Raw genomic sequence first — 288,358 nt, 5'->3', positions numbered from 1 at the left:
TGCTTCAGGAGTTATTCCCATTTAACTGTGTGACTGGGCTTGGCATCACTGCCCACATCATTGCCGACTGGCTCTACATGAGATGGGCTTGCAGCTTGTGCCAACCTGGGCAGCTTGAGCCACAGGAAAGACCTCTCAGAGCTCCATCCCTTACCCAGGCCTTCACAAGTCAGACAGCGCATCACCACTCTGCACAGAGGGCTGCAGAACCTCAATCTCCCACAAACCTCAGGTCAAAAGCCTGGGAACTGCGTCTATCTCTTCAATCCAAAGCTGGCAAGCAGGGAGTGTGTAACAAGGTCTCTCTTGGTAAGGGAGAGGTGATTAATGAGTCTGGCTTGTAAAAGCTTGGAAAGAGAACTGAGGGGACCTGCCAGGCTCTTCAGCAGCAGAGCAGGCAGCCGGGCACGAGGTGGGGCTGCTCCCGTCACGGGGAGCTGCTGTGCAATTTGCCCTGCACTGGAGGCATCAAGGTGCTACCGCTGCTCTGGGGCAAAAGCCTCTGAAAGGTGGTGTTTTCTCTGCTCATTTCATTTTATTTTTCTGAAAAGAACTCACAGCATTTGGAGGTTTCTTTGATAGGATTTTCAGAGGAAGAGGAGCAAACCAGCTGTGCCTTGCCTTCTGATGGGGAGCAGGTGGGGAAGAACAGAAGTGGAGGAGAGAAGGTGAATGGAGCTGCAGTTTGGCAGCATACCTGAGTGTAGCAGCATGTCATTAATGCCATATAATTGTTCCCTGCTCCTCGAGTAATGTGAAAAGCATTAGTAATAATCACGGCTTCATTATGTTCCTGTTTTGATGTGCTGTCTAAAAAGCTGAAATCTGAGGAAGGACATGAGGAACCTGGAATTTTAGGCTTCCTTCGGCATTTTGTTTTTGTGCAGAACCTGAGAATACTTCAATGAAGCCCATTAAGACCTAATACAAATGTGTGCAAACAGAAGAAACCTGCATGCAGATCATAAATAAATTTTTAGCAGGTGGAGAGTGAGTCAGTGGTTTCAGTGCTGTGCTGAGCCTTTGTACAGCACGTCTTCGACCCTCCTAAGAAAGCATGAACTTCTAGGTCAGAGACCAGGAGCCCTTGATAGGAGCTACCTGTATTTAGCACAGAGGAAGACAGATCCTGTTGGCTTAGAAGCTGTGTTGGGATGTAGGTAGGAGGTACAGGGTACGCAGGATGGCTTCAAGCACCGGGGCAGGAATCTATTCCTGCTGCCATGGCTGTTGTGGAGGTCAGCTCTGACATGGCTAATACATTAAATCGGCTGGCTTGATGACTCCATCTGTGTGCCCATTACACTGCACTGGCTGGCCCTTGTCACTGGGGTGTTTGGAAATGCGGTATGGCACCTCCGAGCACCCAGGGGGTGTCACAGCTTGGTGTCATTCAGCCTGCATTAGCCTTTGGTGCAGCACCTGCTGACCACAAGTGAGGGAAGCAGGAAGGGTTCGTGTGAAAAATACAGCTGGCTCAGCTGTGGCACTCCTGAGACAACACAAAGGGGAGTTTTGTGTGCTGTCAGTTCCCAGCCAATAAGCTCTTATTTTGTTCTCAGTAAATGGTCATGTTGGTTTTGTTTCCTGACTTTTCCCACCCAGCAGTAAAAAGCCAGAAGGATGGATCCTGCTCCTGCTACCACCAACACAGATGTGGAGCTCCCCCACTGCTTGCAACAGCGTCGGTGCCTCATGTGTACCAGACATACTAATTTTGTTTTCACTACAGTGCACAGAGAGGGGACATGCTAAAGAGAGGTTTCAGTGAATTGGTGGTTGCATGAAAGATATTCAGGTGAGATGCTAGAGTTTGTCATAATTCAACCCCTTGTCCTGCCTGAGGCAGGCTGCAATGTTCATGTTGTCAGAGGGTGTTTGCCATCCCTGCTGCAATGAGTTTTCCTGGCACTCGCTGAGGAGCAGGGATTCGCTGAGAAGGAAGAACTCAGTGCAGCAGCAGCCTGAAGCGATCGGAGGTGAGAAAATCCTCTTGCACATAAGGCAAGAGGCCAAGCTGAGATTTCACGGTTTGCTGAGACATGGTCTTTGCAATGGCCTACACTTGTGCATGATAAATGGGACCCAAACATAAACAAGACATGATGGTAGAGCTGGGGAAGAGCAGGAGAGTGGTATGTGGCTCCTGGGAAGGCTCTGAGTGGTTGTGCTTGTTGGAGCTAGACCCTTGGTGCTGGGATCAGTTCTGCACTAAGAATACTGGTCCTAAACTAGCCCGGGGTGCCTGACCTGTTTCCCATCAGCTGATAACAAGATGAAAGCAGTGACAACTAAGGCTCTCCCTGGGCAGCCTCAGAAAGCTGTTGGAGGCAAAAGAAGCATCGATGATGATTTGTCCAATGCACCTCAGTCTTGAAATAAGTATTTCAGTAGAGAATTTAATTCCCCCAGCTCTTCTGTATCCTTGATTCCAGGTTATCCAGGATTTGGAGACATTCCCTGGGTGGACATCGTTGTCCTTTCAGATGTTACTGTGTCACTCAAAGGCCACCACACACATATAGACAACCTGGGTTGCTGCTATGAGCTATTACATGGTTTCCTCAGGGTACGTGAACACCAGAAATGATGTCTTTTCCCATGCATTACCTTCAGAGCATACAAGAATGCTCCTTCTCTTTTCCTCCTTTTTTCACCCCATTCCTCTGCCTTCAGGTTATTTTGCCTTCTCTTTCATCTTCAGCTTGTAGAAGGAGTTACTGATAGCAGTCTAAGACCATTTTAAATATCCTCCCAAACCTAGAGAACGCAACAGACATGTGAGGGCTTTTCCTTTTTCCCTGTGCACAAAATCCCGTCAGTATTCTCATATTTTCTCAAGGCTAAAGGTATCCAAGGTGTTGAGATGATGATGGATGGAGTGAAGACGAGGTCTGAAAGGATCAGTGAAACTGGCACTTCTGCAAAAGACAGATGGAGCCTACGTTGAATTCCCTTATTCACAAAACATACCTGACAGGGCTTTTTTTCCCCTCACCCATGTGAAGAAAGAAAAAACCCGGAGTGAGAAACCTGCCTTCAGTGAAAACAACAGCAGGAATGCTGCCAATGGCAGCCAAGGCAGGACATTTTTGGGGGCACAAAGATGATCCAAGGGCTGAAGCAACTCTCCTATGAAGACAGGTTGAAGGAGCTGGAGTTGTTCAGTGTGGAGAAGAGAAGGCTCTGTGGAGACTTTCAGTGCCTAAAGGAAGCTTATAAAACAGAGGGAAAGTGATGTTTTACACAGGCAGATAGTGATAGAACAAAGAGTAGAGATTTAATTAGATGTAAGTTAAAAATTCTTCCCTGTGAGTGTGGTGAGTCACTGGCACAGGTTGCCCAGAGAAGTTGGGGCTGCCACATACCTGTAAGTGTTCAAGGTCAGATTAGATGGGGCTCAGAGCAACTTGGAGTATTGGAAGGTGTCTCTGCCCATTGCAGGGGAAATGTGCATGATTCCGTTATTGTTGCTGGAGCTGCCCACATCTCTGCCAGGGGTGCCATGAGGTGGGTGTATTTTGTCAGTCTCATTCAATATATTAGAAAGACAACAGGAATTATAACAGTTGTTTTGTTGTCCATTCTTCTCCTGTAAGGTATAAATACAGCCAGTCCAGAGTGAGGAGGTGCTTTTACACAGAGACCTGAGTTGGCTCGGGCAGGGCATCACTGCAGCCATGTGTGCAGGACACGGATGGTCTGGGCACCATCTGCTTGGGCATGGCCATAGCTTCCCTCCTTGGACACCCAGGAAAAGCAGGGCACTCATGTGTGTATTCCAGATTCAACCTGAGGCTCGGAAACATCAACATTGGCAAAAGGGGCTTATTTGGAACTGTGAATGTAGGTCATGCTGAAGATCAGCGACCTACCTTTTCCAGATTTGAACTCAGAGCCCCACAGCTGTCCTGCTACTGTCCCTACAAGCAGGGTCCAATCTCCAAGGTCCAGAACAGGAGGAAGATGACCTCTTTTAGGAAAAACTGAGGTGCACTGGGCTGACTTGAAAATACAGCTTGTAAGCCAGTATTGTGTTTGTTCTGAAAGTGCTGTGAGCACCCTGGAATAGCCATGGGGTGAGGACTCAGGAGTGTTGGTGGAACATACCCGTCTCATACTTTCAGCAACATTCAAGGCTCACTACTGTGGGAAAAGCAGACCAAGCAGGTCATCTTTATCACAACAAAGTGAACCAGGATTTCTCTCGAGGAAGCATGACATGATGAGTCCTGCTCCTCTCTCTGAATCACAGCTCTGTGTTTCCTTCCTGCCTATTGCCTCTAGGCCCATGTTCTGCACTGCTGCTTCTCCTGCCACTTCTGAGGCTTTCAAGCACCCAAAAGTCAAAACACTGCCTTGAAAGGTTTTGAAAAGATCTCAAATGGGGCTTGTTTGTTTATTCATTAGTACTTGGTTGTGGTTTATGTAATGTTGTCTCCTAATTAATTTGAGCATCTCAGTGGACAGCAATATACACTCTTCTCTGCACATCTTGACACCTGCAAGGTCTTTAGTTTGGGGTTTGAAAGTGACAAATGAGCATAGACTCAGATTCAGGAGTTGGAGCTGAAAAAAGCCCCTCTCTTTGAAGGTATATGAGGCTCAGAGGAAGATTACAATCTTTGCAGAGGTGTGCTCAGGTCGTAAGGGCATCACATGAGAGCCAGACCTACCATGCCTGGTCCAAATGGATCCTCTTGAGTGTGCGTTTGATGCTGGAGAGCCAGAGCTCACTGGATTTCAGGCTGTGTGGAGGTCAGGAGCCAGGGCATAAACAGTTTCCTGGCAGATTTAGGCAATTAGCAGCCCTTTTTGAGTCCCCAGCAGCGTATGTGCTGCTGCCTCTGTGCAACCTGTGTAGTCTCATCCAGCTTTTCAGCATCTGCAATTGCCAAAGCCTTAGCAGGGGATCAAGTGTTAGATCCCCTGTTCACCTGCCTTGACATTAACTGAAGAATTATTAGTATAATAAACATTTACCTTGTTTTTTTAAGCCTTGGTGTAAAGCATTTTGTAGAATTTGACTGCAAGTCCAAACCCTGTGGCTTTTGTCAAAATACTGAATACTGAATTCTCCACTTGCCTCCCTTCTGACATCATTGATGATAATAATCATCCCCCACAGCTGCTAATCCTCTTTGCAAAACGCTCTGCCGAGAGCTGGGATGAGTCTCTTTTGCCCAGCATATTCTGCAGTCATTTGCATCAATTCGATATGACCATGGAAACGACCTGATGAGACTTCAAACTGATGGAAATGGCCATGGAAGATGGAGGCCAACAAAGACAAGTGCACACTAGGCAGGGATGGCTTGACCAGTTAGTGAATTTAGTGACTTTGAAATGGCTGCTGTCCTTAAACATGGGTATGGCACAGCCAGGTCTTGCTCTTCACGTGAGGAAAGTCATGGCAGAAGGCTCTTACAGAGCAAGGAGCATTCCTGAACCCTTTATCAAAGATTCAGACATCCTAACTTGCTTTAATTTTTAACCTGTGAAAAATCTAGTCCAGTTGCTGTGTTAGAAACACACCCAAGCAAACAGAACCTGCAGGTGATTAGCCTGACCCCCTGCCTGAGAAACCGATTTATTTTTTAGATCTATCTTCTCTTGATGTGCGGGTGTTAAGTCTCAGCTCATTTCATGTTCCTCTTTAAAATCACCTCTGAAGTGATGGGTCCTTTCAGACTAACACTAACGTGATGATTGCAGCATCTCTGGGACAGCCTTTGCCATGGGCTCACATTCATCAAACACCAGTTGTGGTGCAAATTCAGCCTCACAAGAGAATGACAAGACCTCAAATACTCTCTTGTATAACAGTAACACGGAGCTTTTTTTTAATGCTCTCCAGCAATCTGTCTCCGAGAGCTTTAACAAGGTGGGCTACTGTTTCTCTCCTCCTTTGGAAAATCAAGAGCTGCAGAACAGATACTAAATTATGTCCTCAAGTTCACACATTTTAAGGGCTGCCTAGTACCACCAGAAAAAATAATTCCAATTAAATCTACTTCTGATGAAATTTTCAGTTCTACGTGCTTGAAGTTTTCCATGGGAACCACATGATTTTTGCAGATGTTCTTGACAGAGAAAAAAGTCACATCAAGATGACCCAACCTGCGAATTCCAGGCATGGTAATCCAATCTGTGAGGTGTCTCATGGACCCCACAGCCCCACAGAGAAGCACAGGAGCACCAGGGTATGTTAGATGCAAACTGTGATGTCAGTGGGGCATTTTGTCAACACAGGTGGATGTTGGACTGGCTGGAAGGTTTTTGGTTATTCCTAATCCCCCTCGTATGTGCATTTGTATCACTTCCTCTGCTGTGAAATTTGTGGCTTTTTTCTTCATTCCCCAAACAATCAAATGCTGAGACACCGCAGTGGGAACGCTCTTCTGCCTGGTGGGTGGGGTGGGATTAAAGTGGCAAATAGATGGAGCATGAGGATTTTCCTGCTCACAGGTGCCCTGCCTTCTGCAACAAGTCTGTGCTCTAAAAAAGAGAAAATTTGTGCCCCGTCTCAAAATTCTGAACTTCCCACTTGCTCAGTTTTGTGGCAACTATTGAGGTGTCCAAAGGGAAATAGCTTTTCCCTGTGTTCTGGAGAAGATTCCTAGTCTGGGTCCTCCAGCCTCTCCCCATTTCTCCCTCCTGGTTTATCACAGCCCTGAGACAAGGTCTGCAATAATTTTTTTGTTATTGAAATGCCTCATAGTCCTTTTACCAGCACGTTGTAAAACCTTATCATAAATAATTAAAACTACAGCTGTCAAAATAAACGACTGAAGTCCATTTTGGCAATGCTATGAAATATTATCCTACCAGGCTGTAGGGGGGAGTTCTATTTTTTGTGTGCTAACAGCCTGAGCCTGGCAGTGCCCTGTAATCAGCATTGAGTTCCCCAGTCATTAGTTCAAATTAGAGCAGCTCTGATGACAAGCTGATGGCAACTCCAATGGCTGAGGAAGGTGCAGACTGACCCTTCTCACAAGCAGAGCAGAATGGTTTATTTTGTCCCGATTTCTGAACAGAGGACAGGCACAAAGCAGTTGCGTAACGCTGTGTAATGGATGGGTTGGCAGCCAGGGGGTCTAGGGCCAGCAACAAGCACGTGGCTTTGGTCAGAGAAACTTCATTAGGAGCCAGAAAACTCCTGGGATCTGGAGAGGGTGCAACCTCCATGTGTTCAGCAGATCACAGTTTTTCAGCACCCTTTCTTTGGGCTTCCTTTCAGATCCACCTTTTCTTCATCTCCTCCCTCCAAAACAGAGCTAGGGAGACATTTTTCCTGCAAGTAAATACACGCTGAGTTGGACAAATCTAGTGGTCTAATCTGTGCAGGCAGGGTTTGCAATGTGACCATCCAGCTTAAAGACAGCACGGCTGGATGGAACATCAGTTTCCATTTGAGTCTTGCTTAAAACTGGGGTGGATGTGTGTGTGTGGTGTGTGTCTCTGGCTCTTAAGTTCTCTGATCCCAGAAGTACAGCAGAAAGAATGAGCTCTTAAGACCTCCTAAACCTTTGGTTTCCCTCCCATCCATCAGGCTCACCCCGAGGAGGTTTTCCTACCTGGTCTCCAGCAGGGAAGGTCCTGACCCAGGAGCTGCAGACACAGAGGAGATAAAAGTAAGACTATGGGAGAGAGTGGGATATAAGCTCCAGGTAAAAGCTAAGCTTTTCTGGGATGGGGAAGAGGGATGCTGTGAACTTGCACAGCTTTTTTTCACTGGTGACGTGGTACGTGGCAGTTTTTGAAGTCACAGCTCTTGAACCTGCGATTATTTGGGATGGTCCACTTTAACTAATACAACAAAAGCCATGAGATGCTAACCCTCGTGGTTACAGGGGAAAAGCTTGAAAAGAGACCCTGAGAACACAACAAAATTAAAAATGAATGGCATACAGATAGATTCCCACAGGTATTACTCAAAAAGAAAGTGATTTGGGATGAAGATTGAACTCTGGAGTTATCAGCTCCTTTTACTTCCTTTCCAGGAGAAAGAAGCATCCCAAAATGGCAGGAGCCATTAATGAGGAGTTTGCTGTGTCCTTCCACCCCTACCCTGGGATGTGATGACCCAGCTGGCATGGAAGTGACTGTTCCCAAATCTTCTGACTGCCCAGGTCTGGTAGAGTCTGAGCTGCCTCTGCCACACCTCTTTGTCCAGAAGCCATCACATGGAAAGGATCTTTCAGTATTATAAAAGGATCAGACCAGAGCTCCAGGAGTCAGGATGAATGGTGTGTAGAAACAGAGCCCCTGCTGCCACTGCACACCAAGCTGTATTTTGAAGTGCTTGGATTTAGCTATGGAGATGACAGCAACCCCCTCCATGCCTCTGTTTTCCTTCCCTATGGAGTGAGGATAATGGCATTGGTTCATTGTCACAAATCGCATTGAGCCCTTCGTGCAGGGTGGGAGGGGATGTTTCTCAAAGAACCTCAGGCATTTGGAAGCGTAAGTTCCAGTGAAAATCAGTTTGCAATTAGTCTTAGATGATTTTTGAAATGATTATTTTCCCTCTGGAGGGTGAGGTCTCATTTCTTGCATAGAGCTATTGCTTTCACTCCAGAGCAGGAGCTTTTGCTTGCAGAGTTTTTTTCCTGTTCCCACCCAGTTGCTAAACAAGCCCTTCTCCAGGTCCTGGAGACCTGAGGCTGGACCCACATGTCATCACTCCTGTGCCCTCATGGAAGTGACCTCTGGGCACTGCTGGTGCTGCTGCTTTTTTAGTCAGGAACATCCCAAATCACTGTTGCTCTTGGATTTCTCTCCCTTCACGTATCTGGCCAAGCCCTTCAGGTGGCTTTTAAATGCCACCTCCCCTGGGACTTGTTAAAGTGCTTCATCAGTGCCCATCTTCCTCTGCAGGGATGACCTTTAACTCATCTCTGCTGTTGCTACCTGACTTGGATCACCTCGGAAGAAAGGTTGCCATGGCAATTTCATATTCAGCTGAGCCAAAAAAACACAGCTTCTGTATCTTATTAAATGCTGCCTTTTGAGGACCCTACGCATGGAGAGCCAAGGCCAGGGGTTGCCTGAGTTTGCAGTGGCTGGCAGTTTGGTCACTGGGAGTTTTCCCACCAGCCACCATGGCTGTTCCTCACCCCTTTGCCAAGCCCAATGGTTTGTTTTGATATTTTTTCCATGTTACGGTATAAGCTGAGGGTTTGAAGCCATTAGTATTACTATGAAAACACTCCCCTGCAAAATGTCAATCTGCCTTTTCAAGGAGATTTTTCACTGCTTTAATCTAAACCACACTGTCAAATGTCAGGAGCGGATGTTTAATGAGGATCTGTTGGAAGCCCTAATTGGATGGGTATTCAATGGCCTTTTTTTTGGTTGTTGTTTTATCCTTGGGACTCTGTTTTCACAGAGATTCTCGTTAAATTTTAGAAGCTAATCTCCGTTTAAACTACAAGCTTAGGGAACAGTGGTCCTTGGGGCTGCTGGAAGCCGTGGCTGCTGTGAGCTTTCATTGAATTCATCTGGAAGGTAGAGACAAAACCCACCAAGGATGTTTCTGTGGGAACAAGGACCATTTTGGGGGCATAGGCAGTTTTTTTCTTACAAAAAGCATGGGGAAATGCACCAAGGTCATGGAAGAGGTGGAAAAGGAGTGCTGAGGTGGTTGGCCCATGGTTCTCTTCTCTGCTGAGAATGCGAACACACAAAGGCATGAGGAAGGGGACCAGCTCACAGACATGTCCACTGCATTTACCTCCAGATGGACTGGGCCCACAATGGGCAGAAGAATCCTGATCCCTTCCAAGGCCATGAATGACCCCAAACTATCATAATCCCCTAGAACCAGCCAGAGAGGATGCCTGCACACCCTGCAGCTGCCTCTCTGGGCCTCATTAACTCCTTTCCATCCTGTGCCAGTATTTCCTGCTGTCACCTCTGTCAGTGGCAACAGGTGCTGCACAAAATGATTTTAGTGCTCCTGTCACCAAGCACAAAATGCATCATGCTGTGTTATCTTGGAAATTACGGCTGAGACCTCTGTGAGCCATGCAAAGATCATCCCAGTCCAAATCCAACATCCTCCTCATCCCACCTCCTGGCATGGGATCCTGCTCCCCATCCTCTGGCATACACCATGTTCCTGGCAGCCAGATGTACCTGATGGGGAAACAGCCGCTTGGCAGATCCCTGAGGCAGCATGGAAACACCCCCTGCTGCTTATTGTCTGTGCACCACGTGCTTCCGAACAGGAAAACCTTTCCCAAAGGGTTTATTTCTCCATGTGAACTCAGTGTCCTGAAAGCCTTTACACAAACAATCATTCTTTCATTTTCTTCCCTGCCCTCCCCCAAACAATTTATAGCAGATGATTGTTAAAACATCCCGGTTTCCTATAGTTGTGCTTTTATTGCATTTTTAATTAAAACCTTGGGAAGACCATAAAAGACATCACAGATGCAAGTGTTTCCATAGCCTGTTTCACATTAAACACCCCTAAATATGCACACACCCCTCCAGCACCCCTTGTGCTCCCTTTGCACTGCAGCACACTCAGGGGTCCATGTTTTTAACAGATTTTTTGGCTTGGAACTGGCTCCTATTCCAATACACATGTAACACCTCTCCATCCCTAATTGTCTTTCATTTAACACATGCAATTACCAAAATGACTTCTTCCAAAAATAAACCACAGAATGTTCAGAGCTGCCTGGCTTCTCAGATGGTTTTCAGCCCAGAAATTTGTGCCCTCCTGGTCTCTCCTGGGAAGCTGAGGAGGAGACTGGCATGCTTGCAAATCTGCCCCTTCCATAAAATCCTGAGAAAAGATGCCCTGAAGCCCATACTTGAGGCAGGTGAGACACACAGGTTACAAATCATAATGCCCGCCCAGTCATTTCTAGGCATTTGTTATGGTGTCTTAAGTCAGCAACCTCAACAACTCCCCTGGTCTCCAGCCAGGAATAAAAGTGCTGAAAGAAATCAGGCTGCGGTAATTTCCCCAAACCCCAGAGCTAACTTGCATGGTAATTAATTAATTTAGTGGAGAGAGGTTTTTTTCTGCTATGAGCTCTCCCAGGGGCTGCCACAATAGCCCATCTCCTTGGCGGTCATCCCATGGCTTTAATCATGTGTCCTGCACAATCCTGAAGGAAAATTCAGCAGAAATTTTTCCAGCACAGTGCCTGAAATTCAGCCTCTGAGGCCCATCTTTTGAAGCAGAAATGTGACCTGCTGAAGAGGTGGGTGAAACTGTGGTACTCCTGGGCTCAGTGGAGGCTGCCTCTTGAATTCAGTGAGGTCAGGATGAGTCCTACCACACGCTGACTTCTTGATGCAAGAAACAGCACAGCATGTGAAGACCTGGAGTCTTTGGGGGGCTAATTATTTGTTTTAAAGAAAAGAAAACATCCAACTTCAGGGCTTGTGGTTAACGTGGAGCTTGTAGAAGCAAAGGTCATTTTCCCTAGAGTTGTTTTAGTTATGGAAGAACTTCAAGAATACTTCCTTGAATTTGTCATTGAAGGTTTCCTGAATTATGCCTGCAAACCTCTTTAAATCTGATCACAGATGGAGCATAAATGCCATGTTATTGGAGTTGAAGGACACAGCTTACTTTCTGGGGAGTAATACATTGCAGGAAGCTGATACAGAATCACTAGGATGATTTTTGTTTTGTTTTCTTTTAACCATGTTTCCTTCAAAGCTTCCGTCCACAACACAATACTCACCCACCCCAGTTAACTAATTCATTATTTTACAGCAAGTAAAATCAAACTGGAGACAAATGACTGTTGTTTAGTGCCATTAGTTTCAATGGCTTTACACAATATTTGAGTCATTGGCTCGCCTCTTCCTTTGGAGGAATCCCAAATCTGGATGAATCTATGTGCATTATAAACCATCCATGGGGCCAGGCCAGGCCTGCCTAACAGATGGAGGTCCATATGCTTTGGCTCTGCACCCATATGGAACACTAATACGCAGTCCAGGAATAGAGCATGCCTCTTCTCCTCTTCTGTAGCAATCTCCAATCCAAAGTAATTTCTAGACACAAGCCGAGTCAAGCAAGTTCATCTGGAAGCTGTGCAGCAAGACACTGTAAGACAGACAGTCCAAGCATAATATTTTCCTTGCTCTGTGGTTCCTGCTGAAGCCTAAATTGCAACGTTTTCTAGAAAGTGGCGTGTCAGGCTTTCCAGAGCACTAGTTAAAAAACCCATTACACTGCTCTAATGTGCTTTAACCTTTGCTGCCTGGGTCGTGTGAGAACACCGAGTGCTTCATCGACCCTCACTGGAGGAGTTTCTCCAGGCAACCAAACCAGCAAATAGCTGAAAGTATTTCACAATGCCTGGGAGGTTTTGTTTGCTGGAGGCACAAGATTAGTATCAGATGGCCTGCCACCATCTCAGCACAGGGGGACTTAACTTCTATTGATGGCAGCATTCCTCCAGCAGTGCTGCGAGTTTGTTCTGGCCAAGCACTTCGAGGCGGCACAACATTCCTGGCTGCTTTTTGGCATTCTAAAACAGCATTTGTCCTGATGCCTAATCTGTGCTGAAACACTGTGGTTTTCTCAGGGATACAACAGATATAGCTCAGTTCTGTTTTGAGCATGTGAGCAGTAAATTCAGTGCCTGCACCTTGCAGTCTTCAAGCTGTTTGGTATCTCCTTTAGGATGTCATCTCCCTGACCATTCCTGAGGTATGTCCTCCTCCTGTCTGTGCCTTCTTTAGGGTGTTGGAGATGGTTGAGGATTCCTACACTAACCAAGCAGGAGATACTTCCATCTTTGCTGCTACTTCATGTTTATTCTCGGCTCATGCACAAGGTCGTGAGTGCACCACAGTGGGAAGTTCCATGAGTGCTGATCCTGATTCTTGTAGAGGCACTTGTGGATTTACTTGGAGATGACGTCAAGCAGCCAAATGCATCTGCCTTCACCTGGACTACAAATAGAATTGGCATGTGACAGGTTAGGTTTGATGAACAGGAGTTCATCAAACAGGAGATATTCCCAGCTGGAAAAGGAGCTTATAGCTGAATGCCTTGTTGCTCATACTGGGAAAGAAGTCCATCCTCCTGGGAGGATGATGATTTTTTTAGGTTCATTCAGGCCTCTGTCTAGGGTCTTTCTCAGCAATTTCTTTGCATACATGGGTGATGTGCAGACATCTGGGGGACAGAAATTCCCTGCTGGTGGTGGCCTCTCCAACTTGGGAGCTTCAGCAGGGAGTGCTGTGGTAGCCACAGTGAGGCAATGGCCCAGCGTGGAGCTTGGACATGAGCCATCCCATGACAGTACTGGAGCTGCAGAGGAGATTTGACAGCTCGTAGGTGCTCAGTTGTTCTCATAGAAAAAAATAAGATTAAGTAGAGGGAAAGAAAAGGAAAGCTAGAAAGCGTTTGATGTGGTCAAAAAGGGACCCCAAAATGAAATTCTGTTGCCTAGTGCCAAGGGTAATATTTGGAGATGAAAATAGGTGCTAATAGACCATTCAGAAATGTGAGAAACGTAAAAACGAAAGCAACTAAAACACCAAAGGAGCTGAACGATGTATGGTTTAACAAAGCATTGTATTGGAGACCATGGTTATGTGCCTGGTCTTACCTCCTGACATTGAGGGGCCCTCTGGAGAAAACCACTTCCCTGCTGTCCCCTGTGGGTCTCTCAAAGGTTTAAGCTTTAATTCCCACAGTTTCAAGCATCTCTAGCATGAAATTGGATTGTTAAAATTTTTTAAAGGAGTGGTGGGCAAAAACCCAATATCTATATCATGGTTTGTAGATGGTGCAACCTTTTTGAGACTATTTTGCACAAAATTAAACATGAATTTGTATTGGATCAACTGAAACAATTTATATCATTTAAGTGAGACTGACTGAAGTGCTCATTGTTATTCCCAGGCAGTATCCAAAATGCAGTGTAAAAATGCAAACAATTTTCATTACACCTTGAATACAAATATTGTGGCTTTCTGTTTTACAAGACTGGTGTACCAAAAAAATGAAGATTCAGTTGTTTCATAGCACTAAAAAGATCCCTCAGGCAGCCTGAAAAAAAAATTCAAATTTAATTCGAATCACAGTGACTATTTGCACTTTGTTCACTAATTATCTGGGCTGTGACTGAAGAAGAGGGTTTGCTATTAACATTACACCAAGCCCAGGCTGTTGGAGTGTTTTGGGACAGGTGACCATCCTTCTCCCACCTCTCTCATTCAGTGGCTGGGAGGGAAGTGGTGCCTCTGCCAGCCCTGCCTGGGAGGGGTTGGGGAGTGTGGGAGGCACTCAGACTCCTGCAATGCAGTTTAGAGGAGCTGCTGCAACTCAAATCACCCAAGTCAGCTTTAAATAAGGCAGTGTAAGTAATAATTATAAAGGATCTTGGCAGCACAGAGCCTGTGGACTCTGCAGGTGGACCAGAGGAGCTGTGCTTTGTGCCAGTGCAATATATGAGCAAGATCTCCCCTAGCAGAGCAACAGCCACATCACTATATATATATCTACATATATAGACACACATTTGTAGGAAGAACAGAAGTGCTGTTCTATTGCATTCCTTCTCTGCAGCTCATGCACAGAGCAATGAGTGTAGTGAGATCCAAATTAAACTCCTTGTCTGGAATGAATCCTTGTTATGACAAGGTCTGTAAGGACAGGGTTGCTTCCTGAGTTTCGCTTACCAGGCACCAGAATCACTGGAGTAATCCAGAGGAGAGAGGGACAGGCATGAGCACGTGCTTGTCATGGCGCTCGGCAATTTCGGAGAGCACGGCAAGGTTTCGTGGCTGGGCTGGCTCTTAAGTCTGGAGACGCAAAACTGTGGCAGGTCCGAAGGCTGGGATGTAACCAAGCAAACCATGGTTAAAATGAAAATCAATTCAGACAGCTGGGCTTTAGGCCGTGGTGAAAGAAGCAGGCAAGACACAACCTTTATCCCCAAGTTGCTGTACCAGGAAAACGCACCAGAGGTACATGAAAAGGACACTGTGGCCAGAAGCACCTGTTAAAGCATTGCCCCCTATAGCCACACTGGGAAACAGCCCCTAGCTCTGGGCTTAGCCGGGTAGAGACCGAAGTATACCACTATTTTACAAGTTTAGGTCACTTATTACCATCCAGAGGCCTTTTGGTACAAACGTGCCGAACCCGTGGAAGGCAGCTCCCCATCCCAGAGCCACCAGCATCACTAATTTGGACTGGCCCTGCTACTGGAGGGAGCAGTGGGATAGAGGAGCAAAGGACAAAGGGGCTGCTGCTGTCATTTAGGGCAGTTAACTACATTCATGGTGCACCACTAGCACCTGCCTCCCTGCCTGAGTTGCATCAATACTCTCTTTTGTTTCACTCTTGATGAGAGAATAGCCTTAATTGGGCATAAAGAAATCCGTCAAGCAGCAGCCTGGTGCAGCCATAGGGTCCCCATAGCATCTGGCATCTGCCGTGCTGCTCAGTGACTGGTGGCTGCCCCAAAACAGCCCAATCGTCCACCCACCCCAAGCACTGTTGCAGAAGGTGAACCTGAATCTGCTCCCACTGCTCATGAACAGCAGAAGGGCTTTTATGGCTCGCTGGGGCTGGGCCTTGGTGGACTCAGGTCCAACCTATTTGCTAGAAACAGAGATGATAAATTGTTTCCAGCCTGGGGAGATGCTCAGAGAACCAAACCTGAGGGCTTGACACAGCCCACTAAAGCAAGGGGAAATTTCTAGCTGGTTTTGTGCATATAATCACAGCATGACAGTGAGGTAAAATGGGAGCTCAGCCAGGGATTTCAATAGCTGCAGGGTCTTGCTCATAGTTTAATGCATTTTTACAACAAGGGTGAACAGGACCCTTTCTGGGAATAGAAGCATCACCAGCAATTTCATTCCCCTGAATAATTTGCTTATAACTTGCTTGTGCTTTGCTCCAGCAGCTGCTTCAAGGGCACCAGGAAAAAATCCTTCCCCATCCCCTTTTCACTGCCCAGCACACCCCTCTCGTGCTGCTGTAGATTTATCTCAATAATCTCTGTAGGCACAGTGAAGACATCCTGATGGCTTTGGATGTCTCCCTGGCACAGCACTGACATCCATCCCAGGTGGGCGAACAAGCCCAGCCTTGCCCTCTCCTTCATCAGAATAGGGGGTTCCAGGGTCTCCCCGTTTAATCCCACCACATTTCATGGTCTTGCCTCCCCTCTTGCCCGTCTAGTCAGTGAAAATAAATACAAAATAAAAATAAGACCCCTGCACATTTATTTCACTTCCTCTACTTTTATTGGAAAAGAAGGTTTGCTAACAGCAATCAGTACCGTGGCCCAGGCCCCTCAATACAACAGTCGACTTACGCAGTCCCTGCAGCTCCATCCCTGCTCTGTGCTGGGGACAAACTAGGGAATTCTCTGGCTTTAACAACCACTCCTGAATCACAGGAACTTCCTTGGGATTGCAGATTACTTCCATCTTGCAGTTTTACTCTCTGTCTCCTTCTGTCTCAGCTTAAGCTGAGATTCACAGCCAGCTTTAGCTTTATTGTACAACTAAACTCAAGTAAAATAATAAAAAAAATGTGCCAGGTTTTAAAAAAGAAGACATAAAAGAAATAATTTTCTGGTGTTGGAAAGAAACATCTCCTCAGTGGCAGATTAGCCCACATTTATCCACTATAATGTTGCTTATACCTTAATCTTAAGCATCTTCATCTGACACTAATTAGCAGGCTGGAGGCTCCTATGGGTACAGTAGCTTCTATGGCCCAAAACATGAAAGCGAGCTCTTCCTTTTACCACTTGAAGCACGTGAATTTTTAAAGAGACAATGTCAAGTATTTCAGCCCCAAACTGTACACTTTTTAACTTAAAAACCACAGAAGCAGGAGGAGGCCCAAGGGTGATTATACCCAGCCATGACTGCACTTGCAGCATGTGCCCAAGGTCTGCTTGTGCAGTGTTGCTTACTCTCCCACAAATTAAACCCAAACAGCCTTTGCTGAACCCTGGACTCACCTCCATTCTGGCATTGAGCGCTAATTAGGAGACAAACAGAATAGGCTAAAGCAGCAGAAAATTATACAGGCTCATCAGATCAGTCTGGTCACTTTGTTCAAACCCCCCAAAAATCAGAGAAAAGCAAATGTGGTTGTAAAAAATTCTATATATTCACATTGTCTCTGAGGAAAAAAAAAAATGAAAATATCATTTTGATGATGTTCATCACTAGGCAAGCATCCCATCAAGATCCATCCAACATCCTGTTTAACTGTTGAGAGTAAGAGGTAACTAGGGCTTGAAAGGACAGACAGAGCAGGACTTCAGTAATTTAGCGCCTGTCTGCTGGTTCTTTGCAGAGAAACTGAAAATAAATTATTTAGACTTGACAAAGTCCCTTGAAGTCCTGCAGTCTTCCTGCTTGGCTGGGTCGAGGCCTATCACCCATATTTTGGCAGTTATTTTTGGAGGGGGAGAGAAGGCAGGCTGCTTAGCAGTACCAGCTGGGAATTAAGAGCTGGATGTACTTATGGTTTTCACGAGCCCTGACAGATGTTGAGTGTCTTTGTGGAGCAGCGAGACACTTAATACTAATGGTGCTGGTTCGCAGCAGCAAACCTCCTTCCTGCCATGTCCCAGCATCTCTGCTCCTTTCTTGATCAGTACAAAAGGAAGAGAAATATGTGTTCAGCATCCCTCTCGCTGTCTGCCTGTCTCAACACTGACCTGTCCATTCTCTGGGGCCCTCATACCTCTCCATGTGAATGTCACTGGGATCAGCTTAGCACTGTCCCCTGCCACCTCCTGGAGATCCAGCTGCAGCCCTGGGGGCTTCTCCCTCACCTCTCCGAAGGCTGTGCTCTGCCCAGCCGTCCATGCTTTGATGATCTGTGTATGACTGCCAGGCACTGATCTCTGCTGGGCAGATGGGTCCCGCTCGGTGCTGTGGGCAGTCCCTCGGCCGTGAGAGCCACCAACAAACCTTCCCTGCCCACCCCACTCCCTGCCCCTTCCCCTCCCCGCCACGAGCACGGGGCCAAGAATGTGCCTTGCTGCAGTGCCAGCACCGGCATCCTTGGCCAAACAAACTAACTACCAACCTCGGACCAGTCACAACAAACGGCTTACGTTTACCCATCACCTAACATACCCTCAAAAACCAAGGCCACCTTCACACCTTTTGGATGTAGGGCAAATGCCCTTCGAGCCCAGCAAGCCCACAGCAAGGGGTCTTGCACAGGCCAGTCACATCAGATGCTCCTGCATCTCTCCTGCCCCTCCCTTGGTGAACACCAAACAGTTATAATACTCAGGTCAATATATATAGGTACCACGTATATGTATTTGTGTCACTGTCCTGCGCGTTAACAAAGACAACCAACCCCACCAGGCACCACTTGTCTTTTCTGCCCCCTCCCCTTCCTCCCGTGGCTGTGCAGGAACATGGCCGGGGCCCACCCTACGTGGCCCCATCACACTCCCCCACAGTCAGCTTCAAGGCTCCTTGCTGGTGCAGCGTCTTTAAGGCTTTGAACTCCAAGGGCATGGTGTGTGGGCTGGCCTGTGAGGTGTAGCCGTACTTCAGGCTATCGTAGTAGTGGTACTTGACTGGGTTCTGGTTCTGGTCCAGGGGAAAAGGCCAGAAGCCGTAGAGATAGATCTGGTTGCAGAAGCGAGTGGCCAAGGTGTACATGAGGAGGCCGGTGGTGGGTCGCTTGATGTGCACCTTGTTGGTCAGCCAATACCTGCAAAGGGAGAGTGAAACCTGTTATTCACCCTGAACACCACACTCGTGTCTTGCACGTTTTCTCTCTCCAGCCTCTGACTGAGATATATTGGTGATTCAAGGTGAGAGGTTTCTGACTAGCAGAGAGTTCTCCATACTAAGAAAAAGGCTCTCTAGGGACTGTATCCTCCTGCTCTCTGTCTGCTGGTTACATCACTATTGTTGCCATGGCACTGAAGCATCTCCTGCCTTGGCAATCCTTTATGAAAAACAAATTGCTTGCAACAGTGGCCTTCGGTACTTCAGCCTACAATTATCTTCCAATCAACCCAGGAGATCAATACCACAGACCAAACCATCCACATGTCAAGTAGACTCCAGCAACCCCTCGAAGCAGACAGTCACACACACACTGATGATTTTCACTGATGAATGAAGGCTTTGACAGTAAACACAACAGGGCTGTAAAAACATTTGCCTTGGAACAAAGGGTCACCAGGCTGAAAGAGCTAAAACACACTGCTGTGTTCCCATTACACCCAGCGACTGCTGCTGTGATCCTGGATCAAGACACATCACCACACTCTACAGCATCAGTCCATCAGACACACAATATGGCATATTGCAATATATAACGTGAGATATGGAGGTCAGCTGTGCTTGCTGCTGGGAAGCATGTTAGTTTTTATGAGGAACGGCAAAAAGAACAGGGGAAGGATGTACTGATGGAGGAGCAGAAACGGTATCAGTGGTTGTATTTCGGGCTGCCAATAAAAGTTACTGCAGCAGCATCAACATCCTGTAAGAAGATGTTTCCAGCACCCAGTATTTACTGCACAGGCAACTTAGCTGGTTTGGTCAGCAGAAAAACACTGTCAGAGGAGCAAAATCAAAAAGCCCAACATTTGGGGAGGTAGAAGATGTCCCCATCAGGCACGCTCCCTCTTCCCCCAGCATGTCTGATGCTGGCGCTGCCCCAGAGCAAGCACGGATGGTGCAGACAGCTCATCCCACTGTGCCACAGCCTGCTTGAGCCCTTGGGTTATTATTAACAGAAATTTTCAAGGGCCTGAGCTCAAATGAGTGACTGGCAGCACCTTGGATAAAAGACACGAGGCAGCAGAGCACAGCATGTGGCATTTCTGTGCTCTCACCCAACTATTTGGGACGCTGAGTCGGGTCCTGCAGTCACAGCAGAGCCCTGGGAAGCATCTTTCTCCTCATTTGCACTTTTCGCTGGGCTCCTGAGGGTCTGATACTCAGACATCAGGAACCCTTGGGAGAGCTGAGCCTTAATCCTGCAAATTAGCTTTTCACAAAAGCCATTAAAATTTAGCAACCAAGGCACAAAACCTGCGTGCTTGTTCTCGGCCAGATAAGAGAGAAATTGACTTTTCTGGTGAATCAAATTCTGCAAGGAAAGTGACTGCCTTGGCATGTGCAGGAAGGGCACAGAAAATTTTTTGGGGTCCCACACCCAGAGATGTCAAAGGTCCTCCAGCTTTAGCAAAGTATGAGTACAATGTTTGGGAAGGAGGTCCTTGCCTGACTCATCTTGGCATCCAGCACGAAAAAGTAGCAAGAAACTGGGGGAAAACCAGTAACTCGGCAGCACAGCATCAGTTTTTCTTGGGCTTGCCTGGCCATACGGGCTGCACTGTGGGGACACAGCACAGCTCACTGTGGTGTCAAGGCAATCTGCTCCCACAGGTAGCCATAAACCAGCCTCCTTGAGGAGTTTATGGGTAAGCAGATTAGACCTCCTGCTTGCAGAGGGAAATGGGAGATTATCACAACCACTTAACACTGTGAATTAGGGTATCCTCATGCAGCAGGGAAGCTACTAGGAAGAACTGTCAAGCCATATTAACCAGCTGGCTTTGGGGCAAGACAGCTGTCTGGGTTTGTTCAAGCTGCTTTAGCCTTAAAACCCTTCTTTTATCAATTTTTATCAATTTACCAGCTGGAGCACAGAAAGATATAGGTGACCTTTTGCATGCTCAAAATATTAACTTTTGTGTTTTGCTGACAGGCTGTAAAAATTCCATGAACATATAAGGACCCTGACAGTATGATGAAGTGACTCTTCCACATGGGCACAGGACATTCATGTGACCACCAGCTTCATGCATATTAACAATGACAAATATGACCTAGGCCAAACACTGAAGCACCCTAAAGACCACGCACAAAAAACCTTACCAAGACCACAAGTGTGTACAACCACCATCAAAAAGCAGCCCTACAAAAGCCAACCCAGCATATCCACCTCAGCACTAGTGACTGACTTGATAATACTGGGGTAGGGAACACTGACAATTCAGGGTATTTATAACCAAAATTAAAACCTGTCTCTTTTGTCTGTATTTCCCCCTGTTGCAGGCTGGGTATTGCAAAAATGAGAAGAATTGAAACCTTGCTCCTACAGCATCATAAATTCTTGCCACGTCTTTGGGAGGGGGTGATGGACTTGCAGGCTGTCCCAGCCCAGCCACACGGATGACATACATAACACATAATGCCCAAACCATAACACACGCCATGCCACAGCACCTGCAATTTGTTTCCTGGACAGTGAAGGTGGGATATTCTCTGGTGAGGTCTGGGAAATACTTTTTAATGACTGGTTTGTGATGGGGGTGTGGGAGCTATGCAAGAAGATCTCCCTCCTCTCTCTCACCACTGTCCAACTGCGATAGTGGCAACATTCTTGGTGCAGGAGAGAAGAGCTGGGGATGGAAATAAAACTTAATTAATTCTGTAACTCCAAATGAGGTTGTCTGGGCGCACATGGGATGCTGTGTCAACAGCACACCTTTAATGTGTGAGGTCCAGGATTTTAATTAGGAGGAAAGATAATCTTGAAGCAGGCAGTAATTATTTTTGGAATTGGCTACACCAATCACCATAACTATTAACTGCAACATTTTATGGAAAGAGACAGCAATTAAAAGAGAAGAGCAAGGAGCAGTCCTGAAACCCAATTCCTCCATTCTCAGCCATTCTTGTAGCATCGCCCTCCTTCAGAAGCTAGTGCTGTGTCTGTAAATAAACCCTCAGGGGTGGAAGCAGCTACAGAGACAGGCAGAAGCCTGAGCAGGATGCAGTTATGAACAGGAATGGTGATGCTGGCAGGGAAAAATTGCCCGAGACAGCTCTTGTTTCGGATCATGATAGTGACAGATGGAAAATGCCATCAGATCTTCAAGGCCATCTTTTGTAAGGAGGCAGCCTAGACACAAGCCCAAGCACCTACTTGAACTAAGACTTGATGAAGACCAAGGACAGAGGCTTTAAGAAGAGCAGCTGGTAGGTGGTTCTGGTTGCTTCTCATCTCCTAATTAATTGGAGGTTAGAAGTATCCTAAACAAAACTGCTGCCAGGTGTTTTACCATTGGTGTACATCTCCTGTGAGGGGGCTGCTCAGTAGACACAGGGAAAGCAACTGCTGTATTTGGACCTTAAAGCCCAGCGGGAATCCTTCAGGAGAACACACTCTGAAACTGCTCCCAGGAAACCAAAGCTGCCACCCAAGACAGGGAAGGTGGCAGCCTCCCCACTGCACACCTGCATCAATGTGCACACCACCTCACTGTTGGTGTTCATCCTCCCCCAGCATCACTGACTGTGGGGAGCAGAGCCCAGCCTGGATTTCGGCTGAAACACTGGGTGTAAAACTCCTCCACATGGGCAGCATTTGAGGACCACTAGTGAAGGTCCTGCTCTGTGCTCCCCCATCACCTCCTGACATGCCTGAAAAACCCCTAAAATAACTTGTAACCTTCAAGTAAGGGTTAACCTGCAGGATAAAATGAACAGAAAATCCATTGCCCTGATGAAATGAATAAAAGACTCAGGTCAATGAAGAAATCAAATTTCAGCAGTATCAGCTGCATTATTTAGTGATACAAATCAGAATAGCTGAAATAATGCAATTTCAGACCCTTTTAAAACAGCTTATTCATAAAAGTGTGATATAAACACAAGCTGTTGTGGAGGTGCTAGTCCTTGACTGGCAGAAGCGTATTATCAGTCTGCCACACACATCCTGCTCCCAGTAATACTCAGGAAAAACCAGACACAGATAATGAGAGTGAGTGCCCCAACTGTGCTCTGCACTCATGTTGGTGCAGGTGGGGACAGGATCTGCTGGTGCTGGCAGGGCACAGCACATATCCCCGTGCTGAGTGGACAGAGATGAAGTGCTGGAGCTCAGGGAGCAATTGCTATTTCCCACATCCAGCCTCTCCCAGCCCTTTTCCTCCAGGTATCCAGTCTCCTCTGTCACCATCACCAAATAGCCAAGAGCCAAGTACAGAGATGAGATGTGAGCTGGACAAGCAGGAATGGGCACGTCTTTATCTAGAGTCATGCTAACACTGACCCCAAAAGCCAGATCTGGAGTCAGAACTGGGCTTTATCCCCAGTCTGGGCAAAGCCCAAACACCAAACCCAGCCTCCTTGTCCAGACTGAATCCCTACTGTGTGGCCTGGCTCTGCTTTTGGTGACGTAGTACAAGCAAATCAATGCTGAATCACAGATAAATGACTCTCTTCTCCAGGTCTTGAGCTCTGCTATGCCTTTTTCAAACACACATGGTACTTAACACCCAAAAGTTGCATTTGCAAACAGACAGAGAAGGAGGAAAGTAACTAGGAAGAGAATTACCCTATTCATTTCTCCCTTCATATCTATGTCACATTTCTTCTTTTGACAAAAAAAAGACTAAAACTTCTTCCCAATTAAATGGAACAAATTAATGGTCTGGGAATTCCAGTGCAGACACACCACAGCTTAGGTACAACATTTCTCAAGCACAGAAGTGAGAAGAAAAATTGCTCATGTAAGGATTTATTTGTAGGATATCCACTGACCTAACCCACACCTGACTTTATGGAGCATTTGTAGTTCCCCCCACATCCCACCCAGTCACACACTTGTGAATGGCTGGTTTCTCTCTCTGCACCCTTTGGCCATCTTGTTACCTCACTCAAGCACAGGACTGCTGCCCTTAACCTGTCTGTGGGACCAGAGAGGAAGGGCTTTAAGGCACAAGACCTTAGGGCAATTATTTCAGAGGAGCCCCTGTAAGCATGAAACTTTAAGAGGAAGAAGCATGAAGTAGCTGGTTTAGAAAACCCGCAGGTGGGCGATGCTGGTGGACACAGCAGAACCAATCTCAAGACAGAGGGTGAGAATCTTGGATGGGGAAAGATGCATCTTGCCCTGAAAACTGAGTGAAGGCTTACCAGTCTTTGGGTATGAGGACCCAAGCAGACATCCAAGGCAAAGATGAATCCACCTTATGCCCTGCCAGGCTGTACTTCTGAGGAGACAGGGCAGAATGGCACTACAGACGCTGAGCAAGGTGATCACTGTCCTGAAGAGCACACATGAACTGTCACAGCTATTTGGATGTTAAACCTAATGAGAGAAAAAGCCAAGGAGCTGGAAGGTTTATTGATTTTTAATTTTTTTTTCTTTCAAGAAACCCTTAACAAAACCTTATGGGATTAGAATTGGTTACTGCCAAGAGAACCTCATGATGGACACAGTGAGAAACACTACACCAGATTAGACATGGCAAAGTGAAACGTGCCCATGAATTCTCTGCAAGGAGTGACAGACAAACCTCCAGACACAATTATTTTCCCTCTCCTCCTGCATTTCATGTTATTTCTCTAACAAAAGCTGCTTGGCAATAGGGATTATTACAAGGCTTCTTGGAGACACTAACACATGACTTATAAGGGGCTTGCTTGTTTCCCAGCCAGGCGCCCGCCGGATGAATTGCTCAGGAGACATTTTACAGAATCACTGCAAAGTGAGACACGAAACCCTGAAATGCATGGCACCATCCCCATGAGCTGGCTCCCTGCCAGCACACAGCTTCCCTCTTGAGCCAGAGGTGTGACTCTGCTTCCTTCTGAGCTCCTCCATTGAAATACTGAAGGCTCTATGCCCTCCTGGCATGAAGGTGGTGAGTTGAACTGAGTAAGAGGAGCCTCCATCCTATTGCACCGATTATGTGGAAGCAACAACACAAAAAGCTATCAGCAAACATTTAAGGCAACCTCACAGGTAGAAAGGTGATGTCTCAAATGACGCTGTTAAGGACAACAAAACCAAATGCTTTTTACTTATCTCAGCAATGCACACTCTACAAATGCCCCAAATGCACTGCAAATTACAGGAAAAATGCTCAGTTGCCACCAAATTGCATTTTGGTTTCAGGGAAAGCAGAGCAGGACAATAAATACTGTGGCTCAAGGAGGATTCAAGGGCTCACAAATGTATTTCGCTGGTAGTGAAGGAAGACAAGGCAAAGCTTTTGTAGCCAAATTGAAGATGGCTGAGATGTCAGCCTTTGTAGAAAGTGCTGTTCTAAAACGTGTCTTGGCTGAAAGACTTCCAGCATTTCTTTGTGATTTCCAAATCAACTCAGGGTAGCTTATAAAGGGTAGTTTTATCCAGCACGTGAGAAGATGGGACATGTCTGCAACTGCAGCCCACTGCAGCACAGAGGGACATGCTGTGGGGCTTTCTGGATTGTCAGTTCTCTGCTACAAATTGTATTTGTGCCACAAATTGTATTTGTTTCACAAATCTCAGATCTGTCAAAGAAAAGTGTAATGCTACAAACTGGTATGTTCCACAGATGAGAGACAAAGAAAGTTACTGAAGACCATATCCCTCATAAGCAAAAGCAAGGGATAATCACAGAAATTAGTCACAGGAGTAAGAAAATTCTTAGTGATTCCGGTCAGTTTGACCTGAGAAAAGACCACTTTTACTTCCAAAAACACCCTGTCAATTCCTCTGAGTAGATGGTAAAGACAACCATATTGGTACCTGAGAGACTTCCTATATAGCACCAAGAGCATCAGCCACCTCCTTCAGCTGTGCCCAGTTCATTCAATACTGCCTGAATCACTCTTAGATCCAGCCAAGTCTAAACCTGATAAAGCTGCTCCAAGGAAAAGGTTAATGCTGACTCTGGCCTTCCCCTAGAGCTGCACAGCCCTTTGCCGCCCAGCCCTTGGTGATGGTGACCCCTCTGCAGGCTCCTTGGCCAGGCCACAACACACTGCTTAGGTGTTGAAGTGTTCCCATCAGTTCTGGCTTTCTGAGGGCCCTGCAGTTTTCATTATATTAATTGCTAATCAGTAGGCATCCTTATTTTCTCACTGATAAGTGTGGGAGCAGGAGGGCAGGTCAGGCAGCAGCTCCTTTGGCTTAGAGGGCAATCCCTGACAAGGATTATCACTGGTTTCTATGGTTCTAATTGAATTAGCGCTGCCTCTATGCTGCCACAACTCACCTTTCTCCATTGCCCCCCCGCACGGTGACCAGCCCAAGGGGACAGGATGGAGGTCTTGACTGTATTTCCAACCAGGTCCTTACAGCCTGTCATCAGCATCATGCAACCACATGCTGGTACCAGATCTATCCTAGGCACCAACAACTCACTTCACTTGCTTGCTGGTCTGACTGGTTGCAGCCCTCTGAGCTCCAGTGTGTTTTGAGAAGCCCAAACCCAAGTTCCTTGCACAGGACCCCAGTAAAGCCCATGGTTATACCAACATGTGCAGAAGGAAGACACTACTTTAAGCCACGAGGAGAGGGGCACATTGCTCCATGCACTGAGAGGCAGTGTTGAACCCCTGGGTTTCTCCCAAAATCCCTGCATCTCCTCCAGCAAGGCAGGATCTGCCAGCCACAGGTGGCAGCTCCAACCTCTGTTGGAGCTGCACAGGGATAACCAGCATGCCAGCCAGCACAGGGATAACCAGCATGCCAGTTGGACTGCAGGGCTGTGACACAGGAGGGCCAGGAAAGCGCCGTGAATTGGAAGATCATTTCAGCAGCTGAGCTTGTGGAGGCATCCTCCTCTCCCATGGGAAAGTGATGCCCAACCCTTGCCAATTCCTTTGAAAAGCTTCCTATGGGAAGTTTCTGGCTTGGGGAATGGTTGCCAGCACAGGATTAGCAGCCTGTTGATTTAAAGGGCTTATTACAGGAGCTTAATTCTATTTTGACAGATGAAAGTAAGTCAATTACAGCTAGAAATAGCTCAGAATTTGGGTTGTGGTTTTTTTTTTTCCTTTCTGCCTTCCCTTTCTGTGAATTGTGGTATCATTTCCTTCCCTTTCTTTACCTCAAAGTCAGTGTTTTCTGTAAGATACCTCTCTGGCTCAGGGATGCCTCTAACACAAGCCCTTGCAGGCAGCTCATTATTGCTGCCTGCAAGTCAGCCCAACATGAGAGCCTCTGCTTCTCCCAGCCTGCCCAGTCTGCCCTGGAGCACCCCTTTAGGCTTGATCCTGCAGGAAATGACCCCTAAACCTGTCTCCTGCCCACCCCAGCACAGACACTCAACCTGAGCTGGGACAGGTAACACCCAGCACAGACCACCTGAGCAGCAGAGCTCAGGTTCAGGAGTGTGAGGGGTGAAGTGCTCAAATCAATCAAGAAATATTAATGCTGAGGCTTAAAAAGAGGAGCACCAGCTACAAAAGGAAATTCCCATCCTGTGAGATTAACAGGGTCTAGTCAGGATCAGAGGACAACTACTGCCATAAGCTATCTCCCGCAAAAAACACTGCTTACCTAGACTCTTAACCACCTAAGGAATCATGACTCTCCCTAAAGAAATAAGGCATGAAAACAAGAGCCAACCCATCCCCAAATCATTTACATGAAAACCTCACCCTTAGGGATCGCTTTCTTTTATAACCTCCCCATCTCCATCACCTGTGTCTCCTGTACTCCACACCTGTCTCTCCTGAAGATGCAAGGAGAGAGCAGAGAGACAGCTTCCTTCCCTCCCAGTAAGCCCATTGTCAACCACCTGGCCCTATTTATCTTATCAGCAGGGTGAGACCATGTCACTCCCCTCATGTCCAGTCTGGCACAAGATCTGAAGACCTGTGTGACACTTGCATATTGCTCAAGCGCAAGGTAACACATCTCATTGCTAGCTCATTGCACACGTTTCTCCAAGAAAAGTCCATAGGCTGGAGAGTAATGGTGACAACCCTAGGAAAGCACTGGAAGACTGAGGCTTGGTATACTGCCCAAAGCCCTCACACTCAAAGAACAGAGTGGGAAGTCCCTGCTCACAAAGTGGTCTCCAGTTCTTATCTAGGGACTATTCACCACCCATGGAGTTCTCCTCATGGTCTGCAGAAAGAAACAACTTGCACTGTTTTCCTCCAGCACAAACCCATCAATTACTCTCCAGCTCAGGAAGCTCAGGATGCCCTGGCTCGGAGCACACCGGAGACACTCTCACCCTCGGACAGCGTGCAGCAGGCGCAGCGAGGGGTAGGCAGTCCTGACATTGATGTGGTGCTTCAGGATGAGCTCATTCACCCACTCCACTCGCTCCTTGCCCCCCTTGGCCATGAATGCCGGGATCCAGAGGATGCTGCCATTGAGGCTGTGCAAGCGTTGCAGCAGCTTTTCCCTCCAAGTCTCGTTCACCAGGTCCTCGAAGGCCCGCTGGATGACCGAGGGGTTCATAGTCACCAGGTCTGTCTTCATGCCCACGTCCTGTGAGTACTCCTGGACAGGGGCCAGATTGCACCTGTGAGGGGAAACACCAAACAGCCTTTTTAAATGGACTGAGAGAGGGCAGTGACAGGTATGAGGGGTGTGTGATGCCAAAGCCAGGGCCAGAGACAGATGTGCCCATTTGCCCTCACTTTTGGGAGAAACAGAAGGGAGAATGAGCCTCTCCAATAAATTAGTAATGATGAGCCATCTCAGTATAAGGCCACCATCCCTCAGCATCCTGGTATGTGGATGAATATCCCTCTGGGACAATGCTAATAACAGCCATAACTGTGGTGTCTGGTGGGTGGTTTGTATGGATCAGCAGCTTTTCTGGTGCCGTTCAAAAATAACATCAGCAACAAACCTCCCCTCTTTTCTCCCACAGCAGATTTGAAATGAAACAGCCTTTCCCACACAACAAAAGCACTCGCCTCTTAATTCCAGCCCTGCTGGAGTAACATTATCCCAAGTCCCTTTTCTCCTCCTAGTGAGTCTCTGCAAACAGCAGACCCAGTGGCACCAGTGGTGACACTGACACCAGTCAGAGGGGGATGTCAGGACATGGTCTCCACAGGGTCTGGCTGTCTGGAGGCTGTGTCCTTCAAAAAATATCTCTTTCTGTAGTGTTAATTGGTGCTTCCTCTCTGTGCATGTGGTTGCAGACCACATGCCATGAGCTCCTTTGTCACAACAGGGATGAGGGCTGGAGGCCTACAGGATAAACTGTCTCATTATACAGTGGTTTCCTACAGCTCCCTGAAGGGGGCATTTGTGGCTAGTAAGTGAAGTCCATGCCATGCATACGGCACAGAGCAAATGGCACTGGTAACCTGCTGATGGAGGATGCAAGTAGATGTTCCGCCAGCATTGTAAAAACTTGAAGGTACTCATTTGTTTGCACACTGCATACTCTGCTGAGGGTTTTGACAGTGAAGTTACAGTACCCAGCAAGCAGGAATTGCATCCTAACCATCTGCCTTGATAATCAGCCATTATTACTGTTTTCCCTACATTACAGATGGGGAAACTAAGGAAGCAGTTAAGAGAAAATCCAGCTACTGGCATGCAGGGCCTTGCTGATCCACTCATTGCTGGAGTAAAGTTACTGAAAATAAACATTGGATCTGTGTCCTGGACACAGACCCCACCACTGGTGACTGCCAACCCTGCTGGAAAGGCTGCTTGGATGGAACATCTTTCTCAGGATGATGCAGGTTCCATTGATGGCTCAGTGGGAAGAGCATGCCCATGCCAGACCTGCACTAGCACATGGCTGGGTAGAGTTCGCTCAGAATCCCAATCCTTACATCCAGAGAAGCTTCTCTTCTGCAACTTTGCTGCCAGATGTGAAGCAGCTCCCCAAACTTTTCCAGAACTGCAGTAAGCAGTTTTTCCCTTTGCTCACTTGGGTTACACTTAACAATTATGCTCCATGCCTTGTGGATAGGCTGGAGCTGCCAGCAGCCAGGCAGGCTGGAGCAGCCAGGTTTGAGCAGGGGCAGAGATGACATTATCCTCGTTCCCACATCACACCAGCACCGCCTCTGTGAGCTGCTGATGGATTGGGCTGTCTTCATAATAGACTCACCAGAAAACAAATGTCTGCACATACATAAATCATCAGTAGACTCCTACAGCCCCTCAGCTAACAGCTGTGCAGGGGTGTTGGGGATGGGAGGGCAGGAGCTCCTCCTCTCCACTTCAAACACCTCCAGTAGTGACTTTGCTGTGTCCCAGTGGGGCTCAGGAAGTGTTCTGCAGAGCCCTGGCGCAGTGCACCTGTGGGGATATTGGTGCTGGGGATGGAACAGTCACAGGGGAGTGCCAGTGTAGTGCCACAGCATTATGTGGCATACCCTATGCTTAGGGACAGAAGTGATGTGAGGAACAACTGAGCTTGTGAGTCCAGGACAAAGGTTTGCAAGACAGCAAGCAAGGGGAAGAAGAGGAGGGAGCACCAGGAACTGGGAGTGCTGGGGGTGAATGGTGCCCTAGGGGGACTAATGGTGCACCATGAGAAGACATGGGGCGCATTTGCAAGAACACTGGGGGAGCACTTGGGAAATAGGCAGAAGAGTTTGAAGCAGGATGTTTGCACCAGTGAACTCCACACGTGCACATGGGGCTCCAAGGCTGTGCTGCCCCAGGCCACCAGGACTCCAGCCCCTTCCACTGCTCTGAAACCCCTGGAGCCCCCCAAGCCACACTGAACTGTAGGGCACAGACCCCTACCTTATGACAAAGCTGTGTGCGTCAATCTCAGGGCCGCAGCCGCTGCTGAGCAGAACCCCTGAATTGCCCACGATGGCACAGGTAGGGAACTGTTTTCCCTTGAGGGGAGAGGTGCGAGGCAGCAGCTCATACAGGTTCTGAGAGACATTCATGGTGCTGTCCCTGTCAAAGACATAGTGGATGATGTCCCCTGGCTTCAGTGTCCCCTTCAGCACCGAAATGTCCTTCTCTGCATCCAGGAACTTCAAGATCTGTTTCCTGAGGATGAGGAAAAAAACAGGCCCATCATGTGAGGTACAGAGATAACTTGGGTCATACTTAAGATGGGCTCTTGCCTCCTGCCTGCCCTTGCTCTCTGGACAGTCCATCTGACTGATACACAACAGTTTACAAATGGGTATCTCCACCTTAACACCTGCTCCTTACCACCCATCTCTTCTTGGGGCAGGCTGGCATGGTCAGCCACCATTAGTGGGGGGTCCCTGAGTTTACCTTGGGAAGTGGCTCTCCTTCTCCTCTCTGTGATCCATTGCCTAAACACACTAATTCCACTTGACCTGAAAAACAGGGGCTCAAGTGCTCCTTGTTTTGTTGTTGCCAGGCCAGCTGGTTCAGCTGGGAATTCATTTCCAAGCGATCACTTACAGATATGAAGCCTAGCTCAGCAGGAGATAAGTCTTTTTATTTCTTCCTTGACTTCTTTAGATGATATACAGAGGCAATTTGCCAGCTTGCACTGGAGAGGACCAAATCTGTCTCTTGTCCTATAGGTAATTACCAGTACCTGATCTTCAAAGAGAGTGTCTGGTTGTGTCTCCATTTGGATGAGGCTGGTTTAATGTTGTGCTTAATGCTTTCATTACTTCTGTCAACAACAGCTGGAGACGAAGAGTCATTTATTACTACTTCAGCTCTAGAGAAAAGAAAGTCAGGGAGAGGGAGAGAGACAGGATCTGTTAGCATCCCTATGGCACTTCTAATCACTGTCTTCGGGCTCTGGCTGCTGGAATTCAAACTTCATCAGAAAAGCAAAATTGTAGTTATTAGCTAAACAAGAACTGAAAGCCTGTTTGTATTCTGCTACACTCAAGCAGACAGACACAAATCCTCGAACACCCGCTCGCTTCCACGAACAGACTGACAGTCAGGCACAGCTACACAGAAAACACTCTTACACACTGAGTTGCAGAAAGGTGTGCACAAAAAACCACACATGGCCTCTGCAAAGACAGGCTGGCAGATGGACACTTGCAGACAAGACACTCCAAGGAGCCCCCAAAATTCACTAAGGAATTTCCTGCCCAAGGCTGCTGCCCTGTTGCCTTGTGACATCCCATGAGGATACCAAAGCAGAGCCAGTGCAGCTCCTGAAGAGCACTAAAATCCTCTTCAGAGAGGTGCAACTCTTACTTCACCCAGAGGAGAAATTAATTCAGCTAAACTGCTGGGTGTTGCTTGTGAGACTGTGAGCATCCTGTACCAATCAAGGGCAGGTTGGCTTGATAGAAACTTTTTCCCTGGCTAGAATTGAACAGGAGGATTTCAGCACTCATATCGCCTGTTCCAGACTAAGAAATGAGCAACAGTCAGATGCTGGACCTGATCACTGGGAGAACCCAGCTTTTAATCCCTGCTCTGAGAAGCAAATCAGCCCCAGCACTTCAGCGCTATTTAAATCAAATGGCATGAATTGAAGAAGCCTCCAAATATTTGGTTCCAGCCAGCTGCCCTCCAAAAACAATAGCCAAGCATTTCATCAAGAAGCTGTGTGTGTATCTGCAGCCTTGAAAAAGCCTTCATACCACAGAGCACTCTGAAAAATACACAGCCAAAGCACTCACGATCAGCTAAAGGGAATCTCCCTCTCTGGTGCAAAGGACTTTTTCCAGCTGGGAAATGGTTTGTAAATAAATGCATTTATAAAAAACATGTAAACCCCAAGGAGGTAGCAGAGTGAGAAATGGGGCAGAGCTGGCAGCTCAGGCTCATGGACAATATCCAGCTTCTGGGAACATATCTCCAGCACAGAGAAAGTGCTCCCCAGGACACATTGTGGCTCACACTGCATAATGTCTTAGAAAGGCAAGGAAATGTGTTTATAAATGCTGGCTGCCAGTGTCCTGGTGTGTGTTTGTACAGTACCTCTCCAGAGGCCACCAGTCTGTTGGATTTGTTTGCATCTTGCATTTTGCCATATCACTCATGTCTTGCAGAGCTTACTTAGAAGGTGCCAAAAATCATAAAGGAAGTAGGGTAAAGAAATCTTGGGAATTTTTTGGTTTTGTCCATTTACTGTGTTTTGATCACAGGTGGTGACATCATCACATGATATCACTCTTTCTTGCGTGATGTCACTAAGCTTTTCAACTGTGCCACTTGGTAATGCTGGGTTGACAGGGAATCATTGTAAAAATAACACAGGGAGACACTGAATGAGGCTGTGATGCCATGGAATGACTCTGCAATGGAGTGATGTTACTGGAGTGCATTGCGATAGAACCGAATGGAGTTCTGATCTCAAACACAGCCATTTCTCTTCTAATAGCTCTTAAAACTACAGAAATAGCAACTCTATCACTGACTTATTTTCACAATAAGTAACTCTTTTGCATTCTCTCAATCACTGCAACTTGCAGATCCTTGGTCATTTGCAAATGATTATTGCACTGATCTGGGAGAAGGGGGGGGGGGGAAAGAAACGATTAAGAATGTGCAAAGCAGAAGTGAAAAGAAACAGATACATTTGCTAAATCAGAACAGCACTATCCAGCAAAGAGGAGAAGCAGATTAATAGCTGCCTTACAGCAAAAACAAATGAACACAAAATCTAATTTACAAACCTATTAGATTTGCTATGTAAGCTGTTCACAGCTGATCTGATTGTACCTCTGCCTCCAGAACTCCTGCAAGACAAAGGAAATGCATTATTTATAAATCCAGCTCCTCTTTGCCTAGCATTGTTCAACAGTCAAGAGATCCTTCTCTAAAGGGCTCCAAGCAGAAACACTGCCATGAAGCTCGAGTCCTACCCCATCCAGAAGGGAGATGTCCTGATGCCTCTGAAGGGCTTTTCATCCATCGTCATTGCTGCCCTACTGTGACTGGAAAATCACTCTCGCAAAAAAGCCCTGAGCCAGCCCAATTAATAATACCTGTGTGATCTAACCAGCCATCAAAGACATCTGGTCTCTCCTGTCAAAGCAGCGTGCAGCCGATAGTTGTATTAAATACATCTCTACTTCTTTTTCAAGTCACGTGTTAGCAGTGCACACAGAAGGTCTCCTTCATCTCCAGGCTGCCAAGGGACTTCTGTCCTTTACAGGCAGGGACTGAGATGAATGATCTGGACAGGATTCCCACCACTGTGTTCATGTGGACTTTTAGCTGAGACCATCCAGACTGATTCACCAGCCTCCTGTGATTTGTGGAGACTTCATCTTTATAGAATGCCTTCTCCCAGTTCCCAGTGACCCAAGGCCACACTCCAGCCCCCTCCAATTCCATGGGTGCCCTAAAGCATCTTGTCCCCACTTTTAGTGTAACCTGGCTGAAGCTATGAGGCCAACTCACCAGTCAGTCACATGCTGGAGCTGAGACCTAAGTGACATAGCACTTTCACACCCATGGCCTGACACCACCACACATGGACAGGTGCCAGAGCAGCCTGAGCAAGACCTCTAGCAATGAACAGCCAAAGTTTCCAGCACCTGTATAATACTACAATGAAGAACAGGCAGGACCAAGCCCCTTCAGAAACCTACACCACTCACATGACTTGTGTACCGCACTTGAAAATAAATAATACAAGTATTGTTCTGTATGTACTTGTCTGCAGAGCCCCTTCTTGCTTTAGCTTGCTGCTTTCAAAGGGATCACAAAGAATGAGTTGCCCACCTTGTGATGCTCAGTGGGAGTCAGACACATTTTAACTGCCACATCTCTCTGTTTTATTGTTTCCATTGCACAGATATCCCAACGAACACACTCATAAAGAGAACCAAATTCTCTTCCAACGGAAATATTGTTACCTGGAAATATATACCTTAATGAAAATATATCTCAGGAGAATATATTTCTATGAGTTCTGAAAAAATCCCAAATGCATTAGACATAAATGAAAAAGAAATAAGAGTGCGTGAACATTCGGTGTCATTAAAAAGAGATTTTCAGACTTGTGGGATGTGACATAAATCCCATCATTAGGCTGAGCACAGCCCTCAGCACCACACCACATCAAGCCCTTGGAAATGCCACAATGGTTGTCCCTTTCCTCCCTCCTGCCAGAAACCATCTATGACCAAGTCAGAGTGATTCATGCTCAGACACCCTCCTCTTTCCTTTGACAGACCTGAGAGTCAGTGAGATGTTTCATTTTTTGGTGCATCAAGGGAACAGCAGGACTAGTTCATTCCTAGAGCCTACTGGTATTTCACAAGCCTCTGCTTTAATGGGGTTCACCACAGGGTGTGGGAGCAGACTGGATTAGTGTGCAAACCATGCATCCGCTCAGATATGTCCCCTGTGAAGGAGCCTTCCAAATGGGATTCACACTCCTTCACACATGCTGTAGGACAGACAATGCTTAAAAAAACCATGTTTTTTCCCTGAATAAGTGCTGGTTCACAATCTCTGTGAAAGGAAAAAAATTATATCAGAGAAATTAGGAAGTGGAGAAGACCTGTTAGTTCCCACCTCATCCATATTTTGTGGCTACAGCAGGACTGATGCAAAGCATCTCAATGTATTATTCCAATGTATTTATCCAGTTTAGCTTTACATGCCTCCAGAGGCATGTCTGTGTATGTCTCCTCCTGGAAGTAAGGCTGGAGATGCTGGACATGAGGTAGACAAGCTGAAAGCACAGCTCTCAGCTGACTTTGTGCAGCATGGTGGGGAAGGACATTGGCTGCCAGCTCCCCAGTTGAAAAACCCCTCAGGGACAGTTTGAGGAGTTACTTTTTGCAAAAATACTGCAATGCAAAGAGAGTACAAAGTGTTCTGCTGTCATAAATGAACATGAAGATGGCAGCTCATTGATGGAGGAGAGCAGGGCTTTGCTAACCTTCTTCCCATTACTTGCTCCATGGCACTGGGCTCACTGCTTTGCTGGCCAGACACCACTCAAGTACCACGCTTGGTTTCTCTCCCCAAGCCACGGAAGCTGCCCAAAGCAGGGATCTGATAGTTGGCTGAAGGTCTCAGCTGGTTTAGTGAATCCTAAAATGTTCCTGTGGCTTCAAAACTATCAGCCTTTTGGCACTTCATGTCCTACACTACAACTTCAAGACATTTTCCCTACAATCTCCGTTTGTATGGTTGAAGACAACATGTGCTGTTAGTATGATGCAATGGCGTGGACGACCCTGTCCAGCCTTCCTGCTCAGCTCAGCCCACTGGTGGGTCCCAGCCAGGCAAAACAGCTGCTCAAAACAACCATAGGAGAGCCAAGCATGGTATTTTTCAAGGTCTGCCAGACTTCATTACCAATACAGGCAAGCCAGTGTCACCATACTGCTTTACTTCCTCCACCTGGGAAGAGGAAAATGCTTAGAAATGGAGGGCACTAATTAAGAAGCACATGTTGAAAAAAAAAGGTCAGTCCATTATACCTTGCTGACCTGGAGTTTCAAATCGCTTTGCTTCAAAAGGCGAAGACCAACCTCGATTAAAATAGAACAGATAGCATTGATTTTGAAAAGCTTTCTAGTGCTACACTGTGTTTGGATTGAATTGCCTTATTAATCTAGTTGTTATCAGTTTGATTGTATGGCCAGCTCCACAAAGTACCAACCTGCTTCCTAATCCTATTATTTACAAAACATTTTTCTTTGGGCTTCTGTTGGCATGTTTTCCAGTGATAAGTTGCATCTATATGTGCTAATGCCATCTTACTGGCTTATGCCATCCTTTCTCATTTTTGCTTTGAGAATTTCAAGCTGAATTTCCACTGTCTGAGATACTATATAGGTCAAAACATTCTGTGCTCAGATGTAAAGTGACACTGATTCATGTATCAGAGGATAGAAAAGAAAAATTGTCTTATGTTTCAGGTCCAAATTTTCTTGGATGAATAATTTCTGACAAATCAGGTATGTAGAGACTCTTCTGTTCACCCACTATGAATGGGCTGTTTAGGGTTTTTGCTTCTCTTTTCATCATTTCCCGCTTCTTAAATGCTTCTCTTAATTGTTGCTAGGTACGGTTCGGTCTCGCTTCAAGCAGTTTCGATACGTGAAATCAAAGCTGCTTTGACTGAACAAGTAGGTCACACAGCCTCGTTGGGCGAGTGGATCTCTTAAGAACAGGCTTTTATGCGTCCATATTCTCAGACTTGCAAATTAAAAAATGTGTTTTCCATGGATATTTTGCAATGCCACCCCCAAGTCCTGCTTCCCTCCTCAGCATCTGTGGCAGATAGTACACATGGGAAGCGTGCATGAGAAACACAAACCAACCAGGAATTTCAGCCATACCCAATCACCCATTTCATAGATCATTAAATGACTTGGGTTGAAAGGGACCTTAAGGATCACCTCATTCCAACCTCCCTGCATTTAGCCACATTTGTGGAGCCCATTCCCAGTGGAAGAAAACCTCTGCTTCTTCCTGACCTTGGGCAACCCAAGTCCTCCTTTTCTCCCTCCTTCACATAAAAGAGGGAAAATAGTCCCTTGGGGGATTATTAAGCAGAATTTATCTATCTGAATTCCTCAGGAAGAGAGTTCAGTGTGCCACAATTTTTATTTGAGGGGTTTGAATGACTAATACTTCTAATTAGATTTTCACAACCTACTTTTGTGTTAGGTGCATTTTATGATCCTTGTTTTACAGCTGGGACACTGGGGGTGAAGTGGCTTGGCCCTTAACACCAAAAAATGAGCTCCACAAAAGCAGGCACTGTGGGCTTCTGGCAGACCTGTCCTCTTGAAAATGCCACTTTTTACTTGCTGACATCAGGTATGGCTCTTGCTGGGTGAGAGGGTAAGATGTGACTCAGAGGACTCTGGGAATTGATCTGAAAAGGTTTTGCTGGCCCAAAAAGCAGATGCAGCTATTAGTCTCCTGAGATGGCTGCAGACTGTACCCATTAGGCAGTCTGTATCTATTTAAAAAAAAAATCACAACCTATATTTACTTTGCTTTTTAAGGATTGTTCTGATATTGTCTTCAAGACCAGAACTGCTATTTTCTATCTGAAGAGCACATGAACATGATGCCAGACCTGGCCAGGGGCCACCCTTACACAATGACTGCCCTCCCAACCCACTCCAAGGCTCACTCCAAGGCAGCTGGGTGGGAAGGGGATGTGGAACAGGATGCTCACAGTCCCTCTGCAGGAGGCTGTGCCATAGCCAGAGCCCCAGTCACTGTAACTAACAGTTTTAGGGAAAAGGATACACCATCCAGCACTGGAAATGAAGTATGGCCACTCTCCTCCCAGACTTGTTAAGACTCGCTCCTGCTGATGTTCACAGTGTGTGAAACATGGATCAGGACACAGGCTTCAATTCTCACTCCTGTTCCCTGAAATTCAGGGTTTGGGGTGAGACCAGCAGAGCAGCAAACGTGACTCCAGGGCTTTTGGGAGGAAATTCTCGTATTTCCAAGTTATCTATGAGAGAGACATAATTGGCTTCCAAGTGCAAACCTGTCCAGTCTGCCCTGCTGGACAAGCAGGGGTGGACAAGCAAAGGTGTCCCAGGAATCCAAAATGAGCAGGAATGAAGCCCAGAAACTGGAAACCAGGATTCCTTGGGGATTGTATCCTGGATTGCCATCTGCACGTCAGAGTCTGGCTGAAAAGATGAAAAAAGGCCACATTCATCGATAAGTCCCCTTGGGGGCTTCTCACTAGACACTCCTGTATATTCTGTGGGGTTTAGATCAAAATCCACCCATATCCATAAAATGTTTTGCTGTCCCAGGAGAGACAAATTAGAAGAGGAAAGGCTGCTTAGCCCCACATGTAAACCAACCTGCAAATTAGAAAAAAAGCCAAAGCTAGATGACAAGCAATGGTATCAGAGATGCATTTCTGAATCTTGAGATCCTGTACTCAGACACTCCATTGTGCACTCTCCAAGCACCACTCCCTCATCCAGGAATGCAGCTCTCACAGGCTCCAGCATCATCTCACCTTCCTGTATCCCATCTAATAACACATTGGGGGCAGCTGGGACATCTGATTCTTGCAGATAATTCCTGTGACATTTCACCAGTTGCTTTGGAAGCTTTCATTCTGAGATGTGGAGGAGATTGAGATGAAGAGAAGCAGTCACTGTACTCTCCTGGCGAGCAAGGTTCCCTCTGCAGGGATTAATTGGGAAGACATTTCTAAAGTGCTTGTCTGCTGGGACAGAAGATCCTACAATACATCTTGATGAGATGTTCAAAATCGCACTTCAATGTGTTTAAAATCTCACTTGATTATATTGTCACAGCTCAGCAGCCCAAGTGTCAAAAAATTCCAAAATATCAGGTGCTATTTTAAGTGTTTCAAGTTTAATTCTATCAAATCATACGATCGCATTTGGGGAAGTGTGCCTATATAATGGCTTTCAGACACATCACCTGGCCCAGTTGGGGTCCCAGTGCAGGTCTGGTATGGGAGCTGCAGGGGCAGTGCTTGTGCAGCCAGGCACAGAGATTCTATCATCTTCCAGCAAGCCAAGGAGACTCAGTGTAAGGCACCAGCCGACGGAATTGCTGTTGCTTGCGGCACTTGCCATTAACCCACCATAGGAACTGCAGATCTGTCAGCCTCATGCAATGCAGCCTTGCTAATTTGGTCACCTCCTCCCACCTCCACCACACCACCTGTCCTGCAGGATCCTTCCCAGGGATCACAAGACAATGGGAAGGTTGGAGGTGCTCAGCATCCCTGCCTGTCAGGTGGGAATGGTGGCTCCACATCAGTTCCTGCGTAAGTGTGAGCAGAGTTGGACCCTGAGATCTCTGGTTGGCTGTAAGTCACAGCGTGTAATCATTGCAAGTGTCCGCTGAGGACACAATGGAATCAAGACATGAGAGTTTGCAGAAGAGACATGTATTGCTTGATAGGGAATATACCAATTAGTCTGAAACACTTATGTGGCAAAACCAGCGACAAATCAGCAGGAATGGTGCTGCTCTGACAATGAGACACAAGGCAATGGGAGGGACTGCCGTGGCAGTCTGTCACCAGGATGCTGCTGGGGATCACTCTGCACTGGGGTAACCAAATCCTGCCTTCAAATACCTGCTCTGAAGGACCTGTAAGAGATCGGAAGACGCTCAGAGAAGCCTGATAGTTGCTGCTGCCTACATGGAAACCACAGTCCAGGACTTCCAGGCTGTGCCCCCAAGACAGCATGGGCTTTTCCTGAGCCAGAAAAGCCTCTCTAACATATGCAGTGTCAGTTCTAAAATCCACATGCATTTCCTTTAATGTCAACATGCTCTGACTCAATCAACCCAGGATGGTCTTGTTTTATCACTTCTCTAAAGACAAAATACTCACATGCTCGCAGAGCTCAAATGTCACACATGTCACCTCTCTCCATCCTGCATACTGGCAGGACTTTATTTCCACCCTCATCTTGTGTCTTCCATTAAAACTTTATTCTTGGCATCAGCTTTTTTCATAGACTGCATTATGAAACAGTCAAGAAAGAAACAGACATTGAAGAAGGCAAAAAGGATCCAGTGAGGAGCTTGAGACTGCAGGGGGTGTGTGGGGTGTGTGTGTGTTTATCTTTTCCCTTCTGGAAGGGAGAAGGGAAAAAACCCAAGAGCCCAGGGAGGACTTAGAAAGGAGCCAAGACAAAACCCTCACTGCTTACAAAACATGTCTACATTATACATTTTTCCTGAGATCATTTTTTCTGCCAATAGAGCAGGGCTCTCAGGGAGCATAAACAGCAGACTATCAGTCTTGCAGCAGAGCCTGTCACCCTGAGCATCCGTGTCCCAAAAGCCAGGAATCCCAGTGGCTCCTGCAGCATCTTGGATGCAGTGTATCTTGGGAAATGGGAATGGTACAATATGAAAAGATATCATGTCTTGAGGGGCTGTGGGCCCTTGGGCTTATCCTCCTACACTCATCTCTTACTTCCTTTCCCACTGCTCTGTGCAGCCCCTTGGAATACTCAAGGTCTCATGTGGTTTCTCCTTTCACTGTTGGTGTGGATGCTGAGGATCTCTCCTGGGCAGAGACATCCTCCTGAGGTGGTTCTTCTGTACAAGCATCCTCAAAATTACATCTCGTGCCTCCACAAAGAGGGCTGGAAGTGCTTGAAGAGAGCTACACCCCAAAACCAGCAACAGAGCTGTCCCAGGACCTTCACAGGGGCTTCAGTCCCCAGATGACAATGTTGAGTTGCCAAATATTGAAAAGCCAATAGTAGTTTCAGAGCTCGACCTCCCCTTTCCTCCTGTTGCTGATAAAGCTACACCATGGAAATCCAGGCAGCAATGAGAAGAAGTTTAATTACCAAATGAGCAGCTGCTGGTTGACAGTCGAGTGTGCTTCTGGGAGTCTGAAAAGGTGCTGGAGATGGCTCATGACGATGCTTAACCTTTGCAGGGGAATCATGTCCCCTGTTGTAGCCGCTGGCTGAGAGCTGAGTGATATTCCTGAAGGTGCTGGTAAAGCCTGAGCTGGAGGTGACAGGTCACACCATCATTCGATCCAGAGCTGCCAGACAAACAGGTGATACAGAGAGCCCAGTGCAGTGCTGTTTGACTGAGGTGGCCTTGAGAGAGCACTTCAAAACTGTGTATGACTGGGACAAAACATGCTTTTAAAAGCAGCCCTGCCTGTGGAGAGGTCTGGATGGGGAAGGACAGCATGCTCAGCATGCAGATGGCCAGCCTGGGGTGGGTTTTGTGTTTGGGATATTCCCAGTGGATTTCTGTATGCAACAAGATTTGCAGTAGCACTAAGAAAGAGCCCAGCACTTAAGTTTGGGATGAGCTTTCACCCCTCACCATTGCTGCTGTTCTGGCAGGTTTCAGCAGTGCCGTGCCCATCTCCCTGGATCAGCCCTTTCACTTCCCAATCAAAGCCAGCGCTGCTCTGTTGATGAAGATGCATCTCCCAAGGCCATCATCATCACCAAGGCTGCTGCACAGCCAGACAAGGATTTACAGTAGGAACACAAATAAAAAAGAGCTGTAAAGATTTTTTTCTTCATTTTTCTGTTGCATTGCAAGAGACTGAGCAGCTGACACCAGCCTGCTCTGCTGTGGTGTCTGCTGAAGGACACCTGAAACTCTGCACCTACAGTGAATTTACTGTGCCAGGGAACTTCCTTGTTTCCAGAAGCAACTGAGGGTGGAAACCAGAGAAATAGCAAAATAATTATTATCTAATGTTGTACTTTGGGATTATTTCTTGCTGCTGAGGATGACCCAGACCCAGGGAAAACAAATGAGGGAGTCAATTAGAGGAAGTCTTGTTTGGAACAACTGTTTTTTATAGCAACCATGCCTGTGGATATATTAAAGTAGTATTGTTCTCAGGGATGAAAAAGCAAAACACCTGTAGAATCACAGAACTGTAGAATCATATAGGTTAAAAAAACCCTCTAAGCTCACTGAGTCCAACCATCAACCCAACATTGGTGGATCCAGCACAAAACCATGGTCCCAAGTGCCACATCTACATGTCTTTTAAATACCTCAGGGATTGTGACTCCACCACTTCCCCAGGGAGTGTGTTTCAATGCTTGTGAGCCCTTTTGGTGAAGAAATTTTTCCCAATATCCAATCTAAACTTCCCCTGGCACAATTTGATGCCATTTCCTCTTGTCTTATCATTAGGACAGCCTGAAAGTCCAAGGAAAGATAAAGGAGCTCCTGTTAAATGTTTTCCTGGAAGATCAAAAGCCTATCTGTCATGCAAGAGAAAACTGAACCCTTCAGTTTATCCATGTCTGGGAAAGGCTGGAGGGGCTCATGGTGGCAGTGGGATCTGCTGTGTCACTGCTGGCTGGGGTCCCAGGGTTCCCTCTCTGCCCACGAGCACGGCAGTAGCACAGAGGAGCAGACACAGCACTGCTGAATCACTTAACCTCACCGTTAGCTGCTCAACAAGCCTTCACTAAACGAACTAACATTTGAAACTCCTTGTTCTCTGCTGGAGAAAGAGGTTTCCTTTGCTTTCCCGATCAGAACTGTGCATTTGTGGGGTTAGAGATGGGGAACAAAATGCCTACCTGGGCAAAAGGGAAACTTGAAGCCCTTCTGGGAACTGCTTTGCTCTCTCTTTGTTGTTCTAGTCACATGGACTGGTCTGTGTTCAGCAACTCTGCAGCCAAGGGCTGGCTGGTGATAGACATCCTCCTACCCCAGCTACTGCCCTCCTCACTAGCAAGCTCTGAAATTCCCTCCTTGGGGGTCTTGCAAGCTGCTGACAATCAGTACTGGACTGAAGAGTTAACTTTTCACCAGCTGCAATGGAAATCCCTTATTTACGGGTGTTCTTTTTGTTCCACTGGCTTGTTTGGGGGTCTGCTAGTGCTTCCCATCCTGTTGCTCCCAGCCCTCCTGCTGGACACCAATTCCCTGCAGGTATCACTGCTCCTGCCGTTCCCTAAGAGCTCAGCTTAAAGGAACAAGCTGGGGAGATTCAACTCCTTCGGCTTGCTCTAGGCAGGAGCACAAGGGTTTGTCTTTGTGGCAGCCCCCTGTGACCCTGCAGGGCTGCAAGAGATGAGGGTGTGTTGCATGGGGAGAAGAGGGAGCTTTGTAGCCAACCTAAAATCAGCAGCTTGGGCTCAGGTTATTGTTAGAAGAATTGCAATCAAAGTATTTTCTTACTCAAATCGGTGCTCCAACATTGCTTTTATTTTCCAGCCCAATGTGTCATGGAGCTTTTATTAGAGCCCTGTCATACCCAAGGAGTACAAAGGTCTCCTTTGGCTCCATTTACATGAATAGTTCCAGGGTGTCTGTGGGTTTCTGTCCTGCCGAGAGCTCTTCCTCCTCCAGCCGAGTCTGGATAATTGTTGGCTCGTGTGCACCCGCTGTGTGAGCACACTAAAGTGCTTGTTGGTAGAATACAGCACTTTTTCCATCAAAACTTTCTGGTGGAGAGCAAGTCTTAAACTAACTCTAGTTTAGGAGCAGTAAATCACAAGCTGAAACACCTAAGGAGGACATTTATACTCGGTGGACCAACCTTGACAAGAAGCGTTACGACTATAGCCCACTACAGACCACTCAGAGCAAGCGCATCAGCCACCATAAAGGACACAAAATCTCTCTTCCCGAGCCTTTGAAAGGCAGGCATTAGAAAAGGGCACATGAGGAAAAAGTGGCAATTTACTGACAAGCTTCCAGGCAGGCCAGCAATATCAGGGACTCCAATTCGTCACTTAGAGAGAGCAGAATATAATTCCTCTTGTAATCAGGATGGAAAGGCATGTGGTCTAGGCTAGCAGGGAAAAGGTTGACTCATATTAAGACCAACCCATTACCAAGTGTCAAGTGCTCCCTAAGATGGCTCAGACGCTAATTCGAGAAGTCACCTGGTGGCAGCGGGTCACCAGCTCCCTCTACAGTCAATCAGGACACAGCCGGACCCCTGCAGAACTGCTACAGCAGGCACAGAATAACAAAGAGTGCCTTTAAACTGGAGCAGAATTTTCCTTCTCGTTACCGGCAATAATCATGCCACTCGAAGCCGAGTCCTTTGTCTTCCTCTGTGGGGAGAGGTCTGTCGCGCTCCCCTGTCCCGGGGGCGGATGAGGAAATGGCTGCGATCGCATCAGTGCTCCCCAAGGCAGACTGTGAGTGTGTCTTTTGTTTCCTTCTAGGGAAACAAAGAGCGGGAGCGATGGATGGAAACATAGGCGCCACCGGGCTGCAGGAAAAGTTCAGCAGCCCGGAACCAGGTGGTTGTTCGGAAACAAAGTGTCAAGACCATTCACAACAGCAATACTTCACCGCGCAGCACACGCCGGCGAGCGAAGAGCGAGCCAAGGCGAGCGGGACGAGACCGCCCCCCGCCCGCTGCGGTCGCGCAGGGCCGCCGGGCACGGGGCTCGAGCCATACATCTGTAGGTGACACGTATACAGAGCGACAGGGATGTAGCGGCAGGAAAACCCGCGAGCAAAGGTGGCTGCAGGGTGGAAGGAACGGGCTTACGACAACCACGCAGCATCGGGAGCGATAAACTGCTGAATGCTCACCCTTGCCCCGACACCTCTTTGTTTCAGCATCTCCTGGTCTGCGGGAGGTGGTGTATCTAGAGGAGTGAGATGGGACTGCTTAAGCAGCAAACATCTTTCTCAGAAGCCTTTGGCAGGCAGAGCAGCTCCAGCCACCCTCAGCTTCTATCTTCCTTCACCTGCGATACTGGGAACTTACTGTCCAAAGAAACAGCATGGGGTTTGTGTTTTTTTTTGTCCTTTTGCCAGTAGCATTATATTCCTACTTTTTACCTAATGAACATTTTGTGTTTTCTTTCTGAAATTTCTCAGTATTTGTAGGTGAGAGAAATCTGTTCCCCCTGCTCCCACCCATTTGAGGTACATTCTTCCAAAGACAATCCAAATCACAGGCAGGGGGCAGGGTAAGTGTAAAAGTGGGCAAGCTGTTCGCTCCTCACAATAATTAGAGAGTGTTTTGATGCCAAGGAAAAAGAAGAAAAGAGTTGCACCTGCCTGCATTTCCCAGCCTCCCTCAGCACCATGAGCCTACCAGGGGACACCTGGCCAGCTCTTTCCTTCCCTTCCTGCTGCTCTGACCAAAGTGAGGGTGGTCTGTGGGGGTGTGAATGAGGATATTGAGCCACACGATCCATCAGCCAAACATTCCTGACAGGGGAGACCTGCACAAATATAGCGTACCTCCCAACCCTCTCACGTCGAGGAGCTGTTCCCTCCTGTACATAGAGAGAGCTCCTGGAAAACTTTGGAAGGGTCTCTTCTCTACACTGTTTGCTGTCACACAGTTCCCTTTACCTACAGGGCCTGTTGGCAAAAAGTGCTATTATGTGGCCCCCAAAGCTGAAAACCTTCTATCATCCCCTGACCTGCTACAGATCAGGCATTCCACTTTTCCATGTCACCCCAGCAATACACTTGAGCCAGGTCAGAGCATTGTGTTCACCGTTCCTGGCACCATGGCAGCACACAGGGATGAAGTGCCCTTTGTGCCAGGCTTCTGGGCTACAAGTTTACATTGGAAGGTGAGCAGTGTTTTGTCCCTTGCTGTGTTTGGGATGCAGGAGCTCATCAAACCTGAACCACTGGGGAAAAGTGATGTAGGTGGAGAGGACAAAGCAAGATAAAGGGTCAGTTTACCCTACTTCATAAGGAAGTAATATATAATTAAGTAATACAGCAGAGTCCCACCTTTGCCCTGTTCATCCCTGTATGGGAAGCACAGCTGATGTAGGAACTTACCTGTGAAAGGTCTGGCCCTGACCTATATCAGTGGGTTACCAGAGTGCCAGACACTCCCTTCACCCCTTCGGGCATAGGTTACTCCTCTCCTTTACCAGTTACCTCTTGCACTATAACTTGTGAATGCGGTATGAAACAAGCTGCTCACTGTTTCTAAAGAACTCATCTGACCCTGTTGTTGTCCCTGCCACTGCACTGCTTGGCAGTACTTCCTTGGAGGAACTACAGCAACAAACTCAGATGCCAGGGTTTGGAGATAAGCAGCCAACAAACATCCAATTTCCATACAATGCACAGAAAAAAGAGGAGAAAAAAGACACAACACTGGGAATCCCTAATGAACCAGGGTGAAAAACAGGACAAGTTATTAATGAAAGAGAATAGATTTTCAATAAGGGCACAGTAAGTTCTAGCGGGCAGATCTAGCAGATAGGCAAGGGGAGAGAAGAAAGAATAGAAGCTGGAAAAGAAGATGGGAGGAAAGCAAGAGGATCAGAGCAGCCTGTCTGATGGGGGAGAATGCTTGAGAAGCTTTTAATTTCCTTTATTTTTATATAGATAGTGCCAGCGTATTGTAGAGTAACAATTCATCTACCCTGGTAATCTACAGTCCAGTGCTGGATGTTTCTGGACAAGGCTACTGACCTTTAAGCACTTCTTGCCTATGGCACCCAAATAATATAACAATGAAACAATAAACAAACACCACTGCATTCCATTTATCATTTCAGCAAGGTGTTTTTTTGGATGTAACACAGTGGACAAAGCCACCTGGTCCCAAACAAAAAGGCCTTTGTGTCATCTGGGCACTATGAGTGCACCCCTCATTACTAAAATAATTAATTTTTCCACATAGCTGTAATGAGTTCCTCAAGTTAGTGGAAGCTGTCCTCTCTGCATTTGTTCCTCTCACCCCCTAAGTTTCCAAGCACACCGCGGAGATGGGGTTATGGAGTGGGTAGGGTGTTGTTTCTCAGACTTAGGGGCTGCTTTCGCTCTTGACATACAGGGCACCTGCAGATAAACACCCACCATGGAAGTGATCAGGAGGGAGTGATCACAAAGCCCCTAATGCATCCCATGGGGACACACCAGTGGACTGAGCCATCCCACACTGCTCCATCACCTCCACCCAACTGGTCCCTGCTCAGTCTCTCCCATCCCTTATCCATCTGCAGACTGGTTCCTTATCCATCAGCCCCATGGGTTGGTGCCCTCTCCACCACACCCATCTGGACCAGAAGTGGACCCAAGCACCCTCAGCAGTAACTTGCCCCAGCAACCCTGTCCAGCTGACCACCTGCATCAATATCCTGCTTAGGGACATGCTCCATCCATGTATCAATACCCAAACATTGCCCTCGCCAAAACCCCTCTCCAGACAAGGATCTGCTACATCTCTAATCAGTCTGGTACCCCCTCCAGCACAGACCTGTGCTGGATCAAGCATCCCTACCTGGACCAGTACCTTAGCATCCCTAACAAGACTGGTACCTACTCCAGCATCCCTATCCTGACCTGTACCTGATGGCACATCCCTACCTGGACTAGTTGGTACCTTCACATCTTTAATGGGAGCGGCACCTGCTTCAGGATCCCTACCTGGACCGGTACCCTCGCGACCCTAACGGGAGCGGTACCTACTTCAACATTCCTACCCGGACCAGTATCTCCGCGTCTCTAAAGGGACCAGTACCTGCTTCAGCATCCCTAGTCCGACCGGTACCTCCGCGCCCCTAACGGAGGAACTAGCTCCCGCCCCCCTGCCCGACCCGTGGCTGTCCCCTCGGCCCCGTGCCCCGTCCTGCCCGGCGGCGGGGCGGTCCTGCCCGGGGCTGCCGCCGGCCCTGCGGAGCTGCGCGGGAGCGCAGCGCGCTCCCTTCCCACTTGGGCATGGTAAAAACCGGGAGAGCCGGAGACAAAGAAACTGTCCGGGCGCCCTCCCCCTCCGCCGCCGCTGCCGCCTCCCCGGCCCCCAGCCCCGCTCCGCGCCCCTTTCCCCGTGCGGGGAGCGGGGGTTTTACCCGCTCTCCTCCTCGATCTCCGAGATATCCGCGAAGATGAGGAACCCGACCAGCAGCGTGAGCAACGCCAGCGTCCAGCCCCGGCACGGCAGCGGCATGGCTCCGGGGCTGGGCCGGGCTGGGCCGCTCCGCGCCGCTCCGCGGGGTGCGGAGCCCGGAGCCGCGTCCCGGCTCGGCGCCGCCGCCGCCCGGCGGGGCCGCTCCGCCCCTCGGCGCCCGCGGAGCGCCCGGCCCGCCCCGCCGGCGAGGGGAGGGGGCGGGCTGGGATGGGAGCGGAGGGATGGGGCGCTCGGGGCCGCCCCCCCGTCGATAAAGTTTGCGGGCGCGGCCCCGCGGCCGCCGCGTCCCTGCGGGTGGGCGACCCGCCGCCTCCGCTGCGCCCTCGGTGCCCCCCGCGAGCGGGATGCGCTTCTCTCTGTTGTGGCGTCCCCTCCCCTGCGCCCACCGTGGCGGGGTCGGTCCTGGCTGGGGAGGGGGTGGGCACGGCGCAGCCGGGCTCCCCGAGAGGACAAAAACTGTAATAAAATCAGACAGCGGTAACTCCCGTGCGCGGTGCGGTGGTTGTACCTCCTCCTCCTTCCCTGGCAAGGGACGGGCGAAAACACAGAGCTTTTGGGATTGAAAACACTTTGTTAAAAAAAAATGCTGAAAAACTAATCTCACCCATCTCTATTGCTATTAAATAAAAGATGCTAACAAATCACACCCATTTCTATTACTATTAAAAAAGATGATGAATAACTAATCACACACAGCTAAAAAAAGGATGCTGAATAACTAATCACACCCAGCTTATTACTATGAATTCCTCTTTTAGTAACAATGTTCCCTTGCACTACTATAAATACTGACCGTCATAACGACACTGATCCTGCCACGACTCTGTAAATCCTGCCGGAGTTTGAACAGGCACAATTTATTTAAGCAGAAACCGCACAAGGAAGGTGTTCTGCTTCTGAGGTGCTTGGCTGCAACTCAGCCACATCACAACCCCTGTGAGCATCCTCTTGCAGGCTACAGGCACCCTTAGATTTTGTTACAGAGAAAAAGCTGCAGTTTCTACCCAGACAGTGTGTGAAAGCTGGGAAAAAAGAAAAAGTAGTGGCTGGACCAAACAATGGCCAAAAAACCACCAAGAGGTGCTTTCTCCATATCCCTGCTATCTGTTAGTCCAGTGATAGTGACAGATCTGGAGAGAAGAGACTGGCTGTGTCAGAGTTTGGGCAATGCCAGCCTGGCAGGGCATCACCAAACTAAAGCATAATTCTTTCAGACCAGAAAGTTGCTGAAAATCAGAATATCTGGTGATATATGCACCGCCAAGCTGGAGAGGGACGCGGCAGATTTATAATGCAGCAGAGAGAAGCAGCACAGATGTGTTGAGAGCGAGAGATACTAATTGCTTACATATTTAAAACAGCATCTTTAGTCTGAATGGGAGGCACCATTAAGCAAAACAGAGCTATTAACTGGGGCCACTTGGAAAGCTGCCATTTTCCCTTCTGTGCACGGCTTTTTGCATCAATTCAAAAGTATGTTGCTCAGGGTGTGATACGCTGTCAATGTTGTGTGATTCCTGCCGAGGTGCCTTGCACTAGGATAAACGTGTCCATATGTACAGGGATGTGTATGGGAAGGCACACTCAGCAGACTTTTCCCCTTATCTGGATTAAATGGTCGAAGGAGCATGTTAGAGCCAATGTGCTTTCCTGGAGATTCTGAAACTCTTGTAGAAAGAGGAGACAAACAAATCACCATTATGTTTATAGGTGAAAAATACAATATAGGTGAATCTGGTACAATTACCCTGTAGTATATATGGCAAATTTACAGTCCGGTAAACAGCTTTCATAATAGAGCATATTCAGGGCCCTGGGGAGAAAGTGATTTTAGGTGGTGTAAGTAGCCCCATAATTTACCTTCTGCATAAATCTGAGGAAAGCCTCATTTTCCTTCTGTTTTATTCTTCTTGGACTCCTTTTGCCCACCCTATTCTGGAGCTTCACAGCAGTGTGACTGGCCTGAGGATGAGGAAACAGGCTTTGAGGTGACCTTGCCAGTGCAGGGACTGACATCGGGGTTTCCCGAGATGCAGCGGGGCAGAGCACCAGTCCCCTGTGATTCGGGAGCACCACACCGCAGCTGGTTTCCCCTCATACAGATCCTCAAGAATACAGATGGAGATATCTGCTCCTGCATCTTTTTCAGCTCCATCCCAGGTGGTGTCTCTGCTTCTTTTGTCTGATCTTTGTGTTTCAGTTGCCAATCACAGTGGCGATGTGCAAGAACAGAAATCTCGATGGAGGCTGAGCAATAAATGGCAGGATCGTTCACTGAGTGATAGGAGTCAGTTTGCCTGGACAAGGACTCTCAGAGACAGGGACATCCCATCTGCTGAGATGCTGCTTCTGCTGCAGAGTAGCTTGTCTTAAAATACATGCTGTGATTTTGGCTCTGCTCCTGCTTAAGTCAATGGAAATGCTTCTATTAACTGAAATTTAAAAAAAAAATCCTCCTTGTAGGGTGAACTGAAAGTTAAGCTTGATGCCCTTCACTGGAGAGCTCCACTGTAAAGAGTTTGCATAAAGTGCTCTGTGAATCCTCTACTTGGTATCATCTGTTGCTTTATTCCTCTGAAAGATGCAGGTCAGAGAAAAAGGTCATTCTTCAGCTGATTGCGCTTCAAACACAGGCCCAGGACCTTGAAGTGCAGCTGGTTTGGAGAGAGGAGGCAGCAAGTTGTATAGAAGATTCAGGAACAGTGCAGCTTGCTGAATTATTTTGTAATCAATTAACAAGGCTGTATAACACCACCAAGTGTGACTCTGCGACAAAAATCTCAAGATCTTGTTGCAATGCTGAGGGTTAAGTTTTGCACGGTCAGGAGTCTTACTGCAGTGATAAAAAGAAATTAATATAATAATACTGACTATGGGAGAGGACAGTTTACTCTGCATACTCTCCAAGTCCATCCTTTATAGCATCCTGGCCAGATTTGGAGGAGGAGCAGATAATCCACCCTGATAATGCACCAGTTTCATGCATTGCTCATTATCCTGAAGAACTGCAGACTGCTTTGGAGGAATTACCATAGTTCCTCAAATGTTAGTCATTTTGCACATTCAATTCACTATGAATCCTCACATGATTCAGCTTAAACAGGTGCATAAATGTTGCAGGATTGGGTCCATAAGCATCCACAGCCTCAATTTTATGTCTCATTTTTAAGATGGGTTGCAGGAAGATGAGAGCAAACTGTTGCAAATAGACTGTTGTGGTAGAGGAATATGTTCTAAAACAGAATAAAAGCTGATTATATCTTCTAGCTCCTAATAATTTGAGGAAGTAATTCTGTATCCAGAACATTTGCAGTAAACACAATAAGGTGTACTTAAAAAAATAAAATCTTAGCATAACAGCTAAAGCAACTGCACCAGAACAATATTGCATTTTCTGCTTTACAGGGAGAAGAGAAAAGAAATGGCATTTTTACATTTTCTTTTGACCTTTGAGAAATATCAGGAATATGTAATAGCCACACACACCAACAATAGCTCGGAGGATTCAGAGAATAAGAGTTAAACACCTGGGGACATTTACAAACAACTGGCAGAGAGGCGATGAATTTAAGATGTGGGTATGAAAGGCACAGATACACAGAGTGCAAAAATAATATATATTTAAAATGGTTTTAATCTATGTGAGGAGCATCATTGAGGTAAATAGTGACTTCTGAACAAGCAAGGAGGGACAGGGAAGATGACCCATGAGGTCTCTGCTACACTATAGCAAATGCTAAGACCTGGTGCAGTGAGGGGGCTCAGAGGAACTTTCTCCATCAAATTCGTAATGCTGTAAAGTACACATAGCCTTTATCGTATCTGTCAGCCAAAATGAGCAGCTTTACAGCCCATTTTACACAGCTGAGCACTGTTACCACGTGAGGAAGGGGCATGGCAAGCAGAAGCATGTGTTAACGAGGGTGGTCTGTTCCACTGCGCTGTTATGGACAATGAACCCACATCCAAGTGCTTTCACCAATGAAGTCCTCAGTCCCACTCATGAAAGTCAGGTGACTCCAACAGGCATGAAGTGTCTTTTCCTCCTCATTAAGTTCACTGGCAGGAAGGAAGGGTGCTGAATCAGTAGCTTTGATGACCTTCATCTTCTCCTGAAGGCTCTTGCTGGTCTCCACACTGACCAAGGGATTGGAGAGTACCACTCCAGCATCTTTGCTTATGAATGGAGAACACTGGTAACAACCAAGCAGCTTCCACAGCTGTCAGTCTCCTCACCTGGCTTTATCTAATCTTGGATAAATGTTTTCCAGCCAGATCCTGAAGTGGTTAGTTCCATTATTGAAGTGCATTCACCTGGCTCCTGGAGGAGCTCCCAGTCTCTGGGCAAGTTATTTGTCCCAGGCAGGGGAGTATTTTTTGTGGTGCAGACAGCACTGAGAAGCAGACCAACCAGAGGAATTTAGATCTGTCCTAATGTCAGTGCACCTGAATTTTGTCACATCAGGGGGTTCTTAACTTTCTGTGGTCTGTCTCCTGTTGAACTGAGTAAAGAAGTATTCCTGCTTCTCATTTTCTAGGCTGGAAAGAAGAGCCTTTACTTTCTTGGAGAAAGAGACAAAGCCTTCCTTATTTTCTCTTTTCAGGCCTCCTTGCCATTAGAAGGAGGATGCCAGCTCTATCATCTTCTTTATACCCAGAGTAGTGTAGCAGCCATAAGAAAGCTTTGTTGGTTCACAAGAAAGGAAAAAGAAAATTAAACTGTATTAATTTCAAGCTCTATTAGGATTTTAAGAAAGTAAAATCAATAGAAAAGGATGGACACAGTGGGGAATGTGACCTTATTTTCCCAGTGTCTGAAGGGGAAGTGCACACAATAGAGAGACAAAAATACATCTATAAAACCAGATCAGTTTCTTTGATGTTGAAGAAAAGTTAAAATGCTTACGTGAACTTACATCAGTTGACTGGCATTTGAAGTGTCTTAGAGACAAAAAAAGCAGAACCAAAAAAAAAAAAAATCCAAGCCCAAGCCCAACCCCATCGATTAGTCCTTTCTATTTCTTTTTCTCCTGTGCTAAATTGTAAAAATGGTGTGATCCATGCAACATTTCATCAAATATGACTTGCCATTGTCAGAGCAAAATGTTTGATATAAAACAAGAATGATCTTTCTTTTCTTTTTGGTCAGATAAGCTGGTTTGGATTAATAAAAATGCCACACTCACAATGATATTGATAATTTGCATGTGAAAAGCCTTCCACCTGGTAATGAAAACAATTTTTCAGTTTTGCCACCACCAGTCAGGAGAGATAAGGTCTGCCATCCTCCCCCTTGCAATTAACCACAGACACAGAGAAAAGGAAAAAAGGTAGAAAAAAGGGGAAAGGTGGAATATGTGTGACAATTGCAAATTGCTTGTTACCTGGACCTGATGCCAAGGTATTGATATTTCCAAATGCAGCTGCACAGTTGGCTCGCTCTTACAGCCTGGCTGCATGTCCCTGCCAAGCTGGGTACCTCCAGGTTGGGAAGACAGAGCTGAGTATGAGTTTATATTAAATTTGTATGCCATATTACTGGCATTTAAGGGAAAAAAATCAAGCTAAAACAAGTTTGCACACCTTCTTTTCTGGTTAGCAAGCCACTGGGTGGCAGTGCTGTGTGTGCACATGTGTGTATATACACACACCTATGAGGGGGTCGCCTCTTCTTGGGGAGTGTCATGAACCTGGGGATGTTTGCTCTTTCTTGATACACTGAAGGCCACTGCATTGCCTGGGGCAGAAGGCAGGAGGAGAAAATACTGAAAGATGCTTCAGCTTTGAAGAGCATAGGCAATTGCTGTGCTTCCATCGATCTGTCCAGAGCTCCACAGCCAGGAAGACTGAGTGACCAAAGGTCAGTACCAATGGGCATTCCAAGCTGATCCAAGCCATCCCAACCTTGCCTGCAAACCTGCACTTGCCTTGTTAGTCCTGAATGGTGACCAGAGAAACAAAGAATCCCTTTGCTGCTGCTAGTCCTAAATCAGAAACGCACAAGGCAGCTGCCCTGTTCCCTGCCTGTACCTAAACCCACTCACTTCATCCTTTTCTTCCCACCTCATAGAGAAAAAATTAACCCAGCAAGGACATGTTTTCAGTGGCTCAGAAGCTGATCATGTGCTCAGTATGTATGAAGGATGCTGATTTCTTGCACACAACCAACAATGATTTGAACTTAACAACACATCCCCCTGAGATAACTCCAAGCTGATACATAATTTGCACTTATAATAGTAGATTTGAAGTGGCTGATAAACAGATGGAGGGTTCAGATGCCAACCTGAGACCTCATTGAGTTTTGAATTTTGCTTTTTATCTCAGTTGAAAGCTGCTAAGATGTGACATTTCTTTGAGGTTTGTTTCTGTAGTACCTCCAGCACGGTACTTCTGCATTTCATGACCCTTAAAACATAGGTCATATTTGACTCCAGTTTTGACCTGTTTCAGGCTGACAAGTTTGATTAATTTTGTCCTATACTTGAGAGAAAACCAATTACTCTCCACAGTTGTTGAGGAGGTGAATATACCTAGTTTGTATAAACAATCCCACATGTAGGATGGAGGAACAGGCTGTGTATGGGCATCACAAGGTGTAGAAGACGGTTTCTTGCAAGAATAACTTGAGATTTCAGATTATACCCACTTATGAGAAGTCAGAGTGAAGAAGAGGGCTGGAGATGATGCCACAGGACTAGCTAAAGAAGGGGAAATCTTCATAACCATCCTTTGGGCCAGCCAAGACAGCACTGCTAACCACTCAAAAATCAATCACCTTAGTGATGAGGACACGTGAGAAAATCTGCAAGATGCTTCTCTTGCTTTTTCCTGGCCTTCTTATGGTGCTTTGGAAAATCTGATTAAAATATTTGCAAAATGTGAAGATTACGGCAGCAATTAAAGCAACCAAAAAAAGAAAAGGAAAAAAATTCACATGCACACATGGTCCTTTGCAAATAAGAACTTTTCTGTGAGGAAAACATGAGATCCAGCAATATGTTCCATTTAGCAAAAATGACAAAACCTTAAAGTGTAACATAAAGAATGTAACTTTCTTCGCTCCACCTCTCACTAACAGCTAAAAAAACTGCTGTGCAAAAGGCCTTGAATGTGAAACCTCATTTCAGCTCTAGAAAGACACTTGATTTCTGTAACTACAGTGACTGTTGTTCTGCTCCCCATCAATAATAAATGCTTTTTTCTCCTCTTTTCTACTAATATTTCTCATCCTTCTTGTCCTTTGTGGTGGGCAGAACTGCTGAGGGAATTGCTTCGGCTTTGGAATAAAGGGAATTTTGAAAGAGTAAAGTAGGGCAGAAGGATTTCCCCTGAAGAGCTGTATCCAGAAGCTGCAGGGAGAGCATGACCCCTAGGTTAGGTCCTCCTGTGGAAGCAAGAACAGAACTTCTGGGCTGTGGCCAGCACCAAGGAAAAATGGCCTATATTGATCCAAAAAACTCCTAAGGAATTGCAAACATCCCAGTCACATTACAAGCAGCCAGGACAGGATATTTTGAAGATCATACTTCCCTTCTGGATTCCAAAATTAAATGTTTGAATACCCTATCCTGGTTGTGCAGCACTACATGCTTGAACACCCATCTCATTGGGAATCTGATTTGTCAGTTCAGCGAGCACGTTCCTTGAGAAGGAAAACTTTAGAGCAGCTTGTGCCTAAATGTGATTTTTGCTCTGATCTGAGATCATTAGTGTCCTCTGTGGTGAAGAATATGAATGATCTACTGCCAGATCACACCTAGCACAGCAAATACCCACAGAAGGGGAGGCTGCATGTAACACTCCTTGCAGGCTTGAGTGCTCTGTACAAATGTAGATGGACAAAGGAGAGAGAAAAAGAGCCAGCGTGGGAGAGAGAGACCACAGGCATGTAACAGCCTTTCTGACCTGGTGATTTATTTATGGCAGTCCTAGAGGGGAAGGAGCTATGCAAAGATCATGAGCCTGCGTGCGGCAGTAAGTGGTGTATATAAGCTGGCATATATTTAGCAAGCAAGAGTACAAGGTGAAAAATCTACACAAATTCCACTCACTCCTTGGTTATTCAATGATTCAAGTCAAGAAAGGAGAAAGGTTTATTTGGAGGAACAAGAAAGATCTTCCTTGTTTCTTTCTATAAATAAATTACGGGAAGATTGTTGGGTTTGCTTCCCAGCACACACCTCACCATGCTTCCCTCTTGCTGTGGCCAGCAACTTCAAGGGCCTCTGCAGGGAGTTGTGGATGCTGATAGCCCTCTCAGGTCAGAGAAAAGGCTCTGAGATGAGATGCTTGAGACAGGTATTTCACAGTGAGGTGCTGTCTCCAAGGTAGGTGAACAACCAAAGGAGCATTGCAGGGAACAGGCCTCCAAAATAGCACAAAAAAAGGCACAATCTGTGTCAGCTGAAGCCAGTTGCAATGTTCATCAGACTGACAAATACCTGAACTGGCAGACGGGAATGTTAACAAAATACAGTATTGGATGGGGGAACTGCACAAAGATTAACTCTGAACTCAGTAAAAGGCCTGGTCCTGTGAGGTACTGAGTCCCTGCAACCCTGATGAAGAGCTCATCGCCATGGCCACCATAAATAGATGGTATCAAAGTGGTTCCCCTTCCCTTCAAACTGAAGTAAACCCTGATTCCACCAAGAATGTTGCAGTCACCCATGGGACTTGAAGTGGCATAGCAGCAGGAACACAGGGTATTTGGTAGCCCTCCTCACACCTTACACATCACAAAATATTAAACCCTAAATGAGGATACCATCTCACTTTACAGCTCTTGACTCTGTTATCTAAATTAGACCACATTAGAAATGGAATCTTAAACAAAAGCCCGTGACACACTTTTTTGGTTCTGAATTTAACTCCTGCTTCAGCTTTGTGGATTTCAGAACCCTGGTGGCTTGAGTTCCTGGAGGTCTATGGGGCCATAAAGCACCAACTCTCCCAGCTGCCTCTCCAGCTGTGTAAAGTTGAGGGTCTGATTACTTGAGGAAGGCTCATTATCTTGTGCAGGGCCAGGACTTGGACTTTGATGATCCTTGGGAGTCCCTTCCAACTCTGTATATTCTATGATTCTATCAGCATTGACTTGACTTGAGGAGATGAATTTAATTACTCCAGGAGTGGACTTAATGCTTGGACTTGCATCTCAATCAAACTTGTCTGTCATTCATAGATTCCCAGTGGAAAAAAAATAATCTCCATTTATATATGGGAATATAACAATCAATCAAGCTTTATAGCTCCTGTTTCCATTCTAGCAGCTTATAACCACATAATAAAAGCACATAATGAAAACATCATAAAAACACACAGTAAAAACACATTCACCATGCAAGTATTGGCATCTTAGCACATCCTGGATAGAAATGCTGGAGAGTTCTTGAGGCTTCTGGTATGTACTGGTAACCTCCATAACACCACATCACACTCATCCTTCCAACTTGAGGAGTGCTCACTATTTAAATGACAACAGTTATGGAAGATGCACGTAAATGTTTGGATTCAGCTAATTGAGAACATGAAAGATATGCAGAAGAGTTTTGGCTTCTTGGCTTTACAGAGTCAGTTAGAAAATTCTGTGAGAAAAGCCTCTTCAGCTGCTTTTATTGTACTATAGCCCTTATTGGAAAAGCTGCAGGAGACGGGTGTTGCATTAACACTCTTCTTCCCTGTGGTTTAAATTAAAGTTCATCTTCACAGGCAGTCTTTTGCTTGACTTGAAGGATGCAAACAGCTCACTCTGCCTCCCTGCTCTCGCTTCATTTCCCTGACACTTTTCCATAAATCCTTGCTCTAGCAGAGCATGGATTGCTCACTGTGGAGGAATCAACAGCCAGAACCTGCAATAGGGGGATGATTTTGAGACCTGATAGAAGATATTGGGCCATGCAAACTCTGCTTTACACACAAACTGTTGTGATTCATCTCAGCTAGCCAGTGAACTTGCCCACTTGTCCCTTCTCATATTTTCCAAGTTTCTCACAGAGTTATTTCAATGAGTGAATAAACTAGAAATTAATCTTCAATCCCTTTAGTGACTTTCTCCTTCAGTTCAACAGTGCCAGAATAGTCTGGCCAGAATAGTCTCTCACTTTAATAAGAGCCTCTTGAATTCTTCTCACTTTCAAAGATTTTCATTTGGGTTTGAAGCTGTCATTACAGTGACATCGTGGACCTAATGGCTCAGCTACAGGTTGATTTTTCTAGTTTTTTTTAAAGCCACTGATGTTACCAGTAACATCTAAGATGACCAAACTTGGTTATCTTAGAGATTAAAGGAAATATTGTTCCCATTTTTTTTCCGGCTGCTTATTTTGTGTCTTTGGGAAGCACTTTGTACTCACATGGCTTTGCTTTTTCCCCTCCATTACTTTTCTGTCCTTTGTTTGCCTGACACTTTCATGCAGAGAAAGAGGAGAAACATAAACTAGGCAAATGTAGTTTGATCACAGAGCTGGTGGGGGGCAGGTAGAGGCAATCACACTGCCTTGAACTCTTGTGTATGATCAGCTGGAGTGTGTTTAGAGACAGTCCCTGAAATGATGCAGCAAGCACAAAGGTGCCAATCCAAAGCCTGTGATCAAGGCATACCTTTGCATGGACTCTAGATCTGGTGTAGTGTGTAAATATTCCTCCCTATAATTTGCAGATGTGGAGAAGCTGGAGGTTGGTTTACCAAAAACTGCAGATTGATTCAGCTGCAGAACAGAAATTCCTGACCCTGGTCCTTCAGTTCCTCTCAACAAACAAAAAGTCCCCATCACAGGCACTTTTTTTCCAAGTTCCCAGCCTCTTCAGAGACACACTAAATTAACCTGAACTCCCTTGGCTTCCCTTAATCTTACCAAAATGCGAGACATAAAGCCACTGCATTACTGATGAAAGCAGCAAAGCTGCCCCCCTTACCCCAGCTCAGAACTTAGTCCCTGGGATTTTCACTGTTCCTTTATCTACTGAAAAGGGATGTTCAAAAGTTTAATTGGCATGTAATGAGATAACTATAACAAGTTAATTAGTTCTCAATTAAATTGCATTTACCATACATTCTGAATATGTTGTTAGCAATTAACGACACCTAATGAACTTGCAATAGCGACTGAGTTTACAGTGATAAGGGAAATAATAATAATAATGCTCACACGTGGTTTCATAGAGCATTAGAAGCAACAAACGATTTAATAAGTGTGTGGTTAAATCGTCATATCTCATGCAGCCCCTGGAAGAGAAACATCCAGGAAATTTATTCTGGCACATCTAACAGGGTCTGGGAGGAAACAATTGACTTTCAGGATAGGTCTTGTTGGGGGAAATAATTCCCTGAGAGCTGTAGGAGAACTGCAGAGAAAAGGGAAAGCTGGGCTGCAGGATAAGGTCAATGGCTTAGTTTAGACTTAAGAAAGCATGACAGCAAGTCCCGTCTGGATGGTGCTTTCAGCAACTTGGTCTAGCCACAGAGGCTGGCATGAGATGATTTTTAAAGTCCTTTCCAGTTCAAAGCATTCTGTGATTCTATGACAAAGAAAGATCGTAGCAAACAATTGGAATAAGGTGGGAACCCCAGTGGATGAGAGAAATGGGTTAAATTCTATTCCAAGATCATTTAAGCAGGTGAGTATATGGAGAGCAATTTGTCTCTGTGCTGCCAGTTAACCTCCCCTTAATGCTTTGTGCCATTAGAGTGCCACACTGAACAGGCATTAGAAGGAAAAAACCCTACAAAGTAATTTACATTTTAATGAATTTTTAATTGAACCAAAATCTGTTGTTTCTGTTTAAAGATGCAGTGTTGACTTTGTGGTCTTTGCTGCTGAGAGCCAAGTGGGATCTTAATGTGATAAAAACAACGATAACGCTAAGCTTAATTAGGTTTGAAAGCAAGCCTGGTAAAATGGTGGGGAATAAAAACGCTACCTTCCCACATGGAAGCCACGCAGCCAAGCTGGGCAGGGTCTGGGCCACTTGGCTGTCCTGGCTGCCACAAAGCAAAAACCAGAGCTGCTACTTCTTGCTTGTGCAAAGCACGAGTGGGTTGGGAGAGTAAAACCTGATCTCAGGTGCAATAGGATCACCCACAATAACTTTAGCTCCGTCTTTTCCTACCATTAGATCCACCTTTAATGACAGGCAAGACCTACTGGGGTTTCCTTAATCGCTTACCCCTTCATAATAGGGTATATCAAAATGCCAGAGTCTGGAAATTGCACCTTCCATGGCCAGGACTTGGAGGCATGAGCTTCTCCACCCTGGAGCAGGTCTCCAGCAAAATGAACATATCCTCCCGCTATGCATTCAGCTTACCTAGAGCTTGGAGACAAGAGAAGTCCCTTACAAAGAGATTTCTGACTAACTTCACTTGGATTTAACCAGAAATGCTCCCTAGTATTGAGGTGCACACATTTGCTTTCTCTCTGGGGCACCTGTAATCCTGCTCCAGACATTTTAAGGCATTTTGTTGTGTTTTTAATGTCTTGTACAGAGTGATTTGCCAAGTTGACCGTAGCACATACATGCCTAAGGAGCTCAATGAAATGGCAGCAAAGCAGCTATTTTAACACTAGTTGCACATCATCTTCTTTCATCCTTCCTCTGGTTTCCTCTGCTCCTGGGAGTATTGCTCTGTTCATAACATGCTCACTGTTTCACATAATTAAACCTTGGTTTTATTAGTTATCATTTATTAGGTTATTGTTGATTTGGTTGTAGCATGAGCATAAGGTGAACACACCCCTCACCTCCACAGAGAGCTCAAGCATCTGACACTCTAACGAGTCCAAATAAAATCACAGCAATCGAAAACAAGCTATGGCAGCAGGTTTCAAAACCTGTTAAAATCACTTTGTGAGCTTTGTTTTCAACATTTTGCTGCTGCCTACCAGGTCCCGCATTCTGCAGCAATTTGCTCCACTTTTGCTCTGTTATGACACTTGAGTTTATACTGTGCAGGAGTCCGTAGCCTCAATGCTCAACTTCGACCTTTACATTATACGCCATGTTATTTCTGGCTTTTAGAAGTAAGGGTTCCCTTGACCAATTTATTTCATACTTCCTCCCAGTGCTGGGGCAGTAACTCGGTTCCCTGTTAGCATAGACTGGAGGCATATTCCTTTCTAAAGCGAGCGAGTTTGTCACTAAAAACATCCTTGTATGCATAGTGGGTGCAGAACAGTTAAGACAGAGACCTTCCACCTCACCACACACCTGAAACTCTCACCACTACATCAACTTTTCAGCTGCTGCTGTTTTTGCTTTCAGAGACATTAAACTCCAAACTCTCTTTCCATACTTTGCTGCTGTATCTGAGATGCTTCTCTCTGGAGCTATATCGTCTGAACAGAGAGAGCCACAGCACTCCTCACATTGCCTTGGCTTGGGAAGTTATTCCTGCCTGCCCTTCTGTGCTTTGAAACAGCAGGAGCTGTCAATGCAGGCTGCCATTGCTGGGTGTGATAAGCAGAGTAGTCCAAGAATAGCCCTTTGTCCTGATGGGGCATAATCCCAGAATAGCTGGGATGTGAGGAAGTTACTAGAAGGAGAAAGAAGTCGCTGAAAATTTCGACTTTCAAGCAGAGACAGCAAGACTCCCAAAACCACATGTATTGAGAGACATTGAACTGATCACAGGACTTGTCAGGTCCTTGCCTTCTCATATCACAGAGGAGATTCACCCGCCTGAGGGAGGTTATCAGAACCCTTCTGGGCAGGTGGGGAGCTGATGCATGTTGCCTCCCCAAGAACAAATCTGGAAGGGGTTAGTGTGTTTCCAGTGTATTGTGGTCTCTCTAAATTCCTTTTTCAATTTGGCCACTGACCATGAGCAGTCCCAGAGCTGGAAGGCTGGGTGCAAACCCAGTTAGCAGAGCTGGAAGCTCTCAGGGCACTGAGAAAGACGGAGGAGAAGCCTTTTTGTTTTTCTTTCTGCTGCACTCATGCAGGAGCTTGTAACTCTCTCGCCCATAGGAACAAACTATCTTGAAATCCAGGAAACAGCTGCTAAATGACATGGATGTCTTTGCATTTATACGATGATCATTACTGAAGTGTGTGAGCTCCAGCCTCCTGCAGATAAGCTCTAAGTGTGGGTGGGTGCCACATCATTTTGGTTCTTCCTTCAGAAAGGGTCTTTCAACAAATGCCTTTCCTTCCCTGCTTTTCTCTTCTCTCCTTCCTTCTCCTCCCTACTCCCATGCCATTGCTGTGGGAAGTTAAACATCAAGACAATTGAACAGTTTTCCATTTTGCCATGATAGTTGCAGGCACTTGAGGCCACCTGGAGCTCCTGTGGCCCCTGGTGATGGACCAGGCCAAGGGACCACTGCCTTCCTCTCAGATGAGCCTCAGTGGTGTTCCTGGCAGGTCCTGATGAGTGTCACAGCAGAGTCTTTCTGCCATAGAGGTCACCTCCTGGCCAGCTTAGAACATTCCCTTGGAGGGATTTATAGCAGAGGGCTGTAGTTCTGAATTTAGCTTGATCTGGGTGATACAGACAACATTCACTTTCCTGCTTTCAGAAATGGAGTGATGCTCATTAAACCACTCTGGATGCCAGACAAATAAATGCCAAAGGTAAAGCACAATTATTTACTGTGCATGTCTCTTCTGTCTGTTGGGTCCAGCTGTTCTGGTGCCTTCAAGACCACACCTCTTTGCAGAGCCAGGAGAAAGGTGGTGGACGTGCCACAGATGAGTTTTTCAGGGTAGGCTCAGGGGTTACCGCACCCCAAGACATCGCTTTATGTGAATCTACTTCTGGCATCTGCCTATGAATACGAAGAGGGCGGGATGTGGAGGTGACCGGGCTTTTGCTGAGCTTTCAGGAGCGGACACAGCTGGTAGTTCCAGCATAGTGAAAGCTGAATATTCATTCCCAAGTTCTACCAGTTCCAATTCACTCCCCAAACACCTATTAAAAAGTGGCTTTTGTGATGGACTGAAAAAGAAAAAAAAAAGAAAAAAAACCCCTGGCTAGTTGCCTTTTTGTATATTTAGGTGCCTATGGCCCAGTTCTGCTGAAAAGACTCTTCTGAAGTAAAGCATCTATTAGAGATTATTTTTTTAACCATAGCTGTATGTAAAATCTCTCTACTTCTCCCCCACAGTTGAATCAGATCATTGATCTTACACTTCAAGCTTTGCCTCTCCCTTTTCACCTGCTCCTGCCTCTTTTCCACATAGCCTGATAATGATTTCCAAACACAAAAGCTCAGTGCCTTCCTCATAATGAGTCCACTTTTGTCACAAAGCCTAATTTTGGGTACCTAGATGGAAAATATTGCCAAGATCCCATTTATAAAAATGTATTTCATTCTGAAAGGAGGATGATTTTGCAGTTCTTTTTAGGAAAAATGGGAACAACAAAGGGAATTTAGTGCAGAAGGACCTACAAAATTTCTATTCCACATGCTGCAGGCCACAAAACACGTTCCATCTTCTTGATCTAACTTGATGTCTACAGGAAAGAATAAGTTCACAATGTATTGTGCTGCAGGAGATCTCCCAGTCTCCTTAGTCAGCATGTTTGGGAGAGAAAGATACCTGAAAGATGAGTTTATGTGAATGTTGTTGTGGTGGTTTAAGATGTTGCCTCCTCCTCAGAGAGAAACATGGACCTGGACCTCAGTTGCACTCGAGCAGGTTCTGGCATCCTTCAAAGCCACCATCACCATGTGTTAGAAACAGACCTGTGGGCAGAAGAGGCTGAGGTGCTAAGCTTTGGCAAGCAGGCAGTGAAACAGCTAAAGGCTGTAATTTCCTAAGCTGTTGCAGCAAGAATTCATCTGACAATGCTCTGCAGCCAGGAGGTCCTAGTGAGTATGTGTCTGTACACCCATTTCCAGCAAGACTTAGATCCATTGTGATAATTTTGTTTCCCAGATCTGTAATGGGGATGGGCATGGAAAAGCTGTCTTTCTAAGTGGATTGATATAATTGACTCAAGCAGACATCAAAAACTTCCAGGAGACCAGAAGTATGGTCTTCTTTGAATGTAGACAGTTCCTACACAGCCCTGACTTTGATTAGGTCTTCTGCAAATTAACAAGCGAAATATATTATATAATGGATGGAAGCACTTGAACAAAACACTTTGCCCAAGAAAGTAGAAATTATTTTTCAATAGCACACTTTCCAGGTTTTCAACCAGGCTTTGGCTGCTTTTTGAATAATGAAATAGATGAACAAGTGAAATACATATGCTTAAGCCACAATCCTAATTGAAATACATTATGGTCAAACAGGGCATGTTCTACACAGGTGGAGATCAGTGTGATAAAACCAGGAACAAGATAGAATAGTACTTCAGAAGTCTTTAAAAGCTCTTTCCATTCTGCAGGAGTGGCTCACATTTGCAAAACATTTATTCAAGTCTCAGTTGAAAATAAATCCTTGAATGTAGCTATGCTACAGAGAGGTTGCAAAGAGGCAGTGGCCTCTTTAATCATTGTCCCATTCAAGCCCTAATAAGGGCAGCATATGCAGGAATGAGTGGTAGGAGCTGAGAATTCACCTCCTCAGCAGGGTGAGGTTGCCTGTGTCTCTTTTTTCTAATTAGAAGCACTATTCAAATGTTAATCAGCAACACCATGATTAAGGAGGATTAAAGAGAACACTTGGCCATCATTTCACTGATGTGGCTGAAGAGGTTTTTTTCTTTCTTGTAACAAATAAGGATGTTCTGCTTCTGGTGGAAGTCAGTGTTGCTTGTCTTCACCTTAGCATCGATGATGCCACCCCTTTTCCAGTATGCTGCGGTGATGGAGGGCACAAGTTTTACTTCCAAGAGCTTCTGCCAGCCATCTGAACCACTGGTCCTTGGTAAACACTGCTGATCTGCTGAGCTGTGATGATGAACTCAGTCACCACAGCCGAGAGGAACTTGGGAAGTACTGGAGACAAAGATGGCCTGAGAGAAGGTCACAGGACTAAACTCTCTGCACCCCTGGCATTGGCTTTGAGCTATCTCCTCAGTTATTCCAGTGCTTTAATACCATTTTTATTCCATCTTCTCTGCCAATATAGGCTCCTAAATGGTCCTGCTTGGACTTTTCTTTAGAGAAAGGAAGAAAATTCACTGGCAGGGTAAGATGAAATCAATCTTAGACAAATGGGAGAAGTCAATGAAAGAATAGTCTTATAACTGATGGATGTAACCTTGTGATTGGAAGGGACAAAACCACTGGAGATTATACCAGGCTGACTCCAGACTAGGTAGAATAAAAATGGACCACAGAACCAAATGGCACTTTTCCATCCAGAATTTCTCTGCTCTCCTCTAGTCAAAGGAAAAAGAGGCTACATAGTTAGAAACCATGTCCTCTTCCAGTGTCCTCTCCTGATGTGCCTGCATCACATGCCGTGCCTTGCTCAGGGATACCACGTCATTCCTAGTGTCTCCACATGCCCCATAATTAGGAGAAACAAAAAGCTCTCTTGTGTTTCGTCTGAGAAATAATCTCAGCTGGCATAAAATGAAACCATTTGTCTAATGGTCTAATATTTGGAAAAAATCCCTTCAAAGAAACTGTACTGGAACTGGGTAGTCCTCCAAATACATGAAATGATTTAATTAAAGATGACAATTTAAACAGAAATTTTAGTGGATAGTGACCTCTCATTGTAAGTCTCTATTTTGCCTTTACAAAAAGTTAGCAGCAGGTGAGGCTGCCCTCTCAAATCAAATGTCATAACATGACAAGATTCCAACACAAAAATATTCCTCTGAACTCTGGGACCAGGGAAAACTCCCTTCATTTGCATATTAAAAAAACAAAAATTCAAAGCAATCAGCTCATTTCTGGTAGAGAATTTGGATGCTGCCTCCTGCATCCATGCATAATCCTCAGCACAGCGTTCATTAAGCCGTGATGATTCATGGCTGGCTTCTCCAGCTGAGACGCAGGATGGGTTCAGCCTTGAATTGCCCTCACTATCTGGAGGCATTTAACTCCAGGGGTGACAACACACAGATTGCTGTTCGTATTTTGAGGCTGGTTCTGCTCTGCAAAATTAAGTGTTGACTTTATCTGAGTTTCTGACAATACAAAAGCAGGCATGCAGAAATTCAAGCCCGCACTATGTTATATGTGGTTGTTTGGGGCAAAAAACTACCAGTGTCTTTAATTCTTCTTGGTATTGTATAGGGAAGAAAAGTGGTGGCAATAACAGGTTGTGTGCTGGCAGAGTCCTTCCAGGCTGGATTAATTTTTAAAGTCAGCTAAAGGTTAGAACAGAGTCACTACGGACTTCTGAAAATTAGGGGTTTTCAAAGCATGCAATTCCCATGTTGAGATACTGTTTGCAGTCAATATCCAGCCCAAATCTTCAAAAATCAGCTGAGCCCTCAGTGTATCTTTATGTCACACTAATAGACATTCACATCCTGCACCACTAAAAGAGTGACTCCTTGAACTGGAATCCTGTCCTACCTAATGGAGATAGACTGTAATCTTGGGAGGCACATCTATGCCAAATTTGATGTATCCAGGATGGACAACAACAATAGTGGAGGTCTGATGGAACAGACAGTTGTATAAGCTGTACAAGCTCACAGTCTGCTGACCCACATCCCTCCACTGTCACAGCTCACTGGCACCTGCACTAGGTAGATTAAACACAGCCAGATCAACCTGCCCACATGACAGCATAGCTACATAGAAAAATCTGGGGAGAACTGGAGTTATAGCAAAGTGTGCCAGAGGGAAGGTGAGTAGGAAACAATTATTTGCCGTTCTTGCAGCAGAAGAACAAGGGATCATCAAATGAACCTAGGAAATTGCAGAGTGAAGCAAATAAGCATTTTGCACACATAGTTAAACTGGAATATACTGCCACAGGATTACACTGAGGCCAAAAATATTCATAGTCAGGAAAACATGTCAGGAGTCATTAAAAAGAAAGACTTAAACATTGCCTGAAGAAGTGCATACAGTAGTACTGCCTAAAGGTGAAAGGACAGAGAGAGATGTTTTCTCTCTTCTTATACTAAAAGCTTCTGCTGCTGATCCCTGTTACAGACAGAAACCAGAGGAAAGCTGATGTTTGGGTCAGATGAGTACAGCCATTCTTACACTCTCATAAAAACAATCAAAAAATGTTCTGTTCATGGACTTGTCCTTTCTGGGGAAGTTCAGGTTCTCCAGATACCATTTTGATGAATTTTGGAAACTGATCAGATAATCAGATATGCCTTTGACTGACGCTGGCCAAGGAGCCTCTTCTTGGCTGATTGTAATTAATCCCAAGAGTCCCTCAATAGCCTTATGAATTACCAGGACTCCTAAAGGTCATCTCCTCCCAGCAGAGCACTCCCAGGATAGATGAGCCCCATGTTAGCACTGCCACTCATGTCCTGACACAGCCAGGGTAGCTTTGCTGCTTCTGCTCGTGCTGAGGTCTCAGTTCCTGTCCCTCAGCATGAGCCAGCAGACTGAGAGGAGCCTGTCTCAGCTCCTCAGCTGCCCGGGTCCCTGACATTTTACTGCTGTCACCATGGCTGTGTCTATGCAGCATAATTCAGCAGAGCTCTGCAGAGCTGTGTTAGCCAGCTTGAGTCAGGCAGCATCTGCACAGTTGGCATCTGAGCCATACACACGTGGAGCTCCCTGGCAGCTCACATCATTACTTCTACCCACAGGGCTACTCTGGTGGCACTTGCACCTTTGCACCATGGAGACACACTTTTGCTTAATTTTAAGCTCATGATGATGAGGTCTAACATCCCCTTTGCTCATCACTGAGACTGTAAAGACTGCAAAGAGCAACCGCATTGGGCTGTGCCATCCTTACCAGCCTCAGGGAGGTGAGGAGCAAGACTGACAGGATTAACAATGTACCAGAAGTACAGACTTACAGCTTCAGTTGTTGGCACAGCACCATCAAATTCAGGGGTAAAGCTCAACAGGGCACATTCCTCGTGGTTTCTACATGCATAGTCACCTCCTCAGCACCCTGCAGGAGCCCTGCCAGCCTGTCTGGTGCCATGCTGGTCCCAGGTGGTCCAGTGGGCACTTTCTGGCCACATCAGAAGCCCACACTTGGAGATGCTTTGTCTGCAGCTTAGGTGAGTCATGTCTTGGGGTGGCCTCAAGTCTCTCCTTATGTTCACTGTGGGCCAGGGTGAAATACTCTCAGTAGCAAGATGGCTCATCTTACCTAGACTGCAATCACCTGGTGCCATTTAGCATGGGACACCTAGTAGGTCCCACTGCACTAGCACTGTCTTGGAGAGTCTAGGAAAGAGACTGGGAAAAGTTGAATCTCCTGTCTCTGTATCTTTTACTTAAAACATGGCTTTGCATCATAGCCCTTCCATAAGCCAGAGTGTTGGACACTTTCATCTGGCAATAAAATTCTCTTAAAGCATTCAAAATAAAAACATCACAGAGTTACAAAACCCTGAGGTTTTGATCTAAAATCATTACATTCCCACATGCTTAGTAACATATTCATATTTTTCTTGCTTGCTTATTTCAGCTAACAGTATCTCCAGAGGAGTTCTTACAACATCACCTATTTCTTGGCTTGCAAAGAAATAAAACTCCTGATTCATGATCACAGGCAGATGTGATGAAAGCAACCCAATCAGAGGTAGAACACTGGTGCCTGAGTAATGGGTTTCCCACGCCCACAGGAGGCAGCACGTACCAAGTGATGAGGTTGCTCCTCTAGCAGGCAAAATTCTGCACCAAGAGATCTATACAAACAGCCACAAGTTCACATCATGGGGCCAAAGAAAGCAAATAGATAAACTCAAAATACCTCCCTGCACTTGTCTTTCCTCCTGTTAACATCCAGGCATGAGCAGTAGCCTGTTGCAGTAGGTCATTTCTTTTAAGATTGTATTTGGCTTGACAGGGAGTCTAGACAGAAGAGTACTCTGTTAATCTGTCAAATTCCCATTGCTCTTCTGTGCATTGAGCAAATCTTGGATGAGCTGGTGCCTTGAAGGTGTAGCTCAGTCCTGCAGGGAGGCTGAAGTGGAGACTTTACTGCAGGGTAGGCTAGAGGAAAGGTCCTGGCTGACCATGCCAGAATTCCTCAGAAAGCAGGGAAGGAAGGAGCTCATCTTTCTCTGGAGCAGGGCTGAGACCTTTCAGAATGTCATGACCACAAAAACTTTCTCCTGATCATGAGTTAAAGGACTGGTGAATAAGCTGCTAAGGCCAGTGTGAGTGAATAAATAGGTTGCTTTTTAGGGCAGTGAGACTTTGCTTTATATACAGTAAAAATAAATAATAAAGGATATTTCCATGTAAGACACTGGGTCCTACCTCAGTCTGAGTTTGAACTCCAGTGAGACCCAAGCTGGATCCCTTTGCTGCTTGCAAATATCAGCAGTAACTGAAAACAGATGCTTCTTACTTTGTTTCCTCCAAGATACTGTAATTCTCATGCACAGGCTGTTCCTCGCCACCCTCCTGGTGCGCCTTCTTTGGCAGGTGTAGGTGATCTCTGTTATAAAGTGCTCACCACAGGGCTGCTGTCTTGTAAACCATCCATTGCCATAGTCCTAGACAGGCTCTGAGCAGAGATCAGCCAACACAAACCCTTTTGGAGGATACCAGGGATTCTGGACCCCATTTTGCATGCACAGCTGAGAAACAGGCAGCCCACCAGGCACAGTGGTCCTGCTTTAATGCCAGGCTTCAAATACTGAATCTGTAATTCATACAGCAGTGTTAATCAGCCACAGAGCCATGGAAAGACAGGCAGGTCAGGTTCATTTTAGATAAGGGAACTGTGAAAAATGACAGCATAACAGACAACTGTACAAGAGAGAATTCTTTACACAGTTAAGGCTCTAGTGACAAAATGCTACAACTTCCAGCAAGAGCTGGCTCAGTCAACTCCAGAGCTTCAGCTGCTGGTGTTCCTCAGTTGACATAATCCAGGTAGGACTCTTCAAGGAAAAGGAGACAGGGAGTGGAACTTACGTGACATGTGGCTATTTTGGGATAGAGAGCTTTGGAAGTCTTGGAAGTAAGGATGAACATGCCCATGGCACTGCACAGTCTGATTATGGTTTGTATTTTGCTTTGTTGGAAGATTCTGAGTGCACCTTCAGGGAGGTGAAGAAGAAGGTGCTCATCTATGAGCACCCATCCTCTGTCTTTCCACCCAGGTTCTCCCCACCATGCATAGAAATGCACAAAATTGCCACAGCCTGCTTCTGGGGGACAGTATTAAGTCCAGCCCCCTGTACATTGCACAGGCCTTCTGCAGCTGCTGCAACTAAAGGACAGCCTGCAAAAACTGCTGTGGGCATAATAAGAAGCCCACACCTCTTCCTTGCATGACCGTGGCTTGCCTTAGCCCTGGTCATCCCTTTGTTGTGTGGTATCCAGAGCTGGTGTGTGCTGCTGCACCCTTGAGGGAATGTGAGCAAAAGGGACCGTGGAGGCAGCTCCAGATGAAGATTTTTGACTGCATCTCTGAACACTCTTCTGACGATGAAATATTTATGATGACATGTTGCCTAGCAATGACCAGATTGCCCTGAACAGGCATGAGAGAAATATACTATGAGATGTGGGAACCAGGGAGAGATTTTGAAGGGGGGAAAAATATTAAAGAAAATCCACCTCCAAAGGGCCACTGATTTTGCTGGGGTTAGAACATTTTACTAGTAAGAGATGAAAACCAGGTTTTGTTCAGTAAAGTGTTGGATTGGTTAGACTGATTTCACCAGCTAGGTAGAAGCTTACAGGGATAAAAGCAGGCAGTCAGGAAGCACTTAGCTGTTATGTAGCAAAATGGTTTATTTTTGTCACTGCTTGGCGATGTGTGTCCAGACAGCACTGTCCTGTGGTGTTTTCTTTCCTGTCCTTGTCAATGTGCCAGAGCTAATTAAAGTGAGCCGGGTCTATCTGTGAAGTGGGATTTACTGAAACAAACTAATCATGGAGGCAAAAATAGCATGCATTTTTGTGATTTGAAGGGAATTGGTTGGCTCAGAAAGAGGATGGATGGGAGAGCTGATAGCTACCGGATGTCGTCTGTTTTGCCATCTGATGCTCCTCATTCATACTGGTGTATATTCAAAGCACTCTCAGGTTGTTTTTTGGTTTGTCACCTCCTAGATTTTTAACTCCATTTTCAACAAACTGGAAAGCCAACAGGTAAGTGAGCCACTGTTTCTGAAAAACAACCACTTTAAAAAACGCTAGTGGTACATTTGCTTTTTGATGGATCTCAGTGTAAAGAAGGCAAAGAGAGAAGTTCTTTTTCTGTGAAAAGAGATCATCTCGTGACTTCATCCGCAGCATTTGTTTGCTGCAGCCTTTGCAGAGGCCAGCTGTTAATAGATGGGCTACACGAACCTTCTCATTCAATTTATCACCAGTCTTGCACAGAACGATTCTGCTGCTTTTGCGAGGGTAGTCAATCTAACTATCTCATGTGTCTAGAGGAGCCCTGATTACTTTACCATCCATTGCCTGGCAGTCTTTATTCTCCCCATATCCCTGTGGGAAAGGGATGGTTGCTAGCTCCATTTTACAGATTCACAGACAAGTAGTGCTTAAAGCCAGAAAGGAACTTTGCATCATCCAACTTAACACAGACTGGGACATTTCATTGCTTACCTCAAGTCTTTGTGCCTGTCTGATGTCCTCCTTCCTTGCAGCATCCCATCCCACCACCAAGCAATGGAGACTCCCTGCAGAGCTTATTCATTTTGGTTAAACCTCCTGGAAAATTCTTTAATCTCAAATTAAAACATATCTATTTGAAAAAGTATGAAATATGAAGGGCAAAGTTTGGCCATTTCAGGTGGGTGCATGGCAGTGTGCCTGAAAAAAGTGTGGGCAAAATTATCCTCACAGAAGGGAGGTTGTTGTACCCTGAGGAGTGGTCTACAGAGGGATCAGAAGAGCCTACATGTGACTTTCACTGTAATAATCACTCTGGAAACAAACCACAAACAAACCCCCAAGTCTGTGGGAGGGGCTTCCCTGGCCAGACCAGGGGAAGTGCTGTTGGTGGGTCTGGTGTTTTCCCTGCCCAGGTTTCATCATGCTCATGGAGTCTGCTCCCAGCAAGTCTTCCTCAAGCATTTTGTTGACAACTTGAATTTCTGCACTGCTCGTGCTTTGCGGAAGATTTTTCAGCTTCCTCATTTTGATAGACCAATTCTATAACATTTCTCTTTTGCTGGGTTTGCCAGGCAGAGGCGACAAGAGTGCTCTAGTCAAGCTCCCAGCCCTGTCCCTTCAGAAACCAATCCTCAGGCTGCCACCCCTGGGCTGCAGCAGAGTTTGCCAAACTTTCATTTTTTTTCCTCAGCTTTTATCTGGAGCAGATGTTTAGCTGGGCCCTTGGGGATGTTCACTCCACTGCTTGCGTCGTGGGAAAAAATCCCTTTCTCCAAGGTGGGCAATCATTGTGGAGCTGTATGAAGACATTGGGGTGTTTGTGCCATCTTCTTGCAGCAGTTTTGGGGATAAGGTTATCTTGTGTCCTCCCAACACTCACTTAGAGCAGGGGAACTAATTGCTGCCACTTTTAATAAATAAACCCTCACTTCTTGCCCAATGCTAGTGATTTTATTAGCAACTGGATGAGTGAGATGCAAGGAGGAAGCACCAGCTCCCCTGGGTTCAGTGGCTGGCTTGGCCAGTGATTTGCTGGATGCCCTTGGAAAAGCCAATTAAGATTTGTTGCCTTGGAGTTCTCAGTTGTACGATCCAGAGCTGTTCTCAAGCATAATTAACTCATGATCTGACCACAGTTTCGGGCATGTGGTTTGTAAGAGGAAGGCGTGATGTTTAAAAAATCAGAAATTGAAAGTATTAATAGATTTTTAGGGCCTGAAGCAATGACTGTGCTAATTTATTTATACAGCACTTGTTAACTAGACCGCAGAACCTCTTCCAGCAGTATCTAAAGTGAAGGCATGACTGTAAGTCCTGTCTGTGCTTTAGCACACTCTCTAAAGAGATACTGACTCTTGAGTTGAAGATTTCAGGTGACAGAGACTTCATCACCTCTATAGGTCTGCTTTTGTAGGCTTATTCACCTGCCCCTCTAAAGCAAAGCACATTGTTAGTCTGAGTGTATCCAGGATCAGTTCCCACTTTGATAGGATTAAAGAGCCATAAATGTGAGCAATCTCTAACCCAAATGGAATGCTGCAAACAGTGACTGAGTGAGCTCTTTGCATTCTGCTGGATAAGCTGAATAGATTAGGGTTTAAGCCACTCACAATAAAGAAGGTTTGCAAGGTCTTAAATCATTCCTGTAACTCTCTCCCATTTTCCTAGCATCTTTGGATTTTAGATGTCCAAACTGAAGAAAGAACCAAACTCAACTCACTGACATTTCATTTAGATGTAACATCTCTGCACTATTTATAATCTCTTTCCTTCACTCATGGCTCATATTTGTGCTTTTAGCTACAGCTCTGTGCTGGTAGTTCGTGTTTCAGTGTTTCATGATGCCCTATTTCTATTCCAACAGAGTTTTGGAACGTTCTCAGAATATCTGTTTTACAACCTGACCAATGTTTAGACATAAAGATAGGATGAATAACTTGATATTTTGATCTAAGATAACTTAACAAGTACCCAGAAGTCACTCTGAGTTGGAGAGGTGGAGTCAAATTCACAGCTGGAATTGTTCAACCAAGACTTGAAAGGATATCCTGAATGGAGACTAGAATTAACTTTCAAGGTGGGCTTTGCAGTGGGAGAACATCAAACCTGGCACAAAACTTATGAAATTCACTTTTTTTCTTTTTCCTTAACTGCGGCTTTGAACAGGAACCAGCTCAGAGAATTACAGGGGAAATGCTGCAGACATTTATTCTAAATTTTTATTGCTGAAATGGGAAGGTAAAGATGATCCCTAATCTGAGACTGTAGACCAAAATATAACCAGGAGCAGATCAGTTTGGGATACCAATATATGAGAGAAGATAGACAATGAGTTTCATTAGTGTGCATGTTAGATCTGCTCTTTACTTGCATCTTATTTAAGTACGAAGTCTTTGTGAGTTGCTGTGGGACCACAAATGACCTCCTCTACATCTAATAAGGACCCATGTCAAGTGAATAGTTGTGGAACCAAAACATAAGACATTATGAAAAATCTTTGAGTTACCAGGCTTTAGAAGTAAGTTGGAAATAAAATATTTCCATTAAAAATTAATTAACACCCCTCCCCCCCCCGCTCCTCCAATATGTTCAAGAAATTATGACTCTGGGTTGTGCCCTTTTGCAGGGAAGGAAAAGGGTATGTTTGATCAAGAGCCATTGGTGTTGTGTCTCAGAGGCCTCCTGCACCTTCATGTGTTGTTCCTCTTCTGATCAGATTCCCAACTTCTTTCCTTTGTTTCTGTCACTTTACATTCTCTACCCTGCAGCTTGTGAGGCATAGCCTGAGCTAAAACAGCAGTGTCAAGCCCTGGATGGCCTTGGGATATGGCACTGATGTAAAGTGCTGATGCTCTCACAACCATGAGCTGGAGTCTGACCCGGGCAGGAGGCTCCAGGCCTTGGCAAGAGGAGCCTTCCCTCCTCTGCTGGTTTGTGCTGAGCTGGCACACATCCTGTGCTTCCACCACAGCCCTGCTGGAACCTCACTTCAAACAAATTAATTCCCTGACAAGTATTGCAAATGCTTCTTGCAAAGATAAGCTGGTGGTGTCCAAAAGCCTTCACCTGGTCACTGCCAAGGAGAGCTGCAGATTGCTCCAGCTGTGCACGGATCACTTCCAGAGCAGCTTGCACAGACACAGGATGGTGCAAGCCTCCAAGGAGCATCTCTTGGCAAAGCTGTTGTGCATGGAGGAAGATAGCAATCAGGAGAAAAAATGCAAGAAAGATGCAGGACACTGGAAGAACACATTGAGGAATGGTCTCTGGGAAAACTTTTTGTGGGAAGTGAAAGGTATTGACAAGTAGAAAAAGGAGGTTCTGCTAAATAGAATGTAAATGGTAAGAGAACTTGCTTTAATAATAATAAAAAAAATTAAATAAAATAAGAGAGAGTGGTAGAGATGCTTGCAGAGAAACCTGGAGCTGAAAACTGCTTGCTTACCCAAACTGAACCCAAGGATGCCTAATTCCAATTAATAAATCCAAGTTAAGAACTCCATTTTCTTGCCAAATAGATATATCCTGCTAAGTGAAGAAAGATAGTGGGCAGAAAAAAAAATAGATAGCATACATTGAGTGTGAGGTGTCAGAAGGATAGAGCAGAGGCTCTGCCAAAGAAACAACAGATTTGAGTGTTCACTTTGGGGGAAATAGAGGGGAAACTGGGAAAAGGGACAAAGAGAGATGAAAATTGGCCAAATGAAATGATGGCTGAAAATCAGAAACTGTGGAACCAGTGGAAAGGGAAGCTGAAGGGAATGGGGACAAAATCCTGTTTGACAACAGAGAAAGAAAGTGGGACTGCTGGCAGAGGGGGAAGGGAAAATGGTTTGCAAGGGTGAAAGAGAAGTTCCTCTGCAAAATCTTGTACTCCAAAATGGTGACCAAACACAGAATACAATGCTTTGACCCCTGGGGGAGTCCCTGAGGAGCTTTATACAGTTTCAGCTGCTGCATTCAGATAGACAAACACCATGTTCTGGAAGGTTTTGTATTGCTCTGATGGAGCTGAATGGAGCAGGAGGCAGTGCCATGATTTACTGTGTCATCCATTAATAGTATCAAATTATGGCTCAGTGGTTATTGGGGTATATGGTGGAGTGTGTTTTACTTCTGGCAATAAATGTAGTGTTTGCCTTGGGATGTCAATCAATAAACTATCTGCCTTAATTGCTATCGATTTATTCATTCATTATAACAGTGTACAATGAAAACCAACACTCTTGTGTTGTCACAACCCCTGCAGCAACAGAGCTCTTGCAAAATCCATTTTGCTCAGCAGAACTCAGGATTTCAGATGGGGACAAGCCTCTGTGAAACTCACAGCAACTCCAGCTTGCCATTGGGACACCAAGGGGCCTCTGTCCATCACTTCTGATTGCTGAGGATGAGGCACTGACATTCACTACTGATGTTCACTTTTATCTGTTCCATCATCTGCTGCTGAATGGGAAGAGAAAGCCTCTCTCTCCTTTCCTTCTACCTCAGTCCAGTGATGTCGAACAAAGCTTTCCCTAAGTAAAAGTGTAAATGTGGATACCCCATGTGTTCCAAGGCATGTTTGCAGCCTGCAGAGATGCTCAGCAGTGCAGTGATTGACTTTGCTTAATAATGGTGCCAAAAGCTCCTCATCATGCCAAAGCAGCATTAAAACCTCCCCTCCACAAAGGGCTGGGTGGCAGGGGCAGTGCTGGGGGCTCATGGTCTCTCCCAAAGACACCTGGATTCTGCTGTGCTGTGTTTACAAGGCGAGCAGGTTTCATGGGATGCTGCCAATGTAACAAACCTCTTCTCTTTTACCTGGGAGGAGGCAGAACACTCCAGTCAAAAGATTAACTCCATGGCTCCAGAGGGGCAGAAAGAGTGCAGTGCTGCATCCAGCCTGGAGAGCACAGGCTTGGAATGGGACTGAGGGCTGGGTGCTCTGCTCATGTCTTTTTTTTAGGTTAAAAATGATGACTGGAAATAAAGAACTATGAAACCAGTAGAAAGGGAAGCTGAAGGGCATGAGGAACAAAATCCTGTATGACAACTGTGAAACATAGGGGGGCTGCTGGCAGACAGGGGAGGGGGAATGGTTTGCAGTAGTTTTAGTTAAGAGAATAAAAAAATCTGTTTATTGCTATTCCCATACTTTAAACAATGCTAAAGATACCAGGCAGTCCCAGAACTTATTGCATGTTACAGAAAGAGTAGCCTCTTTCCCTGCCTTGCTGGTACCTCAGTCATGGCTTTGTACTTTGTTCTGGGGATGCCTCTATGTCCCTGCTCCTCCCAATGCCTCTCCCAGACAGGAATGTATGTGCTGGCAATTAGATATAGTGCAGGCAATTACACTTCTGGGGTTTCTGTCTGGTCTCACCTCATCTGAGCAAGTCAATTAATCTCCCTGCATCTCAGTTTCTCTGCCTGTAAAACAGATAATAATGTGGGCACCACCCAGCGTGGCTTAATCGAAGTGCTGGCATCTCCCCGGCTGAGAGGGCCATAGAGATACAACTGGCTCTTTATCTGAGGTAAAGTAAAACGTTGCTGTCTGACTGGTGGTCATTACACCTGCCAAACCACAAGACTGTGCCCAGCCCCGGGATTTGCTGGGTCACCTCCCAAGCCCTCCTGCCCGCTGTGGCTCTGAGCCATGGGAGACCCTGCTAAAAATAGCAGTCCTGGCACTTCTGCTCCTGGTGCTGCAGTTCATCTATTTTCCTTTTTTTAAAGTGCTGACTTCACTGACATTTCTTTAAAAAAATGTTGAGGAAAGGAGAGAGAGAAATCATTCAATTAGAGATGAAAATAATGGCCCCATTAGGCAGTTGCTGCTGGATTGGACAGGAGGAAGGTGAACTGCAAAGTTCTCATATTGTAAGTGTGTGCAGGTGTGAGGGGCTTCTTTGCAAATAGTGGGCAGTGTGATGTGAGGAGAGCAAGGCTACAAAGGGCAGCAGCTGTTATGGAGCTTGTCCAAGGCTGTGCACTGTGGGTATGAGCAATGTCCATCCCTCCTGGTAGGACAGACCACCCAAGCTCACAAAACCTCTCCATGTCTCCCTGTCCATGCTGTTATTCTTCACAGCACTACTGAGCATTTCTCTGAGCCTGCCTCACAGCAAAAAGCAACCCAATTAGATCTCAGGATGAAAATTTACCAATTAAGTAACTTTTCTACAGAGAAAATTGCAGCACACATGCTCTACCTCATCAGGAGGAGATGTCCATTAGTGCTAAATGTGCTGGTGGTTTTGGTAATGGAGACACTGATATGATTGGAGTAGTAGGGACAAGATTCATCTGGTTTCAGTTATACTACCAAACAGATAGTGGCTGTTAATACTTTAGTCATTAATTCTCTGTAGCGCAGTATAACCCATGATGCAGAAGGGAAAAGTTTTGTATCCCATTATTATATCCCTTTCATCAACTAATAACTCAAAAAATAAACAACATGTTTCAATTAATAGTAATTTCTATGTGTTTTGTGACAACTCTTATTCCAGCATATGGTCTTTAAATGTTCTGTATTATTATGCAGAAAATGTATTGTGTTAAAGCTGGGAAAGCTATTTATTGGGTATTTTTTGTGTTCAGTGAGTGCTTTTTTGGCATTAGTCCATCTTATGTCCACTTGGATTTTAAGCAGACACTAAGTGGCTCTGACATGAGTAGAGAAGGGTGAGGAAATGGAAGAAAGCATAATTGCAGTAGATAAACTTTTCAAGACTCAAAGGAAATTGTAAGAAGAACCACTTTAGAGTTTGGAGAATCTCTACATTCCCCAATAACAACCCACTCCAAGAAAAAGCCTGTAACTCTGCAGCTATTGGTGGGTACACAACAAGCAAGGCACAACAGCTGTAGGAGGCTGGAGTCCTTCTCTGTAAAATCCTTTGTGTTCTCAGCAAAATATCTCCTTCAGCCATCATCCCAAGATTTCAAATTTACATTGGAAAGCTATGGATTTGTCTATGGAAATCAATTTCTTCTCATACTTTGTGGATTAGTGATGGAAAATGTTGGTTTACTATAAAATAAGAAAAACATTTTCCCAGATTCCCACATCTTCTTATTTTCTCATCAAGTTCCTGTTACTCTGTGCTTATCCATCTTAAAGCACAATAGGAAGGGCTCTTTTGGATGGGGTTTGGATTCTTATAACGCAACCCTAAAGCAACATTTGGAAATCAGGTGCTGACATGTCTGAATGGGTGCGCTGAGCCTTCAGAACAATTTTTATGACAGGCAGACAGGTGAAAGTGAGAAACCACAGGAGGATTCAAATGTCTTATAAAATGTAAGAACCAACCTGAGAGCTCACACGGTGCTGGAACAGATGGCTTCTGAGAGGTAATCTGTTTTCTCAATTTGGTGCTGTGTTAGGCACATAAACATTTCCTAAGGAGAAGATGACTTCTTGTTTTTTGATAAAAGGCACCTGCCCTCCATGCAGCCACTACCTGAACAAGGACAGAAAGAGATAACATTAAAAAAAATCATGTTGTGTTTTTCAAGTCTTTGTTGGAAAAAGGATGTAGAGAGGGTGAATATTCCTAATTATTATCTGAGGAGCATTCATAGGCAGTAGCTTTGGGGAAGCCTGTGGCAGGTTAAGAGAGCACATCAGCAAGTGCACACAAATGAGAAGGTACCTGCTCAAAGAAAAACAATGCATAAAATATCCTGCTTATGCAAATGTATGATGATGACATTACCAGGCACTGATTAGAAAATAAATCTGATTTGCTTAGGGCCCTTTTTATCAACAATCCTCTGGTTTTTAAGGTATCAGATGGCTGTAACCTTGGCTCCTTCCTCCTTATGTGGCTGCCTGCTGAGTTTGTTTCAGTGGTTTGGAGATTAGCAGAAGAGGGAAAGCTCCAGCTCTCAGGGCATCCTGCAAGGGATACTCCAGGCATGGCTGATAAACAGGTCAGGGTGGTTTTTATGCCTGTCACAGGTGAAATGTCTCTTTATGCATCCTGTAATCTGTGTGTTCCTGCTCCTAAGGATGCTCCTCAATTCCTCTGCAGCCTGCCCCCATGAACTAGTCATTCAGCAGAAGGATATATACTGAAATAACTTATAGAGTAGGTTGGGTTTAAGTTCTTGCTGTATTTACAAAGGTTTACAACTTTTCCATTTTCACTGCAGGGGCAGAGACATCAAGAAATGGCAGAAATGCTCCATGCATATCAGCTGATATGGTCCCAAATACCAAGGAGCAGCATGGTCTCTTTTGATGATGTTCATTGCTAGAAAGATTTTTCTGATAAAGAGTGGCCATTAGCACATTCTGCAAGTGCCTTTTCTAAGCCCGTCTCATCTTGGCATGCATGACCTGCAGAGGCTGGTTCCTAGCTCTACAAATTGGCAGCGGATCACATTAACAGATGGCCTTGAGTACACACGTGCCAGGACTCATTATGCATCTCTTTTTTTCTTTTTTAAGAGCTGTGTGTGGACTCAGTCCAAGTATGTGGCAACATCTTTCACATCTGGGATCATGGTGGTAGCTCCTTCCTTGTATGACAAAGGTGCATCTCATCTTCGGTGTGCTCCAAGTCCTCACTCACACTCAAAGGGAGTGAAGCATCTGTCTGGTTGGAGTAAACAGCTGTGCATTCCTTTTGGATAGCCTGCAGTGGGCTGCTGGCAGCCTACACAAAATGAGACTACTGGGATCCATCCGCTCCTCAGTATACTCCCAATCTCAGTAGATTTTCCCAGCCAAAGAAAACCTCAAGTGCTCCCTGAGCTGATATTTCTGGGGCAGCCATAGCACTGGGAAAACGGAGCGCACGGTAGGAATTTTCTGGCGAACAGCAGCAGGTTGCAGACAAAGCCCATGGAAAAGGCAAACAGAGCCTGGAGTCTCCTTTCTGGGTGATATTCAAAAGCTGTCTGGACACAGTCCTGAATAACATGCTCTCGAGCACCCTGCTTGAGCAGGGAGGTTGAACCAGATGACCTCCAGTTGTCCCTTCCAACCTTACCCATCCTATGAATCTGTAATTTTACTGCTCAGGGCTCATGGCTGGGGCTGTCTCCACTGCAGAACTGGACAGGGAACTTCTTAGAGATGGCAGCTAAAGGACACAGGCACTTCCTGATCTAACAGACATTGGTTTTGAAGCTTTTAGCTTAATGTGCATAACTTCATGTCTGTGTTATTTACCTGATGTCGTCCCTTTGTCTTCCTGAAGATCACCATGAGTCTGCTGCCTCCCATTTGTGTCAACCTCAATTTTTTTTTCCTGAGAGAAATATGTCATGCACTGATCTGTCAGTCACTTCTTCAGGGATATGGAATCTATAAAAAAAGAAAAGCCTGGTTTTAAATGACATGTCACACTAAACTGCCTCATTACCTCCAAACTGAGATGAAATGCATTCTCTCTACGTATTATTTTTCCCCCTATTTCTCAGTATTATTCTTCATTCATGGGAATGGTGTTTAGCCTGGAAGATTATAGACTGGTCATAACCAAAGAAAAGGAGAGAAAGATTTACTCCAATCATGTCAAAGGGACCTCAGTGAATATTAACTGATAAAGCATCCACAGGTCTCAGCACACCCTTAGAGCCCGCCTCTGAATTTATCCAACTTGATAAATGGGAGCAGTTTACAGAGCAGGCAGAAATTGATATGGGAGAGGTTTCTATCTGGAATGCTCTGTATAAATTACTGGATGCTTATCTGTGAGTAATTCCCTTGCATATGCTAACTGTCCAGACACTTAGAGCCTATGGCAAAGACATTAGATAACCTTCGATTCACAATTGCCGGGGGCAATTGTCAAGCTAAATAAATAGTTCATCTCTTTCGGACTCAAATGATATATCTGTTTGCAAGCACCACGAGTACTGGTCTAGAAAGGAATACTTCAGCTACAATTTCTTTTAAGCTGTCCTTCCTTTTTTTTGTGCCTGCAATTTGTGGGTGCACTTTATGTAATTTAGCAGCCTGCTATTCCTGCCTCATCTGCATTATCCATCAGGTTTCTAATGTCCCCATCTAGGTGCCTGTCAGGTAGATGGACATATAAAGATATGATTTTTTAGCTTATCTTTTCTTGCTATACATACTCCATTGAGAGCACAAACTACCCCAAGCTTATTCCTCTATTTACCTGTTTGGTAACTTTGCCCACAGCATCTTCTTGCTTCAGATCTATGTACTGAGCTGAAAAGGAAATATTTTTCTACTGAGCTCTGCAGTCTTGAGATCAGAATTCATCTGAGCAAAAAGTGAGGACAGAATGCAGGCAGGGTGAAAATCAAGCAGTCAGTACATAAAGACAAGAGCATTTTCAGCACTCAGACACGTGAGTGACAAATATCATCCTCTTCTGACATAACTTACCCCCCCACTTTAATACAGACATTGCATTGTGTTTGTTTGGCATCACCTGAATTTATAGCTCTATTTTCTAGAAATAAAATCACTGTCTCTGCCTGAAAGTCAAAGCAGGTTTTATTTTTCCCCAAAGGAATTGCATTGGCACTCTCAGCCCATCTTGCAGCCCAGTGCTAACCAAGTGTAAACGAACCAGGAGGAAGTTCATTGCACAAAGAGGAAACTTCAGGCTGTCGAAAGGCTTCAGGCAAAGTACAGCAGCAGATCCAAACCACATGGTAGGAAGCTGCTACTTCTCCAGCCATCAAGAGCCAAGCCAGGGATGCCCATCCTGTTGTGCACCAGCTCCTGAGCCAGGGAAAATTTCTGCCTCACTGTGAGGGTGAACTGAAGCTGTGATCATCATGTGGCCAAAAGCCACAGTGTGCTGGGAGATGAGTCACACATGGAACTGCTGTCCCTGCCTGGAGGGACGCAGCCCTCCATGAAGGACAAGCATGAGGCTCAGGGGGTCCCAGTTGCTGCCTTTGATTTAAATCTTCTGCTACAAATTTGTCAAAATGTGCACCTTCAGGCTGACCTGCAGCAAGCTGAATGAGAGGGTCTGCACTGGTCTCCTCACTCCAGCCATAAAATAAACTGGAAATTAATAAAACCCAGACTTAAGACACTTTTCAGCCAACAATGTTCTTTCCTCTAACTTTTGCTGCCTAACAAGTTGTGCTGATAAGTGCAGTTTCCCTTGGCTGGCTCTGTTTGTTTGCTGGATTTGTATTTCTCAGCTCTGGAAGAGGTGCTGATCCCATGCCTCATTCTTGGCATTGCCAGGGTCCCTGGCAGAAAGCTGTGCACAGATCTCTCCACAGGGAAATACTTCATTAATCAAGTGCTGACAGATGTCCTCACAGTTTTTTTCTCCATGATGGTCAAACATGCCATTTTTGCTCCTGAAAGATGCAGCCTGCAATCCTGCACAGAGCAGCTGCATCACAGGGGCCCTGGCGGTGGCAAAGGGCCTGGTGCTCAGCCTGTGTCTCTGGGGAAAGGAGCAGTGCTTCCCAACTGCCATCCAGGATCTCATACAAATGCAGAGACAGAGCTTGTCTTTTGACAAGTTTCTTCCACGTTCTGGGTTTAATAGCTAGTGACAGCCCATCCCTCCTAGTCAGAGCCTCTATGAATGCTGTAAGCCATGGTATCATCTCAGGCTTGGTTGCCCTCTCACTCAAAGCCAAGACTAACCCACCCTTCTTCTGATTTGCTGTGTAAAAGCAGCACTCAGCAGCTGTCCACAGCTGCAAGGCACAGCTAATTGCCTGAAATCCCTACGTCCAGTGAGGGGTAGTCCAGTCCCAGTGTGGAGGTATCCCAAGGTTTCACATGGAAGCAAAATGACTCTCATTCTCAGTGGCCTCCCTGATACTTTGCAGGGATATTTTTGGCTGCCATTGCATACTGAGCTAATGATATTGGAGAACTGTCAGAATTAAATCCAAACATGCTCAGTCCAAGCTCAGAAAATGCAGAGATAACTCAGATTATTTCTCCCTACATTTATTAGGGTTAGTTACACTGAGCCTCAGATTTACCTACTAACACAGATTTCCGAAGTCCTTCTGAGGCTCCCCACCATTGGGATGGCATTTGATGGCCCAGAAGGCCTGAGCTCTTCCCCCTCACTCCAGCTGTCTTGTGAGCAAAGGCACAGCTGGAGGGATGCCCAGTTGGGATGGATATTGGAGGAGCTCAGCTCTCTTTGGGCCTTTTGCCCACCAATTCTTGCTCCTAAGAACCTGAAGTCAGATTCTACACCACAATTATTTTTTTTCATAAAGAGCTGACATAATTGGCTATTAAAGGTCAGTGAGAGGAATAAATCTCTTTGCATTAGCTGAAATCTGGGAGCCTGTCTGCAAGGGCCCAAACTCAGCAGCAAGCCACAACTCCTCTAGATCCAGCCAGAGTAAATAACATCTCTTTCCAATGCTCCACACCTGGGATTTGGGTCAAATAAACCTTTTGCTGCATGCTTGCAACAATTTGCACAAATTGCTTTAGAACCAGGGTCCAACAAGTGTTCTATGTGGAAGGGAAATGGGCTCAGTTTCTTTCTCTGTCTCAGCAGAAACATGCACATTTCCATCTCACAGGAGAGAAAATCTAGATGCTATTTTTGCCTCCTCATGGCTTGTTGCAACAAGGACTCCCCTACTACCTTTCCCAGAGGGGAGAAGAGTTGCCTTCATTTCTAAATTTAGCTTTAATGAGTGCAAAATGAATAAGGCAGCAGGGGAACCTAATCTGGTTAGCAGAGCAGCAGCAGAAGCACAAGATGTTTGCGTACAGTGTTGGGTTTTGATTTTCTATGCTGAATCCACAGGAGCACTGAAAGGACTCAAGGCTCCTGAAACTTCAGTGGTTTTGTGAATAAACAGTTGGGTATGAATTAGGCAGGTAGTCCTTACTGCTGGTGATGAGAGCAGAGCTGAATTTGGCCTTGGGCAAACACACATGCCTGCTGAGTTTGCTGCTGAGTTTGAAGGGAGAAATAGCACAGGCTGGAATATATAAATTTCTGTGTCAAATCACCCACTTGTCACAGCTTGCAGATGTGCTTCACTCCCAACACACACCCTCTGGCTGTCCCTGCTATCATCCTGCTCTCTGGTCTGAAAGGGCCTGTGTTGCCTTTCTCCTCTTATCCTGGAGCATTACAGAGCTCTGAACAGTCATTAATTTAAAGCAAAATTACTTGCTGAATTTATTAAACTCTGAGATCACAAAACTACTCTATCAACACACCTCAGTTTTGCTCTGGACCTGATTCTTTCAGTATCTATTCATACCCTTTGTTCCTGACTTGCCTTATCCTTATTATCCTTTCCATCCTTCACAGCCCAAAAGGAGAGTGTTGCTGAGCTCAGCTGTGCTGCATGTCAGTACAGATCCACACAATATCCACATGGGTAGGATATCCATCTAACTTTTGCAGCTGAGATTTGAGATTTACATAAAGTGTTTCCTCCAAGGACCCTAACTTTACAAACCCAAATTCCTTGGTCCATTGCTGGGAAGTAGCTCCACAGATTAAAAAATAAAATGGCACCATTGTAACTGAAGTAGCTTCACTGCCCAAAAGCAAAAGAAGAATGTGTACACTGAGATAAATTATTCAGATTCCACTGCAGGGCATTCTAAGCCAGAATTAGCACCTGGCACTTGTCAGAAATGGCAGAGGATGGCTCAAGATCTTAAATGATCAAGGCACTTCCTTTGGTCTCGTGAAAGCTGAAACTATCTTCAGAAACCAAAAATTCTGTTAATCCTGTGCTGATGCCACCACTTTCTGCAGAGTCCTGGGGCTTCCTCAGAGGTCTTTGGACCAGAAATACATAAAGGATGTGCAGATTGAATTTCAAAAGCATCTCTGCACCCACAACTTCAAGTGAAATCATCTGAGGAGGCAGCAATGTTCTGAAACTTTTCCTAATTAGATCAGCTGTCTCATCACCTCCTGAGAGGGCTTGGTATATCCTCTGTCTTTTAAAGGAATTCTGTATCAAAAGCAGAGATCTGACAAATTGGAGCCTCATTGAATACAAAAAGAAATGTAAAGACAATAAAGATCTTACACACACACACGCTTTTGAGTAATGACAGCTGGAGAAATAACACTTGTTTGTAAATAACCATGACCCTTTTCATCCAAAGGGACCTTAGTAGCAAATTCACCAATGTGGTTTTTCAAGGCATTGAGGGCATTAATAACACATTGAGTCAGTTTTCTAACCTGGATTTCAACTTTTTCAAGGTTGTGACCACATATTCCCATAAGAAGAAATAGATAATGTTATTGTTAATTTCTCACTAATTTATAATGGGCTTATTTTCAGGGGAAGAAGGAGATATAATTTATTTTTATACACACTTCTATTTCATGGGATGAATGCAAACAGTAAGCACCATCAATTATTCAATCAAGCACAGAGGCAGAAAATCAGCTGGGATGAGCAAACTGCTCATGTGAGCACGAGGGTCCATTATGCCCCTACATAAGATATTTCACCAGTATATAAATTAATACAAAAGGATGGATTTGTGTTTGAGAGTTCTCACATTGCCTGGTGTCACACAGATATCACATGTTTATTTATCATTGCTGGGATGAAGGTTCATTTGTATGAGTGAGTGTAAAGATGATGCTGGATCTGTGTCTTGTAGCATTTGCAGGCAGGCTGAGCAGTTAGGACAAGGAAACAGTACCTGGGAAAGAAGGAATTGTTACTGCTCCTGTTTTATGGGTGAAGAGTGAAGGTCTAAGGAAACAAGGCCAAGTGGAAGTGTATAAAGGACTGAGCTGAATCCTGTGCTCAAGTCACAAGGTGTATGTCTTCTCAAGAAGCTCTACACCTTGGAAATTCAGCAAGCAGCTGAGAAACTGCAGCTTTGCCCTCTCCACCTCCAACAAAATGAATGCAACTAGAGATGCTCAGAGAAAACAGGTGGCCCAGAGGTCACCAGGGAGCCAAACCCTCACATCTACAAACCCCATGGGTGAGATCTGTGCAAGCCAAAATGAGCAAACAACAGTGAAGTGTTTGTGAAGATTTATACAAACGATGCTTGAGTGTTTTCCTTGGGGATATTTCTGCCCTTTGCCATGAATCTTCATACAAATGGTATTTTTGTGTGCAAGAATAATTGTGCAAAGGAAATGCTCAGAAATATGCATTTGAGTGAAGTTTCACTACAAAGGGGCTTATATAGCCACACAGAAATCTTTGTGGTGTTTCAGTCCCTCAGAGAGTGAATTGAAGAAATACAATCTAGGTAATACATTTTGCAAACCAGAAAATAGCAACAAAAGGCTGGCAAACAGCCAGATGGCATGGAAATGAACTTGAGGACTGAGATACATCACAGACTGTGTTTGAATAAGGAACATTGTCATAAAAAACAAGCCTGTTCATTCATGAATAATAGAGGACCAAGGGACAGGTCTGAATTTGTCATGTAAATTATTTACTTTAACTACGAAATGGGCACCTGTCTGGGCTTGTGGTAGTATTTGAACTACAGCCCTTCAAATAAAAAAAGAGAAAAGATAAAACTGATTAAGCTGAAGAGGAACTTCTTTGCTATTGTGGAGTAGCACTTTCTGCCCTCATGCACAGAGGTGTGACTGGGGTGGGACCTTCACTGCGCTGAGCCCTCCCTATTATTCAGCTGGAGAGCATCTTCATGGGGGCTTTTCACTTTGTTCTGCTGATGAGGTCAGCAATGAGTTTGTCCATGGGCCCAAGTTTGGGATGAGGCCACCAAAGGGACCCCAAGGTCTCCCAGACCTCTGAATCCACCAGCAGAATGATGAAAGTGCCACGAGGCAACAGCATAACCCATCTTCAGAGTAAAGTTTGGGTTTAGGGTTAGTGAGATTGTAAAACAATATAGAACAGTTATGACTCAGGGCAGAGATGTCTTGATTTGCAGAGGCATGTCCTACATGGGACGGAGAGCAGCTCTGCAGGGCCCATCTGCTAAAGCCAGCCTGAGCTTACACTGATGAGAGAGCATCTCTTAAGAACACAGCACCTTCATGCCCAGAAATAGCAATTTTTAAAGATGGAATAAAATCTACACCAGAAGAAGTCTAAAAGACATTTGTGAGGGTTCTGGTTCACTGCCTACTGCAGCCTGTTCCCTCCATCTCACCTCAGTCAGCTCCTCCATCATGATGTGCAGTTCTGTGCAACCTGAGCTGGAGAGAGCAGAGCTGCTTGGAATTTGTGTACTTTTGTTTCTTGGTTTCTCTTGGTTTCCTTTCCTACTTTTTTTTTCCTTCCCCTCCCCCTCCCAGTTGCTCTATAGAGAGCTTCCAAAAAAATCCCAGCAGATCAATAATGAACAAGAGTTACTTCAGAAAGCTACTCGGCATACTTGTTTAAATAACCTCTCTTACTCCTCAATTGCCTTGTTTTTCTCAGGGTTGTCATAGAGAGGAAGATATTGATGAGTTAGTGGTGTGTGAGGGAGCATGGATGAGAGCGAAGTCATTTACTCTCTTCTAGAAAGCATTTATTTTTGACCTATTTCTCCAGTGTTGTAGCTACAGCATCTCTGTGTTCCTTCATGTCAATTTGGTCATTGGGAAGAGCATTCTGCAGTAGAGGCAGTGCACAGACATGGTTAATGCTGCACTGCCTTCAACTAGAGGAGTGTCTGTCATGTTTAATACATCTTAAGAAAGCAGACACCTCATAGCAGGGAAGTCAATAGGTTGTTTAGTTATACTGAGCTTCTAGAAGGCAAAACCTCATTTTCACCTCTCTAAAGAAAGGAAAGGTCTTCAGTATCAGTGCATTAGATCTTAAGAATGTCCCATCAAAACACAGGCTGCTGTAAAGGTTGTTACCTTTTAAGAGAAATGTCTTACTGAAATCAGCAAGGTCTCTGCTCTCTCTCTCATATAAGAAAGGCAATGAATGAAAGCAGGCAGTAGATTCTTAGACTGCTTTCCCAGAAATAACCTAAAACTTTTCTTCCTGGTGCATTGCAGCCTTGTTTGCACTTGACTAGAAAACTGGAAGAGAAGAGCTAAAAGGTGAATGATGCCAGGCCAGGCAGTCTCTGAGTTTCAACCATCAAAAGGCTTCTTCAGCAATAGTAGCATTATGAAAAGTCCAAGCCAGAACAGATGCTGTGGATCAAGAATAACCTACAAACTCCAGCCCTTCTGGAAGCTACACTTGCTATTGAAGATTTTCCTGTGGATATTTTTCCTGCCCTTGCTGAGGTGAGTTTTATTTCCAACCCACACAACACACCTGTTCTCTTCAGGTGTGTCTAACAATTCCTCCTTTCAGACTGGAAGGCAGCACTACCAGTAGAAGAGTTTTGACTGTAGCAGTATATTAACTAAACATCCTAATTAACTGATTCACCCTTTTATTGTCTCACATCTCCACTATCACTGGGCCTGCCGTGCTGTAACAATGCTTTAAAATTCCAACTTGTTTTGTCTCTCCTGGCTTTTAAACACCCTTGCATTCCCATTTGCAGCTTAGAATACAGATACACATGCAAAAACAAATAAACATGCATATTGCAGACTACTTCACCCTCTTCTGAACACAGCCCCCAAAAGGTGGCTGCCCTACTTGTTTCTAAATCTTTAATACTAGCAATGGCCACACATAAATAAATAGAGCTACAATAATACCAGGTAGCTAATTTCAGTGATGGCAATAACAGAGCAGGGAAAGGAGGGAGGGAAAAAGGAACCAGCACAAATAATATTTTCTGAAAGAAAAATTAATGTCATTAACCTGATTCTCCTCTGCCATCAAAATTACACCAATCGATCTCTGGTTCAGTGAGATTCAGATCATGAAAGGTAACAAAATCCTTCCTGTTAACAAGCTCCAAATCCTTCCTGTTAACAAGCCCATAAACTAATGGCACTTGAAAATCTCAGCACACCAGGCTTTATGGCCCACAGTGAAACACATCAGAAGTAATACAAGGGCAAAGAGAGTCCCTTCAAACCTCATCTTCAGCTCCAAAGAAAGTTCCTGTGTTGCACAGGTTTTGGTTTGCAGCTCAGAACTCTCTTCTGCATCTCTAGAGCCATTTTTGGCTCAGGAGCATGTTTCTACAATATTGGAGAAAAGTAAAAGAAACCAAACACCTTTTAGTTCAAACGTCATTTCAACAAAGGCTGGGTTATGTTCTGGCTTCATCCAGAAATCTAGATGTTTTTCAAGCTGCTCTCCCTCCTTTCCAGAAGCATTTGGAAGTTGTGTGGGTGTTTTAGCACTGGATGAGTGCTGATTTCAATGGGGAATTAGTACATATCCTGAATGGAGAAGATACGCTTTGTATACACCCAAGGCTTGCAGGAAAAGAATAGCTAATTAATCTAAGGAGAAGGGTAGCATTCAGCATCCTCCAAGGGCTGCCACAACAACATCATCATATCAATCATTCCTATCATCAGCTCAGCCGTCCCTTTCTTCCTGTATGAAGTGAGGGTTGGAGAGATAAGAAGTTTAATTTCAGAAATCATCTCTAAGAGAGAAAAGCAAGATGATGGTCCACTCCATCCCAAGCATTTCTTAGCCTTCTGGATTTCTGTTTGCTGAATTTCTCTATTTGTCTGCTGGCAGTAACCTGAGGACCCCTGTTCACTTTGCACAGGCCATCCTGCAGCCTTTTGGGGCACATTCACTCCCCACTGCCTTCCTAAGTCCACCTGAGAATATAATTTCCATCCCCTTTGCTCTCCCACCTCTCTGCAGAAATTTTCCTAACTTGCTGTATAATGAGACCATTTTTATTCTTTCTGGCCATCTCCTAAAGGTGAAAATGGGACCTCTGCTGAGCAATAGCATCCCAGGCTCCAGGCTTTTAATAAAACCTCAAATTCCTTTATTTAAGGCCAGCAAGGTGACTAATGGACTAAACAGCCTGAGAGGTGGAGGAATGGCTCTGCAGAAATGCACTGTGGCAGCCAGCAACGTCCCTGCACTGAGTTAATGTTCACGACAGCCAGCCAGCCCCATGGACAGGGGCAGGGAGCAAATCCCCTGAGCTGCACTTTGTTCTCCTCAAGCAGCTCTTTCATACCTACAAGGACAGTAAAAACACCGTATTTCTAGAGCTGGTTTTAACCTTCATAGATTTTTCACCCTTAAAATAAGGGTTCTTCTACAGAGAACTCTGCATTCTGAAAAATAGAGGCTAAAGCTACATAGCCTGTGCTCAAAGGCAGTGGGACATGAGCAAGCTCAGCCCCTGAACATGATGCTCCAGGTCTGAGGGTGACCCCAGCTCAAGCATCACAATGGCAGCATCTTCCCATCTCCTGCTGGAAGGGCCATAGAGAAAGGATGCAAATTTGCGAAAGACCAGACACAAAGCCAATCTTCAAACCAATATTGGCCTCAAGCTAATAGGAAAAATGCACCATTAGCTTTGATTTTTAAATACATTAGTTATTCTCTCAAAAGCTGGATCAATGGAAAAAAGAAACTGAGTGATGGATAAACCTTTACTTGCTTAGAAGCAGGATTTATCCTCACACTGCCTGGCAAGAGCATGGCCTGCTGCTGGGTGATTGTGGGCTCTTGCGATTCCCTTACAGCAGCCCTGTCTGCTCCCATGTCCCAGGCGACCACCAGTCTGATCAGGTACCCAAAGTACTTTTCTGGTGCAGTCTGGGTTGGCAAGAGGCATCTGTGAAAAACTCCAGGCCTATGTGCACTTGTGTTCCAAAACAGAACATAACATTGAATTTCAGAATTTCCACAGAAGTTTGATGTTAAGCTGAAAATATTGCTTGAAGGCAATAAAAACATTTCATTTTGATAAAAGTCCAAATACTGTAATTTATTTTATATACTGAAAGAACTCAAGATACAGTTTCACAAAGAAAACTCTAAGTGCTCCAATTCCAACAAGACACTGCCACGTCATCAGCTTTTGTTTGAATGAAATGACACTAAAATGGAGATATTCCCACAAAAAGTCATAATTTAGAGGAAATGACATTTTTATTCACAGGGAATATTCTGACTGGTTGTATTTAGCAGTTTGGATTTGCACTTTGCCTGCACAGCCCAAAGGTGTTTGCGTGGAAGGACAATTGCCATGTCGCAAAGGAGCTGAGACCCACCACATTATGGAGGAGATATCAGCTTCCATCTGGTCACCTTTACTGTGGATCACAGGCACTCTTCTCAAAGATGCAGAGCACTTGTCTCAGTTTCAGCTTGTGTGGTGTCAGGGACTGGAGGTTCTGCTGCAGCTCATGGATAACAGAATCACTTGTGAATGTGCCAATCACTTTCCTTCTGCCCTGTACAGCAGCAGCCTTATACCAGGTGCCTGTATTTACTGAGCTCCATGTGCATCTCTCCCTGCTACTTGCATGACATAAAGTGTCTTTTACCATGCAGGAAACAGGGAGCCCATGTGGGAGCAGTGAATGGGGAGGGTGTCTGATGTCATTACTTGACACTTGCCACAAGAGCCAGGATCCATCCCTACTGACCTGAGAGACATGCAGGCACCGGGAGGTACAAATGGAAGAGCTGTGGATTGGGAGGCAGCTGCCTCTTTCAGAACAAGCCCTTTCTCCTGTTTTGGAGACCTCTACAGATGTGCAATGAGAAGACAGTATAGTCCTGGCAGTTCAGGGGCGGCCTGGACACAAGCTCAAAAAGCTTTCTACAGACAGGCAATTCCTGGTCTTGCAAGGCACAAATCCATGCTCCTGACTGTATTTGTCACAGGAGCGATGGGAAAACAGAAGTAAGGGATAAATACCCAACTTTGCCCTGCCATGAACAACACTGGATCTGTTTCTTTTCCCTAACTGGCTGAGCAAGGCTTTTCAAATAAGGTTTGTAATTTAGAAGTTCACAATTCCAATGACATGTTTTATCCTTCCAATATTCTCCACTTCTGACCAGCAGATTGCTCTTTGCATGATCCTTACTCCAGTACACATGCAACCCAGGGCATGCTCTGGTTGCAAGGACAGGGAACATCAGAATACAAAACCAAAAGTTCTTCCAAGTCTTACCAGCTACTCCCCTTCATTCAGCCAGCTCAGGAGCACCATAAAGAGCATGAGAGGCTTCAGGAACTGAGCAAAATTGGTGCAGAATTAAGACCTTCAGCTAAGCACATTGATAGGAACACCACAACCTTCTCAGCCTGGATCTCCCCAGACATCATGACCAATCCCTGCCTCAGACCCAGCTCAGGCTAGCCTTGGGAAGGCTTTCAGCATCACACCCTCCCTGGGATGGGCACCGTAACATCAAGACTTACCCAAGGTCCTGGGAGACCAAGAAAGAGATAGATCAGAAAGGAGTGAAGGAGGCAATAAACCGATGCCATTGATGTGACCCGTCTTTCAGTCCTTTCTAATTAAAGCGGCCTCACAGCACAGCCACACACAGCCCTGTTGCTAATTAGGGAGGGCTGAGCATTGACACATTAACATCCCAGTCTCAAAACATTAACTTTACCAGGTGTAATATCTTCCAGGTGACATAAAGGTTAATAATCTGCATCCACAACAGAATTCAGCTCAGTAAATACCCAATTAGCCCGTTTCTGTCAGATGGAGTAGCAAAAATGCAAGGTCTAGGACAGCTGAAGGGAGGTCCTGAAATGCTGGGTGTGATGTGTGCTGGTGTGCTCACCCACCGTGGGGGACAGTGGGGACCTGCCAGGAAGAGCCAGCGGAGAAAGCAGCAGTGATACCTTCAGGGGGGGCCTGTGTAGGCTTCCACATCAGCAGTAGCTGGGCTAAGGGAAAGGAATAAAGTGAAATAAATGATTCTTTACTGTGAACATTTAACATTTTTTTCCAGCCTTCCTCCCTCACTCCTGAACCATTCTCCAAAGCTTCTGCTGAATTCAAAGCAACAGTGGTTGGATTCAACTTGTTTGCAATAAAATGTCTGGGGCTTTTTTATGACTTTTAAACTTTGTTTTGCTCTCTGCCTTCCAGAAGAGGGAATTAGAACAGGGAAAGATAAAAACTGGAACAAACAACGAATAACTGAATATCCAACTCAGTTGGAATGTAATTGCCTTGTTTAGCATCATTTTGTAGACGCTCAGGAGAAAACTACTTTTCATTCAACAGATTTGAAACATTTAAAAATAATGGGTCAAAAGAGTGCTTACTTCTGACCAACACAGAAGCTAGAATAAGTAGAAGTGAATATCACTGACTTCTCAGGAATGTGGCCTGGTCCCACAGCACTGTGTGTGTTTATAGAAATGGAGAAGCCCCTGCAGCTGCAGGGGCTCAAGGTGCTTTGCAGGGCTCAGCCACTTCACTGAGCTATTGCTATTTCAGCTAAAGGCTCATTTTCTTTTTTTTTCTCCACCACTGAACTGAGACAGTGTCAGACCATTTGTCACCACGGAGACATCCAGCATTTTTCCTAACTGCTCATGTTCCCTCTGAGCTCCTCCTCATTTTACTGACTTCAAGATGTTCAAGCTCCTCCATTCTACTACCATCTAGGATGTCCTCATTCTCCCTTTCCTTTCTCCATTAATTAAACTTCATCTTGCCCTTTCCCAAAAATTTGTCACAACCAGTTCTTCACCAAGACCTCTCCTCTGAAGGCACTGCACTATACAGGCATGGGAATGTGTCATTTCTAGCAAACTTTCAACCTCAACACTGATCCTCCAACCTGAACTATCAACCTTACTTTTACTGAAACTGAAAACTTCCACAGACTGTTGGAGTATGATCCCAGCCAGCCAACCTGGGAGAACTAAAGACATCATCCAGCGAGACAGAAGAAGAATGAAAATAATGTTTTTAATATCATTTACAGCAAACTTACAGTATGTATTTCACATCACATTATTTCTAAACTGCTCATCTGGAAAATATAAGCTGCAAAAATACAGAACACAGTACTCAAAATATATCGAGCAGTGGTTTCTCTCTTTTTTTTTTTTAATCAATTGGATAATGAAACAATTCCTTTCCAAACCAGATTTTGGTTTGTTTTGGAAGTGCTGCTAAACACCTGCAAAATCACCAGCAGTCAAACCAGCACACTTCAAAGACCTTTTTGAGGACCACTTTTCTTTGGGCAGAGTAACCCACAGCCCAAGGCAGGGGCAGTGCCACGTGGGCTCGTCCAGGTCCCACACACGCTGCTGCAGACCATCTGGGAGAGATGTCCTGCGCAGGAAGAACCTTCTCCACAACCAACCACCCACAAATGCTGCTCTGCCCAGGCAACTGTGAAGGACAGCAGTGGTATGAGGGAAAAATGTCACAGACTGATATGGTACAGGCAGGTAAATATTTCTCCAGTGTTGTGGACTCTGCAGAGAGGTCTGCAGGGGAGTTTTGAGTCATAGGTGTGACCAACTGCATGTGGTGGTCTTGTTCTCCAACAAGACAATCAATGTGGAAGCACCTTCCATGCATTGATGGAAGATTACATCCACACACCGGCTGTACACACTTGTCAGAGAAGTCCTGAGCTTCTGAAGCCTGGAGAAAATCCCTCCATCAACCCAGTTAAGAGATGCATCAGGATTTGGAGGGCACATGGCAGACCTGCCTTGTGGAAATGTGTTATTTCTTTTATTACACCATGGAGAAACAGGATGATGGTTGGTTAAGGAACAAAGTAAGTTCCTAATATTCTTATTAGCCAAAACCCTAAGCTCCTCAGTCTCTGCCAGAGACACAGAGGAGCCAGCTGGTTACGAACAGAACTTCTTTCCCAATCTGCTTTGAATTTTAAGCTCTCAAGTTTGCTCAGCTGTAGCTGCTGCTAAGGGATCTCAGGGGTGGAGGATAACCAGGTTACACAGGCAGGGCATATGCTGCTGGTCAACCTCTGCAGCAGGAAAACAAAGCAAAAAGAAATCAACCAAACTGAAACTTTCTTTTCCCTCCACCATGAATGAAGCATGGCCACGGACTGGCTGGCAGCAGTCACTCCTGCTTACAACAACTTCACATCACGAGCTGCTCTCCTCCTGCCTGTTTAAGCTGTCCCCACTCCCTCCCTTCTGGCTGGTTTTCAGATGGTGCTTGGGTCTCATCTATACAGGGCAAAAGGAATTTTAAAACAGTCTTACTGCAAACATTCCCCATCTAATGCCATTTATGCATTGCCAGCTCACATGACTCCAAATGTCCCCGTGCCTGGAATGTGATATAAGTACATACAGCAGGGAAAAACAAAACATTTCTGCAGACTGCATTTGACTTGTATCAAAATCCTAACGAATACCACATTTATTGTACTTTATTTACATGGTAGTCACGTATAATATAATACAATACAGCGTTCCATTTGCAGTGGTAGGCACTATGGGTTTTAAAAGGTCACAGCTCTTCCCCTGCTCCACCCCCACCCCTCCTCCCTGCAGATGTGGTACTGAAGAGAATTGAGAGCTCCCTGTTGTGCGGTCCCAGTGCTGCTCCAGCTTTCCACTGAACCTGCTCTGAGACAGCTTCTTCCCAAAAGTACATGAGGGAGGCTGCTCTCATGTGCTAACATAGAGACTCCCAAACCCTGGCAGAACCAGACCACTGGCAGCCCTTAGCATCTGTCAGGGGCAGTTGTGCACAGCCTCCTCACTGTGCTTTGCACCAAAAACATCATGAAGGCAACATGGGGCTGCAGACAAGTTACAGACCCTTGAGCACAGCGAACAGGCCACCTGCTATCACAGGGCACTGTTTGGGAGGACTTTAGGGGAACAGCTGTGTGTTCAAGAGGGATCATCATCCTCCTGTGATCAGGCAGGAAGCGTCGTGGATGAAGAACAGGGGTTGTTTCTTCCCTTCAAGTTCACAGTTAAGAGTTGTGAGGCACCAAAAACACAGCACTGAATGCAGTTTGCACTGAGGGATAAATGCACTCGTATTTGTGCGGCGCCGTACTGCAAGAAAAAAGGGGGTTTCAAGGGCCAAGATATATGTGGCAGGGCAAGATGCCTTTTGCTGTCCCACCAACGGGCAATTCAGTTGGGAAGAACAAAGATATTAGGCCATATACAACTCTCTTGATTCCCGAGAGGTTTTCACTTCCGATCCAAGCGCTGTGCAAACATCGCAAATAAAATTTACACCACCTGCTTCACCTTAATACCAATTTGGTTTCGTCTGGGTTCATACCCTTCTAGTGTTTGCTCTCAGTAATTACTCAAATGAATGTGCTAACTGCTAGGAACACTAGGAAAGGCTGAGAATTTCAAGCATCTGTGAGAGAATATTCCTGGAAAGTGGATTGTGAGTTGGCAGCCAGGACTTTGGCTATACTGGAGCAAATGTGTGTCCAGTGGTGCTCTGCCCACTGGCACTGAGTAAGGATCCTCTTACTCAATTCCTAATCACATACTTTTGGACTAAATATGTGTATTGATGAGAAAATTCCACACTAGGCAACTCAGGGAGCAGAAATATCCCATGTGATTTCTGTGTCCAGCCAGAACAAACCAATGAGTATGAATTACAAGAAAGCTTTTTCACTCCTCCAGACCACAGACGATATGCAGAAATGACCTTGCAAATACACTGGGAAGCATTTTCTTGGTTTTCTCAGCAATTCACAAGAAAGAAATAAAAGGGAAAATTCATTTATGAAGTTGCTGTACATTATTTTCTGAGTTGGAGCTGGCAAGTTCCTTATTGCTTTCTGCCATTTGCAGACACCAACTGTGAGCAGAACAAGCCCAGATCTACAAACTGTCAGGATATGGCTAATGTTTTTCTTTCTAGGGTGGGACACCCTTCTCTGCTACACTTAATCTGAATAAAGTGGGGGAAACATCCCAAACTCATTGTATCCCAAAGATCCTATCCCTGGGCTCACTCCATCAAACAAACAGAGACTGAAGCAAGGTTTTGATAAGCAAAACAGCATGAACACTACAAACATCCTACAATCCTGCTCTTGCAGACATATAAATGGATTCTTCTGTCCACATGGCTTGTTCCAAATTCCCTGTGTCCTTTTGGGACCAAGGGATGCTCCAGCTGTGGTACGACTGAAGCTGAAAGAAAAGCTGCCCATGTTCATACTCTGCCACAGAAAACACCAGTATTGCTTCTGAGCAGGCAGAGCTTCCTCCTGCTCTGCTGCATTCAGGGAACAGACAATGGTCAAAGCTTTTACTTGGCATCACTAGTTAATACAGAAGTACCTCATGTCTAAGCACTGCTGAAAGGCCATTTTTTCAGCAAAGCAATTGTATTAAGACTCAGGTTGGCTAGAAATGTCAATGGAATGATAGAAAACATAATTTGCAGCCTAGAAGAAATAGATTTAGTGTATATAAGCAGAACAAACTATAATATTTTGAGCATATGTGAGACCTGCTGGCATCCCAGGCAAATATAAATGCCATTCAGTAACTCTGAATACCTTGTATTGACTTGGTGTAGCTGAGCTGTGCTTTGTCATCAGGGGTGAAGGAAGAACTATGGCTGGAGAAAAGAAGCTGGTTGTCAGTTTGGAAGAACTGTCCGCAAACCATGGGTTTGCAGGAGGCAGGGCTAGCCAGGAGCACAGAAGGGTGGATAAGCCTTTCAGGGACACTAAAGGACTCAGTTACAATGTCCCTTCCTCCTCAGATTTATCTCAATCATCAGATAATTGTGACTGAGCCTGGCTCACACCAAAGGCTCCCATCAATATCATTGTCCATATTAATTAACTGCTGCCTGTGTTCCCACCACTTGCATTTTGGCTGGCTATCTACTGGAGTTGCTTCCAACAAAACAGGTGAGTCACAGCAGCAGCATGGGATGTTGGGAGAGGTGCATTCAGATTTAGGTAAGAAAAGCCAGAACTCCTAAGGCAGATGGGAGCAGGTCAGTATTATTGCTTATATACAGGGGTGCTCTGCCCTATGCACAAAAAGTCTGTTCATGTATTCATCAGATCTAGAGAGAGAACATCAACAAACCTGCTTCCGTTTGCAAACACAGTTCACACAGAATTAGGGGGATAGATGAGCATGGCTGTGTCTACAGGCAGAGCGGGAATAAGTCTGGAAACCCTTGTGAATAAAGAAACAAAGCTGTTATCACGCCAGTACAGTGAAGAATTTGCATGTGTGTTTTATACTGACAATTCCCCCCATTACCTGCCAAGAATAAAATGAACATCATACCAAGAAAGTCCAAATCTTAAGAAAATACCAAGCCCAACACGCCAAATTATGACAAACTCACATGGCAGCAACAGCCATGGCTGGCTTTGAGGTTAAAACTTTAGTGCTGGTAGCCTTCAGGGTGTGTTGGGTTGGCTGTGGAGTGAAACTGCTGGTTGCTGCCTTTCTGTGTCTCAGAACCTCATTTACTGAGAAAAAACATGTGTCTGTCTGAGACACAAAGGTCAACCTTAAGTACATTGCCCCCAACAGCAATGTGATGAACATAAAACTCTAATGGGGATAGGCGGGATTCCAAATCTCTTCCTTTCCCTTAATTTTCATTTTTTTTTCCCAAGGAAAAAGAAGTCAATTCATCTCAGCTATTTGGAAATACTCCAATCACTTTCCAAGTGTCTGCAGACCATCAGTTCAATTTTGAAGTATAGCTAACTCAGCTAATGGAAGCTAATTCCTCTCTGCATCTTTTCCTTCTCACCTTCTGAGCAATATGATACCCAATCAAGATTAACAGTAGCAGCACTGAGGAGTTCAGTGCATCTTGCAGGGGTATGGAGGTCCCTGTAGGCTGACTTCCCAAGGAATGGAAGGTTTGTGATGTTCAAGTGATAATTCAAGTGATGGCCTTTTCGGGCCCACTCTATATCCAAGATGTGCTGGGCAAAGTCAGAAAAATGAATGATTTCTATATGTATAAAAATAAGGTTCTGTAAATGCACTTCCTTTTTAGCAAGGAAGTAAATAAACCCCTTCTAGTGTCATCTGCACCAATTTTAGATTGGGGTCCCCTTCTGATTCCACCAGGACTATGCCAAGGTGGGATCTGTGCAAGGGAAAGGAAACCCCAACCTGAAGTCATGCAAGGCCACTGGGCAATCCCAGAGAGACTGCTAAATCTCAAGTAGTTTATTTTTCCAAACATCCCATTCCTTAGCAGATGGCCATACAGGGAACACGGTTCTTGGAACTGTCAAAGTAACATTTCTGCTGAGATTGAGGTCTCAACAAACCCCTGAATTTCAATGTGCCTGAATATGGGGAAAAAATACCACCATTCCATTCCAACTCCATCCTTGCTCTTAAGTTTCCTGCATGGTTAAGGCAGTTGAGGGATGGAAGCGAAGTGCTGACAGGCAGAGGCTCATACTGCAGTTTTGGAAGCAGGAGGATGTCTCACACTCTTCATTTGTTATTCTATAACAAAAATTGGGTTGCAGGCAAAACCAGCTTGTGGTTTTGAAATCAGAAAAACCCCCAAATGCCCGCTGGGATGGATGAAGGTTTTGGTCTGTGTATTTTCTTTAAACTAAAGCTCTGTTCTTAAATCTGTATGAAAGCACTGACAGCAAAGCCCTTCATGATGCAGGCATTGGATACAACCTTCGAAAAAGTGGGACAGGGAGAAAGCTTTTCAAAAGTTGCATTATCAAAAGAAATAAAATAACAATCATGCAGGAATTTCAACTTACAGCTTAAAATAATATAAGTAACCCCATTCAACACTGTCTCCCATATACACTAAGAGAAGAGATTAAATGAAAAAAAGAAACAAAAATAAAAATGAAAACATTTTGTGCCCTGGAATCCTGTTTCTGTAACTCCAGTCAAGGGGGACTTTTGACTGTACCAACAAAACACAGCTTGTGAAAACTGGGAGTTTGTTTTGCATCATGTCAGCATGGTATTCTCCTTCACCCTGGACTTTCAGAGGGGAAAATCATGAAATTGTGAAAGGGGTAATGGAATTTTAAGCAACCAGGCTTTTAGAAAGGTTCTATTCTGCGACATTTGTGTTCGAGTCTGAATGTGTGTGTATAGTATAAAATTATGAGCTAACATTTGAAAAGACAGCAGTCTAAGTAATAAATCTGCAGAATGAAGAGAACTGTACAGAATGATTTCAAAGGCTTATACTTGACAATTATATATATTCTATGAGACAGTTATGCACCCTGTGACTTTTGTAAATTCATTGTTTTATGGATGCAGTCTCTCTGTTTTAGCAGACAGGATATACTAAACCAATCTAATGGTCTAAAAAGCATCATTTACCACCCAGCGTAACAATGGCACTGCATAGCTTAATAACCCTTTTTTTCCCTTAAACTCCTTCATCAATCAAGTGATTCTTAACATGGCTGAAACCCAGGAATCAGATATCTGCAGTTACAATATTTGTTGAATATTTGGCACAGTGGAGTTTATTGGATACCCCCTTTTTTTCTGTCCTTATTATCGCTGAACATATAATCCTGTGCATAAATTACAAAGACACATGGTCAGTCAAGTGGAAGTAGTTTGATATCCCACACCCATTTTGCAATGACTAGATTAAAAGTAAAGTCTGCTAAAAAGGTGTTGAACATGAGTGGCAAGTTATCAACCCTTTGCAATTGTGCCAACTCTGGGGTGTCCACTGCCAGCAATGGACAAAGACCTGGAGAAGATCAGCCCCTCTGCCAGCTGCATGGAAGTGACATCCACCATTTGACTCAACATGCCAGGTTACTGCTCTAAACATCGTCAAGTTCACAACAGCTTCAAAATTCAAATAAAAAAGGAGGCTTTTATTATGATGCTAACCCTTAAAACCCTTCTGACATTTAGTTCATTGAAAATGGGTCTAGTTCCTGGGGAAAAATTCATCAAAACACCTCCAATTTGTATTGCTTCCCAGCAGGAGTATTTTGGAAAACAAAAAAATGGACACAAAATAAGTCTGACCCCCACTCTTCCTCTAATCAGATGAAAGCTCCCTCATGATTTTTGCAGGCTTAAGGAAGATTGCATTGCAAGAGCAAAGCCAAATGTGCCCCTGCATGGATGCTCAATGCTGGCCAGCCTCTGCTCCCATAACCCGGTCTTCCAGAGGAACACAATTTCCACATCTAAGGGCAAAGTGTGGCAAGCAGGAGAGGAGATTATCTCATCTCCTTCACATGGCTTCCACTGAAGTCAGCGGAGTTTCTTGGGTTAGAAATAAAATAGCAATTGTGAGGGTTGAAGGATTAAGGTCAGTATTCCTCTCATCTTGTACACATACACACACACCCATACAACACATGCGCACACACGCACACTTACTTTAAAGAAAACCTCCACCACGCAATTTCTAGATTGCAAATTATATATATATATATCTTTAAAAACTGGAGAGAATATAAACAGCCTCTCCACATATATATGTATTCACTGAGTCACATAGAATATGAAAAAACTATATTATGTAAATCATCATATTATCTATAATTCTCCAACTGACAATTGTTTTCATAGAGACACAGTGCATTCGTTCACTTTTTTAAAAACATATTATGTGTCTTCATTGGCTTGGTAGCATATTAGAATGAAGGCGTATGGATAAAAAACGCAGAGGATTAAACAAACCCCTTGAGTCGTATTAAGTTTGGGTGAATTAAACAGGATCCTTCCCCAAACTAGCATAAATAAATCCTCCCTATGGAAAAGTGTCAGCGATTTAAGGGTTAACACAGATTTGAAAACAATTTTAGAAAACATCTTATTAGAGGACTACACAGATAAGTATTTGGAACTCATCCCCCTTTAAAAATGACAGCACGTTTGGCAAGTGTGAGCAAATGTCTTGAACTCTACTGGGTTTGAGTTCTGAGCACAGCTATTCACAGACAGCCACAGAGCTGCAATCTGTGAATAAGCCTGGGCTGGAAGGACTTGGATACCCCTGACAGCATTGCTCGCCACTGGGAAGGTTTCCAGCAGCTTTCAAGGTATTTATCATGGACTCGTGGCTGGTGACAGAGTGTGACTGGTGGAATGACTCCAGCACCGCTCCTTCTTTGCCACTGCAGAGCACAGCAGGTCTGAGCAGCAGCACCAAGACTGGCCAACCCTCCAGCCCACGCTCTGAGGCTCCACACACCCCCAGGATCCCGTTTGCAACTGCAAACACCTATTGCCACGATCACCTCACTTTCTCTACGCCTCATGCCCAAGCCTGTCCATGTGCCGAGCTCTCTGATGAACCTCTGCAAATGCCCTCCTTGGGAGCTCATACTGTCATCAGAGGGGCTGATACCCAGCCACAATAGCTCCCTGCTTTCTCCATCACCCTGCAGGATGTCACAAGTGATCCGATTGGAAGATGCTGTTCTCCAGAATCCTGGCTGGGTCTGACTTTGAAAAAAAGACAAAAGTTTCCTGTGTTGCCGTTGCTGTTTTGCAGTTGTGTATCTTCATTCGTGCTCTCTCATTGTTTTTATCAAAAAGGACCCTTGTATTGTTAATATAGTTCACCCCTCCACAGTCACTATAAAACAGACTCCATGTTTTCACACCACTCATGATCTTCAAGGTTATAGATAAATTTTGTCCTATGTGGTTGATTTTGGGGCACCGAGTCCCGCCCCAGATTGTCTAGGGTGAGAGTAGAGGCAAAAAACTCACTAGTGCTGAGACCACCTTCATGGTTCTTGATGTATCTTTTATAGTTTTTCCTCAAGCACTGCCAGGTGGTTGTATATAAGATGAATGCAAAAGACTTCAGGGCTATAGCAATACTAACATACAGGTATCTATAGACCACGTTGTCGTACAGTGCGCAGGCTCCTTGCTCGCCGCAGAACGTGCTCCAAAACAGACACGTGGAGTCAATTCCAGCCCCAAAGATCAGTGGAGGTGGGATAAAACCTGTCAAAGTAAGAGAGACAAATTATGCTTTTATGATTCTTATGATAAAGAGAGAGGATGTGACTGCAGTGAATGGAAAGAGGGCACTTTATCAAGGTTAATAGTCCCAGCTGCAGCCTGTGATTCTAATTTTTAAACTTCTAAATCAACCTAAACCAAGTCTGTGGATGAGTTTTAAGCTTGGTCTACGGAAGAGTTCCTGCTGATATCAACACGCAGCAAGATTTTACTCAAGTTTAAGTGGCTTTTATTACACTTCTTGTTTGCCTAATGAGACTGAGTGGAGGGGTAAATGAAAGAGGAGGACAGCCTTGCAGATCGCTCTCTTTAGATACTGGGGATTCAGCACTTTGGGGTGTTCACCTGAAGGATGTCTCAGCTCTCTGGTTCAGAGCCTGAAATCTGCTGGGACACAGAGAACTCAGTTTCGGACCTTTATCTGACACAGGAAAAGGTTTTCTCTGGGTCTCTAAGGAAAGAAAGAATGGCCTCCAAAAGATGTCAAAGATGCAATCTGCAACAAAGGGAAGATTTCAGAGAGCCATTAAATGAAATATCACAGCAGGATTCTCCCACAGCCACTGCAGCTAACTACGAATGAGTGTTTCTCAATCATAGCTTGCAGCAGAGCTGCAATCTTAAAGCAAAGTAATCACTCCAATCTCATTTAACTAATAAAGACAATAGTTTTCTTCTCTACTTTTCCCCATCCTACAGGGACACTGCAGCAGCTCTCCATTTCACATTACCCTGATGGTGATTAGGACATCCACGTTCCAGCTCTGCACTTCCCAGGAGCGCAAGTGCACCAGGAGTGCAGCACTCAGAAGAAACCATGAACATTCTACACAATGTAACCATTTCTCTTCCTTTTGCTGAATTTAAGGGGGAGACTGGAATCAGATAAACCCTGAAAAAAACCCTGACTGATAAAGTCACTGCTGTGGGTTAAGACAGCAAGCAAAGAAGAGTAACATATCTATTGAAATCTAACAGCAGGTAGGCACAACACACCCCTGATGGTATCACTGCATCCGTAGGTGCTGTGATGCCTGAGACTCTATAAATACATGCGAAAGCAGAAACAAGAACTTCAGTTTTTAGACAGGAAAGTGTTTAATCTTGGATCCAATTTCATCATTAACCTGGATTTCCAGGCTTAAAAAAGATACCTTCCTTCAGCTTGTCACGAGCAAAGTAGTGACATTCATGACGTTTATGCTAAGACTACAAATACATTGGTTGTCTCCACTGTTCCCTGTGGTAACTAAGATCTCTTTATTTTATTTTGTTGATGACTAGAGCTCTGCAGATTTTGTTTGATCTTCCTTCTATGTTCATAAATGTAGGAATTAAGAAAGGCTATATGGGCGTTTGGTTCTCATTTTAACCAGTCATTAATAGCGCAAATGTAGTAAATAATACCAGATGATATGAAAGCAAGACAATCTGTTTGTTAGAAACACTAGTTTCTAAACATCACATCTAAAAACCTGGTTATGTTCTGGAAAAAATGTCAGTCCCAACTCTCAGTTTGTCATTTCCCTTTTTTTGTTGAAATTGTGAACAACCACACCCTCAACCTGGATTTTAAAAATTCAGCTGGGCTTCTTCCAGAGACAAGCAAGAGGCTGTGCTGCTGCTGGCAGTCTGTGTGCCCACTGCTGCTGGATGGCACCTCAGGGGGTAACATCCAGATGTGGCAGCGAGGAGACACATGCTTTCTGGAGTAAGAAAAAAACAGATTTGGATCATAATTTTGAGGTGTGAGCCCATTTGTTACTATGCTGAGAGATGTTGATACAAAGCTTTGGAGATGTACAGGCTGAGCTTGAGAGAGAGCTACCATCCCCATCTGCTGGCCTCAGCTGGCTTGCCTGCTTTCCACAATCATTTGGCCTGGAAATTGCTCCTCATAAAACCTGAGGAAGGACCTGTTTTCACTGAATTCCAAAGATACTCCCATATGGATGCAGGCATGGATGTGGATATGGAAAACTTTTAGCAACCAGTGAGTGCTTCATGGTGTTTTTATCAGAGGAGAGGTCAAAAGGCTTACAGGAGCGCCTTGGTGCCAAGACGCCCTGAGACAAGGGGGAAGCTGAGGGGTTGCACTGCAGATTGGAAACTCCTCCTGAGAGAGAAAAACTGTCTCAGGGGCTTTGTCATGTTAGAAGAAGAGACAAACAACAACATGAGCTTGTAGGAAAAATCAAAGGAATTTCCCTGGTAAGCAGAGGCTGTGCGAGGATGTATGGTAAACACCATCCAGATAGGATGCATCCAGGATCTTACAAGCCTGAAACTCTTTTGTCGTTCCAGACAATTCCATTCCAAAGCTTTGGCTCCAGTGGCATTGCTTTACACTCTTCTCTGAGAAATTGCAGTACCACTTTTATATTAAGACACTGTTATGCTGCCCTCTCACAGCAGAACTCCTATGAAATAATACATGCAGGAGGGTACCGGGAGAACTCAGTCACGTTTCTTGTTATTACAGTGAATATTAAAGAGAGTCAATCATGTTTTACCTCTTACTGCAAAGTGTTGAAAAAATTTCTGAGATATATATATATATCTATATATATCGATATATATATATGTATTTCTCTGCAGAAACTGTAGGGCTGCATAAAAAAGCTGCTTCTGTCTTATTGAAATCTATTAGCTACGATTGCACCTTCGGGTCTCATACTTCCTGTATTTAATACTCTCCTTTGGTTCAAGAAGCAGCTATTATCACTGTCTTCTTAAGTCAAAGCTTAAAGGTGAACTGAAAAGCTTTGAAAATAAATCAGTAAAGCTATTCTCAAAGCTCAGGTTGTTAAGGGCACAATTTGAATACCCTTGCTCATATTGAAAAGTACCTTCTCTTCATTTGCTGTGTGTTCTAAGCTACACTGCTGGTCTGCTTCAGGATGTATTGTCTTATTTCATGGGAATCTCTTAGTGACAGAGCAACATAAAGATTTGAGTTTAAATTCTTACCATGGCTTCTTTACTGTTATGAAAAAAAAAAAGAAATCTGTTCAACTTAAGCATACATATCTGAGCCTGGTTTTAGAGGAATTCAGGATGCTGCTATCTCAGGAGGCTTCTCTCTTTTGAAAGGAAAGAAGAAAAGAGAATAATCTCTCCCCTTAAGTACTTTTTCCTTTGAAAACAACAGCCCACAGCCATCTTCCTCCCACACTTTCCTGCTGACACTCCACATCAGCCAGAGCTGAAGACAGGTCAAAACCCATGAGCAGCACCAGCAGCTAAAGAAAATGCCGTGTTTGCAAGGCTTGAACCAGAGCTGACCCAAGTTATCCCAGAAGCTTCCCTTTGAGTTATCTGAGCTCTGGGTAAGTTTCCTTGACATAGTATTTTTTATGACTGCATCTACTTCATCAAAAACAACAGAAATCTAATTGGCTTTACTGTAAATTGATCTGGGAGCACCATTTCCCCTTCAGCTAATGGGGAGTAAGGTGTTAAAAAAATAAGAAAATAAATGAGGTCACTTATTCAAAGCAATGTATGGTACTGCTGAATTTTTGGTCCCGTTCTTCCCAGTGTCTTGTTGTAGCCTCAGTGATTGCACTTTGCTCATTCCTTTGGGACTGGGGGATCCACACAGGGAAAGTGCTGCTGTGGCCTGCTAAAAAAAAAGTAAATTCCACATCCACAACATGCAGAAACCCTGACCATGGGATGGTCCCACACAATGAGGGATCAGAGGATTTTGTTCTGAATCACTGAGATTAGTAAGCTGAAACAGAAGAGCTTTAAAATAGGAGCCATCTCTTCCAAGGGGAGAAAAAACCTCCACTTGGAAATAAACAGCAGGCAAACTACAGCCTGGTGTATTCCTTTTAATTCATACAAGAGAAACACATACTGGTCCAGAGGAGCAGCCATATGCATTTTAATGGGATATTAACCCACAGGAGGATACAAGGACTCAGCCTGTCTCATTTTTTTGGTTTCTTTTCACAGAGACCGAAAGGAAGGGACAAAACCACCATGTAACACAGGTCCTGTCCCTCAAAGGAGGATGAAAATACATACCCCTCTACTTCAGCAATATGAAATACAGCAGTAATTTTACAAGCTGCTGACACGTTAATAACAGCTATAGAAGAGAAACTGTTTGTGTGGGACCATGGGAGAAACAGTCATTTCTCATGCAACACTGCATTTTCTTCCACTAGCACAATACAAATGGCAGGAAAAGTGCCTTCAGGAGCCTCAATGTGACATCGTTCACAGAGAGGGCTTGGACCCTAGTGTGTCAGACCACACTGACGACAACCACAGCACTGCATGGAGTAGAAGTCAACTTCTGCATGTTAAAAATAGTTTTCCACGAGGGAAGAAAGGATGGGAGAGAAGGATATCCAATTTTTGTACCTACCCAGCAACCGGAGCAGCAGGAAAAGCACCCCCAAAGCGTAAGACTTGAGTTCGGGGCTCACGGTTCTGCAGGGAGGAGGGAGGGAAAGAGTGAAATCAATTCCTGTTGTTCTGCTTTGATTAACACCCTGTGGCCATTCTGTGCTGTCAGCCAGGATGCCACCACCACCTTTTCAAAAAGTCATTATAATGGGGTTTTTCTTCTGCCTTCGCCTGAACTGCCTACAGCCCCAAAAGTAATTGCATAGGTGATAGGTTCAGGAATTAGCTAAGTCATTAATAACAACAGCTAATCTTGTTGTTGGATAGGGGAAAATGAAATTCCCATCCCATTAAATCATTGTTTACAAGCTCCCCGTCATGTTTTCAAGGCTCCAGATGTTCAAAATTGGAGGGAGAGAAAACTTTTGGTTCTGAAACTCCCCAGACTACTGTGAACAAGAGAGGGAAGGGAGGATGACAGATCAAAAGGTTCAGTCAGCCTGTTAATTCCAGCCTTCCAGTGAGGAAGTGCTCAAGACTCATTTTCATGGGTTTGAGTCTAGCATGCAATTTTTTTTTTTTATGTGAGGAGGACAACGTTTGCACTGTCTTTTGATACAAACACAACCCACTATTGTATTAGTGTTATCCTTCGACGGTGCTTTATAGAACATCCACAGCTTTCTAATTCACTCAGCTTGAGGATTTTATTGGCACCATCCTCTTGGGGTAGGCTCAGCAAAGCCTTTGGAACTTAAGAAACCGTTAATTTGGTCTTGAGTCTTATAATAGCATTTTATTTCCCACAGAATATAAAGGCTGGGAAAGCAGGACAGTGATCCCCATGGGAAGAGATTCATCACACAGGGGAACTTCAAAGGTCTGAGCTGCCTCTTCCATTAGCTCCTTACAGAGGTCTGCAGGCAGCATTGCTAGTGGCATCCATGGTGGCAGGGGTGATCCTCTGTATAAATACACTGGAAGGGCATCAGATAAAACTGATAGAACAGTTAGAACCAGCAAGAGCTTTTAAATTAGGAGAAGACCTTTCTGTTCACCTGCCCTCCTTTCACACATTCACAGGCCACCGTAACATCATACCATGACTCCTGCAGGAAGCCTGTGACCTCTGGATGAATTTCAGTAATTTTCAGGTAGACCCCAGGTTCTACATAAAGCCTTTATGCCAGGAAATATCTGACCTTGGAAAAATGTTCCAGTGGTTAATTGCTTGGCTCAAATAGGATTCTACAGTCGGGTGGGAAATGAAGGAAATGTAGTATTAAAAGTTTATTTTATGGAAAAAATAAATTACCATGTGAGATATTCACAGTGGGTTTTTAATTGGTGGTGGTGTCCTTCCATCCACTTTTCTGTATTTAATACCAAAGTCAATCTCCATACCTTAGGATGGAGTAAAAGATGCCACCTGGTGATATCTTCTTTTCTCACTGACTACAGCAGTGAAAAAATGACTTGCCATGACAACATATTTAATTTGTAGATGCTGAGATCATTTTTAAAGAACCACAGGAGCTGCCAACACCACTTGTTCTACCCTGGACAGAGACACATGTGTATACTAAAACTTTCTTTAGGTAACGCAAGATGGCAGTTACAAAAGAGCACACGATGGTATATGGCTAAGAGCTCTTCCCTGTACATTTTGGTAGCTATCAGTCATCCTGAGTGAAGTTACTAATCTGGATGTGAGTTGTTTATTTCCTACAGCTGTGAACTGAATATGTTAAATATTTCCCTTGCTTTTCTTATTCCCTTGTATTCTTCTTCCTGGCTGGTGCTGGGCTTATCTTATTTGAAGGTAACACTAAGATGTCTCCATGCAGGATACTAAAGGTGCTGGCAGCTTCCTTGAACAAAGAACCTTCAAACTTCAAATTACTTTTCTTACAATATTTATCATGAGAAATTTGATTTCCTTTTAGCTACTGGAGATGCAAAGGGAGAAACGAACTAGTAGGTGGAATATCTCATTTTGTATCCTGCAGGGAGACATGCCCTCACAGAGCTGTTCTGTCCAAAATCCACTCAGGAGTGTGTTTCTAATACAGACTTTATTGATTGAATTTTATTGGAATTTTCCAGGCAGCAGAATGGATCTGCTATTTATGCCTCTGGTTATTATTCTGAGTAAGTGACAGCCTGGACAGCTAAGTAATTCTGGATAAATGTGGGCTTAGATATGTATGTATATCATAAGGTGAAGTGTTCCATGTGTCTGGAAATAACACAAGGTCAGTTATATGAATAAGCTACTTTTGCCTACCTATTCACATTGGTTTAACTCAAGACATATCCTTCAGACTTCCAAGTTCTTTATGTCCTTGGACTTCGTCCAGGGTGAGAGAAGTTAAAACTCCAGCCAGGTGGGTATTGACCAAAACTTGCTTTTGCCACAGCTTTTCATTTTTCCATGACTTCTGTGGTCTCCAGGCCATATCTAAAGGTATCTTACTAAGACATTATGTGCTGAGAACAAGAGGTGGCAATTCTGCTCCTCTCCTGATGCAGCTGTAACTTCCTTACTACCTGGACTGGAAACTAAACATGTGTATTTCCCCTCCCATGTTAATCCCAGCCTTCATAAGAACAAGCCTTGCCAGTGTTCTTTGCAGCATCCCTGCAGGGATCTTCTCTGTATGCAGGTCTAGTTCCACCTCACTCCCAGTTTACCAAACTCTAGTTGTTCCTGCTTTCTCTCCAGCAGGTCCATACTGCAGGCTCTGAACTCGGTGGAGCCATGCTATGGATAAACCAGGTGTTACCAAGTGAAATAGTGGCTCAGAGAGCAAATGGCTTGAGCAGAGGCTCAGTCCAAAGTCATGGATCTGTGGACAGTCAGTGCAGTGTAAAAGGCAGAGGTCAGGAGCCGTATGGGACTCTCAACTCCCTGCAGCTCCCAGTGGTTCCCATGGCCTCTCCAGCCCCACTCCCACCCCCAGAGCAGCCCCTCTGGGATCATCAGTTCCCCTGGCCATGGTCCCACCTGATGAGGATGATGACTGATGGCGTCTGTGCCATGGCCCCGATCATGCTGCAAACACACATCACGCAGAGGAATGTCAAGAAGGCCTCTTCACAGCCAGGGCTGGGGCATTTGCCAGGAACAACGGTGGCATTTTCAGCAGGGACCGAGGTGAGGCACGAACAGCCACTGAGGTTCTGCAGAGGAGCACAGGGAGTCAGGAGAAAGAAGAGCTATGATCCCCACCATTGCCCTCTGTGATGAGGGCTTGTCAACAGCAACTCCTAATCCTCTAATCGTCAATTAAATAACTCCTAAGTGCTTGTTTGGAGGGGGTTTGGAAAGAACTTCAGCAAGGGAAAGCTGTACCTTGGCTTGTTTCTTTTCTTCTTCTGCTTTCAAGTCTCTCCCGTAAATGTCACCGCAACAAAATTATTACCAACTTATACCTCTTTGGAGGGGAATAAAGAAACAATCTGTGTCTCTGTGACAAGGAAGATCCCCCAATTACGGTTCTAATTACTTTCCTTTTTACTTCCTTCCTCTTGGCTGTTGCAATTAAACTGAAGTACATTAAATGCAGGTAAATCTGCAGCCCTGTTCTTGGCTGCAGGTTTGGTGTCTGCTTCCAGCACCCTGAATTCTGGGAAGAAGCCACCCACGATGGGTGCTGCGGCTCATCAAGGGCTGAACTACCACAGCTTGGCACCAGAGATGCTGCTGGACTTTAAAGCACTCCAGGGCTAATAAATGACATCTGGTTCAGAGTGATTTGTGTTGAGCTAAGAGCTGAAGTCAAGCGAGATAAACTTTATCAATATGTGATCAGAAGGAGGGCAGAATGACTGCATTTTGCTTTGATCTCTCCAGCAAGTGCAGGACGTGAAAAGAAGCTTTGTTCGCCAGTCACAGATTTAAGGATTTACTTTTTTCCCTTATTTCCAACTCACCCTCCTGAATTTCTGAGTGGGGGATGTCAGTGCAATTAAGGCACACAATACCACCAAGAAATCCCTTAACGAATACAGAATGAAACGGTCATAAATGATTCATGGCATGTCTTCATCAGCCCGCTGGGTTTGCAGGTCACATGCTTGTATGAGGAGTAACACCATAAAATAAAACATATTGAAGACCAGATAAATCTCCCCTTTCCCTCTACCATGTTTGAGCAGAAATTCCTTTTCTTTTTTGCAAAGGGGTCCCCTTAGGACCATACAAAAACACACTTATTGGTTCACTGCCTCCAAAGATAAGGATCGGTAGGGATACTACTCCAACCTTTCTGACACCAATCTTTCTTCTGCATAGGAGTCAAATGATTTTCTTCCATCTAAGTGCACAGAGGGCAAGAGAGACCATAGTGCAGAACTCCAGGAGAGCTGGAGCGGACATGCAGTGCCTTTCCGGCTGGCAAGCAATAATGTTATGTTAATTAACACAACGAATTCCTGTGCTGTGAGTTAGAAGCTGACACCTGAAGGCTCCAGAATGGTGACAATTAGCACCACTGAGGTGGTGTTTGCACAAACAGGAATTTGCAGTTCTTGGCTCTTACTGTGGTGCGTTGCTAGCCACCAGCCTGGACACAGCTCTGTGGATCAAAACCCATCTAAGTCTAGAAATCTATATTACTGCACTGAAAAATCCTGGGACAAAATTCCTCTCACAGCAAACATGCAGAACTGGGTGCTTATTTCCCATGGGTTCTCATCAAGGGATAGAAAAGACCCGTTTCGGGCAATAGTGAGGCAGATTTTCCTCTCACTGGTGTGATTTTTTACAAACCACAAGGCAGATTCTCACCCGCACTGCCTGAATATTTGCCCTTTAATGTGCTTTTTTGACCATTCTGCATCAAGGTGCTGGCCTGAAGCAGTGCCAGTAGTTTGTGCCAACTACATCTGCTTGCTTAGCACTGCTCCTCATCCTTACCTGGGAGATCTTTGATCTTTTATTACTGACACACCATACAACTTGCAGACATCAAATAAGGAAACATCAAAGATGGAGTTATAGCTTCATCCTGTGGGGAGGCAACTTTTTGCTACCTGTGCCAAAATTGCTACAGATCCCCTTGTCTGCAACCCCACTGCATTCAACCACATAGTATCATGACCCTCTGCTTCCAGCATCATGCACACCCAGATTTCTGTGTGCATGTAAGGCTACACAGATGCAGAGTTTACACCTTTAAGAGCATCCTAAGTTTGGTGTGATTATCTATCTGAATTACATACTTTTAATTACTTATTTTTAAGCCCTGGCTCTGAGAGAGAAGGGACAGGCTGGTACTTCAATGCAAAACTGTGAGATGCCAGCACAGTAATGCCAGTCAGGAATTCTTGTGTCTCCAATCAAAAGGCTGAGAGAATTAATGGCATCAAGTAAACAAGATGCACAGTCAATGGCTTCATATACAAGGGTCACTCTCGGGAATGGCTTGAAAGAAAAATGCCTGAGGTTGGCAGAGCTCTGCCTATCAGCCCCAATATTCCTACAGCTTTTTGGACAGGTGCAGTTCTGGAACCAGCTCAGTAAGAGAGAAGAAATGAAAAAGAAAAAAACTAACTGAGCTACATATCGCTTCTAGAAATTGTTCACAGAGGAAAAGTGGAGTGAGGCAGTCAGAAAACATCCAATGTAGTAAAGTTAAATAAAGCATTCAGAGAATTTTATGTCCCAGTAAAAAGCACCCTTGGCTCATCACAAGCATATAACATTCACAAGACCCTCTAGACAGGTCATTACCTGGATTATGGGTTTAAAACTTGGTTTGGCAATTTGGCTTTGCCTCAAGGCCATTGCATGGCCAAACTGGTCCATAATTCTTGATAATGCCCTTTCCAGAAGATGCTATGGCTTCACTAATTTGTGTTCAAAACGTTACTGCAAAAAAACCCCAGAAAACAAAGTGATGAAAAGAACTCCAGGATGATGATGAAAAGGCAAAACAAGAAGGAATGAGTAAGAAAAAGGGTAAGGGAGAGTGAGTTTTTTGCTGAGAGGTTTTCTCTTGCAAAGCACGAGGTCAGGCAGCTACAGTTTGAAGGGGCAGAGCTGAATTTTCATTACCATGCTCCTCCCAGAGGAGCCAGAGCTTTGAACTGAACTGCACAGTGAGGAGGTTGCTCCCACACTCCAGCCATGGACCACACCAGTTGTACTCTTGCTAAAGGCTTGGTGAATTGGTGAGACACAATTCTGTGTGTCCAAAACAAGCTGGCTTCTTGTTAAAATCATCCTGCTGCCAGCCCAGGTGTTGACTTACTGGTAGGAGGAGGAAGAAGAGGGCAGGAGCTAACACCTTAACATGTGTCACACACTCATGGAAATTCTTGTGGGGTTGTTGAAAGCACCTGGAAACTGTGGTATTTCAAAGGGATGCTGGAGAGGGAATGAAGGAGAGAAGAGGTTTGAGCAGGACAAACTCCCAGGTGATCTGGGCTGTGAGGCTGCTCTGCCAGCAGCGAGTGTGCACCTCTGCTCAGTGGCACTCCCATGTGCTTTGTCTCTTCAGGGAGAGCTTGATGTCTCCTCAAAAAGCAAGGATGAAGCCATGGAGGGATCACTGCATATGGGATCACTGATGTCCCTACAGCCACAAACAGTCTCTGTGACCAGGCTGACTTCCAACAGACTCCATACAGGCAGTGTAGCAGCAATCACCATGCCTGGCACAGCCCCAGGCAGGGAGCAAGGATGCAGGATTTCCACCAGTCCCCACTCATGGGAGCAGCAGGCACTCATTTTCAGTGTAACCCAGAAGACATTAACATTTCAGCAGCAAAAAATGAAACAGCTGGCTTTTAAGATATTGTTAAAAATTCCCCACATCTTCTTTATACAGAGATAGTTTGGTCTTTAAGAGTTTTCAGAAGGAAATAAACTCTTAGATATAGAGAACTGAAAAACGTAGAATGCCTTCGGATGGAGTCTTTACTCCCCTGACAACTGCTCTTGCTGCTGCCTCAGAGCAAAGCAAGGAAAGAAAGGGATGCAAGACAAGTGTGAATAAAACCAGAATCTGCTTTCAGGTCACTAAACACCATATTCAGGGAAAGGGCAAGAGGAAAAAGAATAAAAGGATTGGGCAGCACAACCATGGGCAGGTGGAGAAGAGGGGAAATGAGGAACTGCAGGGACAAAGGAGAAGCTGGTCCCATAGCCTGGGCCAGGAAACTCTCACAGAGGACCTGAGTTCTGCCACCAGACAATGATGCAGATCTCCATGTTCCTTGCTTCCATGCTGAGGAGAAAGACCAGCGAAGGAGGAGGAGGATGTGAAATCCCAACCTGCTCCATGGGTAACCCTGGCAGACTGCTGCCAGAGAGAGTTGGCATTTATGCAACAGAGACTAAAACGACAAGGGCTTATGCCCACCTGAAGTGTGAGGTCAGCTTTTGAGGGTGCAACCACTGCTGGCTGTAGGGGAGCTACTCTACCAGACACGCACTAACCTCACTCACTTGAGCTCTCAGAATTGTTCCTACAGGCGAGAGGTCCCAAGGAAAGCCCACTCACCGTGCTGCTGCAGCCAGCAAAGCAGGCAGATAAGTATGTGACCCCATCTGCCCCACAGACTGGAGTGAAGGAATCAGTTTGGCATTCACAGTTGTTATTGCAGGGGGAATATGGGTCCAGAGATGAGGTTGGAGTTGAGCTGTAAGAGAAAGAGAAATTAATGGACAGTGTGATGATATCAGCCAACTTTTCCAATCGCTGCCTCACAAAGATGGCTTTGGGGAGGGGGGTAGTTAAAGCAGACACATCACAAAAAAGCTGTCAGCAGGCTAGCTGGATTCCAGCTTTAAGAAATCTAGACTATAGCCTCTCCTTGGGGACCAAAATGCCATGGTCACTATCACTCTGCAACAGGGAATCTAATGTAAGTCTTTGGCTGCCTTGTTACCCCAACGAAAAACCCCAAGGAAACCCAAACTGATGATTCAGAGATTGTTCTGTATTTTTCTATAACACTGTAAGGAGCTGAGAGGCTGAGGTTGTCATCTTTTAAAGAGCTGCCATGGCATACTGAGAAGCATCAGAAAAGAAAATACAGAATAACTCTCTCCAAGACCTGTGAGTGCTACAGGGGACCACAGCCCTCATTTCTCCCATTAAAATGGGCCTGGAGCCACAAACAGTCTCTCTTCAACATATCTGTATTTCCAGGCATCTAAAACCTGATTATAAAAATTTCCCTGAGGCACTAAAACCAATGTACAAAGCAGTGCATGTCCCTCACTGCCAGGAGAAACCAGAGCATGTGATGGACCCAGTCTTACACAGGTGGCCAAGGTTACAGAATCACCTTTTGATTCATTTTGACCAATTTTAGTAAAACTCTGTTGCCAGCTGCAGGTACTCAACTCTCACAGCAATGAGTGGCATGGAAACATCCCAAACTAAGAGCCCTGTACAACACTGCTTTCTACATGCTTGCTCTATGGTTGTCTGAGGCCCAGCAATGCCTGTTGAGGACAACAACGATTTATGTTGGTAAAGCTCCATGAGACCCTGAAACTCTCTGGGGACTCACTTGTTTCCATAGGGAACAGTAACCCCTGCCACAGGTCCTGTGTCACACCCAAGGAACAGGAAAGACACGTAGCAAGCTGTGGACACCAGGTTCACCAGCATGGCCATCCTGATGGCTCCCAGAGCAGACAGGCTGAGCTTCTTCACCAAGAGGCCACCCAGGAATATGCCCAGACAGGCACATGGGATTGCTGTCATTCCTGCAAGAGGAAAAATCAGTTAGCAAGAGGAATGAGGGAGGCTCAGTGACCTACACTATTACAGGGTTGCCCCAAAATAGAGAAATATATACAAATGGGTATGCTGCCTTGAACAGAAGAATCAGGATCTTCTTCCAGTTCTTATCCACATTGGAAGAAAATGCCAAAGTTGCTGAGAATGGCCCAATCTAACCTAAGGAGCAGCAGCATCTCTAATGTCTTCTGCAACAGCTGGCAAACTTTTCAAGAATTTTCTAAGGTGTCTAGAGGCTTTGGATGAGCCCTGCTTGGTATAATTCACAGCAGTCTGATCTTCAGAGACTAGACAAGAGTTGCATTTGAAAATATGAAGTCTCCCTTAAAGAATCTTGTTAAACTGTAGGATGTAAAATCACTACCAGAACTGACTCCCTTTCCAGACACACAGAGGCATTATCACACTGTTTGAGTTCACTTTTATCCCTTTACTGCCAGTAAAGGTCTAGATCTTACTTTCTTGAACTAAGTTTAAAAGAACATCCCAATCCTGGCATTTCTGGACTCCCTTAAATGCCATGTGCAAAATCTGATAACAACTTTGTTTAAACAAGTTGCTGTGAGAAACATGGAGGTATTGAAGTCTCCTTTCTCACTGCCAGGTCAGATGCAGGACATGCCCTTGCTCACAGATGATTCCCTCTTCATTGACCACCGAGATGTACTCACAGGCAGCTGCCACTGAACAGCTTTTTTCCTTCTCCCAGTGAATCAACAGTGAAGTTGTTTTTCTTCGCCATGCCTTTAATTTTCAGAAAAGATGGAAGACTCTAACATCTCTGAGACCTCTGGCCTTCTGTCAAATTGTATTAAAATTCAATAGCAAGTGAGGAAAGGCTGACTGCAGGGGATTGTTTCTTTTAGTAAACCAGGCCAAACCCAGAAGATATCAATGAGTTTAATAGCAAAACAAATAACTGTCAGGAGAGCAGCTTGTAAACTCCTTATTTTGGTATTAATATCCACTCATTTCCTGATGTCCCAGTTTTGACAGATCACTGCCAGCTGCCCATCTGGTGAGCTGTGGTTGCAGATCAGCCAAGATCGACTTGCAGATATCTTAACTGGGTGCTGCTGAGAGAAAGGCTGTCATAAACAAATGGCTGGGCCTGATTGGGAATGAGCAGTAGCAGAAAATAAATGAAGATCATGCCACCAGTGTCCTGACTGGGAACAAATGAATATGGACAAATGTAGAGAGAGGAACAGTCAGAGAGAAGGGACTAGCTGCACGAACTCAGTTACTTGAACTGATGATCACAATCCTGTCATTTCCAGACCAAGGGAAAAGCAGGAGAAACTGAGCTTCCTAACCTAAATGGAGATGGGCTGGAGAACTCTGGGGTACCTGAAGTATGAGACAAGCAGTTTGATGGATGGCTCTGTCACCTGGCAAGCAACTGTAGTCTTGGGCAACCAAATGGCCCTTTTCTGCTGCATTCAAGGTCATTACAGACTTTCATATCCTGGCTGTCCTACACCACTTCCCACATGATGGGCTTGGCTGCAGGGAAAGTGATGGTAATGGGATGCAGTGGAGAGCACAGTCAAGAAGAAAGGATGCTGGAGGTCTGCCCTGTGCTCTGCAGCCATGGCACAGCTGGATCCCACCCCTCTCACTCATGGACACATTTCGAGACATCAGACAAGTCACTTTTTGGGCACCCTTGCCAGTGAGACCGGCTGAAGTTACCAGCTGTGCTGAACACTTTAAAATACCTTTGGATGCTGGAGATTTGGTTGCCCCTGTGGTTACTCACCCAGGAGCTGGTTGGCAGATGAGGTGGTGAGGTTGAACTGCTGCTCCAAGTACTTTCCCAGGAAGGCGGCGAATCCAGCCACCACCGCGATCTCCATGCAGGCTGCCAGGATGATACAGGTGAAGACGGGATTGGAGAGCAAGTGCTTAGTTACTTTGGGGATCACTAGAAGAGAGGAAAAAGGGAGAGATGTTGTTGTGTAGACTTTACTCCAGGTGCTGGAGGTGCCTTTCTGCTCTCCTAAAGGGTAAACTCACTTAAAATCAGGAGTAACTTAATGTCTGCAGAGACAAGCTGGTTGAAATGTGGCAACACCAGAACAAAACTCAACACCTGAACAGTGTCATCTAAAGATTCAGATATCAGAAAGCTGAAAAAAGAAGTCATCTGTTGTTATCATAGAATATCCTGAGTTGACAGAGACTCACAAGGATCATCCAAGTCCAGCTCCTGGCCCCGCACAGGACAGATCCAAGAAGGACACTATGTGCCTGAGAGGGAAGAGGACACACTGAGCTATTCACTGTGTAGGATGCACACACATGGCTTTGGTTTCATGATCCCTTGGTTCCCCTGTCCCGGGTCATTAGGGTCCAGAGTCCCCTCTGCTCCAACCCCATCTCCATTTCTCCATTTCTCATGATAAGCAAACATGAGTTACCTTACAAAGGGAAATCAGTAATGAATCGGATCATGCATTTTCTACTTCAGTGAACATTTTAATTATTGTCGAGATAACACAGCTTGAAGAGGAGAGGATCCCAGTACAGAAGAGAGCCTTGCTTTGTCTCAATACCTGATGACTAATTTCTCCCTGAATTAAATGTGAAAATCATGAAGTTTGAAAATTACCTTGCTGAAGTGTAGTGAAGCCTCAGTGGACCCCATTTGCATTTTGAAAATCCATCCCCCACATCCCCTATGATGTACCAGGGTCTGGCAGATGATGTTTTGGTGTTTGCTTCTGTTTTCCCTTAGGGTTTTTTTTGCACTGGTCTCAGCAAGAGAATGCACAGCTCTTTGTCAAGGCTCTGCTTGGGTGCCCTTGGTTATTCCTTTGGGAGAGGGGAAAAAAGGGTTATAATTATGTTTGATCTAACCTTTTTGGAAGGGGCCACTCCACAGTTTCTGGTCTCTTTATATCATAAATGTTTTTCCATGCTGTATAAAATTCTTTCTTCCTGAGGATTTGCTGAACATAATGAAGGTGCAAGAGGCATAGTAATTTTTAGTAGAACAGAGAGGGGGAAAAAAAAGAAGGAAAAATACTGTGTGGGAGGAATGGGGGTGGGGGAATTCAGACATGGATAAATTTCAGAGGCCACCTGCTGCCTCCTCTAGCTCTTTGGTGGACACCTACAGAATTTGCCCTTCTTGCCAGGAAAAAGATAGAAAATGCGAAGGTGGACTGGGCAGTGCTGAGCTTGAAAAACCATATTTAAGGTATTAATGCCTGTTGTGCCTCTGGAGTTCAGTTTGTTCAAGATTAATGGATTTCTCAAGATGCAGCTTTGTGCCAATTCAACTCCAAAGACACAAAGGTCTACTTCCAACTTTATCCACCAAATAATAGCAATGACAGCCTGCTTTTTGCAGGAGGGAGTTAAAGATCATAGACATTTATTTCTGAAGTTGGCAAGGCTGGTACCCAGCCACCATGCACTACCAAGGTCAGAATCCATCTTCTGTGCTTGGGGTGGACAGCAAAAATTTTGCAGAGTTATTGTACTGTCTCACACAAGAGAGGAGCCCCTTGTGACTGCCTTGCCTGGCAGTGCTGGGCTACGAGTCACATCACTTCATCACCTAAAGGGGCTACAGGAATGCTGGAGACTGACTTTTGACAAGGGCATGTAGTGATAAGACAAGGAATAATGGCTTTAAACTGAAAGATAGAGGAACTTGATTAGATATAAGGAAGAAATTCTTTACTGTGAGGGTGGTGAGATACTGGAACAGGTTGCTCAGAGAAGCTGTGGATGCTCCTGAAGTGTTCAAGACTAGGTAGGACAGAGCTTTGAGCAACCTTGCCCATGGCGGAAAGACTGGAATGAGATGACCTTTAAGGTCTCTTCCAACCCAAAATATACTGTGATTCTGTGATTCCACGATCATTGCATCTCCTCCCTTTGAGTTTTCTGGGACAGAAGCTGCCCTTCACTGTGTGTTTGACCACTGTCTACTGCAACAAGTCTCTGTACCAGTAGGTGGATGTAACACAAAACTCAGCCCAAAGAGGGCACAGACAACTCAAGCAATGCCTGGCAGCCTCCACCATCACCTCAGCCAGGACCAGCTCATTTCTTTTCATCTTCTAAGTGAAATGACAGGAGGCTCCCCATGGAAATGAATATGCTTTCGTCTTGCTACTCTCATTTGCTAAGATCAATCATTTGACACCTGCTGCTGCCTTACCTGTCTAAGTCCTTGGGGTGAAATAGCTCTGGGAAAAAGATTAAAAGTCAGCAGTGAAGTTTAAAAATCTCTCAATAGACTAGAGTGACATACTTTCAGCTGCCTGCATATGGTGTTGGATGTGGAGGGGGAATGGAAGATGTCTGATGGGGGACAGTGAAGCCCTGAGGAACAAAACAGCTGAGGATGACACTTCTTCACTGGAGCCAATCCCAGCAAAAGTCATGATAAATGATTGAAGTCCATGTGCCAAATGTGAAAATGGAAGATAAGGTCTTTTGGAGTCAAAAGATTCTCACAAAATCTATGTGGAGAACCCAAAAGCTGTGCCAGACAAAGCACAGACAGACTCACCCTCCCACTCTCAGAAGGACCAGCTCCTTTAACATCCTTATTCTAATGTACCCGATACGCTCCAGGAATGATAGAAAAGCAAATCTTATTGCCATTGCAAGATCCACTGGGAAGAACGTGATACCGCTTTTCACTGATGAAGTACTTTAAACCTTATTCTTCAGACTATTCATGTCAGTGCCAGTCCCAGGATCATCCATAGGCTAGAAGGGACCCAGGCAGATGTCACAAAGCTCTCCAACACCCCTACCAATCCCTCAACTTCCCACCTTTAACACCCAAGCAATACCTGTGCCAAAGCATCAAGCATCCTCCCTGTCTCCCACCTGGGGCTGCTGTGGGTGACAGGCCACAGGCTTGACAAACACACACACTTATGTGCACCAAGTAGCTTTGATTTGTCACTGCACATCGGGGAGTACCAGGGATAATTGGCAACCTCATTACATGAGGTTTAACTACTCTCCAGAAACGACAAACTATAATCATCATGTTGGTGCTTGAAATGAATTGTTTGGAACATTACAATCACCAAGGCCCCTGTTTCTGGTTGGAGCACCCTACAGAGACATGTTTTCAATTTGCAGTAAAGATGAGGAACATAGAAAGCAAAGTAATAAATCAGAGTGAGGTTTACAGCCCAGTCCACCTAGGACAGTGTGGTGACAAAAAGGCAAAATGTAGCATTGAGCCAAAATACAACTTTCTACTACCAATGTCAGCAGCAAGCCTCAGTTCTGAACAGAAAACAAAAGGTAAAATCACAAAAGGGATGAAGCACATAGCACAGGGAGCACAAAGAAAACTCATTCTGGAAAGAGGCAGCTCCTGTAGAAGAGAAATGGAGTAAAGCAAGAGGTGCTGAAGATAGCTGAGTTTAAAAGGCTGAAGTCCACGTAGCCTTGGCAAAATTGTTATCATGAAGGATATGAAGGAAAAGGATGACACCTATGTCAAAACACCTTCCTGACAAGATGCAAGGTTGTAGTAGCAGTGACATTCTCAGCGCTGGAATGCAGATCTTTCTAGTCCACCAGTCTGCCTCCAGCAACCACCTCTGCTCAACTTCAGGGGAGACATAAACCTCCCCCACCTGTGACAAAGGTCATGCCAAGGCACAGCATGTTTTCAGAGACACACTCTGCCTGACTTCAGCTGCTGCTCAGCTTTGCACATCTTCAGAAGCGCAGGCTGAGGGCCTATTTGAATTAATCAAAGGGGCTGACAACAAGGATGCTGGCTTGGAAACAGCCTGACAGCAATGCCCATACCCTCATGAAACGCAAATGAAAAGAAACTCAGAAACTGATGGGACCTGACGTGTTTTATGATCACCTGCCACCCTTTCACCTAAGTCTTGGATTTCTCAGCAAGCTTTTTAGATGTTGCTAGGAGGACAAGACTCAAATCCAAAAAGGCAGTAAAGTGTTGGTACTTGCCTAGATTTGGGCCAAAGACTCACTACTGAATGAAGGTACAGATGGAGCCCTCTCCAAATGGTTGCCACTATCACCCATTAGAGTCACAAGTTTAAACTACTCCTGTTACCCATTAATCCCACCCAATCCTACGAACTCCCACCAAGGACTACAGGCTCTCTATGGCCAAGGCCCTCCCTGCACAGCTGGGAGCTTCTGGCCCAGCACCATGTGTCTGCTCCCAGAGAGCACTTTTTGGGAAAGAAAGCCTAGATTCAGAGAAGTTCCCTCCCTAGGTATTCAGCAGATTGGTACACAGAGCAGGAAGGAACTGAACAGAAGACCAGACAGCTGTCAGCTGTACATCCCAGCCCTCTTACACTCTTGAAAATGAAGCTGAAGAGAAACCAAAATGTTTCCAAATCTAGGGAATTTGCAGTTTTGAAATGCATTTAATTCCACAGTGAGTTTTCTTTTAATTCCTTGTGAATGAGCTTCTCTCTCCAAACCTGGAGGATTCCATATCAATTTCAATCCTTTTAGGGTTTTAATCTCTCTCTAGACAGACAGGCAGAATGTAACAAATTTCTGGTTTAAATCATTGCAAAACAAAATGCATTTAGAGCAGAACATTTCAGGGGTGGTAAAGATCAAGCCAGGGAAGCATTCTGAAATCAAATGTCATCAGAACAGACCACTCAATTCAGGAGATGTGGCATTTCTGCATGAAAAAAAAGGATTTTAACAAAATATTTCCAAGCACGCCATAGAGCAGGTGGTGGGTTAGAGGCAGCGTGTTAACACCGAGAGAGAGGGCAGATATTGGACACACACAAGCAGAGGGCACAGGACAGGTGCCTTGACACAGCCGAGCATTGTCTCTGACCCCAAATAGACCAGAGGTAGGAAAGCAGAGCTGCGGCCCCCAGCAGAGCAAAGACTACCAGGGCCCATGCCTGAAGTGCTTTCCCAGACCACACAAAGAGTCCAGGGCTGGAACAACCCTGGCAGGCTGCCAGGAAAGAGCAAAGAGCAATGGCAATATTCATCCATCCTTTCCCAGCTTTTATACCTTCACTTTCCCATGCTCCCAAATGGATTTGCTTTGCTTAACTGAAATACTAGTCAGGCAAAGTAGTGCAGCATTCAGATGCCAGTTCAGTAACAGGACCAAGCTCCCAGGACTGTCCCAAAACTTTCCTACCTGAGCTGCTGTGCCCCTGTGCAGAGCTGCCATGGCAGCCCCCCACTGCCTGGGCTGCCTTTGATTGCCACTTCTCCTCGAGTTGTTCAAAGGCACTGCTTTCCTTTCAAGTTTGAAGCTCCTCTTAAGGATGCTTCTTTCCCTGGCATGAAAATACCCCACAGGAAGAGATGCCATGGCTTCTCCAAAGCTGGGCCCTCCCTCCTACTTAGACCTTGACAGAGATGTAAAAGATCGATACTGTGAGAAGGTTCCTTTTATATTAGTCCCAGATCTTTTGTGTGCTAAGGCCTAGAGAAAGCCAAGGAAGCTCAGCCAGCCCTGCATCTCACTGACTTTCAGCAGATCTTGTAGTGTCTAGAGCATCCTCCCACGCGCCAGCCGTGCTGTGTCACTGGCTGACAGCCGTGACCCAGCTTGGAGTAAGTCCCCAGCTGACACCCCCCTGCTACCTCTCCTACCATGTCCTCTCTCAGTCGCTGCAAGGGTTGGAAAAAATGTAACAAAAAGCAATAAAACTCCCTCAATAGCCAAAAAGAAGATGCAGTTCAGCCTCTAAGGATGTGCTGCTGATACAAGGGGTGTTCACACAATCTGTGCAGAGAAACAACTCCCCACACCTGCCCAAGAGATGGCAAATCCACACCAGACACAGCCTTATACAGTCGGCACATCCCTGCCCAGGACAAGGTACAGAGACAATGCTTGCTACAAATGAGTTCAGTCTTGGCCATACAAACCCCAACAAGCATCTCCACTCCCAAATCCATGAACAGGTAAATCCTCTGCTGCTGCACAGAGAACTTGTAAATGTCCCATCCCTGGAATTGTTCAAGGCCAGGTTGGATGGGGCTTGAATAATCTGGTCTAGTGAAAGGTGTCTCTGTCCCTGGCAGTAGGGTTGGAACTAGATGATCTTTAAGGTCCCTTCCAACTCATGCCATTCTATGATTCTGTTTAGCATCACAAATTCATGTAATGCCCAAGGCCCATATTAGGACAGAAGACATGAAAATGCATGCATGTATATTTTTTAACCTCTGCATACAATTAAGAATCTCTTTTATCCTAGGAAAAAGCCTAAAGAGTCTAACTTTCCTCAAAGGAAAATACATACAATCAACAAATAAATTAAGAGTATTAGGTCCCACTACACAGGAATGCACATAAATATTTCAGCTGCTAGCAAAATAATGTATATCCACAGAAAGATTCAATCATCACCTGAAACACTGCTCATCAGGAATGATGAGGTGTGTTTGCCTTCCCTTGTGGAATGTGTCTGAACATCTCCAGGCAGGCATTTTTAGCAAGCCACCTCTTGACTACATTCCAACTGCAACAATAGTGGCAAGGGACTTGAAAGGAGATGTCAGCTACCAACACCATGTCATATGTGACAGCCTCAAAGGAATAACTAAAAAGGTCATTCCTTGTCTTATTTGATGTGGTATAAATTATATTTCAAGTCCATCTATTCCAGAGACTCCTGGAATACCAACTGATCTGAAATGCGGTTACCTGCAATGAGAGGGCTAACGTGGAAGACTGTGGTGTCTCCTGATGTAATCAATACTTGAAGCATATGGATATGGTAGCTTAATTTCTCTACTTCAATGAGCAACAGATGCTCAATGAACCCCCCATGGCCTCTCTGTGTGCAAGATGCTCAGTACCATCCTCAAGCTGAACTGCTGCCCCTCCATGCAGCAAGGATATGTCATACTTTCCTTTCCCTGTATGAAAACCTGCAAAAATTTCCAGAGCTCACTTCAAAAGCTCAATAGCCAGAAGCAGACACTCCAGTGTGTACACAACAAAAGCCACAGAATTATCCAGATGGACATACCCAGAGAAAAGGCCATTCCTCAAAATAGAGAAAATCCTTGCAACAATGATGAAAAGATGAAAGAATTCATTTTACTGACAAAGTTCCAAGCAATTTACCCCTTTACCTTTCGAGTTTTCTCATCAAGTCAAAATTTCACGTCTTTGACCTTTCCTTAACGAACAACCACATCAACTATTCAAGGCATTTTTCTGTTTAGAAGATACCCTTTCCCTCCAAAACCTCTTTTCCTTTCCCACCTGTACCTCATTCCACTCCCAGTTAAGGCAACTGCATAGGGAATAAGTGATTTTGTCCTCATTTACCTAAATGCATACGGCAGTAATGAAACCTGCTCTGCCACAGCGACAGGGAGTAGGAAGCAGCCACCAGTGCTACAGAACCACCCTCTCAGATGAAGGATTTTCTACTGCAGCCTACAGAAAGGAGTTCTGCCCACACTCTCACACAACATGCTGGACCCTTACCTGACTTTAATTAGCGTCAGCTTCATTTCCATCACTGCAGGACATGATGTGGGGTTTTCTCTCTAATTTGCTACAAGTGATGCTCTGCCCTGCTATATTGCTGCTATTCTGGGTTGATTTCTACCTTTTCCCCATGCCAGTTTAAGAGCTTTGGTTATGCCCAACACTGATTGCTTTGTATCTGGTATTGCACAAAGCTGCAGCTCAGATGCTGGGAGCTCCCAATGTCTTTTAACTGCCCTTGCTGTCTCACCCTCTGTTTTGGGAGGCAGAGGAGAGCAGGGCAGTGAACTGAAGAGAAGTTTACAAATTGCTCTGGCAACTGTGTTCCCCTTCATTTTTTTTAATCAACTCTACAGGGCTATCAAGCATTCCAGAAGCTTTGTATTACAAAAAAACCCAAACCCAACAAACAAAAAACCAAACCCAAAACACTTTCAAGTGGAACAAAGTTTCTCTTTGAATTTTAGGGATAGAGGTAGATAGCCCAAATCAGAGACCAATTATAGATCCATCTAGCTGTTAACCTGTTGCTGATCCTAACAGGAAACAGGACAAGAGCCAGTGCCTCACCTCTCAGCTGCTGAAAGCAGGTCGTGCTGCTCTCCCCATCCAGCGGGTGCCGCAGGACCCCGTTGCTTGGCTTGGATCTCTCGTATTCCCGTTCGGGAAGCATGGCCTGCTCGCTCTCCCCAGTGTGCTCCGGCCGCGGGGGCAGTGACTGCGGGAACCCGAACATCGGCAGGGACGAGAAGAAGAGTAAGGCACCACACAGCAGGAAGCCTCCCCACCACGCACCGATCCACCGAGGGTCATCCGGGGTTATGTCCAGCTTACCTGCAAGGGACCACACGGGTCAGTGGCTTGGCCATAGTAAGGGGAAGACAAAGGCTGGAAGACAGTTGTTTGGGAATTTGTTGGCTGCTGAGGGACATGAGGCACAGGGTGAGGGTCTGCAGTGCACCCCACACCTGTACTGTGTTAGCCACCAGTGCAAAATGACCTCCAAGTCCAAGAGATCCTTAGGACAAGCTCCCATCACCTTTTCTATCTGGATAGTACATCGAGCTCCTGCAACACCCTGTAATTAGAGCTTTTCTCCTGCGTCTTGGCTCTGCCAGCTCTAGGAAGCTCCATATACCAGTCAGTGCATCCTGTGCTTACACTGATGTTTTGGACATCCTTGTCCCAGCATGTCACCACCCATGCAAACACAGCTGATACACCTACTGATCTGCACACAGAAGCAGCAGCACAGACAAGGACACTGCATCTTCATCCCTGTTTACCCTTTTTCCCCAGGAAGTCAATGCTCTCCCCGCTTTGAATTCACAGCCATTCTCAGCAGAAGACAGATGGGTATTTGGGCTTTTGGGGAGCCTGTGACTGTGCAGAGGGTGAAACAATCCTAAGTATTGGAAAAGAAACTCACCCACTGTTATCAAATGGGCTCAGAAATGCAGAGAAATAATCAGAAATTAAAGAAAAGCAAAGTAAAAGGCAAGAGAATTGTGCAGACCATCACTCAGCAGAGATAAGGCAAAAGAAGGGTCTGGAGTCAGTTTAAGGCAATAAAAATAAACAGCAAGACACGAAAAACTGTGTTCCTAACAGTTGCCTCACTGCCACAGCCACAAGGGTGCCCAGCACTGGAGCTAACTCCTAGGGGAGACCCAGGTCTGCGTGACTGGAATAACAAGCTCCTCTGTTCATGATGTCTGTCTGGTTACTGCCACTCTGAAAAATCTGTCTCAAGTGAGGCAATCAAGTTGTCTCTCAAGCAGAGACAGAAGGAAACTCTTTTCTCCTTAGGGAAAATAACACATAGCTCTCAAATACAGATAAAGTTTGAAAAATAGTATTATGGAGGGACTGGATTTCTGCTACTATTTCCTCCTGCCTGAAGTGCATTTTTTTTTCAGGATCTTGGGAACACAGCTCTGTGAAGAGCCAGGTAAATCAAGGCCTTTTTCATATATTCTTCCTAAAAGAGCTCCTGCAAGGGGGCAGTGCAGCAGCATCCCACACCTGCCCAAAACAGGAAGCAGCACAAGGCTCAGAACCCCAGAGCTTGTTCTCCTCGTGCCACCTTGAGCTCCAAGGCAGAGCCAGCTGCAAACATGGAAACTCCCATACAGAATTAGACAGCAGCCATGTGTGCCCCAGACTTTGCATGACAGCGATGGACCATGGCCAAAACCAGCTGAACCTGCATCTGGAAAGCACTACAACCTCCCTGCAGGTGGCTGAGCCACAGCCCCTCTGTGTTTTCAGTGATAAACACTCCACCATTCTCCTCTGTGGCTCCACATTTGTCTGGGGCTTTCTGAGCTCTAAATACGGAGTGACATCTTATGTTAAAAATGACCAAAAGACATCAAATTAACTTTTTAGCTAGGCCAGCATCTTGCCTCTGACAATAATCAGCTGCAGCTGCCCAGAAAGTCCACAAGAATAAAGTCAGCATATACCTGATATTATTCTTGTGATTTGTGGCTTGGGGGCTTTCTAAGCTAGATTTTGTCATGTTCATTTTTTCTTCTATAAACTTGTCCCATTGGTTTTGAATCCATTAGTAAATTTTTAACACTTCATGGTGAGGAGTTCCACAACTTCACCTACTGGGAGATGAAATATTTTCTTCTGTACATTAATATTTTAGTGCAAATTATGCTTCATGGTCAAATATCTAACAGGGTTCAAACAAGCTTCTCTCCGTACAGAATCAAACAAGGCTTTAGTAAAGCCAGAGAATGAAAAAGGGCCAAATGGTGTTTGAACAAAATTGCAACCCAAAGTCTCAGCCATCAAAAGACGATACTTCTTTTTAATTTGATATTTTTTAGATTTCTTCAGCTGCCATGTGTATGTGAGAAAAGCACTTTTTTCCAGATTTGCACAATTCTGTTCTGAGTCCTGAAAGGTTGAAGTCCATCCAAACGCATCACAGAGCTGAAATGCACCCTCAAAGGGAACAACACCCCTGCAAGAAGTGTCTGTAGGATCCAGTGGAGCTGTGGAGAAAGCATCTGAATTATTGAGGGAAAAGAAAAGCAGCAGGTTTGCAGCCAGAAGGCTGAGGGAACAGTGAACTGCCTGTTACATACTGCCCTCTCATGGCAAAGAAGACATAGTGCAGGTGCAAGTAAAAGAATTTGCAGATTTTTGTCTTAATGAACAAAAAGACAATTGGCAAACAATATGCTTTAACCCAAGTGCAGTCAAGGTGAGCACTAATTAGCACAGATTTAGTTCTGGACACAGCTCCCCTGGCATGACTATGTGCATGGGTAGCTGTTTGCCTTGCCACAGTGATATTTCAAGGTGTCCTCTAAGAGCTGGGATGAAGTTCATCTCACAGTGGAAAAGCCCATGGAAGAAAGCAGTTTTAAATGACTACAAATCTGTTTACCAGAACAGAGGTGAAAACTTTTGACTCTCAGTCATAAAACCTCTCTAAAGGTGATACTCATACATACAAGAGGCACTCAAGATGGAATGACAGGCAGTTTCCTGCTTGTGAGCATGAATATTTTTATCCTGCCAGTATAACCTTAGTGCATTTCATTTGAAGCCAAACCCATTTCTCCTTACTTGTGTCAATGAAGACAGCATCCACATAGATTTTGGTACAGAAGGAGCCCAAGATAAATCCACAGGCTGGTCCAAATACCAGCATCGTAAACAGGATCCCTACAAGGAGAGAGAAAAGAGAAAATTAGTACCAGGTTCTGGTTACTGCAGGTTGTTTTGGTTACCTCCTGCATGATGCTATTACACTCCTGATGCCAAATAGATAGGGATATGTCTCTGTTGAATGCTTCAGGCAAAAGAGCACCCTAAATGTGTTTTGCTTTTCCATATCTCCTCAGGAAAAAGAACAGATGGAGGTGTGATAATGCTGAAGGATTTTTATTGAGCTGAGAAGACATTGTGGACATAATGTTTTGTGCTGGTCGGCTGGCTGCTCTAAAAGATATCTTACTCAAAAGCATGAGATAAAGCAGATCTGCCTTCTCCCTATAGGGAAATCTTTGCCACCTCCAGCTAAATTCCTGGTAGGTAGAATTTTCAGAATTTAGGGACAGCAAATCTATGAAATGAGCATTGTCACAGCCTGCCAGATAAAAGTCCCTTTACAGAAGGAGCACTTCTCCACATCATACCCACATGGCAAATAATCCCCAAGGTCTGTGGCTCTTCCAGCCTCTCACAACTGTTCAGTCCCCTTGCAAAACCTGCATGAAATTACCAGTGTAATGCCAGAAGAAGAGCTATTGTGACTAAATTAGTTATTTGTTTCAATACAGTACTTAGAACCATTTATTCTCACTTCCATTTTGGCCTTGAAACAGGAAAATTACAGGCGCACTGCCAGCTCTCAATTATCCAGGGCAGAAAGGCAGGGGGACACAAGGATAATCCAGAAGAAGAATCAGCAAAAATAACCCTAAACATTTGTAAATTAGACAATAAGAATGTATTTGATACCTTCACATTTGGGATAACAACATCATTTAGGAAAAACAACAGAAAGTCCCCAAGGACCCTTGTATATGGCTTTCTGAAGGAAGCAGGGACAAGTCTGAGCAGTGCAGAGCAGAGCAAAAATCTGCTTGTTCTGCTTGCTCTGAGGCAAGGCAGTGCTGATAGATCTGTGTGCCTGGAGAGGGGGACAGCTCTTTGGGACCCTCATCAGCGATGTGCCAGCCTGTGCTGGCACCAGTCTTAGTGTCACTGCACTTCAGAAATGGCCCATAAAGGAGCTTATTTGCATCTGGGTGCTTTGCTCACCCACGTTCAGGATACATCCCACATCCCTCTCCATATCTCTCCGGGGGTGCTGGCTGGCATCTCGGCACATTCATAATGCACTTCATTGCAGCTATCTCAGCCAGCACGTTCCTTATCAGGAAACTTTGAATCCCCAGGTTCTCTCTTTATGCATTTCTCAGGAACTGGAGAAATTATCAGAGCTGCAAAATATTCCCAGGAGACCAACAGCCTTACACAAGGCAAACTGCACCTGCTGGTGACCGTTTAGCCAAGCAGAATAAGATGACATGTTGAGAAACAACTGCACCTTCATTTTTAAAATGCAGGTTGCAAACTAATTCCTCCAGGTTGCTGGCACTGGGACCTGGCTGAATCAATTAGTAACTAGGTACAAAGCAGCAGTGCCTCCAGCCAGCTGCTTACACAGAAACCCAGCATGTTAATGCCTACGTGGCACTCGCCTACAGCAGGATGAGGAAACAAAGGTATTGGGAGGAAAAATTGACAGGTTGTATGAGCCACAGTAAGGAGTCACTGCTGTCAGGGCAACAGGAGGAGCTGCCATCCCCTGCCCTGTCTCAGCCAAGCTCAAAGCTGCAGCAATGGCACTGCAAGGCAGCTGTGCTGCCAGCTTAAATTAGTCCCCAGGGTCTCTGCCCATGATGTTCATGTCACTAGTGAACCAGTCAACTCCCCTCCTGCAGTCACCTTGTCCCGGGATGTTGGGTTTCTGCTCCATGATCCAGCAGTAAAGTGGGGAATTAGTGCTCCTCGAGCAACAGAGCTGCCTAGGAAGCTTGTGCCTTGCTCTCTTGGGTATTTTTAAAGCCTCATGTGGGAGATTCCAGTCCTTGGTTACCTGCAGAAGCATTTCATGGAATATGAAATGAGGGAAGAGACCGGTGGGAAGAGCAGAAAAAACAGGATTGCTTTTCCCAGCACCATTTCCCTCCTTTCCAGCCCCCAAGGCCAGCCCCAATTAGGGCTATAAGACTTCCAATAGCATTTTATAAAATATCCATGTCACATTTTTTTTTGTCACTAGATGGCATTAGCGTTTGTCATTTAGCCCACGAGTGCCATGTGGAGCTGGCTGTGTGACAGCACTACTCATCCTGGCTTCCCAGACACGATGTTGTTCCTGGGGTCCTACGGCCCCTGGGAAGACAGCAATGGCAGCAGGGCACTGTCATCACCCACGTATTTGCCACATGCACAATCAGGTTGTGCCCTTTCCCTGTCCACATGTAGGAAATCACAGGGTTTAGAATTGTTCTAAAACTGTTAAGTTTTCGGTCAGAGAGTTTAAACAGCATCTAGCAGAGATGGTCATGACTACTACTCTGATGAATAAGCCAGTAATTGAAAAGCAGGTTAATCTTTGATGGCTGAACATTAACCATGAATTTCTACATAATTATAGCCAAGCACATAAGGACACACTGGGCCCCATAACAGCTGGGGCAGTGACAGAGCCCACATCTTGGATGAAGAGCCCTTGGACTTCAGGACTCTGGACACTGCTTTGCTGTTATTTCTCTGCCCTAGAAGGTACTAGGGAAAGTCCAGGCAGACCTGAGCACCTTCTTCTTACCAGACCCAGATCTTCAGCCCAGACCTTGGTACCCAACACCCAGAGCTTCCTGAGGGTTCACATCTCCAGGGATGGCCGCCCTCCAAGGGAAGTCTGCTTCAGGCAGTAAAGCACCCTGGGCTGTGACAGGTTCCCACAGGCATCAAGGAACTGAGGGAGCTGCTGAGCCACTGCCCTGATGGGACCTGTGTGTGAGTAAAAGGACTGGGTAGCCATCAGACAGCTAATCTGGGGCAGCCACATCCCAGGAGCGGGCAGCTCTGGGCATCACAGGGCAGGTTTAGGTGAGACCTGCACTCCAGAGGCAGCAGGTATTTGTGTTCCTTCTTTTTTATTGGTTTTGTTTAGTTTTTGAAACTCATTACTTGTTGATGACTTTCTGTGTTTAACAGCTCTAGAGAACTGGGAACACACCAAAATTGTCTTGGGGCACCAATGTGTCTCGTGACACAGCTACATAGGCAGGAGGACAAGGGGCAGTTCTAGTCCTCTAGGCAACACCTTTGGATGCACCAGTGTTGGGTTAAAGAGGGATGGAGGTTTGTCCTGTGATGATCTCCAAACCACAGGCAGGGTTGTCTGACCATATATACACAGGCAAAATCAAGTACTGGAGTATCATGGAGCAAAGGATTAAGCCAAAGAACATGGAAAAAGATTATTCTTCACCAAACTGCCCCCAAGGAAAATTTTCCCCTTTTCCCAAAGCAGAAGAAAGCAGGGACCTGTGGCTGGTGATTCAGCAGCAGCAGAGAAATGCTTACAGAGGCAGATAGCTCAGGAAAAAGCAAATGTCAAGAAAGCAGTGGCCAGTGCATGTACAGGTACGAGCACATGTGACAGATGAACTCTTCCCCTCCTCACACTGTGGTATCACAATTATCACCACATCAGAAACAAGCAGTTACAAGGCTTGAGAAACAAGCTCAGCTATTAAAATACCACATTTCATATCCTGGTGCTGCCAGGAAAGCACAATTTGCTCTGCAATGTCCTCACTAGAGGGCAATGTGGGATAAAGGATCCACCAAAACACCTCTATGATCTTTTAAAAGCTATTAAATTATTATTCACCTCTAGGCTAGCTTAAAAAACCCTCATGTTAATTGTGTTTTTATTTTTTGTATAGTTTGTCCAAAAGTCAAGAAAACAACTGTCTCTATGCCCTTTTTGTCATTTTTTTTGAGACTCCAACAAAATCCTACTGTTGCAATAATAGTATTTTACACTTTAATTCACAAATCAAGCAGATTGTGGAAAAACAATGGATAGCTTAGGGTCTGTACAGAGCAGGACTATGCTCAAGGATCAACAGAGCATGTTACTGGGCACAAGAAGTAGGCTATTAGTCAATTGGGATAGTGCCTGTGGTCGAACATTTATGTAGAACTGAGGACTCGGGGGAAAATTAGGAAAGTCAGAATTAGCTTAAGACATCCTTCCTCTTTTCAGAAATTCTGCAAAATGGCAAACCACACCCATTATTGGGAAAACACCTTCCATATCACCCAAGTAGTCAGGGAATCATGAACCTGCTGCTTAGTAGAGAAGGAGGTCTTGCAAAACCTTTTTTTCCAGTCCTGGGGTTACTGCTAAGGATAAAGATGGGCTAAATTTGTGGTCAGCTTTAATACTACTTGCATAGTCTTTTCCCATGTTTCCCTCTAACTTTCAGATCAGCCAGATTTAACAGAGCCAGAGGTCACTAATGCCAGGAGCAAACAGATCAAAGACCCAATCCTGGATCCACCAGTCTTTTGGGAAACTCCCACTGATGCCAATAAAACCAGCAATCAGTATAGGTACAGCAATTTGATGGTATTTTTATTTTTAAATCTGAGAGTATCTGAGAGTATTTTTTAAATTCTTAACCAATTACGGTAATTCTTAGAAATACTCCAGAGATGTGAATTAAAAACCAAACCAACTCTGCCTTAAGACAATTGAAACATTTTATTTCAAAGCTCAGAAATACTTCCTTTCAGTTCAGGTCCTTTTAAAGGACAATTACATTCTAGTTTGAAAACAGCTAATAATCTTCAGCTTACCTGCTCTATCACCCCTTCATCAGTCTCCCTGCCTCTCAAAAGGGCAGGAAAAAAAAGGCAACAAGCCAGGCTGGACTGAGAAATCAGAAATATTTTCCTCCCCATCGTTTCAAACAGAAGAATTTGCCAAATCCTACTCTGTCTTGTCAACTAACATTTTCTAGAGGCTGAGGAAAGGATTGGGACAGAGGCAAGTATTAGATCTGACATTTTCTGATGAGATTTTATCACTAGTAAGGCCTAAGACTGGTAATGCAGTTTTCCATTAGAGCCAAGGGAAGGAGCAGCAGCAGGTACCACATCTGTGGCGAGATGGTGGCACAGAGATGCTCAGTGAGTAATGCAAAGTGCATGAGAACCAAATTGCAAAGACAGGGATAAAAGATGTCAGTATTTCAGTAATACAGAGCTGTCCCTTGGTGATCCAATTTGCTTTCCAGCAGCAACAGGATCCTGAAACATGAGCAAACCTGTGTTGTGCACCAGGTGAAACAGGTGAAGCATCAACTCAATCCCTGTAATGATTAACTGGGGACAGTAACTCCCAGGAGAAACCCTCCTGGCTGGAAATAAGGCATTGAGGGAGATGCAGCAAGGCTTGCCAGTCTCACCAAGCTGCAGTGAGGAGGCATCTCAGGTACAGTTCACCGAGGAATAAGAGCAGGTTCAGTGCACAGTCATGGGCTGAGAAAAAAAATATGTGAGCAGCTAAAGAATACCAAGTCATTTCGCTTCAAATCTCAGCGTCACCAGGGGATGAGAACATGAGAAAAGTTATTCTGGAGAGCTGCCAACATGTGCCAGGCAAAGCTGAGCTGGGTAGGTGAGACAGGAGGAAGAAAAGAAGCATCTCCCAGAGCAGCACCACTCACAGGGCTATCAGAGTAGGAACCATCAGCAGTGAATCACACAGCATTTCCAAACTATGGGCAAACCCCTGGTGTTGTAGAGGATCCTATTTTATTTAGTTATGGAGATGTCACTGGTATCTCCTGGGTTCCCTTGACCCAGGTTGCTCCTGCCTTGTCATTTGCATGAAATTTAAGAGCATAGATTATTCACTGTGCTCCTAAGGATCAGCACACCTTCAGCACAGCACATGGCCAGAGCAATACCTCTTTCCCCTGGCACCACCCCAAGGGACAGCTTTGATGGGCAAAAAGCCCATCACTTTGGAAGATGTGAGAAACCCCAATGCAAAATGGGTGTTGTCCTTGCATCAAGCAACTACATCCCTGTGGAGGATAGGGTTGGGGCAGCTAAGGATGCCTCTGTCAAAGATGTCAGCAACTGGATGGTTCAGCAACCATCACAAAACACAGGTGTACTGGGAGAGGAAGAGGACAGAGTACACATGCACATTCACACTACCATGGCCCTGGGAGTGCTGCTGTGGACACGGGACAGCATCCCATCAGGAATGTCGTCCCCAGCCCCTTGCCTGCTGCAGGAGTAAGCTCTTTCTAAAGTACAAAGGGAACTGGCTTTGCAAAGCACAAGATAATCTCAAAACCCTGCTTGTCCCACATTTCCTGCTGCGGGGAGGACCAGGCAGGCCAATGTGAAGGGATTACTGGAATATTGTAATTCATGGGCTCTGTAACCTGCCCTTAAAGAGACACCACTCTAGCACAGCCTGTGAGAACCAAAGGCGTGATGGTACAGACTGGAGATGCTGCATCCTCCTACCCACCAGGCACTGCCTCCCAAGGGTTTGAGATAAAAGCTCCCACATTCCAACCCAGTGGGCAGATTTCGTTGCCTCAGTGGGTTTTCTCTGATTTTTATCAGTTGTTGTAACCTCGAAAACGCACAGTAAGGGTAGAGGCTGTTTCCTGGCCAGATGGCTTCTTCCCCCGGCATAATCTACTGGAGTCATCTGGCACTGCCCATCCTCCCTGGCAGACAGCAGACCCATGAGCCACCCTGTGCCCATATGAGTGCAGGGAAGCCTGCATGCCCACTCAGACCCCACTGTTTAACATGCAGAGACACAGTTTTCCCATTTGACTCCTTGTCTACACAACCAGCTGCCTATCCCACCTCCTGCTCCCTTGTGATTTCTGCTCACTCACACTGCTGGGCCCAACTGTAGGAAAGGTGAACCAGTGGTGCTGGTGTGAGTCAAGTTGTTCCGCTTCCTCAGTGCAACCACTGAAGTAAAGGGAACGTTCAGACAATCTGGACAGATGTTTCCAAGTGCCTGCAGCTGTCGATTAATGAGAAGCAACTTTGGGGTGATTCACTTTAATGTTCAGTCTTTGTTCTGACAGGGATCAAAGCAGTTCCAGCCCTGTGTTGGTATGAGATGAGGTGGGGAGGAGAGAAGAGGCTGGGGAGGTTCATCCCATCTGTACAGTAGCACACATATTATTTATTAGTTTTGTCTTTAGGAGCCCAAAACCCTCAGACATCTCATTAGGGATACTCAAGTGATGCCAAAGACAGGGAAGGATTTCCTGGTGCTCCCAGGGTAGTGAGAGGCTGAATTTCCTGCTCAGCCATCACCTCCCTAGGGACCATTCACTTCATCTTATTACTTTTCCAGCTTTCAACGAAAGCCAGTCCCTCCCTAAGAAGTGCTGCAAGATGTACAAACATTATGCAGCGCTTTAGTAATCAGGGACACAAAATGCATTAGAATAAACTGAGCTCTTCTTATTCATTCCACCATAACAGCTCAGCCTGCATCTGTGTGTGCAATACAACACCTGGAGAAAGATCTGACAGTGCTGTCCCAAGACATTGTATTTCTCACTGGCAGACCTGCAGCTGCTTTTGGCCAGCTCCAGCAAGCAGCAAGCCTGCAAAGCAGAAGTGTTGGATTGAATCGTATTTCTCCCATTTCCCTAGGACCACTTTTCATGGGAGAGACATAAAGGGATTTGATAGCCCTGCCTTCAGTCAGTGAAAGAAATTATTACAGAGTTTGAAATCAGGCATGCTTGGACATCTCCTGTCAGTTTCTTCCCCTCTTCTCTGATCAGACATTTCCATCAAGATACCAAATCACTTTCTGCACCTTGTAAAATCAGCTCTTGTTTCATGAAGATTTGGGTTTTTAATGCCATCTACTCACCACTGTATGGAAATACTGCAGAATTACTTATTTACCCCTGTGTTTAATAAGATTTAATGACTGATTCTAAAGCCGATTGGGGGATTTAATTTACTTATCAAGAGGCAATTAAAAAAAACATGCCCATGCAACAGACATAACAAACTTCTAAAGTGATTCTTCTAGGCTACAGAGAGAGCCCATGGCACTATCCTTTCTCCCGCCTGCTGGAAAAGACTATTTCACCACTTTACAGAACAGTTCTTTGTTTTGGCCTGTATTAAGAATTCAGCTGTTATTCCCCAAAGAGGTTGCTAGGACTTGAAAGCACCTTACACAGAGGTTTCTCCCCAGACTATCAGTGTCCCTTTAAATATTGATTTCAATATGAACCCAGGATTTCTCCAAGGAAATGTCTGCTGACTTTGAGATGAAATCTGATTCCTACAAGCAGGTGTTTTGCCTGGTCAACCACCCTATATTTTTCAAATATTACCAAGCTTTAAGTTTGTTTTATCAGCAAATCCATGTCCCCAGCAGTATCAAGGCTACATTGGAAAGGATCAATGTTATACCAACACCTGACAGTCCCAGGGGATCCTGATGCACACACAGAATGTCTGTGGAAAGGCACAACAAGCAATTGGACTTCTGCATTCTGAGCACAAGCTCAGTGTGCACCCCTGAACTTTCCATAATGACTAGGTACACTTGTAGCAGCTCAAAACCACACCCATTAGCTGGCTTGTGCCTCATTCTGATGAAAACAGAAATAAGGAAAACTCAAGCAGAAAACCAAACCAAACCAACCAACCAATCCCAAATAACCAAACCCCCAGCCCACAAACCTATTTCTATTGGCCTTTAGGTGCCTGCTTTATTCAGCTGCTGAAATAGGATCACTGAAAAGATGGCACAGAAACAAATCATGCAATGACAAAAGTTCCACAATCCTCAAAATTACATTTGCAAGCACAAGAAAAATTACAGCAGCCGATTTGTGAGCTCTGCAAGGTAAACTGTGGGGATGCACTCACTACAGAAGTCATAGGATTACTTTGATCCCACCAGTTAAAATGGGAGCAAACTGTTTCCCACTCCAATTTTCCTCTGTAGCATCACAACACCCTTCAAGGCAGTGGAGGGACCGCTTGCTTCATTTCTCTCCTGATGGGAAGCTGGAGAAGAAATTTGCTTATGCTAATCAATCCCTGGCACCAGTCACAGGAGAGCTAATCCACTGGCAATCTCCATCAGTCTCTGCATATTTAACTAAAGCAGTGAACACTCACGGAGGATTATGAACGCAGTGGCATTGTTGTAGCAGTGTTTTCCTACTTAAGCTGCAATCACTCTGATGCCCTGTCTCCTAATATTTACATACACTCTACATACAAACAGCTTGCAGGATCACATCAGTGCATGCAAACATCCTGGTCAGACACTCCTTACAAAAACACATGCACCATGTGGTGATTTAATAGATCTCCCTGCACCCAATGCTGTCTCCATCACCCTCTGCCAAAATGCTCATCTTCATGGTGATTTCTAAAAAGCCGCATCCTTGAAGATATACATATTGCTTAATGCTCACAAAATAGGTCTCTTTCTCCAAAGCATTTACAGGTAGTTTGGACATGCTTTGCAAAAGATTAAAGACTCAGGCTGGGTTAGTAGAATTCTTGAGAAAAAAGCTCAATAATTCATTTTTTGTCACTTTCTGCAGAAAACAAACAAACAAAGAAATAAAAATCTGCCCAAATGCATGTCCTGCTTAGTTAGGTGCACTGCAAAAAACTGATGCTGAGAGATCTTTGAAATGTAAGGACAAGGCACTTGCTCCACCTACCCTGCTGGCTCACATTCCTGTCCCTGAGATTTGCTTGTTAACACCTCAGAAGAAGCCAACTCAGTTTAAGAACCGGGTAAAAGCACGTACCTAACTATAGCAAGCAAATTCAGGGCAGGCTATGCACAGCCTGATGCAAGATCCCACACCTTCAACATACGGTGCAAATACACCAGCCATAGCTGTGGGCTTGGACCAGCAATTTCCACCTTTCAAGCAATTTTTCTCCATGCTAATTGCCTTGGGCAGCAGCCACCAAAGAGACTTTGCAAGAAAAAACCCACATGCTCCAACACCAAGTGCAATTTTTTGCAGGGCTGAAGTCGCATGCCTTCGAGCTGTGCTCATCTCCTCCCAGCTGCTAAACACAAACACCTGTTTCATCAAATCCACGATGCTGCTGTAGCTACATGCAGGCAGATTTCCTTGTGTTCTTTCCCAGGAATTGTGCCAACTGTGGTTTGTATGGAAACATACTTTCAGGGCACTTTTCCTTCTGTCCAGGATTACAGCTCTCTTCTGCCAACTGATGTCCCATTTAACACTGGGTAATTTTGATCCTACAGAGGAGTATATGGGTACGTTAAGGTTCTGCACAAAATTCTGTTTGGGCACCTCCTGCCCTCCCAAAAGCCATCAGCAGAACTTTCACTTTTAGCAAGAGCAGTTTTCACATATTTTGTGATGTCTTTTCAAATCTCCCGTTGCCTGGCTGCTGCTCAGGTAGAGACTATGCTGCAATGGTGGAGGATGACTCACAGGCAACTAGCACTGGGTAAACCCATCCTAAGTTTCTGAAGCAAGGAGAGTCCTGGGAATCACCTCCTGACGTCAGGCAAGCTGCTGGGAAGCCAGCGCTGATAACAGTTATCTGTACCAACCATTTAGGAAAGTGCTGGGCTTTCTTCTGCACTTGGATTTAATCTACTCTGGTAAGGGCTGAGCCATCAGGAAGGAAAGGAAATTAAAAACAAAACTTGTGTTGCTCCACTTCCTCACATTGCAAACACCATCAGAAAAATGCATTTGCTCTTGACAATAGTCATGCTTTGCCCTGACCCAAATCTCACTGAGGTTTATGGGAACTCTTTCACTGACCTTAACTGGCTTTGGGTCAAATCTACCGTTTGCTTCTTACAGCAGATGGCCACGCATTTAGGGTGCTGTCCTGGGACCTGCCAGACTTTTACAAGTGAGCAGCCATGGGTTCCCATTGGCCTCTTGCACCTCCTTCCCACCCATCTCCCTTCAAGTTTGCCCACTGGAGGGGCTGCTCAGCAGGGATCTGCAGGGATCGCTGCGGAAAATATAGAGTTGGGGCTCCAGCTATGCTCTTCTTCATGGCAGTGTTACTTCTCAACAGATTCTAAGCAAACTTCTCAGCAAGAGAATTTTGGGAAGACTTAATACATATACTATTTATGGGTGGGACAGCACTATGTTCCCACAAAACTTCCAGGGCAGGCAGTGGGGGTGGCCCACTCTGACAACCACAACCAAGTATCCCCTTCATTCACCCCATGCAGGGAAGTGTGAGGGATGCCAGATGCCAGTCTGTTCTGGGGGGTGGGGAGACTGGCTGGATGCAGGATAATCCCCCAGTCTAAGATTACTTCCAATATAATTGTTAGCAGTCAGTTGCACTATAAGCACAAACGCTGGAGGCTGGATCCAGAGGACTATGTTCCTGAGAGTATTATTCAGCATTTCATCCCTAGTGCACAGCCTTCCCTCCACTTGCCAAAACTACAGGCCACGGGTATGTTTTCCTGAGGTTTCTTTCAAAGTCAGAAGCCGTGGGGAGCTGCCAGCCTCTTCAGTGCTGCTTTCATAAGAATATTTTCCCTTGTGCCAAGGAGGACCCTGTCCCTGAAGAGTCTCTTTCTGCCCAGGGGAGAGAACAGCTGCTGTTATCATTATGGGCTTGTCTCCCTTAATTAAGCATCTACAACCACAGCTGAAAGATGAAACAAAGCTCTTTTCCAGCCCTCTCAGAGAGGGGTAGGATAGAGGTTCTGGGAGACGACAGCGATTCTGCCCAGTGGACCTGGAATTACCTTTTAAGTTGGGAAATGAATTAAAAGAACCTGAATATTCCATTTAAAATTAATCACGTCAGAAGGGCCCAGTTAAGGGTGTTTAATGGGAGGTTGCCTCTGCCTTAGGGAAGCAACCCTAGTTGGACAAGTGGCATAAATATAGGAAGGTTCATGATGGTCTCTTGTTATTGAGACAGGTTGCCCAAAATTGTTCCTATTACTCCTCCTCAGTGACCTTTCATGAGCTCAGGTGGCTCTGCCCAGTCACTCTCCTGGAGCTAATGGCTTTAATGACAAATACTCAATTTTCACTTTGTTCAGAGATGTCTACCTCTGAATTTGTTACTTTTGATGGGCTTTATGTTTTCAAGAGGGTGGAGATGCAGGTTTGTTCTGCATTTTCTGTTGGTTGGTTTGGTTTAAAAAATTAAATTTAATTTTAAAATTAATACAAGTCCCTTAACTCCCAGATCTTTGGCTTCAAGCTGCTTATCTTTATAAGCATCCCTTCATCCTGATTAGACAAAAAAGAGGCTGCAACTAACAAAGTAACTGCAAATATCTCTGAATAATATTTCTAAGAGTCACTCACTGGCTCCTGCCCATCTCCAGTGTGGCTCCATTAATTCACGGAGACTCTCATTTCCCTGACTGTTTATTACCCACTTCCAGCAAGCACCTTCTGGAAGACATTAACCCCTTAAGACTGTATGGGCAACTGCTCAGAAAATGAAACCAGTTTCAGATAACAAGCTATTCTGGCTGGACCTCAGTTGGATTCAGAGGTTTATTTGTTAGCACCCATATGTGGCCAGTCCTGCAGCTGAACTGCCAGTGCTGGCATTTCCAAGCCCTACTCTGCAAAGCAGTCCAATTTAAGATACTCATACTTTTAAAATAATCCAGCTGAAAGAACTGCTACAGAGAGGAATCCTACAAAGTCTGTGACAGGAGGCTGGAAACAGCAATTTCCAAACCAGCAAACAGAGCTGTCTCTTTTATCATCATTTCACAAGGTTTATCTTTATTGCAAAGTCCTGGTAAGTGGAATTGGTCAGAAAGCTTTTGATGGACCAGTGTGCCACTGGAAAAGTTCAGCAGATGAAGACAGAAGGGTTTAGGAGACTATGGCTGCTTATACATATTTCAGTTTGGGGGAGGAGTTAAAAAAAGGAGAGTGTAGAAATTTCTCCTCAGAATTTCAAGATTGAACACATAGTTATTTTGGGGGTTGAAAAAACCTTGTCACTTTTATGTGATAAATTTTCATATTGCATGATTACAGCCATATACAAAAGGAAGAGTTAAAAACCCTGATCTCTCAGACACATTGTTTTGAAAATACTCTGTGTGGAAAACTTCAAAAATTTGCCCCACTTTCTTCCACTCAGAGGAACCAAGACCCATTCTATGAAAAGCCAAGCCGCCGCATCCCGTCCCACTCCAGTGCTGCCAAGCCCTGCGGGACTGCGCTTGGCTGGCCCCCACAAACTGCCACATGTTTCAGCTGGTGTGGCTTTGGACGATGATCTACTTTCATTATTTTTGGCAGAGTTCGTCGCATTCTTTTGGACTGTAATTACATTTTCCAGGGCAGGCTTTCTGCCAGAGCTCAAAACGATGACCAACAGGCCCTTTTTAACCACCTGCTATGATTCTAGCCTTGATTAGTTATTAATGTGCTGTTCAAACCCATTGCAAGAACCACCCTTTCTGGTTATGTTACCAGGCTGGCTTCAGGGAGAGGGAGGCTTGAAAGAAGAATAGGGAAATACCATAAGCAACAGAGATAGACACCTGGAAGGTCTGAAAGAATGGAGATTTTGTAAAATGGCACGTTTTTGTAAGCCAGGACCTGTCTTGTCCCCACTGTTCCCACACCGAGCAGCTTTGATACGATACGAGCAACTCAATGCTAATGGTATCTAAAACCAGAAATAAAACTTCTTTTAAAAATCTTGTTGTGCTCTAGTTGTCTCTGGGAAAAGAGACGCTTTAAAGCATTTGGTTCCTGCAGGTGTATGGCTACCTTCTGACTGCCTCCTCCCAATAAACTCTGGCTTCATGGGCTCATTTATATCTGATAGAGAGCAGGCATCTTAAAACACACTAAATTCTTATGACTGGCATGAATATGGGTCATGGTGGTCATGGCAAGCAGCAATAGCTCTGTGCTAGCTCCAAAGTAGCAACAGCCTGGCCACAAATGTTCTCTGTATTTATAGGTATTGTTCATCTTTTATTATGTGGTACCACAGAGAGATCTCAAAGCGCAGTCAGAAGTTCATCCATGGGTTGGTAGGATGTAGCAAGCTTACCCTGGAAGGAGAATAGGTCTTTCAGTCCAAAGAAAACCTCTCATTTCCTTCACCCTTTAATTTCTATCCTCTAATTTTTACCATCTCAAAATTTCTAAAAAAGAAATGATGGTTCAGTGGAAGAGGGGGATCAAGCCTTGCATGAAGACAACTCACACTCTCTCCTGCTGAAGGTAATTAAGAGGCTCCTGTCACTGCATATCACACATTTGAGGTATTTTCTTCATTAAACCACAGGTAACGGAGAACTGAGGCATTGAGAGGCTAATGGATGTGACCCAGGATATTCCCAGGATTTTAGGGAATGAGCATTCTCATCCTATACCTCTTTTCACTAGAACTGCTATCCAGAAATGCCCACATTCCACCTTAAATACTTTACAGTGTGCTCTGAAAGATCCAATCTCATAGTTTGTGCAGTCACCCATTTAATTTCATGTCCTTCTCCTTTTAATAATCAAGTCTTAATTTTATCTTCAGTTATGAACCCCAGAAACAAGTCAAGGGCTTGGCACACATCACAGGCACAAAGGACACAGACACCTGGCACCTTCACAAAGCAGCAGTCCTGAAGAGAGTAATCACAAGCACACTCAACAGGAATTTCTATTCTCTACATGTACTAAATTTTATAGAAAACATGGCTGACAACATTGCTGATGTCCTGTACAGAAGTTAAAACCCAGCAAAAATAAACTCTTATCCTGATTTAGTGCCACTCAAATGGCAGATTTCTTTATAGACTTGGTCATGAGTATATATTGTCCATTGTTTATCAATCTCCCTGATAACTCTTTCACTCCTTCAAAGCCTTCAGGATTTCTCCAGCCGGGTTTTCCATGGCATCGTCCCATACTCTCAGGCTGCAGCTGCAGGCTGCCAGGGCTGCAGACCTCAATAAAGCCACCCACAGGATCTTGATAAAAATTAATGTGATACTCTGCCATATGTCACTAAATCTGCATCCTGCAGGGGATAATGAAAATCACAAACTTAGTGTTGTGGTAAAGCATCACCAATGAAATGGCCACCTCGAGGGAACATTCCACCTTTGCTTTCACTCTGCTCATTTTCCAAAGGTTTTTATTAAGAAAGCTACACTATGTTTATAAGGATCCGAAGTGGACACATAGAAGGCACTCGGTATTTATTGTGATAATTTCTGCTTTGCAAAGCAGGCATATGTCTGCCAGCAAACTGTGCTCTGCTTCTGCCACTGTAACCTGAACCTTGGGGAGGAGGAGGAGAGGACTTGGTTTTTCACATTATGCTGGTTTTTCTACTTTTCTATTGAAGCTGCAATTCTAAAAGCATTAAAAGTTAACACTTCTCATTTCTTTTTTCCTTTACCTTGTCCAATCCATGATTTAATCAGGTTAGCCCTCCACAGAAATAAACATCTACCCACAGCACAGAGTTTCCTTAGTGCAGATGGAGTCACCAGAAGGAATAGACACCACTTGCAGCTTTAGAGGCTTAGGTTGCTCTCTGGAAAGTTTGGCAAAGCAGCTCAGTAAAAATATTTTTCCATCCCTGTGAAAATACTTCCTTTAGTCCAATGTCGAGACAACTCATCAGCCCTTGTGATTTGTTTTGCCAAAAGAAACATACCCAAATGCTTCACTGAAATTACTGAAACGTTATGTGTGGATACAGGGGAAAAGCAGCTACCTAAAGTTTATGTCCTCTCATTATTGCATTATGTAAAAAAATCTTCTGCCTCCATCCAAATGACATAACACTGACAATCTCTGGCTGAATATTTGGATAAATTTGATTTGAAATACCTCAATTTGAACAAATTGACCTTACAGAAAACTGCCACAGTGAGAAGCATCCAGCAGACAACCCAGACATCTCCCTGCAAGCTTCACTGTGAAAAATTCATGTGACTTATTTTCCCAGTGGAAAGGTGGGGGGATCACAAAGGAGGTCTGTGATCTGCAAGTGACCCTTATGAACTACCTTAAAAATGGAGGTTGTAGCAGAAAGTTTGAATCATTGCATCACTGTGTTTTAATCATTGCATGTGTTTAAAGGAAATTACCTGAGCATTGAAATCATAGCGAGTGTTCATCTCCAGTGCACTAACTGAAGCCTTCAGGCAAATTATTACACCCTTCCACCTAGGAAAGTTTTCCTTGACACTGAATGACCATTAACCACATAATACTAATAGGGAATAGTAGACATTCGGAATGATAATTTAGGTATGTGTTACAAAGGACAGTTTGGAAATATGCAATTTTCACAGTCCAAACAGACAAGAGTCCATCATGACTTCAGGAAAGTGTATCACTGCTCAGCAATATCATGGCAAAACTCTTGGGTCACATCTACCTTATCACCCTGGTCAATGTAGGACTGCTCTTCCCGGCTTTTGCGAGGGCATAATTTTCAGAAGTTCACATGCAGAACTTTACTATGCAGAACTGAGCATTCATGCTCATTGTTAATACCAAACTAGTGAACAAGTGGAGAAAATGAAGATAGAAAAATGTACTTGATATTGCCTGTGAAAAACACTATTCCTTTCAATACCAGGTGCTGTAATACAAAAAAAGGTGCTCTGTCTCATCCCAGATTTCATGTGACTATTCTTGAACTGGAACCAAGCCAAGGGTTCCTGAACTTCTCCCCAACTCATATGCTGGCTCAGGATCTGAATTTTACAGCTCAGGAAGCAAACTGTAAAAGAAAAAAAAAGTAGCAGGAGCAGTCAGAAAAATCACATTTGTTACTCATTAAAAATCTACCTCTTTCACTAATGAGTGCTTCTCTCTCCACACATCGGTTCTCAGACACATCTACATAAGAGGCTTGACTGAGCTTAACTCTCTGGAATATGTGTCACGCCAGACCCAAATCACAGCGCTGTGATGTCACGGCCAGCAGCAGCTCAATTCCCAAGACTTGCTTTTTTTGTACCAAAATAGCAGTTAAGCCTGAACAGGAAGTTCTGAAATATTCATAACGATGGAATTAGAGGTAACACTTAATCCTCATTACTCACTATTGGTATTTAGGCAGCATACTGTCTGGCTCGTGAATAATCCAGAGGCAGAAGGCAAAAGAAGTTAATATATGTGAACAGGGCACTGTCATTTCTGAAAAATGCCTCTGTGCTGCCTGTTGGTCCCATGTAATCTTTGTGGGCAGAGGGAATGCAAATTCCTCTCCCTTCACTTGTCATTTTAAGAAAAATTAGAGCTGGCATGAATAAAGAAAAGAGGAGACAGTTCCATATTCTGCTTCTAGCTACCTGGAGCCGTATTTATAGCGTGCAGATCGCACTGAAACTTCCTTTCCCATTTAGGAGCAGTTTAGTGGGAGGCTGTCTATGCCTACACCACCATGTCTGCCCAGCAGCAGGAACAAATGTTGCTGTAAGGCTTGAGCCCCAGACAAATATTCCCTTTCAAGTGCAGCCGTGAATGTCTTTTACTTCTCGCTATTCCTTTTGCTGGTAGTCAGGGCAGGCCAGCTGGATGAGCGGACGGTGCAAAGACATCCTACTTTGTTTGAGTCAAGAGAAACCAGATTAGCAAAGACCTGTTTCTATGCTCATAGTCACCTGGCTCGCTTTGGTTTAGGGATGAAATCAGAGGAGCAACTCTGCCTCCTGGGTTCAAGGGTCAGCATCTCCTAAATACAAACTAGAGGAATAAACTGCAGTTGACACAGTAGGGACTAGAAAGGTGACATCTCTGTGGCCTTGGTTGAGTAACAACATTCATTTCAGGGACTTGCACATTCCACAACCCTTGATCTCAGGTTATTTAAAAAAACCCCAAAAAACAGAAGTCAAAGTATGGCCTTTCTTCTTTTTGAAGTCAGAAGAAAACAGACCAAAATACCTACTTCATGATACAAGCCAAGCTTTTTAGGGTCTCCCTGACAATCACCAAACATTTCACACACCTTGTGTTGGGTACCATACTACTGTTGTTTTTGGTTGTACTTCTTCGCTTTACTTCTACAAGGACATGAGAGCAGCACCCAAGCTCAGCCAGCAAGCACCACGGTTTTGAGCAAAAACTTCAAGTTTGCTGACAAGGGCTTTAGCTGGCCAGGCTGGGGCGTGCTCAGAGGCTCTGTACCAATAAAAATGGCCTAAAAAATGGACTGTCAACTAGTAAAGCCCTTCAAAGCATTGCAGGGAAAGAATTTTTCCATCTTATTCCCAGGAGGATAAAGATTCATGTTTCCGTGCTGTAATTGTAAATGAGAACATGTTGGGTACCACCACATACTTCACAAGTTCTGCAAGTCATCTCAGTGATGGGGTGACAAGGGCACAAGTTCAGCATATTGCCACCACAGACAGGGCTGTGACAAAATTCTGACTACAGCAGTCACTCCAGCTGGCTTCCAGCCTGCCGACACTTGTATCCCTGCACTTGCAGCCTGCAAAGGGTCAGAGAACTCATCTCCAAAGCAAGCTAAGTGATAAAAGTAAAACCTGACTTTCAGCTTCTGAGTCCTGGCATGCATCAGGCAACTTTAAAAGCAGTTCACCTCCCTGTCACATTGCAGAGCAGCCTCTGTCCTAAAATGACAGGTGGTGTGGGTCAGTGCTCAGGTATTTCCATCTGGTTGTGAAATGCTCTACAGATGTGGGAGGGCAGGCAACGTGACAGCCCTCTGGTTTGTGCAGAGCACGCTGCAGGATAGCAGAGAAAAAAGAAAAGAAGATTCACTCATCAGCATGCAGGAGTGTCAAACTGTTGTCAGAGCCTGTCCTTCCCACCACTGGATTCTGCTCTATGGAGACAGAGATGTGTAAGCACAGAATAAAGCAGGATTTTCACCTCTGACATTAAAAAAAAAGGCAAAAAACCTCAGATCAAAGAGCCTGCTGCTTACTCACAGCTCATCTGTGCTGTCCCTGTCATGTGGGCGGCACAAGTTGACTGCAGATTGCTAACAGTAGTGTCCACTGCCATCTTTAAAATTTCCAACTGATTAATTAATGCTGCCTGGGTACAGACTGTAATGTTAATTAAGCTAAAGGGGACTTTTTGAAAGCAATACTGATGAGTGCTACATGGTGCTAGAAGGGGCTGAATGGTTGTCCTTCCCCTCCAGAAACAGGGAAAACAAACAAACAAGTAAAGTATAGACCTGAACAAAGTGGGCCCTAGTACATTTTTAAACAGATCGCATTTGGTTAATTTCAAATAAATGCTATGCAATTTAATTTCCAGGGTTAGAAGCAAGAATAATACAGCCCTGCTGTGTTGTCTTCATCTGTCTTCTAACAAACTGATTAGAGCCCAACACGGTAAAGCCCTGTGCACCATTATCTATTATTCAGGTCCCTAAAAGATGTTAATTAACCCGCATGTTCTGAGAAGCACCATTGTAACATGTACAATAGGGAGCCACATGGCACAGTCAAAGCACGTGTTGCTTACTCCTTTTGACTTAATTACATGGGCATTATGCCAAGGTGGTACTGGAAGAAAAAATATAGTACAGCAGAGACAATGTCCAGATGTACACGTCAGCTTACAGTTCATTATTTTATCAGGAAAAAATTAATAAATTCATCCTTCTCTGTTGTTACACAACAACAAAAAAACCCCCCACAAATGTAGCTTTGTCAGAACTAGGTTATGTCAGGCAAATCTGATATTAAACAAGACAGGTTTGGGTTCAAAAAGCAGAGCTCAATCCTACCATGCAGCAGCTCTGAAAAACAAGTGCTTCTTAGGTTGAAATGCAAACTATAAACTAAAGTAATTGTATGAGGAGATGAAGGGGGTTTTGATTTGGTTCCTGATCCCTCAGCCATTGAGAAATGAGTGGACAGACTAAGGACAAGAACCCTCTGCATTGGCTCCTGCAGCCATGGCATGTGCATGCCTACTGAAGATGAAGATTCTGGAGAAGATGAGAGAGGATGAAAGCCAGCACTTTAGACATTACAGTAACTCCCTTTCTCTTGCAAACCTCTCCCTTTTTCTTTTTTTTACAACAAGAAAAGCAAAAGGAAAAAATACAACAACCCCACAGACTTTTCCTATAAGGCTCCAAGTATCATTGGCAAGGTGAGGTTGCAAGAGAAGCACTGCAATTCCTGGAAGAAATGGGGCCTCCCTCTGGGATGCACCTGAAGTAACTCAGGTAACTCTGCAGGGCTTGGCCAGGAGCACACCAAGCTTCTGTTTGAAGGAGTCACAAAACAGCAGCTGAGTCCACAGCAGCTCCAGGCGCTTTCTGCAGCCCAACACCTGACTCAGGGTTCACCAATAAGGGCTGGACTTTGCTCAGGGGCAGGAACCAACACTGCCCCCAGGGCTTCCATGTTCTGTTTCCCTGCCATAAATCTAAGCCAGCTCCATAAATCTGCTAACATAAACTGCTGGTGGGAGTTATGCAAACATGACACATGAACAGGAGGTTTGGAGGGAGCCTACCTTTTGTTCGTCTCCTAGCGCTGATGGTATGTTTTTTTAAAGCTGTTTTAAGAGCTGCTAGATCTGCCAAGCACTTGTGATATCAGTCAGCAAAACCACCAGCCTCTGGGAGCATATTACTTTGTGCATTATATTTTATGGTCATACTAGACCCTTGTGATAGGCTTTCAGATGTCTCTGGTGTTAGGATTTTGTCCTTCAATGCAGAAGGACAATTTATTCCTTGTTCTCAGTAAGAAGGAACTTGAAGACAGGACAAAATTTGTATAAGAATTTAATGTTAAATAAAAAGGCTGAAAAGGTTACTTAACTCAAGATGTCCTTAAGCCCTTTGTGTATTCTAGAAAACCAAGTATCAGGGACAAGTTATCCCACGTGTATTTATCATATATCTCATATCTTTCCTCACAAACATAAAAATTTGGAGAGAAAAAAGTGGTTTGAGGTTCTCTTCTACTTATCCTGCTGAATCAAAGATTACCCCCTGCAGCTCCTGCTGTCCCTAATACAAATGTCAAGCTCTTCCTGTGCTTCCTCTGAAGCCTCAGCAGCCGTTAGAGATGGACCACTGGACAAGGCTGATCATGGGTGTGACACCTCCTTTTTAAAAAATAAAACAAACAGAAGAACTTGGTAATTGCTGAAATAGCTACTCAGCAACATCTAAAGTTCCCATCCAAGGTTTATTCTGCTGGCAGGACTTTGAATGTGGAGCAGGTCTGCTGATGCCAAGGGGACACACCACATTGAGCACCAGCACCACCAGGGTTTTATTGCATCTTATGTTGACCCTTTTGCAAGTCCTACTGCTGACAATGGTAGTATTTTTATGCTCACCCAGTATCAATGCAGGTGCCATTAATATGCCTGGGTCTATCAGTGTAAGTAATAGTGCAGTGTTAATTGAATGGCTCAGTGTTCATTTCATCACACATTAACACTGCTAGAAGTTATATAATTCAGTTCCCATATACTATAAACTACCTCAAGGAAAAAAAAAGGCAAAGACAAAGCAAACTAGCGGACCAGAAGGCTGAAAGCTCCTGGTGGCTTCTCCCCTCTTGGAGGGCTGTTATTTAATCAACTTTTATTTCCATTATTTATCATGTGGAAGCAACTGTGCTGTTTCAGTGGCTGTAACTTAAAATGTAATAAAATATGGTTGTGACACAACAATACCTGGATCCTTCAGCCAAACCCTGCATTTCAGTGTCAGGATGTACAAAATATTAATCATCTGATGCAGCTGCTGCCGCCTTTGTGAACAGAGCATATATTTCACTGCACCCTGGCATGTCTCTTCTCCTGAGGGCTTTTATTAAAAAGAGCCTGTGAGTTACTGAACTGCTTAGGTTTCCAAGCCAGAAATTTGACCCAATATCCAGGTTTATAATGCTCTTGGAAAATATTTAAATGAACAAGCAGACCCAGACCCTTAAATCACAGCAAAATAATACCTGACACACCATTATACAACAAATCTTTTTTAAGGAGAGGCGGCTGATAAAGCTTAGCTCCTGGCATCATTATTTGCAATGTTTTATAACCAAGGAGGCCAGGTTCCTACTTACGGATTAGGTCACCAGACAGAGTCAGAAAAATATTTGGGCTGACAAACACCTTCTTAGGCTTCATCTTTGGGTCGTGAGTTTCACAATACTTCAGTTAAGAAGAATAGTAGTAATGCAACTGTACAGTAATAACACACGCTTTTCTTGGAGAGAAGCACTGAAGGGCAGTCTGTGATGATGATGATGATGATGACCATGAGCCTGGGCTGCCAAAACTGGGTCACGGCTCTGCTCTTGCCTTGGCCTGTCAGAGCAGCAGGAGCCCAACAGAAATGTGGCTCCAGCTCCCTGGAGCTCCCTTGCTTTCCCTCATCTGTCTGTTCAGCCCAGACTTTTAGAAAAAGGAATACGAAAACCCAAAGGAAAATAACAACATTTCTTTTGGTGGTAGTGTCACTCCTGATGAGAACTGGGTTATTTGAGCCATTATATCTAATTACAGAAAGGAATCGGTCTCTAAAAGTAAACCTTCAAGTGCCTGAACTATATGAAAGGCATATAATTAACAATCAAATAGAAGAGGCCATCTTCACCAACATGTTGAGTCGGAGCCTCTGCTGAAACATGTCATTGAGTGTATCACTAACATAGGAGTTGCATGAAAAGGACAACAGCCACAGCTCCTGAGTGATGGATGACATCAATATACAATATCCTTGTTCTTGGAGCTTTTGAAAATAAAGAACCCCACAGCACTCCTGTAATTAGCGGTGCTGAAGGGAAACTGTCTGCTTTGCATTCACACATACAACTGACCCATGAATCAGCCAAATATGTGTCACCTCTCTGCAGTATCCCTCCTGCTTAGTCATGTAAGTGATATATCTATAGCTCCTGCAGCCTTCAAGGACAAAGACATATGCTCAGAGGCAAATCAGTCCACCTGAGACACAAACCATCCTCTGGGAATGGCCATTTCTTTCCACAGACTTCGCAGTCAGCCTTCTAGCTCTTAAAAAAGTGCATCATTGAGACTGTCCCTCCACATGAGGATGTCTCAAGGCCACCCTTCATCCCAACTTTAGCAGGAAATGATAAGCCAAACTTTCTGGTGGGAGTCAGGAGCAAGACACCTTTGGAACAAGAAGGCGGGAAACAGGGTGGAAGATTGCACAGCCAGCGATGGGCAAAGCCTCAAAGCTTGTTTGATACGTGTAAACATGCCAAAGATCAGTCGTATCTTTGAAGCATTTGGAATTGCAGACCTGGAGCGAAGTCTCACAAAAATAATCTTGTTCATGGTACATCTTGTTCTTCCTATTTCTGAATATGATGGAAACACTGTGAGAACAGCCTCTGCCATCACAGAGCAGCATATTGTATTCCCAGGCCACGCAGCAACGGAAAAGAAGAATTGAATGGAGCAAAGAAAGCATAACACTGATATTATCACCCTCAGAAAGACTCCAGGAGGTTTCATTCAAAAAAAAAGGTCCAAATTGCCTAACAGGCCACTTGAAAGTTTTTTACACTCATTCTATCCCCAGAGCACTTCTCTTGAGGACAATTTCACTGACAGGACCTTAAAACTGAAATCAAATTTGAGAAATTCATCCATGTTGGAGTGAATACCCCACCTCTCCTCTTCTGCTTCAGAAAACTGTGGATGTAGTTTATCTATGCAAACAAGAGAAAAGGCATGGAGGACAGGAGGGAGAGATCAGTCCAGTCGAAGGAGGGGTATCAAATACATCAGAAAGAGCAGAACAGCATCCAGACACTGATGGAGCAGTTGCTGCCTACACATGGAGGAGTGCAAAGTTAAAACCTGTATTTGCTGCCTTCTTCCCCACTTTTTTCCACAAAAAGACTTTCCTAGACTAGTATTTCTTACTCATTAAAAATAGAGTATAGCTATTAAAAAGAGACAGTTGGCACCTTTGGGAGATTCATGTAATGTGAAGGGGAATCATTATGGGCATGCACCAGACAGCCTGTGCAAACACTGACAACCTCATCTAGCAATTTCTGCATCACCCTAGAACATCTGCTTGAGCTACAGATGACAACATTTTTTTTTAAATGAACAGCTAGGCCTGAACTAAGAGATTTCTTGTGACAGAGAATTGCTATTTCTTTTTCAATGGTAAATCAATCTCAGCATTAAAAAAAAGCAGCCTCTATTTCCTATCTGTACATGCCCAAAATTTCAGCTTCCAGCCACTAGACATCGATTGGCCACCTCCAGCTCAGCCAAAACCCCAACTGCTATTGGATATTTCATAGAATCACAGACTGGTTTGGCTTGGAAGGAGCCTTAAAGGTCACCTAGAGTTCCAACCCCACTGCCATGGGCAGGGACACCTTCCTCTAGACCAAGTTTCTCAAAGCCCCAGTTTGTCTTTTTAAAATCACTAGTTTGGTGTGTGTTTACTACTGTAATAGGTGATGTAGAAGATGAGATCAAAAAAGGCAGGAGACGGCACAGCCAAACAAGCTTCTCAAGATGACCATGCCCTGGGCTCAGCATGAGCAAACTGAAAAACTCTCAGGAAAGATGGCAAAGATTAATCAGAAAAAGACTTAAAGTGGGAAGAATAGCTACAGGAAACATTCAAGTGAGGTGCCCAGGCAGATCATGCAATTGTGACAGCAGCTTTTAGAAAGGTTGTTCAGGATCTGTTTGAACATTCTCTCCGCTTCCTTAGAGGATCATTACCTTACACCCTCCTCTCTTAGTCAAACTCCTTTAATTCTTCTCCACGTCCTTCTCACACACAACTCTCACACACACTGTTCACCTGCCTGTAGGTCACACCCTCTCTGCTCTGTGATTATCCCCTTTTTTCAGACCCAGCTCTACAAAGGTGCTCAGTATGTCACACCTGCCAAGACTTTGTTAGCCAGAGTTTCAAAAGCTTACAAGTGACATTTAATAGCATCCAGTATATAGTGAGTTGTGGGAATCATCAAGTTTTTCTGTTAGGCAGACTTTCAAAAGCTTTCAAGTGACATTAAATAGCATCCAGTAGATAGTGAGTTGCGAGAATCATCAAGATTTTCATACAGGGCCATTCAGGGTAATTACTAATCACACATTCATTACATATGCAACCTTTTCTGACCCGATTCTCAACAGGCAACATCTGTCTGCCTGTAAAAATGTGCATCATGGTGCTACAACTCTTGTATGTGCAAAAAGGAGCTATTATGTACAAAAGCTCCCCCTTTGCTCAGCAATCTTTTCTACAGATTGGATTGGTTTTGTCAGTCTCTGCCTTCCTTCCCTTGCCAACAGTCAAGGAACCTGTATCACTTGTCACTGTACCTCTTTGTGGCCATGAGCTGTCCTGTCTCACACTTCCCTGGTTACCAAAGTCTTGCCCTTATAGTCTATGGGATATTCCTTCCTGCTCCTAAAATGCAGAAGTGTCAGTGCTGTCACTGAGTCTGAAAGCTCTTGATGGTGGGGAAGAAGCAGGGGAGGGTTGTGTTGTATCTGATCCTTTCTATCACTCTCTCAACATCTCAGCTCCAGCCAAGCTAGGTCTGTGTTTAACTCCCTGCTAATCCAAATTTGCTCACTGCTCACAGGTTAGCCGCTTCCTCCAGGAGCAGTAACGAACGGATATTACAAGAAAGATGAAACTAATGTGCACCCATTTTGTCATTGGGTAATGCAGTGCAATTACCACAACGTTCGTGTTCCATAATAGGCAACAAGCTCTTAACAAAGCGATGTTGTACAGGAGGCTCCTGTAGATCACAGCTGGGAGCACGGCTGAGAGCTCGGAAGCACTCCTGGTTAAAAATAGGACAGCACATGGAAGAGGTAGGATCTGTAACTTCTAAAAATAGCCTTCCCTAAAAGAATGCTTTTTACCTTGCTCACACATGACACATGCATCAGGCCTCTTGGCCAGTACCAGCTGCCACACCAGGATTTTTTCCCAGACCTAACTTATTATTTCAGAAACATCTAATCCTAACTCCAAAAAATTGATATTTTTAAAAATATTTACCATAGTGACTCATTCTGAGAACTACATTCACAAACGCTCCCTTCCCCCTACCAGAAGACACATTCCAGCACCATGTGAGCACAAAAACACAGTGGCAGTCTCCAAACAACACAGGCTCTGCTTATTTAACAGTTTTGGCAAGCCTCTGTTTCCTGATTCAGTGTTTCAGATTTGCAATAACAGAAGCGAGAGATTACAGAGCAAGTTTGCATGGAGGCTGAGATAAATATAGGTCAACCAAACTGAATTTCCTATGAGGTGTAGGAGAGCAGTGTTGTCACACCATAATGGTCTCCAGCTGTTACGCCACCAAAATACACAGCTAACATTTACAATACATGCATATAGTGCTTAAAAGCATGTACAGAGCTGGCTCATCTGACAGGAGGTCTGCAGGGCAGAGTCACTAACACAGGACTGGGTATTTATAGAAAGCAGAGTGTGATCACTTGGTGACACTGTTTACATGGGTCTGTTTCTGCTATGTAAGTAAATCAACTAAATCATATGGGACGAGGAGGATTAAACAAAAAGACTCTCCAAATTCCTGCCTTCTTCTATTGCTCTGCAGCTTCCCTGCTAAACTTGATGATAACGCATAGCAATGAAGCTGTTATTCCAGAGGAGCAAGGAAAGCCCAATCTGCACCGCTGGGCAGGGAGAAGGGGAAGGCAATGAGATCCAGCAGATGCAATATGGAACTAGCAATGGAGCTGCTGTTCTCAGATCTGTCACTGCCCTACAGTGCATCCTTGTGCAAGGAAACCTGCCTTTCAGTGCCCTAATTTCCCAAGCTCCAAAGTCAGACTTCTCTGTTAAGATCCTTCAGATCCATGCATGTTCAAGAGCTACACTGGTTTCTGATAAAATAAGGGCAGCAAAGCCTCAGGGCCGATAAAGACCCAAGGATCACCCAAGCAAAATGCTAAGTTATTGGAATTTCTCCAGTTTTTCATTTGTCCACAATAACCAACAAGCTGCAATGCTGGCAGGTTGCCACAGGATTCTGATAGCAGCTGGTAAGAAGTATTGGTTTGGTTTTTCCCTTGGTTTGGGCATAAGGAAGTAAGAGCACTGAATGGATCAATCTATTTTTAAGCCAATGTAGTATCTGACAAAAGTGCTGGGCATTACAGATTTCCAAAAGCAAAAGCTGCCCCAGTTTGGACTGTCCAAAGGATATTGCCTTTCTTTCAGCGGACTCCACATCTCTGACTAGAAGACTTGATGGGATTCCAGAAAACACAAGGTATAAAGGCCAAAGTCAAGGCAACCAGAATTAGTGTCTTTCAAAACACGTCTCTAAGGACTCTTTTTATAGGTGCTTTGACTTAGCCTTTGGTAGAATAGGAAGGAAAAAGAAATACAAGCATTTCTTTCCCTCCTACCTCTGGAGCTGGCTATATTTATACTGCCACACAAACTTGACAGATTGGTCCAAATGTCATAGCAGCAATACCTGAAAAAGCCTCAATTTTCTCAACAGACTCCTTCAAGCGACAAATAATGATAAACTACACAGAGTGACACAGTTGCTGCGTAACCAGGACTCGAGGTTTGCACTCCCCATAGACAAGAGATGCATTTGCACTATTTGTTCCTCCCACATGAGCCCTAGGAAGGAGCTCAGGAAAAGTTTACCTGGTACAACTTGCCTCAGGGGTTTTCTATTCAGCTTTAACATTTTAAAGGGTGGAATGGCCTGGGAGCAACTTCAGGCACAAGTCTGTCTACATATTGATGACAGAGCACTGAAAGGAAAAGTACTGGCAAGGCTGATGATGAGCAGCTTTCCTGCTATGCAATGTCCTGGCTCCCTGGTGACCAGTCTGGCAGACCAGTTTCTAGCACCTGATGTTACAACTTTGTCCAAGAGCTGAAAGGTTATTTCAGCAACAACAAACAGTGGAGGCCTGAGGAAGACATCTGCAGCTGAGCCTGCTCATTGCATTATGTTGGAAAAGCCCAGAGCTATCAACTTGACACTGCTGTAGGCGGAGAAATTTAGCAATTCCTTGATCCTGTATAATAAACTGAAAGAAATCGGAGAGAATTTTTGTTGACCAAAGGAAATAATTGTTTGTTCCTGGGATATGGGTGTAACTGACGGCTCATGTTTGTATTTTGAGATTAAAACACAGAGCAGGTGAGAATGTTGTACTGCACCTGTGGCCAGAACACCTACTGCATCTCATCAGATCCACCACTGAGATAGAAGTGACTACAAGGCATTGATCTCCAGTAGAGTGTAAAAATCAGCAAAAGATTTCTGTATTTTATTATCCCTACTTACAACAACAGGCTAGTATTTGGGCACACAGCTCTGGTGCCATGCAAACGTGTGGGTTCCCAATATGTCCAAAGGCACCTTTGAAAGAGAGGAATTTATTAAAGGATACAGTGACATGCCTTTGATGCATCCAAAGCTACGCTGTCTGCCTCTCTGTACAACTGAGTCTTAATCACAAAGGAAACTCTTCTGAAATTTATTTCTCCTCTAATTTGCATCTTATTTTCTTGCTCCTGTTTTGTAACTCATGCTTTGAAAGCACATTTCCCTGCCAGCAGCAAAGTAGAGCTGGGAGGTGAGAAAGCTCCCTCCCACCATTGCAAGGATTCCTTGCTTACTGCCTACATGTCTCCCAATGCTGGGCTGACCCTGCCCACTTGTGGGAAGGGGGAGCTCCCTCTCAGAGCTCACCCACTACTCACCTGCAAGGGCTCTGGAAAGACCTCTGTTCCCTGTATTGCACCCCAACACTTGGAAATAAACTGTGCTTTCTCAGAAGGAAACAAACACAGAAACTTACTGCAGATACATACACATCCCATGGCAACGAGTGCGTGCTCCTGTGTTTCCCTTAGCCCAGCTTCCAAAGAGTATGGCTGGCCTAAAGCAAACTCTACAGCTGGCTGGGGTTGCAGAGCTTCAACTGCTGCTCTGAGCTCAACTGTCTGACCATGACAGAGCATCATATTCTTGGGCCATACTTCCTGCATTCGATTGGAAAAAACCAATAAATTTATTACTCAAGACATTTGCTGCATAAGGTCTATGATAAAGTGTTCCGTTCATCTAACATCCCTTATACAGTATACTGTGCTTCCAGTACAAATTCCAAAATCTCTCTAAGACACAGTTTGTTTTCACTTGTGCTCTTTCCAAGGGACCACGTTGTAGCCCCGAGGACAACAGGGTGGTCCCACTCTACACACCTACCCTTGTAGGGTTCTGGCGACTGTGCCCTTCTAGGATGTGGTTCAAAACACATGTATTGTTTTGTGAAGGGATTTTAAATGCAATAGCATTCTCATGCTGCCAAATTCCAGGGGAAAAAATGCAATGCACAGGCATCATTTTTCAATATCTGTATTACCACAGGCCTCTGCTTGAGCTGAGAACTCATTTTGAGAGGAAGTCTATTAACACAATCAGAAGACCAAGACAAAATGGTATTTCAGTCGTAGATTCAGATCACTGTCTGCAGAGCCAGCTATGCCCTGCAGGACTTACTACTCTGACCTTCACACTTCTCCTTCAAGGGGCAACACATGGGCTGGAGAGAGCTGTGCCTACCTCTCCAAGTACAGGGGGGACCCTAGAACTCAAGCAAAAGTCACAGATCCAAAATTATGCAATTTTTTGCCTGTGAAAGACAGTTTCATCCATTTCCTCAAATGCCATCAATGGCTCCATGGCTACCATCTATATATCTAACTCCAAATGGAGAAAAAAAGAAAGATTTTAAGGTCTAAACATTGTGTTTAACTTTTTTCATGAATAATGCAATAGCAGCAGTATGATACCTTGCCTTCTGCCCCAATCATGCTTTCTCAGTCATTCAGAATTCTAAAGGTGTCTTTCCATCTCTCTCAAACTCACAGGTAGACAATTCAGTAAACTAAACTGAAATGAAGGCTCAACAGAGCACAAAATTTGAGGCTAGTTGCAGCCTTTGAACCAGATCATTATCATATTCTGGGTCAGTGAGCAGGAAAACAAGTTGGGATAGTGAAATGTCAAAGTGTAAAACTGTCAGAAAAAAAAGATGTCAGAAACAATATACTTTCATTCCTCTCTGAAGATGACTCTGTCTGTGATACAATACCAAAATCATTTTACACACCAGAGATCCATAAAGTCCTTTCAACTGGAATGGCAGCAACTGATACCTCACTCTGGAGAGTACAGTGAGCTCTGTCACTCCTGATCTTGTGTTTCAAGAGTTGACTTTGACCATGAAATCTTATTGGTAACACACAAAAAATTCTTCAATATAGCTAAGCTGATGGTTTTCTAGTGCTGAGAAAAGGAGACACATTTATTTTGGTTATTTTATCTCCTCAGACACAAAACTAAGAATTTAGAAAAAGATGCAAACTTCAAATCACAGATCTTCTACATGGGTAAGTTGACAGTTACAGTATTTTCTTAACCTCCTTCTTCAGCTCCCTGGAGAAAGCCAGGACAAATACACTTTGTCAATCACAAGCTATCATTCTGCAGCCCTGACCTCCCTAGAGGTACCTTAGCATAGGATTAATTTAAAATTGGAGTGGATGGGTCATAACATACCAGGGATGGAAATCATCTTGCATTCAACCCTGAGAGGACAGAGTTGTAATAAATATCTCCAAACTCTCGTTTCCCTAGTTCCACTATACGTACTTTTGTTAAAAAGATAAAAGGTAAGAGAACAAGTAGAGTTAAAATAGCCACTTGCAGAAAATGCCTAGCTCAATGCATCCAGGTCAGGGATTCTGGAATGTAAAGACAATGCAATAAAGGCTACAAAATAATGGGCTTGATTGTTTTCAAGTGGGTCTTTCTCTCTCTAGAAGAACTGCCTTTACATAAGCCATGGAAATATAATGTCCTCAATTAGCAGAAGCAATCTTTGAGTGAATCTGTTGAATTTAATCTAGGATCTCCAAGTCTGAGCTTTTCTCATGCTTGTTCCCTAATCAGATAGTTATTCACAAGGAGAGAACAGAAAGACAACTGTCAAGTGTTTTCAACAGCTGAAATGATACCTTGGAGATAACCTCCACCCCACCTGTGATCACACAGCCTGTCACTCCCTCACCCACACCACTGTGCCAACCAAAGTGATGTCTTCCTAAGAAGAGAGATGCAAGTTATGCATCTGGCAATGTATTAAAGGGCACTTAATGAAGAAGAGGAAGACCAAGAACCAAGCAGTCAAGCAGGGATGAGTCAGCTGCTGAGTGTAGGTAGCTCACAGGAAACAATTTGGCTAATTCTAGTATTTATTATATTACTACTGTATTTCCAAAGAAGTTAAACAAATGGAAGAAAATTCCTTTTTGCCCCAATTAATTTTGAAGTTGTGAAACTCACTGCCACGTGATGAGAGACAAAAGTTTAGATGTATTCAGAAAGCAACTGGATAATAAGAAATCTCTCTTATTGCCAAGTAACATAGTACATGCGTGCAGACGAGGGAGAGCAGGGTCTCTCTTGCCCTCGTATGAGATGGGGCAACAGGCAATGTAATGAGGAGTTAACATCACCAAACCACTTGCATTCAAAATCCCAGCCCTGCTCAGTATATGAATTTGAAGAGACATGCACACAATATATGAGACCACAGGACAGTCTGCTGTTTTATATTTGCTCCACATTTGGCCCTGGAATTTTTCATCATGAAGAAGTTCTTGTACAGCCACAGAAACACGACAGCACGGGCAAGGTGTGCTCCTCTTGATGCCCAAGCTTGTATGGATGGCATTGAGTCATAGGCTTGCTGATATTGGTTATGACTGGCATTAGAGAACCCCAGGAAACCTCCAAACAGTTTCTGGGAATAAAGAAGCATTACTAATTTTGCACAAACACACACAGGGTGAGACACAGAGGTACAAAGAAACCGAGCTAGAGGGTCACAAACAAGAGGCAGTAGCAAAACAACAACCAGGATCCCAGTCCAAGGATCCTCAATCCAGTAATTTAGACATATCAGCATGAAAGCTTGAAGTGGATTCTGGCTGCAGCCACTGTGCTTAGAAGCTCTTTTCTTTGTTGTTCCTCTCTAATCGAATGTTTTACTTTGCAGAGACAAATTACAATCCTAGCTTTTATTTACTCAGGAACTGCTGTGACCAAGCAATCAGCTCCAGCACTCTTTTGTCAGGTTTAAAATGCTGATGGTCAAATAACACAAGGGGTGATTCATCTTTCAAATATATCAAGCTGCTTGCAATTACCCGACGGCTTGTCACACACCACGGAATGGCTGACCTAGGGGTCTGATATTCAGAAGAAACAGGATTCCTCCAAGTGATTTTACAATACATTCACAGATGTCCCACACTGCTATACACAGGCTCTTCTCTTCTTGAATTTCATTGCACAGGAGCAGGTATGAAGTCATTTATCAATGGGCAGCACCTCTATAAAATAGTGAACAGGTTCCAGGAACAGTTAGATCCAACCATCTCTCCAGCAACCACCTACTCAAAAAGGTGGAACAGTCTCCCAGTCATGGTCAAACTGAAGCCTAACACCACGACTGACTGAAAACACACAGGCCACAAGATGCCCAAAATTACCCCATATTTTATGAAGAAGTTTTTCTATAGAAAGAAAAAAAGCTTTTTTTTTTGTAAAAAAAAAGTCCAGTACTATTTTTTCCCCAGTGAAAACTTCTCAAGACTTAAGAAAATTAATTATCAGGAAATTTGAGAGGGGAAGTGTAATTGTCAAAGTCAAAAAACTGGTTAAGTCCCAGAAAGAATACTCAGTCCATCCCGTTTCTACTGCAACTGTGGGAGCACAAGGCAAGTCACTGGGAGGCCTCAGTCCAACAGACTGGCTGCTCATAACCACAATTAAGAACCTACAAGCCCTAAGTCCCTCCTTCCACCCCAACTTCTCCTTCCACTACAGAGGACAGAGCTGATATACAAAGATATGCACAGATGCCTTTGTTCCAGCTGTCCAAAAGACAAAGAAATCAGGGCAGTTAATTAATACTGGCAGCTGGCACATATGTAACTTTTCTTGGAGATATAGACTATAAAAGACAGCTTAAACCTCCATCTCATAATCAAACAACTGCAAGGTTTGAGGTATGACCCCCAAAGGATGCAAGTCAGAGAGGCAGTGGCTCAGCATATCAAACTTCTGCAAGTGGAAAAAAATAATAAACAGAGTCCGGCATTAATTCTTTCCTTTATTAGAAGTCAGTGCAGACCATATGTGCTCCAACTTTCTGGACTCAAGACAGCCACCTGGCACCAAAGCACTGCACTCAATTAGTGTGATGGATTGGTTTCTCCAAAGAGGCCAAATTAATGCAAAGCATTAGTGTTATCCAGCTTGTATCAGCATCCCACAGTTCAGAGAGCAGGTGACACCAGCCTGGCAACACTATGAAGATAGAGGGAAAATGTGCATCTCTAATGCTGGCCAGCTGGTCAAGCACATAGCCAGGATTTGAGGAAACCTCGTGTGACTGCCATGGGACCTCTGCTTAGGTAGGAAACTTCACTCAGCCTCTGATGTCAGCAACCCTGACTGCAACCTGCCAGGAAGTCTTTTCATTAACCAGTTGCTCTTTGCCCAATAAACCTTACATCACACTTCAACATCTTGCCAAAAAAGACTTGATTTCCTTCTCCCGTTTATGCACAGACAATACATTTCTCTGCTTTGTATTATTATGGGCAACCTTGGGGTCCTGTGTTTTGTTCACACAAGAAGTGCCTTCTGCAAGCAAAGGAACTGGCTAAATTCATCTGCCAAACCTTCACAACAGCAGAAACATGGATTACATTTAAAGGGTCCCTTGGCAGGTCACAAAGGTCACAAAGTCTTTTCAAACTACAAGTAGACAAACAGCACTTCAGGAACTCTCACTATAAAGAAAAATAGCCCTGGGAGACACAACTGCTGTGACAGATTCAACAGCTTCAGAAATTCAGCAAAATTTCCCTTTTCCATACCCAAGAGCAGATTTCTTTTTTCTTTTGTGAGCTCAAAAGTGGGAGCAAACCACATGAAAAGGAGGCAAGGTAGTAAAGTGAGGCTCTCATCCCTGCTTAAGTCTGTAGGCATTACTGCAGTGTACTTCACTGTATGAGAATAATGGACTCTTCTCATGGTATTTTGGCTTCTGCAGCCCCAGCTGGAGTACAAACATGCACAGAAAGTCAAAGGAACAACGAATAATGAAAATAAATTATTCTTTTTTAAAAGCTGAAAAAATCAATTTGAATATGGCATACATGTTTATTTTAATTAAAACTGCGACACTGGAACCAGCAAACTTATTACAGCCTCTTCAGAGATAGACAGGTCCAGGGTAACACCAAATGTTAAATTATGATCACAAACCTGCAAAACTTCAGGTGCTAAACGCACAACTAGTGAGTAGAGTTCAACAACTAGTAACAAAACTGTAATTTAAACAGGGGGAAAACCTCAAGATTTCCAAAGAAGAGCAACAAAAACATATTTGCTTTGGTTTTGATGGGTACACCTCTGGTCAGACTAGAAGGTAAACAGTGTTTTACAGTAAATTATGCTGCAAGCTATGCAGCACAGAGGCATTTTGCTCCTATCTATGAGCTCCAGGCTCCACAAGGCAGCCAGTTTGGTGTGATTTTGTAGCTAGCAGAGCATCACAACAGATAGTGCAGGAACCAGCTTGGTCCTTTCGAGGAAATGACTCAGTATCTTATCAATTCAAGGCAAAGCAAGAAAAGCAATGGGGGTATCAAAAGCCTGATTTACTGATAAATTGCTATTTTCCCCCATGTTAACTTTATGGATCAAGAAAAAGGAACAAAAATAAGTACAAACCAAAACAGGATCTCAAAACAAGAATAATTTACTGAGATAAATACCAGATACCCCATTAACAGAATGGCTTAGCAAAGTCAGCCAAGCAGTGATCACCAAGTCAAGCAGAACAACTCCTTACTGAATTGTCTGAGAAGATATAGCAGGAGAGGGGAATAAGCTTCACCTAGAACTGGAAAGGGAAAAAGTATTAATGGTTTCACAACTCAGAAAAACATGAGGAATAAAACATCTATAAATTTATGGTTGGGTAAAGGTCACTAAGGCTTCTAACTACAATGTTTCCTCTTTTCTTCTCCTCTCCTCCAAGATCCTTGCTAAAAAGCAATATACAACTCCCTTACAGGGCTTTGTCATAAAGTGGCTCCTTAGTTTTCCCTTTGCTCCTTTTGACAGGTTTGCCCAAGGGCATGTTGTAGCAGCACCTCAAAGACAGCTGTTGCTCTGGCTCTCTTCTCAAGCTTGACAAGAGACATCAACTGTATTAGCAAATACAGATGGGAGGGTGAAACCTATGGGTAAAAAACCACGGCACCCCTTTTATAGGTAATAATAATAAAACAGCCTATGTGCAAGCTGTGGTCCCTGCCTTTTTCTCATATCATGTTACAGTAACACCTGGCCACATCTGCTCTGTTCTTTGGCAAATCGGAAAACAGAAGCTTATCTACAGGATCATAAAGTAGAAGGCTTTAATCTCCTAGAAACAGTGCATACCATGAATAGTCACAATAGAAAAATCACCCAACCACTGTTTGCAGAGCACTGATGGGAAAAACACAAGTTCAGCCTTCCCCACAGCACCATCTGCAGAGACATCCCTCTCAATTGCCAATCACTTAGCTCTGAGCTTAACATCATCAATACTACATCTCTGGTTTCTGCTAAGATGCTTGCATTTTCCAGACTGGGAATTCTTCACACAAGGAGCAGCTCCCTTCATGTGAGACTGAGAGTCCCACCATCACTGCCCAGTGCAGATGCTGCCTTCCAGAAACAGTCTGAGGGCACTGCCGTGACTTCCACTCTAAGATGTAAAGACCAAACTAAAACTGGGTTTTGAAGGCCACACCTGACATATGCTCTCAAAGTACTTGGATGCCTGTCCATGGGGTTTGGAATGTGTTGCTCAACAACAAGCACCAGAATCAGGATGAAGAATAGGAACCTTGAGCACTGATGTGAAGACAGGAGGACAGAAAGTCTGCAGTTAAGCCTGTGGAGAGCATTAGTGGGGACTGACAGAGTGCCAGATGGTTACACAGCAAAGTTTTGCCCTCCTCCATGGCTGTTCTTCCTCTGAGCAGCACCACTGTCAGTGCAAAATCTGTTCTCGTTCAGAGTCTCTTTGATTAATATTTGCCCTCCAATCCTCCAGCACTGGTGTTATGTGATGGTGCACAAGTCCCAGCTGCTGCAGTGGCCATGTGTGAGAGAGGGGAAGAGAGGCTCAGCCATCAACAAATAGAATGTTTGTCTTGCCATTTAGATCCAAGTAAGCCATTTGGAAACTTGCCTCGGTGATTCTGGTCAAGTGTCTTGACTCTGTCAAGTTGCCTCAGTGAGAAGTCAGGTGCGTGGTTCCTATGGAAAAAAGTTTTCCTGTGTATGTCTGTGCACACAAGCATAGGATGATCCAGACTGCCTAAAATAACTGCCTTAAGCACTGGCAGTCGGAGGCAGATGTCTTTCAGGACCTTGAAACTGAATTTTTTGAAGGTCATGGGAAAACTCCTGGTTGAATCTTTAGTAACTGTGATCCTGAGGAACAACTGGAAAAACGGTCCACTGTCAGACCAAACTTACACAGCTGTACATACAGTATCACAAAAAAAAAAAAGGTACATCCACGCTACAGGTTCTGTGAGACAAAAATATCACCACTTTGTCCTGCCCTATCTCACCCCTAAGGCCAGGCTCTCAGCCTCTGGTACTGAGGACAGGTTCTGGCAGAAAATAAGGGTTGCCCTTTTGCCTTGGTGCACACACTTTTGTCTGCCAAGTGAAAATAACAGAATCAAGCTTCAACAGCCCAAAATAACCCACTGCATAACTTGTGTATCACTGAAGAATAGCACTGATTCAAAATGCAAGTTTAGTATTTGAAGGGAAATATTTGGAGAAGAGACAGGGGGGAATACACCACTGTTCTTCATGCACATAATAAATGTTATTTTCACCTTGCAATTCTCCAGTGCAAGAATTCCCAAAGCTTCACACCCTTCCCCTAGGAAAGGCAGTGAACAGCACACTAAAATGGGCTGCTGCTCACAAAAAACTCCAGGCAAACCTTCCACCTTCTACGTCCACATTCATACACTAAACTAATGACACCAGAACCACATGAGATCTATAAAATTACACCTCTAAGATTACAGTGGCAGTGATGATATAAATAGATAGTGAAGCACAGATGACGACAAAGATGAATGGCCAGGGATTTATTGTCTGTCAGGTGTTGCATTAGCAGGCCATGGCCAACAACAGCATAGAGGACCACAACCATCCTGGACATCCTCCATTGCTATCTCGAGCTTCAAGTCTGCTGTAAGAGTTTCCACTTCCTGAGAAGCTTCCTAGAACCAGCACAGTGGTATTTCCAGTCCACACTATCCAAACATGAATCTGCTGCCTGACCTCAGCCACATCAGGGGTAACATGTCACGGGACCCTGTTACCTCCTGCATACCAGGGATGTGTCCTGACCCTTGTGCTGCACTTCAAAGTCCAGTGGCATGCAGTGACCTACATCAACCAGCGTGACCACACAGGCAGGCTGCTTAAAACTAAATGAAAGGCCTAAAAACTTGAAGATTTGGAGGATTACAAGGGAGATGAGGCTGAGTCAGGCCCTAATCCTAAGTATTTGCCTGATTTTGTGTGCTAAAATGAGATTTCTGTGACATTACGTACTGCAAGTTTTCTAGTTTGCATTTGTTCCCAACCTTGTATTGTTTGCCATCTCAGTCTCTTTCCTCCTGATAAATTTCAGCACTGGAAGATGACACATCACTGGAAGACTAAGCATTATGAGTGTGACACCCTGATTTGGTCCTTTGGATTTAGTGTTATCTTGAGACAGAGAGAGACCTGAACATATAAATCCTCTCTTCCCCCACTGCTCTGAAAATAGGGCTCCTTTATGCCAAGAGTTAAAGCAACAAAAAACCCCAACTGCTGAGGAAGGAAAAAAAAAAAGAGTAAGTTGCTTTTTTACTGCATCTTTTCAACCACATACATGTACAAACATCTTAATGGGGAAAACCAGGATCTAGAGCTCTATTCCAGAGATGCTGGTAAAATATTGATTGCTCAAAACATGTAGAATTAGACACATTTATTGTCCACCAGGGCTGTTCCTGTTATACAAGTGGTCTATAAAAAAGATGTAATAAAAATTACCAATATTGGAATCCTCTCCAGATTAGCTGAGTAAGGTGAACAGCAAGGCAGTGCAGACAGCACAGGTAGGGCATGGTGGTTGTGTGTCAGCAGGTACATGCTGTCCCCTGTTGTCCCAGCCTGTCCCCAGACATCCCAGGGGATGAAGCCCAGAGATGTGGCTCCGATGGCACTTCACAGCAGCACCACGTAGCTTAAACAGTCCTGCCTGGAACCAGGAAGTGGCCAATCAGTCCTCAGATTAATAAACTTTATTTAAATACCTTAATTAGACATTTTGTCCCTCTGTTTAGTCGCACAAATATAACAGAATAGGCAAATGTAAGTCATGGAAAGAGGGAGAGGAAGCTCAAGAGAAGAAGGAATAGTACTGTCAGCCACAAGCTGCCCAACTAAGGACAAGATACTTAGAAGTGTGAATTTCGGTTTAAGCATCCTTTTTCCATTACATTTTTATGAGAAAAGAAATATCCATGCTCTAAAGGTTCAATTACTGACAGGACAGCATCAACATGCAAAAAGCACTTAAATTTCCAGAAAAGTCAGGAAACCTTAACTATGGTTTAAAAACTAATCCACCACCACCACCACATTGTTAAGACCCTGATGAAACTTGTACAAGGCTTTAAGGGTTTCAAGGGAAATTTTAGACAGAGCACTAGCATTTCATGGATCAGGCAATCCAATTTAAGGGTTTGCCTGTGCTAGGAAGTTCACTGCTTTCACTTGCCTGCGGTGGTTAGAGTGGCATCCTGCTCAGCCAGGCACATGCCTCAAGATGGGTGCAGTTGTGCATGTAATAATAATTGCATTTGTATAGCTTATTCACTTTCGTAAGCAAAATAAAATATACCCAACAAGGCAGTGCTCCCCTTAGCCCCTACACTGGCAAAACCACAGGTACAAAAATAAAATCCCATCACTGACAACATCGTTGTCAGTCTGTGTTTTCCACTGCAGCCAATATTTGAACACTTACAGAGACATGAGGTGAGCAGAGAACCAGAAGAGAAGAGAAAATACCCCACTTTCCAATTTCCATGAATTTACTAGCGCCCTAGCAGTGATGTTTCATGGTGTATTTTCCCCCAGGAAAGGAGGAAATGGGCTGACATCCCACTATCTTTTACATGCTGTGCTGTATCACATCCAAATTAGCTCTACATGGAAATAAACTCTCTCCTAAAGCAAATAAAAGTTTCTTCATAGCACAGTAAGTTTTCTTCTAACTCAAGACTCTACCATTTCAAATACAAACTTGCTCCCTTTACACTAATTTCTTAACATTAATGGTGTGACACACAGGCACAAAACAGGATTTACGATAACACCTACTCTTTAGGCAGCTTTGAACCTTGGCCAGGATGTCATATTAGCAGAGCCTCAGTTAATTTATTTGAACCATTTTCATGTCAGAAAACTTGATTTCTCATGGTGCGAACTCAAAGGGACAGTTTCAAGTCCCTTCTCTTCCAAACACTGCTTGGAAACACAGTATCATCCTGCTTCACTTTCCTCCTTGTTGTTTAACTGCTCTGTACATTTCTGGGATCCATAACACCCTCTTCATTAAGGTAATTAGCATCTTGGATCTGCAGCACTATCATTAGTCTGTAGTTTAACAACACAGATTAGGGAACATGCAGTCTGCAGTCAATGTGGTGTGGGGACTCTGATCACAGTTCAGTGTCAGGGCATGCTCAAGTACTGCAAAAGTCACCTGAGCTTCCTGAGCACCCACATCCTGCTTGTCCCAAAGAGATGGATTCACACAAGGCTTTGCCAGGTACACTAGCCATGTGCACAAAACTGGGCTGGGACAGCAGGAGAGCACCATGGGCCCCACAGCAGACCCTAGAACAGCACAGAGAAAGGGCTAATTCAAAGCCTGTGCAACTACAGCTTGGATCAAATGAGTCTAAACTTCCTCTGTGATTTCTCCTTCCACCCCATCTGCTCTTGGATAAGCATGACTCTTCTTATCTAGATACCCATTTCTACATAGGGTCTCCTTAGGCTGGTAGATGAGGTTTCCTTTTATCCTCTGCAACCTGCCAGAGTGGGGAGCAAGTGGCACATGAATAGCGGATGCTCAGGGGAGAAAAAAACCCCAAAAAACATCCAAGGCAAGGCTCACTCAGTCTTTTTTTTTTTTATTATTATTGAAGTAGGTTTTCATTAGCTGATAAACACTTTGACAGTGCGATTACTCCAAGAGAAATCATCATGCAGAACAAATCAGTACATCCACAAGGCCGTCTCCAGTCTCCAAAGGGACCACTTCCCTCATCGATAAATGCAGAAGGGAAAGAGATGCTAATTTTTCCTAGTAATACTTTGCCTTTCATCTGAGATTTTCTAAGCACTCAACATTGAGCATTTGTTTTGTTAATGTTTAGAGGACCCAAAAGAGTGGAGACTTCATTAGGAAATGGATATAGACAAAGCAGCATCATCCCTGTGCTCAAGACTATGGTCTGACCAGACTGGACAGATAAGGTACAACAGAGGAAGACAAGACAAAGGAACCTGTATATACAACTAGGAAGCCAGTTCTGTTTCCCTGTGCCTCAGTCTTACTCACTGGATCAGACTGAACATCACAGCCGAGCTCCTCTCAACACAGGCACAATATCCCCATGAAACACACAGGAGAGGCCAGAGGAACTTTGATTTCCAGGAAGCATGGAAGTCAAAGAAAGGACACTTATTTTTCTGGCCTCTAAAAAAAGGTGTCCAGATATCTCCCTGATAAGCTAAGGCTCAAATACCTGCACAGAAACAGTGCCACCATAAATGTCAAGAAGAAATGTGTGGAAAAACATATATGTGAGTAACAGTCACTTCTCTTTTCAATTTCAGTAGTTTCTTCCATGGGAGAATGTCATGTATATTACTTGCATCTATAAATAATTTATGTATCTGAAAGAAAGAAGGCAAGGTCTTAGAAATTTAAGTAACATATGCCTTCATACACATATTTATGTATAGAAATATATGCATGCATAACACTGCAATCCTGGCACTCGGATTTCTTCAGACAGCTCATTTCTCTCCCCTCTCCTCTCCTCCTTTGCAGGATCACAATAATGGAGTTAGGCCTGGCAACATTAGTGAAGCACTTATTTAATCCACCCTTTCAAATTGAACTGATATCTGCCCAGATAATATCAAAAGAGCAGCTGAGGCCCCTTTGTCAGCAGCCTTGAAGGAGTCATAAGCAAGGAGATAATAAGAAATCTTATTACCAGCTTGGAGAGAAAGAGAAAACAGGGATTTGAAAGAGACGTATAAGCCAAAATCGACCCTAGGCAAGTGCATGTGAATAGGGCTTTCAAATGCAGTGCATCACGAGAGCCCCAAAACAGGATTTTAAATGTGTGCAACACACCTAACTAATTAAAAAGGCATTTTATCAAATGTTGGGCAGCTCTGACTCTGTCAGGACATAGAAGTAAATGCCTAACCACAGCTGAAGAAAATAACTTGCCCTTCTGTTTCAAATCCAGGGCATGAATTTTCTTCTGTTCTCTCTCCTGCTACAGTATCAATAAACAAAAATGGCATTCCTGGTTTACAGAAGATGCCTTTATGCATCTCCCCAGAAATACAGAAGATCTTTGCATATATCTGGAGATGACACTTAAAATTCAACCCCAAAGTTGTTTTTAGTTACAAGATGTTTTTGAAATCAGCAATCCTGAAGAGTTACATTCTTGCCTGTAAAGCAACCAAAGTTTCTTGGAATTTCTCAAGGACCAGAGACACAGCATATTTTTATGAATTATTTTCTAGTATTTCTCACAGAAAATTGGGCTTTTGGCAAATTTTGACCAACTTTTATAGTTGAAGCTGGATATAATTTAAAAAATACAATTTTTGTAGCTCTGCACAGAAAAGACAACTACAGAAAGAAATCACAAATCATAGTCTGATCACCAGAATGACCTACACAAATGCTTATGGTGACTATGATGTCCAAATTAGTGATTCCTTCACCTCTGTCCTCCTCCCTTAAAAGAAGGCTGTACTCAATCATCCATCTCCTGGCAGAGCTCCAGCACACCATTGTTTCACTTGCCCAAGCTGGAAGATGAACTTTGGCTAGTGAAGGTACAAGGACCCATCACCACCACACCTTCAATGCCAAGGCTAAACAATGCTTTGGGGAAAATTTTCACTTATCTGAGCCTGAAATGCCAAAGGGAGAAAGATGATGGCCTGTTATTAGCAACAGATGGCTCTCAGTAGTGATCTTCAGGGGAAGTGGTATCATTTCCCAGTTTGGGGGCTTGGAAACCTGAGACACCATGGAGGTGGTTTGCCAAGGGGCACTCATGGTGACGCTGCTCCTTCTGATTTATTAATAAACTCTATATACACTGACTCAGCTGGAAAATATGATGGCCTCTAAAGCCAGATGATAGCTGGTTTGTAGCCCAGAAAGGTAACACCAGTTGAGCATATTTCTAAGCACGTTTTTAAATACAAAACCAAAGTTATATTTATGCACTCATACACAGCTGATCTTGACCCAGAAGATAAAAGTCTATTGTGCTTTGCAGAGTGTCCCACCAGAGGCAGAAACCATTATGTATTTGATTTTTCAGTTTGGTTTTTAACCTCAAAAACAGAACAAGCAGCATTTTAAGTTGACCCAAATACTTGGCTTCTCATGACCTATTTCTGACTACGATGGCTGCGCACACATCGTTTACAGGTCACTAAAGTGTGATGTACAGTGAGGAGCACAGCAGCTGTGCAGCAGCCCAGAAACCAGGCAGAAACATTCTACCCATATGCCTGACCCCTGAGAATTGGATCTCTTTATCACCGCAGACTTTGGTGCAGAAGGACCATTTCCAAAGTTTTCATTAACTGGAGATCACAGATACAGTTAGGACATTAGGACACAGATCCATCTGACCCACAGGCATAACTAGCTTGTATCTGATGATTCTTCATAAGCTTGGGATATACTCACTTGAAGAATCTCAGCCTAGTCCATACCAGTTCTCCTTTTGGTTGAATCCTTTTGGTTGAAGTCAGATGATACCTGTCTCTCCTAATCTACGTAGATTCTCTGAGGCTGCTACTCTGAGGCCTAGCTAAAACTACCACACCAACAAAAGAAAACACAAACATAGGCAGTGGCCTCCTCTACTACTCCGTCAAAGACCAACTACAAGCAGTAACTGGCTCCCAACGAGCACAGATCACCCCTGCACCTTACCCTGCCCATGTAGGGGAAGGAGTGGACTGCTGAGGATGATGACGGATCTGCTTTGCATCAAGTCTGGCATTTAAACAACAAATGGATCAAGTCTGCAACAAAAGTATGGACTGAGACTGTAGGTGGACAAGGCAATGCAAATATGGCACGTGCTGTTGCAATAGGATCGTTATAGGGACTGCTGTGTAACCCCATGCTGTTCCAGCTCCTCCACCAGCTCTACCCATGTGGTCACATCTCTGCCTGGAATACACTTGGAGCTGTGCTTAGTTCAGGTCTGTGCCTAATAAAAATTAAAAGCCTCTTAGAAAGATTGCAGTCTGCCAAGACTTCAAAGGAAAGGTTAGTTAAACAGCATGACTACCTTCAGACCCAGAGGAACAAGTTTTTCTTTTACTGCCATAACGGAAAGTCTGCGACAGTGTGTTGTGGCAGGAAGCTGTGCAAAGAGCTCCTTTACCTCTCTGTGTTTTGCCCTTCACTCAACAGTTATCCCCTCCTGGTCCAGCAATTCTCTCCCATAGCTGCTGTGTCAGCAAGACACTTCTCCAGCCATGAGAACCTGCTTCTCCTCTTCAGTCTCTTACAGTTCACAAGCACCAACTTTAATTGCTGATATTTTACAGTAAAGGTGGATGTCTCCACACCCATCCATAGACCTTGACATCCCATGTCTCAACAGCCTCCAGTAAGCACTTCCAGAGGTGCTTCCTGGGATCAGAAGAAAGGGAACTGCAGAGCTCTGTGGCACTTCTCCAGCAATGACATTAATGTCCTGCAAGTAGATATTTTTGAACGTTATTGAGAAACTACTGCATTCACGGACACATTTTCACACTCTTCCATTGATATGTAAAGATGTAAACAAATGCAGCCTGGCTTTCATGGATATCACTCCCTGGCAATATTTGAGCACATTTCAGTGTAAATATCAGGTGCCACAGGCTTTGTACCTATCTGACTTTGCATATCCTGACTTTTTCCACAGAAATTCATCAAGATGCTCATGTGCCCATCCTGACTGGAGCCTCCCTGACCAACTCCGAATTAAATTTAATCACCCGATCATTACCTAAATGTGATTAGTGTCTGTAAGTGACAGGAAACAGAACTCTATAAAATTGAGATCAGGGCCAGGCTTTATAAAACTTCATAAAAACTATCTCTGGAAATAAGTGTGCTGATGGTGTCCGAAAATAGAGGCTCCATAACTGAGCAAAATAGTCTGTCCAGAGAACTAAGTCTCTGTCCTGCATCTTGGATAGCTGGTATAAAGCTCTATATATGACCCTAAGAGTAAGATGACAGGTAGCACTTTTTATCCAAAAATCTTTAGATGGATAAAGTCAGTCCAGGAGACAATGTAGGAGGAAAAGACAAGGCATAGGGAAAAGCAACAGAGCAGCCAGCACCTCAAAGGAGCAGACCAGCCATGCTGTTTAGACAAAGGATCCCCTCTGTCATGCAGAGTATTTCCAAAGGTATGGATTGCAAACTCATGCCAGTGCCATTGTAGCATCCAGGGAAGCATAATGAATATCTAATAGCAAGGAGAACCCTGAGCAGCTGCATACTCTGTCCTTATCAATGGGAACAACATTTGGAAATTACTGTCATGGAATGGGAAGTCATCACACCTTCATCTACACAGAAGACACTCAGCCTTTCATGTGGTACTTGCATGGCCTCCAGAGCTGTACAGAGGTGTCCAGATAGGAATTCAGTTGGAAAAGAAAATAAACATCAGCTTTTCTGTTCTGGAACGTGGTTGTTTGAATAGCTAAAATATTTTTGGCAATATATACAAAATCCAATTTAGATGTTCCTCAAATTCAGTTCTGATAATTAGAGAGCTTACTTTTATATCCTGACTGACACTGTATTTTCAGGGAGGGTTATGTTAGTTTTGAGTATAAAGTACTGATTATCAGCTGCTTCTTTCACAAGTATAGACAATTATCCTGCCTCCCCAGCCTAATTTATCACTAGATCCCTGGGAAAAGCAAGCTTGCTTTTACAGCAGGAAACAAGACAAACAGTAGTGCTGAAGTCTTGTCATGACACCAAGTAAAACTGCTGTCAGAATTAAATCAGCAGTCTCTCCAAAAGCTTGAGTAGAGGAGGGATGCCTGGAAATGAAGCAAAGAGGGGATGCTTTTTTTCAGCGTAACAGCTGGGGAAAATGCTACAAGCTTCTTTTCAAGGCCAGCTCTCATTTAACTGAAAAGATTAGAACAAAATCGAACAGTAAGCCACTATCAAACAGACAGCAGGAGGACAACACATGCAAGCAAGCAGCCTGCATGCGAAAGACAGCTGAAGAGGCAACGGCTTTACTTTCCTCCTAGAAAGCAGACTGGGGAGTTAGACACAGCTTGGCTTTGCAGAACTTGGGAGAATATAATCTCCCACTTGATCAGCATCCTTTCCCACACCTTTCCACAGCAGACTTAAAGAGCAGGTCTCAGAGAATTGCTGTAACTTTACAACACAACACAAAAGGCTCCGGCCTGGATGTAAGAATCCCCCCTGAATCCCACCCCACAGCCCAGTCAGCTCTCCTATGTGTGAAACCAAACTGGCTGGCGGCTCTGGGTAGAGTTGTAGGAAGCCAAGGAGAGAAAAAAAAACATTTATAAAACACACTGTTTAGGGAGAGCTATCACAACTTACAGGGACACAGTTTTACAGAGAAACTGATTAAGCCCAGGCAGGAAGCAGAAATTCTGCTCCAATCCTGTTTTCTGTGCCAGTGCTATAAAGACAGAATTAAAAGCAGTGAGTATGACTGATACATGTCTGGCATAAGGGATGCCCACTGCAGTTAGTGGGCTGTGCCACTAACTCATTTGGCACTAGGAAATCTGACTATTGGGCAGGTGACAATAGGAAAGGCACCAACCACTCCCTTCTCCTCAGGGTTACAGCTATAGGACCTGACAGCCCAGTGGAAAGCTGAGCATCTTCTGGTTACTGTATGGAATGAGTGGAAAGATCAGGTATAAAAACTTGTAGGTCAATGAGAACTTCTTGAACTATCTCCAACTGTTACAACTCTTCCAAATTACATCAAGCAGCACACATCTCTGGTTTCAAGGAAGTGCTGCATGCTGCAGCACTTCAGTATTTTTTTGCCTTGACCGCAAGTAGAAAACAAATGGGGTAAAATGAATACCAGCCATTGCCATGACCATTAAAGCATTTGACAGCATCCTAAATGAGAGCATTTCACCACCACAAATAAAACCTTCACTAAACACAGGAAATGTCCAGTCACAGCCCATGACAAACAACTAGTAGCTGTGGTTTGACAGACATTTCCATCCTAGTAGCAACTATTGCTTTTACCTCTTTGCAATTATTACTCAAAGCCCACAACATTCTGTAATGTTTTATAAACAGGGAAAGCATAATTGAAATAATTCAGCCAGGGCCTTGGAGGAGCTGTGGCTCAAATGGACTACAGTCCAAGCAATTCTTTTCCAACCTTCCTCCCCAAACATGAGCTCATACTTGGTTGCTGAGGATTCAGTAACAATTAGTTTTTGCACCACAAAAACCTAGCTGTCTTTTCTGACAGTTCCCTATTCTGCAAACCATATTATTGTTGTAGGAATGCAAAGGAAAATATCCAGTGAAAAATTAAACAGATTCCACCAAGTGCCTCAGCTCTGTACAAAGAGCAGATGTTAAAGCCTTCAAGTGGTGTCAAAATATCTCTCTCAAAAGCGGCAGGTTTCGAATGGTTTGGTAATTAAAAACTCTGAAGATTGTTGGCTTTAGTTCAGCACACTTCACATTCACAGAAAGCCTTATTTCTTCCCTCCAAGGTGCCAGATATGGATGCACAACCAAGAAGTTTAAAAAGCCAGTCAGCCACCAAATTCCAGAAGAAAATGGCAAAAAGCAGCAACATTAAAATTCCAGTATCTGCAGAGTCTGTTGACATATCATCAGTCTTGCCTGGGTAATAAAGAGACAAAAACTTGCAAAACCACATAAATCCACAAACAGTGTTCATACCTTGCACATGAGGGAAGGGGTTTCTTCTCATGGGCACCAAACAAAGAACTTAGGAAACTCAAGCAGGACACGGAAATAACCAAACCCCAATCACCTGAGGGGCCAGGTATTGCTCAGAGGGAGCTCTGTTTTGAACATCCTGAATAGGAGTATCCAAAGCTGTCATACTTTGGCCAAACTCCATCACTATTTTAAGAGGAGATCTGTGTATATTCCCTTCCAGGATATACAGAGCATTCTGAAACATGTAAACTCCCCCATAAATATGTTATAGATCAAGGAGAAAACCAAGTCCTCTCTTTACACCAAAAATGTTTTCCACACAAGAGCCATGCTAGTAATTACATTTTTTTCCTAAAGTAGGATACACCAAGGGTTAGTCATATACCTCCCATTGACTCTAATGAGAGCCTTATGGTTAGAAGAACAAACAGCTTTTTCCAGAACATGGTGGGTGGAAGCAATTCTATTTTAATAGGCCAAGAGTGGTGAGAAAGACAGAAAACCATAAAAATAAAAAATCCCCCTGCATGCTTGGAAGTGGAAGAGATATGGCATATGCGTTCTCTGCCTCATTTCAGGGACCTGAAATGCATCTTCAAATTAGTTCTCGAAACTTTGCAACAAGACAAAAAATTAATTTTTGGAAGAGATGTTGTTTACTTGACTTGTCCCTTCCTATAGGAAAGGACAACTTGTCCCTTCCACATGGAAAGGACAACACCGAGATACCGGCATGAAATCCGAAGACACATAGTGGGTTCGAGAAAATGATATACATTGTCAGTGGTTCAAGGCTGGCATATCTAGACTACCAGAGCTAGGGAGAAAAAATAAAAAGGCTTCTCCAAAAAGCCACCACATTTTAAGCAAACTTGAATTCTGAAATGGAAACTCACCCCCTCGAACCTATACTTAGAAAGAAAATCCCTTAAAAGTACAGTCTGAGATTTCATTTAGGAAAACTGAAAACAATCTTGTAACTGAGGATTTTCAAAACATTTCTGAGGCTCCTTAAAATGCCTAAAGCTCAGATGCTTGCAAGCTGACAAGCTGGGCAACAGACATGAGAACTAGGTTGTGAAGGGTATTTTAAAGCAGAGGAGCCTTGCAAGGTGCACACCTTTGAACAGGGGCACAGGAGCCATACAAATCCCTCCTCCAGAGCAGCACACATGGTGTAGACCCAGATTGCTGTGAAGCATGAAGACAGTTCCACTTCGAGCTTCTTTTATTTGACAGTTCTGTTATTCCATAGGGCCTATTATCAATAACCTTAATATTTGCATAAGGTTTCAAAACTCTGTCCAAACATTAGTTAATCCTCTCAACAAATTTGTGAGGTAAGCAAATGAGTATTATCTTTTCTATTTCATGGATGACAAAGCTAAAATACATAGAAGAAGATAAAGCCAGTATTTCCAAATGAGCAGGTGAACAGAATGAATCTGCACTTCTGCATGAGTGAAATGCCAGGTTGGAGACATTCAGACATAAAAATATGCTTCTGAGCACATACAAATCCAGTCACGTTGGAGGCACAGTCCATGGGTACTCACCAGGCTCAGCTACCTTGCTCAAAGACATGTGGTGAGAGAGATGCAAAGGCAGAGGAATTTCACCTCAATTCAGTCTAATGCTCAAATCCACACTGATCCTAACTGAGATTTTTAACTAAAGACAACACAGACATGAAAAATTCAATACAAGTGAATGCCTAAAATTTTCAAAGAAGTAAAAGGCTCAACTTCTCTCTTCAAATGAGAAAAATTGCAATGGGAAACCATATTTTACTAAACACCATGGACTCCACATTAGAGAGAACCTTAGAAATGCATCCCAAGAGGAAAGAATTCAGCTGGATATATTAACTCTGTAGAGAAAGTCAATGAATCCCAAATCCATGGGCTTTGTTAGTTTCAGTGTTCAGAGAAATTCTTGAAGGACTTTTAAACCTTTAGCAGTGACTACCTAACATCAGGTTAAGAAGAGCACCCTAGAAGTGAAATAGAGATATCTTCTCCAAACTATCACATTACTTGCAAATGTGGTTAGATATTCAGGTTTCTGCAACAGTAGGGGATGCTCACCTTCACTCAGAGGGTGGTACGTGGTACTCATCTTCCTGTGAGAGGTAAATTCTGCTTGGATTTGCAATAGGCAAGAAGCTGCTTGGTGAGTACAGCAAGACATGAGCCCCAGCATCTTTCTTCCAGGAGATGTTAAAAATTATTCCAAGCACCCCTCCAAATCTCCCTGGAAATGGTTCACCCCTTAAATCTCAAAACTTGAGATACACCAGTTATGTCTGTTATGGGATGTTTGATCATCACCCAGCAGTGCTCTTTGAAAGACTCCAGTGGTTCCTTCTTCTCCAGTGCCAGCTGGAGCTCACATATTGCTGTACACAGTAGAGGTGGTCACCAGTTTTGTTTTCATATCTGGTTTGTTTTGAATACATTTGGGAGGGCAATCAAGCCTTTGGATCAGGCATTTTATCATCTTGCCCTTACAAATCTAAACAATCATCATGCCTGCTAGAAAAATGGATTAGTTATTAAAAAGCATAAACAGAAGAAAACAACTTTTTTTTTAACACCTCAAAAAAAAGGGGACATGTCCAAAAGTCCTTAATACCTGGAAGAATAAAAACTCAAAATGAACAGTGCATCAGGAGCAGCACAGACTAATTTATATGAGCCCAAAACCTTTTGTACAGAATACACAGAACTGTGAAACAGGTTTGATCATGGGCCAAGCTGTGTTTCCTAGGCTGATGTGTGATTATCCAGCATGACTTTGCATTATAGCACAAGGGCACTGGTGTGATCTATGGTAGGGAGCTGCAAAAAACTGCAGGTGAAGAGCCAAAGGCTGAGCATTTTCAACAGAGAAAAACCCCATATTTCAAGTACAAGAAGCTTTGAGTAAGGCTTAGAGTTTTAAATTGCGGTTACAGGGAGGTGAAGAGTAAATTAATTGTTGTTGATTTCTACTAAGCAAGAACCTAGTCCCCTATATGCTTTTACTTCTGAAATACAAATAGATATATTAAATTACTGACAACAACACTTCTATTAAGAGTCAAGATGCAAAGTAACAAACACAGATTTGCTGTCAGAAGCACATGGAGCAATACCTAGATTTTCATAAATCTCAGCTGTTGCTCAGGCAACAGCCACTTTTAAACAGCTACCATGCAAAGCACATTTCCACAAACCCAAACTGCAGCACCTCTGACTCAGTTTACTCACTTGCAAGCAGGGATGAGAACCTCAGGCTGAGAGAAAGCAACACATGCCCCATGGTCACTGCATGCAGAAAACCTCCCTGGGGCCACTGCAAAAACTAATGAATCCCAGGGAGAAACCTTTGCTGGTCACTGTGGAAGAAAGATTTGGTTCAGGTCTGCTACCAAACCTGGGGAGAGGCATGATGTGGCAGGGCTGCAGGGAGGGAGACCTGCCTTGTGGCTGCACAGTATCCTTATGCAGTTGTAAAAGCCCCACAGACCACCCCGGCCAATTAAAAGAACTGACACACCTGAAGCAAAGTTCCTCCTGATCCCTGTGGCTACAGAAGCCCAAGACCTCTCTAGAAAGCAGCTAAAAGGCAGGAGGAAAACCTGCAATCCCAATTCCCTGCCTCTCCCTCTACTGGAGTGCAGCATTTCTATCCTTCAAATGCATTAACTTATTTAATTTTCCTCCCTCCATTTCTCACTGCCTATGGAGAAGCAGCTCCATCCCTGCCAGCCTGTTCCCACTCACCTGATCCTTTTGTTTCAGCTCATGACTGTCTGTGTGGGAAGGAGAGCTCAGTAAATGAGCACAAAGTGTGTTATTCTCAGTTTTTCTTTACGTTTTTTAGCAAGGTGGTACACATATATCATCATTTTTCCACTTCTCTCGATGAGCAGTTTGGATAAAGCCTCAGAGCTTTTGGGGATGGAAACCTGGTAGCAAAGCACTGTTTAAGTTTCTTCTGCTGTCAGAACACAGAGCTGAATTTCTTCACATTTAAGCATCATACCCAAAAAAAGATATTTCTTGCAAAACCCCTTAATGCTTAGTGTATATAAGCAGCCTGCTTTTTTCTCTGCATAGAACAAAACCTTCTCATCTTTATTTCTCTCCTCTGACCAAATAACACTGGACATTTCCAGACTTAGACACCAATAAAATCTGTATTTTTCAGCAATCATTAGAGGCTGCATGAACAACTGAATGGGGGCATAAATAATTTTTAGGTGGTAAGTCCCACCAATCTGTACCAAATACAGACAAGACCGGAAACTGTTTGACCTTATGCAAAGGCTATAATTTCAAAAATTGGAACAAGATCTCTAAGTAACATTTGCACAAGAAAAAAAGAATTGCAGATAAGCAAATATATAGACTGAGTGTCCATCTTGCCACAGGTGAGACTACAGTAGGTTTGCAAAGCAGCCTTAGGGCTGAGCACAGGAGACAGAAGGAGAAAGGAATTCAAATGTGGAGCCAAAGCAAAAATACCCAACAAATGTTGCTTTGATTTGCCTGTGCAGTGACACTCCAGTTACCTGGAGTGACCCTGTGGAAGGAGCCCAGCAGCAACAAGGGTTATGGGGAGATGATGTGGCCAGATTATAGAAATGCAGGGTATTTTATCAGGTTAAAAAAAGCATAAGACAGTGCATGACAGTAAAGCAGCAGACTCCCTTGCTGACCCTGCAAAGGTAAAAAGGCAGAAAGGCAGGAGGGTTTAGATGAAATTAAATAGACAGTGGATTAGTATGGGATTTTTATCCTTGACCTGGCTTTCTCTTGCAGACAGCTCACACCCAAACACACTGTCGAAAGAGAAACTGGCAGACAAATAATATGGTCTTCCTTTGGCACAACCACAGGAAGGAAGTTATCCCTGCTTTTCTGTACACAGGGCAAAATTTGTTTCCTGCAGTCAGAGGAAAGCTTCTCCTTCCTCCTTTCCCAAAAACACCTAGCAGTACTCAGCGAGGCAATACCAAGTCCTGTACGAGTTTGCTTCCACTCCCTTAGGAATAAAGAAGAAATTAAATGATTAAATTTCTTTTTCTTTTTTTAAATTCATGTCCTGCACAGATCCAAGATTTACATTTGAAAACAAAGAGCTGCACAGAGTGCTATGAAGAGGGAGATTCTCCTCTTCTGAGCCAGTTCAGAAACATGCACATGAATCAAAAATGAGCCCTAGGAAGTCTGCTGCCATCCTTTCATTCACAGCAGGAGGGTTTCCACTCTTTTCCACTTTTCAGAGACAGAAATTGCATAAACAACCACTTCATCCTACACTCCAGGATGAAACACTGTAGGCAAGAGGAGTTGGCTTTCAGCAGGAACACTGTCCGGAACGCTGTCTGCATTTAGCCTTGCAAGAGAGTCCGCAGCCCACCAACATGAGGAATGCTCGCCTAAAATAGTGTATCTTACTAACTACAAACCAGTTCTGCTTCAAGGTCCTTCAGAAACAGCAGCTACTTAAAACTTCTTCAAAGTAGGTTAAAATTGCAAGGTTAGGTGATAACTTCTTTTTTTGCTGTGGCATACAAGGGGGACTCTGGCAACACTTCTTTTCCTTTCCCTGTGCCGATCCCATGCTGGCTTTGCATCCCAGCAGGATAAGGTTGGAACAGCCCCAGTGCTGCAGCCACAGCAGACCCGTGCAATCAGAGTGACACTAGGGCAGCTTCGGGAGGCAAAGCTCTCCCACCTCATCCACCAGCTCTGCTTTACCCCAGTGCTGTGGGACTGGGAGATGGTGACATTTCTGCCTACATGAACGCTGACGAAGGTGTGAGGAACAGCAGCAGCAAGGCAACTCCTCCATCCCTTTGACTAAACATCCACCATCATTAGTTGCTGTGCAATGAACCGTGATAGTCCATTTTCTTACTACATTTATTTTCAAATAAATGCCAGAAAACCCCTTGCTGCTACTTTGGAACATTTCAAGCAACCAAGACTTTGACAAACTTTCCTCTGAAGCTTTTTTTAACCCTTGAAATATTGACTTTCTACTCAGTAAGAGTACTCGATCTGGCATACATCCCCAGCCACAGTCCTTCCTTAACCTGAACTACTGTGCTCCCAACCAGTTGGAAACTCCACCAGTGTTTCTAGGATATTCAGAAGGAACAGCATCAAACCAAGGTATGACCTTAATCTCAGGACAGTGTGTTCTCCAAGCGACACCTGCTTTTCCGGAGAATTTGAAAATAACGACGATTTTGCTACTCTGTCACAAATCCCTAGTCAGTATTTCATTTTAGTGGACTTAAATTGCTCTGGTATGCAACGTAGCTGAAGGAAAAATGCTCCCCTGAGCAGCTGCAGTTGCTTGTTTTAAAGCAGAATAATCCTGTGTAGCTCCTCAGGATGGATCACTGGAAATGCTGCAATTCTGTGATGTTAACAACCCATCCCAAGATGACACATGTAATCCTTTGGCTTTAAAACAAAAGCAAACTGAAGCACATAGGGGACATTCTCCTTCAGGTCTGTCATCCTCTGCAAACACAATCCAGGAAATGTTTTAACCCATTTCTCCATTGCAAACATCTCTACAATAAAGTGAAGCAGCAGATCAACATCCCATAGAAGCATCCTAGTGTGACTTTGACGATAAAACATTGTTGTAACATTTTTGTCAGGGGAGGTAGGACAGAAGGAGAACTGCACAAGCGCCCATCTCTAGGGCTGTCCCTGAAGCAATGGCTCAAGATTAGCTCCCACGAACTGCTGGAGCAGCTGAGCTTTCTGGGGTCAAAGAAGGAAATTTCAGTCCTTAAGCAGTTTTGCTTATGTGAGTCAGATGCTCTTGAAGCAATCTATGTATGTACACATGTGCATTTTTACATGTTCCTCCTTAGCCATATATTGATTACCAACAGCACACTCTGTCCTTTCTCCAGTTCTTTAATACTGACTCTGTAATTGCAATTCAGCCCTGTGGAAAGTAGGAAGCTCTAACAAAGCAGGGGGAAATCGATACGTGACAACTGTAATTCTCTGCTCAATAATTACACAGAATTTACACTGCTGAGTAGGCTCCCTCCATTGATTTTTACAAAAATATTTACTCCAGCAGGAACACAGGTGTAAGGTTAAGTTTTGAAGCTCTGCCTTTTCAGTGCATTGATTTCAAAATAATAACTAATTTCATACTGTACAATGCTTTAATACCTTAGTTCAGACACACCTCTATGCAGACTGGCACCTCTACCTACTGAGTTGTTCTCCCTTCACTATTTCTCTTCCCTTTGCTCAAAAGACCCAGTTTAGCACAGTCTCAGAAATGAGTCATGTTACAGAAGGTATTCAGTCCCATAAGAAAGGAGAACATCCCTGGAATCATGTCAACCAGCTCCACCCCTTGACACAACTGTGGGGCTGTGAAAAACACCAGACAAGCAAACTGATTTCATATCAAGATGAGATGATACAAAGAAATTAGAAATATGGAATGGAAAGATGGAAGGAGCCACTGGATTGAGGACTTAATGTGAAGACTAGAGATGACTGAATTGTATGGAAGAGGTGAACAAAAAACACCTGTGGGCACCTAGGCAAAAAATGCTAAAGCAATCTAAACAGAAAAATTTGACTTGTAGAACTTGCTACCGCAAGATGCTGCAAGGCCTAAAATACCAATCAGCCTAAAGTCGGGTTAGAGAAATTTGGAAAGTATAGGGTCACTGAATACAGCAAAGTTCCAGATGGAGCCTCCAACCAAACCAATGCAGTCAGAGCTGGTTGCAAACACCCAGGAGAGGATCATCCTTGCCTTATGTTGCTTCTTTCACACTTGAACATTTGTTACTATGTGAGACAAGGGCACAGATCAAGAGGGACTCTGGCCACAGCTGTCTCCAAGTTTAATGTGACACAGAAATCCTATAACTACTGTGAGTACCAGTGACATGAATGTGTGTATGAAATTAAGGCAAATTCAGAAGCACCCAAGAAAGATGGACACAAACTCCCCTCGATTTCAAGGAGTAAAATTGCTTTCTAATTACTTCCCTACTGTTGATGCTGTCCAGAAGGAAAAAACAAGATGGACCATGAATCTGTGACTGCTTTTCCACAAAACATGAGTCTGCAGCAGCTTCTCAACAAAAGATACCGCCATTTCTCTTTAAATTGAAAAAGGAAGGTGTAAGCCTTCAACCCAAGAGCAGAGGTCTAGACCCAGACTAGTAAATGCCACTGGTATATACAGATGAAGCTGTATGACACTCTGTATTTTCCTCTGCATTGCAATCTTTTGAGTTTCATTTTCTAATTCTCCATACAAAAGACACTGTGCTTTAATTCTGTGAAAAACTCCAAAGACAGAAGGTCAATACTGCATAAGAAGTCTGACTTCTCTTGGTTTTCCTCTCCTGAGAATGTTGATGCTACTACTGCACCATGAATTTCATAAGAATGACTCATTATCTAAGTAATAAAACATTAAGTTTTTGTCCCCCCTCCTTAAAGTTCTCCAAGCCAAGGGTTTTTAGGAGCGTGATCAGGGTGACTCATCACAGAGGGTGCAGGGGTCACAGCTGGACATGCAGCACTGCATGCAGCATTCCCAACCTGGAAACCCTGTCCAGGTGCTTTGCAGAGCCCTGCAATGATAAATGGCAGATTAGCATCTGACATGCTGGAGGAGAGCTTGTAATTGCCAGCAAAGCAGAAAGGCAGAGGCAAACAATGTTTGCTGCTCTTCCAGCAGGCAAATATTATAAAGGTTTATTGAACAATGTTTCTTGGGGTGGCAGTGGCCCCCTTCAAAACCTCCTGCAAGCCCAATTTCCCCTATGCTGGGGCCACTCCAAAGCCACAAGATAAGCTGTCACAGGAGCAGTGAAAGAATAGTAAGAGGAATAAAACCTGCATCCAGGCTAGAGAGTAATAAATATTTATTGCCTTTCCTTTCTGCACATTGTGGAAACAGGTGCAAAATGAAGTTCAGCGACTTGTGGGAAGTGAGCCAAAACCAGCTTTGCTGCTGCTGCAAACAAGCAGAGTCACAGGAACAGTTCCTATTTACCTTCTTAGTCTTGCAAAATTTGTCCATCCAGCACCTCCTAATCCCTGACATCCCTTGTCCACTCCACATGTACCAGTGCTCCCCAGTCCCACATGGTCAGGAACTGCAGATCCCTCTGTGCCAGGCAAGACAACACACTGACAAGTGGCTCTCTGAAACGCTGGGATGTATGCTGCTTAATCATCAGGTGTTGCAAGACAGACTAGCTGCTGCTACTTTGTCAGGAAGCCAAAATTTTAATAGCTTCTTTTGTCCAAGCCCCAAACATCAGCTCCTCTTCTCAAGTGCTGAGAACCTCTTTTTGTACCTTCACTCAACTCTTTTCAAGGAAGCCTGTTACATTCTCTCAGTCTTCTTTCAACACAACTGTGCACTAAGGAAACTGTTTGTTCTCTTGTCTCGCTGCCAGAATCATGAGAATACTACAAACAGCCACACAGAAACAACCACAACTGCCTTTTCTTGGCTTTTGTATTTTTTCCCAGATTAAAGGCAAGTCCCACCATTCAACATGCAGCTAAAAAAAAAGGCAACTGCAATATAGAGGGAAGAGGTTAGGACCAAATGGTGCCACAAAGTTTGAATCTGATAATCCCAAAATCAAACTTGTCTCATATTCAGTAAGCTGGCTTCAAAAGGGTGGGTGGGAGTTTTAACTTCCATCCTTTCTCAGTGGACTTTGGTTGCTCAGTGGACTTTGGTTGCTCTGTGTAGTCACTGCACAATTACCAATTTAATATCTCCAGTGACAGGTTCCTACTGCCTCATACCTCATGCAATGACCCAGAGGCACAACTGGATCTTTTCAATTATTCAGCTGATGATGCAGCAGGCAGGGAATGAATCTGGCAAACTCTTCCCGAGCAGCTCAGGCTTTGAGCACCCCATTCATCAACTAGGTGACAAAGCTCAGGCAAACCCCCACAAAACAGATACAAGGTGGAAGATCTCATAAATGGCCACTCTGAATAGCCCCTCTAAGATACCACTGGGGAAACAAGACTTTTCCTCCCAGGACATGATGCTTCCTCAAAGCAAGAACAGGTGGGAACACAAAACAAGCTATATATATGTTGTTCAAGATGCATTTCTTCCCTTAAATAAATGGCTGAAGCACATCACTGGTTACCAGAGGCCATCAGAGAAGAATGCAATATGAAGCAGTTCAGGGAAAGAGAGAGGAAAACCTGGGGCAGGGATTGGCAATGCAGAAACCACACAGGTTTCTGGGCTGGAGAGGAGGAAAGGCTGAACACACTGGGAAAGGATTACACTGACTTAACAAAGATTTCCAGGTACCATGGGAGCAGCAGGTGAGATGGGTCAGTGCAGTTTCACATGCTCACAAGAGGCTTCTGCAAACAGCAGCACCTGCCAGTGGGAGCTGCTTTTACGTCCTCATGCACACTCAGCCCAGTGTTGTCTAATACACTTTGGGTTTTTTTTCCCTCCTCCACATATGTAGCATCTCCAGTTGACTTAAAAAGCCACTTTCTTTTTGTGGAAATATGAAAGCTCTCCATTATTCAGCACTTATTCCACATGGATGAAGGTTGTCGGCCTCCTTAAAGAGCTTTCTTGCTCTTTAATTTAACATTAATAGCTGCACCGAGATGAAATTAATTTAGTTTTCTGAGATCTTACTTTTAACACTGAACAAAGTGCGTGGGATGGGAAGGAACAGCAGTAACAATTCCTTGCATGACTCAAGGAGAATTACACCTCAGGCACCAGGACAAAACCTCACAGAATATTTCTGCCCTCTCCTCCAGGGCATGCAAAGACCCCTGGGGTGAACTGGTCCATACTGGTAAGCACTAAATCCAAAACTCCTGAATACTTACAAATCACAGGCAGGACCCTTCCATAAGTGGCATTCACAACATGTGAGCATGTTGGCAGAAGATTTCCAGGGAGCCTTAAAAACCCTTAGGAGCTTAATGAGGTTAATTACTAGGCAAAAAGGTACTTTAGTCATTAGAAATAAAACACAAGATCCAGACTATGTTGTTAAAGCAGGTGAAAATGGGAATGGTGTCAGCTCCCTCTGCTCTCACTGGGAAAAGTCACCATTTCCATCATATTCCCAGTGTCAAGGGTGGTTGCCAACAGCTGCATCTCTGCAGTGAAAAACAAAAAAAGGGCTGGCCATTATCCCCGCACACACCCCTATTCCAGTACAGTTCTCATTGCAATGGTTACAGCATTCAGAGCCTGTGTAAGCCTTTAAGCAGAAAGTCTTAACAAACCTCTGAAGATATGACTGATGTTCATTATGACAGAACCAGGCCATACAGCTGGTCCTGGGATCAAGTCCACCAGAGCAGCACCCTAAGTCACAACCTGGGCTGAAGCTGTCCCTCCACTTTACCTGAAGCTTGGCCCTAACAGGGGAAGAGCTCAGAGGTCAGGAGCCCAGAATCCCCCATGCAGAGCTCTGACTAAAGGGTGCAGCACAGCAGATGTGTCCATGCTGTGGTGACAGACATTTCAGCAACCCAAGGTTAATGAGAACTGTTCTTGTGGAAGCTGAGCACTATGAAGAGGTTCTCACTCACAGCTGCTCCTCACCTCTCCCCACTAGAAGTCAGCTAGCAAAACCACCTGGTACAACCACCATCAACCCAGTTCTGCCAAAACAATCCATACCAGCTTTAATCCTTTAAACAACTGATCTTCCAAATCTGAATATTCTTGCCTGAATAAGACAAGGTGATACAACCAGCTCTCCTGGGAGTGCTGGTGGGATGGGATATCTCCCACTAGGCACCTACAGTCAGAAAAAAACCAAAGCCAGAACTCTAGGCAGAAGCACTTGTCCAGGAAACCAACAAGGAAGCCACCAAAGGATAACAAGGCTGAATGCAAAATGCACTCAGGATGAAAAAAGGAGAGGGTTTGGCAGCAGGGAGTTGCAAAGGAAAGAAGACTGAGCCAAAGGAGTGTAAAAATTAACAGGAAGGCAGGGATAAAGCACTGTTGTGACCTGCCCTTTTACTATGGGTAAAGAAAGCGTAGCAAGGAAATGTAACACCAGTGCCCTGCTTTCTGCTCTGCTGACCTAGCCCTGTTTAGGTCACCAGCATGAGATGGTATAAACAACCCAAAGCAGATTTGCCAGCATCGTGTAGAAATCATATGCCATTCAGAAACCCTGGAATTATAATGTCTTTGAATTCAACAACAAGCACAGAAGAAAAATAAATAAATAAATAGCCAGTGGGTTAAAAGCCAGGCTCTCCCTGTGCTGGAAACACAGCTTGATTTTAGCTGTGCTGCACATCTCAAAGACTAAAGCTTAAGCTGTGATATTAATGTTCATATGGCTGAGAAGATATTGGCATTTGGGCAAACGTCAGCAACTCTTTCAAGCAAGTTACAGATACCAAGGGCTGGAAAGTCAGAAAAGCATTTCTGGTGTGTAAAATGTGACATGCCAAGATATTTATTCTCTTGCAAATAATGCTCCACATGAACCTTAAAATATTTGGCTTCTTGCAGCTGAAAAACAGGCACCCCATCCTACCCACACACAGCGGTTCTGATCCAGGTATACTGATGTTCCTGGCTGCTCCTGTTCACCCAGTGCTCTCTCATAGGGTGTTTGGGACTAGCACAGCACCCCAAAATCCTTACACCATGTGGCTCCAGGGAGGAAAATGACAGGAAAATGCCTCTACATTAGTTATAATAAGGTTTGTGAGCACAGAACTGGGTGACGAGTGCATCTTACTAGCACTGAATACAAATCAGAGGCAACACACAACCACGTACTGCCTGTTAAATGATCAGCTCATGTTTTCAGCAAGTCTTTTCACCCTGTGCACCCTCTGGAAAGGGCTTCTTGCTTTTGGAAGGGCACGTGGAGGAAGTGGGATGGGAGAAGGGCAGCCCAGGACACTGCAGAGCTCCCAGCAGGAATGCTGCCAGTTCCCACGGCCCGCAAGACCACTGCCCGCAGCAGCTTTGCTTTAAAGACCTGGGCACGCTGTGACCCTGAAGGTCAGAGCTGCCCAAATGGGGTTCCTTCTAACCTCACTGAAAATAACAGGCTTTTCAGCTCGTGGCCAAATATTAAATGTCACTTTCATGCTAATTTGTAAGCTTGGACACAAGCATTTGTTTTTTACAGAATGCTCCAGAAAGCCTATGCCTTCTGCACAGATGGGTACAGCCAAGATCAGGAAAACAATTCACCAGAACTGATGAAACTTGATTTTCCTCCTTATGAAATTATTACATCCATAATTTTGCTGAATAGAAAAGGTTATACTGGGAAAATTAAAGCAGAAGTTGGCTTTCAATAAAAAAACAATACTGCCACTTCTTCTGCTACACAAAAAGCCTACTAGATGTACTCCTCTATGCAGAAATTAATATTCAAGTTAAGTATTTGACTTGTTACTTTCAGTTTTTGCAATGCTTGTTTTATTGGCATTTTCTTTCTTAAAGAAACCCTCTCCAATTTGCTGCTAGAAAACCCCGAAACAGTAGAAATAAAAGGGAGCCAGCATATCCTGTTGAGATTTAGATTATGTCCAGCTGCATAAGAGGTGCAGAGAAACAGAGGGAGGAAATCAGCCAACAGGATTTAGGGCCCATGGGATGTCATATGTCTGGGAAGCACTTCTGCCTCCTTGCTATGATTCCAGATGCCATGCAGAAGATAAAGGTACAGCTCCTGCCCCACGTACTCAAGTTGGGTGTGCAAGGACACAGTCACTCATATCTCCATTGCACTGAGTCACCCTTGAAATTGGTCAGGACCATAATAAACTAATGAACCTTCAGTTTATTAATAACTTTTTTCCTCTCTAGAGAAATGGTATTAAAAGTAACAATAAAAAGGAACATTTTTATTTCCGCTGAAGTAACATGGGAAATGATCACTCTGGTTTAACTGTGGCATTCTGAATTTTATTTTTTATTTTTTTAATAGTCTACAGCTTCCCCTGAAGGGAGCAGTACATTTGTTGTCTGAAAATGAAGATTTACTTTGTCACCAGTTGTATGCAAGGGGGATTAGACCTTCATAACCATCTTTAGAGCATGCTGGCTGTATGCATAGCACTGCACAAATGAAGAACCGCACCAGACAAATAACAGGTCGCCCATCCAAAAGGGCTTACATTAATTATGTTAATCCAGTAGAGACAGAGGAGTGTGATTAAACAGTCTCTACTGCCTGGGATTTGGCTGTTATCCAGTGGTAATCCTGCACAATCTGTGTTTGAAGTGAGTGTGTAAGGAAGATACTCTAACCACCTATACTCAAAACCAAAGTCAGAGGCTTGGGTAGATGATAGCATCCTTTGATGCAGGAGCAGTTCCTGGAGAGCAGCATCTCCAGAGATGAGCCCCGAGTTACTCAGCTCAGCTCCAGAGCCACCAGTCTCTCCCTCGACTACTGTGAACCCAAGGACACCAGGGACTTGAAGTTAGGTAATAACTGTAATTAAACCCCAAAAGCCTTGTTAAGGAAGAGCAGAAGTAGACACCAGAAACACGAAACTCGGTGCTAAACCATAACATTCAGCTGTGTCCTATGCTCTTGACAGGGGAGGAAGACTCAGCCACAGAAACCCCCTCTGTGCAGTCACTCGAGATTAGATTTGAACTCCCTCTCCCGGAGAGGGGAAACTCTGTACAGGAGGCAGTAGTTCATCCTCCTGCTGCACAGAGGAGCCTGTTAAATAACAGCAATTTAAGTATCACCTCCAAATCTCCCCTTTCTTCAGCCATAACACAACAGTTAGGAACACAACTGGCTGCAAAGGGGATACTGATTCCCTTGCAGCAACACAGCCTGAGGCATCGCTGGAGCCACAACCCACAGCCTCTACAAAACCACATGTTTGTGACCAGCAGAAAAGGAGATACCCCTTCAGGCAACTGAAGCTACTTTGTGCTACACAGACAGGTTGTGACTAAGAATCCTCTAACCTGTATTTGAGGAGGCAAGCCTCAATGCTCAGTATTGGACCTTCTGCTCCCCTTCTGTGTACCTTCACGTAGGTTACACAGAACAGAAGGTACAGACCTTGCAAAACCGAGCCTGTGACTGCTCTGTGCCAGTTCCCCACCTGCAGCAGTTTGCCAGCCTCACCCCAGCCATGCACCCAGGCACATTCTCTGTCCGCAGAGGCATGTGATGTGACACAGCCCCTACTCTGCTCCTGCAGCCTCAGCACAGCCAAAGGTTATCTCAGCTTCTGTTCCAGCTGGCAGCAGACCCTCAGCATGCTGTGAGGACCCTGCTGATATATTATCCACCTGCTGTAACCAGAGCACAGCTTATTTACTTGTCTGTCTCTGGCAGGCTGTCTCCCCTCCACAGGCATTCTCGGGGAGAGAGCGCAACAGCTCTGAGTCACTGCTGGAGGGCACAGGGACCTCTGCCTACCCACTAAGGAACTTTTCCCAGCCCATTCAGTCCTAAATATCACCTTTGGCAAACAGACAGCAGTTCTGTGCTACCTTGCACAGGTCCAGAGAGAAGCTGGCAGGAAAAACAATGAATCATCTGCTGAACTTTAACTCATGACTGTCCCAGATCAGCTCTGAAGGCTGTGAGGAGCAGAAGCAGGCACAACTTCTAGAGTGTGCAATAGGAAAAGTCCACTCCTAAACATCAAAACCCATTTCTACACTCACAACTGACAGGGAAGCAAGTCCTTAAATCTAAAGGGATTCATATAATTCCATTCCTCTCCTCTTGCATCCCTCTGAGAGACAGAAAGTCTCCAGGATATTGTGGCAGAACCAAGACACTTTGATAACAAAGACTGAGGTTTCAACTCTCATTTTTGCTGCTTTCTACAACAGGTAGCAACAAGTCAAAAGGCAGGTCTGAGAAAAGTCTCCTGGACAGAAAATCGACGTAGTAACTTCAACTTATACACTCACAGAAGGCAATACAAACATGACTAAGAACTGTTTCTTAATTCTCAGTCTCATTTCCAACTGAGATGCTACACATGGCAAGTCATTTGCCTCAACAGGGAAGATGGGACAGAAATCCACAGAGAAGGTCAAGAAATGCTCCCTGGGCAGAAATCAGAGTCAGTCCTTGGGAAGCGTCTGAATAATGCAAAGTGCATATCACTGCTACAGGAGTCTGGTTTGCAATGTGTTCTTTCACACTATGCTAGAAAACCTCAACTCATACAAGCAGGGAATAATGTGAAAATATACCCATTCTACTACTTTGTGGTGGATAAACCCACTGCAATTGCAAAAAACCCAAACTTGTGGGTTTGCTGTACCTGCTGCTGCCAGACCCTCAACTCAGAGATGCTCTTTCATGAACTGCTGACAACTCACTAGTTCAAAGTTTACATTTTGTTTGAAAAGCTCAACATCCCCAGCATGAAAAGCAAGAATATTTGCCTTGGGTTAGCAAAACAGGGCAAACACACCTTTTATTCTTCACCCTAACCCTAGCTGGGGGAGGCACAGCTCAGATCAGAGGCGCAAGTACTCTCTGCCACATGGCTGAGATTGAGTTTTTCTCTGTAGCTTTGTAACATCATCCAATTCACAGCTGGAGGTTTTCCAGTTAATAAAATGGCCATATGGGGCATTAAAAAACAAAACAAAAAACCAAAAGCATTTCCTTCCTTTGTCACTTTCAGTCCCAAAAATCCCTCCAAAAAAATGCCAGCTGAAGAGTAAAACAGCAGGCAGTGGTACTCCTGAAATTCTTTTTTTATTTTTCTTACAAGTTTTTTACTCAACAGAAGTGTTATCAGCACCTTTAGTCAGCGTGCTATGGGCAAAAGACAAATAATGATGGGTTGGAGGGAGCAATTAGCATCTTCAGTAAACACTGGATCTCTTTGGGAACAAGGCTTCTGGCACACTTGCTTCTGCTCCTGACAACACCCACATTCACGATCAAAACATGCTGTTTATTCACAAAACAGGCTTGGGTTGCAAGAAAACAGAGACCATGTATGTCCCGTGATCTAGGACGAGGCACAGAGCAATGCCCTTAGGAACCGTGAAACAACTGTGATCCAGAAAGGCAACATTTAGCCCAGACTCAATTTAGACACCTGACACCCTTGGGTATTGATTAAAATAAAATGCCTCAATTTTAATAGAGTCTTTTGATGTGAGGATCCAGGCTTCTGCAGACTTAATGGAGATGGCCAATACCATGTTTCTCCTATATTGGCTGAGGTCCTGTCTTAACTCTAGTTGCTTCAATATCTGCTCACCCAGTCTTAATATGCTGCTGCTCACGTCTGCACTTCACTTGCCTTTCACCAACATCCTTATTCTTGCCTCTGCTGAATGCAGCCTTCACTGAAGCAGATTTCCCAAATCCTTACCCCATCCTAAGCCACCTCCAACAGCTCCCTTGTGTGCTGTAGATTCAATTTAAAATTGCCTTCCTGGGCTGCAGTAAGCAGCAAGGACTTTCTCAAGCATATCCCTGCTCCATGCTACACCTCCTTACTTGCCTCCTCCTCTCTCTGCTCCTCTGGCTCAGCTCTAGAATTTACTGCCCCTCCAGGGCTAATAAACCCCAAACTTGCTGATTTTAAGCCACAAAGCAAGTCTCATCTGTTTACTTAGACTTGGAAAACCACAGGACAGTGAGACTAATTTATTCAGAAAGCTTTGCTTGAGCTGGTCTAGTCTCCACACTTCCACAGTTTTGGGGCGTGCAGAATGTGAGATGAACACAAGGAGCTACACGTGGGAGCATTTTACACAGTAATGCTGAAAAGCAGCACAGTTGCATTTTCACTTCTCTTGCTTATCTGAAATTTCCATTTCAACAGATTGGGAAAACCATTTAATACTGTATTTTTCACCCAATGGGATGGCTTGTCCTAATTTAGCTGCGCTAACCTGTGCTTTATGCCCCCCACCCCAGCACATTGTCTTAACAATCCAAGGAATTCCCAGAGAACTCATATCTGTGATGGGGTAAGGCAAGGCCAGTGTGATGGAACAACTGCCATCTCCAGCAGCAGCAAGATTTCTGACAGGCAGATATCTTCTTCTAAGATAACTTGACTCCAGAAGTTGTGCCCATTTCACCACCTTCACAGTCTTAGAGTCAAAATTCTAAACATCCAATCAAGAAAGTCAAACATGGGAAGAAACTGGACAACCTAACAAGGAGATGAGAAAAGCCACAGGGAACTGTGGAATTTGCTACTATTTCTATTGTGCAGGACACAAGCATAAGTGAGTTTTCGAAAGCGACTGGACAAGTCTAGGATGAGCATCCCTGTGCTGCTGGCTCCTGGAAATGAGTTATGGAACAGTGTGGAGCCTGAGTGTGCTCAAAATGCTTCTTGCACCTCACTGACCACTATCACAGAATAGTGGGTGCTGGAAGAGACCTTAAAGATCATCTCATTCCAATCCCCACACCATCCACTAGACCAGGCTGCTCTTAGCTCCATCCAGTCTCTGCGTAACCTGCTCCAGCACCTCATCACCCTCACAGTAAAGAATGTTTTTCTAATATCAAATCTAAACCTACTCTCAGTTTGAAGCCATTCCCCCTTGCCCTGTCACTACATGCCCTTGTAAACAGTCTCTCTCCACTGTGCAAAGATAATGCTGTTCTCAGTTTAATGATTTGGCTCTTGGAGAGAAATTAAACACAGTTTGCAAAGGTGGAGTAGGCTAGTGGTAGCAGACAAAAAGCCAGGACCAGTAAGCCCTCTGACAGTGACAAGGAAGGAATGTTTGCACCCACCGAAGATCCATTGCTTTGCAGGAATGCAGTGAAATGCTTTAGAGCATTTAGAGCAATTGCAGAGCACTGGAGTCAGAATTCCTGGGGTCTACTGTCATCCTACTGCCAACTTGTTTTATAACCCTGGAGACATTGCTGGAGTAGGAGTATTTGCTTAACCCATAGTTAACTTGAGTTTTGCTGCTACTTATAAATCAAGTACCTCCGGGACGCTAAGCTCCTACTGATGTGTGGTATACAATTACAGAAGAGACTTCCCATTTGATACAGAATTCTCACCAACACAGGAAGTGAAGCAAGGTTTGGAGGCACAATTAGTATATTTTACTAGATCAGGTGACAACTGGGAAACAAAATATAAATATTCTTGAGTATGAGTAGTCACACAGGTCAGAACAAGATCCACCAAGCATGAACATGTGTGTTTTTTAGCTGCCACAGCTGATCAAGTATGTGTTCTCCCTCCCTTCAAATGTCTTACCCTCTGGCACCTGAGGGAAACTCTTCACAGCTTACACAGAACTACTGGAAATAGTTTAGTTTCCTGCAATGCTGCTTCCTGCCCAGTCTACAACATAGCATGTTTGTCTTCCACCACTACTAGAAGAGCACATATGCAAAGGACATACATGAAGATATTCATTGAGAAAAAAGTGCTGTAAAACATCTGTACACTTGCCTTGCAGGAATGTGAGTTTTTACGTAAAATGAGGAGGGGGAATATTGAACACACACACACCCCTACACCACAAACCCAAGTGCCCCAAATTAACAAAAAGCTGAGGGAAATGACAGCTGAGGCCAGTAAAGGATTAATCAGTTCTCAAGATGCCTCAACAGCACACGCAGGGAACTTTGTAGTTTGTCTCTTGTACACTACCACCCCTTCAGTCTATAACCCCAGCACACAGTTTATAACTGTCTGCTGAGAAAAAGCTTTCTCAAACAAGTATTATTCTTTTGATGATCAGTCTGATTGAATTAGGACATCCATATGTTGTAGCTGATGGCTAACAAGATACAGGTGGTCTTTCATCACATGGGTAATTGGTCTCTGCAGCAATGACTAATACAGCAAAGTTGTCCCAGTTGTCTTTTTTTCCCCACTAATATTTCTTTCAAACTCTAATAAGCAGTATCTCTGTCTTGTACAAACAGTTACAGCAGGAATGATTTGTCTAACACCGAGGAGGGAATGTTCAGAAAACCACAGGGGAAAAGTGAGGTAAGCAGAGGGACACAGAGAGGAAAGAAGTGGTACACAGAGCATCTTGCTCTTCTACCTGTTTGAACTTCTGAATTTCCACTGTTGCTTTGATCTCCTGCCTTTAGCCAGATCCTGCACCTTGTCACAGAGACAGCCTTGTCTGCCTGCACTCAATGCTCTGAGGTATTAAGTCAAAGAGCAACGTGACACTGTTAACTTCTATCCAAGAAACTATTTAAATCCTCATATTTTAATTGGTAAATAAAGGGCCAAATTTGGATAGTCTCCCCCAGACAAAATCCCTATTACTGAAATCAAAAGTAGGCTTAGCGAGAGCAGGCCTCCCTCTTAGGAAAAGCCAAATAGCTCATTAGCAGCAGAGCTAATGAAATGGCTGTACATGGGCAAAAAGAAAACTGAAGGAAGACCAGATACCAACTTTGAACCAAACAACCAAATTTCAAGAAAGCAACACCAGAAGCATTTGTCCTAAGCCACAAAGGGAAAGTTCCCAGCTGAATAACCCCAGATTTATATATTTATGCAAATAAATTCATAAAATTTCGAAATTCACCACAGCACCAGGGGAGCGCTTCCACTCCACAGGCTCTCCTTGTGGGTTATAAGGAGACTACAAAGCATATAAAAGAATTTAATCTTTGTTTTAAAAGGTACCCATCACTTGTAGCCACAGTTTTACCTCCAGGCTGGTCCATCAGAGGTAATCAGATACTTGTAGTTAGTGAGACTGCACTGATGTGCCCCCACAGCAGCTCTGCTCCAAAACTCACACTACTGGGCCATCTCACACCCTCATAGAGTATGTTGCAACAGGACAAGGGATAATCCTTTAAAACTAATAAAGAGTTGGTTCAGACTAGATATATGAAAGAAATGTTTTATGAAGCGGGCCATGAAACACTTGCACAGGTTGCCCAGACAGGTGGTTGATGCCCCATTCCTGGAAATGTTCAAGGACAGGGCTCTCAGCAACATGGTCTACTTGAAGATGTTCTTGCTCATGGCAGGGGGTTGGACTAGATGACCTTTAAAGGTCCCTTCCAACACAAACTATACCATGGATCCTTTGACTCATGTCACAGCTGTTCCTCTGGTGTTAACATCACTAATTTTTTATTACTCAGGTTCATATACTGTACTTGTCATGCTGGCAGGCACCTCTTAGAGATCTCATGCCAGCTACATGATTAACCTTGAGCAAAGTCTCACTCAGGGCTGATCTGCCATCACTCCTTGATGTCCCTCACAGCCTCTGTACAAAGCTCTCCCTGTGGGCTTTTCCCCACAGTCCTGAAGGATCTCTGCTCTTCAGCCGCTACACTGGGGAGTGACCTGCACAGAGTCAGCAATGCACAGCAGAGGAGTCAGATAAAAGCACACATTAACAGCTCTGGCAGCTGAGCACTGCCAGGCCCTGTGTGTCAACAGACCCGCATGTTTGTGCTGTGGCACTGTGTGGGACTTGTAAAAACAAACACTTTTAGACGGTTATTCAAATAGCACTTATTTGCACCCAAAGGGTGTAAAGTGTCAGCTTGCCCAGCACCCAGCTCAGACCTGCAGTAACCTTTCCAAAGGGCAAAAAACTTGGTCAAGCACCTCGAGGTACCCCACAACAGGAGAGGCAGTTGTAAAAGCAGGGAATAGGAAGTTGTGCGCAAGTTCTGCCTTCAAGACACTCATACAAGCACCGTGGCCTGCAAATAATCAAATAAAATGTAGACAGTGCCCTGAATCATGCTGGTGAAGAGGAAGATCCTGTGCCTTGTCTCCTCATGGGAAGACACATGCTAAACACAGCCCCAAGTGTCCTCAGTGCCAGCCTGCAAACTGGGATCAAAGGCTCCTTATCTGCAATGAATTGAACAGCCTCAGTCAAGTTCCCAGGGGAAGTGCCAAGACTGGCACACACCAGCTCATTCCTGCTTGTGCCATCAAGAAGGTACAATACAGCCTTCAGCTCTTGACATGGGCAACTCAGCACCTTCCAATCTATTTAATTAGTTGTATGAACCTTTGGACTGTCCTCTGCATATCTGCCATTTAAATGACAAGGGCACTACATTAAAAGAGGCTGCCTCACGAGGATGTACCTCCCTAGGCTCTCCCAGCTGATGGCTATTTTGAGTACACTACAGAAAGAAACCAACATGCTCCACAAATGGAGTGATTTTTACAAGATATCAGAGTCAGCAAATCCCAATAAAGCCAAAAATCAGCTACAGAGTACACAGAGAGCATAGGGTAACATGGAAACAGCTCCCACCCTCAATATGCTTTCACACAAAGTCATTTGTGTTGGATCCAAGCTTTATTTACTCAGCTCATAACAAAAGAAAGCTATTAGCAGAAGGTTAAGGTAACTGGAACAATTACTGTAAAATAATGGAGCCCACAGCAGTTATGACTTTGTGCATATATATTTAATTGAATAAATACATCCATTCAGCTACTGCCTTTCACAACAGCCTTCCTGCCTGCAGTGGGAAAGGTTATTCCCATTAATTGATTATTGTTACTGCTCTAATACACCCTACACACTTGTGTTTCCATTTAATTTTCCAGGATATTACCACTAGCACTGTAAAAGGGGACATGTGTAACTGAGCCAACCCCGCTGACACACAGCAAATGATCTCTCCCCAAAGGGGCATAATTATAAAAGGCTGCAGGTTATCAATGGATCAGTGGGTTAATACCAGTATATCCGCATGAAGCCATGTAATTTAATCTGATCACAGCCAGTCCACAGGGAAGACAATCCAGTGAATCTGATGCAAAGACACCTTTCAGTAATGAACAGGCATCACAGCACTCATGCTGGCAACAGCACTCCTTGGAGCTCATTGCTAATATCGTGCCTTTCTCAACCTCTGGGAGACTGTGACAGAAAGGCTCTCCAAATTACCCGTAGGAGGACGCATTTACTGAACAAAACCATTACAGAATTCCGTCAAGTCTTCAGGCTAAAAATATTACATACCTATAAAACTGCCTACACCAGCTGGGAGAAAAGCAATTCTCTGGAAGAAGCACTCACGCTTCACAAGGCATGTGCTCACATGGGGGTGGACAAACTCACCAGGCAGCTTGTGGGTACTGAGTGGGCACACAGAGGAAATACAACAGACAGGAGTCATCTACGATCCACTACAAAAGACTTAGCTGCAGCAGAATTTAAACAGAAAAGTGGCAAAGAATGCACAAGGCTGGCAGAGCCTTAAGTGGGTGAGCTCAGAGAAACGTGTTCCAGCAAGAAGGACTAATATGAATAAAGTATTCTTGTTGTTTGCAGACCACAAATGAACACACAAGGAAGGAGTACACCCATGTGGGAAATGCTGCGAGGAGTGAAGGATAAGCAGTCAGGATGGACAGAGCTCTACAGACCTCTCAAGCAGGTCCTAAAGACCTTCCAATCAATACACATTAAAGGAGGGCCCCAAGAGGCTGGTGATATGACCTGTATGCTATAAACACACAATTATTCCACTTTCTGTGGTTTAGAAATGTAAATTCAAACGTACATGTCAAGAAATTTCAGACATTTGGAAAGGCTAAGACTGAGCAAAATACATTTATTCTCTGTATAGGAGAATTTTCAGCAGTTAACAGACAAAAGTGTCAACCCTTGAACACATTTTTGCTTTCATTTATAAAATCAAAAACTCCATTTCCCTTTTTTTTTTAGTATTCATTATATGTATTAGAGTTCATCAATATCAGATGAACGGTTTCAAAATTCACAGCAACTCCTTAGCTTACCAACACAAGCCTCCCAAGAGAGATCCAAGTACTATTTCTTTGTGTTACCACGTGCAAAACATTGACTCAGACTCAGATGAATTCAGCATTTTATGCTGATAACGTGCTATTAACTCACCACCACAGATACTAACTCTCAGATTTAATTCTTGTCAGTCAGGAAAAGGTTTCTGCTTCTCCAAAACACAATGGCTGCTGTCATTTTGATTGACGTAAGCTACCATAAGTGATTTTTCAAATGGACAAATTTTTCCCTGGAGACAGCAAGATTCCAACTAGGGCATGTTTGTCTTCCTCTGCAGCAAATCTTGAGTTGGTGCTTAGAGCAAGCAAGAAGCACCAGAAGCAAGACCCAGCTTTCTCTGTCGTCACAAAACAGAAAGTGCGTCTACACATTTGATGCTAAAAACCCACACACTGCTGCAAAGGCCAAAGCCAGCGGCTGCAATGCAGGGCCCTGACCCCTTTACAGGGTTAGTCCCATCTGGGCAGATGTGTAAGAACACACCATTCAGTTGAGTCCTCCTCTTACACCAAGGGTAACAACAGCTAGAACAACCATATAATAAACCAAACTACACATGGAAAATGCCAGGCAGAAGCCTGGGAGATAAGACAGAGGAAAGCAGCTAAACAGACACATCCAGCAGAGCTGAGTTACCCATTTTCCATTTCTTTGTCTTGCCATGAAACAGGCCAAGAACAGCTCTATCCCCTGAGGACACTGCGCTGAGGCAAACCCTTGCACACCAATAACACAGGAGCATTCATCACTCATCATCACTTACTTCTTGACTCAAGACTTGTCCCTTCTGGGATTTCCTCACATTACAGCAGTTCACATTACAGCAGTTTCTTCACATTACAGCAGTTTTGCAAGTCAGTGAGGAGTCCCAAGTGGTAGGGCCTGAACGTGTGAGGTATTTGTCCACTATGGTAACTCTGAGATAAGTTCAGCAAACTTAAAGAGGATCTCCGATGCAGTAAAGATCAACACAACATTCTTCTGAATAAGCCCCACAACCTGGCAGTGCTCCTTCCAACATCAATATCAATTTCCTCCATCAACAGGAGGCAGAATAATAGCAACTTCCTCTGTGTAATACAGCCCTTAATTGACTCAGATCAAATACTGGCTCCCAGAGGCTATTAATTCTGCTCTATAGGTAACTATGGCCTAGACAAGATGCAACAACTTTTATCAGCAAATGTTAAAGGCAGCAGGAAGGCCAGAAGGCGTGCACCAGGACTGCCAATAACATTATTAGCATCACTGCGCTGGCTGTAATGGAACACACAAACCACTGCCGAGAACAGCACCAGTACTCCAGTGACCAGAAAAGACTTGCAAGGTCTTACTCATCTGAGAGGCAGCAAATCCATACAACCACTGTCAGATCATGGGGGTTTCCCCTCTTTGTATCAGTTCCACGATGCCTCTGATACCCCTCCTAATGATAAAGTCTTCATTGATTTCAACAGAACTCAGCTAGACTGAGCAGAAAACAAACTAAAGAGGGAAATGTCAAGTGAGTCATTAGTGGGTAGAGAAAAGAACTGTGTAGTAAGTAGTCTTCGACATACTTTTACTCCTTTAAAATAAACAATGCCACAAATTGAGAGAATTCTTTGACATTAGTGAAGATGGAGCAGTAACAAGCCCTGCACAGGAGTGATAAATTCCTCCACTCAAAGGAGTTACTTATGCCAAATGCCAATAAATGCACAGGTAGAATAATCTGCTTGTTCGGAAACCTCTGGGTGGGAGCTCACATCTTAAATACAGAATCAGACTCAGAGAGACACAAGCAAACCAGTACCGAACCAGAACATTTTCCCCAACTTCAAACAGCTAATAAAAGTCTTTCATTTTTAAATCTCTTGGCTATTTACAACATTACAGCCTTTGTGTTAAGCAGGTCATCAGATGCTAAAATGGAAGGAGAATGTATTCCCCATCATTAGGTTTCACTTGACCAGCAGCCTGCTCTAGTGGAAGGTGTCCCTGCCCATAGCATGAGGGTTGGAGCCAGAGAATCTTTGAGGTCCCTTTCAACCCAGACTGTCCTACGATTACATGACTAGCCAGAGCAGGCATGGTCCCACCATCTTTCTAGCTCAGTGACAGCACAAATATGTTCTCTTTAGAACACCCTTTGGTGAGTTCTTTCATGCACTCATCTCTGATTCAATGAGCCCCACTACACAGCCCTTTTTCCTAGGGTTACTACAGCAAACAGAATCTGTTTGGGTTTGCTAGCAACACATTGCAGGCACCAAAAAAATCTGCTATTCACTCAAGAGACATTAAACTACAAGTCAGCAGCCCATGTCACAGAGGAATCCTCCTGTAATATCTCACCCATCTCTCCAATTATGAAACTTTATGAATCCCCACCTCCTTGACAGAACACAAGCCTGAGCAACCTCTGCCTCAAAGGATACACAACAGAGGTATACTGACTGCCACAACCCCCTGTGTACTTGTCATTGCAGAGAAACCACAAGACATATTTCATGGACTTCATAGTCAGAAAATATTATATTCCACAGATACTAGTACTTGCACTAACGATTAAAGTCAAAGCACAATTTTAAATTCCATATGGTATCATATCTGCATTCTTCTGCACGCACTACAAAAAAAAATTGGTTTTGAGGGGAGTGTTCTTGAGGTTTGGATTTTTTTAATAACCAGAGGTGTCTTCCTATTGTCATTTCACTGTAAATTGACATATTCAATATCATATTGTTACTCCACTTGACTCTTGTATAACTCAGAGAGAGAGGAAAAAACCTTCTCAGTGCATAGTTATTTCTATCTAATTCATTGTCTTGGGAGACAAGGGTTTTTATTGCAGAGGTGAACAATGATTAGTCCTTAGCTGTCAGGTGAGAGACTGCTTCTTCCCCCAGCCACAGAACAGCCCAATGCAGCACACACTTACTCAATGTAAGCAATGAATTAAAGACAGCACGAACTGGACCATCCGATCATTTCTCAACCACAGCCAGCCATTATAGAAAGTTCAGCCAGACTATTATCACTGTTAATAATTAGTTTTTATCCTGAGAGAACAATCTATGCCAGATTTGCTCCTAATTTCAACTGAGGGAACTTACCCAAAAACATTTCATGTGGTCACACACTGTGTAGCCCCCACTGAGGGAGTGTGCTATTATGAGAAAGCAAACAGATATAAATATAGCACAGTGACAGTATCCACTCTGCAGTTATTTCCTCTGCAAAACAGAGCAGAATGAAGTGGGTAAGCTGCTCAGCCAGCTTTCTGCTAAGGCCACTGAAAACTGCATTGATGACATCAACAAAAATAATCAGTTAAAGACAAATCTGATCAAACAATTCTCAAGCAACACTTACACAGAGGAACTTGACCTCCACGCAAGTATCCACAAACATAAGATGACATTTCCATTAGTTTCTTTTCCATTTATATTCATTCATGGAATAGATTTTTTCCTGTTAGCTTTTATTTTCACTAGCCAAATTGATTTCTGGTTGATATAAGAATTAATCATCCACTATCTGAAACCCTATTTGTGACAGATAGGCTGGGACAGGGCAGATATTAAACCTCTTTGCTGGCTTATTGTGCATACACATGCAGTCTTGTGTAATCCATAATTCACATATAGAAATACAGATTATAATTTTCATAGCTAAATCCAGAAAGCAAACAACCCCCAAAACCTCATTTTCTTTTTTTTAAAAATTTTCTAAACTCTACATGTAGAAAGGAACATGATCTGAAACATATCTGTGCAGAAAATAAAGCAGCATATAGTAAGCAGAAATAATTTTCTGGCAGTATTTTCCCAGCTTCAGCTGAACTGCCAACTTTAAAGATGTTATTTTAGCATACAAGATGAATGTATCTCAGGAACAAAAAGAATCAGTCTTTCTAATCCTCCTCTCATGTACTCTCCTGCAGCCTGTTCTCAGACATGAAGTATTGCTTAAAAATGCCCATGGAACAGACTGAAAGAAGTTGCTGCTTCTCTATATAGTTATTTATAATAGATAATCTTAGAATCACTCTTAATTCCAGCTCATCATTTATGGTGTTGGCAGAGTTGCTCCAGAGAATTTAGTCTCATTTTTCACCTTTGGGTTGTACAGTATCTTGTATTTTACATACCATTCTTTATCCAATGGATCCTTCACAAGCACTTACAGAACCACGTGAAGGCAAATAATGATCCAAGGACAAAGGTAAATGATGAAATACTATGATTTTATGGCCAGTTATAGAAAAACATGGACACACATTGAATATGGAGATGAATCTCTTGAAGTGAAGTAGCAATACATCCAGGAATGCCACAGCATGCTATGTATTGACTTTCCAGCAGGCTGCTGTCCTATTCCAACACACTGAACAGCAATCAAAGTCAGTAGGACTGTTCAGGTTTGCTGTCAATGGCCACACTCAGCTGCAGTTATGCTTGGGAGTTTAATAAAAATGTCTCGGAAAAAACCCCAACAGTAATGGGATCATCCATTCAGTTGAAAGTCATGTCAAGTTGGGGATGATGGGACAAGTACACAGTTTTAGTTACTAGAAACTATACTAACTATACTAACAAGAACACACTTCGCGGGTTTATTGTATTGGAGCAATTTATCTACTGACAAGTCCTGCAGAAAGAAGAATGAGCCAAGCTGGCATGTTTCTTTAAAGAACAACTTCACTCACAACATCCTCTTTAAACCTGCTGAGAGGGAAAACTGCTGCTGAAATCCATAACCACTTTACCCCAGTAACAAAGATGTTTCACTGGGTAACCAAAGCCCAACTTCATAGCTTAACCATCTGAAAGAATTTTGCAACAGGATCACCAGAAACATGAGTTCTACTTCATGCTTATTGTATCTCAAAATAGACCTCACTGGCTTCTGCATCTCATTCCATTACAGGGATCACATTATCAAAGGTTCTGCCACAGCATCCTGGGTCACAGCACCTACTCCGTAACAGGCACTTCCTTTCTAAAATGTGACAGTGGCAGTAAGAAGACATGCGTGTCCTCTCAGTCTTCCTATACTGCAGTGGTCACTCAGACACATGCTTTGGAAAAGGAAGAGAACAAGGGTACCTTGGGGGGAAAAACCCCAACTCAATCATTGTCACACATACCACTTGAAAATTCTTCAGCTAAAACTCAACAAGTCACCAATATCTGAATTTAAAGCAACTGGGCAATCACAACAGCAGGAGTGAGAATCTTCCTAACCATCCAGAAATAATCACCATGGCTGTCAACTTTTACCATTAAGACAGTATGTGTTTCCCTGATGCTCGATGTGGGTCCCTATGCCAAGTTACCTTCCCAAGCACAGCAAAACATGGAGAAGAGGCCTTGAGGCATCCATTTCACTGGCATCAAACAGGAAATAACAGCGAGGTTCCAGCCCACAAGGAAAGCCTTCAGTGAGTTCAGAGAGCCTTACCTATGTACAGGGAGGAGTCTTTCCGCCTCACATGATCATCGATGTAGGAAACTCCCAGGGGCTGGACAGGGGTAGCACCAATGCCCAGGAGGACCTGTGCTCCAATGAGCAGCAAGTACATCATGTTGGTAGCAGTTCTATTCCTGCAGATAAGGTCTGGGTCTGGTCCCTCATCGCTGGTGGACCCATTGACAGCACACACATCCCTTCCTTCAGCCCCCCAGCGTATTTCTCCCGATTCATACTCGTACTGGTGGGTCAGAAATTCAGGCAACGCAGAAAGGAGGGCACCCAAGGCCATGACTATCCCTCCACATCCTATTAAGCGTGGACGGTGTCCTCGTGCTCCGAAGTAGCTCACGAAGAGGATGAGGGCCAGGTTGCCAATCTCAAAGCTGCTGGCAATGACGCCCACGTCAGCACTCTGAAGGTTGAATCGCCGCTCCAAGGTGGTTAGAACACTCACCTACAACAGAGAAATCCAGAGAAAATTACTGAAAGGGAATATGACCTGCCTTCCACCCTCCCCATATGTACTGCTAAAGTGTAAATTTCCTTGACTTTTCCTTGGAGCTGAAAACATACACATCAAGGGCATCCAAATCACTGTATAGCAGCTGACCTCCAAGCATGACCTGACTTTTTCATATACAGCCACATCAGAAGGTCCTAATACCAAGTGACATTCCACAGCCTACCACCTGTCTGAGCACATGTCCACTTCCAAATTCCTGTGTCCATCAATGTATATTTCAGATGCCTGCAGACACTCCTGACTCTGTGATTGGTTAGTCTTTCTTTGGGCTTCCTTTCCATTTGAAGGCAAAACCTTCACAGGGCACTACCCTGTAGAACCAAGGCACAAACCACACCAAGTCTCACCATCATGCCAGGCACGCAACCTTTTCTTTGCAAGGAATTGCAGTTAGGGAGCAGCAGAAAACCCTGCAGATACTTTGCTCACAAACCAGCACAAGGCCATCAAGTCAGCTGGAGACAGTGATGTACAAATAGGCAGTTTGGCTGGCACAGAAAGCTTCTACCAAAGTACATAAATAAAATGCTGATCAAAGGGTTTAAACAGTTTGTAGATTAGTTAATGACTGGAACAATCACAGAGTATTTTTGAGAGGACAGGCCAATTAAGGTTTACACAGAAGATTTAAATCCACCATGAAGAAGGGATGATTTAACAAATAGTGGTTATTTAACACTAAGAAGAGAGAAGCACATGAATAGTCTTCAAATATTTAACATTTCTGTGAAGAGGGATGATCTGTTATTTGAATTCAAATGGACAGGACAAGAAGTGACAAATTTAAACTGTAGCAGAGATGATCCAGGTTAAGTACAAGGTGGGGAGACTTTTACAGGTAAGGATTCTGAGGCACTGAAATATGCTGGCTGGAGAAGCTGCAGAGGTCTTTAAAAGAACACAGACCAGCACCTGTCAGGAAAGACACAGGTATGACTGATCTTGCCATAGGGTAGGAAAATGAACCAGGTCATCTCTTGAGAGCTCTTCCAATCTTGATTACATGGTGCAATGAAACACAATGTGGATTTTCTGCAAGAGTCATAGCACTGATCAGAGCACGAAGGATGAACCATTAGGTAACTCATTTGCTGTCAGCCCTGCTCAGGGGAGAAAATGGGGCATTCTCATGTCTGTGGCACTGTGCTCTTACACAGTAAAAAGGCAACAAAAGAAATCTTGAACATGTCACAGAAATGCCAAAAACTTTTACTTTGAATAAAACGCCATCTGGTTTTTCAGACTGCAAAAGATGAAGATACTTAAGGCTGTCCTAAAAGAGGCAGGTTTCTCTATTCCAAAAAAAATGTGATAAAGACCTCAGAGCAGAAGGTAGCCCCTGGATAGAATAAAAATAGTCTCCCACTGGAGGCACTGAAAATCTTTGCTGATAAACCTCACGAAGCAGGAGCTAGTCTGACCGACTTTAAAGTATTCTGACAGCAGCTCTTTGCTGGGGGCAGTTAGCCTCTGCTAGGGTACACCAGGGCATGGCTGGACAAAGACAGCCCCATCAGCAACAAAATGGAAAATGGAAACAACCCACTTCTGCTGCTTTGCCTTATAAGCAAGAACTCCCAAACCTGACTGTGGTAAGTGTCCAAGTCAGATCTCCAAAACTGGACTGTTTTAATGTTTTCTAAAAATTCAGCTTTCATACAGGCAGTTATCATTTTATAGCACTACTGTAATCCTTCCCGACTGAAGAGCCAAGAACTGAGGATGTAAAGGAGGAAAAACCTAAAAAATCAAACTCTATGACTGAAAGCAGTGCAAGAGCAATAATTCTTCCCACACCAAAGCCAGGTGAGGATGTGCATGTCAGAGGCAGAAGAGATCACTTCACCTGAAACACCAGGTGCAAGTCCCTGTTAGGATGAAACAGCTCTGTGATTCATGAGAAAAATGATGTCCTCTGTGCAAGAGCACAGCACAGCCTGTCCCCACTGCAGCAACCTTGGCCACACGGTGCTCAAGCTCACACCTAACAGGGACATTGTTGCTCCCAGAACTCCACGGCAGAACTCAGCAGGCAGGAACAGACACTGCTAGAAAACACTATATTGGTATTTTCAAAGCAAGGCACACCAAGGAGGAGGAATATACACAACAACCGACTCAGGTAGCCTCACCAGGCACTTGTGCTACAGGGAACCATAGAATGGTTTGGATTGGAAGGGACATTAAAGATCATCTAGTTCCAGCCCCTTCCCTGTGGGTAAGGATTTACCATCACCAATACAGGACTGGTTTTACTGCAAGGTATGATCTACTGGTGGTGCGGTCAGATTGGTGGGACTTCAGACCTGAACACCACAGAGCAAACACCAAAATTTAAGTGATGCAAAGCCCCAGCAGTAGGAATCCTCCTTTATGCTACTCCCTCCAGCACATCCCTAGAGGAACTCAGCTATAGCTGGTGTCCCATGAACACCAATTTCAGAAACATGGGGAATTTCTCCAAGATGAATATTTAACTCTGACCATGCAAAATCATGTCTGTGGTGCTCATCTGAGCTGTACCTAGATAGGAAACTCATGATTACTCATTACAGCTGTGTAAACTGAGGTAGAGAGCCAACTATTAATGAGACAAGTACAGGCAACAAAATTAATTTCTGATGGAATAATTTAGGCTGGAAATCGAAAGCTAACAGAAGGATTTCCCAAGTCCAACTGGTATTAACTAGCTTTGGAAGTCTCCCACATTTCAACCTGGCTGCCAAATTTTAGGCTTTTACCATACGTATATGCAGGTGGCTAAAAAGTGGGACAGTGATTAGAAACACTTGGGTGCCAGGCCTCAGAAGGGTCAAATTCTGGACAGCTGGATTTCAGATAAAAATACTGTACCATTTCTATGTGCAATTCACAGTGATAGAGAGAGTAAATTGGTGACAAACCTGGGAACTAAAGTCAGACTCCCAATTCTCTTTCTGCTCTTATTTCAGTGGGACTTCAAAAGTTCTTTCCCTTTTTACAAAAGCTAAATCATTCAAATAGGGAAAAAGAGTGCCACCATCCCCTAACACTTTCTTCCTTTACTTTGGTGAAGAGCCTGAAATAAAGGGAGGAAGAAGATGACAATACAAACCAAACTCCAACCCTCCTGATAAAAGTTGGCAGTTCCCCTTATTCCCCTGGCTAGACCACACTGCATTTCCCAGTTTGCTCCTTCTGACTGTAGCCCTGTTACCCGGTGCCTACCATCTCTTCCTTTTCTAAGTGGGCTATGAGGAACAGGGGGTTATGGTGAAAGAACAAATCCATCATACCAGCCTTGAGCATCCAAAGGAAAATAGCATCTAAGTACAAAGTGCTGAGACCAGCATCAGCAGAGTAGCCTCCGAAACACTGACAAGTCATTGCCAGGGGGAAATAAAAAATAAAAATAGGGCTGGGAAATAAACTGTCAACATGCAGATTTTTAGCCAGAGAACAACAGGAACACAACTGCATCACACCCACAGTAGCTGCAGCCCAGACAGCACAGCCCAAATTCTTACTATGACATTGGCTGTGACCTTAAAAAGATCAGCTACAAAATCAGCATTAGGACAGTAGAGATTTTACATGCATTTATTCAAAATAACTCCTTGCCCATGGCTAGAATCATTCTCCCACCCTCAATGCCCCAGTCCTTACGTGACTTTCCTGCACATAAGGTGGAACCTGACAAATACTTCCAGTTTCCATGTGGGATGCTCCTAGTGCCCTTGTAACAGTGAAATAAAAGAGCACTCTACTGCCCATATTTCCTTTCTCTCCAGCAGATCAGCCATCACCAGTCCTTGACACCAACTCTGCTTAGCAAGAGTTACATAAAATGTTGCAAAAGACAGGACAGGTCCCTGTAGAATACTGATGTCATGTGAAAGGGCTGTAAGGATTACAAGAGAGCCCCTGTGGGCTGAGACCAGGTTGATCATTCAAGAACACACCCCACGTGGATGCTGGTTTAATAGCAGGGATGTAGGGAATGGAGTGGTGCTGCAGCACAGCGGCTTCAGATGGACAACCTCCTGCTACAACACAGCGGGGAAACACCGGGAGCCCACGTTATTATCTGTGAAGCTGCTATTTCCTGGCTCCTGTCAACTTACACAGCTGTTTTGCCAGAGATGGAAAGAATTGATCAAGAGGACAAGAGGACGTTTAGCTAAAAAAAGCTTCTAACCTAAGATCAAAACAGTCACCAGGAAGCCATTACAACATCCAGCAGAACTCATTTAGACAAGATATGACAGACACATGTGGTCTGACCCCATGAAGTCAGTGGTGTGAAACCACCCCCAGGACCAGACAAGTCCAGAGCAGGCACGAGGGCCAGCACTTTAACTGTGGCAAATGCCAGAACCCATGAAATTGTGAACAGGATTGAAGCTACAACTCCCTACGGGAATGCACCTGTGCTGAAGAGAGCCGTACCTGGCCTGCTACCCTTATGTCCTCATGTCTGTCCTGCAAGTCAGTGAGGCTTGGACCAGCAAATACTGCACCTGCAGCACCATACACAGCCTTCAGTCATGCCAGCCTCCCTACCTTTTTCCACAATTCCCATTTCACCCACTCCAGATATCTCCTACCCAGTTTTTAAGAGCAGCTCCACTAACATTTAGCTATGGCATCAGAGACATCAGCAGGACTGCGTGACTGTTGTTACTGCACAAGTTCACGCTCCTCCAGATTAGGTCTACACCAGAGCAGTCAAATGGACCACTCAAAACTAAACCAGTTTGGGTACCTGCACACCTTGCTCATCCAGAAAGCAGGCTGGGAATCTAGGAGGATCAGGTAACCCAGTCTTCTGCTGTTCTGTGAACACACTGTAGCATACAGTAACAAGAAGTAGTTAAAACTTATACCATGATTGCACTATCACCTCTTTTTACAGAGCCATAGCAGGTTGCACACATGCATTTGTATCAGATGACTTCAGAGACTAACCTGAAAATGGCCTGGGCTAAAGGGGCCTCCTACCACCACCCTAAAGCACTCTTCAATGATTGAGAAAGGAAAATATCTCACAAAATGCACACAGTGATAAATGACCTACATCAAAAAGAAAAACAATAAGAAATCAATCATAGCCTCAAAATTTTCCGGCCAAAGCAACTTGTATTGCAAGTCCTGTAACTAAATACATGTTATACCATGCCATTCTGGACTTATTTCAATAATACATGCTCATATTCATCATTCCTGTCTGTCCCAAATCTACAGATCTTGGCATTTCTAAACTAAGGTAAATTTGTTTTCTCTATAGGCTGTTTATTTTATATTAATGCTCAGCAAAAATACAATCCACAGACCTGGTTCACACTATTGCCCCACTTTATCACTAAGAAATGAACTGAAGGCTGGGAGCACCATTATGGAGCCAGAGACACAGCGCATTGAAAATGAATATCATATTGTTCATATCTCCAATGATCAAGTCATATTCACCCACAGAGTCTACAGATAAGTTCATTGTATTAAAAATACAGAGTTATATATAGAAAATACAATGATTTTATGCCTGAAGGACCTTTTTAAAAGGCTTCTTTTTAATGTAAAATACATTTTCTCAGTTATGTGGTAATAGATTGGACTTGAACAGACATGTCTGCAGTGCTACAGGGTGTAAAATAATTGCCTGGCAACTATGTTCCCAAAGGAAAACAAACGCAAACCATCTCCCACTGTCTCCAATACAGAGCCAGGAAACACAAGATTCCTCGAAGAGCCAAAGTGACCATGCCAGAAACAACACCACTGCTCCCACACGCCTCCACCCACATCTTCAGATGTCACCTCCTCTCTTCCAGCAGCCACAGTGGGATAGGGCAAATAGCATGCTGTACCTGGAGGCAAACTCTCCTCCCTGTAGAGCTGGTACCCATGGGCTCAGACCTCCTTCCCACCCACCCTCCCAGCTGACAGCACAGCCACCAGGATCAGGCTTCAAGCTCAAGGGAATGATGCTGATCCTCTGCTCTGATGTTTTTCTGCTCCACAATTCCAGCATTGAGATGATCACTTGTGGCTGAGCCAAATTTTTAAAAATGCAGTTTCCTTGGCATTCTGCCCACTCTTTCCCCATTGGATGGTTAGGAGGAGGGTAACAAGTTTTATATCCTTTGCCCAGCTGCAGGGCACAGCCCTCCTTACTGCTCCTCACTCCACTGAAGTAGTGAGGGCATCAGAATGTTCCATCTCAGACTGCTGATCATTTCTTTGAACAGCATTCCTGGTCCAGTAAAGTCAGTGGAAACTTAAAATACGTTCCCACCACAGATGCCAACACCTGTGCTGGCTTTGGGCACATGAACATAAAGGAAAGCAAAAAAAGGATGGCGATATGAGCACACCCAAGCTGGCTCCGCTCAAGGCCTGGAAATCATCTCTGCATAGAAATTTGCATTCACATGACAGGGATAATAGACGCTGCAGCTGAACCACTGCTGAAAGCAGGGTGTTATTAGCTTGGCTGTTGCTGCATGTGCCTGTGCTGTTTCTAGGCCAGCATTCAAAAATCTGCACGTTACTGTACTGGTGCCATGAGGAGTTTGCAGCTCGGATCTATGCCTCACTGGTGTGAAAAATTCATTTTATATTCTCGCAACCAGCTCTGAGGTTACTGACACAGTCCAAATGAAGAACACGGTCAAGGTCAGGACCCTCAGGAGCCCGAGAAGAAAGTGTTTTGCACCATGCAGCAGGAGAAATAGCACATCACACTCCCAGTTGAGGCAAAACACACACTTTTGGCAACCTCTTCTCTCCAGCATCACACAGAAAACTTTTCTGCCATCTCTTCCAAACCACTGTGTATCTCCTCCCCACGTTTCAGTGGCCACAGCATCCTGTGCCGCTGGCCCTCAGCCAACGCAGGGCACAAAGCAAGTGTACCTGGGCAACCCTTTACAGGATTTCACAGCTATGCCACAAACACAGCAATGCTACATGCAGTTGCACACTGCAGAGTGAAGAGTACTCAGCAGCCACAGAAGATATCCTGTTTGATCAGAAGCTGATACATCAGTGCAAAGCCACAGTTCGTATCAAAATAGCTTAAACCAGAAAGAAGTTACATGCCTCTGAAAGTTAAACACGTATTTTCCACTAGTCTGGTGAAACTGGGATCTGTATTGACCAAATATGCTGCATAAAAACCTAATCTCTAATCCAGGTACTCATTGCAGCAAACAGCAATGCAGCAGGGCTGTCAACAGCTTCCTCATTTGCTTCCTAAGAATCTTGCATGGGACACAATGGACTGACCCCCTTTCCTGCCTCCCCTGAGGAAGAGAATGAACACTGCCCCATTTAGAGGAGTGCTAACAAAAAGATCACTGGGGTGTTATTTGCAGCTACCCCCTCACATTCTTCACAGAAAGTCAGTGTGAGTCGCCAACAGCTCAAAGTAGACCCAAGAACAGAGCACCAGGCCACACTGAACTGCCTAGCAAAACCTGAAAGGCTTTTTCCGTTGCTCTGAAACAGAGGCACACCACAGTCAAAATCTATGGTTTTTTAACCTTTTTGAAGAACCAACTAACAGGGATATAACCACACCTGCAGACCTGGTGTCCATACCAGCCTTCTGCCTCAAAGTTCACCATTCAACACTCCCCTCACTGTGTGAAGGGAGGTGGTGTTTAGTCTCTGACAAGGTATCTACACAAAAACAACCAGTGCCACAATCCATTTGTAGCCTACACTTTCCCTGAGTAGCACACATACAATGAAGCCAATGGATGTTTGAATCCTTACTTATTTTTAAATGTTATATCATTTTCACTGGCAGCCAAGTAATGCATAAGCATGCAAAGAAGCACAAACCTCAACCCTGTAACTGCTTTTTTGTGTGCTTTAAAAAGTACAGCACAGAACGGTGCTGCTGGCACATTTCAAACCTCTAGGATGAAGAATTCCATGTGGAATTAAGTGTGCAGGAGCAGGGGTAGCCACTCGGCTCTGTCAAAGTAAACAGCCCAGGGAAAGCTGCTGGAGCATCTTTGACATGTTCAGAGATGGATCTCATTTTCTTTCTGTGGCCAGCAAGCAGGTGTACAAAGCCATAGAAAGAGAAATTTAAACTGTGTAAAATTCAAACACAGGATCCTACAGCACTCTTGGCCATATACAGAACTGGCAGCAAAATTCACACATGGGTCCAGTGCTCTGCAAACCAGGCAACATCACACAGGGAAGTGGAGGAGATGAAACTCATGTCTCTGGAAGACTCCTAATGAGAAAAATACTATCATATGGATATATATACTATCATATGGACTATGTACTACCACCAGAGAGGCAAGGTCCCAAGCTGTCACTTTGCAACACCCTCACTTCTCCACCTCCACAACTGAATGCAAGTTGGCTTGTTTATCTAATAAAACACTTCCTAACACAACACTTCCATGCCTGCAGAGAAGACTTTCTGCTATAAACAGGGTGACTTACCACAGCAGAAACCATAATACAAGCCTGATGAGGAAACCTGTCATGCAAAGGGCTTCATGTTGTTTTAGTTTATGATCAAGATCTGAACTCAGGGCTAAGGGTTGCATCCACGTTATGCCAGAGCGCAGATGATGAAGCGAGGCCTGCGGAGCTGGTTGCAGGAGCATTCCCAGCTGCCAGGCATGAACCAGGGCAGAAGTGACACAGGCAGGACACTCCAAGGCAGCATCAATAAATGCCTTGAAGGAAGCTGAATTCAGTTTTCATGGTTGGAGGACAATGGTGTTCATATAAAGGCGAGGAGGTTTTCTGACAAGTCCTACTACTTTTCTCCTCATCTGCTCTGGCTCTGCTGATATCTCTTCTGCCCCACTCCCTACGCAGCAGCAAGGATGCCTGGCTAAAGCAAATGGGGTCTCGGCTTAGGGAGAAGTTTGGGGCTTTTCTCCTCAACCAGTACATGAAATGCTTTAATTTAGTAAGCCTTGGGAGGAAGGAAGCCATTTAAAAGGGAACCAACAAAATGGCCATATTGTACTGCCAATCCACAGCACTTTGTAACAACTCATAAAAGAAATCAAATTACTGTGAACTTCTGCAGGTGGAATTGAGGTCTCTCTAGCACCTAACTAGCAACACTCCGAGTTTGTCCCAAAGCCACATGTGCTGCTTGCTTATCCCCACCTCACACCCTGCAGCCCACACAAGAGCTGTCCGTGTCATCCTGCTTATTTGCTAAGTAACGCCCTCCTACAAAGCTGTTCACAAACAACTCATTTCTCCTTTCACATCATCTCTGTCCACAGCCAAGGGTACGAATGGAAATGCGTGTCAGCTGCTGCCAAACTTCCCACTGAAGAATGAGGCGGGCTGGGATGTGAGCACAGGGGGGCTGTGGTGCAAACAGACAAGTCAGGGCTTGAAAGTGATCTTAAATTTACTCCCTTTAGAATCACCAGACACTGCAAAACTTTAATGAGCACATGTAAGGAAAACAGAAGTCCCCACTGCTTCCACTTACCTACCAGAGTTTGACATGAGCAAAAAGCACAATAGGAGAGAGGTTCCTACAGAGGACCACTGCTGTATAGCAGGGGCACACCAAATTCTGAGAGGAATCCAGCATTCAGGCACTGCAAAATGGGAATGGTTTTGAACTCAGTGTTCAACACAAAGCCAGAGACATTTGCCAACCAATGGTTACTGCAACCAAAATGAACACTCTCTTCTCTCCTTGTACTTTCCCAGTCTGGTTTCTCTCAACCTCCGCAGCCATTTCAAATTCCGTGTTTTCACCTCCTTCCAGTTTTTCACTCATACTTTGCAGACATCTTCTACATGAAGTTTATTCTCTTTATACTCTGCTCTTCCCTGATTTGTGCCTCTCCAAGGTACTAATTACAATATAGTTTATTAGACAGGCACACAACATTTAGACTTTAATTTTGCCCTGCTTCAGAGGAAGCAAGGCACTCCTGAAGCGGCCCACTGCAGTCAGTAATAGGGAAGGAGATTTTTCAGAAGCACTTTAGTGGCTTTGGAACAAGAGTCCCATTTTCAAAGAGACACTTAGAGTAAGTCACTTCTGTCAATGAACATACTGCTCAGAAAGCATTCTTAAAAATAATACACTCAGGCTCTTTTAAAATCCATCACTACCAAACAGCAAGTAAAGCAGTCCCAAGTAATCTTTTCCAGTAAATCCTCAAACAGCAAAGGGCTAAATGTTTCAATCCTGAGATTTCAGTCAGGTGTGAAGAAAGCAGGGATACCATTCAGCTGATAACAAGGCTGCCATAGGTAGAATAATCACAGGTAGGACAACACAAAATTACCAGCCCATTAATTAATGTAGTTCAGCTTATTATGATAACTGATAGAGACCTGGTTCAGAGTCCAAGCCTGGGTGCCGCTTTCATTCCAGCTGCTACCACTGGAGCAGCCCAGTGCCCATCACCCTAGACTACAAGATGCGACAGAATCAGACAATACCACACCTAGCACATTAGCTGATAGAGAGAAAAAGGCCAAAGAAGGCCTGGAGATGTCCACAACAAAGCCAGGAAATGAGCCTGATCTGCATCTTCACCAGAAAATGCAAACAGTAGTTGTTCTCAGCCAACAAGAACTACCCCACGGGCTAAGCCATCCTCCCCAAGTCTGCCACACATTGCGATGTCCAAATGCGAATAAAATCAGATTTCTCTGGGCACAAACATTAGTCTTGACTGATAAAGGGAGTCAGTTTGGACATGGCAGGTCTGGACAATCAGCTGCAAAGTAAGAGCTTGGCTTGAAAACATTACCCATATGTGTCAGGAATCTTCCTCTGTTCCTGCCAAGATGCCACCATCTACAGAACCAGCCTCACCAGTATTGTCTCAGAGGAATCAAGTTGCTCTTCCCCCATCATTTCACCTCTCGCTTGAGCACAGACGCCTGGAAACACTTCATGAACCTAATATTTCATGATGCTGTCTGGATACCAAGAGGTCTGAGTGCAATCAGGATGCTGAGAATCAAATTCAAAGTGTCTGAATCTATACACTACACACCACAGGGGGGAATAAAGGAGAAAGCAAAGGTCATTTTATCTTCAACTACATTTTGTGTAGTAAAGTTCTGTGCATCTCTTAAAGATCCCATCCCTTGAAAACTCAGTGCAATGCTTAATAGAAATCCATAAAGATTTGATCAAATTCAAAAGTAAGTTGGGTACTTGAGTACAAGTATAGAAATAACCAGACACATTCCATTCATGTCAAAAGGCCTAATTAGCTAAACCAGAAGACCACACTTTGCCATAAGCCATTTGCAAAACATTTTTGTTCATTTTGGCCAACCACTCCCCCACATTGTGATGGCTTTTCAAAGCAAGTAATTTTGAAGACGGAGATACAAAAGTATTGAGCTCAAACATTATAGGAGAGCCTGAGAAGAAACTTCCAGACATGAGACCATACAGCCTTATACCAAATCCCAGAGAACTTTGCATTCAGATTTACCTCCAAGTTGTAACCCTGCTAAACAACTGCCCACTGCATACCTGCCCACAGAATACCAAAGACACAGCCTATTAACAAGGGACTCTGAGCACTCTTCAGAGATATACTTCAAAAGTTTGCAAATTGAAAACACACAGAACTCATTCTAGAGGCTGCAACCAGTATTTCCCATGAGTCATTATATACAACTACAGTGATTCATTAGGGATCTATTTAAATAAGAAGGCAAAATAAAAATTCTGGCAAAATGCTCCTCCAGCACTGAATTAAGCTGAATGATTCAAATCAATAAATGCCATCTCAGCTACAACAGGCTACACCATAAACCCCAAATGCTTCCATAAGAAATAGCAATAAATTTGAACCTTCTGTCTTACTTGTAAGAAAGAGTGAGAACTAAGATTAAGCACAACACAGCAGCCCTGATGTATCATAATCTATGGAAAACACAACTTCTGTACGGGGCCAGCATCCAAGAAAGCTCATGCAGTTGTGGCAAATGACACAGCAAACCCACAAATCTGTGCCTCTAGCACATAGTCTGCTAGTGTGGCTTAACTTCAATAGCCATCAAATAACTCCCAAGATGACTTTGGAATCCATTCATACACAGAGTGATCTGTCAATGCAGAAGTGGCCTCAACTGAGCAAGTTAACTCATAGAAGTGAACACTTTATCTAGCTCCATGGAATACTTGAATTATTTTCAGCCTTTGCTCTCGAGTTCTCTGAAGTTGGCAGGTTTCAATCCCAAAGACTACGGGAAAGCTTTTCAGTAACCCTAAGCAGCTTCTTTGATTTACTATTTTTAATAGTATTAGATATCACAGATTATAGACAGAGATTTAAAAGAAAACAAAACTCAATCTAGATTACCATCACTGTGACCCAAGGTTTCAAGCAGCCATGTGGTTTTCGTATCACTTTTTGATAACAAAAATACAAACTTAGGGCCAAAATACCCCTCCTTGGATCAAAGATGGAGTACACAAGATGCAGAAGGTTCCTGTGGGAATGCAGCTGAGCTCAGTGGGAATTCATTTTACTGGAGCACCTTGGATGAGACCATCTACAGGAATACCCAAACTGTCATCACCACCCTTCACAAACAAGCACCCCCAGATAAGGCATCCCTCCTCAGCCAGCAGCTGCACTGACTTCAGACATAAGGACCTGCATTATAACTAGCCATAGGCAGCAGGAAACAAAGTGTGCATCTCATGCAGAGCTGAAAGGCCCATTGTAATTAACTGCTCCCAGCCCTGTACATTGGACAAGACAAAAACAAACCCCACAGTTTTCCTTTGCTGGTAAGCCCTAAAAACGCTGCCCACTATTTCTCATAAAGGGCCTGTACATCCAACGCTTTCTCTCTCCATCACAAGCCACAGCATTTGGAACAGGCTATGGGGAAGGTTAATTACCACAAAAATCAAATTTTACAGACAACGCATTCAGGACATAAAATACCACCATGTTTGAGCCACACAGACACATACTTCTCCTTACTGCCCAGTGGGACATCATAAAAACTAGAGACCAATCACCGAGTGCAGACAGGACCCAAGCACAGGGCAAACCATTTAACCAATGCCAGCTGATGTTTCTGCAAAGAGTATGTCAGTGCTCAAACATGATTAATGCTTTGCTTTAGCTCATGGTGAGGGTGGATGCTCTCAGCAGAGAACAGTGAGGATCCAACAGACACTCCCAGTGAGCCTAGGAAAAAGGGGTGGGATGGGGGGGAAAGTGATGTTTAAATTTTTGACTTTATATTAAACATCCAAGACTATTTTAATTGGCAATAAAAATTAATTTTCCCAGGTCAAGTCTGTTTTACCCTGACAGTAATTGCTAGTTCTTTATCTCAACCCACAAGCTTTTTCACCTCATTTTCTGCACCCATCCTGTTGAGAAGGGAGTGAGAAAACTTCTGAGTGCGCATCTGGCTGCAGACCAAGGTTAACCCATCACACCTCACCAAGCAAGGTGGATACTCTTTAGAAGAGTTAAAGCTTGAAGAATAACTTAGAGGAGATAGCTATATTAAACCACGAAAATTACAGCTCTTCCTGCTGCTCATAGAGACAACAAAAAGCAAGCCATAGGACTGAAAAACTTGAAGTGTAACCACAAGTTGTTCCTCTTTAAAAATCAAGACCTTGTTACATATTGGTATTTTTCTGTTTTCTCTCAATTACAGGAAAAGAAAGGATCAACCCCTAATCTGGCAGCTCAATACATCACTCAACACTCAGACCATGTCAGGATGAGAAGTAAGCATGTTTCTAGCAGATGAAAGTCATTAGCACAGCACAACAAGCATCAGGACACCACTGGGGGCATTCCTCCTTCACATTTTTCAAAATAATTTTCTTTCAGTCAGTATTTTAGCTTCTTGCTTGGAAAGCTTCAAATGCTTCCCCCTCTTCTCTCTTAACACTTCTCTGTGTAGAAATGTACATGTGTACATACAGGTCTGGTATTTTTCAGAGGTGCAGGGAACTTGCCCTGCTACTGTCCAAAGAATGGCACATGCCAGTTCTCCTGCAGCCTTCCAGAGATTCCCTCCAAGCCAGAGTGTGAGGTTTGGTCCACACTCCAGCACCATAACGCTCCCCAGCAACTCTCTGGTGTATGTTTGCACGAAGCTGAGAAGTGGAAAGAGGTAGCAATTATTTCACATCCTCCTTTTCAGAAATAAAAACAAGAACTCCAAACAACCTTTTCTGCAGCTCTTCCTGTTGAAGCTCTACCGGAGAAAACAAATACCATTCATTGTTTAACACAACAGGTTGCAAACCTATGGAGTTATGGTGTTTTCTCACTCCCTGTTATTCCTTTGGATAATAAAGGAATGAAATAAATCTGAAACTAGAGAAAACTCTGAACTGTGTCCTGCTATGGCAAACATATCCATCACTGCTATGTTCTGGCCATCCAGTTTTGAATATTCATGCTGCTCCCTGCCAGCTGAGAGCATGCAGAGCTCCATCTAATACAGGTTCTAAGAAGACTCCAGGAAAAGCACTTACTTCATAGAATAATTCGTCTGGTTTAGGAACGCAGAGAGCACCAATACTTGTCACCTCAACTGTAAAGCAATTCCATGCTGTTTCATGTAATTCTTCAGGTATTAAAATGTTACACATTCCCCTAAAAAGTACATATACAACATACATTCCAAGACTGTTTCTTCTATATTGACCCAAACCCAACGCTGATTTCAATTCAGCCAAAAACCTTTCAGTGGGGGACAAGTAAAAACATAAATACCACGAATAAACCACTACACATCTTTAAAAATGACAAGTGAAACGTTTCTGAAAGGTTTCTGTATTCTTCCACACCCACATCCCACATCTCCTCTCAACAGTCAAGCTTTCTTTCAGTTTATGGCAGAGTTTGTAGTTGCCTTTCTATTAAAAAAAAAACCTGAAGAAAATGTTGCATTCAGATGCAAACATCAAAGCACCAAAAAACACTTGAAAGCAAATCTGCCATAATTGCTTCAGAAACTGGGTGAGTCACGAAGACCTCAATACAAATTATCAAGGTTCTGTCAAAAACTTCACTGTTATTTAATGGATCACCATAAAACTGAATTTTATGTCTTTCTGTTTTCAGTGAACTAAGGCATTATGAATTATACAAGTAAACAGCATGGTAAGTATTTTAAAGGGACATTTAAATATTTAAAATAAGACAATTCCAGCAATCTTTGCCCAGGAAGCAGACGTAGCATGGAATAACAACTTCTATGTTCCCACACTGGCCCTTACAGCCACTTCTCTAAAAGTCACTGGGCCTGGAAACATGCAAGAATCACACAAGTGATAGCTGCAGACACCAAAAAGATGTTAAAAAAATACAGAGAAATCAACTGGCTGCTTGGTGAGGAGAAAGGCTATTATGAAGCCAGAGGCAACACAGAGGAAAAACAAAAAAACAAAGCAAATTGCTTTTGTTATTTAAAGTAACAATGATGATAAATATTCAAACAAACCTGAAATAAATATTTTGCTTTTATGCTGCAACCAGTCACCTGAAATTACTGAATGTGTTCAGGCACTGCCGCAAAACAAACTCAGTAAAAGACCTTCAATATAATGGGCACTATGCAACAGCAGGAGGGGATACCTGCCTCCTTTCAGCAAGAAATATTCAGGTAGCAAAAGGCAGAAGCGCATCACATCCAGAATAAGGCTAGAAAAAAAAAAGAAAGTTGCTAACTGGAGAGCTTAAAAAATGTGATTTTAGTTCTGAATGTGTTTCCTAGATTTGCTAAGTGAGGAAGGACAGATCCAGACCTGTGCTGTAGATCTTCATCTCTATATGACTACAACTGTATCCCCATTAAAATCTGGGGAAAAGGAACTGTTCCTTTTCTCCATGCTTTGATCCATCCACTCAAAGTAAAACATCTTGTTGCAGGGACCATCCCTGTAAGCACTATACACTGCTTCCCATAACAGGGCAGAGCCCCCCCAGCACTGATGGGAAGAAGTCCCAGCCACTCCAGGAACTCCCCAAACAGCCTGTGATCGCTATTGATTGTACTGATGGCGTACGGTATGTGGCAGTGCGAAATCCCTCCATAGTGGAGCAGGCACTGCTACTTGCAGTGCATATCTACAAAGAGACAGAATCTAGTGGTTGTTCCAAGGTGACCTGGAGACAAGACTCTTGGGGTTCTAGTCCTGGTTTTGCTGCAGAGCTATAATGAAACCTTGTAAATCAAAACCAGTGGCCCATTTTTCTATGCAATAGGAAAAATTAAGTCTTCCAAACTTCACTGGAGCACTTAAAGGAGTTACGACACAATGTACTATCATGGTTATTTAAACTTCCTTGGATGATGCTTAAAATATATCACTTGCAGCTTCATCTGGTGTTAATCAGAAGACAAAGCCACACTAATTCATCCAAGCTGCAACCTCACCCACTAAATAGTATGCCACAGTTTGATCTTATTACTGTGAAGGAATAGCTGGAGACCAAGGAGTCTACAAGTAGGAATTATTATACACAGAGGACAAATGCATCTTGATGAATTGCAGAATAACTCCTTTGAAGAAATAAAATTTACACTGCTGTAGTAGGACAGAAGCTGGCTTTTGGTCCTTTGCTACACCCTGAAAGGGAAAATAAAGCACATGAAACCTGAAAGAAAGCCCTTTCTGGGAAACAGGGAATATCAGCTCTCCCTTGCAGAGAAGGCATCACAGTTCCACTAAGGCCTCTCTGGGACAGCGACTACATGACCACTTAAAGAGTCACTCTGCAGGAAGTTCTAAGCAAGAACAGCACAGCCCTTCAGTCCAATGCATTCTCTGCTCTAATTCACGATTCCTTTAAACCTCAGCTGCAGGAATACTGCAGCCCATTAAAACCCAGAGAGCTGGCTGTCACATAGGCACCCTGCAAGTGCTAAAGGGATTTTGGAAGCAAAGCCCGGCCAAAAGAATCGAGACTTTGGTTTTACAACAGATCACAACATTTTTAACAGGCTGCTCTTTCTTTCAGGGCTTACAAATATCACTTGGCCCTTACAGAAACAGAAGAACTACCAAACATTCTGCTAAAAATAATAAAAAATTTAAACACTAAAATCAGTTAGTCCACACTTAGGCATCAAGTGCATTTTGCCTTTAAATGCGTTTAATCAAGAAGACATCAGATTATAAGCTGCAAATTGCACACAGTATAAAGTAAGAGATAAACATGTTATCTCTACACCATTTCATCTATTAGTAGTAGATAAAAAAACCCTTTAAACCAAATTATAAGTAAATGCCAGTTACTCACAAGTTTTCTCAATACTCAAAAATCCAACCTACACTTGGACTAGAATTTGTTTCTACTAACTTATAAAAAGGTTTTATGCTAATATGTCCATGCCACACCCTGACCCAAGCCCCACACGAACCTGAAGGCATCAGAACCCAGAGATGGACCTGGTTCCTTCCCCACTCTGCAATCAAGAGACCCAAAAAACATTAAACAGCTTCTTAGAGAAGAAATATGAATGTAGTCAAAAGAGCAAGTTTAGAATAACTTTCTGTGCAACTCAGCTGCAGAACAGACAATATTCTCTAATGGGAAAGGCATACTAGAAACAACTTTCCAGAAATAACATTGCCAGCAAAGATATATTAAGGGAAAACGAACGGTAAGCAATAACCAGCCAATGCTTGGCAATCTTCATCCCCACTAAAACATTTATTTTCACTCCATGGGTTTTTTTACCCCTTAAATACCCCAGTGACAAATAAATTATGAACATTACTGCTAATTTATTACTCAGCACTGCTGAGAATGGAGAGAAAAAAAAGACAGCAGTATTTTAAACCTTATTCTTATTCTAGGAAAACAAATACTTTATTAAAAACAATAATAAATTAAATGGAAAAAACTGCTCTTGCAGTTAAGTCTGCCTGCTGCTGTCAGCCAAGCAAAAGCCTTATCAACAGCTTCAGCAACAGAATGAAGCTCTTAATCTCTGCCTCAGTTTCCCCACCTGTGACACTTCTCTCACCTACTCAACTCGGAGTCAGGGGAAAGTTCTATTGTGCAGCACCAAGCACAGCAGAAAGCTCTGAAACACTGCAGTATTCCCCAAACCTGTCTTTAATGACATCCTCCATGCAAACCTTACCACTGACTTCAAGGAGGGTTTGGCTGTGTTTGTACGACAGGAACACAGTATTGTATTTGTTAAATTTAACATGAGAGAGGAAGGGATTGTGCACCAAAACAGCTTAAAAAATCCAAGAGCCAAATTCTGCTCTTAACCCCTCAGTTCCCTGGTGTTCATCACACAAGACCCCTAATTCTGTTTATTCCACCAGGAACCCTTAGATAATTAACTTCAGTATTTATCTTTCATACCTTATTTTTTCTGAAGATAGAATTTCAAGATTTTCATTAACACCCCAAAGCCCAGCAGCAATAAAACTGCACAGAAGGAGCCTGTCTCAGAGACAACATACACACACTCTCACCTGGACTCACACAGCACTATTTTTACTGCAGACATGTTAAGAGGGCTTTTGCAGGCTGCAGCAAAACACTGCTGCACAGGCAAAGGTTTCCCTTGGAAGTTTAGTGTGACTCAAAAGTTTTCATTCAGCAAAACAAGAAACAATTTGGCATTCATTCCCACGCAAACACCAATGCAGCCTCCTTGGGAGGGACCAATTATTTTCTTTCCATCCCATGCTCAGGCCAGTCATCCTCTATCACTTGATAAAACACATGAATAGCTGCATTCAAAGCTGCAGCAAACAGACAGCTCAGTAAAGCTCTGTAAAAACAGCTCTGCAGAGCACACCACAGAGCTGGTTCCCAACACACTTCCCATATGCATGCCCTTTATCTAAAAAAGCCCATGACTTTGGCAGATGTTGGATGCTTACAAGTAGGTCAGTTTGAAGCAGAGTGAGTAGAGGCTAAAGGCTAGGGAGAGAAATTAAATTGTGCTCCTGCTCCACAAACTGTGGCTGTCAAACCGAGAGCTCTTCGCCTTCTGCTCAAGCAATGATTTCACCACTGGCTAGGCAAAAGATTTGACTGGCAGGGTGACGAAATGCCTCAGTGATAAACCATCAGGAGCACTTGGAACATTATTACCAGTAAAAATATTCCAAAATATAGTACACAGGAATTCATGGAGGGGGAGGAATGGACAGGGAGAGAAGTGTTGCCAAGGTATGTGAATCAGCCTTATGGAAATCCTCATCACTGCACGGCCAGCATGACTGATCACACTGCTGCATTCACCAGAAAGGCACAAGGCTCTGGTTGAAGAACAGAGGTTCCAGCCTTTCCCTCCTGGTGCCATCTGCACCAGTAACGCTCAGCTCTGTAATCCAATGCCCAATGCTGCAAGAGAGCAACCACAGGGGGGAAATCAGCTGGGCATGCCTGCAGACTACAAGCAGCATTTTCCCCACTGCCACTGCAGTTGCTGGGAAATTCAAGTTTCCAAAAGCAAGCAGGAGTAATTAGATGAAGCCAAATAAATGCATACACAAAACCTTACAAGAATATGCAAATAATAGGGTGTATTCAGCAGCCCCAGAAATTAAAACAGCAGCACAGGCCTGCATTTGCATAAACTATGCAGGATATGGTACCAAGTAATTCTGGAACATGTGCATTTTGCAAACAGCAAGCATAATAATAGACAAATATTTTGGAACGTGACATTGATCAAATACTCCCTTAAAACTTCACATGAAGAACCTCAGAGACACCGTACTACTTAAACATAGACACCCACTGTTGGCATCCTGGAATATTTTCACTGCTGAGTTCTGTGGGAAAAGAATTGGACTTTATATAGATTTTTATCAGCATTTATTATTTATAAAGCCCTGTTGGCAAGCACAATGTTTTATGAACAAATAAAAGTGAATGATCTTTGCTTCAAAACCACATAATGAATCCATGTATATTTTGTACATATATTCAAGTGGGTGCTGCTGGTTTATTGTACAATGAACACGGAAAAAAGAAGGTTTTTTACATCTCTGAAAAGAAGTAACAATATCCACTTCTAAATGTACTGACATGAAAGCCAAGTCAAATCCAAACTGAGCTCTTCAATCACTCCTGAGAAGCCAAGCCCCCCTCTGCCCTGTTTTCTTAACAAGCTGAGTTTTTGCCCTCATGGTCTCCCAGTGCAGAACAAGGCAGACAAAAACTGAGGAAACCAACTTGTCACCGTATAAGGCGAAAAAAGGTTTCTCTTCCTGAGTTACAAATAACTAGGGAAAGTCACAAATGTGGCCAAGGAAAGCAGAAGTATCGATACAGTACTCCCTCACTTCTGACAGGCTAAAATTAGTAGTTTATTCAACTGCCCAGAACTACACACTGTGCCTGTCCTATGCAGCATCTCCCTATTTGTCTGTCTTTCTGTTTGCTCGCTGCTTTGTCTTGCCTGCTAATTTGTCCCTTGGGGAACCGCCTGGCACACCACTGCCAATCCCCACTCATCCCAGGAGCCTGAGTAAATGAATATCCACTTGCAGTTACACCTGGGCAACTCTGCAGTGCCTCCACTGATTTCACCCCATGACAACACCTGAGAACAGCACTCAGCCCCACAGGACATTCGGTCTGCAAAAATGATTAGGTCTTCCATGCTTTCCACCAAGCATCCTTCCTGCTCCTGCTCTCACTCTTGTGCAGCACCTGTAAGCACAGCACTGGCCAGGGTCGCTTTAAGCACAGATTTACCCTCCAAAGATAATTCGACATTTGCATCTGTTCATTGTATGAAGAGCTGCATGGTATTTGCAATGACAGCAGATAAATTGTACAGGGAACAGAGGAACACTCGCCCACTGCAGCTGGGCCACTGGTTATGCATGCTGGAGATTGTTTTGAGTTTAATTTGCTTTTCTTCTCCCCCCTCCACTGACCAGTTGTCTGTTACTGCCCGCGGATCCGGCTGGCCACGGGGTCCTGCTGTCATGCTGCTCAGGATACAGACCTGGAGAACGGCTGAAAATAGAGACAGCAGCACCTCGGTCGAGTTTCACCCCTCGGAGGAGGGAGGACCACAGGCATCACAATGGCAAGTGGTCATTTCCAGTCGGTGGGGCTGGGGTGTGTAAAACGCTACAAAGAAGTGAGGGAGTGAGTGCTCTACCGCGGTACAAAGCACGCCCCAAGAGCTGGGGAAACCGGGAAAAGAAATGCTAAACTGGTGAGGAGGGAGCAATGCAAAGGAGTTTGAGGAAAATGCTACACTAGGGACTGATCCTACACGCATACACTGTAGTCAAGTGTGCCAACACACAGTTCTCTAGTAGATCCATACATTTCCAGCACACTGGTGCCCACTGGGTGACATCACCCGTGGGCTCTTCCTTGGCTATTACTTTGAGGAGGGATTATCCCACACTCATTCACACTGACAGCTCATTTTACAAGCAGCTCATCGGAAACAATGTATTTACTAACTAAGGTGTTACTCATATAAAATAAAAGAGGCATGTTCCTGTCAGTCTACTACAAATTAGGTTATACCCACCTGTACTCATGTAGGGTATAGAACTGCTAAATTTATGTCATCTGATGTAGTGTCCTTTGGAACTACATGTATGTTCCAAACTCATGTTTTATTATATGGAGATGAATTCTAATTCCCATTTCATATTCTCAAGGGAAAATATTAACCATGGTTAGTTTAGTCACTACCTTGAAAAATTATGGATCACGTTCAGTACAAATTTGCATAAGTAGTTTGAGCATGTGAGAGGAGCAATGCTAAATACTGAATACAAGTACAGAATGCAGAGATCTTACTGTAGAATATATTATGTGTATGGCCTCAAAAAGCCTCAGAGATTATGAATACATTTCTTTTCCATGGAAACTCTAATTCTCAAATCCAGCAAGCTATTTTGAGAAATTTAAATCGACTATACACTTACATTTGCTGGAAGCAGAACATTTCCACAGGCTATACACTCCAAGGCATAAGCACAGCCGTATGGACACCTTCCCAACTCTTCTACTATACTTCTGCCTCTGACACCATATCTCACTATGCAGATTTAGCGCTGAAGTCTTATTTTGGCTGATCTGTTCCCCCAGCACCGGGACTGGCGGGGCTGCTGCGCTCAGCACCTCTGCATCACTTGGGAAGATGAGCAAAACCGAGGAACGCGGGAGGCACGAAGTAAATGCCCCGCTAGAATTTCTTGATATTTATTCAGTGCGAAGCGGGAAGGCTGGCACCGGACCCGAGTGCCGGGCGGCCGGGAAGCCCGCAGCGGTGCCAGCCCGCCCGCCGGCACGGCCGCGCTCCGGGCGCTCGGGAGTCCCGGGGACCGGCCGCAGAAGTTGGGAGGCAGCGGGTGCGTGACCCCTCGGCACTGCTGAGTCATTTCAGCCGCCAAACGCCGGGTTGCCGTGACCCCCACGGGCTCGGGGGCTGCCCGCTGAGCCGCCCCGGCGAAACTTCCCCCGAGCTCCGCGGCGCACCCACGCCCGCGGCTCAGCCTCGCCGGGGCGGGGGGCTGCGGGCCGGCCCCACTCACCAGGTAGGCTCCCACCGTGCCCTGGGCCAGCATCAGGGCGCACTCGGACACCAGGAAGAGCTGGATGCTGGAGAAGCAGGAGACCTTCCTCCGCCGCCTGCGCTGCCGCGGCGCGCCGGCCCCCGGGAGCTCGCTGCCGCCGCCGCCGCCGCCCGCCGAGCCCCGCTTCCCCGGCATCCTCCCGGGCAACGCCGCTCCGCCGTCGCGGGATGGCGGGCCCCGCGGCTGCTCCGCGCCTTCCTCCTCCTCCTCCTTCTCCTCGGGGTGCCAATCACAGCGGCAGCCCGCGGCGGCTGCCTCTCCGCCCGCGGGCTGCTGCTGCCATGGCCAGCTCGCCGCCGCCTCCGCCGCCGCCTCTTCGCTTCTCTCCTCCCCTCGCCCGGCCGCGCTCCCTCTCTCCGCCGCCCCGCGCAGGCCGGATCCGCGCCCCCGCTGGCGAGGGGCGGGGAACGCGCGGGGATGGGGATAGGGATGGAGCTGGCGGAGGCTCCGCGGCGGCGGCGGGCGGGGCGGCCCCGTCCCGGGATCTGCCGGTTCTTGTCGCCGCGGGGGGAGCGACCGCAGCGAGTCCCCCGCAACCCCGACTGCCCCCCGAATCCGCACCCGCGAGCGGAGGGAGCCGCGATGCTCCCGCGCGGGGCTGCGAGTGGGAGCCCTTCACGCGGGTTCAGGGCAGGATGTGCCCCCGCAGTGGCCTCTCCGGCACCTCCGTCCAGGTGCCACTCACTCCCCGGGCGCCCTAATTTCATACAGTTCTAGGTGTCCCTTTAGAAGGGGAAAGGGGGTGTGTGTGCACAAAAATTAAATGGTCACAAACAAGGAGCGGCAGAAGGTGTCATGCGTCGCGTCCTGCTGCCATGTGGGCCAGCCTTGCCTGTCCTTAGTGTCCCAGCCACGTGCCCTTTGTGGTCACCCCTGCCTCGAGTTCTAATTTCAAGCGATATCTCCTGTTAAAAACCACTAATCTTCGCTTCTACTATTACAGATCACATTCCTTGTTGGCGTAATAGCAAAACCTGATCTGTTTCACTCCTTGAGTGCTCTTTTTCAACTCATTTCTGTATCCACACTGGGGGCTGCTGTCTGACTTCCATGTGTTATTAAAGTTCCAGTTATGTGAAAGTTTAATTCCATGATCCATTTAGTACTGGGATGCCCGTGGCCTTTGAGAGTTTTCTTTGAGAACAGTTTCCTGTGGAAACACTGGTAATATTTTCCATAAATAATTCATAATTTGAGTCCTAAATTTCATTTTCAAAGGTGGTTGAGCCACCTTCTGAACACCTCAGAAGTCACCTATGAAAACAGAACTTAAGAACATTATAATTTTTCAAGGCATAAGCCAGTCATCATCAGGAAGTCAACAACTGACATTTTAAATGAGCCCTTTTTTTTTCCTTCCTGCACTCTTTTTGAGTTTCTCCTCCCAAAATACTCTCATCGCTTGGGGGCTTTTCATTTTGGCCTAGTTTTATGGGAGCAACTTCAGTAAATAGATGCTGAAAATTACTCCTGAGCAGTCTCCACCCAGGTTGATGAATCTTTACCCAGACCAGCTGGTGCACATTGCCCCAGCAGAACTGCAAACCATTGATAGAAAGAAAAGGGAGAGACCTGGCCCGCTCAGTTGCTGCCCTTTGCTCCTCAGCTGCCAACAGTTTATCCTATGCTGTACTTTGGCTTGCCACAGCTTTTCCAGCAGGTCTGGGCCACATCAGCAGGTGTCTGTAGTCCCATCTGCCCCAGGGACACAGTCTCCAACATTGACGGCCTGAGGCATCCTTACTGAACAATTAGTGGGGAGAACAGTCTGATGCTTATAGCTGAGTGGTCTTCATTTTAATGAGATACAGATCAGTCCTTCAGACATTGCAAGCTTCACAAGATGCATGTTAGAAGCTACTTGAGGCCTCAAATGCAAACGTTTTTGCATGAGGCCATGAAAAACAGGCTGTTCCATACAGGTTTCTGCCAATTCATAGGGTGTTTGTTTTTCATCCAGGGAAAACTGGTTCTTCCACCAAAGAAACTCAAAAAAGCTAATTTTTCTGGAAATCTCTTTAGACAACAGAACTGTTCATCTCCTTCCTAAAATGCTTATTTGGGACCTCTGCTATAAAAGTCCTGAAGTTAGGAAGCTGGCTAGCAAGGTCTCTTATGTCTAGATGGGCAGATTTGCAGATTAATTCAATTAGTGTGGCTAGACAGATGCTTTGCTCCAGGTGGATGCTGCAGTGTGTTATAAACAGGATGGACAAGCTCAACAGAGTTATGGTAGGGGAAGTCATAAAATATCCTGAAAAAAATAACAACCCACCTTTTGGGGCATGGTGGTCTTTCCAGTCAAGTTTTGCTTGCTCTAAGTTCGATGCTAAAGGCAGCAGAGCTCTGAAAACTCATATAACTCCCCAAATGTGTATCTGGAGGCAGAAGTAAACTTCTGCACATGCCACTGCAGTCACTAATATTCAAGTCTATGTTTTAAAGCTTTGAATAATGTAGTATTTTTATAATATATATGGAAATGCCATCTTTTGCCTTGATCACGTCTTAGACATCCTGTTAGAAGAATTTGTCCAGGCTGATAAACTGCTTGTCTTTCACAAGGAAAGCAGCTGCTAGAAAAATTTGACTCTAATACTAATTATCTGAAACATCTGGTTGCTTAGTTTATTGCAGCAGAATACAATTATCAGTTCAATTTCTGTCCAGAAGAGACAGAATGCCTGGCTTTTTTGCTCTTCTTTATGTTGTATACTTACTTCCCCTAGAAAAATTCTTCCTGGATTGCTCTGCAGCAAGAAAGAATGAGGGTCCTGCATCTCCACTCAAGTACGTTGGTAGCCCTGAGTTTTGCCTTTCAACATACCACATTCCTGAGGGATCTCGGTAGAGTGCTTCAGGGATGGACAAGTGACCTGTTTGGATTTAATAGTTAATTATTGCTATACCCAAACAGCTTTTCTGGCCTAAATTGACGCAGCTTTAACTACTAATGTGTGGAATACTAATGTCCTTGGATTATCATTAGCCCAGAATGAAAAACGGCTTTATAGCTAGAATAGTCCCTTTTCCTCAGGGCTCAGTAGTTTTGCCAACACAATTCTTGGCTATTTCTCCAACCAAAGCAAGCATTAACAACTTCCCCCCCCCCCACACACACAGAGTAATTTGCATTAAATATCTTGCAGATACCTTGTCAGGTTTTCATGAACACTCTAACATTCTAATATTTGTAGCTGGGAGGCAGTGTGCTGCCCTAGATAAGCTTGGACACTACAATCTTAAATGAGTCTGCTCCCCTGAGACCATCTCATTACATCTTGTCTCTGGACATCTCCTTGCTGAGTACCTGTGGGCTTCTGTCAACATTCACCTCTGGGTAACCTTAGCAGCTGGAGTTTTCATGATCTGTCACTAAGCAATTTCTACTTTAGTTCCTTTCCCCCCTCCTGTTTATGGTTAATATTACTGAAAATTAGCTATGTAATCATGTTTTGATACTAGACATGCATACATTTTTAGATCCATATCTAGAGTCCTTGCCGGTGATATATAGGGCTTATGGCACAGAAGAACTGAGGGAGAGTTGTGAAGGGTGAGGACCTTCGGGAAGTACTTGACTGGTATCTTACACCTTAAGGGGCAAAAGTTCCGACTGAAAATCTAAGCTTAACCATCAGCAGTGTTGGTAACAGGAGGAGGAAGAGGAGAGGATGATTTTCCTTCAGCAGAGCTGGTGGAAACCACTTCTGTGAAATGTGCCAAAGCAAGCAGCTGAGCTGTATCATTAGGCATCTCTACAATTGCCATTGGAATCATATTCCCAAACCGTCCAGACATGTTTTTACACTCCAGAGGGCTAATGTGTGCCTCATCCAGTACAGCCTCACTGGAGGAGTGATGGGAACCCAGTGTACCTATTCCTGCTGAGGTTGCAGCAGAGAAAACCAGGGATAGTTGCTAAGAGAAGATGGTGTTCTCACAGGAGACCTATCCGTCCTGTGGTGTATATAAAAAAACCCCAAGGAACAAAAGCAGTGCTGCAACTGTAACTATTGACTTCTGTCCCCAAAACTGCTCTGGATATTTTCTGCAGGACAACTGTTCTTCATCATTCTCCTTTGCACTGCTGTAGGTCAGGAGCAGCTGTTAGAGTTTGATACTCACCCAAGTGTCTGCACCCTCACCCTTCCCCATGGCTATGGTTTTATGGCAGGTGTTTGTGCAGTGCAGCGTTGGGGTTGCTCTGCTGCCCCGTGGCCCTGGGTGCCAGCCTAGCTGTAAATCACTGGTAATCTGATATAATTGCAAGAGTGACTGAGGAACATCATCGTGAGAGCTGCCTTTGGGGCATGCTCGCCTCGGTCTGCTGGGTTGACGCTTGTGCTGCCCCTTGGTCTGGCAGAGTAGATACTTTCACCTGGCTGTGAATATGTCAGAGTGCAGCATGAGGTACTGGAAAATGGGGTTCCTGAGAGTTTTGCATTCTGCTCCATTCAAAATCCCACCAGTGAAGTTAAAAATGAGGCACAGCTGTCTCAGATACCACTCTCAGACTACACCCATTTGGGTTTCTTTCCAGGGCAGTGTATCCATGTTGAGGCCAGTTTTCATTTGCCTTAAGTCATTTGGATGAAAGGAAAGCTCATGTGCTGCCAAAATAGATTTGCATGTAACATAAATCATGTCTCCTTGGCACCAGAGCTGCACCCCTGACTGGTCCTACTTGGTGCATTTGTCTTGGGGAAGGCTTACAATTAAGAAAATAAGGAATAACTTCAGATGTGTTCAAAGCATAAAGAAGAAAATGTAACTAAATAAGAAATACCAGGACTTTAGCCAAGAGGCTTTTCCTTGGGATGGCTTTGAAATTCTGTTTTCTGATTCTCTGGTGCAAAACCCTGCAGATCAGCTGGTACAGGAGGGAGGTGGCAGGAAAGGATTTTATTCATCTACTGGTGTAGAATGGGGGTGTAAGTGTGCCCATCAGCCAAGGGGGTACAGCATTCAAGAGAGCTGAGACTGGGACAGCTTGTGGATGTATCAGCAGCTGTCATTTCCAAGATACCACAACGCTAACAGTTTTAAAGCAATTTCTTTCTATAAACACTTCTGACTTTACTGCCTTGCTATTTTGAGTCCTGCTGGAGACTTGGACTCATTTAAAAGGCATTTCCTTCAGACAAGCTGATTAGATAGTTGTTCCTTCCTCCAGATGATGAAAGGATGGAGAACACCTCACTGAAGCTAAAAACTGCAGAAAATTAAGAAACATTAGTTTAACAAGAGGTGAAGGTTCACCTTGAAATCTCCATCTATGAAAAGAGTTAAAAAGAGAGGAGATTCTTAAATGCAAGAACTGGGTGTCTTGTCTGCAATCCACATTGCATGAACCTGGCTTCTAACCTGTAATTATGGTTTTCCCAAATAAATGAGACTCAGATCTGAAGGCAGCTGAGTAATCTCTAGTGCCATTGACTCCATGAGACCTGAGGGCATGCAACACTTTTACAGCAGAACTAAGCACCCAGCAGGATCATGGTCTAAATGGAAATCAGAACGACTTTTGAATTAAAGCAATGTGATTTAGCAAACACGGTATAATTGTGGACTACCTGCAAATATTGACATCAGCCTAACGCCTCATTTAGTAGGAAAGTTAATTTGCAGAATCAGAAAATGAAAAGTAAATTACTGGACAATGGACTGCTGCTTTCCTGACTGTTAATCAGCACCTCATGAAGCAATGAATGTCCAAACTGTAAGTCAATATACAATAAAAATATTTAATTTCTTTGTTGTGAGGATGAGACCTTGAAGCTCTAATTCTAGGAGATAATTCTATTTAGTCAGTCAAAAAGACAATGTCATCTGTTTATATTTCACAAATAGAAGTGCATTTATGAAACAAATAAGATACTTACTCATGGTAGTAACACCTTATTACAAATGTTCTGCTTTCCTGTCACTGTCACACTATGAAAAATATTCTTGGCCAGACCCATCCATGGCTGATGATGCAGCAGAAGGCAATGTTCCCTGGAGTCAGTAAGAATTCATCTTCCAGGTGGTGGGGTAGCACAAGGAGTGATGGTGACATCTTTTGTGTAGGAAGTTGCACCAAGCTCTCACACAGTTGCAGTTGCTGGTGTCACATGGACGTTTCTGCCCAACTCTGAGCACTAGTCTTAGTGGGTCAACCCAAAATTCATTGCTTGGATTTTTTTTGTGATAGCTGGACACAATTTTGTTCCTTCTATTTGCTTCCACCTTGTAAGTAACTTCCTCTAATAGCAAAATGCAGCAGAGCTTTTATATGAAAGTTTGTGAAGTGCTTTGTACCAAGGGAACTATAAGCACTTTGTAAGCAAGTGGAGTTCCAGCCAGACACTGAAGAGTTGTGCTGTGATGGTACTTGCTGGATAATAATTTGATGGACCTGATATTTGTAAATCAAACTGTCCCCTTAATAAAGAAGTTGTTTACAGAGATACTCGATGGCATCTTGAAATCCAGCCTTGGGTGCACAGGCTGACTTCCCCTGGAGCCTTTTATTTACTGTCCATGAGTACATTCTCTGTGGATCTTGCAGTTTGGCATGAATGCTCTCAATCTAACATTTGTGCTTGCTTTATTTAATGCAGTCATTTTTCCTCTAGACATTTTGTGCAGCATGTATCTGTCTCATGATGCTAGTTCCTGAGTTTATTAAAATCACTGTCGTATCTGCAGAAAAGATTTTATTACGATCTCAGAGTGGTAAAAACCTGGCCTGGGGCTTCGCTGGATTAGCTGGTTCTTCCCAATGGACGAGACTTTCCAGTGTGATTTTGCTCTGAATTTGTAGTAGTAGGGTCTCTCTAAGACACATTGTAGTCAGAGTTGAAAGTCCTGCCATGTCCCACTGTGGAGAGTGTTATGACTCTCAGGCTAAAAGATGTTGAAAGAAGAGTTTGAATACTGATCCAAGGACAATTAAAATAGTGGCCTATGCTGTCCATGAAAGAATCAAGACAATTAGCAAACACAAAGTAGGACAGTACAGACAAAAAAGGAGAGAACTGAACTGTACTGATAACATTGTGATATTGTGGAACAACTTCTCAAAAAAAACCCAGCTGCCATGAACCAAACTTTTTATTGCCTCTTTTTTTGGCCAGAACTGAATTCTCTCACCCCTTCAATTGATGCATGACCCCAGTTCAATTCAATAGGGTCATCTTAGGAGCAGCTGACAGTATTGTTGGGTGTTACTTTATATACTTATGTAATTTCAGTTGAGTGATCTTGATGTAAAAGAACACTCTTTTGTCACCTTAGCTATACAGATGTCTTCAGGTACCATAAGGTCAGTCACAATCTTTTTGACTGGACACATAACCCTGAGCTGAGTAGTAATCTTTTGGTTTCATATTAATAACTAACAATGTGCCTTTCAAAACTGGCAGCAGTATGAGTATATAGTGAGAATTTTTTACAAAATTAAATGTTTTTCTTCTGTCTTATAGTCTGTTGTAAGAGGCTGTTGTAATTAAGTTTCAGCCTTCTTGACAGCATTTGGTCCTCAAAGGTTTGCAACACAGAGTAATGGAAGCAAGTAGAAACTTAAAGAATGGAGCTGATTTTTTAAAAAACCATATTTTGCTGGTATTTTAGTGGTTTATTTTGTGTTACTGGTTTAGAATTAACAGAATCCCTGAATTACTGCACGTCTATGAAAGCATGTGAAACTGAAATGTCTGTAACCATAGTAAGTAATGTCTGAGTATAAAAACTGATATTTAAGGCAATGGTCATCTGGTATAAAGACTTAAGTGAAAGAGAAGCCTTTACTGAAGTCACTACAGTGGACTGATGACCTTGCTGAGGATTCCTCTGGATCTGCAGGCAAACTTTATCCAAAGAGCACCAGAGTGTTGCTGCATCTTTTTCATCCTTAAGGTCAGAGAGGCCAATCCCCTTAGGAAGGATTCTTACAGTGTTTGTTGGTATGAAGGAGTCTAATATCTCTGAAGTAATGATAAAATGCAGGACAGAGGAATGCAGGGGAGAGAGGAGTTGTTGACCTTGCTGGAACTTAGCAAAGTCAGTGAAAGATAAAGGGAATTCACTTGCTCTTGGCCTGACCTCTGATATGAAAACAAGGCAATACAATGGAAGGTCGAAGAATAAAACCAAGGCATTTGATAGTCCCTTGGTAAGGCAGCAGAGTTGCTCTAATTGACCTTGAAATAAGCAAGGCCATCAGGGAAAAAATGTCCACTTACTTACTGTGAAGCAAACAGAGCCCATATTTTGGTTGACAGTAACACAACAACTCTCCTGTAAAAAACGTCAGGGTGTGGGAGAGGAAGGTGTCATTAAAGGAGATTTGTGAGCTTGTTATCTTGATACTTCTCAACACAGCCTTGCCTGATGCTAATTCTAGTGTGTTCAATAAGCATGGAGAAAATGGAGCAACAAGGAGAGGAAAAGCCTGACAGGTTCTTAACAAAGTTACATTCCTGCTCCACTTTTCATTGCTATTTTAAAAAGAAAATAATTGGGTTACAGGAAATATCCTGTAAGCTCTCACATGAATGTTTGCTGTTTGGGGAAAGTGACCTGCAGCAGTTATTTTTCATGGAGGAAGAGCCACAATTTCTATTTTCTATCTCAGTGGGATCTGGTGCCAAAGGCATCACAACTAATATTGACACCACAAGAATGGGAACTATTTCCTGTTGCCTAAAAACAAACACTTGAAACTACCATCCAGTGTCCAGCTTTGCACCTATACCTTAGCTCCCTTTCTGACTTTCAAAGTCTCTTTTCTGAGAACATCCTACCTATCAATTACTAAGGATATGTTTGGCTGCATAATTAGGATGAAGGACAGTTGTTCTGAAGGCAACTATTACTTTTATATATCTACAGCCTGTAAATCAATCATAAATGTCTCTTCAGTGATTTATGAACAGTATGTGAAAGTTGATATCCAGCTTGAATGCAGATTTTGTTATAAAATATTTCCTTGAATTTTTGTCCCAAATGCAATCATTTACTGTTATTAATAGTCTGTGCACATCACACTGAAGCAAAATGGAGCACAACACCTTAAGACAACCGGTGTACTTAACATAACTTCCTTCACGTGGGCATTCATCATTAATCTTTTGATGAGAAGTATCTTGATTCTTTCTCTGTTTGCAGCAGTGAAAAAATGCCACTCTGGAGTGCAGCACTGCTAAGGAAAAGAGAATCAAGGTCTTCACAAAAAAAATTTGTTAGTATTCAACTTTTTGACTTACATAAATTGCAGCAGTGCCAAACTTATCCTTTGTGGACTGGAGTTCTGGAGTACAAGTCTCAGTCTCCACTCTCCTCTACATGGATCTTGTTTTACCACCTGGACAACACAATATGATAATAATCATTCAGGAGAGTGATTGTCACCACAGTAATTCCATTTTATCAACATGCCTTTTCTCCATCAAGCTGAACCTGTCCATGAACTAATGCTGTTGTTTGCTTGAGAGTAGCTCATTACCAGACCTGATCAGGAGAGATGCTTCACCTGTAACAAATACCTGTATTGTTGTGAAACTCAGCTTTTAATGTAATTTTTTACTAAAAGCAGTATGTTTTGTTTACTTCATTTTTCTATCAGAATTCCCCTTTCAGTAAGTAAAAACAATAATGATGATTTTAATACCTTTTATCTATCATTTTCTCTGTGTTTATCTGGAAAGTTCAATAAAAATGTAATAATATGTCCATTTTAAGTTTCAAAATGAAAACTGAGACATCAGCATTTCTGTCAAATTGCTTTTTCCATCTTGACTAATTATCCAGCTGTAGAGGTAGAATCTCCTTGTGTCTTATGAATTAGTCTGATACTGCCGACATTACCATGGTTTTCAGATTCTACTGGGCTTTTTGTGGTTTTAGGTTTCCTAATAGAAGCATTAGAGGGACACATTTACATGCTGGCTCTGATTTATGAGTAGATTTTATTTGTGGGGAGATTAAATTGTGGAAGGTTGGATCTGTTTGGGTTTCCTCGATAGCCTCTGATTAGTTTTAATACAGGTAGCCCTCACAGTAAATCAAGTGTCAGCTGATCCACATGAAGTGAAGCTGTGACTCATTACCTGGTAGATGAGGAAAGAGCCTTTCCTCATACTGTAACTCATTAAACTGAGGGAATTATTTACGACGTTTGCAGTCACTCCAGCTGATGGTGTCATTTAGGAAACTCAGATGCTCCATATGGAATGTGAAATATTTGATAGTTCGTAGATAACTCATTAAGGTCTGAACACATTCAGAATATGTTTTTCTGAGGAAGGCTCATCTGGGTGATGAATGTGACCATCACTGTGCTCCAGGGGTCACCTGGAAGCATAAAAAATGTCCCCTTCTTTTGCCCAAGGTTGATGTGCACAGGATTTTCTTGGAAACTCAGTATCTCTGCAGTTCTGTAGCCTGCAGGGTGTAGTTAAGGGAGGATTTTTTTCCAAGCCAGGCATGTGGGGCCTGCAGAAGCAGCACAGGAACAGACTTCAAGCTGAAGTTGTCATGAGCTCTGCTGAAATAAAAAGTTCTGGAGCTTGGAAGCATGACTAATGCAAGCTTGAGGCATGCAAGGCTTACATACTGTCCAGTGCTTGCAGAGCATGAGAACCCAGTCTGAAAGATGGGACTTACAGCAGCAGTTTGGTCACTTTATCTTCTCTCTGTTAATCAGCAATATGTTTCATTATACATCTTTCTTTCTAGTACACTTTGGTGTCTGTCCTAATGAAGTTCTCACATGCACTTCTTGAATTAATTCACCATCATGCCGTTCTAAAAATCTCATGGCTGTACCATCATATTTATACTTCAGCAGCAAAACTAAACCCCAAATCCCTCTATGTCCACCAGTGAGCTGGAACACCTCTCGTAGCAACCTGTGCAGCCATAGCAGGAGGATCCTGGCTGTTCTCTTTGCAATACGTGTTTTAGTGTCCCTTGGACATCAGTATGTCACTCGGATGGCAGGCAATCTGAGACAAGATCTATACTCATGTTTTCTGTTAAGTGGCTAATGCACAGAGGAGGCAGAGGGGGATATTAAATAATAATGACAATAATAATACATCTGATAGAGTTCAGTTCCACTTTAGCACTAAATGGAAAGCTGAAAGCCTCCCTATGGATCTTTTCCATCTCGAGCACCAATGGTTGTAACAGATGCATCAGTTTAAATTTATGACTTGCATGACAAGTAAGACTGATACATGTGTTTAGAAAGTCTGTGCCCAACTGGCATGTTTTGATTATCTGCAAATAACGGCACTGCCATGTCTGTAATACAGCTTATAAAATGCATAGATGTGGTCCACTTTATTAGCTGGAGGAAGACAACATAGACCCTAGTGTGTCCTTTACCTCCAACTTTATATGAAACTTATGAAATAAAAATTAAAAGCGATGAGCAAAAGGACTTTCTTCTATGATCTTAAAAACGCCCACAAACAACAAAGAATTAATAAAACCTAAAAAAGGAATGAGGAAACAGTGAAGATGAAAACCACTGATCCATTTAAAAACAGATGAAAAGATTTGACAATGTACTGGAAAGGAATATTAAACAGATACAAGCTATTAGTTTTCACTGAGGGTCAAACTGGGAGTTTGAGTAGCATGTAAGGTTCAAGTTAACCCTTCACAGTGGGGAGAATCTCACTATCAATCACAGCTTCTTACTCTTACAGGGGATGTTAATACAGCTCATGCAATAACTGGACAATGGTTTGGACAGGTGATAAAGTTTATAGAAAGGAAAGACAATTTGGAAGGTGGAAAGATTCAAAGATTGCAAGGAAAGCTAGCAAATGGCAAAATTAGAATGGAAAAATATTGATCTCTTTATTTCTTGCAGGGAATGGGAAGGATATTGAGGGGTGAGACCGGTCTCAATGAAAAATATTTTGTGCTATTAGGGATTCTCATGGGAGCAGAGACCTTCTAGCTCGTAGGTCAACTGCTTATATTGCAAACTCCCTGTGGGCTGGCCTCTCCTGGTCATTTTTAATGTGCTGGCAGAGTATTTGAGCATGTTCCATCTTGAGCATAACAAACACAGGGGTTTTACAGAACTTCAGAATATCACTGGTTCATCCCTTATTTGGAGACACAAACTCTCTGCTCACTGCTTTTGGAATGGAACGAGGATGCTGGGAAAAGCTATGCATGCAGTTAATGTGAAGCATTTCAGCCTTGATGCCTCTATTCTGAGCACTCCTACACCTAAAACAGAGCATTTACCTCCTTTCAGCTGCCTCTCCAGCCAAGGTTTTGTCCTTGTTCTTAAAAAATACCATTAAACTGTACAACAAATCACTACATTCATCCAACAGGGAACAGTAAATGCCACTCTACTCATGCCTTACTACTCCTTCAATGATCCTATTGCCTAGTGCTAGAAATAATGATGTGAATACCTCTATATCAGCATTTTCTGTCATTATTAAGACTATGCCAGTCATAAAGGTCAGCATATGATAGACTACAGACCACAAGTCCCCACAAGCCAGTGTGACTAACACATTAAATATTGGATTGCAGCTTGGTCAAGTGACTAGGGTAGTGTGAGAAATGAAATCAATACTCACCCTGGTGAGAAATGATGGAAATGAGCATTCACCGTCAGCCACATTCAGATGGCTGTGAGTCTGGAGTGCCATATTTTCATGCTCGTAACCTAGATGTTGGCTTAAAAATTACCCTGAAACTCTGTAGCGGTGGCAAAAATGAGCAATTATTCCTTCAAGTCTTCTTTCAATGTTATCAGTGTCCTCAATTTATGGAGCACCAGTCTCCTCTCTGAAGGTCTGGAGCCATCCTGCCCCAGCCATGAGGGACCTGCTCTGCCAGGCACCAATTCCAACAGAAATAGCTGTTCTGGGGAAGATTTTGGTCACTCTGCCTTAAAAAAACAAAAACAAAAAAAAACCCAACCCAAACAAAAATCAAACCAAACCAAATGAAAACAACAACAACAACAACAAAATGAAAACAAAACTGTTGAAGCTGTTTCAAGAGTATTGTATTTCTGTCCCTCACGAGACAAATACTGTTGGTATAGCTAGATACATTTTAATGACTTGAAAATCGTGTGGAACAAAAGCCCTCATTCTCCCCAGCCTTCCTCCCTTCCCCAGTCTTCCCCATTTTTAACATGTGCTCAGCACCAAAACACGCAAATCCATCACTGTCAGTGTCCTGATTTCAACTGTGATTCTGTGACTTTTCTCCTTAGTAGCCATATGATTTGGTATGGGAATAACATTGCTTGATAACACATTGAGGTTTTAATTTTTGCTCAGTAGTGCTTCCTCTAAATCAAGAACTTTTCCATTTCCCATGCTCTGCCAATGAACAGGTGCACAAGAAGCTGAGAGTGAGCATGGCCAGGAAAGCTGACCTGAACTGGCCAAAGGGATATTCCATATCACAGGATATCATGCTCAGTATATAAACTGGGGGGAGGTGTCTGGGTGCCACCAACTGCTGCTTGAGCACAGGCTGGGCATCAGTGGGTGGTGAGCAGCTGTATTGTCCATCACTTGTTTCTCTTGGCTTTTATTCCTCTCTCTCTCATTTTCATTACAATTGTAATTATTATTGTTATTATTATAAATACTATTATTAGTATATTTTACTTTATTTCAATTATTAAACTCTTCTTATCTCAACCCATGAGCTTTACCTTTTTTTAGTTCTCCTCCCCATCCCCATGGTGCAAGGTGGGGGGATGAGCGAGTTGGCATCATGGTACTTAATTGCCAGGTGGTGTTAAAACAGCAATTTCAATAATCTCTGTCACCGTGATACCGTGTTACATCTTGTTGAATTGAAATTAAACAGAGATGTTTCTAGAGGGCAGGTTGATGTCTCACTATCTATTTTTTACAGTTCTATCCTTCTCTATTCAGCTTTCAAAGTCAGTTCAATTTTTTTCTTCTACGTTTTATTTTCATTTGAAAGGTGCCACAGTTGAGCAAACAAATAGAATTTCAGATTGAGCTTATTATCTGTTTACAACAGGTTGGTCTTGAGTTCAGAAGCATCACTGTCTAAAGAAGCATTGAAGTTGCAGTCATAAGTACCGGAGTGTGCTTTATGTGCAAGCTTCTGGTCTAGAAAGCAAAGAGAAGTGCTGTTTTAGCATCTGTTTTCCAGGTCAGTTTTAAGCACAGCCTGTTTCCTTACAAGAGCACTTCTAATATTGAAGCTTTAAAGTCCAGCCATGCTCCTAAAACTTGGCCCTGTCTGAAAAATAATAAATAAGAAGAAATAAAATTGTGTTTCTGTAACCTTTCTGTAGTAGAAGACGCTAATTGGTACAGATGTCAGTGCAAAGAAGCACTCGGAAGAAGCATTGATTACAATTCCTGCTGGGATATTGCTCACTAAAGGGCAACCACTCCTTTTATTAATTGCTTTAAAAATAAGATTTGGAGAAAGCTGCATATAAAATAATTATGGGATTCTGGTGATTCCTGTTGTAATCTGTGGCAGTGTTTCCATTGACTTCAGGAGGAGAAAGTTGTGCCACACTTAGATAGATCCTTTTTTATTCTGTCTGGGTTTGGTTGTAACAAAATTGGCTGCTGAGAAGGGGAGTGTGGTAAAGAAGTGCCAAAACCACAGATCTTATTACTGAGTGCTGTACTGAAAACACATTTATGGCAAACACCTCAAAAAGCACAAGAGAGAAAATTAAGTCTGGGTATGTTTCATTTCTCCAGGCAATTTTTCTTTCTGGGTTACAAGAATCTATTCTTTTCAGTTGTTTAATAAAAAAAGTCACAGAGTGTAATTGTTAAAACGAGCGGTGGGAAATGCAACAGCCTGACAAGAAATTACATGTCTTATTTATCTCCGCCGAAGTTGCTTCTCCAGGAGCTGCGTTCTGGTGGAATGTATCGCAGTGGAGCGTGTGCCTCTGGTGCAGGGCAGAGGTACTTCCCCCACCTCTGCAGCAGTTTCCTCCCCACTGTAAGTCCTAAAGGTAAATGCAAACCCAGGTCTGAACTAAACTATGAATCTTGCCCCTCCGTGCCCCTGCTAGTAATGCTGAGGCAGAAATGAAGCAGGTCAGGCAGAACTGGAGCTCTGTGGGTGGGTGGCCTCCTGGCTGTAGGAGAAATTAAATCAAAACTCATGGAATAGTTATCCCTGGGGAAGAGGGTTGGTGCTTACAAGCTTTCTCTGTAGATGCTTGAAAAACTGCCCAAGCACGATGCATAGTGCACAGCCCTAGAACAACAAGCTTTGGCTGAAATAGAGATGAAAATAGATAAGAAAAAAAATTATGTTTTGAGTACATTTGTTTCATGGAAGTGACAGTATAAAATCAGATCCTAATTAACCAGATTGGAATTCTTCTGTGCAATGATTTAACAGTGTGCTGATGTGGTGATAGCATTTGCCATCAGCTTAGTGAAATGCTGGTACACAGTGCTCCAGTCCTACAAAAACTCACTTGTTTTCACAGATAGCAATCCAAGGGCATCAAGGTTCTTCTGAGATGGATAGCTTCTTCTTTTGAAGACCTTAGTTGCTATTTTGATCAGCACAGTGTAAAAAAACATGAAGGGAATTTAAATTAGATTTAAATTATTTCTTCATTTTGCAGTCATTATGCATATTGGAAGGAAAGAGAATGAGCAAATAATGAACAATATTGCAATTATACCTTCAGAGGGTTTGGCTTATGTAGGGCAACTGGGCCAACAGATGGTGAAAGCAATTTGATGTACAAAAGTATGAAATAACTGATCTGGACAGAAGGATTAAAGTCGAATGTGTATATAAATTGAACATGGATCATGAAAAGTATATTGGACTATTATGGGAAGCCTGAGCACAGATGCTGCAAAAGAGCAAATCAAACTGCACTGGCACAGCAATAGAAACAAAGACAAAAGGTGAGAGTGTTATTGTTTTATCTCTTTGTTAGTTGTACAGGCTTTGATCTGCTGGAAGGAGAGAACTGCCTTGGGGGAGTGTCGCTGAAGGAGCTGGCGGGGAGCAGAAAGTTCAGAGGGGCTGGGCTAATTTGCACGGTAAACTACAGGGTGATGTGCTGATTTTAGAGGAACACCGTTAAGGAAAGGCACCATCAGAGCATTACATTTCTTAAACTATCACTGAACAAGGCAGGGCATCTTATTAGTGTTGGCAAAAGGGCCTGGATGAGGCAAAAAGGCCAGGCTGCCTCTTCCAAAGCATAATGCAAGCACTGAATAAGTAAAATGAGGACATGCATTTGAGAGTACTTAATGGGAAGCACCAAGTTTTTAGTTGATAATAGCCACTTAATCAAACAGCCTTATATAAAGTCCTTCTAATCCTAGCTCATCAGCAGAAGCTATGCATCACTGGGGTATTCCCAGGACAGAAGTACAGTTTTGCTGACAAAGAAGACTAAAAGACAGCAGGAAATTCGGTCAGTGCTTGTAGCTGCGCTGCTCACTCTCTAAGGGAATGTGAACACCAGACAGGAGTGCATTGATGGGGGTCCCCAAGGAAGTGCTGTCCAAGCTGGTTCCCAAGGTGGGCTGGGGCATGGCAGCATGGATGGGGGTACATTGCTTTGGAAGTCACATCTCTGCATCCCATGCAGCAGGACAGCCCACTCTGGATGTGCCTCTGAGACGTCTATCTCAACCCAGCTTACCCATCTCTGTTAAGAAAAGGTATTGACCTCCTTCAGATGGGTGTTGTGAGGAAACTGACTGGGATAGCAACAATATCCCTTCCTAGTTTTAGGAAAGAATTCCTCATGGAATTCCCCTTACCTGTGCATGCGACTGCAGAACTGACAGCAGAAGGCAGGCTCTGGGGATCTTTTGCTGTGATCCATGAGGAGATATTGGGGGGCTACCACTGGACAGGTCCCATATGGAAGGAATACTGAAGGATTCCCTAGAAGTGGGGAAGGAGAAAGACCGTGAGATATGAGTTGCTGAAGAAGCTCACTGCAGCTCTGTGTGTGTTCAACAAAGGGTAAACTGAATATGCTGCACCAGAAAGCCATGACCAACCCATCTGTCTAAACCCAGAAACACCGTCATGTTCACTATAAAGGTTTTCTTACACAACTGTGGTGCCATAGAGTCCCTCCTGATCTGAACTTTCACAGCATTGCTTTCCTATGTGGGGAGGATAACAGCATATGGCTGCCCTGGACCAGCAGCACATCACAGTTTTCCTTCTTTCCTGGCTGGCTAAATTACTGTTGGCTGGACATTTGGTGGGTAGAGGATGGCTTCAATTCATTTCCCACCCAAAACCGAGCAAATCTACTCATTTACTCTTGGAGCTCTGATTAGCAGAACTGGTGGAAAGGCATGAGGAAATTCTTGTTTGCTTTTTCATCCACTCATAGTCACACAGTCCAAAATCAAATTAAACCTTCACCCTAGAAATGTGTCCTTTTGTGAGATGCACTTAATTCCTGCAAGGCCCTTGGAGTGCTGAGGAGTCAGAACAGCACGGCCTGAAGGGCTGAAGCACAGTAAAACCCTGACTGTGGGATTTAATGGCAGAAATAGAAAATAAGAGTGTTGGAGAAAATCAGTTTTGAGGAAGTGAAAATTGATATTTCAAAAAAATAATTTTCTTCAGCTTTGGATTATTTACCATTATAAACTTTTCTCTTTTTAAAAAAATCAGTTCTAGGTCAATTTTTCAGTAAAAATTCCTGTCTCAGCACGAAGAGTCAAATCTTTTCAGCTTTAAAAGATATCCCTGCAACTGGCATGCCTGCACTGAAATATGTTGTTTTAAAAATGTGGACATGAAAGTTAGGACGTAAAAACTGTTCCACTCACTTTTTCTAGGCTTTATTGTTAGCCCAAGTCAGCCCACATTCATTGCCTCACTCCATCTGAATTGCTATTTTTTAGGGAAATTTTCTTGTGGAGAATAAGTCGGCTGGATCCTTCCCTGAACCCCCTAAATCCTGAGGTTTCAATTCTGTTTTGTCTTCTTTATTCCATTCTTTTGGAAATTCTGGGGCTGATAGACTGGAGACATATACTAACTTGTTTGACCATTTCTTTCTCCTCTCCCTCTCTTTCATGGATGACCTCCACTTCCCCAGATCCCAGAACCTGCCCCATCTGCAAAGAAGGCCCCAAACTGGAAGACAGGCCAGTAGTATATCCGCCAGAAGTAGGAGCAAGGTTATAGTAATTAAAGTGTAGTCCTGCAGGGGTAAGTTAGTGTTAGTTAGGTTTAAAACAAATTGCATGAGTGTGCTCAGACCTTATTAGTAGATATTCCCTGGATAGAGAATATGTAAGATACCTACTCAAGGTAAGAGTTAAGCTGAATAGCAGGGGATACTTAGTTCTTAGGAAAGGATTTAATTTAGATTTTATCTAGTGAGAATTTTCCAGTGAAGAGATTTTACCTGCTCACTTTGCTCTTAGAGCAGGATTCACCAGCATGCCAACTCCCTGTCTCTTGGTGGTATATATAGATCATGACAACTACAAGCCAGACAATGATGTGCAGGATAGAAATCATGCTGTTGTCCCTGAGCTGAAGCTGCAGTGCCTGCACCAACACAGAAAACCTGTTGCATGGTTGCCAAAGCACGTACTGGAAGGAATTTGAGTGGCATATACAAAGCATCTGAAATGAAGCAGCAAGGAAAGGCTGGTGGCCCAATGTCCACCAGACCAGGACCTGTAGCAGAGAAAAAAATACTGACAGTTGTTATATTGGACATGCAATATCTTGTGGCTCCCACTTTTTTTCTGTCCCTTCATCCTGAATTTGGAAGACAAAATAGAGTGTAGCACAGCAAGTGTGGAAAGTTCTTGATCCCACTTCTCCATCCCCTTATGGATGTGCTGAGGTAAGCCCAGTGTCAGTAAAGCCACGTTGCTGTGCTGAGCAAAGAAGCCTGTGCCTCCCCAAGCTGTCACAGTGCAGCGTTATGGTTTCCTGAGCTGGCCTTTCTGCCTGGGCACAGTTTAAACCTTTCAGCATGCACAGTGTGGATGCTTCTTTAGCTATCCGTTTGTGCTGGAATTGACAGTGTCCTTGTCCCCAGTCTAAGTCCCTCTCTTACAGCAATGCCATGTATCCCAGTCCTGGAGGAGAGGCTGGGTGTGTGCTGGGTGCTGTAAGGGTAAGTAACAACGTGTGTTCATCCCTGAAATGCGGAGGCAGGGGGAGCAGAGGAGAAGATGTGACCTCAGCAGATGCTCAAGAATGAGAGGGGGAGGACGTGCACTGCAATAAACCAAAGTTAGCACAAAAGAGAAAGTGTTAGCCTCCTCACTGTAGCAAATGCATTAAAATCTAGAGTGAGGGCTGACAGCAGTTCTGCTCTCCCAAATGTCTCACCACGTTGTCCATGGGCCCTTCACTTCAATTCACTGCACCTCAGCCCTGTTTGCTGCCTTCTGTGTAACCCAAACAGACCCTTTCTGCTCCCAGAGCAGTACCGGCATCCTGTGTGTGCATCCCCACCTGTTCTGGTCCTCATTCAGAACAAGCAGCATTCCTGAAACATTCTACATCTTTGCAGCATTTCATAAACAGCAACCTACATCAGTTCTCCAGCCAGTCAATGCTCTTTGACAGAAATTTCTTTCTTGCAATTTTATTTGAAAAGGTTGAAAGGAAAAGATGTTGGGACAGTGCTCACACTGGCAGAAAGCCAAATCAAGTGTGGAAAATCCAAACTGGGTCTAATGAGAGGGGAAGATACTGTTGGTGCAAGAATTCTGGTTAATTGTTAGAGTTCCTTATGCAATGTTTCTTATTTTCCACAGATATTGTCTTGTAAAATGTGACCATTAAAAATATGGAATAAAAAGGCACCTTTCTGTCTGTATCCATAAAGTAGTCTGCACAATCTCACATGACCAAACACCCTTATGTCAACCCAAATGAAGCATCTCTGTCTTCCAGAAGAAACAAAATGTTGTCAGATCTGTCACCTTTAGCAACACAGAGGAGCCTTTTTTCTTTCCACTGGCTCATCTCTGAAGTACCTCTCGCCTGAATGACTCCATTTTTGATGATTAACCAGCCCATTTTCAAACACCTAGAAAAATGCCTTGCTCGAACAGGGAAGGCTATGGATATTAACTTCAGCAGTGTTGTGCTCGAATACAGACCCATTATGACTGTTTGTTAATCATCTGGGGACACAGTGTCTGCAAACAACTGTGCAGGGACTCTCCTCAGAGTTTATAGAAGTCTTTATAGCTTCTTCTGTACCTTCAGTGAAAGGCAAAATCAGTGTTCAGTGATACATGAAGTCTTCAGGCTTCATTTTGGAATTTTCTGCTGCAGCATAACAAGATGTACCGAAAGCACTGTTGTGTGCTCTGCTGTAGCTCCTCAAATTCATCTTCACTGGCAGATCAGATGGATGGGGAGGTGCATTTTTAAATAAAGTCAAACACTGTAAACTGGAGCTTGGCTTTCTATAACACTGTGCTAAGCGGTTGGATTTGGTAGCATTTTGGGAGGTTTGAACTCTGCTTCAGTCTATTGGTGTCTCTTTTCTAAGCAAAATTCCTAGTGCTCTAATAAATATTAAAACCATGGTTGTACCTTTTCTTCAGCTGAAATTTGGATTTAGCTGACATCTGGCAGAATTTGACCCAAATTTTCAATAGAATCATAGAATAGTTTGGGTTTGAAGGGACCTTAAAGACCATCTCATTCCAACTCCCTTGCCATGGGCAGGGACACTTTCCAGAAGACCAGGTTGCTCAAAGCCCCATCTAACCTGGAGATAGTTTGGGGTCAGGTTAGGGAGAGGCATGTAGATATAAGGATACGCAGACAGAATGATCTTGGGAACCTTCAGAAACTCAACAAGAAGCAAACAGAAAATAGTAATAATACTTTTAAAAAGCTAGCAAACAAATGCTAAATTCAGAGAAATCAGAATAAATGTATCCACAGGGATCAACTCAGGGAAAACACACATAACTGGAGGGATCTTCCTGCCCATCTCCTTTAGCCCCTTTTTCTTTTGCAGCCACAACCAGAAATGATCCTCCTCATTCTTCAGGCTGAATTCAGCCTCCCACCATTTCAGCAGCTGGCACCTCCTCAGTGTTCACAGAGACATTTTGGGCACTGCCAAGACTATGTGCGTTGCCGGAGGAAGGATTATTATCCATTGAATCAGTGAAACCTGTGTCAAGCTCCACTGTCCTTCTAACACTCTGAGCACTTTATCACTGCATGTGCCTGAGGAAATAGGAACTATTTAGACAAAATATGGCACAATCTCTACAACGTTGCTGCAGGTGTTGTGTGCTCTAGGTTGGATTCACCTACATGGGAACCTGAAATAGCTACAGTAGATGTTTGTACTTTTGATGCATAGATTTTGAGCTAGTAAAGTATTGTAAAATACCCTCCCTCTCTGGAAAGGAAGGAACAGTCACAAAGGTTAAAAAGTCTATGGCAACATCATTTGGGCTTGAGTTATAAAACAACTACAGTGTTAGGGCTGTGTGTGGAAATTTTCAGGTGACCTCAGCAAAGAGAAGTTTGCATGAGTTCCCTTTCCAGTAATGCTTTACCCAAACACATACTCACACATGGTACACAAATCCTGGCAGTTGTCCTCCTGAGTGGAGAGGGTTGAACACATGGCAGGCACCGTGTGTGTGATTGTACTTTGCCTCAAGCTGCTTGAAATCCCAAAGATTTCCAGAGAAGTGCAAACATTACACTGTAGGTTGACCATTTCCAGCCTACACAGTAATATGAGTTCTCCCTCTAACTTCTGCAAGTATTTTTAAACAGGGCTGGAGCAGCCCCTATCTATAAATACCCCTCTTCTACACCAATATTTGAGATTCCAGATGATCAAATTCTGTGAGTTATGCCACTGTTTTATTTACTATGTATAAGTGCTTTTCAGTAACCATTTTGTTTCTTTCTCCTCTTGTCCTTGTTAAGTGAATCTTGCTAGGACACACTCAGACTATGGAGATTTACAGAAGAAACCTGTGTTTTTCCCAAACCAAGAGTCCTGTAGCTCACAGCCTGCAGTGTTTCCAGGATGTGAAGTAACACATTGTCAGCAGGACAACATGTCAGTCACCAGCACAAGCCAAAAATAGCACGTGTAAGGCCAAACTTGAAGGGCTAAAATGGGGCTCTTAGAGCAGATGCTTAAAAGCTTGTGCAGAATCTATAGGGTTGTTAGCCAGCCTGGTTCAACTGCAAGAGGCCTTTGGGAAGTATTAAAACTCTTGGCTAGGGCAGTCACTTCTCAGTTGGAAGCACTGGAGATTAGTTTTACTTAATAGTAAAAATAAAAGCAGCAACCTGGGCTGAAGTCTTGCTCAGAGATCTGAACCTCAAATAAGTCCTAGTTTGGTCCAAGTGCTCATTAAGTGCAAGAGGAGTTTGTTCTCAGAATGGGTTAACAGGGGTATTTATGGCTCAGGAGAGTGTACCTTAAGGAGGATGGGGTTGAAGCAACTGCTTGAGAAATAGAGAAATTCAGTAAGTAAGGAAGGATAATAGATGGGAGGTTTTATAAGTGTAAAAGGCAGTGTATTAAAAAAAAAACACCTCAAGAAAAAAGACAAAGTCAGCAACGCCAGCCTCACTTTGCATCTACTCCAACATCTACAGAAGCCCCAGATCCTGACATGTTCTCTTCAGGGAACAGGAAACATTGCTCACTTTGTCTTTTTTTTCCTGCTCCCCTTACCAGGTATCTCAGTAAGATTCCCTGATGAGCAAACTTTTTCCATCCACCTTTGCTGTTTCTGCCACAGCTTTACTTCTGTACATTCTCTAGCTATAACATCATGTTTTTTGGCTCGTTACCATGGCAAGAAGGTGCCCTTATGTGTCATTCACAGTGAGAAACCAGAAGCCCTAATACTCCACATAACAATTTTATAGCCTAACGTGTGAAAACATTAGCTCATCGGGAAGGAGAAAGCCAGCTTTCACCCTGAGCTACGGATGGTTGGAGCCAATTTCCTCCACCACAAAACTTTGGCCAAGCAGCAGTACCTTTTATTTTTTTTCCCTTTTTCCCTCATCGCAAGAAAAAAAACCACTGAAGTTCTTCCTAAGTGCCAGGTTGCACAAGTAATAGGCTGGGAGTAGTAATTCATTAGTGTCTCCATGCCCTCCTTTCCACACCTATGAAGAGCAGTACATTATATAAAGATTTAGTTGGATTCAACTGTGAATGAACAATTTAACTGGTTAAAGGATGGAGAAAAAATAGATTGGAGTATTACGGTGGAGGAAAGCAAAATAATGCTTTCTTTAACTTCTCTCTTTTTTTAATTTCTCTCTTTCTTTTAACAGAAATAAGTCGTATTTATAATTTTCCCTGGTGTTAGCCAAATCTCGGTGAGTGTTTGGATGTCTGCTGAGGGAAACCCCATAGTGGAAGTGTTTGCTCTTGGTCCCCTGAAGAACAAGGATTCTTTTTCTTTTTAAAATTGTTTTTCTGACAAAGAACAACCACTGTATTTTTACAATTTCCACACAAATAGAAAGAATTATTTTTTAATCTCCCTGGCATGGCTATCTGAGTGCTCTACCAAGGGTAGATCAGAGAAGGCAGGGTATTGTGGAGCTATTTTCTTGCAGAGTAGGGCAGGAACTGAGAAATGATCACTTGTGTGGCTAAAAAAGGTCAGGTTAAGTGCTGGAACAGAAGTCCACCGAGGAATTAATTTGTAGACTTTGCAGAGAGTAAGGAAATTAAATCTAGCTAAATGAGTTATTCATATTTTTTCCCTAAACAGTAGTAAGCATTAAATTCTGAATTGCAATACAGTGAGGCACTGACACATCATCAGTGTCTTAAATGGCTCATACTGAAACAAGGCTGTGGGTAACAAAGAGCTTTCATTAACAGCTGATCTCAAAAGGAAGTGGTTTTAGTCAGCGTTTAGCTTTTCCTGGGAAGATGTGTAACTTGTTTGAGCTGGAAGGGATGTCCTGGGAAACCAACTGGTACAGGCAGGCCAGGAGGTCTGTCTCCTGTCTGTGCATTTCACTCCTCCCAGACATTGGCTTTGGGCCCCTGTCATCACCCGAGCTTCCTACATTGTCCTGATTGGTTTGGCACCTGGAAAAAATTTCTTTCAGGAATGAGGAACCAGCAGTACACTGTGGTACAGCTGGTGTCATCCTAGGAGTGAGAAAGGAGGCTGGCAGAAAACAAAATTGTGACCTATATAGAGTGTTCCATCTGTCCAGGGAAATATTTCTATACTTCCTAGAGTCAGTTTCTTCAGCTGCTTTACTTCTTGGCATTCTGACAGAAATTTTCAGTGTTTTTACTAAAAGGATATTTTTCCCTCTGCTGGAACCCTTTTCCCCAAGATTGTTGCCCAAACAATGGTGCTAGGGAAGCCTTAGGCATCCAGACTTACCATTTTTCTGTGGTTTCCAGCAGCATCACAGGAGCTCCTTTAGGGCTGTCCTGCTCAGTCATTGCATTGCCCTCCTGGCTGGGCTTTTTCTCCTTTTTTTATTTTTTTCTTTCAGCTGCTTGCAATTCACATCAACTATTGTATTAATAAATGGACTTTTCCCTTCACCAATGAGACAACATATGGCATATGGAGCAATAAATGACAAAGCAGCCCCACATCTTTCATAGTGTCATTGGCCTTGCAGGAGGAATTTCCTTCAGCTGGTTTCATCATGGTTGAATGATATCCAGTATTAGATGCAGGGCAAAAGTTAAAGATCATGGCACCAGAATCCTTTGTATGTAAAATTACAAATGACTTGCCTGCAAATGGAATGAAATGTCAGAAGATGATATCAAATAAATGAAGATATCATCACAACTAGTCATGTGGAGCATAATGTCCCAGACCTTCTCTCTATTATTTCAAAAGCACTCACATTTCAAAAGAGTGGGGATTTCTTTTCTCCTCCTCATAGGAGAAACTGATGCTGTAGAATTGAAAACCCGATTGTGGTGCATGCTGTGTGAGAAGCAGCCACTTGCTGCCTTGGAAACCTTGAAAAGACTGTGTCTCTGATTCTAGTTTCTCTTTCTCTCACCCTCTAATTATGTAAGCCCCACTCATTTAGGTTTGGACTTAGCCTGCTTTTCTTCCTGGTATCCATTACACCATTATGCTGTTGCAATGACAGAGTGACCTGGTGGGAGGGTAAAAATACCTCAAGGGTTAATAGAGAAAGCAGGATGTTTTCCCTGGATGAGAGTTACTATACGTGGGATACAATGGAAGACATTCTCACTGTCAATGGTAGTGCCAGTGTTATAGCAACAGCCTTCCCTTCCCTTCTACCACTGGGGGGCTGAACTGGTAATTTAGATGTAATTGGGCACCTCTGATTCCTTTTAATGGGACTCGTGATAAATGGCTCTCCTGCTTAATTGGTACAGTTACCATAGGAGGGACTAGCCCAAAGTGTGAAGCAATGCAGGCCCCTAACTCCCACTGAAATCAATTACACTGAAATCAATGAGAGTTAAACAGCTGAATAGCTTTTAAAATCTAGCCCTCAGTGCACCCCAGAGCTATAATTTATCAAAACACCAAATAAATGGCATGCCTGGTTGATTTCAATGGGTGTGATTGGTTTATGGGAGTTATTACTGGAAAGCCCCCAGCTTCTAATACATGTCCCCTGTTATTTTTCCAGAATCAGAGTCTCTTGATACACAAGTGCAAAGCAAATATACTTGAGTTTGACTCTGTTCCAGAAAGGCTATCAGGTGGTGTCCATATTTTTTGATTTTGGCTATGATAAAGGGGATACAGGATTAGACAGAAAACCTCTGCTCTCATCCCATGCAGCCATTTGTGCAAGTTCTTATCAGGGCAATTGATTTGAGGAAAAACTTCTGCAGTCCTTGCCCCATCAAAACTCTCTTGAACATTGCTGGGCACAAAATCAGCAGTGACCTTGAGGATGGAGTCTTTTCTGTATACTGTGAATTCAGTGTATGCTTTTCTGTGTACTGTATTCAGTGCTGTGAAACTCTCTGCACACAAACCCAGGAGACAAGCACTAGTGCTTTACTCTTTCAAAGATATTTCAATTAGGGTGTACTGGTGCTTGCTGGCATGACCTTATTGCTCTGCTACAGCTGCTAAACAGGAGACCTTATCTTTTCATAACTGCTGTAAAGTGCTTCACTGCTTTGCATGTTGCTGTGTTTCTCTGTAGCACCAGATACGAAGCTGTGTCTCAGTCCCTACATCCCTGAGAAACTGAGTCACACCAGAACTGCTACTGAAAGGACATTTTCTCTACAGGAGTCAGTATTTAGGAGTGTCCCTGCAGCGAGTGCTGTACTAATTATTGTCTGATATGCAGTAAAATGCAACCATTGTGTTTGGTAGTTAATCACAGTACATTTCAGTCAATTTTCTGTCTACTCTTGTATTTCTTCTTGCCCATTGATCCTTTTGCTTCAGGGTCTTCTCAGAGGTATGAGTTGAGAAGAAATTAGAAATTCTCTTTCCTGGAATGAGGGTTAGGATGCAGTACACCAACTGGCCTTGGAGGATATGACTGGTCAAACTCACCTTTTCTGCAGCAGCAGAGCCCTCAATTGTTCCTGAGAATGCCAGCACCTCTGGGATGACAGAATGGTCATTTATCGTCTCTGATGGATAAATGGAATTTCTTCATTTATGAGGGTGCTTTCATGATGCCTCATAACCTGTCAAATAAGATGTCAAGTGTCAGTTTTTCAGAGTGTGACAAGTAATTTCCATTCTGAGATGGCTTCATGTTGCTGATTTGGCTGTTGATGGGCCATCAAAGACAGCAGATTCTGGCATCCATTCTTGATGACAATATGTAAACTCTTCAGTGATCTACATATTGGCTCAGTGACTGACTTTGTTCTTTCCTGCTCAGAATAGAAGTATTTCCTCACCCCTCCAGAGAATGACATGTTTCTCACATATTTTTGTGGTGCAGCTTGGTCAAAAGACTTGAAAGTGTGAAAGAAAAGTAGCAACAGAAAGTTCCATCACTCATTCCCAACACAACTCGTGTTGGCACTATTTGTATTGTCCTTGCTAAACTTGCCAGCACACACTTGAGTTTTTTGACACTGTATGGCACAGTCTGCTCACAGCTGTTCTGCCAAGGGTACAAGCCAGGCTTTTTCTCCTCTCATGATACACAAGTGTCTTCACACAGCCAGCCAGGTGGTTTGCTCTAGTCTTGAGCAAGGCACTAGGGAGATGTGGTTAATACTGAGGACCTGCTCAAATGTGAGCTAAAGCCCCACCTGCAATGGAGGAGATGTACAGTCCCTGAAATACTTGCTGAATGGAAGGCAGCTAAAGATGCAAGTAGTCTCTAGCTGTATTTTTTGAGAAATGAGAGCACTTCATTCTATACAAGTAGAGATACAAGTCCTTGGAAAAGGGAGAGATTCTGGTCTCTTTGGAAATTGCAACTTGAGTTCCTGCTTAAAACCTCCTTCTAAAATTCTCAGTTTTGTGCAACTGATATATTGCTACTGCCAAGAGCTGAGATCATGGTTCAGGTGGGTTTATTTTCTCTGGGGTGTCTAGGAGTAGCAATTTTTAAACAATAGCTCTGTATGTTTGGATTCATATGCTTTTCTTTCCTTGTCCACCTTAAATTTCCTTATAGTTCCTTCATGCAGCAGGCACACTCTTCAATATAATCTGATCTGCTATTCCAAAAGCTAATCTAGGTCACGCTGTTCTAGTGACAGCAACTGAGAGGTATCCATCAATATCTATCTTTCCTATTAGTGATATTATACATCCATGAAGTTTCTTCAGATCCTCCCCACCTGTACTCACAAGAGACCCTAAGTGTTGCCTTCTCTCTTATTTTTTTCCTTACTCCTAAATTGACGCATTTCTGACACTGGGAAATGTCCTGGTGAATTTCTGTAATTCCTAGAATGACCTTGCTGGCATTTTGACCACGGTATGTGAAAGACCTGATATGCTTGCAACCCTGTAAAAATGAATTTAATAAATATGTAAATAAATCTCTGTGTTTATTTATAGCCTGGCAGAACTCAAAACCCAGATTCCATCCAAAAACTCTGTGTTATCTATCATTCCAAATGGTTTAATCCTCCAGAATGTCAAATGCCAGGAGAGATTCATACAACAAAAAATATGTATTTTTTTCTAAATAACTAAATTACCCATAAATTCCTTTCTTTAGTTTTTACTTACATTTACTAGGCATTAAGCAACACACTGCTCATTATGGAGAAGTCACTCAGCATAAGAAGGTGTGTCTCCATTCCCCTCCATGGTGGTTCACAGAAGCTCCACTCAGGTGGGCAAAGGGACTGACACAGCACCCTCGTTAACAGTACTGCCATAAGGATCACTATGTATGTTTATAATTATTTATTATTTATAAAGGATGCCTGGATCAAAAAATTACACCAAGGAATGAAATCAAATCAGCTTAAAAAAGGGAAAAATAAGAAGTCTAAAAGTAAATGCAGTATGGAGATTTCAAATCCTGTTTATTTACTTTTTGTTTGTGGGTGGCATTTCCTTCATTCTCCATCAATCATGCCAGCTATTGGTATTTTTTCTGTCAGACACTAACAGTATCAAACTGACTGACATTATCTGTCCATTGGCTGCCTCCGTTTCCAACCTTTTGGGATTTGCAGTCCCCCTGAGCATTTTCCATCTGAGGAATTTAAGCCAACTGACATGGATCATTAGTTTGAGTTACTCTTTATGGACCTCTCAAAAGTAAACTAGAAACCTCAGAAGCCTTAGAAAACCCTGATTCTATAGGATAAATATTTACATAACACCATTGATATCTCAGGTGTCATTAGTCTCTAGCTGGATGAAATAATCAATGAGAAACTTGGCAGAAAATATAGAATGAGCTTGTTCTGAGCATTAGACAGCCAGACCCATAGCTGGATCCATTTTCTGTCTTTCTGGTCTGAGGCAGCATTTCTGGGGAACCTGGGGGGGGGTGTGCATTCACTCATTCAGGAGGACAGGTGTGACCCAACCATCTTTTACACTCTGTGTGGGTGGATAAAGAGGAGTTAGGGCAGCCTCTACAACCTGTCACAGTCATGGGAGACAATGTGGAGACTCTACCTGAGTTGGATCCTGTCTCCATACCAAGTCCTTATCTCTTGGGCTTTATTACACTTTAATTGTGTTGGAGACATATTCTCTTCAGTTCTTCCCTTATAACTAATTGTACACTCATAATCATGCTAATTTTGTGTGTGTTTCTAGACATTCTGCATAGGCACCACTTAATGTGCAAGCTGTGACTTCCGTAACATTTAGGGACTTAATTTTCAGAGGTACCTTTGCCCCATGGGAATCAGCAGGAACACTGCAAATTGCTCTTTTCCCACCATTGCTCAAATGAAGATAAGAAAACTATGTATTTGTAGGTAGATACTCAGCATTTCTGCAACATTCAAGTATCAGTCAGGTTTCCTACCTCTGCTAGACTGAAGAGCTTTTTTCCCCAGTAAAAACCTAAAAAGCTGAAGCTTCAAAGGAGATTATGTCCAAGAATTTGTTATAGGTTCTTCTCAGTCAAGAAGTTCAAGGACACATGGATGTATGAAGTTGTCTTGGTTTAATTTATAGTGTAACCTAGTTTTATCAAACTAATTATAGTTTCTGTGATGGTTTACTTTTCCTGTATTTCATTTAAGATTAAATTGCTAAGTAACTGATTTAGGCTGGAAAATGATAAAACAATTTCAAAATAGAAAAAATATCTTGACATGGTAGGAAAGAGCACTACAACTTATATTTGTCTTGGTTACGCTACAGTAGTTTGTGTGCAGAGTAATCCCGGGAATTTTAAGAGCCATTCCTTTGTGGATATCATGCACCAGTGATGAAGGAGGAAATTTTTCCTCCACTCGTGTTCTGAATGTTCTTATGAGGTGTTAATGAAGCATTTCATCCTTTAATGGGACCACTGGGATTGCAGTTGTCTACATTTTATTTTAAGTGTTGTTCATTTTCCAGGGATCAATACCTAGTTCCTAGAAAAGATACAAAAAATTCCAGTAATGTAAGGCAGAGAATTACCGTGTACCTTGAGGGCTGATACGTAGGTAATGAAATCTCCTCTGCAGTGTGAGCCAATTTAAAATTCTTCACAACACTAAACTTCTTTTTCAAGATGCAGAGTAGAAAGAAAATTTATGTTGTGTAACATAAACTATCAAGACAGAAGGGGGACCCAGTAGCTTATCACATAGGTGTTTAGGACTCAATCAGTCATTTAGCAACAGAATCAGTGGTGCTCTGGCAAGTGAGGTAAAAGGTTCAGCACACAAGGCAATCAGAGAAGCCACTAATATCTCAGAAGGTGATGCCTGGATTTGTTCCCACCAACTCTACTTGACCTTCTCCAGAAGATACAAGTTACAAGCACACAAGAAAAAAAAATTTTTGTCAAGACTTTAATTTGGTCAAGTTCAATATCCAGTTTCCAATACTTGAGGGCTTGGCAAGAACAAATGCTGCAGGATTCAAACACTTTGCAGTGCACTTGTTGCATTTTTAAAAAATGTTTATGTGTTCCCTGTGCTGGAGTAGTCTGGTTTTAATTGTCTGGATATCTTCTAGTAGAAGGGGTTCCGATGGGAAAGTTTCACCCCCCAAAAATACTGTGAGAACAGAAACCAGAAAATGCTGTGGGAAAAGCCATGTTTGCATGTGTCATTGCTGAGTTCTGCCCCCAAACCAGGTTCATCCCTATAATCGGCTCTGTGAACTTGCCAAAGTCATGTGGCAAATGTGCTTTTCCTTTCCTACCTCAAAGCACCTGGAGAAGCTGTTCCCAGCGGTTGTGTAAAACATAGTAGGGCAGGCTGGGAATTTTCAGACCTTTTTCTCTATGCTGCTTTTGGCTGGGCTAGAGTTAGTATGGGGCTGTGTTTTGGAATTGTTCTGAAAACACTATGGATAACTCAGGGATGATTTTTTTCTTGAAGAGCCGAGCTTACACAGAACCAAGGCCTTTTCTGCTCCTCACCCACCCAACCAGTGAAGAGAATGGGGGGCACAAGGAGTTTGTAGAGGAAACAGCCAGGACAGCTGATCCAAGGGATATTCTGGACCATGTGGTATCATGATCAGCATACAGAGCTGGGAGAAGAAAGTGGAAATATTCATTAGGATGGTGCTTGTCTTCCCAAGTCATCATTGCATCTGCTGGAGCCCTGCTTTCCTGGGAGTGACTGAACACCTTCCTGCCCATGGGAAATAGGGAATGAATTCCTTGTTTTGCTTTGCTTGCGCACACAGCTTTTGCTTTACCTACTTACCTGTCTGTATCTCAACCCATGAGTTTTCTCACTTTTACTCTTTTGATTCCCTTCCTCATCCCGCTGGGTGGAAGCAAGAGGCTGTGTGGAGCTTAACTGCCAGCTGGGGTTAAACCACAGCATTCCCCATCAGAAATTTGCCAATTCAGTGAAAAAGAAGTGCTCCAATCTGCTGAAATTCCTGTGCAAATCCACCAGCTATCCAAAGAAACCTTCCTTACCAGTCATGTCTAAACCCTGCCTGGTTTAGACAGGGCTGGAACATCAGAAGGCCTTTTGGCAGCCCCAGTAATGCTTTGCATGGCAGCAGCTGTATTTTATAATAATTTTTATTAAAAATTATGCCACATACCCCAGAGTGAGAATTCCAGCTTCTAAATTATGGTACTGCACTGTTGTGGTTGCTGTGTTTCTCTAACTCACATAAACGTGATCCTTGTACATGTGGTTGGTAAAATTTTTTGTAAAGATTTTCCCTGGTCACTTGGAAATTTCAAAACTGGACACATGGTTTTCCTTCACTGTTTTTTTTTTTGTAATACTAATTACTTGACTGCAGCTGACAGTATACTGGATACTGCTCCAGATACAGCAAGACAGAAGATCTTATAAGATGCGAAATGAAACTATCTTGTCTGTATTGATATATTGAGTGGGTATGGAAACACAGCAGAGAGATATGGTCTGCTCCTCTGTGCTGGAACTAGAAACAACACAGGCATGATAACCCTGAAAGGAATCTTGTCCCTCATATTTCTGGATCATCAATAAAATAATGTTGTTCTCTATAGTGTTCTAAAAGACTCAAAGCTTTGTTCCTGCCAAACTGAGATCATGGTGACAGCCTGTCATTGAGGAGAGAGGTCATAAAGAGCCTCAAAACCTTTGTTTGGACCAAAGCAGGTTTTGAAGAGAAGAGTGGATCTGTGAACTATGAGCATGAGGGCACGTGGTTTTCTGTGAAGTCCAGGGTGTAAAAGCCAGAAGGAAAAATACCTGAGACAGATTCATTAAGATCCCATCCCCATCTTCTCCAAAAAAGGCTGAGTCCTACTACAAGTCAATGGTCTGCATCATTTTTTCCCCTCCATTGCTTCTCACAAGGTAAGATCCGCTCCTGCTTCTTGGCAGGGGCATATGCAATACAGCATCTCTTGCAGGCCCAGAGATGATTTCTCATTGTTTTCTGTGAAAATCAGATTATTTGTATCCCACTGTAATGGAAATAGCAAAGCCTCACAGTGCTTCAGCAGCCATCCAAACCCAAGAGGAGAGCTGGCAATTTCCCCCTGACATTTCCAAAACAACTCACTGTATTTTCATTGCTAAAAGATGCTACAGAGAGAAGCCCTGAGACCATTCCTCCTGTCAGTTCCAGGGGTGGACAATTAATCACTAGTGATTACAGGTTTTTTTCTAGCCAATAACTGCAAAGCAATTGAGTTTGGGGAAGGCAGAGCAGGGTGACAGCACTGGGGACTGTGGGCAAGGGGACTGTCAGCCCCTGTGCCTGGCAGTGTTAAACTGTCGCTACATCACCTGTGAGTTTCAGTTACCAAAGCACTATATTTTGATACACAGTAATTATGCTCCCACCTCAGTATTTCTGCCTTTCATTTGTTGTTGCCATTGAATTTCAGGCATTATGTGTCATGCTTGAAAAAGACTTGAGAAATCCATTAAAAGCTTTCACAAAGAGAGCAATTTTTCAGATAAATGTACAATGAAGAAACTGGTCCCCTACAATGATTAATACTAGTAACTATTCATCAAGTCAGGTGCCAGACTTTGCAGTAGGGTGGAAGCGTTAAGAGGTGTGATGAGTAAGGTCTTCTAGCCCTGAACCTGGGATCTAAATACATCAGCAAATGCACAGGCAGCAGCTAGCAGAAATACAACATTAGTTTTAGTCACTGTACTGTTAAAACATGTATTTTCACTTGCAGGCTGGAATTGCCAACCCTTCATAAATCTTTCCACAGAGCCAGTGCCATAAGCACCACTGGTTTTAGCTCTAATCCTTTATGGTTTTGTAATCTTTTACTCTCAAGAGGATTCCAATGTCCGTACACCCAGACTGCTCCTGGCTGATGTCAGGGGGAGTTTTGCACAAAACCACCCGAGCGGTTTAGTTAACCAGATGTGTAACCAAGCAGTAATAACTTCTAGCTACAGATAGGTGTAGTGGTGGTAAAGATTTAATTCACTAGTTGATATATAGTACAGAGATCAGGAATTTATTGTGATCATTCTTGAGCAGAGCTAGTTCAGCAATTCAGGCTGTGCTTTGCACTGGAGAGCAGCACTAGTTCAATGCTTTGTGTGTCACTAGGCAGCATGATGACCCCCCCCAGACAGAAATCCCCCTCCTTAAATGTCACTTCTTGTCTCTGTCTACTGGACTTAATTTTGTACTGCATAAAGTGATATCCCAGATCTCCAGCACAGGGTGTCCCTTCGGTCAGAACTCTGTGTATTTATCATAGGAGCTGGAGAATAGACATTTTGACTATGGCTTTGATGAGTAATCTGTTGGATGAAATGTTTTGAGTACATATGCTATGGGTTTTGTTCCCTTTCAGTCTCCTTCCCAGAAAAAGGAGCCATAGGGAATGAAACACCTCTGGCATCCTGCCTGCCGCTACTCCCAAAACTTCTGCCCTGATCCCACATAAGCCAAATTCTCCTTGAAGTTACACTTGGGTAATTCCAAAGAAATGAATAAGATTTTTACAGAGTGATCAAGAAGAAAACTTGTAATAAAAGGTTTTGGTTTTTTTTTTTTTCAATATACTTACTTCATTCTCTTTTTTTCTGGCAAAAATTGTATTTGGAATGTTCTCCTTCCTTCTTACTCTCTTGTGGAACTTTCCATTGTTGGAAGTGTCTGTAAAAAAAAGACAAAAAGAGACAAGCTGAATTACATTTTCATTTTTTTTCCTTAAAAGCTTTCCTCTGAAGAAGAGCTTGCAAGAATTAGAGAGAAAATATGAGAGTTTAATACTGCCTTTAGGTAATGTAATTCTACAGTGAAGGTATGGGTGCTGTTAGGGTGTCAACCTAAAAATGAACAGCATTTCTACCAGAGTACCCAAGGGAAAGTTCATTGTTCCCTAGTGATAAAGACCTAAAAAAATAGAGCAATTAAATAATGCTCTCCTACTTTTATAGCTGTGCACACACACATGATCACAGGATACTTTGGTCACCAAGCCATGGATTAGAACATGGGCTACTGACAAGTCCTTATCCATGGGGTGCAGCTGCTGCGAGGAGCAAGACAAAATTCTGGATTTCCATCCAGTACTCTGTAGGAAGCCCATATTAATCTTGAGCTAGACTTCTAGATTTCATCTGTAAATGCAAAGAAAGGTTTTGACATCATGGTTGATCCAAACCATCTCACCAGCAGAAGGCACCTTGCACAGAGACTGTCCACATTACAGCCCAGCAGAGCCAGCAGCCCCCAGTGGTTGCTGTTTAGTTGATTGCAGTGACAGCAGCAGGAAATTCAGCTATCTTCATCCAAATTCTTACTTTGGACCCTACATGGGTTTGCTGAAGGCTGTAATGTGCCTGAAATAATTTCAGATCCCTCAAATGACTAAGTATGGTAGAAGGAAGAAGAAATCACTGATGAAACAAACCAGCAAGGACAGGGAAGTTGCATACCCCTATTACACTCCCATATTCGTTAGATAACTTCTCTTTTTTACTGTTAATTTTATTTCAGAGTTTTACAGCTCTCTAAATGCACAATATTGAACATGTAATGGTTCGTTTAATTTAGAATAAAATCTATAATTCACTGACATGCAACCAAGTCTCAGAACAATCATTGTGCAGCAAAGTCAATCTTTCCTTGCTGACTGGAGTTTGAAAGCTACAAACCACAAATCATCATCAGCCTTGTTGATGTTTATTCTTAATGGAAAAAGGAAGGACCTGGGAAGATACTGCTTTCAGTAAAAGCAAACTATCTCCTTCCCTAAAATGTTGTGCCAGTGTATTTATTTTATTTCTCAAAATTGATCTGTCTCTAAAAAACAAGGTTATTGATTTTTAGGGGTCTAAGGGTATTTCTCTGTGGTCTAACCTGAACTTGGATCTGTGTTTAATAAATCAAGCTCAATACAGAATAGAAACAGCTCATTTTTTATGAAAGTTTATCCTCTCTTTCCAGATAAAAGTACAGTGGAGCATATCCTGTGCAGCTCAGCCACATCAGACTTTAGCCTGTGATTTCTCTCACTGAGAGAGTTTTCCTCCGGCTGTTTCATTCACTTTCTACCAGCTGCTGACTTGTTCTTTGTTCCTCCATGAACACAACAGTTAATTCTCATTCTTCGTCTGTGAAATTGTCTTTAAAAAACAGCATTAAGTGGACAGTCAGGTGTTCCATGTGTAAGAGATTGCCTGAGTGCAACTTGCCTAACCAATCTTAGTTTAGTCCCCTTATTCCTGTGTTCCTTTTTCTCTCATCTATAACCTTCTGTTCAATATTTCAGTGGCTCTCCAGGGAGGGCCCCATTTCAGGTTGAGACAGGACTCCATGCCAGCAAAGCAGCATTAATTGGAAGATGACAAATGTTTGCTGATGGACCTCTGATGATGGTTGTGATCCTGGATCCCTGCCGTCCTCTAGGATGACCAATTTATTTCGGCTGACTCAGATAATTAAATGCATGAGTAAATTTCTCCCTGCTCAGCCTCTGTTCTTTCCCCATGTGACTGCAGATATCTGAACTTTCTTCACATGCTGTTGTTCAAGGATTATCTATTTTCTTCACTTAGGAAGTATGAAGTTAAGTCAACTGAATATTTGGTCTCTGAAAGATCTGTCCTTCAAAATACCAGATATTCCCTAACAATGATGGAAAATGCTCTGCCATGTACAGGAGACACAAAAAACAGCAGATCAAAAGGTCAAAGTATTTGATCTGAGGAGGACAGCCACTGAGTCCATGCCAAGTGGTTTTGGCACATTAGCTCTTACTTTGAGTAACACAATCTGAACACCTTCCTGTAACATCAGGGAAATAGTCCCATGGTCATAAAACAGCATTGCTCTTTCTCTGTTTAGCACCCTAGGAACAGATGCTGCTGCCTTCATTTTAAAGGTGGTGAATCAAAAGGGAAATGACCTCAGTCCCAGCAAGTGGTCACATTGTGCACATTGCTGGGATGGCATCCTCAGGACTGCATCCAGTCTATGCAGGGTCCCAGTCCGGAGCTGGAAGTACTTTCTCAGGGAAGAGGAGAAATATTCCACCCTCAACCTCTCTCCAGAGCTCTAGTGAGCATACCAACGTGCATACCTGTGAGGCTTGGGTACATCTACTCTGCCGAGAACTACTCAAATTCTGCTTTCATTATTGTGCATCACATAAATTTTGTCCATTGATTTGCAGCCAGCTCTGAAGAGAGCCAAGGAGAAAAGCTCCCCATATCTGCCAACCCACCAGCAGCCACTTCCTCTGCTCCCCACCAGCCATGTACACACTAAGGATATTCCTCAGACAATTCTGGGTGAATCAGATAATGAAAATGCTTGAGATGACCCTGTAAACAGTTTACAGGGATAAAAGAAGAGAACTCAGTTCTTCAAATAAAATAGCTACCTAAGAGAATAAAATTGTTCATTAATTTATTTCAGGTGGAACCTCTGTACAAGTTTATGCACTTATTTTGCCTCACAGAATCATTTCAAGCATCATCAGCTCTCAACTAACAGCAGTCACATTTCTACCAGTGCTGGGAAGTTCCTCCCAGCTGCACCACAGGGTTCACAAACTATCAGTGATCTTACACATCCCATACTTTTGGCACTCATCGGCTCCCAATCCTTTTCATTTTTTTGCTGCTGTTTTGCTCCTTTTGTACCAGAGCATCCATGAGCAGCAAGTCTGAACTGATGTGCACTGGAAGAACCAGCCTGGGCCCTCCTGATGCCAGCAGGTGATTGGCAGCAGTGGGGAATGAACTTCCCAGCCTAGAGGAGGCTCGTCTCAAAGTCCCCCATGTCCACTCACTGAGTATCCTGCAGACTCACTTGCTTCTTGGTGTCAAGCAAAAACTGGTAAGAACAGCACTCAGGTCCTCTGAGCCACAACCTTCCTTTTCCCTGTGAAAGTCAATGACTAGTTCTTACAATAAGATGGACTTCATATCCTGACACATCCCTTCCAGCAAAGAAAAATGCTTAATACACAAAACCCCTACACCAGCATTTTTTGGAACATTTCCCAATAAAATAAATCAAATAAAAATAGAGGGAAATTACCAACTGATAAAATTGGTCCAGCCTGTCAGTGCTGCTGCCCTAAAACAATCAGTCATACCTGGGAGCTAAGCTCCCATGAAAGGCAATTGCATCTTTGTGTTGGTAATGCTTTTTGTCACTGCAGTATGTCTTTGAGGTACCTCTGGCCCCAGTATGGCTGGTTTAACATAATCTCTTCTGATAGCAAATAGGAATTTTAGCTGTGGTCAAAAAGGCTTGACAGTGTTGCTTTCATCTTTGTACCATCTATGCTAAGGGTATAAGCAGAAAATATCACTAACAGTACATCAGCTGGGCTTATATTGTCACAAAAAATTCAAAAAAAGACACTACCACTTTCTGATGACAGGGTCACTAAATCCAGCTACCCTGGAGCATGAGTAGTGCACAGACCAGCCAGAGAACACAGAGGATAGCAAAATGAACTTGCAATATCTACTCTTGGAGTAATTCTGAGTCATCACTGATTATCTGGTGCATGATCAAGGAAGGAAACAAGCAAAGCCATGTTGATTTATGCTCCAGATGCAACATACTCTGCCAGGCTCAGGCTACTGTGACTACATTGTCCTCAGAACCCACTTCAGCAACCCTACATCCAGCAAGAATTTGGATCGGTGTGTGTTGAGAAATTAGTGCTTGCCAAAAGGAAACAAGATAAAAACTGGGAAAGGCACTATTTTGATCCATTTTGTGATGTGACATTTTATAAGTTCCCTTGGAAACAGTTTGGTGTTTGACTTCTGATGCTTTCTAAATATGTCACCCTGTTCGTCGCATGTTCAGAGAAAACCTGTAATCATCACAACCTCTTTAATGCACCACAATGAGATGTGACTGTAGCAATAAATCATAACTCATCCTATTCTATTCTCATTGATTTTGGTGGAATAAGGATTTTGCCCAAAGGAATAAAACCACATGAATAGTTTGTTAGCTTCCCATCACCTCTTTCTCAATTCATTACTACTTTGCTTTCTCCTTTGATGACTGGTCATGGAAAGTAATTCAGTAAATAATTCTGGTGAAGGATTTGTGTTGTTCTTATTATATGTGAGAAAACTATTTGTGTTACAGCAGCAAGGAGATGAACTTGGGTTTAAATCTTACCAGATATGTAGACAATATGATACCGGCTTAATCTCCTGATTGGCTGAGAAAAATGTGTTGTTTTTTTTTTTTTTAATTTGCTTTCAGGTGCAAACATTTCCATCTGCATCAAAATTTAATTGCTGAGAGGCTTTATGTGAACACAGTGCTCCAGGGACACAGACCATGAAATGGCATAGCTTCTTATATTAGCTCTTTCTGGGTATCTTTAGCTTGACCCTGCCATCCATGTCACAGCTCTATTCACATGTATTTCAGGGAACTGTCAGGGAAATATTAGAGTGCAATAACAGAATTTTGCTTCCAAAATCAATTTCACAGCAGCAAGGAATGATGGAGCCAGCTGAGCTAGAAGTGATGGCTGCCAGAATGAACCAACTTTAGTTTTCTATACAATTTCGTTTTTCAGTTTACTGGACCTAATGCTCTGGCACAGAAAGACAGATTACTGGAAAATAGGATCAAAGTAACCAATGAGAATGCTGAGCATGTTTGATTAGGTTTCTATTAAAAAGGGGTATTATTTGGGAAGTTGAGTCTCAGTTCTAGTTAGAGACTTATCAGCTAAGGAGAGGTTTAGGTAGCATTTCAACTAAAGAATGACCCTTGACTTTAAAGGAATAGGTGCTACACCTAGCTTAGACTTAAAAATGGAGAAAAACAGACTTACAGGGCATGGGAAAGGAAATCTCATTTTGATTTTAATTTAAAAGCTGCAAGAAGAAAGTATGTTGTCCTGTAGCTGTCAGCAGGATCTCAACACCTGAATGAGAAAGACTTAAAACACTGTCACAAAGCAGCAGCACCATTTCTGTGCAAACCTGTGTCTCTGGAACGGGGCAGAGGAGAAGTATTCCTCCACTTCCCTCTCCCCCATTCCTACAGGCTGCCACAACACCTTTTCCCTGCTGTTCAAGATAAAACCCACTCAGTTCAAATGAGAATAAAGCTTTAAGAAGTGAATGTTGCATTTTGCTTATCAATTGTCTTCCCAAATCTGGACCATGGGAGAGTTTCCATCAGGGTGAAATCTGTCTCTCAGTGCCTGTGATTCACCAGGGAACACATTAACATCAGGAGTACCCTAAAAGTATTCCATTTAGCTCAGGTGTTAAGAAGCAGGTGAGAGATTAAGATGAACATTTTCAAAGCAGAGCAGATGATTTAGTGGCGGAACTTCTGTTAACATTAAATCCCAGACATTGGTTTGAAAATTCACCAGCCAAGTGCTACCTTAAATCTATAATGCAGTAATGATATTAAACAAGGCAGAGACATTAAAGCACTGGCTTAAATCTTGGATTTCCATAATGCTATTAAATGGGCCGATAACAAATCTACTACTTGGTCTTGATTAATTATGTGAGAGTGTTATGCTGGACTGACCAGCACTATCATAGGCAAATTGCTTATTAAAAGGTTATGCTATTTTCCTTCCTAAATACTTCTTGAATACTCCATCAGCTCCATCTGCATAAGAATAGGGTATCTCATGGAGGTCACTTGTAGGTGAGTGTTCCCAGGAAAACTAGAACCAATCTTCCTTATAGCCACAGGAATCAGATGCTGTTTTCATAAAGTAGAGCAGAGCTACTAAATTTTCTCAAACTCCTTAGAAAAAGTTGAGATCTTTTTCCCTGAGAAATGCAGTTAAGATTGGTTTGAAGATTCTGAGAAGCTTAATGAACCATGGCTATGCCTGTAGCTTGTTCACATTTGAAAACTTTTGTTGCTAATTAACATCATTAATAGTACTTAGAGGCATAGTGGCCAATATTTACTGAGTGCTGGCATTACTGCAAAGCACCAACGGAATTAGTGGCTCAGCAAATGGGTTCCCTACAGAAAACTCTACAGAGCTGAACTCATCATGGTCAGATTGTTTCTCTTTGCAAAAAATGGAAGCCTTGTTGTTTAAAAAAATACAATGATGTTAAATGAATAGAAGGAACTTCCTAATCCTGCTATAGCTGTTATTGATAGCTGCATTCCCAGAATGAATTCACAGTGTGCACAGAGAGCTCACTGCAGGATTACAGCCCTGAGCTAAGCAGAGCAGTCCTGCCCCCACAGAGATGCCTCAGTGCTCCCAGGAAGAAGCTGCACAAACACCTGTTTCCAAATAAGCCCACGGACCAAGATGTGGCTGGGGGCATTGAGGGACATGACTGGGAAGGCTGGTGTAGCTCTCAATGCCCGGCCTGCTTTGCTATGCCTGGATGTCTTCAGCAAAGTTTCTGACATCTTGCCCTCCACTGCACAGTCACTGAGTGCATCCCCTGTGCACAGTGGGACAATGGTTTTTAAACAAGATCAGCCTACCCAAAAATAGTGCTTCCCTGTTCAGCTGAAGAGGGAGGTGGCATCAGAATCACCTTGCCATGACAGAAGTACTTTCTGGAAAGGCAGAAAGGTTTGTTGGGCACAACCAGCTGAAGTCCAGCTAATTGGACATCACTACAGAAACTAACTGAACTCCTGGAAAACTCCAGAACTGTGTAATTGTTACAAGAAAAGTAGCTAGAATTATTTCTCCCAAGAATTTCCAAAAACTTCTCCCTATTCTGCTTTGTTTTCCTGTTTTGTTTTTTTTTCTTTCATAACCTCTTATTTACTGTGCATCCTTCAGGGGACACTGTTGAGCTATCCATTATAGATCTAAAATATATACATCTAGGTTGGTGTACATATATATAGAAATAGATTAGTCTCTTTGACTTGTATTTCTAGTCACTCTGTCCAGATTACTGTGTTGTAAAAAGGGAAATCTACTGGACAGAAAAATGTTTAAGCCATGTTGTCTTTTTAAGATCTCAAGAGTGTTTCTGCTGGTATGATGCTTCCAAGATGCTTCTCTCCAGTCCTTTAGGTTTTACTCCTCTGACAGGATTTCAGTATGTTCTGGAAGCTGCTGGGAAAAATTTTGCTGAAGTCCCTTGGGAGCAGAATCCTCTCCTTCTGATTTTGCTACAGCTCTTTTCTCTCTCTCTTTTTTTTTTTTTTACATGAGAGCCCAAATCACAAGAGATTGCCGAGATGGTGAGAGCGTCTAGAAAAGGAGGAACAACTTAGCTGGAAATGGCTGTAGAAGGAGGTTTGTTAAAACTTTATCTCTATGCTGTTATCCTTTTTGGTAAGAGTATCTTGTGTTTTAAGTATCTCATGAATTCATCTCCTGGTGTATTATACTGTGGATGGCTTAATTTCCCTTAAGAATTAGGATTTTTCCTCTTGTATTTCCCATGAGGATGGGATGTGGGAGAAAGCTAGAAAGACATGGGAAAACATCCTGTTGGATGCCATGGTTTTGGAGCATTGCTGAGCATCTCTGGGTGCTGATGTGGAGGAGTCTGGCTCAGGACCTCAGTCTTACATGTCCTCTGCAGGTCATAATTTGTCTGTGGCCTGCAAGGCCAGGCTGATGTTGCCTGAGGTGGCTCAATATGCTGCTGCCTGTTACTGTAGTTGGGATCATATTCCACTCCTGCATGAAAAGCAGGATAGGCCTGTGTACAAATGGAAGGTTGGATCTCTAGGGAGCAGTAAGCCTCCAACATTTGCATTGGGTATAAACATCCCCTTTTAATTTATTTTTTTCTGAAAAATTGGAAGGATTTCAGATTTATCTCTTTTCTTCTGCATGTGACAAGTACGTTAACTAATAACTGAAAACTCAGGGTGCATACTGGTACTTTCTTAGACAAAAAGGAAAAGATCAACGTTAAATATGGTTTGAAATAACTGATATGAAAAAAAAACAACAACAAAGAACAACACCAAAAACCAAACCCAAAGGAAGTAACACTTGAACTACCACCTCGGGGCTCAGTTCTGCTCCTATCTGGTTATTACCAGCCAAATTCCCAGAAAGTCATTCTTCAAGGGAAGGAAAAGAGATGAGTTGCTGCAATAAACAGAGGCTGAAGATGTACCTGATGTCAACATCAGCACGGGATCTAGTGTACTTCTGTGGGTTTTCCATCACTGACCAACCTCTATAGGCTATGAATGGGTCTAAGGTTTTGGAATGGTTTAGCCATTTCTAAAGGTCTGTAGGGGTCTTATCGACTTCAGCTTCTAAGCCTTTAGTGCCAAATCCTAGTCCCTTGTAAGTCTCCAACAAAATCTCCAGTGGTTCCAATGGGTGCAGGATCGGGTCCCTACAGCACTTTAAGTAATTTAAACCAACCTAAATCCTTGAAGAAGCTTAAGTGATAAGCTACTTGTTCCAGAGTTTTCAGCTCCCAGATCCAGCGTGTAAAATACTCCAGGCAGCTCATCATGTACTTGACTGTGAGCACACACAGAGGCATCTGCTTTGGAACACAGAGATAACGAGGTGAGCCTCTGTTATCAAATTGTGCTTTACTTTTGGAGAAAGCAGGACTTTTTGTTATTTTTTAAATGTAATAATAACAGCTTCCAGCAGCTCTTAAATGAGATGCTGTTCCTTGAGTTCAGGCAGGAGAGATGGTGCCAAGGGCTCTGGATTCAAACCCTGCTGGTGATGCCACTTGCTGTTATTTTCCCAACCAGTGTTTGTGCCACCAGGAGCACCAGGGGCTCTTTAACGTGCCCTGCTTTTAAATGACAATTGGAAAATGGGATACCTGGACAACACTTCACAAATACCCTTCTGTAAAAATTTCCTTTGCATCACTGATCCTGTGAAGGAACCTGTGTCTCTCAAACTAAGTTACTTGGAAGCTTCTGAGTGAAAAATACCCCACAAAGCTCACTTTGCTAATAGCACTAGTTTAACGGATGAGGGAGGGAGACTTCTCCTTCCCTCTGTCCTGGTGGCAGTACTTCTCTGTTGGCATGAAGCACTACTGCAGGAGGAAGGTTGAATGGTGAAGCTGCTGTCACCCACAACCAAGGGCATCCACAGGAATGGTTGTACTTGCAACATATCTCCTCCATCTCATGGGTTAGGAGGGACATCAGGATCCTCCAGGGAATTCTCAGTGTGTGGGAAGATATCAGCCCTGGTTATTAATGTATGTCTGGCTGAATGTCCTCACTTCCAAATTAAGTTTGACATCAATTTATGGTGGAAGAATTGAATGTCTTTGTGGCCAGTAGGAGACAGGCACCTGTCAGTCCATGGGCAACAGTGGCATTTGTGAGTCTACACATTTCCCCTTGTGGGGAAAGTGGTGCTTCTCCCAAACTGTAATTCTACGTGACAGGATGCCTCCATCTCTGTACATCAGAGGCTTAAAGGGAGCAGCTGCTCTTTCTGAAACTTGCAAAGGAGAGGGCAACAGATGCTCCTTAGCAAGAGACCAAGCTACAAACCTCTTTGAAAGCTGACAAACTTCAGTGCCTGAACATTAGAGAAAGGTGTGAATCAGAAGCATTGCCCTTCTCTCCAAGCCCTGGGAAAAAAAGGGGTCAGGCACTGCAGGGACAAAAGTCTATTTAATCTGCAGCAGTTACAGCCACTGTGGAAGTCCCAGTTTTGGACAGGACTGCTGCAAACAGACAAGTGTCTTTAAGGAGAAAGGGAGACAGAAGACAAACTTCACTGCATTCCCATGCTTTCATTTGCATGACAGCACCTGTTTCACATTTATCTTTCCATCTATTTTTCGCACATCTGCAAATCAAGGCAATTGTGGACAGCCTAGTCCAGGCGCTATTTTAAGGAACTTATCAAGTCTTTCTGAAATCACAGCAGTTTGCTACTTAGAGCATAATGGCAGAGTCTGAGGTATTGTCTGAGACTTTAGCCAAACTGTCTCCCTGGAGATGGATGTTTCTCTACCCTGCAGGAGATTCAGAATTCCTGCAGTAATGTGGGAGGTTCTGATGATGCCCAGCTCACATTTTAGAGTACTCCAGGAGCAGATACAAAGACTGTAGGTCTCCATTGGCTACCACAGTATGAAATCTTTTCTAGTTCTGCTGTACAGCACCATTCCTATGCACCGTTTCACTATTTCTCCTGTCTTCTCTCTCACCTCTCTTCCACTGCTGGTCCGACCTCCTTTCTTCTGACTCCTGCTAACTTGAAGACATTGGAAATTCAGCTTCCAATCTTGCATGTGCCTGTTGCCTCTTCCCCTTTCCCTTTCATTCCTACCGTACCCATCATTCCCTGCCTTCATCAGCCTCTCCAGTTCAAACTCTCTTGGCTGTCTAGATAAATATCATATACAGAATTACAGCTGCAGAACAGAGCCCAAGACACCTGGTTCTGATTCCTGCCAGTGTTCATGAGCTTTTGTGATTAAGCTTCTTCCTGATGCTCTTTCCCCATCCATGAACTAGAGCTGGAAAAAATAAATAGGGGCCATGTATTCCTTCAATTCAGAGCACCTTATAAATCCAGGGTATGATTGCTATAACCTTTTCTGTGAGGAGAAGTTGGACTGGCCAAATTTTCTGGTGGAGGCCATTGACTGCCCTTCTTGGTTGTAAAATATGCCATTTTTACTGAATTTATTTCCCCCTTTTCCCTCCCAGGCTGTGGTGTGCTTGGCAGAGGAGCTGCAACCCATGCAGTATTATTATTAGGCAATAAACAATGTCAGTAAATGATTAAAACCCAGGGAGAGCTACTGATATTGATTTTTTTAAGCTCTGTAAAGAATTACATGGAGTTTTTTAGTGGGCATTATTGGGTCATCCATGGGGAATCTTCAAATTACCACTCTGCAACAAGGCAAAGAGTAAAGCTTTTCATTTGCAGAGGATCTTATGGGGCCCCATGCCCTGGGCTGCCAATGCCAGCACCACTGGTACAGACAAGGCACTGGCTCTGTAATTTCCACCCCATAATGAGAACAAAACTGCCACCGTGCTGGGAAGAGCAGAGTGAAGCCTGTGGAGGGGATACAGGAACAGACTGTGCAGACACTGATGGATGTTGTAATATTGTCTGCTCTTTTCCCTGGAGAACAGCTTCTGGCAGAGTCCTTCCTCTTCTGCCTGCTTTCCAGTCCCAGTGATCCCTCTCCTTTTCTGCTTTCTCACTTTCTTCCTGTTCTCTTAAACCATCCCTGCTGGCCTAATGTTTCCAGCCATCCCCTTTCTGATTCTCACATCCTATCTCCATATCTCATTAGTCCTACAGGAAAAAGACATTCATTTGAACTTCCTTAACAAGTGAACCTACACTGGAGACTCTGCTCTGGAGCAGATGAGGAACACTCATGACAATTCACGCATTACACCAGATGTCCTTTCACATGGTGATAACCTCCCCCAGAACACTGACAACAAGCAGGCTGGTTGAGAAGGGGCTCTTTAACCATCACCGTTATCTCCATAGCAGTTGCCTAAGTGGGGAGCCTCTTACCATCTGACTCTTGTCCTTAAAGTATAATAAAACAACAATAAATTTCTTTTGCATTCAGATGTTATCTGTTCAGATTAACTTACAGGTATTTTTTTTCTGTGCAGCGAGATAAAGAAACATTGTAGAAAAATGCCTAAGGTATATATGGGAATTGGCTCCCCAGCCCTTATTAAAAGTCAGGAATACTGGTGCCTAAATGTGGTTATGTCTAAAACTCTCTGCTTTTAATTTCAGGAGAAAGGAAAAATGAGTGTCTCCTCCTGCATGTCTCACTGAAGACAGACATCCAACTTTCAACACCCCTTTGTGACTTAGGAACATTTGACTTAGAAGCCAAATCCCATTTTAAACTCCACACTCCGAGGTCCAGCTTGGAAAAGTGCTCAGTAGGTGCTTCTGTACATACAAACCTCTCATCCCACATGACTTTTGGAACAGAAAATGTAATGCACTGGAAAGCAGTGATCCTCTGGGTGTTGGATATAATCTCCTGGATGCTGTCCTTTGCTTCAATGAATGATAAAAAATAAAAATAAGCTCATTTGCAGAGCAAGATATCTGAAAAGCAGGCCTAAAACCCAGACTGCAAGTAAAGCCAGTGAGAATTTGAGTTATGCGTGCGTAGAGAGAGGAGCAGGAACACTGGAGCAGCAGAAGCCCCTGACACCACACAAAAGAGGAGAGACCTGAGTGACACATCTGTGGACAGAGACCTTTTCAGTTTCCAGGGGTCACTCAAAAAGAAGCCTTTTGTAATGTGAAGTTAATTTAATTAATCTTGAAACAATCAGAAGAAAAATCCCTGTCAGCTATGTAGCTTTTAAATAAGGATTTCAATGGGCCAAGATTTAGCATCCTTTATAGACCCATCTGCCTAAAGGCCTGTATCTTATCTGATCATTTCCATGGCAACAGCTCTGGGATTAGAAAAGGATGAGTGTTTAGGAATAGTTGCTGGAATTTCATGGAAGATGATGAATTGAGGATTACTTCACTACCTACGTGTTACCATGGAAATGCACATTTACAAATTGCATAGGATTTAAAACCTCACCATTATTAGTATAAATTTGTGCTGCTTTTTGAAAGAGCTGAAGGAGCAGAAGGTACTTCTCACATCTCCTGTTTTACACCTCTCTGCCCCACTAAGAACATACAAGATGTAGAACTAGAGCAGTACTGGATGAGGAAGGAAGGGGAAAAAATTATCAGCTCTTGGACCCAATTTCTTGCACAAAACAATATCCAAAATGAAACCCAAGTAGTGAAAAGGGTTAAAAAACCGAATGTACTTCACACACAAAAAAGTTACCAGTTAAAAAATAAAAACAAACCCTCAACATATATATCAATGAAATTAGATAAGTGGGTCAACAGGTTTATGAACTACCACATCTGACTTCATGACTTAGACTTTCAGTCTCGCAAACCTGAAGTAATACTTAAGACTGTTTTTTACTGCTTTAGTGAAATTCTTATTTCAATCGTGAAACAAATCCACAGTCTGTTTGCTAAACTATTCATAAAATATTCCACATTTTAATAACCTGCTCTGCCCTACTTCTGGGACTGAAGTAGGAGTTAAGACTAACTCTCAGCAAAGCCTTGGAAAACAGAGTTCCCATCTTTGAAATCTAGAGCAAAAAAAAAAAAAGGCAGAGAAATATTTCCCATCCATACACAAGTCATGAAAATTCAGAGGGTCAGATAAATAACCACTGGAAATTCTTTTATCACAGGCATACCTGTTCTTCAGGTCCTGAGGAAGCATCTTACCATACAAACAACAGCAAATACCACAATAAAAGAGAATGACATTATAACTCAAAAGCAGGCTACAGTAGCTGATCCACGAATTTAATCTAAAGGAGCCAGAGCACCTTTGAAACAAAGCTGAAGACTTGCAGCATCTTGAGAAGGAAGTATTATTGATGTCATTTTGTATATCAGGAAACCGTGTGTGAAGAAGATACCCTGAGGGTCAGCAACCTGGCTGAGGATGTGGATCCAGTCTGACATTACATGAAACTGACTGGTATTTGCTGGTTATAAGTCTTCAATAAGGGATGGATGTCATAATGGTGGATGGGGTAGTGACACAGACATAAGGGTCTCCTTGAAGAAGTGAAGATGTCCTCTGAGGAGCTGTGTGGCTGAGACAGCTCCAAAGTAAATCCATCAACACTGACAGCCCTGTCAATGCCAAGTCTGTATTTAGACTGACAACCTCACTGCCTAAAACAGGGCAGTCTTCACCAAGACAAGATGTTTCTAAGTGAGGCCAACTCTGTTCATCCAGCCACTACCTTACAACCTGTTATTCTTCATGGCCTTTTATAGATCCTGGCCTTGGTGCAAATACATCGTGATGATACCAGGAGCCCGTGCTGGCTGTCTTACTGACCTGAAATGGGACAAGGGGAGAAGAGAGTTTTCCTATGGATGACAAAAGAAGCACACTAGCTCACACCCTCTGCAGACATGCCTGAGCTGCATTTTTGGTACAGAGAACAAGTCAAAACCCAAGGGCGTAGATAGAGTCTTTAAGGTCACTTTGCCCACTTGACCTCCCTGTGACAGGTGAAACACTCAGCAGTGACCCAAGCGTAAGTCAGGTGTCATTTTTGGAAAATGTCAAGGTATGGATCCCATCTCACCTTTGCACTGGAAAAGTTCTTGCTAATGCAGCATCATTGCAGAGCTCAGTATCCTTCCAAACCCACCAGGATATGGCAAGGAGCCCTCTTGTCCCTGGGTTTAGCAACAGATTTGGGTGTTGGCAGGTGGCCAGCTTGAGGCTTGGCACAATGTGGTGGGCTCACTGAGGAGCAGAGAAGGCAGCTGATGCTGTGGAGGGTGGAACAGGTTCCCAAAGCCACTTATCAGCCTGCTTGGCCTGACAGCATCTGATTGCACTCACCCAGCCTCCAACCTCCAGCTTCTAAGGCACAAAGCTTCCCAACAAGCCATGGCAAAAGAGCTGACAGCAGAGTAATAAGGGAAAAGGGAGAATTGTTGTGCTAGTCATGATCTCCTCAGAAGCACCCAGGCATTTGTCTCTTGCTGTTTCATCTCTCTCCCATGGAAGGGATGTGGAGAGATGCTGGATGGTGACTGGCTCACAGAGCACCCTGCTCTCCATCCTGCCCCACTTGAAACCCATGAACCATATAGACAGCAAGTTTGAGGACCCTTTTCTTCCCTCTACCCATGTGACAGGCTCTCAAATTAACACTGCCAATTAATTATCAGTTTGCATTACACCCAGTGACATGATTTATAGCTATGTTCTCCTCTTCCACCTCTTGCAGTCTTTCTGCTTTCTTAAGCCACTTCTGTCTTCTTTCACTAGATTTTTTTTAAAATATATCAGACAAATTACTTCTGGGCTGTGCCTCTGGAAGACTGAGTGGGCAGATCCCACCGTGCCTGCCTCAAAGTCCTGCTCTCCCCTGCCACATACAACCTCATGTAGACTTTCTCATAAGCAATTAGGAAATACCTGGAGCAGTCAGAGCTGCAGGAGGCAGCAAGGATGCATGGGATCTTCCTAAGGGTGAGAAAATCAGCAGTGAATCAGCTGTTTAGAAAACCTCCACCCTTTCCTCAAAGATAAGCTCTACAGCAGACATAGAATCAGAGACAATGAAGGAAAACAGCCTGGCTGAGGTGAGGTTTCCGCCTGCCCTTGGTTCTGTCTCTTGGGAACAGCATTTCCAAAGGCTGTGGGCCCCTGGCTGGCTCCACTGCTGCACTTTGATGTGCTCAGATAGCCCCAGATGACCAGACTCAACATGTTATCCCGCAGTCCAGCTGGCCATGAGCACACTGAGCATCCAAACCCTCCCCCTGCTTCAATGGAGCTGCACACAGCTCACCCAGAGGAAGTTGTACAAGCCTTCAGGTGCCCAGGGGGAGAGAAATCCCTGCTGCTGTAAGGCTTTGCCCGTGGAAATGGGTGTGTGTCGGACACTCCACTACCCACTCATGGTGGGAAAGGGGAGCTGCAAGACAAGTTTCCTTGCACACTTCTGAGTTGCCAGCTCTATTTTTGGCTGCTACAAGCTGGAGTGCCATAGAAAAAAAAAAAGCCTCATTAAATATCAAACAATGAGATTCTTCTGATTCTTAGCCCCTTAGTGGCAGCTTTTAGCTGATGAAGTTTCTATATTGCACAGCATTAAAAGAAACATATCTTGAGAATAGCAGGGAAGCAGTCAACAGCTTGAATTGCATTTCCTTCAGTGCTGAACAGATAAAATACTTGTAACTTTCCACACACAGGGAACAAAATGGATTTCAATTACTGAAAACATTGGCTTTGAAAGCAGTGAAATTAGACCAGGAGGGAGACAATCTTAGGGACGAGGGAGCTTCTCTACCAGCCTGGGACCAGCCTGAACCCAACCCTGACATCTGCCAAAAACTCCTTGCAATGTTGGGTAAGGTCCTTCATCTTGGTACGCCACACTGCGCTAGTAGTACAAGGACAGTGACTATTTTGCACTGTTCTGCAGTGCAACCTCAGCATCATACACACCATCAGACAGTCAATCCTCCCTCAGATACATGCAAAGAAATAAGCAAATCTCTTTCAGAACCTTTTTCTGCGAGTTGCTTTGTGAAGAAAACACAAGGGATGAACATACATATCTTCATGTGAAGAGAAGGCGATCAAATACCTCTAAGATGTTTAACCTTGGAAGACAGAAGAGTTGTTGTCACCCTCCCTAAATCGTTATCAGAGCAATTATATGTGATTCAGTAGTTTGCTCTGTTGCAACAAAATTTTCTGTATTGTCTGACATGATAAATGAAATTGCAGACCTGGCCTCTCTATGGCTTCCTTGAATCTGCTGTATGGGGAAGATGAGAAATATTGCAGCAGGATAAAATAAACACCAGGTGATACATGCAAACAATCTGGTTCCTGCAGTTTTCCCTACATGACCTCAGCAAAATTATCAACAGGGCAAGAAGTTTATCCACAGGTAAAATGGGAATACTATCTCTGCCACCCTTGAACAGATGTGATCACAGTTCTGCCTGGGTACAGCAGAGCAGACAGCATTTGATTTGGGAGGTAAGAAAGCAGCATTTGCCACAAAATAGCCACCTTGAGACTTAAAATAGCAAATTTGCTTCCTTTCAAGCACAGACCTTGTGCATCCCACTGCAGGTTTCCTATACTAGTAACACTCCTACAGATTTTGGATTACTACTGCAAAACAGTCACACCACCACAAGAATGACTCTACAGAATGTTGTATTTTGAGGTCCTTTGCATCCATGCAGAGAATATTTTATATTTAGATAGTCACATTTTGTCCCTACTTGAATGTCTGTGGCTGAGACTGGGGATACAGAGGCTGCTACAGCCCAGGGACTGCACAGAACTGCCCTGTTCACTGATGAATTGTGAAGCCAACTTATAACTTAGCTCAGAAGTTGAAAGTTCCTATTCAGTTCCTGGGGAGAAAATCAGCAAAAGAGCATGTGGGATTCAACACACCTCCCAGTAATGCCAAAACACACTGCAGTTTGCTTTGCAGTGCTGGAAGCAAATTGAAGAAATGCAAAGCAGTAATAAGGGCTCCCACAGAAAAGAATGACAAAGTTCCTGGTGACATCCAGGGTGGTGGATAAAAAAACCCACTCACCAAAAACCCCACTCACTTGTCTTTTTTTTCTTTATACTTCCAAAAATAGCCATAGGAAGTAGAAGAAACATGACTCAAAGACAGGCTTTTCCTCTTAAGGCCCAACTTCCTTCCTTGAACAATCTGGAGAAATTTCAGTAACACATCTCTATGAACAAGGGCTTTATTTGAAGTTCTCTTATTGTTCAGAAAACCCCCATCAAAAAAAAAACCCTGGCCTCTACAGCAGACATCCTGAGTCAGGCAGGTCAGGCACAGAATACAGGATTTTGTTGCCTTGAGATGCTATGGTATCCAAGAAAGCAGGATGTGAGATCTAACCTGGCCTTTTAAGCAAGAGGCAGGGACTCTGCAAGATGATGTTCTGCCACAGGAGCTAAGTTCAGACATATAACACAGCACAGGCAGCGTGTCTTACTCTGACATGATTCATGTCAAGCACACAACCTGTATCATTTGGGCTGCCAGACAGGGTAGCCTGAGCCTTGCTGAGTGTGGCTGCCCAGCCAGGCTCCATCTGAAGTGAGAGAGGGCAGGAGCCCCATGAGCCTGACACTCACAGCTGGAGGTTAACGTCCTCCTCAGGGTGTATAAACAGCTTCAGACAGATCCACTGAAAGAGAAACCAAGAGCAGAATTTGAGATTTCAGAGTTGCATCAGTTCAAAGGATTTTAATAGACCTGTTTTGGGGTGAGGACCTTTTTTGCTTTTTTCTTTTCAGAAAGCTTTATTTAAGCCATTTCTGAATCATTACCAAAATGTCTTCCGTTACTGAGAATGATATTTTTGTACTGAAAAACTAGATTTTGGTGAGGGAGGAATGCTGGAAGCCCGTAAACAGCGTCTTGGAGATCAGATGAACACAAGGATAACATTTCAGCAAGCATGCAGGGTTTCAGAGGATTCAGGGGTTTCCCATTCCTTTTCCAAATGACTACCACTTTTCTCTATTACTTCTGGTGCCAATTCATCCTCCCAGCTGGGCCAGAAGGCAAGTCACAGGGGAGCTGGAACTGTTCTGGAGGAGCTGGCAGCTGGGGGCAGCAGCTGACTCATATCTCCGCACAGGGAATCCCCAGCCTTTACATCTGAGACTGAGCAAACATTAATTTCCACAGGCAGGTTAAATTCTCCATAAGTTAAAAGACAAGTATTATGTTGTCTCAAGGACTCTAATTCACCTGGAAGCATGGGACCAAGCAGAATTACACCAGTCAAATAAAAAGTGCTGTTTCCTATTTTGACAGGCAATACTAGTCCTTTTCTCATTTTACCTCTGTTCTTGGGGGCTTTTCAACTCCACCAAAAGACAACAGGTACTGCTATTTTCATTATTCTATGTTTACAAACACTAGATTCTGTCAGCTGGACTTACCCTTTAAAGTCAGATACAAAAGCCTTCCTGAAAAAATGCAGAAATGAGGAAAACCTTACATTGTTCAAGTCATAGTTCTTACTTGAGCTTGCTATGTTATGTGCCCTTCTACTCAAGACCATAGCCAAGCATAAGGATGTTGTGAACAAAACACCACATTGTTCAACTAAATAAAGCCTCTTGATGCCATTACCACTTGATGCTATGGTCACCATCAGCTCTGAGGAAAGCTGGCTCATCATAAAATGTGCCCAAAGGATGCAATAAAAGGCTTAGAAAAAGACACCAGCGGGAATCTTGAGTCTTGCTTTCCTGAAGGTGAGTAGTCTCTAGGAGAATTTACAGTGACATTATTGCCCCAAACAATCTCAAATCCCTTGCCTAATGCTGGCAATTAATTTGTTTTCTGATCTACAAGGTATTTCACAGGCTGTGACAAGGTAAGGTCACTTTGGAGTAATAACATGTTCCTAATTGCAGTTTGTCACTTGTTGAGGAAGAGCACATGTTAGATCAAGATAGGGAAGCATCACTAAATTCAGGTGTTTGTGCCTCATGAAGGTGCCATCTGTCAGCAGAGCTGTGTGCAACCAGTGAACTTACCCTGCAGGCATCCCCCTTCCACTGCCATCAAGGTGTGGGCACTTGATGGACGCCCACAGGTATCTGCACTGCCAGGCAACTTCTGGGATGCTCAGTGTCCCAGGGGCACATACACAGGGAGTCACTTATTGGAACAGATGTTGTGTAGTGCTAAATCTCCAGAAGCTCCCAATGCCACTCTCACTTTTCTTTGACATAACATTTCTGCCTCTTTTTGTGTCCCTTGGTAGAAACAGAGCTGGATTTTAAGAGTCAGTTCCAATCCTGTACCACATGCCTTTTCTGCACATCCCAGACTGGATACCAATTCTAATACCAGCTCAGCCAGGGTCTCTGGTCCATGCTGCTCTGGAGAGTTTGGATGCTGTGAATAACCAGTAACAGAAGTTACATCTTTCAGCAACCTTATATTTTCTCAACAAAACAGGGATATGAACCCATATACAATAATAATATTTTCTCCAAGATAACTCTGCAACTAAGTACAGCCCATATCCTCATCAAAATGCCAGGTGGGTAAAATACCCCCTGAATTATATTTGTCACTATCAAATGAGACAGTGTTTGTACACTTGGGAATAAAGTGAAGGCAATTAGCTTTTCATATACTTGAAAAGGATGTTCCACCGCCCCCTGATTGGTTTATTGTCATTATTTTTAGATGTAGAATTAGGTAAATAGCAATTTAGAGAGCCCAGAGGATTCTGAAGATTCACTTTAATGATTTGTAATTGTTTAATTGGACTGTAAACTGGCCCCTGCAGGGAGTTGAGAACAGGTACAAGTATTACTTCATGTCCCTACCAAAATTTGCTAATTGCAGTTTTTGTGTAAGCAACAGCTTCTAACCTCTCCCAGCAGCACAGCAGTTCAGCACTGCTGAGTATTAAACCTGCATTAAGTTCCAGTTAGGGAACGGATTGCAGAGCCTATAGCTTAGACTCGACATATTGGTATTCATAGGTAGAAAATCCAACCACACTGTACATACCATGAGCAGACCTTGAGGGCAGCACATGGGGGGAAAATACCTTTAGCAGTGAGAAAAATGAGTTTAAGTTCAACTATGTCACAAGTTCCACTGTATAGAAGGAGCATGTGGTGATTTAAGAAAGGAGGAGCATGTTAAACCAGTTTCTGGTAGAGACATGCCAAGTACTTCAGAGGTGTGCTTTGACAAACCCAATTCAAAGAATATCTGGATAGATATTTCTTAGATGCTGGCCAAGAGTCCACTAAAGGAAAAAATCTTTAGGTTCCCCACAGAAGCAGTAAGACATCAAATCACAGTCAAAACAGGGACAGGGTTTCCCTCTGAGCAAAGGCAAGTCCAGAGAAAACACAGCTTGCCTCTGAGAAAGAGTGGCAAGCCCAAAACATCTTCTCTCCTCCTCAAAAAGGAGGACTGGGATAAGGAAATAAATCACTGTAAAAGGGCAGCAGGTGTCTGGAGGAAAAAAGGCCAGAGAACCTGAGATTATTCCTGCAGCAAGACTAACTGGCTTGACAAATGAAACATAATGGAAAGTGCCGACTCTGCTCTATTCTCCATCTGCCTCTCCTCTGGTCATTTCTTTTGCCCTTCTTCCTCTTGACAAAATAAAATGAAATGCATATTTTACTGTAAGCTTCTTTACAGTGCAGGCTGCAAGAGGCTTGAGGACTTCCCTGGGGGAAAATGAGCTAACCAGTGATTGCTTCATCCTTTAATTCCAAAGGCCAGAGACTCTAATTTTCAACTTCTTTCTATCCAGGCCTTTTCATTATGTTCAGGTTGCTCCTTCACATCCTTTACCGAGTCACAAGTGTGTGCTGGAAGGTGACATACAGACACCATGTGTGTGGCCAGCAACAGAATGAATGAAACATCTCAGAAATCTCAAATGCTTTGCAAATAAAAAGATCTTGATGGGTTTCTGGATTGTCTGATAAAGTTCAATTTTTTTTTAAGCTAGGCATCTCACTGTCAAATGTGATTGAAAAATATCAATCAAAAGCACCAAGGGTATAAAAAGATCAGGTGAGGGGTTATGAACACCCTGCAACCAGTTTTTATCGAACAGAAAACAGATCTGGTGGTTTTGTTGCTAATGGTCTTCATGGGACTTTATGACCCATCTACTTCCATCACATGGTGAGATAGGAAAGAGCAAGGGAAGTATGTCATAGGGATACAGGATTCAGTCTTTGGATATCTGCCTCTCCAGAGCACTTTCCTTTTCAAGCTACCTACCTCTGCAAAGAACACATTAATCCAAAGTTATCTTATGTTACAGTCTGGCTAAGACACTTCAGACCTTCACAACAGGAGGCTGAAGCTCTCCCTTCCCTGCAGGGACCAGCTTGCTTCCTTCCTTACTGTAGGAAGCAGCATTATAATTTATTTAAAAGGAAAAAACAATCATAACTTAATACATTCACTGTACCTATCCTTAAATTCATTATAGGCCATGCAGGACAAGTCAGAGATACTGTGTTTGATTTAAAGACAGCCAGAAATTTTCCCTCTGTTAATTCCTGTGAGACTTCTGGCTCTGAGACAAAGTGTTGACAGGAGACCATCATCCACTGCAATGCCATAAAATTTCACACACATAGATGCCATAACCTTCCTCTGTCAGTCCTGACTGGCATCAAGTTCTCTTATCAGGTGGGTTAACCATCAGTTAACCTCTTACTAGAGATTGGTTTTTTACCTCCCCTCAATACATCAGAGACTTTTGTAGTTTATTCCATTCAAGAGAAGAATTCGCAGGAGTATTCTGAAGTGGCACAAGAGAGTCTTGAACTCTTGACTGTCAGACAATACTCTGCTGATACACTTGACCAGTAGGTATGACCCCTGGGATAGAACTGCTTGAGACCCAGCACTGGAGACAGAATTAATGTGAATGGACAATACAGTCCAATCCTGCACAGCAAGTATGGATCATATATAAATGTATGTAGATTTTTTTTTATATATATAGACACAATGGAAGTCTATTTTATGGGGAGTATTGCATTTCTGTGTTGGCTTCAGGTAGCCACAGGTCAGCATCACATGCTACTTCTAGAAGCTTACAAACATGGCATAAATATACAGAGAGGAATCCTTATTAATCTTCCTCCATAATTAATTATCAAAAAATTATGTTTCATGGCCATCATGCAATTATTTGCAAAAAAAAAAAAGGAAGCTGCAATCACATTATGTTTCCATTAAAGATATACTATATTTCTCTTACATTTAAACAATAATTGAATATGTGAAGAACTAATCACTGTGATATACTGAAAACATCTGCAGCTCAACCCTCCAAATCCATTTTCATTTAGAGAAACTTGGGGTTTTCCCTCTATGTGTGATGTGTTTTTAAAATTCCTTTTATTTCTCACTTTAAACATACCTTGGCTTATTGTGAATTTTAAGGACATGGCAATTTAGGGAAGTCAGAATACTTTGTTTCATATTTCCATACCTTTAAATATTTGACCCAGAATATTGAAAAGCCCATGGAAACCCTAACCTTTTTTCAACCTTCACTAACACACTCCAGCCTAATGCTCAGGGGTAACTGAAGAGACTAAGCAGCAAGGGCAAAGGAAAGACACCATCAAGTAAATATGTAGAAATGTGAGCTGCCTTTCAGCTCTGCTCTCTCCTGTGACTCTGGACCTGTTAGATATAGCTGAAGAGCCAAACTTAGCTTAAGCCTATCTGGCTCAACCTGAATTAATGCCACAATAAAGCCAGGAGCCTTTTCCCTCCAGATTCCTTTCAAGACAGTGAAAACCTTGTACAAATAGAGAGACCAGAAGTGAAGCTGTTCAGTGGCCAAGCTCACTGCATTTGCTTTCAGCTGTCAATTACAAGCATCACATCCAGGAGCCAAGTGGCAGAAATAACAAAAGCAGTCAGCCAAACCCTGGTACCAGTTTTCAGAGTAAAAATCCTAAATGAGTCAATAGATTTATACCACTATAATCCCTTTGTGAATGATCAGAATAGGAATAAAATGCTGAGATCTTTCATCCATTTTATCACTAGATTAGAAACAAGTTGGGTGCTCAAAGTGATGCTCCACATTAACACAGCAGAGGATCTATTCCACTTTCATGGTCCCAAGCTCCATGGCATCACCAAAGTCCCCACTGTCTGTGCTGAGTTAAGCCTGCCAAAGTCACTGGCAAGACTCTCAGGGAAACCATTTAGTGAAACCTGAGTAATTTCATTTAAGTGAGGGAGGAAAAAAGGGACAGACTCTTTGTTCAGCCATGCCCTGTCTCACCTGTGCAAACCTTGCAGTATTTAGCACTATTTCCTGATCTGTTATTGAGCTCCTGACACAGCAGAAGCTGCATTACAGTGGGAAAAGCACTGCCTTAAGAGCATAAGCATTAAGTACAACAGGGACTACAATTGCCAAGATCCTCCCTCATCAGCAGTGGAGTGTAACTGCTAATTCCTCAAGGGTTTATGGCTGCACATGTGCTCTGATTTCTTATAATAGAGGCCAGCGCAGCTGCATCTCAGGGAGCAAGAAACTCAGAAGTAATGAGGGTTATTCCATTTTTGCATCTCAGATCAAATCCTTGATCATTCTAGCTTAGAACAAACCTGACTCACTGATGCAGACTTTTGATATTTTTGGTCCAACACTCATGATGCACCATCTTGCAGTGTTTACACAGAAGCAGGCCTGCACGGCAAGGCAGTTCCCTGAAGCATAAGATTTGATTAACCTCGTTAGCTTGCCTTTCAGAGCTGCAAATGTTGTTAGACATCATGAAAGTATCCAGCCCTATTTAAAACCCAACCAGAGTATTTGCCCTGCTGACCTTCCCCAGCAACAAATTCCTCAAGTAAAATTAACAACAGCTCCCACAGCCCAGAGTGGTTCAGTCCCTGATCCCATCCAGCTGCATCTCTTTGAGCTTCATCTATGGAAGATCAGAGTTTCTCCTGCCACTCTACCTTTCTCTACCAAGTCCACAGACTGTCTGCATTTCAGTCCTCAAAGGCTAAGTCAGTTCAGATCATCTTTAAAATTATTAAAGACAATAAGCAGAACCATTACAGTGATCTACAAACTCAAAGTGCTTTAAAGCTAAAGATGGAAGTATTGAAAGCATTGTTCTCTGAAACTTATCTCAAAGCTACACAGCATTATTAGGGATGATGGTGCACAGCAGCTGTAAGAGATTTTATTTGCACTTTCAGGGAAATACATTATTATATACCGCAAATGTCAACACAAATGACCACTTGTATTACCAGGGGGCCTGATCTGTTATTTGCATTTCTTACTGACAAACTCCAATTCTACTACAGAAGCACAAAGTAGGTGCTTCACAAAGCAAAGCAGTTAACTTTGCCTGGTAGCTGAAGAGTTTCTA

General features: G+C 43.8%; 2 protein-coding genes across 2 annotated transcripts; both read right to left on the bottom strand.

The window, feature by feature from the left end:
• Positions 1–17,952: 17,952 nt before the first annotated feature.
• Positions 17,953–48,080, bottom strand: ST8SIA2 (ST8 alpha-N-acetyl-neuraminide alpha-2,8-sialyltransferase 2). The gene is made up of 6 exons (XM_071568401.1): positions 47,893–48,080; positions 33,316–33,378; positions 31,260–31,388; positions 30,476–30,733; positions 27,981–28,274; positions 17,953–18,703 (listed from the first exon to the last, which is right to left on the bottom strand). The coding sequence occupies exons 1-6, from the start codon at positions 47,988–47,990 to the stop codon at positions 18,418–18,420; spliced, it is 1,128 nt and encodes a 375-aa protein (XP_071424502.1). The 5' UTR covers positions 47,991–48,080; the 3' UTR covers positions 17,953–18,417.
• Positions 48,081–94,241: 46,161 nt separating this feature from the next.
• On the bottom strand, positions 94,242–229,677 carry SLCO3A1 (solute carrier organic anion transporter family member 3A1). Its single transcript, XM_071568446.1, has 10 exons — positions 229,291–229,677; positions 206,243–206,708; positions 129,465–129,563; positions 126,444–126,707; positions 118,164–118,328; positions 116,169–116,367; positions 115,151–115,289; positions 110,647–110,822; positions 107,659–107,723; positions 94,242–103,259 (listed from the first exon to the last, which is right to left on the bottom strand). The coding sequence occupies exons 1-10, from the start codon at positions 229,465–229,467 to the stop codon at positions 102,880–102,882; spliced, it is 2,130 nt and encodes a 709-aa protein (XP_071424547.1). The 5' UTR covers positions 229,468–229,677; the 3' UTR covers positions 94,242–102,879.
• Between the last annotated feature and the right edge of the window lie 58,681 nt (positions 229,678–288,358).

This window comes from Pithys albifrons, chromosome 13 (genome assembly GCF_047495875.1).
Source record: "Pithys albifrons albifrons isolate INPA30051 chromosome 13, PitAlb_v1, whole genome shotgun sequence".
Taxonomy (NCBI): Eukaryota; Metazoa; Chordata; class Aves; order Passeriformes; family Thamnophilidae; genus Pithys; species Pithys albifrons.
This window is presented reverse-complemented; position numbering and strand designations above follow the sequence as displayed.

What these genes read in the sequence shown, in the direction of transcription:
- ST8SIA2 (XM_071568401.1), bottom strand. Translation starts at nt 47,990, where the DNA reads ATGCCGCTGCCGTGCCGGGGCTGGACGCTGGCGTTGCTCACGCTGCTG. An exon ending in TTACATAGCAAATCTAATAG is followed by an intron (nt 31,389 to 33,315) that starts GTTTGTAAATTA and finishes TCTTTTCTCTAG; the next exon opens with AGCTGAAGTAGTAATAAATG. An exon ending in ACACTCTCTTTGAAGATCAG is followed by an intron (nt 30,734 to 31,259) that starts GTACTGGTAATT and finishes CCTCATCCTCAG; the next exon opens with GAAACAGATCTTGAAGTTCC.
- SLCO3A1 (XM_071568446.1), bottom strand. Translation starts at nt 229,467, where the DNA reads ATGCCGGGGAAGCGGGGCTCGGCGGGCGGCGGCGGCGGCGGCAGCGAG. An exon ending in GCACGGTGGGAGCCTACCTG is followed by an intron (nt 206,709 to 229,290) that starts GTGAGTGGGGCC and finishes TCTCTGTTGTAG; the next exon opens with GTGAGTGTTCTAACCACCTT. An exon ending in ACTGTTCCCTATGGAAACAA is followed by an intron (nt 115,290 to 116,168) that starts GTGAGTCCCCAG and finishes TTTCTCTTACAG; the next exon opens with CTCAACTCCAACCTCATCTC.